We start from the raw sequence: 288,358 nt of genomic DNA, 5'->3' as shown, positions 1-288,358 counted from the left end.
ATTGGTTAAGGCAGAGCTATGCTGCTGAGCTGACTCATTGACTAGCAACTGCCGGGACGCTGGGCGCTGATTCGTGGAGCATGGGCATTCAAAGGGGCGGCTTTTCTTTAGTGTTAAAGCTTCACTGATATTCCTGTGGTCTCCCTGCCGGCCGCTCGAGAGTGGTGACTCCAGCCTGGCTTTTCCACTGTTCTCCTCTGGTAAGTCTGACTGTCCTGGCTGCCTGCTTGCTGTTTTCTATGCTACAGTATTGATGTGATTAACTATTACCAGATGCAGCACCTGAGCTTTGCTTCTACGGTTGCAGGTCTCCTTTTGTGGAATATGCCTATCTCAATCACTGAAGATACAGATGGAAAGGTGTGTGTTTTTTATTTATTTATTTTTATTAAAAGAGTGCACCCTTCTGTCTGTTTTCAGAGAGAAGAGCCCAACGCGGGATAAACATCCGCAAAGAGGTTCAAGGTCAGCGCCCCAGGCTAAGAAGAAAAAAAAGGGGGCTAGACATGTCAGGTCACAAAGTTGTTTGCTGTGGAATAACCTTCGATCACAGTGACATTCCAGATTGCCTTCACCTTTGCCTCACTGTAGTCGCTCAGATCCGATCCAAGAGAGGTTACGGAATCGGAAAGCTTCCAAGAAATGCAAGTCTGTCCACAAGCACAGGAGAAGGTTGTCTTCCTCTTCCAGAGCTTCTTTACCAGTTCGGGCAGAGGAGAAAGCCTGTTGGGTTTGTCCAGCTCAGGGCTTGCGGGGGAAATTGGTATGCACCTCTTGCTGAAGAGAAGCTGCCCAGGAAAATGCTGCGGATGCGCGGCAGGTGGAATCTTACATTAAAGCTGCGGTCAAGGAGGGGATCAATCAAGCATATCGGGAGGATCAGCTCCCCCCACACTATCATCTGTATAAGAGGATACGGACCCCCGAATGTCGGTGTGTTACAACTCAGATGATGATGTGAAATCTTACTCTTCGGATTCTGAGATCGAGCCAGAATCTCATGAGTTTGACTTCTCTTTAGTTCCCTCCTTGGTACAAGCAGTCAAGGAAGCTATGATGTGGAACAGCGCAGATATTGAAAAAAATCAATTCCTTCCCTCTTATTTTTGAGATTAAAGAAATTGTGGAAGGCGAATGGGCGAGACCGGACAAGAAGCTACATGTTCACAATAGGCTCTCAAAGTTATATCCTTTCAGCTCTAAGGATGTGGAATTATGGGACATGAATCCTAAGGTGGATGCTTCATTGCAAAGGCTGGCCTGCCATATCACAATTCCGTTAAAAAATTCGGCCTCTTTTAAAGATCCCATTGATTGCGGGGTTGACACAGACTTAAAAAGAATGTATTCTCTGGCGGGAGCAGCATGTAGGCCGACTAAAGCACTTACTTCTGTAGCGGCAGCCCTCAGAGTTTGGGTGGCCCATTTAGAGGTCGAATTTTCAGAAGAAGTGGTCGGAGCTGGGAATTCTTCTCCTTTCCAGTTTGTAAAAACAGCAGTGGATATTCTAGCGGAAGCAGCGGTAGACCAAGTCAGAATGACGACAAAGCTAATGGCTCATTCCATCATGGCCTGTAGAGTTCTGTGGTTGAAGCATTGGTGGGCAGACAATACCTCCAAGCACAGCCTTTGTTCGGTCCTCTTCGATGGGAAACTTCTATTCAGCAAAGCTTTGGAGGCAACTATTCACCGTGTCTCTGGCAGGAAGTAAGGGGTAATCCCGCAGGAGAGGAGAAGACAACGTCAGCCCTTTCATTTTCCCAAAAGGACCAAGGAGGGGTTAAGAGTAGTGAGTGCGTATAGACCGGGTAGATCATTTTTCCGGAAGTGGAAGGGAGTTGGCTCATCCTTCCTGAAGGCTACCAAGCCCAAGTCCAACCAGTCAGCAAAAGCTTCAGACAAAGCCTTCTTAAGTTTATCTGTCCAGTCCCCTCAAGTAGGAGCAAGACTAGCTAGTTTTGGGGGCGTCTGGGCAGACGAAGTTTGGGACGCTTGTTTTCTCACCATCATTTGAAGCGGGTATCGTTTATAATTCGGGAGAAGACCCCCTTCAGCTGTTTTTGTAGAGACGGGAGTTCCGACTTGTCCAAACAAGAGGCAATGTTTGTTACGTACATAACATACATAAAATAATTGTTAGTGGCAAATGCCATTCTCCCGGTTCCAAAACAAGAATGGGGGCAAGGAGTTTTTTGTTCCCCTTCATTTTTGGTAGCGAAAGCATCGGGAGGTTTTAGACCAGTCTTAGATCTAAAATTTTTAATTTCCTTTATGAAAGTTCACCATTCAATATGGAGTCATTGGAAATTATAATTTCTTGGGTGAAAGAAGAGGATTGGATGCCTTCCATCGATTTGGCAGATGCCTATCTGCATGTTCTTATAGATGGGGCCCACCATTGCCTCCTCAGGTTCGCCATAGAGGGATTGCAATTCCAATTTCAGTGTCTTCTGTTTGGCCGCTGCACTTCTCCCAGAACATTTTCAAAAGTGTTGTTGGCTATCATCACGTTGTTGAGGATAGAAGGAATACAGATATTCCATTACCCCGACGACATACTGCTTCTGGGGTCCTCGAGGAGTCTAATTCTGGAACACTGGCACTGACCTGCGAAACGCTCACTTGTTTTGGGTAGCTGTCAATTATCAAAAGAGTCAAATGTGCCCAAGTTTCAAGTGTTGGAGTATCTCAGGGTACAATTAAATACGATTCGAGGTAAAGTTTTTCTTCCTCACAGAAAGGTTCTGGAAATTCAGAATCAGATAAAAGCGATGATGTCCCAGTCTTTCCTGGCATTGAGGGTGTGCATGCAGTATTTTGGACTCCTGTCCTCCACAATCCAGGTAGTCCCAAGGGCCAGATGGCGAAGAAGGAAGTTTCAGTACAATTTCCTTTTCCAATGGGATCGCCGGTCTTTAATTCAGAAGATCTACATTCCAGGTCCAATAACTCATTCATTGTCTGGTGGAGGGTCTCTCACAATCTGTCCCGAGGAGTGCTGCTCGAGTTCCCAGAGCCAGTAGTGGTGATGACAGATGCCAGTCTTATAGGCTAGGGGGTACATGGTTTGGGACAGCATGTTCAGGGTCAATGAAAGGCGCTGCATGCAGTTCGAATTACTTGGTGTTAGAAGTGATTCCACGCGCTCTGCTAGCATTCCAGCCTGTTTTACAAGGACAAGCAGTCAAGGTGCTTTCGGACAACAGGACTACGGTGGCTTACATGACTCAGCAAGGGGGCACCTGAGTCTGTCTCCTCCGCAGGTGGCCTGCCAAATCTTCCTGTGGGCGGAAGAAAATCTCAGCTCTCTCACAGAAGCTCAGGGTCTGAGAATGCTCTAGTGGATCGTTTAAGTTGAAGTTTCATAAATCACAATGAGTGGGGCCTCAATCCCAAATACTTGAGCAAAATCTTCAAAGTCTGGGGAACACCAGAGATTGATCTGATGGCCTCGGAGAAGAATTTCTCCCGAGTTTGGCATCCATGGGCCTTGGGCCAGGATGCTCTGTAGAAGCCATGGAGTTTCCCTCTAGTATATGTGTTCCCTCCGTTTCCGTTAGTTCTCAAGGTCTTGGTGAATATTTGTCAAGAGAAAGTGGCGGCAATTGCACTTCTACCCTTCTGACCCAGAAGGCTGTGGTTTCTTTTGCTTTGGAGAATAAAGTTGTGTTAACCAATTCTACTCCCTCCTTCTCAAGATCTCCTACTACAAAAGGGGTTTGCCACCCAAACCCAGAGAGACTGAAATTGATGGCGTGGAGATTGAAAGGTGGTGTTTGAAACATTTAAATGTCTCACATCGGTAATGGATACGCTGTTACAAGCCCGCAAGAAGACAACAAACAGAACATATCACAGAGTTTGGAAAGCTTTCTTAAACTTCTCCTCAGATAAAAATTGGGATTCCATGTCATCTTCAGTTTCGAATATACTTTTGCAGTGTGGCCTAGACAAGGGCTTAGCTTACAATTGTTTGGGGTATCCGCCCCTTCAGCTATGTCAAAAAGAAGGTAGGCTTTGGATCCGTTAGTGGTGTGTAATTTGAAGGCAGCCATTAAAATTAGGCCCACAGTGAAATCCTCCTTTCCCAAATGGGATTTGTCTTAAAAACTCTCTTGGCTTCTCTGTTTGAGCCTCCTACCTCTTGTTCCTTATTTCATTTAACGTTGAGGACAGTTTTTTGTAACAGACATTGCTTCTGCTAGGAGAGTTTCTGAGTTGTGCGCTTTTTCAGCTTAAGAATTAGTAAATATTGTTTACTTCTTCAAGACAGAATTGTACTCAGGCCAGTTCAGAGTTTTCTTCAGAAAGTGGCAACTTCATTTCACATGAATTGGGAATCAGTTCTTCCAGCTTTTCCAGAAGATGGCTCAGAGAATGAGTAGAGAAAACTGGATTTAGTTTGCTGTTTATCGACCTACTTGGAAGGAACTAAATAATTTAGAAAACAAGACCAACATTTGTCCTCCCCAAGGGACCAAAAAAGGGCATGGTGGTCCCGCCTAGAATAATGTCTTCTTGGATTGTCAAGACTATACAAATTGCGTACAAGTCATTGGGTTTTCCTCCACCTTCAGAAGTCACAGCGCATTCTTCTAGAGGTATGGCTGCATCTTAAGCAGGGAATGCTAAAGTTTCACCTGAAGTGGTGTACAGAGCAGCAAGCTGGAGTGCGCCCAACATGTTTATCCAGCATTATAGGGTGAATGTATCTCTTCCACCCATGGAGGCTTTTGGGTCTACTGTTAGAACAGCAACTGTCGGCCATTAAGATTTTAATTTTGCAGCATTGAATTCTGGGCTGTGTGGTTTTGTGCTTATAGGTTTTTGTTACCTCCTTTCATAGTTTTGCTTGGTACGTCCCATGGTAGGCTGACATGGGGAGGTCCAGGAATAAGGAAAATTGTTCTTTTTTACTTACCGTAATTTTCCTTTCCTGGATCCTCCCCATGTCAGCCGGGGAATCCCTCCCTATTTCCGTCATGAGGGGGATATTTTGAACACTGGCTCAGGCAGACAGCTGCTCATTATAGGCTAAAAAAGGGTTGTCCTGGAGGGGTCACAGAGGGCGGAGCTGACTCATGGTAGGCTGACATGGGGTGGATCCAGGAAAGGAAAATTACGGTAAGTAAAGAAGAACAATTTTCCCTAATATAGGCACAAAAACATAGAAAAGTGACGACAGAAAAAGACTGAGTAGTCCATTGAGTCTGCCCATTTTTTTCAGGGGGAGTTGTCTTTGTTTTTTTTGTTCTTTTTATTTTTTTTTTGTTAACTTTGTATTCTGAGTATAGATCTATGTTTATCCCAAACATGTTTGAAGCCATTTACTGTTAACTGTCTCACTACCTCTGCTGGTTGTTTATTCCAAGCATCAACTAACCTTTCAGTAAAAATAATACTTAGAATAGTTTTTACTTCCGTCCAGTTAGTTTGAGGTCATATCCCTGTGTTCTTGATTTTGACATGGGAAAAATTGCATTCCTGAACCTTATTCTCTCCCTTGATGTATTTAAAGATTTCAATCACGTCTCCCCTTTCCCTTCTTTCCTCCAGACTGTACATATTGAGTTCCTAGAGTCTCTTGATATGTTTTATCCCCCAAACCTTTCACAATTTTTGTTACCCATCTGTGGACTCGTTCTATTTTATTAATATCTTTGTGTAAGTGAGGTCTCCAGAACTGGACACAGTATTCCAAATGAGGTCTCACTAAAGATCTATAAAGGGGGAACTAGAACCTCCTTCCTCCTGCTGGTGACCCCTTTAGTGAGGCACCTAGAAATCCATTTGCTTTCCCCACTGCCTAATCACACTGCTTGCTCATTTTGCAATAATCTGAAATAAGTACCCCCAAATATTTATTTCCTAGGAGCATCATTTTACATTTAGAAATAGTGAACTGCAGTCTCCACTGCTTTGACCAATCTTCCAGCAATGCCAAATTATGTTCCATGTTATAGACACCTCCAGGGATATCAACCCTATTACACACCTTTGTGTCATCAGCAAAAAGACATACCTTACCCAACAAACCTTTAGTTATATCACTCATATAAAGAATAAATATAACAGGACCTAATACAGAGCATTGTGGTACACCACTGGTGACTGGTCTCTGTTCTGAGTGAGCCCCATTTACATCCATACACTGATCTTTATCCTTTAGCCAACTGCAACAAATCAGCTGTGAGAGTCTAAGGCTTTTATCATGACCTTGATGGAGTTGGTGAAACCTTATTTGGAAATCTTCCCACTGAGGTACCTGATGGAGGTAAGAGGACAGCGGGTGAATGAACCCACTAATGCTTACCATGCTTTATCAGTACAGCTTTGTTTTATTAAGCATTTGAATGCAGTGCATTATTTTCTATGGATGAATACACACAGTGCATAAACATCAGTAACATTGCGCTGGATTCAGATCTTTAAGTCAAAATATAAAAGTTCTATGGTCAGTAATATATGTGTGCACATATCTATACTCATGCAAACCCACGTACATGTGTGTGTGTATGTAAATGCATTCATGCATAAATGTAATCCTTGGTTGAAAAAAAGAATGGAAGAAAAATTTTATGGATTTTTCTGTGTAGCGCACCCCCTAAGGAGCCTCATGTAGAATGGGATCCCCCACCCTGCACAGCCAGGCGCACCAAATTTCCACAGGCATTAAGAGTCAGAGAACAGTCCGTGACCTTGTTTTTTTTTGTTTTATTGAAGGTAATAAACTTGGATAGGGATGAGAGATTTTGAGATGCCCATTTGACTTCAGAATAAAACTTCAGGGACAACTCTTCCTATTTACAGTCTATATACACAGCTCCTCTTCTTCCTCCAGCACACACTTGCTTGCGGAACCCAGCTATGTCATCCAGTAGTATTTTTGTAGCAAGGGCCTGTTAGAGGCAGGGACTCACAGCCCCTATACTTGAAGAACAGATGGGGCGACACGGCTCACACTTTCCCTGTATATTTCTCTGTGGTCACTGCTCCCAGCACCACCGCTTCAGGCCCTTTCCACCCACCTGGTTGCAGCTGCCCAATTTCACTAGCCCTCAAGGCTAACTTATCCCCACAGTCCTCCAAACTGACACTCACCAGTCCACCAGGCTGACTCTCAGGAGATCTCCCAGATGTGCTGACCTGCTCCTGCTGTCCTCTCCTTGCTCCCGTGCCTTTAGGAAGGGTTTCCTCCATGTGTTTTAGGGGGAAACTTCCAGCACCAAGCCCCAGGCCCGAAATCACCCCCCAGACTAGGGGGCACCCTAAAGGGCCATCGTCAGCCTCCTCAGCACTCCATATCCATCTTCCACCCAACTGCCCTGGCTGGCATGGTCCATGTCTATTTATGAGGTGGCCTGCCTCCTTCCAGCCCCTTTCCACTGGAGATTGGTTGAGGACCTCATAAATATGTATGGCAGTCCCTCCCCACTCCCACTCTCCAGCTCTGGAAGTTTCTAACAAGTTCCAGGCCAGGAGGAAGTGCCAGAGAGAGTTGCCAGATGAGTCATCCAGCCCTTGAGTCACTAAACCCTGGCCCAGATTCACAACCCAGGCCTGGCTCTCAGTCAAGCCAATTTACCTACACTAACAGCTAAACCTATTTATAACTAGCACACTAGCTAGGGCATGGGTGCCCAACCTTTGGCTCTCCAGCTGTTGAGGAACTACAAGTCCCATGAGGCATTGCAAGCCACTAATATTTATAAGCATGACTCGCAGAGGTATGTAGGGAATTGTAGTTCCACAACAGCTGGAGGGCCACAGGATGAGCAGCCACATGCTAGAGGATGCTACACATATGTATACGTAACTATACGTGTGTATAAGCATTTTACTGAACTGAACTAGCAAGATCCTGCGTAAATACATCAGTAATGTATAATGCCTGTGTGCAAGGACCATAAATTGTCTGAGCAGCAGTAATGAGATTATGACGAAGCAATCTGTATGAGATTACAGTAAAGCTTTTTGTGAATGTAGATCACATAGGACCTCCTGGGTCTCTTCCTCTGCAGAGGTATCTGGCATATATTTATTAGGGGCACCTGTGCAATCCTTGCATGCCAGTAGGTTAGTATGCCATACACAAAGCATCTGTGAAAGCTTATATCTTCCTTGACTGAACAGACAAATTAAGACTGATCTCTTACATTATAATAAACCATTTTCAAAGAAAAGTCTGTACTTCTTTGACAAGTAACAAATTGTAAAGCATAATATACCCATAAAACAACATTCAGCTATAGGTCCTACAATATATTCCTCCAACGTTAAATGGTTCTACATGGAATACCAAGGCACGACATCTAAAAGAGAGACAAATGAGGCATTCTGACAGCATTTGACAGAAGTTCTTTGTTCAGGATGCTTAGGGTCGCATGACAAAGGCATAGTGAGAAATAAACAAAGTTTAGGTGCACACTTTAAAGGAAATGGTCCCTCCTTTTATGTAAAAGTATCCTCTAGAACTGTTGGACCGAGGTTTCTGTACACACAGCACATTCTGAAGACTTGTGTATCCCCTTGCTGATCTGGAGTAAGTGAAGCCAGTCACTGCTAAAAGATATTACTCTCATCCAAACCCATTTGTCAAAACATGTATACAAACCACACAAAGCAGCACAAACCACAAACCTCGTCAACGTCAATATTTTCCACAAACACACAAAACAGTGAATTGCTCCCATTTAAAATGTTATTCCACCCAAAACAGGTGCTAATTTTGATTAGTTAAAGCACTTGACAATATATTATACCATTCATGGGCTCTCCATGATTAAAGTTGAACTAAACTTTTTTTGGAATGTGTGAATTCTCAACATAATGTATCAGTATGTACAGCAGTATGCACAGCATACTTGGATGTTATGGCAAACCCACCTCCTACTGTCCTGTCCTCCAGCATAGATAATTGCAGAATTCTGTGCTGTTGACCTCCCCACTGCTGCATTTTTCAGGTCCTACTGTTATTCTCTTCGGCCATTGTACAGCTACTGGGGATGTTTGGCTGCTGATCCCCATGAATTTACTTAAATGTACTTTACATTATGACTAATGCAATAGGAAGCACTGAAACACACAAAGGTTTACGAGAACACCCGAAAGACAAAAAGATTTACTGGAGTATCCAGGATTTCCAAGAACCAAGGGGCTGACATGGCCTACCAGGCATCAGCTATAACTAAAGTGATTTTGGGAGCTTGACTCTTTAAAGCAGAGTTCCACCCGTTTTTGTGTTTATTAAAAGTCAGCAGCTACAAAAAGTGTAGCTGCTGACTTTTAATAAACACACACATACCTGTCCTACGGTTCAGCGATGTGGGCGGCGGGAGCCTCAGTTCTCTCCCTCTTCTCCCTGTGGCGCAGGGATCTCTAGTGTGGCCACCCGGCTGTGACAGCTTGTGGCTTCACAGCCGGGTGCGCACTGCGCATGCACGGGTCGCGCTGCGCGTCCCTCCGCGTCCTGTCCCTGTGACGTGTCCCAGAAGATTGCAGGGAGGGGGAGAGAAGAACTTACGCTCAAGCCGCCTAGACAGCCCGAGCAGAAGTGGGAGCGGGTAACTGTCAAAACTAGGTACCAGCTCCCCCCCCCCCCCACAAAAGCGAAATGTGGCATGTCAGGGGGTCGGAAGGCCTTAAAGCGGAAGTTCCATATTTGGGTGGAACTCCACTTTACCTAAATACAATAAAAGTACAGGTGAGTTGGTGGGGCCAGCTGGTTGGTACCCAATGTGGAGTATTTGTACACAGAGACCAAGGAATGGGGCATGGTATATTAGAACAAAATTAAACAACAAAAGACACTTGGGAATAACAGCATTAGCTCTCCTAGTAGTTCCAACAAGGTGGCCACAGGACTCACATATCAAGACCAACTCAGCGTAATCATTCTTTACAGTAGGATTGTCCTAAGATAGTCTCTATGTGGTATAAGACACAAGAGAAATCTTACAATACCGGACAGCATCTGACAAAGGAGGTGGCTGATAAATGCTTTGGAATCAGAAGGTAGTTTCAATCCCTGATCCCAAGGGGTATAGTGGTTGGCAGAATCAGGCGTGGAGTCCCTGTTCTGTTCCTTCTCCACTGGACCCTTCCCCTGCTCTTGATTTACTAAAATTGGAGAGTGCAAAATTTGGTGCAGCTCTGCATAGAAACCAAACAGCTTCCAGGTTTTTTTTGTCAAAGCTTTACTGAACAAGCTGAAGTTAGAAGCTGATTGGCTAACATGCACAGATGCACCAGATTTTGCACTCTCCAGTTTTAGTAAATCAACGCTACTGTCCTTTACCAGCAGGTTCCTGTCCCTAATCTAGCCAGTTCGCAAATGCGTACCAACTGCTGTGGGACAGTGCTAGTTATCAAACAGCTACTCCCCTGATGACACCAACGGAGGCCTCAAAGGAACAAGAGCTCCCTTAGCCTCCCTTCCTTCTGCATAGCAGCTGCCAAACCTCTGTGGGCTAAACTGCACATGCATACAAGTATAGCTTATACTAATTTATCACTTATTCACACCCTGCCCTCCAAAGCTAAACTGTGCTAACACCTACCCCAACTGTTTACTTACTTCCATTCCAGAGCAATGGCGTGTTTAAATCCTCAGTGGCAAAATTATATTCTCTTCCCCAATGTCTGTGCCTGTCCCTATTGATACAAATGAAACTTTATGTCAAGAATAAAAATACATTCAGATTAAGGTTTAAATTAGTTGTTTCACCTAGTATGCCTTTTTTCATACCATGTCAGTTGAGCTGCCTAATCTGAACACCACTGCACATCTATGGTATGAACAGGGCACATAGGAAACAATTAGTACAGGAGTACCTATTACTAAACAATTGCTATTTCTCTCCAGATCTTCTAAGCTAAACTGCACTTACCCCCAACTTCAGCTACGTACTGACCATGGTTCCTGAGCTGCAGGCCACTTCTCAACCTTGGCAGCCATCAAATTTCTTGTCACTGCTGGTTGCACACTGAGTTTCTAGTGACCGAAGTTAATTTGTATACCAAGGATTTCCAGTGAAAATATTCAGACCCATTTAAATGGCTGGCACTAAAGAAAATTTTGACCAGCCAATTTAGACCCATTTGAAAATTCAATTTTTGACGCAAACTTTAGTCTCAAACTACGGCCCTCCAGCTGTTGCAGAACTACACATTCCATGAGGCATTGTAAAACTCTGACATTCACAGCCATGACTAGGCATGATAAGAATTGTAGTTCCTGAACAACTGGAGGGCCATAGTTTGAGACTAAAGTGTGCGTCAAAAATTGAATTTTCCAATGGGTCTTTGGAGAATTTTACATATGCTGGCATTCATCCTCTTCAACCCCCACAGCTACAAGCTCCAAACTAAACATATAAGCAGGATATAACCATCGTAGAAACTCTGTTCTGGTCTTGAGCACTCTAAGAACAGAAAATGTAGTAATTTATCATGTAAGTGACCGCATTAGAAAGCACATAATTAAATACCCATATACTTGAAACTAATGTACAGCATAGTAAAATAAACATAAATACAAACACAAGGCCAGATTGCATGAATCATAAGGAACAAGCAAGGTGCATTTACAGCAATTTCTCCTGCAAAGGGTCACTTAGGAGACAACACATTGCAGATGTACCTGTACCGTAATTTTTTTTCCTGTGAAACCTTAAACAGTATAAATTCTAGTGCATAACAGCATAACATACTATAGATGGGAAGGTATTTTCTGGCAATGTGCTTCAATATTCAAAATTCAACTGAATATTTGTACTTATATTGTCTTTTAAATGCATGCTTATTTGTCAATTCTGTTTTATATAGATACATAAAAATATATGTTTTATACTACAGTGGCCTGTCTCTAAAGTCCATGAAGGGTATTGTTGCAATTTTTTGCTAATTTTTTGTGCCTTCAACTGAATTGTCTGAACCAGAAAACACAATTGACTTTCTCAGTTCACAAGGTCAAAAGCTTTGTATGATATAATATGAAACAATGCATTGGCATTGTAGGCATATTTTGTAAATTTGGGATATTTGGTGGATGTTTCTGCATCACGGGTTTATATGTATCTAATAAACTAAATTAAAAAATCAGAGCAGGTTAGAATATATATATATATATATATATATATATATATATATATATATATATATACAATCATATATTGGGCAATGCACACGCATAAATACCCACTTGACCTCCGGAAGATTTACCGCCCCCCCTTCATAACCAGGCCCTTTTTTGCAATACAGCACTGCATTACTTTAACTGATAAGTGTGTGGTCGTGCCACACTGTACCCAAATAAAATGTATGTCCCTTTTTCCTGACAAATAGAGCTTTTTTTTGGTGGTATTTGATCACCACTGCGTTTTCTATTTTTTGCTCAATAAACAAAAAAAGACAATTTTGAAAAAAAAAAAAAAAAAAAAACAATATTTTTTACTTTCTGCTATAAACCATATGCAATGAAAAATTTCAAAAATCAAATTTCATGTATTCTGCTACCTATTTTTGATAAAAAAAAATTCCAATAAGCGTATATTGCTTGGTTTGCGCAAACTTTATAGCTTCTACAAACTATGGGATATATACTGAAATTTGTATTTATTTTATTTGTTTTTACTAGTAATGGCGGCGATCAGTGACTTTTAGCAGGACTGTGATATTGTGGCGGACTTTTGGGACACTAACTGTCCCTTTTAAGAACCAGTGACACTAATACAGTGATCAGTTCTGTATGGTCATTGTACTAATGACACTGGCTGGGAATGGGTTAACATCAGGGCAATCAAAGGGTTAAATGGTTGCCTAACCAATGTTTTGGTGTACCGTGGGAGGTGTTTCTACTAGGGGAAGTAATCAATTGTATTCCCTGCTTTGTAGGGAAAGAAAATATACTACTTCCCTGCTGACAGGACAGGGCTCTGCCTCGTTTACATAGGCAGAGCCCTATCCTGTGTAAATTAATGATTATCGCCGGTGGTTATCGATTGTCTGGCCCCCCAGTGATCGACATCTGCTGTGTCTAATCACAGCACAGTTGGGTTGCCAGTGGCGCACATGTGGGCCCCTTACCAAGAGTTGTCAGGTCAAATACTAGGTATATGATCTGGTGCAGCCCAGCCACCGTATATCTAGGTTATTTGGTCAGCAAGCGGGTAAACCTGAACACCAGACAGGTATAAAAGGCACAAGTGATTGTAACTCTGTAATTATTAATACAATTATTTTCTTCTAAATACAAGCAATTAATACCTGAATTTGACTTTCCATCCGCCTCCCTACAGTCCCTGTACAGCAAAGTTCAGAGAGGGTAGGAGAAGAAGCAGAAGTAGCCAGATGTGCTGAAGTGGAAGGAACATGCTGATAGGAGGAGAGAGCAGGGCAACAGAGAAATGAATGCATTAGTGTGCTGCTGCTCCTATCACTGTCCACTTACAGGCCGGGGTGGGAAGGAAACCTGTGAGTAAAAATGAAATTGCAACAGAGAAGAAAACAGGTCCCCTTCCCTGCCAGACAGGACTGTGCTGTGTGGCAGAGCTGTAAATATCAAGACTGGATGGAAAGAAATACAATTACTGTGACAGATAAAACAGCTTTAATATATATTTCACCTGTGTATTGAGCAGTTTGCTTGAAGTTCAGCTGTGATTGTCTGATACACAAATATAAAAATTATATGAGGAGCATATAACAGTAAATGTTTTATGCACGTATGTATAAGCAAAGGTATCCATAGAATGGTCATTGACTAACTATTTTGAAGTGACCAGTTAGCGATATTGATACCCTAAAGCTTAACAATGCTTTGTAAAGGAGTGTCATTCTCAAAGATTTCAAAGCATTTAAAGCACCAGAACTCAAAAACAAAAACAGGTATCAGATCCTTTGTCTGACACACGGCATAGACATTTGATGTCCTTCACCCATACCTTTGATATTAGCAGATTCAGGCCAAGCACAGACAGTGAAGATGTGTAGATGCAGGATACGATCTATAGTCCGGCATCAGTCTAACAATATGATAGGTGATCAATCACTTTAGAAGATCATTGTCTGTGCAGCAAAACATCTCATTTCTGTTCATACCTAAAAACAACAGAGAATTATAAAAAGACTGGTGCTGAAAGAGAATTGAATGACTCCTGGCCTATGGAGCTTGAAGCTCAAGAGTGTCTGAAGTTTTCCCAGTGGAGGAAACAATCTGGCCTGAGTTGTGTCCAGCGCTAGACCCAACCAACTCTTCCCAGCACACACGTTCCTGTGAAAGTGGCTGTATGTCTAAGTTAGTGCTGAAGAGACCACAGGCTGGAACCGTGAGCAATCAGAATAAGAATGGCACCAGCACATCATGGGTCTCCAAAAAATGGGTTCAAAGTTTTATTCAGCGATCACATTGTTACAGCAAACAGCAACATTTTGGAGCCACTCAGGACCCCTTTATCAAGCATGTGACAAGACCCTAGACCCAGGTACTCCAAATAATGCTAGACCCAGGTACTGCAAAAAAACAAGTTTTTTCCAACAACAATTTCTGAAGGTTTATAATAACCCCTTTGAGCCAATGTCTGCCTTCTCTTTAAGGGCTTTAGAGTGGCAAGAGGCAGGGCTTATGGTCATGTGACCGCCGTGATTGGCTCTCATGACGGTCACGTGAATTTGGCCAGTTTTGGTAACACAAACATTCAATGAGAATCATTTATGTATTAGCTTTCAGGTGAGAATGAAGGCCCTACGACATGTCTATTTAATAGGACTTAGGTGGAATAGGCTCGGTTTTAAAGATTTGTCCAGTAACAACTAGGGATGATCGAACTTTTGAAAAGTTCGGTTCGACCAGAACACCCGAATTTCCCAAAAGTTTGGTTCGGATTCCAGAACCCCATTGAAATCAATTGGACCAACCTTCTGGAATCAAAAAACACCATTTTGAAGCCCTAAAACCCAATAAATGCCCCTAAAAAGTGCCAAGGGCTCTGGGTCATGCCTCAGGGACTATGAATCAGGCAAAAAAAAGTTCTTAAAAATTGTCGTTTTTGAGAGCCAATTATTGAAAAAATTATTGGAAAAAAAAATGAGAATTCTTTGGATTTAGTGTCTGGGGGGTCTAAAAAGTGTACCTGTGAAGTTTCAGCTCTGTAGCATGTCCAGAACCAGAAAAAAACAGATTGTTTTTCTTAGAATTTCAGTTGTTTGTTTTGTTTCAGGCATTTTTCAGGTGTTTTCTGGGCGTTTTTTTAACTTCTGTATAGGGTATGTATATATATATATATATATATATATATATATATACATACATACATGTGTGTGTGTATATATATATATATATATATATATATATATATATGTATGTATACCCCTAAACCAGAGTCTGCATAGTGGGGTCACCCTGACATGGCAGAGTTCGGTCACCCTGACATGGCAAAGTCAGATCACATTAAACTACACTACGGTCACCCTGACATAGCAGAGTCAGATCACATTAAACTACACTGCGGTCAGCCTGACATGGCAGAGTCAGATCACATTAAACTACACTGCGGTCAGCCTGACATGGCAGAGTCAGGTCACCCTAAACTACACTACGGTCAGCCTGACATGGCAGAGTCAGGTTACCCTAAACTACACTACAGTCACCCTGACACCTTTACTATCCCTACAAAAACTAGATTTTTGAATCTAACTATAGTGGTATATAGTACCCTAACTACACCGCATATCCCTTTCCTCACACTTATAATTGCAAAATGACACTGGAGCTTTACAAGCAGCAGGAGTAACAGAAATGCTTCCACTCTATTCCGCAGCCTCTGTATTACAGTGCTAGAGGTTTGGTGGGCTATGTTATATACTGGGGGGCGTATGGGGGGGCGTATTCACTCCTGATTGGCCTCTGGACCCCCTAGTCACTCCAATCGGCTTTTACTGATGTTTCTGGGCCAACCACGGGCTTTTAAAGCCCAGTTGCTGTCCCATTGCAGTTTGGGCGGATCTGGTGGTCGAATTCCAAACTTTTACCGCAAAAAGTTTGAAATTCGGCCGAATTTGGAACACCCAATGTTCGGATCGAACCGATGGTCGACCCGAACAGTTCGATCATCCCTAGTAACAACGCATAGGGCTTGGCCAGAATGTATAAGGCGCTACCTGATTGAGCAGACTTTATAATGTATCCCCCATAAAAACATAAGCACTAGTGATAAATAAAAAATCTTTCAGTGACAAATAAAGTGCTTGTAATAAAAAGAACTAGTGACGGGGGTGGATTGGCATGCACCCCCCAAAACAAAGTGCTCAGTGTAAGATCGGATAATAACTGCTCATTCAATAAATCCACAGATAAATAAATAAAATAAACAAAAGTGCACAATGTGTCATAAATATTTTATTTGACTAGACGCAGTGATAAGGCTCCGTTCACATGTAGGCGTTTTGGGGCGTTTTTGGGGAGTTTTTCTGCTCTAGGATCAGCTCTCAAAACGCCCAACAAGACAAATCCTATTCATTTCAATGGCCCCTGTTCACATCTGAGCATTTTGACGCTGTGAGCAAAACGCCCAACGCTCAAAAAAGTACATGAGCTTCTTTTTGGGCAGATTACAGGCGTTTTCCATTGGTTTCTATTCAATCTAAAAACGCCTGTAAAAATCGTGGTAAAATCGCGGTAAAAAAACGCGCGAAAACGCTACGCTCAGGTGTGAATGTAGCCTAAGGGCCAGTGAGAACCGTTTGAAATAAACTGATATTTTGATAGAAATACAGTGTTAGAATATACTCTAACCCAAAGTGGGTGAATAAATCAAAATGAAAATAAAAACCACCTTAAAGTTATTAAATCTCAGTGTCTGTGACCAGGTGATTTAAAAGTGAATGGTGGTGAGCAAGGTGCCTATACCAGTGGTGCCCACTAGGTATCGCACTCACTTTTTTTTTTCTTCTGGGCATCTTCTGTGATCCGCCACAGAGTAAGAGATGATTGGTCCGGGGGTTCCCTAGGACTGTTATGAGCCAAGTGGGGAGATGCTTCCCCTCCGATGTCACAATCTGTGGTGCTCAAACAGACAAAAGAAGACCCCAATTGCGTAGTATACGATCAATGAAAAAAAGCAAGCAAGTACACACTCACACTTCAGACCGATCACTGTCAGATTCAGGATGCCGGGATGCTTCCGCTTCCGCGTTCCACGGCTCCGACCTGCTAAACCGGAAGCGACGTATGGCGTGCGTAACTCCGCCCTACGCGTTTCGTCACCAGACGTCTACTGGAGAAAATTGATCAATCCTGATGCACTGACTGCCTATCTCATTTGGTGAGGTTCTTAAAATGTCAGGACAGTACAAATACCCCCCAAATTACCCCTTTTTGGAAAGCAGAGAGTCCAAGGTATTTAGTAAGAGGCATGGCAAGTTTTTTGAAGTTGTCATTTTTTGTCACAATTATTTATAATCACAATAAGGCACAGGTGCAGATATATGAGATCGGCTTTGAGGAAGAGGGGATCTCCCCTCGAAACGCATCAGTCATCTGAAGGGCCCCTCGGCGTGTTGGACCCAGTCCCGGTCACCTGGTTACTTTGTGTCCATTGTAGACTTTGAAATGCTTTTATGGCTGATTTGTTTACGAGTATATTTCTTATATTTTTTATTTTTATAAACACCACTTGGTTAATGTGCAATGTTGGTGCACCCTCTTTTCGTTTTCTCTGCAGCAGGCCAGTGCAAAGACCTTTGGAGAGGCAGGTGCCCAAAGTATAAAAAGGGCACATGGAACATGGCTTTAAATAGGGCTGTGCTCAAAATATCAATACAGCAATGTATTGTGACGCATTCCTTCCTGATACATCGATACGGATGAATCTGTATTGATAGGGCAGAAAAATGCTGTGATGCAGCTTTGAAAAAGAAGCAGAACCTGAAAAAGAAACAGAACCTGCCTGAATAGATCCCAACCTGCAAAAACTCATTTCAGGGAGGTGGCAAACTCATTTCAGGAAGGGGGCACTCAGTGCCCCTCCTCTCCCCCACCAATTTAACACAACTAGAGGATGATGAAATTAAATGGAATCAGTATACAGAGGTTTACTTCTTCTGAGAGATATGAAAGGAACACTCTAACCACCATGACCATTTCAGTGATTTGAAGTGGTCATGGTGGTAGGAGTCAGAAACATTGCACATGCTGGGATATTTACAATGATGTGCTGGGGGCTAGTTGCACCCCTAGCACATGTGACTTACTGCTGGTGGGAACTGCTGGTGGGTACTGCTGGCTGGTACTGCTGGTGGGTACTGCTGGCTGGTACTGCTGGTAGATACTGCTGGCTGGTACTGCTGGTGGTACTGCTGGCTGGTACTGCTGGAAGGAAATGTAAGGAGCGGCGCTGGAGGCAAGGAAGCATGCAGAGCCAATGCTTCCTGTATCTCTCCTCCTCTCACAGGCGGAGTGCATTTGATATCACCCCACTTGTGACAGGAGGAGGGGGCCGAGCCGGAACTATACAGGAAGCATCGGCTCAGTTCTGACAGTTGAGCTGACAGCCCGGAATTGGAATATCCACAGACCAGCCCGCATGCGGGAGACTCCCGGGCCAGTATGAAGAGCAGGGCTTTTAAATTAATTACAAAAAAATGAGAGCATATTTTGTAAATGGGCACTTTGGGCATCAAGGGGCAAAGGGATAGGTGCTCAAGCACCCTTCACCCCCCTCTGCACGTGCCTACCATTGTTTACATTGGGTGATCCCATACCCTTGGAGGGCAGAAGGGTCTGTGCATCTACCCGAAGCCAAAGAGATCCTAGACAACATCCACCGCTGTCACATCACTTTTGAGCACAGGAGATGTCTTTTTTGTTTACAGACGCATATAAGTTATACGCTGTTCCCCATTGCAGTTTCATAGCCTAACATTAATTGAATGGACAGTGGGTGCATATGCTAGGTGATGGGGTGTTATGTCATGCTCTGATCTTTTGTAAAGGATGTAAATAGTGAGCTTAGAGTGATTCCAAAGCCTAAACATTTTTTTTATCTTAATGCATTCCAGGTATTAAGGTAAAAAATGCTTACTTATATTCAGGTCCTCACTTGATCTTGTGTCCATCTGTAGCAGCTCTCCTCTCACGTCCTGGTATCACAGGCTTTGCTGAGGTCAGTCAAATCTAATGATGAGGGAGGGGAGGCGTGGCCAAGCAGTACTGTCTGTGTCTATGGACATAGGCAGTGCAGCTTGGGATCGAGCCCAGAGGTGTGCCCCCAAAGCAAGTGACTTTCTATGGAGGGCACAATAAAAAGAGGAGCCAGGAGTGCAGGCGGGACATCCGAGAAGAGGAAGTTTGAGGCCACTCTGAGCAATTCAAGGTATACCATGTTTGTTTTTTTAAATGACTTTACAATCACATGCTCTGACTGGTTATCATGATTCAGTTTAGATTATACCAGCATTTTTAATCATTATACATTGTATTGCAGACTATGTCTTGTTTAGTATCCTGTATATTTGCCCCATTGCTTTGAACAACAAAGCATTTATGGGAAAAAAATGGTTGTTCATGGTTCTCAGCCAGCACTGTAAAAAACAGTGGTATGGGTATCCAGCTTTTTAATACAATATCATAGGGGTTCAGGTTAGACACTGTTGATCAAAATCTTCTCACTTACATTTTTTTGTAATGCAGTTTTACAGGATATTGCGAAGGGTTCAGCCAGCTTTGACACCTTATTTATTGTATATAACACATTTTTCATAATTAGCATTGCAATATTATTCTGATGACTGATAGCATGGTGATGTCCTAACAGCTTCTGTTATGAATACAGTATACTATCAGTAAAGAAAGTTTTTTTTTTTTTTTTTTTAACTGACAAGCAAGATGTATACCTGACTGTTGTCCAGTCGGAGGTAGTAATTGACTTGCACACGTCAGATGGCTTGAGTGAACAAGGTTTACCTGCTGAGAAGTGATGACACAAAGCAGAGTGGAGGGGGCATATCATCAGGATGGCAATTAGCACACCTGCATTCTTGGAACACTTTCAAAGCCTCCGAACGTATATGTTAAGTGCTCATTGACTTATGTATTGTCTCCAAACTTGGCTTTCTGCACCTCATTTCCATGCCCTGCTTAAAGTTGAAGTTCAGAAAGCTTTACATAAAGGTTTTAGGATTTTGATAACACTTTGAAAGGCAATACTGTGGGAAACTTAAATTGTTTGTTTTCTGAATTAATTTAACATATTTTCACCAATTTTGGCTATGCCCTTGTTGACTGGTCAATGATTTATGACAGAGGATTGTCATGAATAGATAGGATAAATAAAGTTGGTTTCCGTCATATTTCACAAATTTAGGTTTCAAATTTTCCTCTGGGTTGTAATATTCTATCGTGGAAAAGCTACAAGCTAAAGTACATACATTTTAATGCATGTTTTTTTTTCATTTGTAGCAGTTAGTGTGAGATCAGATGATCTATTCCAAGTGGCAGCTGATGAGAGAAGTTGACCTATGCAAGTCTTTGGTCATGGAAGTAGGCATACACATTGATACCAGAGGATAGCAGTTCCACTTCGATAACAAGTGCCACTTATATATAAGTTTCTTAGCCAACATACCCAAATTACAAGATTAAAGTGTATGTCTAGCCAAAATGTAATACCCCAGTCAGGTTTTTACTGTTACCCTGTACCCTGTACATTAGAGATTTACCCTCATTTTGTGTCCTGCTGACAACAATTTACCAAAGCAAATGTTACTAAGTTTAGTAAACAAAATTAAATTATCTTCATTTCAATCAATCAATCGTGTTCTAGTAAAAATCCTGATTGTTTTTTTTCATTAAAATGATGGGGTGTCCAAAGGTTTCCCATATTTATGCTATTACTAACACTTGACAAGGTGGAGACATTTCTAGCAAAGTGAACATTTATTTTACTAAGACCCATTCACATCAGGATACACTGCACTGCTTTATGGCGTATTGCAGCATGCTGCGTTAGGCATGGGCAGCAACACAATGTAATGCACAAAAAATAGGTCTTCCAGCATTTTTTACATTTTTTATAAATTCTTTATTTTCAATTTTCCAAAGCGAAATAACAGTCAAGTAGCCACTTGAGAAAGTCAAAATTGACCAGAGATACATTCAGCAGATCATACATGAGAATATGAATACTCGTAGAGCTACTTGCTTATAAGAAGGTACATTAGGAGTACAATGAGGCATGTTAGAGACAATTCCTTCATCTCTCGGCTATTTGACTGCGATCAGCATAACAGTTGCATAAGTTGTGAATACACTTTAATACAGTACCTTCTTGGACAATGACTTAGTATATGAAGAACTACCTGTCATTCGGGCTTGGAACCTGACGTTCAACTCAAAATGTCTCCAGTAGCTGACACAGAGGACGAACAGGAAGAAAGTAGAATATATTTCTGCATATAAGTGGAGCAACCAGATGGGTAGGTACATTAACAAAAATGTATCTCTCGGAGCAAAAAAAAGTTTCGGTGGATAAAAGAGGAAAGAAAAAAGAGAGGAAATAGAAGACGAGAAGGGGGGTTCTTAAAAGTGGAAAAATGGTAGGGAATGCTGTTGAGAGGAGGTAGCGCCTCAGATCTGAAAGCTTAAGTCCAGTTATAACTGAATCATTGCTCCACAAGCATCCCCCACAAAAGACTGATAAGCTGACAAGTAAAGGAAGTCTGTCCAATAGAACCAGGTTTTACATCGTTCACCAGTGCCATTAGCAGAAGATACAGTCTCTTCCAGCATTTTTGGCAGCACATCACACCATAAATTGCTGGGTTGCTTTGCATCCCTGTTGTATGTTAATGGCTCTACTCAGTTAGCAAATCAACCACATTAGCGAAAGGTGAAATTTACACACACCAGTGAAAAAGTTAGTGTTATTCATTATTGGACTGATCCATTCAAACTTTAAATTTGAGAGATTCTGCCTATAAGGGAGCTACTTTTGCCATGATTCCTCCTAAGTAGAGTTGAGCGGACACCTGGATGTCCGTGTTCGGCGGGTTCGGCCGAACTTGAAAAAAAAGTCCGGGTCCGTGTCCCGGACTTTTTCCAAACTTTACCCGGACACCGAACCCCATTGAAGTCAATGGGGACCCGAACTTTCAGGCACTAAAATGGCTCTAAAACACCAATGGAAAGAGCTAGAGTGCTGCAAATGGCAGCAAAACGTAGTTAAGAGCATGGCAAGTGCTCTGCAAACAAATGTGGATAGGGAAATAACTTAAAACAACAAAAAAAAAAAGAAAAATAAAACAATGTTCTTCATCTGTGAAGGACGAGGCCCATATGGAGTAGGAGGGAGGTTGAGGTAGTGGTGGATGTGGCGGTGTCATAGGCGTGCGCACAGGGTGTGCCGGGTGTGCCTGGGCACACCCTAATCACCTAGGGTACATTAGCATTATCGCTCTGTTTGCCAGTGAGGAGATGGGAAAGATCTCCCTCGGACCTGCTCTGCCATAAGAGAAGTGCCACACACTTCTATTTCACTTTGCCAGCAGGGAGAGTAATGTACCGGGGCCATATACATGTAGGCAAACACATGTATGTTGTAGCAGGGTGCTGGTAAAACAGCTCCAAATGGCTGGGGAAGTGGTTGATGGGATCTATGTTCCTCCACGGTTTCTTAGATTTTTCAATCTAAGGTAAAATCAGAAAAGACAGTATGGTAAAGAGTGCTAGTCTTTACCCTTTATTAGTAAGGTCTGTTCCGGGGCTGGTTTTACTGGGAATCTGATAGTTCTCTGGGTGGGACAGATTCCCAATTCCGTGGACCACAGTTTGTTGGTCTCTGGCTAGGCCTTGATTAAGGCAGCTGGACCTGGATCTCAGGAAGAGAGTGTGGATGTCTCCATTACAGGAAGCAAATGGGAGCATGGCTGCTTGTCTCTGAAACCTGGGATATTATCGTTTGTGCCAGAAAGGACACTTACCTGAGCAAGGACTTTAAAAGGACTACAAACACAATAAGGCTCAGTTGAGCGGAAGTTTATTTAGTTTGTTTGGCCAGGAGCCAGTTTCTTTTGTTATGAACTTTTGAGAGTGCATTAAACCTGTCATTTTCTAAAGAAACTGTGAGCGTGTCCCTGCCTTGAGTCTGATCCCCTACAATGTGTATTTAAACTTTGGGGTGCACACCCTAATGCAATAGGCTGCGCACACCTATGGGCGGTGTAGGTGGAAGCGGCGGTGGAGGAGGACGAGGTAGCCAACACTGCTTTTTTTCAGTCATTTTAAATGAGGGTACACCCCAAAAGAGTGAGAAAGATCAAAAATAGAACAATGGCTGGGTAAGGTCGGTATCCATCTCTATTCTGCACAAGGTACGGAAAAGTCCCGTGGGATCCATGCCTGGTTCATTTTAATGAATGTGAGCTTGTCCACATTGTCTCTGGACAGGTGGCTGCGCTTGTCTGTGATAACGCCCCCAGCTGTGCTAAATACACGTTCAGATAATACACTGGCTGCAGGGCATGCCAGCACCTCCAAGGCGTAAAGGGAAAGCTCAGGCCATGTGCCCAATTTGGAGACCCAGAAGTTGAAGGGGGCAGACCCGTCATTCACTACATGTAGGCGTGTGCACACATACTGCTCCACCATGTTGGTGAAATGCTGCCTCCTGCTAAGACGTTCCATATGAGCTGCTGGTGCTGCTGTTTGTTGTGGCGTGCTGACAAAGCTTTTCCACATTTTGGCCATGCTAACCCTGCCTTCTGAGGTGCTGGCGGTGCCCTGGTTGCGTTGGCGACCTCTTCCTCCTCCTCCTCCTCTGCCTTGGCCTTGTGCTTACACAGTGGCCCCGCTGTCAGGTGGGAATGCCAGCAGCATCGCATCTACCAGCGTGCGCTTGTACTCGCGCATCTTGCGATCGCGCTCCAGTGAGTGAATTAAGGACGGTACATTGTCCTTGTAACAGGGATCCAGCCGCGTGGCCACCCAGTAATCAGCACAAGTTAGAATGTGGGCAACTCGGCGGTCGTTGTGGAGACACTGCAGCATGTAATCGCTCATGTGTGTCAGGCTGCCCAGAGGCAACGAAAGGCTGTCCTCTGTGGGAGGTGTATCGTCTGTGTCCTCTGTATCCCCCCAGCCAGGCACCAGTGATGGCCATGAGCTGGCCTGGGTGCCACCCTGCTGTGAACATGGTTCCATCTCCTCCTCCATCTCCTCCTCCTCATCCTCCTCATCCTCCAGAACTGTGCCCCTGCTGGACAATTGTGTCCCTGGCGTTTGTGGGTGCAGGAACCCACCCTCTGAGCCACTTGCGAATGACTGCCCTGAAAGCCTTGGAAATGTTACCTCTTCATCCTCCTCCTCCTCATCATCCTGTGCCACATCCTCTTCCATCATTGCCCGAATCGTTTTTTGAAGGAGGCATAGAAGTGGGATAGTTAAGCTGACAACGGCGTCATCGGCACTGGCCATGTTGGTGGAGTACTCAAAACAGCGCAACAAGGTACACAGGTCTTGCATGGAGACCCAGTTATTGGTGGTTAAGTGGTGCTGTTCCGCAGAGCGAATCACATATGAGGCGGTGAGCGGGAAGGCCGAAGTTACGCTGCAGCGCTGACAGGCAAGCAGCAGCAGGGTGAGAATGCCGAAAGTGCGCACAGACGGCCCGCACTTTCTGCAGCAGCTCTGACATATCGGGGTAATTTTTAAGGAACCTCTGCACCACCAAATTCAGTACATGCGCCAGGCAAGGGATGTGCGTCAAACCGGCTAGGCCCAGAGCTGCTATGAGATTTCGCCCATTATCGCACACCACCAGGCCGGGCTTGAGGCTCGCTGGCAGCAACTACTCATTTGTCTGCTGTTCCATGCTCCTCCACAACTCCTGCGCGGTGTGTGGTTTTTCCCCCAAACAGGCAAGTTTTAAAACTGCCTGCTGTCGTTTACCCCTGGCTGTGCTGAAGTTGGTGGTAAAGGTGTTACGCTGACCGGATAAGGAGGCGGTAGAGGATGAGGAAGCGGAGTAGGAGGAGTTAGGAACAGGAGGCAAACTGAAACGCCCTGCAATCCTCGGTGGTGGAAGGACATGCGCCAAATTGCTATCCGCCTCAGGCCCATCCGCCACTGCATTTACCCAGTGTGCCGTTAGGGAGATATAACGCCCCTGACCGTGCTTACTGGTCCACGTATCGGTAGTTAGGTGGACCTTGGCACAGATGGCGTTGCGCAGTGCACACCTGATTTTTTCCCCCACTTGGTTGTGCAGGGAAGGGATGGCTTGCCTGGAAAAGTAGTGGCGGCTGGGCATGACGTACTGTGGGACAGCCACCGACATAAGGCTTTTAAAACTGTGCGTCTCCACCAGACGGAATGACAGCATTTCAAAGGCCAAGAATTTTGAAATGCTGGCATTCAGGGCCAGGGATCGCGGGTGGGTAGGGGGGTACTTCCTCTTCCTCTGAAGTGTTTGGGAGATGGAAAGCTGAACGCTTCCACGGGACATTGTGGAGATGGTTGGTGACCCAGGTGGTGGTGTTGCTGACAGATCGTCTGTTTGCGGTGTGGCAGGTGCCGGTATCACTACAGAGGTGGATGGAGAGGCCGAGACTGCCGCAGAAGAGGAAGCAGGAGGAGCCAGAGACCTTCCTTGGTTTTGAAGGTGTCTACTCCACTGCAGCTCGTGCTTTGCACTTAGATGCCTGATCATGCAGGTTGTGCTCAGGTTGAGAAGGTTTATGCCTCGCTTCAGGCTCTGATTGCACAGGGTGCAAACCACTCGTGTCCTGTCATCAGCACATTTTCTGAAGAACTTCCACGCTAGAGAACTCCTTTGAGCTGGCTTTGGTGCGCTCGGTCCCTTGCTGCGTTGGGCAGTAGCAGGCGTAGTGTCTAGGGCACGGCCGCTCCACTTCTGCACCCTGCTCCCTCTTCTGCTGTGCTGGTGGCTCTGTGCGACCACCGCCTCTTCGTCCAAACTACTCAGGTCACCTGCATGACCTTCATTCCATGTGGGGTCGAGGACCTCATCGTCCTCCACATCATCTTCCACCCCTGCCCTCCTTGTCGATCTCCACAATTCTGAGTGCCGCAGCAGTTGGCACCTGCATTTCGTCATCATCGGAGACGTGCTGCGATGGTCCTTCCATGTACTCATATTGAGAAATGAGTGGTTGGGCATTGCTGCACTCAATCTCTTCCACTTCTGGGGCAAGGCTAGGTGGATGGCCCTGGGAAACCCTGCTGACAGAGTCATCAAAAAGAAGAAGAGACTGCTGCATGACTTGGGGCTCAGACTGCTTGCCTGATTTGCAAGGTGATGAGGTGAAAGACAGTTGGATATTGGCTGTAGGTGCCAACTCTGACCTTTCTGCAGTAGACTGGGTGGGAGACAATGTGAAGGAGGCACTGTCAGCAACCCAATCTACTATCGCTTGTACTTCTTCTGGCCTCATCACTTCTAGAGGCGCATGATGCCCTACCAAATACTGCTGCAGGTTCTGTCGCCTACTCACACTTGAGGAAGGTGTTTCACTTGTGCGTGTAGCTGGCACAGATCGACCACGTCCTCTCCTTGCAACAGGAGCTCTACCAGCAGCACCACGACCCAGGCCACTGCCCCTATTTGACGGTCTCCTCATATTTCTGTAATTTATGATCTTGCCCTAGAAAGGTGTTTATTGAATAGCGGAACAAAACAACAACAATATCGCACGGGTGTATCTCACAGTCAAATATGCAAACTATGCCACGATTTAATTTTTTACACTCCAAAAGGGTGTATATTGAATAGCGGAATAGTAAAAGGGTATAAAACGGTGTATCTCACACGTACAAACACAGACTAGGCCCCGATTACAATTTTTTGTACCCTAAAGGGAGGATGAGGAAGAGGAGTAGGAGGAGTTCGGAACAGGAGGCAAACTGAAGCGCCCTGCAATCCTTGGTGGTGGAAGGAGATGCGCCAAACAAATTTAAAAGGTGTATCTCACACGTACCGATACAGACTATGCCGTAATTTAATTTTTTACACTCAAAAAGGGTGTATATTGAATAGCGGAATAGAAAAAATTTTATAAAACGGTGTATCTCACACGTACAAACACAGACTATGCCCCGATTACAATTTTTTGTACCCTAAAGGCAGGATGAGGATGAGGAGTAGGAGGAGTTCGGAACAGGAGGCAAACTGAAGCACCCTGCAATCCTCGGCGGTGGAAGATGCGCCCCAAAAGATTGGAAGGTGTATCTCACACGTACCGATACAGACTATGCCGCAATTTAATTCTTTTTACCCCAAAGGGTGTAGATTGAATAGCGGAATAGAAAAAATTTTATAAAACGGTGTATCTCACACGTACAAACACAGACTAGGCCCCGATTACAATTTTTTGTACCCTAAAGGCAGGATGAGGATGAGGAGTAGGAGGAGTTCGGAACAGGAGGCAAACTGAAGCACCCTGCAATCCTCGGCGGTGGAAGATGTGCCCCAAAAATTGGAAAGGTGTATCTCACACGTACCGATACAGACTATCCCGCAATTTAATTCTTTTTACCCCAAGGGTGTAGATTGAATAGCGGAATAGAAAATATGATATCAAAAGGTGTATATATCTCACACGTACAGACCCAGACTAGGCCCCGATTACTATTTTTTTGTACCCTAAAGGCAGGATGAGGAGTAGGAGGAGTTCGGAACAGGCAGGAGGCAAACTGAAGCACCCTGCAATCCTCGGCGGTATAAGATGCGCCCCAAAAATTGGAAAGGTGTATCTCACACATACCGATACAGACTATCCCGCAATTTAATTCTTTTTACCCCAAGGGTGTAGATTGAATAGCGGAATAGAAAATATGATATCAAAAGGTGTATCTTTCTCACACGTACAGACCCAGACTAGGCCCCGATTACTATTTTTTGTACCCTAAAGGCAGGATGAGGAGTAGGAGGAGTTCGGAACAGGCAGGGGGCAAACTGAAGCACCCTGCAATCCTCGGCGGTATAAGATGCGCCCCAAAAATGAGAAAGGTGTATCTCACACGTACCGATACAGACTATCCCGCAATTTAATTCTTTTTACCCCAAGGGTGTAGATTGAATAGCGGAATAGAAAATATGATATCAAAAGGTGTATCTATCTCACACGTACAGACCCAGACTAGGCCCTGATTACTATTTTTTGTACCCTAAAGGCAGGATAAGGAGTAGGAGGAGTTCGGAACAGGCAGGAGGCAAACTGAAGCACCCTGCAATCCTCGGCGGTATAAGATGCGCCCCAAAAATTGGAAAGGTGTATCTCACACGTACCGATACAGACTATCCTGCAATTTAATTCTTTTTACACCTAGGGTGTAGATTGAATAGCGGAATAGAAAATATGATATCAAAAGGTGTATCTTTCTCACACGTACAGACCCAGACTAGGCCCTGATTACTATTTTTTGTACCCTAAAGGCAGGATGAGGAGTAGGAGGAGTTCGGAACAGGCAGGAGGCAAACTGAAGCACCCTGCAATCCTCGGCGGTATAAGATGCGCCCCAAAAATTGGAAAGGTGTATCTCACACGTACTGATACAGACTATCCCGCAATTTAATTCTTTTTACCCCAAAGGGTGTAGATTTAATAGCGGAATAGAAAATATGATATAAAATTGGTGATTTTTCAATAGCACATGTGAACACGGCAGTGTCTTATGTCAGTCAGCTCTGCTGCAGGCTATGAAGGGAAAAAAAAAAGAAAATTCCCCTTTAAGTATTGTAATTTTTAAATAGCTTAGTACAGACTATGCCACAATTTAATTTTTTTTAACCTAAAAGGGTGTATATTGAATAGTGGAATAGAAAAAAGTGTATAAAATTGAAAATCACTAGCACATGTGAACACAGCAGTGTCTTATGTCAGTCAGCTCTGCTGCAGGCTATGAAGGGAAAAAAAAAGAAAATTCCCCTTTAAGTTTGTAATTTTTAAATAGATTAGTACAGACTATGCCACAATTTAATTTTTTTAACCCAAAAGGGTGTATATTGAATAGTGGAATAGAAAAAAGTGTATAATATTGAAAATCACTAGCACATGTGAACACAGCAGTGTCTTATGTCAGTCAGCTGTGCTGCAGGCTATGAAGGGAAAAAAAAAAAGAAAATTCCCCTTTAAGTTTGTAATTTTTAAATAGATTAGTACAGACTATGCCACAATTTAATTGTTTTAACCCAAAAGGGTGTATATTGAATAGTGGAATAGAAAAAAGTGTATAAAATTTAAAATCAGTCAATAATAGCACATGTGAACACAGCAGTGTCTTATCACAGTCAGCACTGAAGCAAAAACGCTTCACACAACTGACTGATAAAAATAGATTTTTTTTCTCCCTCCTCCTCAGCGGGCAAAAAGATTGTGTTCACTGCACCACCCCACACACAGCAAAATCGATGTAGAACACTGACCCTGCCTATTCTCCAGCCTCGCCCTAATATTGTCGATAAGATCGTTCACTGGCACTGCACAACCAACCCCCCACACAGCAAAATCGATGTAGAACACTGACCCTGCCTATTCTCCAACCTCGCCCTAAAATGCCCTAATAACTCGCCCTACCTGCACTCCGACCTGACCCTGCATTCTTTTCGGACACAATACAATTTTTCACTGTCTGTCCCTAATCAGCAGCCAGCACGTATGATGTGTGCTCTCTCCCTAATCTACAGCAGAATGACGCGGCGCGCTGGGGCTCTCAAACTTATAAAAACATGGTCACATGCTTCAGATGGCCAATCACAGCTACTAATACATTAGTAGGCATGGCTGGGATGGCTTAAGGCACACTAGTTAAACGCATGTTGATTGGCTGTTGAAAGCCCGCCATTAAAAGCGCGCCATTACATACAAACCCAGAAATAAAATGACCGAACACGGATTTTAAACCCGAACATACAGTAAAGTTTTCGGGTCCGTGTTTGGGTAACAAAAATCCAATTATTCGGTACGAACACGAATAATACAGTCCGTGTTCGCTCAACACTACTCCTAAGTAAACCCACATTTTTCTAAAAAAAAAAAAAATATATATATATATATATATATATATATATATATTCTGTTTTAATATATTTATTGAATTTTCAGAATAAACATAACAAGCTCACGGTTTGCCCACACAGGGGCGGAGCTAAACAGTCACATTGAAGAACAAGTACAAATAGGAAATGTATAATATTCAATCAGTAAAGGACTAGCCAAAACCAAAGAGGACCAGTAGAAAAGTGAAAGCAAACATTGCTACTATTGCCAAGCTGTCTTCTAAGGAGTGACAATTCCCAATGGCAAGTCTCATCTGGTAAAAGAAAGGAAGAACAAAGAGTAAGAAAGGAAGATAGAGAAAAGCAAGAAAGGAGAGAGGAGCAAGAGGAGAAAAAGGTATCAGGGACTCAGGACCGGCATGGACAACACCTATAAATGACCATATCTGGTCGGAGGTAAGGATGGGAAGCAGTAGCCTATCCAGGGTTACCAGACTTTGAGAAACTTTGGGCATGAATCCTTAAGAATACGGAACATCTGTTCATTGACCATCATAGCGGTCAACCAGTTTTTTTTACACCCATAGGAGTCTTCCAGGCCTGAGCTATGGTACCTTTGGCAGAGATAAAAAGATAGGAAGCCAATTTCTGCTGGTGAGAAAAGGCCAGTTATAGGACAATGTAAGAGAACCAACCTGGTGTCCTTGAAAACTGTCACATAAAACAATGTCTGCAGCAGGCCAAAAACCCTTGACCAAAAGCCATGGGCACAACCACCAGATATGCAGAATGCCCCCATGCTGACCGCATATCCTAAAGCATCTATCGCTTCTACTAGGATAGGCATAAGCAATCTAAGCCAGGACACAGTACCACCGCAGGAGAACTTTATAGGAGGCTTCAAGAGTTGTGGTATTGAAGGAACATTTTTCCACCATATTCCAGGCCTTGCTCCAATCCTCCCCCTCAATGGAGGAACTAGGTCTCACTCTCACTGGGTCACATAGGAAAGGGATGTTAAGGATGTCCTACTGTTAAAAGAGACTCATAGAGTGTCAAATTATTTCTTTTTTTTTTTTAAACCTTAAAATATCTAAAAAAAACATTTTTACTTTTACAGGAGGAAACAACAGGCTATTAGCCAAAATGTTCCAAACTGGCTAAAACTCTTTTTTATTTACTTTTTTATATTAGTGAGTTCTATTGATATCTGGCAGGGTATGTAAAATCTTATAACTTGCCAGGTTGAACCTTTTAGAATGATAGGTATTGGAAAATGGACATATCCTTTTACCTTTGCTCCAAATAGTGTAGACATTTAAAATTGATGATAATAGTATATTTGTACATTCCTAGCTGCCAGCTTTTCTTATAACGTAGCTATTTTTGAGCTAGACAGTTTTTAACAATGGAAGTAAAAACAGCAATTAAAGAGGTGATTCTGCAAGCCAACAGCTTTTGTTTTCAGGTAGTTGTCTTCCTATTCAGTGTGAATTTTACCTAGGGCAAGGCAAAAACTCAAAAAAGGAATCAATGCACAACTAATGCTTGGATAATAACAGCCAGGATGACATTGACATATTGTGCTTGTCCGTGTCAATCGAAACTGGTGCAGTTCACTATTAATACATTTGTTTTAAAACACCAGTAATTTAAGCTGACAAACTACACAAGAACTCAAGTAAATAATTACATATTTATTCATTATAATAGACACTGTCTTTTTTAAATCCCATATATGTATTATAAATAAGTAATGCATGCTATATTTTTTTTTTTTTCTTTTTTTTTTAATTTGAATAACAAATAGAAATGGTATGTTTACTTGATGTTGTTTTAAGCAAAAGGCTTTGATCATGTACTCCCAAAATCGATAAGTGCCACATCAAAGGGCAGCCAAAGAAAGTGCCTGAAATAATATTCAGTCATGTTGTCTATTCTTACCAATCAGATTTATTTTCATATACTAGAAATATAAACTAGGAACTGTGATTGTTTTTTTTTTTGGGCAACAGAGGCAGTTTTTTCATATATTTAAACAAGATACTTATTGCAGGAGCTTATTTGCTTCTAAGTACTATTAAAGTGAATCCAATAACTAAAATCTCATGTAATCTTTAGCATATTAAAATAATTTCAAAAGTAATTTCTACAGCTTTAGTGGTCCCTGTTCAGGCACTTCTGTTAATGGGGTGACAATGTTTTGTCCCTGTCTCTGAGTTGCTCTCCAGTGTTGTCACACAGACTACATACATTACACAGGCACCTTCCACTGTTATCAATCATCACAATCAGGAAATCTGCCCTAAGAAACCTGCCCTCAGACACTGAAACAAATGCATGTAGGCAGGACTTGGCTGCAGGAGATCAGTAGCCCCGAGATACAACACAGTGTTTTATTGAAAAGAAAATTAGTTTTCATGATACACAGGACTTTTGCAAGGTAAATTGCATTAGGAAGGGTTCACATCTACTTGAATTTGGTTTTAGGTGACATGAAAAGCATAATCTATAATAAGAGCTTGAGTACACATTTTATTTCTCTGTTCTATATCTGCTCATTTCACTTTACCTTACCTTAAAAGATCTGTGTTTGGTGACCTAATGTGTTCTGGTCTCCCAAAAAAAGCCCAAAAAATAAAAAAACCTGTAAGGCAAAGGCATAATGAGCTAGTATGCATCGCATACTAGCTCATTATAAAATACTTACCTTAGAACGAAGCCCTCCAGTGGCACCCGCACACTGCTGAGACAGCTGACATCTTCCCCGGTGTTTCTTCTGGGTTCGCGGGCTCCGGCGCTGTGAGTGGCCGAAGCCACGATGACGTCACTCCCGTTCATGGCACGTGCTCTGAAGGTCCAGCACAGTAAGCCGGACCTTCAGAGCACATGCGCCGATGATGCCATTGGCTGCATACATTCTGAATATCTCCTAAACTGTGCAAGTTTAGGAGATATTCACAGTACCTACAGGTAAGCCTTATTATAGGCAACAGAGGAGCGTAAAGCAGAGCTCCACCCAAAAGGGGAAGCTTCACTTATTTGCCTCCTCCCCTTCCCCTTCTCCTTCCCCTTCTGCCACATTTGGCCCCTTTCGGGGAGCAGGTACATGATTTTGAAAGTTACGCGCTTCTATTTCCGGCTGACTACGCCACAGTGAAATCACCCAGAAGTTTGGCCCCCCTCCTCCTTCCCTCACCACTGGGTCAATCACAAAGCGCAGTGCACTTCATGCATGCGCAGTAGGGGACCGGTTTCCCATACCTAAGATGGCGGAGGCAGCATCCGAGAGCCAATTGAAAAATCGGCTCAGGTAAAGACACTGCTGGATTCGTGGACAGGTAAGTGTCCTAATATTAAAAGTCATCAGCTACAGTATTTGTAGCTGCTGACCTTTACTTTTTTTTTCTGAAGAAGCCTGGAGCTCCTCTTTAATGAAATGGACATGGTTTTGTTAAAATAATATTATTTGGATGTGGATCAGAATAGACCCTGGTTTTGCGGAAACAAAAGGGCATTTATACTGACTGAGAGGACACAACCTTCCTGTTGTGTCCAACTTTTGTACTGTGGCTCCAATTTTCATACTGGCATTCATACTGCCCTGCTAGCTAAGACTTTTTTGTTGATGGCATCTTCAATATCTAGATGGCCCTGAGATAAATTGTAGATTGGGGTTCCATAGTGTGAAGATTGTTGTCTCTCTTAGTCCACAGCAGGCACACAAATGGCTGGCATATACTGAAGCTTGAGATGAAGTTTACACTCAGCATATTGGTGAAAAACCTGCCAAATTAGATTTGTAGATTAAAGAAAACCTGTACTTTGCTCATTGTCACTAAAGTAAAAGGTTCACTTTACAAAAGAAACTTTAAGAATCCTACATTTACCTTGTTTATGCTCGATTTCAACCTTGATTCACAACTTGGGATGATCGAACTTTTCAAAAGTTCGGTTCGACCAGAACACCCGAACTTCCCGAAAGTTCGGCCCGGATTTCAGAACCCCATTGAAATCAATGGGACCCGAACTTCGGTAATCAAAAAACACCATTTTGAAGCCCTAAAACCCAATAAATGCCCCCAAAAAGTGCCTAGGGTTCTGGGTCATGCCCCAGGGACTATTAATCACACAAAAAAAGTTCTTGAAAATTGTCATTATTGATAGAGAGCCAATTATTGAAAACATTATTGAAAAACGCCCAGGTGTGTTGTTGCAGGCGTTTTTTTGGGCATTTTTTGGGGGGTCTTTGGAGGCAGGCATAACATCTGAACTTCTGTATAGGGGTATATATACACACACACTTATATGTATTTATACACATACACACATATAGGTGTGATAGGAGAGAAGCCATATGCATGTTAATTATTTCATTCCCCCAACCCCCATATGGCTATACTTGGGTCTGGCAATTGGCTGCTTAGACTTAGAAGTGTCATTATGGTCAGCCATAGACGGTGTGAATTTATTTTCTGCAACCATGGGTTAAAGGAAAGAAATTTGCATGATTCCCCCATCCACACAGACAGTGCTTACAGGAGAATCTTTCTGCTCTTGGCAGGCGGGGAAGCCACCCTTGCCAGGAGAATACAGTGATTATTGCTAGCAGCTATAGCAAGCGCTAGCAATAATCGCAAGTGAATCGGGCAGGCTGGTTGTACCCAAGTTGATCGATCGATCAAGTTGGTGCATTTTGCCTGCCCACACACGGTTCCTGCTCCTTTTAGCAAGAAATACCAGCTACCAGTTTGGGTGGTTTAGTGGTAGATCAGGGAACCAGTGAAGTGATGGGCAAGTAAGTAAAGTCTGTCCTGTTACATAAATCTGCTGCTTTGCTGAATATGTGCAGATTACAGGCTTACATAATGTAAATTGATTGGTCGTTCTAGCTTTAGCACAGGGTTAAAATATGTGTTCATAATTTATGAAATTACTTGTTGTCTGTCATTGACCTTTTAACATTTCATAAGAATTGTTAGCGTGTATCTCTAGCATCCTGTTCCTCTTCCCCTGCCACGGCTCTCCCCATTGCTATTACTAAAAAATACCAGCCATTAAATGACAGCCAGGAATTGCTTTAAATTACACAGCAGGAATTGCTTATCACAGCTTTTCTTGCATAAAATTACACCTGCAGAGAGTCTGCACGTGTCATTGAGCAAATACAATGTAACAATGTATTGTTTCATTGTATCATCGTATTTACTATTTCATTCATAAGTATGTAGCACTAACCCCTGAGAGGGCCGCTGAGTTTGTCCCTGGTTCGTTCCCACTAGTGTGACAGCAGCCATGCATACAGCAACATTCACTCTTCTGGCTCAATGAAACAGTCTAGGGGGTGGCATTTTCTGTATTTATTGTTGAACAACTTGGATAGGGTAATAGAAACTCTAGGATACTCCATAATACTGAACGAGACCCTTCTCACTCTGCAGCTACTCTTTAAAACAACAATAGCTCAGGAAATGGACAGCACTGGGACACCATAAGCAATGTTCCAGGCCAGGCGAGCCTTAATGTCAGTGCACCAGGGGATTACCAGCAGCAACAATGTAGATATTTATCAGCACACCACAGATCTTCAAGTTGAGTTCAAACTGTTTTTTGTTCAAGCATGAACACATCACAAACAAAAAAGTGCAACATTTCGGAGTCACACAGGACCCTTTCGTCAGGCATGTGATGATCACCTGCCTGACAAAGGGGTCATGCGTGACTCAGAATTATTGCACTTTCTTGTTTGTGATGTGATCATGCTTCAATACAAAAAACATTTTGACTCAACTTGAAGATCCGTGGTGTGCTGGCAAATATATTCATTGTGGCTTTTATGATCCAGTCTCCAGCTGGTGCTTACTACAGCACCCAATACTCTAGAGCAGTGGTCTCCAAACTGCAGCCCGGTGGCCAGATGTGGCCCCTTACTTCCCTTTATGCGGCCCTTGGGGCTTTTTTCCTCCCCTTGATACTATACACTATTCCTCCCACTGACACCAACAATGGGGCACTATTCCTCCCACTGACACCAACGATGGGTCACTTTTCCTCCCACTGATACTAACGATGATGCACTATTTGTCCCACTGATACCAATAATAGAGTAGGATTCCTCTCACTCATACCAATGATGGGGTATGACTCTTGCCACTCATACCAATGATGGGGTACGATTCCTTCCCACTGACACCAATGATGGTGTACAATTCCTCCCACCAATACCAATGATTGGGCACTATTCCTCTAACTGACACCAACAACAGGGCACTACTCCTCCCACTGGTACCAACGATAGGGCACTGTTTCTCACCCGAATACCAAAGATGCATTGTTCACATCTACTGATGCCAGAATAATTTTTACTCCCAATGGACACAGTGCGACCCCCCTAAATTATGAAGGCCAATACACTGGCCCTTTGTTCAGAAAGTTTGGAGACCCCTGCCCTAGAGCTTTAGTATAGCTGAGACCTTGATGAGCTCCTGGTAGATGTCAGCTGGGCTGCCTGAGAAGGCAACAGCCCTCCAGGCTGGGGACTTCTCCCCCTGGACAAGAATGGGCAGTTCCATGCCAGTAAAACCCAGAGCAGACTTGAACAATCACATGCTACTTCACTGATTACAGAGTCAAAAAAAATATACTCTGGTTTCTCTTCAGATTGAATAAATCTTTCGCCTTTTTTACAGAGTCAAAAAAAGAAAATAAAGATTACCTGACAGCCTAGCACCTAACTAGGCTACATGTAGTTATAAGGTGGGACCTTTAACCTGCATATGACAATACTTAAAGAAATCTTATAATAAAATGTATTTCAATGTAAACCTTATTAACCACTTGCCACCCAGGCAAATTCTGACACTTCTCTCCTACATGTAAAAATCATAATTGTTTTGCAAAAAAATTACTCAGGACCCCCAAACATTATATATTATTTTTTAGCAGAGACCGTAGAGAATAAAATGGTGGTAACTTTTTATGTCGCACGGTATTTGCGCAGCAATTTTTCAAACTGTTTCATGAATAAAAAAAATAAAAAAACACTAAAGTTTGTCTGATTTTCTTTGCATATTGTGAAAGATAATGTTATACTGAGTAAATTGATACCTAACATGTCACACTGTAAAATTGCTTGCACTTGTGAAATGGCGCCAAACTTCGGTACTTAAAAATCTCCACAGGGGGCACTCTAAAAATGTTTGCATGTTACCTGTTTATAGTTATAGAGGAGGTCTTAGGCTAGAATTATTGCTCTCACTTTAACGTTCGTAGCAATACCTCACATGTGTGGTCAACCCATTCGCTGCCAGGCCCTGTTCTTCACTTTTAAACTTAGCTGGCCAGGCCATTTTTGCAATTTTCCATTGCTTTTTTATTTTTCCCTTACAGCTTTCAGAGTTTGTTAAAGACCCACCAAATTATATATTTTCTAAATGCACATGACCAGTAGACTACAAACAAGGTGCTACTGATTTTTAGGGTACAATGATGTTTGCGAAAATGTTTATCAAAACAATATTTTCTCTAAAATTACACTAAAACTATTATTAGCAGATAAAAACACAGCCCATTTTACAACATCCCTACTAAATATAAAAGCTAACCTGTATTGAGTTAATAAATACCCACTATTTGTATATTTTAGATTTTGCGAAATGGTGAAAATCGAACATACGCAAGAATGGAAATATCCAAATTTCTCAAAAAATCTATGGGTTTTCATTGTTCCCCTACAGCTTTCAGAGTTTGTTTAGGACCACCCAAACCATATATTTTCTGAGAGCACATGACCTGTAGAATAAAAAAAAGGTGCTACTGATTTTAACGCCCTGCGACATTGGTGCAAATGTTTATCAAACCAATATATTCACTAAAAGTTCTCTAAAATCATTTTTAGCAGATATAAACAAAGCAAGTTTTCCAAAATACTGCTACATTCCTACTAAATATAAAAGCTTAACCTGTATTGAGTTAATAAATACCAAATATTTGTAATTTTTATATTACGCCTTTTTGCAAAATGGTGAAGATTTAACGTACGCAAAAATGTAAATAACCACATTTCTCTAAAAATCTGAAGGTTTTCATTGTTTCCTTTTAGCTTTCAGAGTTTGTTAAAGACCCCCCAAACTATACATTTTCTGAAAGTATAGGACCAGTAGAATAAAAGGAAAGGGCTACTGATTTTTAAGGCCCCACGATATTTGCGCTGAAGTTTACCAAAGCAATATTTACGCCAAAATTACACTAAAATCAATGTTAGCAGACATAAACGCAGCAAATTTTACAAAATTCCTGATAAATTCCTACTAAATTTAAAAACTTAACCTTTATTGTGTTAATAAATAACAAATATTTGCATCATATCGCAGTATGAGGGGGGTGATTGGACTGGTGGGGGGGACAAACTTAGACCCCTCCAAGCACCTGCAGCGGGAGTGGCAGAGGAGGGATGTTGGCTTCTAAGGGCAGCAGGGGATCGGGTTTGCGGGGGTCAGATGGGGTGCTAGGGGGCAGGAAGGGGGATGAAGGGGATAGGAAAGGAGAGTGGGTGGAGCAGTTTTAGGTGACAGGGAGAGGGCGGGAGCTGGGGACAGGGAAGCGGCAGCATGGGGGGGGGGAACAATCACATTTTAGGTTAACAACTCTGATCAGCAGATTGTATTCCGCTAATAAGAGTTATAGAATTGTTCAGCAATTTTTTTTATTGTTTATTTTATTGTTATATTTTGACACTTTCCCTTTACATTTTTTATTTTGATCGCTTTTATTCCTATTACAAGGAACATAAAAACAACCCCTGAAATAGGAATACGGTATGACAGGTCCTCTTTACAGTGAGATCTGGGGTCTATAAGTCCCCAGATCTTGCCCCTAGGCTGAAAAGCCTAGAAAAAAAAAATAATAATACAATCTTGGCTTCCCAGTTGAGGCAACGGCAGTGTTTACAACTGCAGAGGCCAGATGTGACGTCATAACATCACGCCCAGCCTCCGAAGGTCAAAAAGTTGACCGGGGACCATTTGGTCCTCAGTCTGCTCTATGGTAACCAGCCCCCTGCCGGCCAATTCATTTCCTGGCTCACTGATCGCACGGGCGAGCCAGTAGAAGCACCATGGGTAAAAATAATCAAGTGGCTGAACAGCCACTATGATGGTTTTTACGATACAGGTAATCACAGACAGAGGATATCAGAATGATGTCTGTAGCTGTAGGCATCATTCAGATATCCCCACTCAAAGCCCACTATGTCATATGACATGGTTGGGCGGGGTAACCCTAAAGCGTTTTTAAACCCCAAGACAAAAATGTAATATATAGCAACTTACCAATCATTAGATTCCGCAGCTGATTCAGTTTTCTTTTTTTGGTCTTTTCCCTCTGTTTTTCACCTGGTAATTAGGCGAGTAACACACCTCCAGTATTAGTGAGACGCAGCTCTGCAGGAATGAGCAGAGGGGGCAAAGCAGACTTTTTTCTTTTAGGCCAATTTGTATTCTGCTACATATTTTTGGTAAAAAAAAATTGCAATAAGCGTATTTTGATTGGTTTGCGCAAAAGTTATCGCGTCTACAAACTTGGGGAAAGATTTATGTCATTTTTATTTATTTAATTTTTTTTTACTAGTAATGGCAGCAATCTGCAATTTATAGCAAGATTGCGACATTGTGGCGGACACATCGGACCCCTAACTGACATTTTTGACACTTTTGGGGGGGGACCAGTGACATTACTACAGTAATCAGTGCTACAAAAATGCACTGTTACTGTAATAATGACAATGGCAGGTAAGGGGTTAACACAGTGGTGATCAAAGGGTTAAGTGTGAGCCTAGGGGAGTGTTTTCCAACTGTATGGGGGATGGACTTGTAAAAAGACTATAGAGACCTGTGATTCTATATAGAAGGATAACAGGCGCTGTGTGATCATTTCAGAGGGAAGAGTGGTCAGCTGTGTTTACAACACCTGACCGTCCTTCTCCCTCAGTGGGGAGCGATCGCGGGTGCCCGGCGGCAATCGCGACCGTCGGTCCCATAGATAAGCAACCCCCGCTGCCTAATTGGGCGCGTGCTTGCCCCCAGCATAACGCAAGCGACCCACGTAGGGCTACGCCGTTTTGCGCAGCTGAGCCAGCCTGCCACAGTAAATATGCGGTGGGCGGTCGGCAAATGGTTAAGTAATGACCTTATTGTCATAATGGTCTTTAGTGGAAATGTAAAAATTGCTGAGGTCCATAGGGGTATAAAGGTACGAGAGCTGAACTGGTTACATTTTAATATCTTACCAAAATTCATCAATCAATTTGTTTGTCTCCAAGAGTCTTCTAAAACTACAAAATGCTCTCAACATACAGTATATAGTATTGGCTATGCTATGTTTATGTTGTTTTTGGTTTGCGGTTGCCAAGGTTCTAAGCTACAATCAGAAGATCAGTTTCATTTCTGGCATGTTTCCAAGAAAAGCAACCAGGAACATTGAAAGTTAAAAAATGTAAAATTCGTCCTTGTTTTTTTTTTACATTTTCCTTAATTACATTTACTGTAGTCATAGCAACAAACTTCCTTTTTAAAGCACATCGCCCTTTGCAAACACGTTTTGCCAAATTATTCAGCAAAAATGTCATAATGACTAAAGCCCTATACACACCTGTGTGTTTTTTTGTGCATTTTAGGTGAGGTGCACTAAAAATGTCTTGCAGTTTCATCAAAACACGTTTTCTTTTGACTTCAATGGCAGTGTCCTTAAAAAGCATGTACAACATGCCTAAAACGCAATTTGCCAAAAACACCTTGCAGAGATGTGAACCAGTCCTAAGTATAAGTAATAGGCCATGACAGACAAGTAGATTACCATTAGTGATTTTGAACTAGAGAGTAAGACAAAGAATCTAGGGACACATATAAGGAAATAGGGATGCTGCTCACCCTAAAATAATGTCACAACAAAAAATTAACAAATCCCCAGGGTTTTTAGCAGCATAGAAATTATGTAAAAAAAAAAATGTAGATAGAAAAAGATATATTTTATTGTACAAATGATGAAAATCAGACAACAATTCCTTAAAATTTGAGCTCTGGTTACAAAATCACCTTTAATTCAGCCCATCAGTCATGACAGTAATACAGGCAGGTATACTTATATACAAGGTAATTATTGCAATTCTGAGCCTACCCTAGAAGTTGCTCCAATGCTGAGTCATGGTCTTCTTCAGGGGAACTGTGTTGTCTCCAACAGATGGAAGGCGGGGTTTGAAACCAGAGAGTCTAATATCTGAGATCCTTCTTAAAACATTCTGACCGTCCATGTGGCAACACCCAACAAGTCTGGCTTACAAAGAACCATGTGTGGGGCATTTGAGATGGGCAGAATTAGGCACACCTTAAGCTGGTAAGCCAAAAACTATAACCCCAAAAAATAAGGCAGTCAAATCTCATACATGGTGGACCACTCATTTAAAAATACTTCATTGGTTAGTGTAGCTAGAACAGGGTTCTATCCGCTTATTTGACCACCAATATGCAGCTAATCGGTTGTGTGCTTCCTCAGAACTTTAAAAAACCTTACTAAATACCTTGGACTGTCTACTTTTACCTTGGACTGTCTACTTTTCAAAAAGGGTCCATTTGGGGGGTATTTGTACTGTCTGGTGTTTTTGGGCCTCAAGAAATTAGATAGGCCATCAGTATATCAGGACTGATCAATTTTCAGATACGATATACTGTAAACCACAGTTTGTGGACAAATTTCCTACAGACTAAATAATATACACTGATTTGGGTTATTTTGACCGAAGAAATATAGCGGAATACATTTTGGGCTAGATTCATGGAGAACGATTATTTATTTGCAAAATGTTAATAACAGAAATAAAAAAAATATATATTTTTTTTAAATGTGTTTTTTTTTTAAATTTACTTAGCAAAAAATTTAAAACCCAGTGGTGATTAAATACCACCAAAACAAAGTGATAATTGTGTGAACATAATGATAAAAATTTATTTTGGGTACACTGTTCCATGACTGTGCAAATGTCATTTAAAGTGCAGCAGCGTTAAAAGCTGAAAATTGTCCTGGGTAGAAAGGGTAAAATTCCCCAGTATTGAAGTGATTAAAGTGGATGGAGCTCAAGGCACTCAGATTTTTATAAGCTCAGATGTGTAGAGAACAGTTACCTTTCTGCAAGTGTAATAAATGGTTAGATTGCTTCACAGTATTTTCAAATCAATACTTTTGTTTCTGCCGGATAGTAGAACTCCTGCTGTACTCCTGGCCTGCTCTAAATATGAAAGCTATGGGTCTTATAGGCTGCAGGTTTATTTTATTTTTCCACTTCTTTCTCCCCTTGGTCATTCACAGAACACCATGTATTGTGTGAACCATTCTTATTAGTGTATTAAACTACTGTGCTGAAAAAAAAAAAAACTGTTAGTTACAGAGCTCAATAAATTAAGTTCAAATTTCATGAGTCAGAGCATTGACTCACTTCCCCTGTCTGTAAGGACTAGATGTAAAAAAAAAAAAAAAAAAAACTTCAAACTTCCAAATCCAAAAAATTCTGTGACACCAGACTTGTCATATTGTTTTTTCACATTGGGCAGCCAAGTCCTGGGGTTAACACCAGCCCTATTCTGAGATTTCAAACTTAACATCTTGAATGGAAAGAAATTGGCGTTAAGCACCAACAATCCCGCGCAGTGGATAAAGAAGAAAGTATATATGTGATAAATTGTATCAGATCAGAAATAAATATGTGAATAATACAAATAAAGGGAGCCCCAGCATAAACGTAAAAACGTGAAATGTGACAAAATTATAAAATGAAATATAATAGCTGCGCTCAACCCTATAAAAATTTATAACAAATAAATTCACATGTGCTGTGAATCTGTGTGCACAAACAATAAGCTATATAGCAATACCCAAATTATTGGTATTTTTAAGTGAGTATGTGTTTAAACAAATCAATGTACCATACATATAAATATGAATATAATACCAAAAATCGTGATAAATAAAATTGTGATAAAATAATCCCAACAAAGGAATATATGTAAATCACTGCAGACAGTCCAACATAGATGGAAAAGCTGAAGAGTCCTATATTGTGCTTCTTCCAGCAGAAAGACACCTTCACCAAATCACAGGATCACCCAGTGAGTCAGGCTGCTTACAAGATATGGTGGACCCCTAAATTATAAGGGGTCAGTAAGGACCTTTCTCATAGGTATAGACAGGGTTAATAATTGGTTCCTACTGTATTTATCAGACCAGATCTTACAACGGCCACCATGAAGTATATACCAGATATAATGCTCCAATGATATCATGCATAAATGAAAAAGGAGAGCTTCATGGTGAAGTAAGTTGGTATATCATAAATTTATTAATAGAATAAAACTTACAATGGGTTTTCCTTAATCAGAGCAGATCAATCACAATCCAAATGCCGAATGCCGGGTGAACGTACTTCCGCGTTCCAGTTTGCGTTCCACCCCGGAGTCGGAAATTGCGTGGCTAGGCGTAATGCGATCAGACGTCCCTACGCGTTTCGTCAGTGTGCAGCCGACGTTCTCAAGGGTCATGTGACCGCATTCGCAATGGGGATATATAATTTTGTCTCAAACGTAACATATTGCCAATCTGTCCCTTGTGACAATTACATAATGGCGAGGGCAACCCAAAGGTACCTAAAAGCCATTCTGAACATGAAACATGTTGAATGGAATTCTAGTAGTGTATGGCAAGCTTGAAGTGGAACTACAGTGTAACGGAACCATGACCTACACTGTGCTTGTGGGCTTCCGTCAGTATACGGCTTCCTTCAGCCTTGAACAGAGATATCAAATATTCCAGCCGCCCCCCATACAAAGCTAGCTGACAACTTAGCTTGTATAAGTTCTAGAACCTTCTCTTTTATTGAACAACTCACACAGTTTATATACAGCATGGAAATCCGCTTCCTGATCAGATTACCCCATCAGGTCAGGGATTGCCTGATTACATTATCATATGCAGAGGAACTCGTGTACAGAAATTAACCTGAACTAATTATCTAGCCATCTGGACAGAAACAGTGAGTTCATTAACAATTAACAGGCTTAACAGAATACACATCACACCTCAATACACAGACAATAGGAAGAGACCACCAGTGACAGACTGTCCATCTCTGACATTGAAGTACAATACCCATTATCATAAGTGTAAACACAGAACCCCCAGTAGATAACAGGTGAGTATATCAGCATATTTAAAGAGGTGTGGAAGACAGGTGGTTGAGCTGATGATATTAACATCTGCTATGAGTCTTACTGTATTTTATCCCCAGTGACGGCAAGTACCTTCACATACAGTAAGGGCAAAACGTTTTATTTTTATTTTGGATAGAGTAAGTGAGGGTTATTACCCCTGTAAGGTTTATTTTTGCCAAACGTTGTCCCATTCGGGATATTTCCCTTCACTTCCTGTCCCATAGCCAAAACAGGAAGTGAGAAGAAAACCCTGCTAATTAAGGGAATCTCTTGGATTTCCCCTCTAATACTTTTCTGAGGACAACCTAACATTCAGGATTTTCTTTTACTTTCACTTTTAATGATAACGATAAAAAGGACAAATAGAGAAGGAGGAATCTCCTTAATGAGGACACTGACAGATGTTCCAATCCATCTTCCCTCTATCCAAAACCAAAATAAAAGTTTTGCTTGTAGTTATATTTTAAAAGAAAATTCTAGGGAAATTTTTCATTGGGGATACTTGGTCTGGGGACAACGATCTAACAGGGGATTTGCCGAATTTTGGATACATTTCTTCGCATTTCCTTTTGTGTCTACAAAACAGAAGTAAAGAAGAAAACCCTTAAATTGAACACGATTGGCAAAAAACAGGGGTTATATCACTTCTCTACTTTATCCAAAATAAAAAAAAGAAGGCTTTATATATGTTTTAAGGTGAGACTCCAGATTGTATGTTTAATTAAAAATTGCACTTCCAATACCTGTTAAATTTAAAGCAGCTTTGGATGAAATACTAAGCTTCTTACCAGTGCTCACCCCACAGACTCTCAGCTGCCACTTCTTTACCAGTGACGCTCAGTGTCATCTAAACCATTTTCAATGATCCTAGGGATGTTAATGACAGACTCCATTGGGGGAGTGCCTAGGCTCATAGTAAAGGAGCAATACATAAAGTTTATGGTTCAAAGCACAAGTTGCCTGCGCTCAGAGTGGGGTAGTCTCTAATCCACCTTATTAGGGTCTTTCCACTGTTTCTGGAGCTGTGGACACGACAACCCAGGAGGAATGCTATGGCCTTGCTGCTCCTTACACGACCAGGGAAGTCTTGAAACACTGTAAACAACAAACAAACACAGGGGTGCACAGGCCTAGTGCATTATCCTTTGGATGGTTTATTTAAAAGTAAAAAGATTAAAAATACTCACAAACGAGTTCTTGTTAAAAGCATATCACATAAGGAACGCAGTCCTCAGTAAAGGGATCCGAGGGTGAGTTGTCCCTTGGATTCGTGAAGGCTAACGCGTTTCAAGGCTTAGCCTCTTCCTCGGATCCCTTTACTGAGGACTGCGTTCCTAATGTGATATGCTTTTAACAAGAACTCGTTTGTGAGTATTTTTACATAGTTACATAGTTACATAGTAGGTGAGGTTGAATAAAGACAATAGTCCATCCAGTTCAACCTGTGTAGGTGTGTGTGGCTGTACTCATCTCACATACCCCTGAATGTTCTGATCCTTGAGATGTAAGTCTAAGAGTCTTTTGAAAGCCACCATACTACCCGCAGAAACCACCTCTTGTGGTAGAGAATTCCACAATCTTGTAGCCCTAACAGTAAAGAACCCCCCACGTTGCCTGTGGTTAAAACGCTTCTCCTCTAATCGCATTGTATGCCCTCGAGTCCTCATGCAATCCCTTCGAATGAACAGCTTTTTTTCTAAGCTGGGATCCCCATTAAGATATTTATAAATTGCTATCATGTCCCCCCTCAGACGTCTCTTCTCCAGGGAGAATAAATCAAGCGATTGTAGACGCTCTTCATAGTCAAGGTCCTCCAATCCCCTAATTAGTTTAGTTGCCCTTCTCTGGACTCTCTCCAGCTCCAACACATCCCTCCTGAGGACTGGCGACCAGAGCTGGACAGAATACTCCAGATGCGGTCGGACCAGAGTTTTATAAAGTGGAAGGATTATAGTCTTATCTCTGGAATACATCCCTTTCTTTATGCATGCTAATATTCTGCTGGCTTTGGCAGCTGCCGCTTGACATTGCATGCTGTTGCCTAATCTATCATCAACCAAGACTCCCAGATCCTTCTCCATTTTTGATTCCCCCAAGGGTTCCCCTCCTAACGTGTATTGTGTTTTTATGTTTTTAGTCCCCAAGTGCAAAACCTTACACTTCTCCACGTTAAACCTCATTTGCCATGTCGTTGCCCACTCTGTAATTTTGTCCAGGTCATTCTGTAGGATATCTGCTTCATGCTGTGCAGTTATTGCCCTGGCCAATTTTGTGTCATCTGCAAAAACTGATAACGCACTACTGATCCCGTCCTCAATGCTGTTTATGAATAAATTGAACAAGGTTGGTCCCAGGACTGAGCCCTGGGGCACCCCGCTTACAACCTCAGACCAGTCTGAGTATGCGCTGTTTATTACCACCCTTTGGACACGCCCTTTAAGCCAATTCCGTATCCAAGAGCAAACCCTGCTTTCGATACCTGCAGACCTTATTTTATAAATTAAGCGCTTGTGGGGAACTGTATCAAACGCCTTAGCGAAATCCAAGTACACCACATCCACTGGTCTCCCCCTATCTAGCTCACAGCTCACCTCCTCGTAGAATGCTAAGAGATTGGTTTGACAAGAACGCCCATTTGTAAACCCGTGCTGATTACTGCTGATGATGTTGTTGTCTTTAGCAAACTCTACGATATAGTCCCTTATCATCCCCTCCAGAAGTTTACATACTATTGATGTCAAACTGACAGGCCTATAATTTCCCGGGATATGCCTCTGGCCCTTTTTGAATATCGGAATCACGTTAGCTTTCTTCCAATCCCCTGGTACATCTCCTGTCCTAATACTGTCAGCAAAGATCAGGAACAGTGGTCTAGATATAACCTTACTGAGTTCCTTGAGTACTCTCGGATGTACGCCATCCGGGCCTGGTGATTTGTTTGTGTTAAGTTTATCCAGCCTTTCCCTGATTTCACCCTCTGTTAGCCATAGTGGCAAATCCTGTGTATTACTACTAACCATACAGTCATGGTCAGTGTACCCCTCCGTTTCCTGTGTAAAGACTGACGAGAAAAAAGCATTCAGCACGGTTGCTTTTTCAGTGTCCTCTGTAACCATCCCCCCATCATCGCTAATTATGTGTGCAATATGCTCTGCCCTAGTTTTTTTGCTGTTGATATATTTAAAGAATTTCTTTGGGTTTTTTTTACTATCCTCCGCTATTTGTCTCTCAAAGTTGATTTTAGCCATTTTGATTTCGTGTTTACTTTTCTTATTTGCCTCCTTGTATAGCTCGAAAGCCAATACAGTGCCCTCTGATTTATATTTCTTGAAGGCCATTTTTTTTTCCCTAATACGTTTTTTAACGTTACGGTTTAGCCAGCCAGGTTTGGCTTTGTCTCTTCTAAATTTATTTCCCATAGGAATGCACTGCAAGATGCCTTTGCCTAATATGTTCCTAAAGCATTCCCATTTTTCCTCTGTGGTCAGGGATCCCAGGGTTTGGTCCCAGTTTACCCTTTCCATCAATGAGTACAATTTTGGAAAGTTTGCCCTTCTGAAGTTTAGGGTTCTTATGTTCCCCACTTGCCTTGTTATATTGTTATTTATACTAAATGTGATCATCCTGTGATCGCTAGAGCCCAGGTTGTCCTGAACTACTACCTCCGAGATTATGTCTGGGTCATTAGTGATCAATAGATCCAGGAGTGCATTTTCTCTAGTCGGAGAATCCACCAACTGTGACATGTAATTATCCAGTAAGGTTTCTGTGAATAGGCGGGCCTTCTGTGAGTGTGCAGTCCCCTCTTCCCAGTCAATGTCAGGATAATTGAAGTCCCCCAATATGATGACTGATCCCAATTTTGCCACTTTACTCATTAGTGCTAAAAATTCCAGCTCTACCTCCTCCCCTTGGTTAGGTGGCCTATAGCAAACCCCCACAATTACTTTCCCCTTTTCTCCTTCCCTATGGAGTTCAACCCACACAGATTCTAACTCCATGCTCATCCCATCCGTAATGTCACTCCTTTCTATCACCTTTATATTGTTCTTGACATAGAGACATACCCCTCCCCCTCTTTTTCCTACCCTGTCCTTCCGGTACACCGAATACCCTTGGATATTGGCCAGCCAGTCATGTGAGGGGTCAAACCAAGTCTCTGTTATTCCCACAAGGTCTATGTCATCCTCATGTACTAACATTTCCAACTCATCCATTTTATTAGCTAGGCTCCTGGCATTAGCATATACCCCTCTTAGTTTTACGGAAGTTGAGCGCAATTGGTGGTTATGTTTATTCCTGTTTGGTCTGAGGTTTTCCCGCACAGACCTACCGATTGGCGTTGTGGACCTACTGTCGCTGCTGACCCTACAACTGGCTTCAGTCCTTTGCTCCCTCCTGACTGATTCTACTTCTGAGCCCTCCCCCCCGTCTCCTAGTTTAAAAGCCCCTCCAACTTGGTGGCCATCTTTCTCCCCAAAAGAGCTGTACCGTCCCCATTAAGGTGCAGCCCATCCTTACTAAAGAGCTGGTAGCCGACTGAGAAGTCAGCCCAGTTCTCCAGGAACCCAAACCCCTCCTTCCTACACCAATTCCTCAGCCACTTGTTAAGTTCCCTAATCTCCTTCTGCCTCTCTTGTGTGGCTCGAGGTACAGGCAGTATTTCAGAGAAAACCACCTTGGAGGTCCTTTTCCTCAATCTATTACCTAAGTCCCTGAAATCGTTCTTAAGGATCCTCCACCTACCTTTAACTTTGTCATTAGTGCCCACGTGCACCATGACCGCTGGGTCATCCCCAGCCCCCCACATCAATCTGTCTGCCAGATCTGCGATGTGCCGAACTCGGGCGCCCGGTAAACAACATACTGTTCGGTTCACGAGATCTTTTTTACAGATTGCCCTCTCTGTCCTCTTGATAATTGAGTCCCCAACTACCACAACCTTTCTAACCTTTCCTGAGTTACAGCCCCCCTTCTTCCTGGAGCCGTCCCTCCCCTGGCAGCTGGGGGAGGGCGCATGCTCCAGCTCTGCCACCCCTGATTTGATATCCCCCTCAACCTGCAACTCGGCAGATTTGTTAGGGTCTATCAACTCAGGATTGGCCTCCCTGGCACTCCTCCCTCTACCCTTCCTAACAGTCACCCAGCTGCGTACCTCTGCTGCTTGCGTCTCCTCTGTTCCTCCCTCCTCTATGCTGGCCCCTACCAGCGCCTGATAGGCAATGTCCAAGCTCCTTTCCAGGTTGTTGATGCCACGCAGTGTTGCCACTGTGTTCTGTAGGTCCAGGATCTGGTCTACCAGAGCAACAAGTCGCTCACATCTTGCACAGCAGTATTCGCCCTCGATTGGTTCATCGAGGAACGCATACATGCAGCAAGAAGTGCACTGAGTGGCATCCGCAATCCTGTCGGACATTATTACCCTCTACTCTATGGGGATAATATTAACGACCTGCTCTTCCTTACCTACACTACCTCTGTCTCCCCTGGTACTAAACCTGGGGTCCTCACCAGTCGCTAAGATACTCACCAGTCGCAAAGATCCAACAGACGGTAAGATACTCACCAGTCATTTTTAATCTTTTTACTTTTAAATAAACCATCCAAAGGATAATGCACTAGGCCTGTGCGCCCCTGTGTTTGTTTGTTGTTCATAGTACTGGTGGACTGAGCAATCACATTTCAATACATGAACGCAACTCAATTTAGGAAGAAGGACTGTCCACCAACCACTGCGAAGGAAGAGGAGGAAGATCCTGTGACATCATCAGACCTGTACATTTGGGGAGTGGCTTCGAGGGATTGTGAAGGTGAAATTCTGCTTGCCCGAGAAATAAAAAATAAGGTTAGGTTGAAATATACGAGGCAGTGATATACATATTTGTGCACAAAAGTTATATATTTAAAAAAAAAAAAATCAAGAAAGTGTATATTGATGGTGTAATAATTCCTAACTAATTTGTATGCTTGAAGTGGAACTACCAGGGCTGGCCCAAGACATTGTGCTGCCTAGGTCCAAGAATGAAATGCTGCCCCCCCCAAACAAAAAAACAAAAAAAAACAATGGCGCCCAACAAAATGCCCCCACATCAATTATTTTATATAAATATAACCATTAGAAAATATTATATATACTGTTATCTTCCTCCATAACTCACTTCTGGACCAGTCCACCAAACACCCACTGTCTGTCCTCAGTCCTCCTGTCACTCCTGTGTCTGCCGGGGCCACCGCTCTAGAAGATCCAGCCTGTCCTGCGTGAGATGGAGTGTGCTGACGCTGAGGTCATTGCGCACACCACGATCACGTGAGGGAAGTTCCCGGGAGGAGACACTCCGCCTCCTCATACTCAGCAGTTTGCACTACGGATGGCAGTATGAGATGGGGAAATGCCACCTGTAACACGCCGCAAACTGATGACACACAAAACTGCTAAAAAAAGAATCTTGGGAGTCAATTTGCTGCCCCTCTTCAAGTTCTACCTGGGTCCAATGGACCCAGTGGTACCCATGGTAGAGAACTACAGTATAGGCAAAACTTTTTTTTTCATTTTGGATAGAGTAAGTAAGGCTGATAACCCCTGTAAGGTTTATTCCTAATTTCTAATTAACAATTACTAAGTAATATGTACCTATTTTGTGAACCTGTTATTACCTGAGGCTGCAAACGCTTTCCAACTGTCAGCTAGTGAAAAGAAAAGAAAAGATAAGACTGTACATATTTCAAAGAAATGCAGTATTGGTCACTTTGAACAGCTTGTCTTGTGAATTCCAGAGAAGAAACAACTTGGCCTAATATTTTCATGGTTGACTTAATATGGAATCAATTTATCTGTCAACACAATTTAAATATACTTTCAGGTGAACAGGTTACAGGATGCGCACAGAAAATGTTTAGAAACTGGCTTCTGTCCTGGCGTCTCTGATATGTCTGCACAGGTGTATTCCTGTTGTGCCCGACTGTTCACCTTTCAGCTTGGCTTGCTGTGTTCTCTATCTACAAATGGCTCTGCCTCTTATCTGCATATTTCACTGCTGAGACTATTTCTACTAATGATAAAAGCATCTACGTAACTATTACATGAATGTAGCACCTTAGTCAAAATAATTCACTTACCTGGTATTCATATCTGCATCTCTAGAATGTTTTTCTGTAAAGGTAAAATAAGCAACAGTAAAGGAAGGATGAAACTATATTCAGTGCCAATCACACATATGCGATGTCAGACATAGCATGTGATTCGCACCGCACCACTGTGCAAATCACATGCGATGTCTGTGCGTTGCAAATTCAGCCATACAGATTGTATGGCTGAGGTCGCTTTGCATTCGGACCAAAGTCGCACAGGGCCCTTTTTTTGGTCCACCTATGCGATCTAATTCCTGTCCAAACTGACAGTTCGCACTGGGGTATGCAAACTAATCTGGGGGTGTCGTTATCTTTGTAATGACACTCCCAGCAGTTTGCATATGGCAGTGTTAACTGCCTGGGAGTCGGGTGCAATGCGGGAACTCGCAGTGGATTAGCAGTGTTCCCGCATCGCACCAATGTGAACCGGCACTTAATCAGAAATTCTATCTTCAATAAACTTGAATAGAAAATATTACCAGAGGGTCTTTTCAAGTATTTCTAAATGTTAGTTGCTTAAATATTATAATTGTAAAGGATGACTTACCCCTTTATTTACCTTTTCTTACTTGCAATCTTGTCGCTGGCGACGGCTCACCAGCAACAAGATCAGGGAACTTACCCATCTGCCCTCTCCCTCTCAGACTGGATGAGCGAGGAGTCGCTCTTTGGCAGGAGAATAATACTGAGCATCGCTTTTTTGTCAGTGAGAGAGCAACCTTTCCAAACAAGAGAGTAGTTTTACTTCACTTTTTAGTGAGCTACCTTTTTTCTGTACCTGGAGAATTGCTGCCAGTGACAGTATTGCAAGTATGGCACTAGTCTAAATCTGAACCTATGGGAATAATGAGTCAGGTTGTTAAAACACTGCCTAAAGATACATGGTTTGTTGCACTATGCTCTTTAACATGCACATTTTGGCCATACGGCTAATTTGCTACAACAAAACAACTTCATATTTTTTGGCCTTATTTTAGAACAGGGGGCCTAAAGTTCTAAGCAAAGGGCCAGTTTACTGTCCTTCAGACTTTAGGGGGGCCAAACTGTGACCATTGGGAGTAGAAAAGGTCCAGATATCAGTGGGAAAAAATAATGCCCCATGGTTTGTTTCAGTTGAAGTAATTGTGCCCCATCATTGGAGTCAATGGGAGGATTTGTGCCCCATCATTGATGTTATTGGGCCCCATTGTTGGTGTCATTGGGAGAAATTGTGTCCCATCGTTGATGTCATTGGGAGGAATTGTGCTCCATCATTGGTGTTAGTAGGAGGAATTGTGCACCTTCATTGGTGTCAGTTGAGGAAATTATGCTCCACTGTTTGTATTAGTGGATGAAATAGTGAGCCGAGGGCCAAATAAAAGCAAGCAAAGAGCCCCGGGCCACAGTTTGGAGACCACTGTTTTAGAAGATAGACTGACTCTAAAGGTGTTAGGGTAAATTAATCAAAATTTTTAGATATTTAAAAATAAATTATGTCACTAAAATAAATACAATCTAAACAAATGTCCATTGCAAAGAAGACATGGATTCCTCTCTAGTTTACCTTGTAGATGATCTGGGTCTGGGTAGGATGGACTGTGTTTGTTGGGTACAGAGTTACAGTGGGAAGAGGATTTAAGATTCATTTGGACAATAGAATTCCAGCATCAGGAAATGTATTATTTCTAAGAGGGCACAATTGATCAAAATTAGACAATAAATCCTAAAAGGAAACAAAGGTATATTTTTGGATGGCATATACTGTATTATGAGTTATTATTGCAGGGTTTACCTTAAAGTAGACTAATAGGCTAAACTTTCTTTTCATTTTGAACAGAGTAGGGGAGAGTCATAACCCCTGTCAGTTTATTGTTTGCCATCTTTGTCCCATTGGGAAAATTCCCCTTCACTTCATGCCAAAAGGAGAAGTGAGAGAAAATCCCTGAAAATGAAGGGAATTCCTTGGGGACCCTCAGATCACCAGAACTAGTGTGCTCATTGGAAGATTGCCCCCTCTATTACATTTCTGGGGACAACCTAAAATTTGGGATTTTCTTTTACTTTCATTTTTAATGATAATGGTAAACAGGACAAATATAGAGGATGAATCTCCTTAAAGCGAAGTTTCACCCTAAAAATGACTTTTACATCATCAGTTACAGTAAAAAAAATCCTGAAAAAGAATTGAATAATTAATATTTTTTTGTTTCACTTACCTTGATTTTAATGAAAATTAACCTACCTTCCTTCCTCTTCCTCCTTATGCGGCCGCGGGCCCCGACGTCACTTTGCATTGCGTCCTGGGAGATGAGCATCATCAATCCCAGGATGCAATCGGAATGGCTGGCCGCTACTCTGATTGCCGATCGCAATCTACAGCGCATGCGTGAGATTGCGATCCGCATTCTGGGTAGCCAGGAACCAGGAAGAGGGACACAGCGGGGGACACAGCGGGGGACACAGCAGGGGACACAGCGGCTTCAGATGCCCACACCGGAGATGGCCACGATCTGCAATAAATTTTAAAGGTAAGAATTTATCTTTATTCAATTACTGTACTGTAATGTGGGGTTAGTGTTAGTGTAATTGGCTATAGCTTAGGATTAGGGAGGTATTTTTATGTAAAAAATGTTTTTGTGGCCGGAACTCCACTTTAATGGGGGCACAGACAGCAATAGAAAAAAAAAAACCCTAATAGTTGTTCTAATCCCTCTCCATTCTATCCAAAACTAAAAAAAAAATGTTGCCTTTAGTTGTACTTTAAAGTCATTTTATATGCCACTTTCACAATTTTACATGTTTCTACTATTCTTTAAATGGTATTAATGTAAATATTTGTAGACTAAAGTGTTTGTTACCCTAAAAAAAAAAAAAAAACATAGAGATCCTGTTTCATTATAGCAGGTTAAACAGCACAGTGCTGTAAAAAAACCTGGCTGATCCTGCCTCTTCCTGTGTCCCCCTCTCTGTGCTGACCGCGATAATCATGGCTAATGAGCTTTGACCACTGTAGTCAGGCTGCATGCCTCCTTCAGCTCTCCCCTCTGCTCTCCCCCCTCCCCTTCCTGCCTGTCAGCTCCATGTATCTGTGTCTCCACCCCCTCCTTCCCTGCTGCTGATAATAAACCAGTCAACTGCCACTGCCATCCTCTCTCTCTGTTAAGCTCCTCTCCTGCATTGTATAACTGCTTGTAAGAAACTATGCCTCTAAATACCTTTTTAAGAAGTGTTTTTAGGTCTGTCTTGTGACTCCTGGCTGCTCTGATAACACAATCCAGGGCTACAGCAGGAGGAGCCGAGTGCCTAGTTCGGCGGTCACATGACTCCTGGCTGACATCAGAGAGAGAGCTCGGCTCCTCCTGCTGTAGCCCTGGATTGTGTTATCAGAGCGGCCAGGAGTCACGTGACAGACCTAAAGACACTTCTCAAAAAGGTATTTAGAGGCATTGCTTTTTACAAACAGTTATACAATGCAGGATAGGAGATTAAAAGAGAGGGGCTGGCAGCAAGGCAATGGTTTAGGGTTACAAACCCTTTAACACTATGAACAGAGCAGATTAGCTACTAAAACAACTCTACCTAAAACACACAAAATCCCATAAGACTTACATTAGGTCTGTGCAATAGCAATCTTTCCACCTCCTAGTGCCAGCTTCATAGATATCCATCCTTACCAGTCAATAAACTCCAAAAAAATACATGTATCTTACTCCGATATCTTCAGCTCAGTTATTTATTTCAAAGAAGCGGAATCAATTGATCGAGTCACATATATATAATATGTCTTTTTCATGTTTCCTCTATGTTTGCACACAGTAGATACGCTTTGACAGAACACACACACACATAATGTTTGCCTACTTTGTAAGTAACTTATTCTGGTTAATCCCATAAAGGACAACATTTTTTTAGCCCTGTACATAGAGACATTACTATAATGTTGTGACATTACTATAATGTTGTGACATTACTATAATGTTGTGACAAATTGTAATCTATGTGCAAATATTTTATTTTCTTAGCCAAATTACTTGTACATTCCCTTCAGTGCAAAAATGCTACATGTCAAAATCCCCGCCATGCATGAATACAGTTATCATATGAGGATGCTTTTCGAGTGTAATGGGAATGGCATATTGTCACCTTAAAGAAATATTCATGATTCAATAGAACAATGCTAGACTTTGAAAGACAATGTTGAGAAATTCTAATTGTATTTTTCTACAAATGATTTATGATTTGTACTTCCCCATAAAGTTGGCTGCATGTCAGCAGCATTAATGTATCTCGGAAATACACTTGACCTGTTGAATTTTTAATTGCTTGGTTTAATTAAATTAAGTTGTACAAGGAACTTCAACGTCTTTACAAATCCACATCCCCCTGATGCCCCATTCCATGACCGTTAAATGTCATAGGCCAGGGCCTCTACTGCCCTTTTAAATTCTGCCATTTGAAACTTGTTTGGAAGTGAACAACTGGAGCATGGTTTAATGTCAGAAAGTGTTGTACTTAAAGTGATTGTAAAGTCTTGTTTTTTTCTATAATGTTATGGTACATGTGTATGTTGTTTATGTTATCTTTATGTTATGTTTAATGTTATATGTTATACTTACCTGCCCTGTGAAGTGGATGTGCACAGAGCAGCCCAGAAGCTCCTCTTCTTGGGTCCCTCTTCGATGCTGCTGGCCCCTCCCTCCTGTTGAGTGCCCCCACAGCAAGCAGCTTGCTATGGGGTACCCGGGCCGAGTTGCAGCTCTGTGTATCCATTCAGACACCGAGCCGTGGTGGGGCCCCACCCCCTCTCTCTCCTCATTAGCTAATTAATTTTAATTGACAGCAGTGGAAGCCAATGGCGCCGCTGCTGTGTCTTAGCCAATCAGGAGGAAGATTCCCGGATGGCCGAGGCAGTTGGGGACATTGCTGGATCAAGAGGGGGCTCAGGTAAGTATTAGGAGGGCTAAGGGGGGCTGCTGCACACAGAAGGTATTTTATCTAAATGTATAGAATGCATTAAGATAAAAAAGTGCCTTTACAACCACTTTAATAGCTACTTGTAAAAAAAGAGTCAAGGCCCCATATATAGCTTGAGCATAGGATTCAAAGGACTTCACAGGATTAAGTTGAAAACAAACAAAACAAAGGTACTTGCACCCACCATAAGATTCTGAATTTCAACAATATTATATATTTCTATGTAAATCTAGGGTTGAAACACATTGTAAAAGAAAATATATATGGCAAGCGCCTAATAGCAGACTGCTTTTTTTTTTTAATCAGATAATTTTTATTGAGAAAAAAACTTTTTCACATACAATACAAAACCAAAACCAAACTTACAAGACAAAAACAGACGAGGAAGTCTCCAATTCCCAAAAGGCCCACTTAGAGTGGCATAGACTATGTTTATACGGCGGCGGGGAATCCGCCGCCTTGGACATCACAGTACGGTAATACATTATCTAGCAAGAAATTGCAGTGAAGTATCAACAATCTTATACTTTAAGCGTCCCACATATAGTACAGACTTCTAGGAGAAGACGCCCCCCCGCCACCGACAAAACACAAAACAATACACTGAAATTCCGGTGAGTTACTCCATGTACGTGTGCTACGGGGAGCCCCCAAGTACCAGCCGCAAGGAAAATGTGGTAGACAGTTCGAGGAGTCCCCCGGCGCAGACCCAGAGAAAAAACCCCCAGGGTCGCAGCCACCTTATGTCGGAGGTCGTCGAACCCCACCCATAATCCTATTGGACACCAGGTGAAGTGGGGCTAGACCCGGGACGTCCAACCACGGGCCCCATATGCGCTCAAATTTCATGACATTCCCTCTGTGTTTATAAGTGAGATGCTCCCTGTTCAAGAGCACCTTAACCTCCTCAACCCAGGCTTCACGCGTAGGAGCCTGAGCAGAGATCCATTTGCGGGCTATCAGCTTTCTAGCAATAAAAAGTACTCTAAGGATTGCAATGTGCATCTCGGGGGGGGGGGGGGGGGTAGAGTTCCGCATCCAACCATCCCAGGATACACAATTTGGGTTCCACAGACAATGACAATTTCCAAACATCGTTAATAGAGCGTATTATCCCATGCCAGTAGCGATGCAACTTCGGACAGCGCCACAGCATGCGTAACAGATCGCCCGTGTGAACTTTGCATCGAGGGCAGAGGAGAGTATCCCTCCTCCGCCAACTGTGCAATCGCTGCGGGGTCCGGTAGGTGCGATGTAGTATAAACAATTGAGTGAGTCTCTGCGAGGAAGACAGCGAGACCCTGGGTACATTGTCCAGGATGCCGGTCCATTCCTCAGCGGATATGGGACCCACATCCTCGGCCCAGGATTCCCTGCACTTAAATGTCATAGCCCTTGATATCTGTCCCATGAAGGCCGTATAGAGTGAGGAAATCTGCCCTTTCTTACTTGCGGTGTTAACCAGACTCAGGAGGATAGCAGGCCAGCACAAACCCCAGGGGGAGACCTTAGACTGAGCGTCCATGGCATGACGCAGCTGCAGATACTGAAAGAAGAGGGAGTTAGGCAGTCCAAATTCGGTGCGGAGAGACTGGTGCTGATGTTGCACAGAGCGATAGAATCGTTGAGCCTCCAACCAACGGCCCTCCGAGGCCGCCGTGGGGGAAGCCAAGTAGTCACGCTCGGCCCGAAGCACCGCCTCACCTGCCTTCTTCGCCCAGCGCCTACTATTAGATTTAATAGACGATACCTCTTTGATGAACAGCCCACGTAAATATGCTTTCATAGCGTCCCACACAATCCCCGGAGCTGCAGAGTGCCTGTTCTCAGTAAAAAAGTGCGTCAGTTGGGTGGTAAATGCTGCATGGTCTGGGAACAATGAAAGCCAGAATGGATTCAGCTTCCAGTGCATGGGCAATCTACTCCCCGGAAACCTGAGCCGGAGCTGAAGTGGGGAGTGATCCGACAATCCCCTGGCTAAATAGGTAACTACCGGAGAAAGGGCATGGGTTAGATCCGAGCCAAAGGCAAGGTCAATACGGGATAGGGATGAGTGAGACAGTGAATGACAGGAGAAACCAGCATCGAGCGGGCGCAAACTGCGCCAGAGATCCACCAGGCCCAACTCCCCCATAAATCGAGCAAACGGAGTGGGCCTCCTGGAACCCCCGGGGCAGTACTTCTTATAGACATCCAGTGTCGGATCCAGCACGTTATTAAAATCACCCAACACTAGCACTGGCACTTGGGGGTGTTTCCCGACAAACCGAGACAAGCACTCTAGCACCTCAAAGGAGAAGGGAGGCGGGATATATACATTAGCTACAATACACTCAAATGCATTCCATACTCCAACCAAGAAAATAAATCTGCCCTGAGAGTCCACCAATGAGTCCCGCAATTCAAATTTGGTAGATGCGGATAGTAAAATTGAGACACCCCTAGAGTATTGGCTGTGATAGGAATGAAACTGGGTCGGAAACCGCCTAGAGCGGAGTCCGCTAGAAGATTCTGGCGTAAGGTGGGTTTCCTGCAGACACACCAGCGCAGGACCCTGGTGCGACAACAGGGTCATCACAGCAGTGCGTTTACTTGCGTCCCCGTACATTCCAGGATAGCAGAGAGTCATCAATGGTCGCCATGGTAGCTAGGCAATGCAGGAAAGTGGTAGGACAAGCCTACAGGCAAACAGTGGGGAGGAGTCCATAGGAGAAATCTGATACTCAGGAATCGCAGAGGAGGCCCAGGGGCACAAATGTTGGTATAGGTAGCATGTAAAACAGAGCGCGTAGGTAGAGTTCCATGGAGCACGTCACCGGTAAAAAAAAAACAGACAAAAAAACAAAAACCAAAAAACACAGAACGAAGAACAGGTACAAAAAAAAAACGCGGTGAGTAGTAGCTGGGGAGGCCACATTCACCCAAGCCCCGCAGGGAACAGTTATCCAGCCCAACATGGGCGAGGGGGTAGTAGAAGAGGGCCCGAACTTGCACAAACATAGAGACCCGGTTCTTCCCTTCCACGGGCTCCGGAAAGTGAGACATCAGTGGAACCATAAACTCTAATCAGTGCACGGCTCCGTGGCTCTCAGCAGGAGAATAAAAGGACCCATACACCATAGAAAGACCCTTGCTCCTCGTGAGGACGATCATTCCGCCGCAGCTCTGAGCTGCCGCTCCTGGCGGTCCAGCCAATTCATGGCAGAAATGGGGCTCTCGAAGAAGTGTACAGTTCCGTTCGCCACCACACGTAGTTTGGCCGGATACATCATGGAATACACCAAAGGGATGGCGCGCAGACGTTTTTTGACTTCGGTAAAGCGCGCCCTCTGCTTCTGCAGAGCGGCAGAGAAATCAGGATAAATGGAGATTTTAGCACCCTGAATCTCCATGCGAGGCTGTTGCCGGGCAAGTCTCAGAATAATATCTCTATCTTTATAGTGAAACAGCTTTAGTAAAAATGGTCTATCAGGGCCACCTGGTGGAGGGGCCCTGAAAGGCACCCTATGTGCCCGCTCCACAGAGAAAAATGGGGAGAGATTGTCTTTCCCAAAGGTAGTCAGTAACCAGTGCTCGATAAATTCCACCGGAGTTTTACCCTCTGCTTTCTCTGGGATGCCCACCAGGTGCAGATTACTGCGACGCAGCCGGTTCTCCATGTCCTCCAGCCTATTCATCGCCTCAGAGACCCCAGAGGAGTTCATGCGCACATCTTGGATCAGGGGGGGTAAATCATCCTCAACAGCGCTCACTCAACCCTCCAAGGCTGTGGTCCACTCTCTCATCTTTTGCATATCTTGCCTGATATGTAGCAAGCCCTCTTTCATACTCTTAACTTCCACAGACAGCTCAGATAGGGAGGCCCCATAGGTATGTACAGCCGTTAGGACATCCTGTATAGTGGGGATGGCCTGGGGGATATCATCCAGCGGAGCTGTACCCTCTGCACCCTCCAGCCGAGTACTCACTGTGTGTCCAGGAGGAGAGCCGGCCTGAACAGCCTCGTGTGGGGGCATCGCAGCCCCAGGCGGAGATGGAGGATTCCTGGAGGACGGAGAAGGAGCCGGAGGAGAAGATGCTGGCTTGTGCTTAGCAGGGTCCCTGGCAAACTTTCCCAGCTTAGCGATGGCAGTCGGCGGAGGCTTCTCACGAGTAGCACGCTGTGGGAGCGGGCCGGCGCCATCTTGGATTTGCCTGACTGCGGCTGTGCTGTCGTCTTTCCTCCTTGTCATGGCGGAGTGTGGCAGTGAGGATCCCCAAAACAGCCACCGGGATGCGAGGAGCAGCGGCGCGGGTCGACCAGGTGCTTTCAGCGGGCGCTAGGGTCCGAATACCAGGATTAATTCAAGCAGGATAGCGGAGCCGACTCGGGACACGTCTGCTCACATCGGCAGTTCAGCCACGCCCCAGCAGACTGCTTTTACAGAAGATCCAGGAACAGTATCAGTGCTAGCACTAGGCACCCAGGGTATGTGCACCACATCTCCTTTGGGTCGTCCCAGTTCCCCAATGTAGCGATCCCATGGGTGCAGTATAAATGCTTATTGAGAGTTTGTGGAACCACTGCAGAAGCTTTTTCCAGGCTCCTCCTCGCCTCTGGTGTTTTACATGACACACACGAGGAGGAACCTGGGGGGGAAGAACATCTCCCTTGCTGTGCTGTTTCCGAGATCTGTAAGTTTTGGAGGGGGGTGGTATTGGGGCTGGGGACAGACTGACTTTGGGGGTGACCAAGATTAGTGCTGGGCAATAAGGGATATAATTGCTTTGAGGGTAAATAGGGGGGGGGGTAATGTGTTAATGTGTTCTGGGAGGTTGTAATTATAGGGTGGAAGAGGATTTATGTTGGAGGGGTGTGCTAGGAAGGAGGTTTGGAGGCTTAGTGCTAGGAGAGGGATTAAGTGGAGAGGATTTGTTCTAGGCACGTGAAATTAGGTGCTAGGCAGGTGAAGACGTGGGATTTCCAGATGGTTTGTGCTGAGAGCAGTGGATTAGGGGGGCGGTTTGTGATGGGGGGTAAGTGGATTTGTGTTAGGGAGGTTTTGGGGGGAGGGGTGAGAGAGGATTAGTGCTAGGAGGGGGATGGGGGGTAGAGTGTTGGGAAGGGGAATTTGGGTGGTGGGGATTTGTGCTAGGAGAGGGGATTTGTGCTAGGAGAGGGGATTATTGATGGGGGGGGGGGTGATGATGATTTGTGCTGAGAGGGGGGATTTGGGAGTTAGGAGTCAAGCAGTGGGATGGCAAACTGGAACAACTCTCCATTCAAGAACCAAAGATGTCCTGTTGAGTGCAGATGTCTGGAGTACCTCTTCGATACCAGCTTGCAAGTCACTACCCTGCCAGAAACATTGTTCCAGAGATACTTTATTAGGAAAAAGATGAGTCTGAACACACTGTGGACATAATTGACAGCTGCCAGTGAGCTCCCCATAGACGTAGTCAGGATTACCTTAATGGAAGTGGAGCTGTGGGGGCAGGACTTTGCCCAAAAGAGTGTAGTGATCACATGTACCTCCTGAAGGGGATGGCATAAATGTCATACAGGAACTAAAGGCTGAGATGCTGAAGGGGAGATTACTTGAGTCTAAATTAGGAAACTGCTTCTCTCTCTGGAAGTGCTGGAAGGCCCTAAATTATGCTCTGTAAACATGTGGAAAAAAATTGGCATTGTTAGATTGCCCTCTGGGACAAAGACGGTGGTACCACCTAATTGAGAGTTCATCCTGCCCATGAATCTCAGCTTTACTGTCCATGTGAAACCATTGCCCTCAGACATGGTTCTATTTGTTGCCAGTACTTTCACACTGATTTGGCATAGTATGGCACTAGTTGGAATTAGTAACACCAAGACTCTTCCACTCTGCCTCCTCGCTAAGACAGCAGTGATGGAACTGGCTCTAATCACTGATGTGATTGCCACCAAGATGGGGTACATAGAGCCCTGAGAGTTGTATGGTTCTTGCTATGTGGCAGAAGTATTACTGGTTGTCAGGACAAACCAAAAGTGGGCAGGAGCACAAATGTTACCATTTCAAAAACTAACTAAAGAGGAACTGATCCTCACTCAGTTAAAAGCTGTAAGATAGTTAGAAGTAAACACACTCTACTCACAAAGAGAGTCTTCCCTACCAGAAGAGATATCAAAGCATAGTTCTACACCTGCGCCAAGAAGTCTTGCAGATGCTAGAACATATGATGCAACAAGAGGTTGCTTTTGAGTAGTGTTTGAATTCTGTTACTAAGAGGGATGCCTATCCTCTTCAAGAGATTAAAGAAATCCCCTGCTACACGAGGACATGTCAAATTTTCCACCAGCAGGTAATGTCAGATCCCTGTTGTCAAAGCTTGTATTTTTTCCCTGGAGTTGTGCCAGCTCAAAAGGATGCCATTAAGGCTGACCATGTGGCTGCTACATTCTAGTGCAAAAGAGAACACTGCCTTCTGGACATAAACCTGGCTGCACCAGTATGGACTGAAGCACAAACCAAGAAGTGCCATCTATTTAGGTGTGAGATTGAGGTTTCTACGAAACATTCAGCTTTCCTAGAAAGCTGGGGGCAGTTTGGCAAATCTTTTTATGACCCGTTGGGAGGAGGAGGTAGTCTATGCCCTTAATAGACCTCAAGTCCTGTTGTGGGCTAGGTACATAGATAATGTCCTCCTCCTATGGGATGGTAACAGTTCGGATTTGACCACATTTATGGATTCTTTAAATGTTAATGACCGAGGAATACATTTCAATTTTGAGGCTAGTCAAGAGTCAGTCAATTTCTTGGATTTATCTAATTCAATCAAGGAGGGTAATTTTGTGACTACCATCTATTTTAAGCCAACAGACAGGATCTCTTACATCCCAGTTGAGAGTTGCCGTCATAGTTCCTGGTTACAATCAGTACCCAAAAGCCAATATATGAGGTTACAAAGTAATGGTACAGAATTGCGTGACTTTGTGATTCAGGCTGAGATCCTCACTCAAAGATTTGTTGAGAAGGGATATAATTTCCTGTTTATCTGGAGGACTTTGAATCATGTTACTAAACTAAATAGGACAGACCTTTTAAAGGTAAAGCCACCACAAGATAAGGTCAATTTGTGACCAGTAGTTCCTTTCATTACTAATTTTTCTACCCAGCATAGAGGCATTAAGCTCCTTATCCAACAACACTGGCATATTCTTGGTAATGATCGTGTGCTTGGTAAAGTGTTACCATATAAACCCCAAGTTGTGTTCAGAGGGGTTTCCACCCTTAAAGATAGAATTGTACCCGACACACTGAATCCCCCCACACAAAGATTGAGTTTTTCACAATTCTACGGGTATTATCAATGTAGGAAATGCCAGGGATGCTCACTAAATGGGTGCAAACTAAGGAGAACTAGTGAGTTCACCCTACCAGTACGAAAGGCATGTTTGATATTAAACTTGTCATTATGTGCTCTAGTGCTGGAGTGGTGTACTTACTGCAATGCCCTTTCGGGCTTCAGTATGTGGACCGAACTAAACGTTCCTTGCAGGTCCAGCTGAACGAACATATAAGTAACATCAGAAAGGGTTTTAAGCAACATTCGGTTTCCAAGCACTACTTATTAGTATATAATAAGGACCCCCAGGAACACCATTTTTCTGGGGATAGACAAATTGAATCCACACTGGCGAAGGGGTTCCCTTGTGAGGGGCATTTCCAAACTCGAAATGACCTGGATACATAGGGTGAAGACCTATGTACCCTATGGGTTAAATGTAGATGTTGATGTCAATGCTTTTATTGATAATTCTTGAATTGTTATGTATATCGGTATTTTTATGTATATCGGTGTATTCATGCCAACTGTTTTTAACATTTTTAACTTTAATATTATTGTGAACTAGGTTTGAGTCCCAGGTTGGTTATATTTTTATTAATGATAGGGTTCAGTTCTTTGGGAGATTTATTTAACGTATTCCTAATAATTAACCTTTTAGTGTGATCTTCAAAGACATGGTCTAAGTTTTCATGATAAATTAAATATATATTTTATTAATTGTTTTAATACTTTAGTTAGGGCGGCCCCACGAGATGTTTAATTTATATCTTGAAAGTTACTATATTGATATATATACTATTTTATTTGGTGGGATTTATATTTTTTCTTCTACCCCATTTTTTTGATCTGGAGAAGTCCGTTTCCCCTTTCCAAAATGGCAGATTGGTCACATAACCACTTGGGACTCAGGCTTGAGGCTTGGTATTGTGGCCATTTCTGTATTTAATGCGGTGAGTCAGCATGCTGCCCGTGCCCCAGGCCGAAGCCATCTGTGACTAAACGCGTTGGTTAGCCACATGCTGATGTCACCACGCTCTCATGATCACGGAAGGATGGGTGTCCAACTTTTTATACACCCTTGACGCTCTATGTAAGTGCATTATTGTGGGATAAATTCCCAATAAATGATGGTTTTACACTATGGTGCCTTTCCCATTGCTTTATATTGGTTACTTATGTCCTGTTGCCATGCAAGCTCTGATGGACCTTCTTGGGTGAGTGCCCTGTGATCCCCTACCTAGATTTGGTTGCACGGTGGAGTGTTACATGCGCTATTGACCCTTGAGGTCAGGTGGCTCTGGTAAGCAGTTTTACCTACTGGAGGAGGATTTTTTTCATTTGGTAGTGGATTTATATCAGTTCACAGTACCATACCGTGTTTTACCTTGAAGAATCAACAATCATTTGGACTATCACGGGTGTTTTTTTCACCGATTTTTATTATTTCACTGTATTATGTGTTATTTATGATTGTCAATAGTACGCACATTTTTATTCTTTAGCGCAACTATTTTTGTTATTTTTGTTTGGTTGGGTGGTATCTCACTGTATAGTTGCAGCTCTGATTTCATTATTCATTGTTTCCTTTAGTATTGTTTAGCACAGTTATTTTTTCCTTTTTATACTATGGCCAAACTACCCACAGAAGAACTTGAACACAGTTTGACTTTCTGAATCAGTAGTGGAAACGATGCTTGTCTGAAGTCCAACAGTTCATTGAAGAGCAGTCATGGTGAAGCAAGGAGAGTTTGAAATTACAGACTTTGACCTTCAAACAGCAGACAGAGTGCTAGTCTGATATAAAGGTGCACACCAGCAAGGAGAATTTCAAACATCATAGGAAGAAGTAGGAGTGAATTTCATTAAACGGGATGCTTTTTATGAGGTTATTCGCAAGTAGCTGTTTGTGCTCTGACCTGTTTATTAAAATAGTGATTCTCAGCTAGTCTCTCTGTTGTTATAGAGCCCTAAAGAGACCACTGTGCAGCCACATATTACACTGATTAAACCACAAGGACATTGCTGTAAATGAATCATGTTTGTGCAGCTTTTAAAATCTGTTATGTATTATTAAAAAAAGAAAAAGAAGAAGAAGAGACTCACTGGCTTGTTTTTTACCAGTGCAGTTTACCACTATAAACTTAAGGCAGAGAATGGGAAACTCCTATAGCAAAATGGAATCTGAATGCTATAACAAGCTATGTTTTGTTTGGCAAAGGAAAAAAAAAGTATCCAAATTTAGGTACTAATTTATAAAGTACTCAGATGTTAATTTCTTTTAATTGTCATGGCAATAATTGAGGGTTACCTGACATATGGATTTCCCATTCATCAATGGAAAACCAAGGTCTCAGTAACAATAGCAGTGTTTAAAATATGACAATTATAACATTTGTTGCCATTGAATGCATTTTAAAATTGGTAGTCATTTTTTTTTTTTATCAACGATTTACCATTATTAACCAAGCTACCTGGATATTCAACCAACTGTAAATAGGGATGTTAGCCTAAAACCCTAATTTTACATAAAATAGCATTTGGCCTAGCTGCTGTAGATTCACAATCAGACTAACCTAGAGTGTGATTACTGCTGGTGCCTTTGTCTGGATTTGGCATGGGTATTCCATAAACAGGAAGGACTGTTTTTTTAAATCCAGATTGGTATCGAATTATGTTATGTGGCCAGTTAGGTGCACATTACCCTTAGTGGATTTTTGTTTTCACGAGATTACGAATTGCTTGCATGTACATACACACACAACAGACACAGGAGCTGGGAAGACAAAATATCTCATTGCTTTACTCTACCAAAGTTTAAAACATGTAAACAAATCATTTCAGCCTTCAAACTCAATGATAAGATCAGGGTTGGGAATTTGACAGGAGAATGCATTATTTCAGAGGTCCTCAACATCTAAAACTCCTAACATCTCTGAAATATGCTTATGAAAATGCCAGACTAAAATATGTCCAAACAATGATAATTAACACGCTGCTGCTCCAAAACTGATCGAGAAGCAGACAAAGTATGTTAAAACAAGTTAAGCTAGAATTTTTTTCTTTTGACAACATTTACCTTAATTTGTCATGTCAAGACACAAAATGACAGAGGACCTTGAAAAATGTGCAAAGAAAAAAAAAACTTAAAGTTATTTACATTTTATAATAGTAATTTGCAACTTCTTATGAGCATGGTGCATATTTGCATTTAAAGGCTAAAGTGGTATGTTAATGAAAATAATATTTCTGCTGTGGAGTAAAGAGTCCTATATAAATAAAGTAATATAATAATACTACTACTAATAAAGTAGTGTAGAGCTCCAAAAGAACCTGAAAGTCCATATAAACATAAGCCGCTGGTGTGAATATTGGATGTTGTAGTGATAAGATGGAATGCCCATTCTATTCCATAGCCAGGATACTTGGTGCTGGTGAGAGGTTTTGCTGATCCTAAGGAATCTTACTCTTTTGAATTCATAGTACAATAATTTATTGAACCTAATTATGCAAATTATGAATGTGCACTGGTACAGAGCACACTCAGCTTTGATCAACTCTATGCTTTATATTTGCATACCCTGTGATCACCACTTGACAGCATATGGAGTCTATTTATAAGACATTTGTTTTGCGAATGCTGTTGTTGAGGACAGGTGACTTTTCCCTTACAACCATGGCCTGGTGGTTAACATGGATATACATTGCTGGTTCTTCCCAGCTCTTCCCAGCTGCTCTTCAGAACCGCCCTTCTATGGTAGGGAAATAGGTAGAAGAAGCAGGGGTGTAACTACAGGGGTTTCAGGGGTTGCAATTGCAACTGAGCCCCATGCTCCAGGGGGCCTGTGTGGCTCCCCTGTACACTTGGATAGGAGGGGTGGCGGGGGCAGCATGTAGAGAAATCACTGTCTTCCTTTTTCCTCCTGTAGTTGCAGGAGGAAAATGGAGGAGATTGGTTCCTGTGTATGCTGTCCCCGCCACTCCTCCTATCCAGTTCACTTGTGTTCTGCTGTCTCTGGGCCCCTGTGTGCTCCCCTGGTCCAAGCCCCCACCCCCCCCACTGCGCTCCATCCCCTCTCCTGTCGGCTGCTGCAGGGGATGTGTCACAATAGAGAACCAGGAAGGGGTCAGTAAATATGTAATTTACCAGCTCCTTCCTTTTCTGAATGGACAGAGTCATAGTCAGTGACATTGTAAAAAAAATTAATAAAATGATAAAAAATAACACAATTAAAATACCAAAAAATAAAAACTACTGACACCAGTGGGTGAACTTCCAGGAACGCAAATGTCACACTTGCGACCGGGCCCTGGCATTCCACCACCGTGGGGAGGCCCCAAGATGGCAGGAAGGGGGCCCACTACAGAACTTGTGAAAGGGTCCCACTGCGGGACCGTAATAAAGGGCCCCGCAACGAGAGTAAAGGGCCCCAGGATCAGTGGGAAGAGCCCCAGGCTTGAAGGGAAGGGCCCCCGCCAGGGGTCCCGGGGGGCCCTTCATGGTTTCTTGCACCAGGGCCCTGAAGGTTCTAGTTACGCCTCTGAGAAGAAGCTGTGTTCTGAAGTTCAGAATGGATTCAGGACTAACAACACTGCTTGGCATTTCAGTGTAGCAGAGGTACAGTAGGTGTCAGTTTAAACAGGTATTTTAAAAGCTCTAAAGGATTTTTGGTTAACAGGTCATTTTCTGTACTTGCAGCATTTAGAAAAGGCTCTAGAACCTGAGAAAATGTGCATGTGTTGCAAAGATGTATGACTTAAGTTTTTTTTATTTATTTTGTTCAGACATTTTAAGTGAAAAAGTAGCAGCTTCTTTTATTTGCTCAGTGGAAGAGTTGTAAGTTACACTTTTTAAGAATGGAAAAATAATTGCTATGATGGACAATACATGTGCACACACACTAGCGATTCTCACATTTTCCCTGGTATGTGGCTCATACAGTATGCCAATAAATCTTTAAAAATAATATAATTACATTATAAACCTTGCATATCATTTCATATAACTAAAAATCAAGTTCACAGACTATATCCTACCCCACGTGTGTGCTTGTAAACTGAATATAGATTAAAATATATTATCTACAGTACATCAACATACAGTATAAGGGCTATTCCTGTATCCTCCTTTGAGTTAGGCATGCTTAATAAAAGTGAACTTAAAAAAAAAAAAAAAAACACTATGCTAAAATTTCCATTATGGACTTTTATGGAAAGGCAGAGAGAAAAAAATGTTTCCTTTTGAATTCCCACAAAGCTTTTTTTTTGTCCTATACACACTTCTAAAATGATATCTTGATAAAATATATTGCTGCTGGTGTTACTATAAAGCTATACAGTATATATAGTTTATATTAGGGCCATTAGGCACCTATAATAAGCCAAAGTTACAAATATCTTCTTTTCTTTGGAGAAGCCATTCTGGGGCAGCACTAGCACTGCTGTTATAAAGTAGATGGAAATGTTTTAGAAATTTGAGCATAGAGGATGCCAGCAACAGCTGGTAGACATAAGGAATGATCTCAAACTATAGGTAATATTCAATCTACTTATTCTTAACAAAGATGACTAAAAGTTGTCACTTATGCAGAACCTGGTGGAATTAAAGTGGAATTAAACGCAGGGGAAAAAAACACAGAGAGAACCAATAGGTCTCTTCTGTCACAAATGCTTCTCCCTGCTTGCCAGCTGTAATGTACACAAAGCCCACAGGGCCATGCATGCATAGCTCAGCATACTTATATGGCAACCAGGGCAGCCATCAGGGGGGGACAGCCCATACACATGTAGGGGGCCCAGGCGTTCCGAGGGGCCCCGCCCCCAGGCCCTAGCCAATGAGACTAAGTTGTTGCTGCTGTAGTAACTAGCAATTGCTAAATCATGGTGGCTGCAGAGTAAACCGATGCAGCTGAAGGGATGTCTCTTTGCTGGATTGCGCTGTCTCTTTGCTGAAAATATTAGGCTGTCTCTTTGCTGGATTGGGATATCTCTTTGCTGAGTATATGAAACTGTCACTTTACTGGATTGGAATGTATCTTTGCTGAATATATGAGGCCGTCTCTTTACTGGATTGGCATGTTTCTGTGCTTTATATATGAGGCCATCTCTTTGTTGGATTAGGATGTCTCTTTGCTGAATATATGAGTCTGTCTCTTTACTGGATTGGGATGTCTCTTTGCCAGATATATGGGGATGTCTCTTTGATGGATTGGATTCATTTTAATTTATTAAGTTGTAAGAGTGTTAAAATAGAAGTGGGTGCACTGAAGGACTCGGTGGAATGGCCAGTGGGGGGATTCGGTGGGACAGCCAGAGGGTGGGCCCTGTGAAATGTTGGTGGTCAGGCCCGGAGGGGCCCAGGCCTTAAGCTGTGTAAGGGGCCCCGAAATTTCTGATGGCTGCCTTGATGGCAACACTCTGTGCCATGATGATGTGACTCCCGTGCACATGTGTAGAAGTGAGGTCATCACCTGTCAACGGAACCCAGAAGGAGGACCAGGATAAGATGGCAGTGCTCCTAGCCAGAGGAAGCGCTGACAGCGCATCACCAGAGGGCAACATTTGACAGGTATGCTGTCAGAATATGATATAATACGGTACACTGTAGCATAAACCTCCTTCTGGGCACATTTATTTTTAAAAATTGCATTTCATTCCGCTTTAACAAACACTACTTATGGCAAAAACCTCCTCCTATCAAGTCTCTTGGAACCATTCAAGCAAGTACCAAGATCCAATCTATGTGGTCAAGCACCTCAAGTCCGCTCACTATCTCATTTTGATGCTGCTTAGTGCTTACATCTTCTGTTAGGTGCCACAGCAAGGTGCAGCAGTTATCTAAGCTTTTACATCTACCTGTGCTGGCAGATGGGGGAAATGGTGGAACAATAATTTAATGGAAGAGACTTCTCATAATTATTTGCTCATGTTGCTACTAGCTAAGCATAGCTTCAAAAAATGTATTTACAGTAGCCTTGCCAAACTCTTCCATTGTGCTTTTTATGCTGAGGCTTCACACTCATAGTGATTTAGCGGTCACTGCTGTTAAATATGAGGGGCCAAACTGCATACAAACACAGCATGTTATTCTGTTTCATAGATGAGTGTGAGGCCACTTTTGTATCAGTCTATCCAATCAGTCTTGGAATCCTTCATCTCTATCATTATCATAGTCACTGTTGCCACCTCTGTAGAAAGTGGGGAAATCTCATTCTAAAGTGCACTTTCAGTGATGCTGCCTCCACAAAATGAAATGACAACCCACTTTGTTCTCCACCATATCTCTCCTCTAAGTAAGACATTTAAATCTGAAGATGAGTCGGGTGGCAAGCTCAAGTTGTTCTTACTAGTGAAATTGTTAATTCTCTGTAGAGACCCCATAGGTGGCACTTCTTTGATCAGCCAGCAATGGATGAAATCAAATAGGCACGTACATTCTGCCCTGTTGCAGTAATTTTGAGCATTTGCCTAGTGGTATTCCATTATGTGGGAATGCCACCGAGCAACTAATAAATGGAAGGCAAGACTAGAGTCTTCCGTATCCCTAAGCACAGTCTAACAACAATGTTCTTGCCGAAATGCCTATTTGAAGAAAGTGACTGATAAGCCCACAGGTAATTTGTTTGGATATCTGTTAGGCATTCCCCTGTTTCATGCCCCCCAGGATTATGAAGTGTAATAAGGAATGAATGACCTTCACCTTACACACAAGATGGAGGAGAGGACAAGCAGTGATTATATGTCTGTCGATAGGAGTATGTCTGTGTAGAAAAAGTGTAAGAGAAGAAATAGCCATATAAACAAGAAAGGGAGGTTATAGGCGCAGAGGCTTGGTCATAATACTGAATATGCAAGAAGTGTAGTTATAAGGTATACAGTGCCTTGTGAAAGTATTCGGCCCCCTTGAACTTTGCGACCTTTTGCCACATTTCAGGCTTCAAACATAAAGATATAAAACTGTAATTTTTTGTGAAGAATCAACAACAAGTGGGACACAATCATGAAGTGGAATGAAATTTATTGGATATTTCAAACTTTGTTAACAAATAAAAAACTGAAAAATCATGTCATCTGTGACATGAGGGGGCGGGGCCTCCCGGTGACATCATCAGGGGGCCACGCCCCTAATGGCTATATAATAAGCTGCAGAGACCGGAGACCGGCATAATCACCGGAGACGTCGTCGGAGGAGGACCGGAGGAAGAAGAAGAGCCGACAGCAAAAGAGCAGAAGACCGGAGAGGAGAAGAAAAGAAGAGAGGACAGCAGAAGGGCGGACAGCAAAAGAGCAGAAGACCCCAGAGAGGAGCGGACAGCAAAAGAGCAGAAGACCCCCGGAGAGGAGAAGACAAGAAGAGCCGGATGAAGATTTTTAATAAACTTTCCAAAACGTCTCCTGTCGTTATTTCCATACACTGCCTTTTATGTGGTGAATGAGTAGGGGTACAGTGTACCCCATACCCATTCACATAGGGAGGGGGTCCGGGATCTGGGGGGCCCCCTTGTTAAAGGGGGCTTCCAGATTCTGATGAGCCCCCTGCCCACAGACCCCCACAACCACCGGCCAGGGTTGTGGGGATGAGGCCCTTGTCCTCATCAACATGGGGGTAAGGTGCTTTGAGGTGGGGGGTGCAGAGCTCCCCCTGCCCCAAAGCACCAACACCCCCCATGTTGAGGGCATGTGGCCTGGTGTGGTCCAGGGGGGGTGGGGCCGCTCGCTCGTCCCCTCCCCTTTCCTGGCCTGCTGGGCTGCATGCTCGGATAAGGGTCTGGTATGGATTTTGGGGGGGACCCCACGCCGTTTTTGCGGCATGGGGCTACCCTCAAATTCCATACCGGACTCGAAGGGCCTGGTTTGGAACCCGGGGGGGACCCCCACGCAGTTTTTTCCCATTTTTGGCGTGGAGTTCCCCCTCAAGATTCTCACAGTGCAGGTCGCGCCGCAAGTCGGATCCGACTTGCGGTGCGACTTCCATTCAAATCAATAGACTCCCATAGGGAACCATTGATTTTGAATGGAAGAAAAAAAACATATAAAGTGGCTGAACGTAGGTTCATCACGTTCAGTTACGTTTAGTCACGTTCGGCCGCGTTTCTGCGTTTGAAACGCCGGGAAACACACGTTCGAACGCAAATAATTGCGTTCTAAAAAAAGTCCCTGAACGCAACTGCCTGCAAATGACTGTAAACGACCATGTGTACATGGACAGATAAGATAACATGGAGCTGCGTTCAGGGGCTTCTAAAAAAAACGCCCAACTGCTCCTAAATGGCCATTTCCAGCGTCCCGTGTACATGGAGCCTTAGGTACTGACTTTTGTGAGATACTGTATAAATATATATATTGTACATAATGTATTTTTTAAGGGTCTTCCGACTGGTCTGATGGCATTGTGGGACATTCCTTTTTGTCTCATGTGGTGGCAGTGGGTGGACCTGTACTGATGGGTGATTTACACAATCAACTGTTTAGTGCAGTAATTACTGTCTACTGGCCTTAGTGGCTCAGGACAATTAGTGGCAGAAGGGAATTACTGAAGGGGGCAGAGTCAGAATAAAGGTAAAACATTGAAGCCAAAGTTGTTGTTTTTTTTTAATTATAGTTACTGGGCTAATATTTTTTTTTTTGGAGTTAAGCTTTAATTATGATAGCTGAACTAATGATTAAAAATCCCCTTTGACATAAGGGATCTTGGCACCATGAGCAGCAGCGTAAGCAGCATACAATAATAGGTGGCGCAAGCTGTAGCATGAAGTACTTCTTGCCTACCTACTCTTTCCCCAGTACAACTTTTGCCACAAGACAACTACCAACTCTAACACCAATGAAAACTATTCTATTGCTTTTCTTGTCCCTGTTGCATCTGTAAGTTTAACACCTTGCCACATTTAATATGTTAGGAGTCAAGTTTGGAGTTTTCAAGGAGCTCCACTCTCTTTCTAGCTACAACATCCATCGATTTATAGGTAGGCTTCAAGTTGGCCTGACAGAGTGAGCTGGCGGAGGATAGAGTGGTAACCTGGTCTTAAGTCAAAGTGGCAGATTCATCCTTCAACTGTGAGTGCATCATCAGCCATGGGTAATAAGATAGCTTTATTTTTTATGTTAGCAAAAATGCACATAATACCATTGGTGCTTGTCAGCCAGCAACAGTCCATAAAAAAAAGTGTGTGTGTTACTGTTCAAGAAAATCTTTGAATGATGGGTTTTCATTGCTCACAGGTGTTGTATCACACACACAGGACAAGCTGTAAACTAACACTAAGGGCCTCATTCATAAAAGCTGGATAAAATAAAACGAGGACAAAAGTGTTCAGTCAGGTGTGTGAAACCTTTTAACTGCCGACATGTATTACAGATTATTAATTAGCTCTCAAAGCAACCTGAAACTGGTTCTTTTTTATACATTTATTTTTTCATTGAAGTCTTTAATAACAAACCAATAAAAAATACACTAGATTAGATTGTTACCTTAAAGGCTATGTTAGGAGAAAATAAAAACGAAACATATGCAATACATCTCTGCAAAACATGCACATCTCCCCATATTGTATCCCTTTAACGACCCTGCAAGTGCAAACGATACTGATTGATCTGCTAGAAATGCACTCAGCTCCTAATTTCCTACACAACACAATTTTCATGGCTTAGTAGCATCACCCCTGCCCAATTTCCTTTTGCTGAACAATTCATTCCATCCCCTTGTCTTCATCATTTACCTTGTAACCCAACACATTTCATTTTCCTGATATGTGCCTGCTGTGCCATGTACTTGTTTGAGAAAGTATCTCTTTGTATTACTTCCTTTGTGTGAAATATCTGGAGTTCCTCTGCTCTCCTATTTAAAAAACAAACAAATAACTGACCACACTAGGCATGAAAGCACAACGTGGTCAGTTTTCTGGCTGTGCTGGGAACTCAGTCTGCTCTCCTACAATAATCAGACTTGTGTTGACACGCTCCCCTACACAGCCATTCAATGTGCTGATGTTGATCCTCCCCTAGCTCTTATTAAAAAGGGGGGAAAGGTATTCATAATGTTTTTTTATATGTATTCACAAATGTTTTGCCTTTCATTTCTCTTTTAAACTGAATGAATTGTTTTACAAGGTGAGGATTCACATATACTTTAAGCATGAGCATGATGTGAATTGTAGTCCCAAGATAATGTGGGACTCTTTTGTGTGCTTCTTTCTTGGGTGCCCATTTGCTGCGACATACTAACTGGATCTTATTTTATTTCAATCTGTGGGCTATTTTTGGGTGTAGCAAAATTTTCCCCTGAAGAAACCTAATTAATGGTGAAACATGTCAGGGTTGCTGCACTGCGACTTCACATCGCACTAAAGCACCTTGATACACACTTGAGATTGGTCCTTTTTTGCATTTTATTATGTGGTCTTTAGATGTTTTTTAAACTATAATTAAAACATTTAGAATTTTATGTAATGTGTTGACTGCAGTTATTGGCACCTTAAAAATCCTGAGCTCTCACCAAACTGAGAGAGCATTTTCCTTTGTTCTTGCTTCCTAGTCCCAAGATAAGAACTAGTAGGGGTGATGTAGACTTCCTAATATAACACAGGCAGTGTGCAGAGGACACAGATTAGCTCTGATAATTGTTTGACCTTAGGCTCTGTTCACACTATATCTGGATTGTTAAACTATATATAAATCTTAAAAATAAACTTCTTGTATTTGCTCAATTTTGGTTGTTAAATACACTATTGAAAAATTGTTGTTATATCTGTTTTATAAGGCTCCGTTCACACTATGGTGTTCCGGATCGTAGGTGGAATTGCCGCGATTCTGCCCACGATTCTGAATCCTTACTAATCGCGGGATGCACTTGCGATCCCTGGTACTTCCAATGGCACCCCAATCGTGGTGCCATTTTGTCCCGATTCATGTCACCTGACGAATCGCAGTGAAATCACTCAAACAAAATCCAGAACTTCTTTTGGGCGACAGGCTACCCGCAATTTTGTTTGCACGACTTTACAGCGATTCGTCGGGCGACAATCGCAGCAAAATCAATCCACGATTGGGGTGCCATTGGAAGTAACAGGATCAAAAGCTTGTCCCGCGATTTGCGGCAATTCGGAATCGTGGGCAGAATTGCGTCGATTCCACCTATGATCCGGAACACCATAGTGTGAACGGAGCCTTATAAAACAGAAATAACAAAATGTTTTCAATAGTGTATTTAACAACCAAAATTGAGCAAATACGAGAAGTTTGTTTTTAGGATTTACTTACACTTTAACAACAGGGTGATAAACTACTAAGAGTAGTAAGGTAGAGGTATATAGATATTAAGAAAACAAATAAGAGGAAAAGAATCCTAATTGCCTAAAGAGGTGTATATAACTTTAGTGCAGTTTTCATTTATAAAACCAATCAAAAGCCTACGTTATAGTCCTCAAATGTTATATAGAGTGACTGTTATTAATAGATTTGTGGTGGCATACTGTATGCACCAGATCCTAAACCGATCACATCTTTTATGTTTGGGACTCAAATGAGATCCCTTTAACATTAACTACTTGCTGCCCATAGGGCGTCCATGGATGTCCTTGGCTTGCGGCGAGTATACTGACCCCAGAAATTGGAAACGGCGACTATGTTCTCACTTCCGGTTCTGCCTTTTTGTTTACCTGGCTGCAAATCAGACCAATCTGTGTCAGACCAGCTGCCTTGGAGGACAGAGGAGAGATTTGGGGTCTAATAGACCCCAGATCTCTCCATAAAGTGGACCTTTTACGGCCCATGCTGTCACAAGGGATGATGTTCATCCCTTGTGATAGCAAAAAATGTAGTCCCCAAAAAAGTGTAAAAAAAAAAAAGTTTTATATAAAATAAATAATAATAATAACAACAAATTAAAGCATCCCCATCCCCCCGTGCTTATGCACAAATACGAATGCATATGTTACTCCCGCAAGCATATGTAAACAATGATTGCACCACAAATGCGAGGTATTGTTGCGAACGTCAGAGTGAGAGCAATAATTCTAGCACCAGACTTCCTGTGTAACTCTAAACTGGTAACCTGTAAAGGTGTTTAAAGCAACGCCTATTGAGAATTTTAAGCACCGTAGTTTGCCACCATTCCTCAGGCTGACACAATTTTAAAACGTGACATGTTAGGTACCTATTTACTCGGCATAGGATCATCTTTCACATTATACAAAAGAAATTGGGGGGAAATATCATGTTTTGGTTTATTAATTTAAGTGTTTTATTTAACCAAAAAATTGCATTTGAAAAAAAGGCTGCCCAAATACCGTGTGACATAAAACATTGCAACACCCATCATTTAATTAAATAGGGCCTCTGCTAAAAAAAAAAAAAAAAAAAAAACAATATATATATATATATATATATATATATATATATATATATATATATATAGAGAGAGAGAGAGAGAGAGATGTCCCGAACTATTCACCGGCGAACAGTTCCCGGCGAACATCGCTTGTTCGTGTACGCCTCGGCGGGCGAACATATGCGATGTTCGGTCCGCCCCCTATACATCATCATTGAGCAAACTTTGACCCTGTACCTCACAGTCAGCAGACACATTCCAGCCAATCAGCATACCCTCCCTCCCAGACCCTCCCACCTTCTATAAAAAAGCAAGGACAGCATCCATCTTAGATTCATTCTGAAGCTGCAGAGTTAGTTAGAGCAGGGGGAGTGCTGCTGCTGAATTAATAGGGAAATCATTAGCTAGGGCAGTGTTCTGTGTCCACTCCTGCTGTTAGGACATCATCCTGACAGCACCCCAAAAAGCCCATTTTAGGGCTGGTATATCAGTCTGCTTTTATTTATTTTTTTCTATATATATACAGACTGTATTGTGTGCACACCACTTATATCGGGTGGCACAGTACCTTGCAGATAAAAAAGCCATTTAATTTTTACCCTTTAATATAATTGCAGTTGCCTGCCAGTGTGTGTCAGGCCCACTGACTGAACTGTGCCCACTGCCAGTGCCCACCACTCATATAGGGTGGCACAGCACCTTGCAGATAAAAAATTGATTTAATTTTTCCTTTGTAATATAATTGCAGTTGCCTGCCAATGAGAGTCAAGTCCACAGACTGTATTGTGCCCACTGCCCACCCCTCATATAGGGTGGCACAGAACCTTGCAGATAAAACATTAATTCAAATTTTCCTCTGTAATATAATTGCAGTTGACTGCCAGTGAGTGTCAGGTCCACAGACTGCACTGTGCCCACTGCCCACCACTCATATAGGGTGGCACAGTACCTTGCAGATAAAAAATTTATTTAATTTTTCCTATAATAAAAAATAAAATTCCTCCAGAAAAAACAGGAACTGGCTTTTTCATTCGAATTTCAGTAGCGCAGGGATGGTGATAACCTCTTACCAAATAAATAGGATGATAACATATACCAAAATATATCAATCAGATGTGATAAATATAAGCATAAAATCATAAATACATAAAAGCATGAAATCACATTAATAGGAGTCCATAAAGTCCATAGGTATAAAGTGCAGAGAGCAATGAAAGTGCAAGTATGAAGGATCACAGGTGCGACTTATGGGGACCACCCTTGCTTGCCACCACCACACAGTGCCGGGAGAAGTATCTGAAATTCAGACTCACTATAAATTTACCAGGAAATCTTCCAGAGGAGTCTTTGCAGCACAAATCAGAGATCTGGAGGAAACCTGATTTTACTATATGCTGTTGTTGGCTAGTCCATGAGAGTGGTTAGGCATAGGCGTCTGGTGAGTCTGAATTTCAGATACTTCTCCCAGCACTGTGTGGTGGTGGCAAGTAAGGGTGGTCCCCATGAGTTGCACCTGTGATCCTTCATGTTTGCAGTTTCATTGCTCTATGCACTTTATACCTATGGACTTTGTGGACTCCTATTGATGTGATTTCATGCTTTTATGTATTTATGATTTTATGCTTATATTTATCACATCTGATTGATATATTTTGGTATATGTTATCATCCTATTTATTTGGTAAGAGGTTATCACCATCCCTGCTCTACTGAAATTCGAATGAAAAAGCCAGTTCCTGTTTTTTCTGGATGAATTTTATTTTTTATTATATTTACTCATTTAAGTAGTAGCAATTTGTGTTATTTGTGTTATTCTGTCAGGTTTGTGTTACCTGTATTTCTTAAAGTGCAGTGGATTACAACATCGTCTATTAATTTAGTACAAGTAGTGATATTTATATATTTAATTTTTCCTCTGTAATATAATTGCAGTTGCCTGCCAGTGAGTGTCAGGTCCACAGACTGTACTGTGCCCACTGCCCACCACTCATATAGGGTGGCACAGCACCTTGCAGATAAAAAATGAATTACATTTTACCTCTGTAATATAATTGCAGTTGCCTGCCAGTGAGTGTCAGGCCCACAAAACGTACTGTGCCCACTGCCCACCACTCATATAGGGTGGCACAGCACCTTGCAGATAAAAAAGTAATAATTTTTTTCCTCTGTAATATAATTGCAGTTGCCTGCCAGTGAGTGTCAGGCCCACAGACTGTACTGTGCCCACTGCAAATGGACTGTTTGCGGTTGTTTGCGGTGCGTTAAACGGGGAGTTTGGTCTGTCACTGTGAAGCGGGCGTAACCCTTACACTACCTGATCAATACAACATCATACCTGATCGTATTCACACACTGGATGTTTTAAAGCACGTTATTCCAAACAATTTAGGAATGTTAGGTGATTTATGCCCTTTATGGATTAAAACCCAACTCTGCGTCAACTACGTAATTTTCCATGGGAGTTTTGCCATGGCTACCCCTCCGGCATGCCACAGTCCAGGTGTTAGTCCCCTTGAAACAACTTTTCCATCACTATTGTGGCCAGAAAGAGTCCCTGTGGGTTTTAAAATTCGCCTGCCTATTGAAGTCTATGGCGGTTCGCCCGGTCCGCCCGTTCGCGAACATTTGCGGAAGTTCGCGTTTGCCGTTCGCGAACATAAAATTTTATGTTCGCGACATCTCTCTCTCTCTCTCTCTATATATATATATATATATATATATATATATATATATATATATATATATATATATATAAAGTTTGATAATGTTTGGGGGTTCTAAGTAATTTTCTAGCAAAAAAAAAAGTAGATTTCTACATGTAGGATTGAGTTTGTCATTTTAGCTATGTCTACTTTAAGATTACCTGCAATAGTCAAAGAATTTTCAACATTTGACTTGATCTTTATTGATACATGAGAAATTGTACACCTGACCAAAAAAGGTTTTTCTTTTTACTCCACTGTTCTTAGTGTTGAGTATTTTTTTTGTATGAGCTCCTCGGCTTTTGACATTACCTCTAAATCCCAAAATATAGTCAGCTCATAGCTCAATATATATTTGGCTTACAATGGCTCCATCTAGTGTTAGAAAATGTCATACTCATCTTAATTATTGAACCAGCACGCCTAATCCATGAATACCAACTTTACTATATTAATTCTTGGAAAGTGCATAAACTTTTCTTAGGGGCCAGTGTATTTAAGGGAAAAAAGACCTTAAAAAGGCAGGCATTCTAAGAAGAAGTCCTCCTACATTAATAGTATTTAGAAACCATGCTAAAGATCTAGACATTGATAGTTATTTTTTTTTCTCTAAAAAAAACCCTAGAAAAGTTGTAAACCCTACACATATAAGGAACATAGGCTTCAAAAAAGGCATTAAGTTTGAAGACCAGATGTCAATTGATTTGATCACCCTGCCTGTGAAAATATGAATTTTGCAAGAAAAATGCGGGGCAAATTGGGCAACAGGGGAAAGTCATGCTTTCAAATGGGCTACATTCTTACAATGTTAAATAACTTTCTAGGCACCAATTGGTGAGATTTCCTTCCATTCCTGTTTTGTTCCCAGGATATAAGGAGATGGGAAATCTAGCATTTTATGGTTGTCACCAGAACAGGAATACCTCAAAACTTCCAATGGGGATATCTGTTGCAGTAACAACTGTCTAAGAGGGAATTTTCTCTTGACTAAAAGATATTTTCTTTTACCTTCTGTTTTGTTTTCAGGAAAGCAAGCCATGAGAAATTCATCAATGTTACACAGACTTCTAAAGCCTAAATTCTAAAAGTTTTTTACCTTAATACATTCCCTGCATTAGGATAAAAAATATTTAGCTACCTGTTCCCCTTTGCTCCTAAACACTTACCTGGCTCCTAAGATTTATCCAGAGCTGTGCCCGGCTGCTGGTCCTCTCCCTGGTCCTACAGGACACAGCTTGCTATGGGTTCACCTCGTAGGGAAAAGATGCAGACAGCGGCAGTGGGGGGACCACTAAAGAAGTGATAAGGGGCTGCTCTGTGCACAGAGCAGGTAAGTATAAACCTCTTTTCTTTTTCTACATCAGGGGACACAGAGCCATAAATCATAACATATGAGTTATGTAGCCACCTACAGGTGAAGGACACTGGCAACCAATGAGAAAGGATGTCCCTCTATATAACCCATCTCACACAGGAGGTACCTCAGTTTTTTTCGCCAGTGTCTAAAGGTGATGGTCACGGTGGGGAGTCTCTCCTCGTATTCTTTAAAGAAAAAGAAAGAAGATTATGCTACATACTCCGATCACTGAATCTAAGGGGTTAGCTATCAAATCCATCTAAAAAAGTCAGAAGACTAAAAAGATGTTACCTAAGCCTCGGGAAGCAGTTACAAGGTTTTGCCTGTAATGTTGTCCTTTTTTGGAGCTTGACCCTGGTATCCAGACCCTTGGTAATACCAAACTCCAAAGGCGCACCGTGCAGGGTGCTCTACAGGTCCAAGGCTGTGGCCCCTTTAAAAACAAGGGGACCCAGTCATTGAAGGTCGGCAAGACAAAGCTCACCGTGATGGGTGAAGATTGGATTCCTGATTTCAAACAGAATACTGTGGCAGGACTGGTAAGTTCAATTTAAAATATATACACATACAGCAAATGTAAATATTTTATACACTGTTCCCTTTAAGAGATAACAGAGACCGAGTACCAGGTGGGTCTCTGCATGAGACAATGGATGTTAAGCTATGAAAAAATAGAATTTTTGTAAGAACTTATCATAAAATTATTTCCTCTGACAGTGGCAGCCCGTTCAGTATTCCTTCACCATTGGGTAATGCGTCCTCTCTGCAGGAGCAGGCTAGGTAGTGAAAAGGTTAACAACACACCTCTAGGGGGCTTTTCCTCAGCCACTAGGTGCTGCTCTTCAGTTTCGTAGCAAGCAGTACAGGAAGATAAGCAACCCCAAAAAATAGAGGGGCGGGGGCTGCGACTGTCAGAAGACTCAAGAGAAAATAATTTTACGGTAAGTTCTTACAAAAATTATTTTTTCTCTTACATCTTCTGAAATTCACAGCCTGTTCAGTATCCCTTCACCATTGGGATGTCCCAAAGCAGTGCAGGTGTGAGGGGTGGTGGGAAGACACAACCAAGAAGACACAATCCGGAAATGTATCAACCAGGCCAGAGAAAAAAACTGAGCCAACAGGGCAACAGAAGCTCAACAGGAGCCAACCCTAGAACAACATGCACCCCACGAAGAGACAGAACAAAATGTCTCTGCAATAACCGCCGCGTACAAAACTTAGCGGCCAAAGGAAGCATCCGAGGATGCCATTACATCAAAATTGTAGAAGTTAGTGAAAAGCCTGCACAGGCGACCATGCTGCCGCTGCGCACACTGGAGCCACAGAAAAAACGGACGGCGAAAAGTCCAAAAAGGCAAGGACAGCTCTAGTAGAGCATGCTCTCGCAGGGAAAGGAGGCACCTGACCTCTTAATGAATAGGCCAGCACAATAGCCTGTCCGGCCTAACAGGAAAGGGTCGTAGAGGACGCAGCCGAAACCCTACCAAAGTCCCTCGGAAGGACAGACAGGGAGCAGACTCCCTAAAGGACTCCATGGCAGACAGGTCAACCCTCATCGCCCGGACCACAGCCAACAAATGCAAAGCAAAGTCCCAGGGATGCATGGGCTTCGCACAAGCGAAGGTAAAATAACAGCTTTGAATAGGTGGAAAGCAGAAACCACCCTAAAGAGAAAAGACTGAGTTGGTCGCAAGACCACTTCATCCCTAGGAACAACCAGATAAGGCGAACGGCAACACACAGCCGCCACTCCAGACACCCTGTGAGCAGAGGTGATAGCCACCAGAAAAGCAACTTTCTGGGATAACACAGGTAGAGCTAATGCTCCAAAGGTCTCCAAAGGGAGGCCGTTGTAAAACAGACAAACCCAAATTAATTCAGGCCTCACGGAGGCAAAGGAGCCTGCCACGGGGGAACCGGAAGACGCACCCCTTGACCAAAGGTGCGAAGCAAGGAAGCAGTCGGCAAGGGATGCTGGAAGAAAATGGCTAAAGGCCGACAAATGACCTTAGATCATGCACAGCGCCAAGCGCTGATCCATACCTTCCTGCAGAAAGACCAAAAAACCCCCGCCACCGCAAAAAGAGCGTGGACTAACACTGGCGACCCACACCAGGCAACATACGCTTTCCAGGCACAATGTTAAATCCACCTGGAGGTAGATTTCTGAGCCTACAGTAAGGCAGGAATGACAACATGCGAGAGACCCTTGTCTCTCAAAACACAGCTTTTAACAGCCATGCCGTGAAATGATTACCTGCACCAGTTCCTAAGCCAACCGTCGGAGGAACCTGTACAGCAGTTGAAACGGAGGGAAGGCATAAACCAGCCGATACTGGTGTCAGGGCACCACCAACGCGTCCTTGGCGTCTGTCAGAGGGCCGCGGGTTCCGGCCACAAACTTTTCCACCTCTATGTTGAGACGGGATGCGAACAAAGCCATGTCCGGAGTCCCCCACCGGGCACACAGGAGGCAAAACACCTTCGGATGCAGGGACCATTCCCCCTAGCCAAGGACTGGCGACTCAGATAGTCCGCCTGCCAGATGCCCACTCCCGGTATTGTGAACAGCCGAAATCGCTGGAATGCGCATCTCGACCCAAGACAGGATCTGGGCCACTTCCTTGGCTGCCCGGGCACTCTTGGTGCCCCCCTGGTGAATGACGTAAGCCACCGCCGTGGTGTTGTCCGACTGAACATGAACAGGTCGACTCTGAAGCTGAGTCTTCCAAAGGAACAAGCAGAGCTTTAGGGCTCGGAGCTCCAGGACGGTTATCGGTAAGGAAGATCCCTCCGCCGACCACGTCCCCCAGGCACAAAGTGGGCCCAGAAATCTACCCCAGCCCAACAAGCTGACATCCGTGGTGATCACTATCCACAGTGGAGGAGGAAAAGATTCACCTTGTGGCAGGAGCCACCATGAAAGGTCCTTCCCTGTGAGGTGGCTCAAAGATATCCTCTAGTCCAACAACTGAGGAATACTGTCCCACCAGGCAAGAACCTCTGCTTACAGAGAGCTCGCTGGAAACTGAGCAAACGGGATGGCGTTGAAGGCCGAAGCCAACAGACTCAGGGACCGCATGCAGGCCCATAGAGAGGAGAGATCGTTGTCCCTGAGGGACCTGACTCACCCTGCAGGATTCGAAGGTTCCCCTCCGGGAGAAAAAACCTTGCTTGAGCGGAGTCCCGGACCATCCCCAGGTTACTGAGACTAACTGACGGTGTCAGTACCGACTCCTGAAAAATGATGTTCCACTGAACTCCTGGAACATCTGAACCGTGACCGTCAGATCGCTCGACAGAGCGGCACAGGAGCTTGCCCTCAACAGGAGGTCGCCCAGATAACCGAGGGCCACATCCCCGTCATGCGCAGCAAAGCCCGCATCAGAGCCAAAACCTTGGCGAACACCCTGGGAGCCAAAGCTAGACCAAGGGCAATGCCACACAGTGAAAATGCTCCTCTGCCACTGCGAAGCGGAGATACCGTAGAAAGGGGTGTGCCGATGCCACCACCGACCGGATGGATTTCATCCGGAACTTCCGCACCCGCACGAGGCAGTGCAGAGACTTGAGGTGCGTCAAACCGGCTAGGCCCAGAGCTGCTATGAGATTTCGCCCGTTATCGCACACCACCAGGCCGGGCTTGAGGCTCACTGGCAGCAACCACTCATTTGTCTGCTGTTCCATGCTCCTCCACAACTCCTGCGCGGTGTGTGGTTTTTTCCCCCAAACAGGCAAGTTTTAAAACTGCCTGCTGTCGTTTACCCCTGGCCGTGCTGAAGTTGGTGGTGAAGGTGTTACGCTGTCCGGATGAGGAAGCGGTAGAGGATGAGGAAGCGGAGTAGGAGGAGTTAGGAACAGGAGGCAAACTGAAGCGCCCTGCAATCCTCGGTGGTGGAAGGACATGCGCCAAATTGCTATCCGCCTCAGGCCCATCCGCCACTGCATTTACCCAGTGTGCAGTTAGGGAGATATAACGCCCCTGACCGTGCTTACTGGTCCACGTATCGGTAGTAAGGTGGACCTTGCCAGAGATGGCGTTGCGCAGTGCACACCTGATTTTTTCCCCCACTTGGTTGTAAAGGGAAGGCATGGCTTGCCTGGAAAAGTAGTGGCGGCTGGGCACGACGTACTGTGGGACAGCCACCGACATAAGGTTTTTAAAACTGTGCGTCTCCACCAGACGGAATGACAGCATTTCAAAGGCCAAGAATTTTGAAATGCTGGCATTCAGGGCCAGGGATCGTGGGTGGGTAGGGGGGTACTTCCTCTTCCTCTCAAGTGTTTGGGAGATGGAAAGCTGAACGCTACCACGGGACATTGTGGAGATGGTTGGTGACCCAGGTGGTGGTGTTGCTGACAGATCGTCTGTTTGCGGGGTGGCAGGTGCCAGTATCACTACAGATGTGGCTGGAGCGGCCGAGAATGCAGCAGAAGAGGAAGCAGGATGAGCCAGAGACGTTTCTTGGTTTTGAAGGTGTCTACTCCACTGCAGCTCGTGCTTTGCACTTAGATGCCTGATCATGCAGGTTGTGCTCAGGTTGAGAAGGTTTATGCCTCGCTTCAGGCTCTGATTGCACAGGGTGCAAACCACTCGTGTCCTGTCATCAGCACATTTTCTAAAGAACTTCCACGCTAGAGAACTCCTTTGAGCTGGCTTTGGTGCGCTCGTTCCCTTGCTGCGTTGGGCAGTAGCAGGCGTAGTGTCTAGGGCACGGCCTCTCCGCTTCTGCACCCTGCTCCCTCTTCTGCTGTGCTGGTGGCTCTATGCGACCACCGCCTCTTCCTCCAAACTACTCAGGTCACCTGCATGACCTTCATTCCATGTGGGGTCGATGACCTCATCGTCCTCCACATCATCTTCCACCCAGTCTTCACCCCTGCCCTCCTTGTCGGTCTCCACAATTCTGAACGCCGCAGCAGTTGGCACCTGCGTTTCGTCATCATCGGAGACGTGCTGCGATGGTCCTTGCATGTACTCATCTTGAGAAATAAGTGGTTGGGCATCGCTGCACTCAATCTCTTCCACTTCTGGGGCAGGGCTAGGTGGATGGCCCTGGGAAACCCTGCTGACAGAGTCATCAAAAAGAAGAAGAGACTGCTGTATGGCTTGGGGCTCAGACTGCTTGCCTGATTTGCAAGGGGGTGAGGTGAAAGACGGTTGGACATCGGCTGCAGGTGCCAACTCTGACCTTTCTGCAGTAGACTGGGTGGGAGACAATGTGAAGGAACTGGAGGCACTGTCAGCAGCAAACCAATCTACTATCGCCTCTACGTGTTCTGGCATCATCACTTCTAGAGGCGTATGATGCCCTACCAAATACTGATGCAGGTTCTGTCGCCTACTAACACTTGAGGAAGGTGTTTCACTTCAGATCGACCCCGTCCTCTCCTTGCAACAGGAGCTCTACCAGCAGCACCACGACCCAGGCCACGGCCCCTATTTGACGGTCTCCTCATATTTCTGTAATTTATGATCTTGCCCTAGAAAGGTGTTTATTGAATAGCGGAACAAAACAACAACAGTATCGCATGGGTGTATCTCACAGTCAAATATGCAAACTATGCCGCAATTTAATGTTTTTTACCCCAAAAGGGTGTATATTGAATAGCGGAATAGGAAAAAGGATAAAAAATGGTGTATCTCACACGTACAAACACAGACTAGGCCCCGATTAAAATTTTTTGTACCCTAAAGGGAGGATGAGGAAGAGGAGTAGGAGGAGTTGGGAACAGGAGGCAAACTTAAGCGCCCTGCAATCCTTGGCGGTGGAAGGAGATACGCCAAACAAATTTAAAAGGTGTATCTCACACGTACCGATACAGACTATGCCGTAATTTAATTTTTTTACACTCCAAAAGGGTGTATATTGAATAGCGGAATAGGACAAATTTTACAAAACGGTGTATCTCACACGTACAAACACAAACTAGGCCCCGATTACAATTTTTTGTACCCTAAAGGCAGGATGAGGAAGAGGAGTAGGAGGAGTTGGGAACAGGAGGCAAACTGAAGCGCCCTGCAATCCTCGGCGGTAGAAGGAGATGCGCCAAACAAATTTAAAAAGGTGTATCTCACATGTACCGATACAGACTATCCTGCAATTTAATTTTTTACACTCAAACAGGGTGTATATTGAATAGCGGAATAGGACAAATTTTACAAAACGGTGTATCTCACACGTACAAACACAATCTAGGCCCCGATTACAATTTTTTGTACCCTAAAGGCAGGATGAGGAGTAGGAGGAGTTCGGAACAGGCAGGAGGCAGACTGAAGCACCCTCAAATCCTCGGCAGTATGAGATGCGCCCCAAAAATTGGAAAGGTGTATCTCACACGTACCGACACAGACTATCCCGCAATTTAATTGTTTATACCCAAAGGTTTTTATTAAATAGCGGAATAGAAAATTTGATATCAAAAGGTGTATATATCTCACACGTACCGACACAGACTATCCCGCAATTTAATTGTTTTTACCCAAAGGTGTAGATTAAATAGCGGAATAGAATATATTATCAAAAAAAGGTGTATGTATCTCACACGTACAGAACCTGACTAGGCCCCAATTACTATTTTTTGTACCCCCAAAGGCAGGATGAGGAGTAGGAGGAGTTCGGAACAGGCAGCACCCTCAAATCTTCAGAAGTATGAGATGCGCCCCAAAAATTGGAAAGGTGTATCTCACACGTACCGACACAGACTATCCCGCAATTTAATTGTTTTTACCCAAAGGTGTAGATTAAATAGCGGAATAGAAAATATTATCAAAAAAAGGTGTATGTATCTCACATGTACAGAACCTGACTAGGCCCCAATTACTATTTTTTGTACCCCCAAAGGCAGGATGAGGAGTAGGAGGAGTTCGGAACAGGCAGCACCCTCAAATCCTCAGAAGTATGAGATGCACCCCAAAAATTGGAAAGGTGTATCTCACAGGTACCAACACAGACTATCCCGCAATTTAATTGTTTATACCCAAAGGTTTTTATTGAATAGCGGAATAGAAAATATTATCAAAAAAAGTGTATGTATCTCACATGTACAGAACCAGACTAGGCCCCAATTACTATTTTTTGTACCCCCAAAGGCAGGATGAGGAGTAGGAGGAGTTCGGAACAGGCAGCACCCTCAAATCCTCAGAAGTATGAGATGCACCCCAAAAATTGGAAAGGTGTATCTCACAGGTACCAACACAGACTATCCCGCAATTTAATTGTTTATACCCAAAGGTTTTTATTGAATAGCGGAATAGAAAATATTATCAAAAAAAGTGTATGTATCTCACACGTACAGAACCAGACTGGGCCCCAATTAATATTTTTTGTACCCCCAAAGGCAGGATGAGGAGTAGGAGGAGTTCGGAACAGGCAGCACCCTCAAAATTGGAAAGATGTATCTCACAGGTACCAACACAGACTATCCCGCAATTTAATTGTTTATACCCAAAGGTTTTGATTGAATAGCGGAATAGAAAATATTATCAAAAAAAGTGTATGTATCTCACACGTACAGAACCAGACTAGGCCCCAATTACTATTTTTTGTACGCCCAAAGGCAGGATGAGGAGTAGGAGGAGTTCGGAACAGGCAGCACCCTCAAATCTTCAGAAGTATGCACATCAAAAATTGGAAAGGTGTATCTCACACGTACCAACACAGACTATCCCGCAATTTAATTGTTTATACCCAAAGGTTTTGATTGAATAGCGGAATAGAAAATATGATATAAAATTGGTGTGATTTATCAATAGCACATGTGAACAGCAGTGTCTTATATCATTCAGCTCTGCTGCAGGCTATGGAGGGAAAAAAAAAATTCCCCTTTTAAGTGTAATTTTTAACTAGATTAGTACAGACTATGCCACAATTTAATTTTTTTAACCCAAGGCTGTGTATTGAATAGTGGAATAGAAAAAAGTGTATGATTTTTGAAACCACTCAATAATAGCACATGTGAACACACACAGCAGTGTATTATCACAGTCAGCACAGCAGCACTGAAGGAAAAACGCTGCACACAGTGACTGATAGAAAAAGACTTTTCTCCCTCCTCCTCAGTGGGCAAAAAAGATTGTGTTCACTGCACCCCACACACAGCAAAATCGATGTGGACCACTGACACCTGCCTATCTCCAGCCTCTCCCTAAAAGGATTGATAAGATCGGTCACTGCAAACCCCCCCCCACACAGCAATATCGGTTGTAGAACACTGACCCTAAAAATCAGCAGCCTCACCCTAAAATACCCTACAACTCGCCCTGCCTAACACACTCCGACCTGTCCCTCAATTCTATCCGGACACAAATGGTTTTTGCCTGTCTGTCCCTAATCAGCAGCCAGCACGTATGATGTGTGCTCTGTCCCTGAACTAACACAGCAGAATGACGCAGCGGCGCTCCGTCTCGAACTTATAAAGACTTGGTCACATGCTTCAGATGGCCAATCACAGCTACTAATACATTTGTAGGCATGGCTGGGATGGCTTAAGGCACACCAGTTAAACGCTTGTTGATTGGCTGTTGAAAGCCCGCCATGAAAAGCGCGCCAATGCATACAAAACCCGGAAATAAAATGACCGAACACGGATTTTTACCCGAATATACAGTAAAGTTTTCGGGTAACAAAAATCCAATTATTCGGTACGAACACGAACAATACAGTCCGTGTTCGCTCAACCCTAGTAATTAGCCAGAAACAACTCTTTTTTGAAAATCAGGATTATTATCTTGTGTTCGGGACTGCGTTATTTTAACTGACAATTGCGTGGTCGTGCGACACTCTACCCAAATAAAATTGATGTCCTTTTTTCTCACAAATAGAGCTTTCTTTTGGTGGTATTTGATCACCTGTGCGATTTTTACTTTTTGCGCTATAAACAAAAAAAAGAGGGGGGGAGGGGGGACTTTAAATGAGGCACGCGGTGGGAGTGCCGTGCGCCTCCATCCCTATCTGTTGAATAAAAGAAAAAGGTTTGGGACTTTACATGAGAGACGTGACACAGTCCGCATGGAAATATTTGGCACATTTATTAGTACACATAATCAAAGCATCACATAATTAATTACATGGTCATGATATCAAGGAGCTAATGCATGATCCCCAAATCCAAATGCACAAAAATCAGCAAGGCGAAGCGAATTTCAAATATTAATAGAGTCATAAAATATATTCATAGTATCACGTATAAAATCCAAGTAGTAGTGAAGTATATAATGTGTTCAAAGCATCATGACCTCAAAGCGTTTCGTGGCCCATCACCACTTCGTCAGGAGTGGATGCATGAGAAAATCTGAAAGAAACATATAAGAAAAATAGCACCATGGTGATATTAAGAGATGGAAAAGGGGGGCAGGAGAGAGGGGGAAATAAAGCCCCTAATACCCCAACTTACATATAAGCTCAGATAGCATATGACTTGGGAAATTAATGTAGCCCAAATGTCCTCCCCGGGAGCCGAGGGCACACAAAGTAGGCGGAACGGCAAAACACGCTGCATCCATGGTGAGTGTGGGCTGGAATAAACGGAAGAAAGATGTAGCAAGTAGCAGCGTGAGAGGATATCTAAAAAGAAATTAGTAAAAAATATGTATAGTAAAGCATATATTTAATAAGAATATCATATCAAAGTGCTACTTGAAGTGGTGCTATTTTTCTTATATGTTTCTTTTAGAGTTTCTCATGCATCCACTCCTGACGAAGTGGCGGTGGGCCACGAAACGCGTTGAGGTCATGATGCTTAGAACACATTACATACTTCACTTCTACTTGGATTTTATACGTGATACTATGAATATATTTTATGACTCTATTAATATTTGAAATTCGCCTTGCTGATTTTTGTGCATTTGGATTTGGGGATCATGCATTAGCTCCTTGATATCATGACCATGTAATTAATTATGTGATGCTTTGATTATGTGTACTAATAAATGTGTCAAATTTTTCCATGCGGACTGTGTCACGTCTCTCATGTAAAGTCCCAAACCTTTTTCTTTTATATAAAAAAAGAGCGACAATTTTGAAAAAAAATATATATATATTTTTCACATTCTGCTATATAACATTCCCAAAAAAAATTTAAAGATCAAAAGGAGGCAAATAAGATTTAAATTCAAAAGGAGGCAAATAAGAAAAGTAAACAAGAAATCAAGATGGCTAAAATCAACTTTGAGAGACAAATAGCAGAGGATAGTAAAAAAAACCCAAAGAAATTCTTTAAATATATCAACAGCAAAAAAACTAAGGCAGAGCATATTGCACACATAATTAACAATGATGGGAGGATGGTTACAGAGGACACTGAAAAAGCAACCGTGCTGAATGCTTTTTTCTCATCAGTCTTTACACAGGAAAAGGAGGGGTACACTGACCATGACTGTATGGTTAGTAGTAATACACAGGACTTGCCACCATGGCTAACAGAGGGGGAAATCAGGGAAAGGCTGGATAAACTTAACACAAACAAATCACCAGGACCGGATGGCATACATCCGAGAGTACTCAAGGAACTCAGTAAAGTTATATCGAGACCACTGTTCCTGATCTTTGCTGACAGTATTAGGACAGGAGATGTACCAGGGGATTGGAAGAAAGCTAACGTGATTCCAATATTCAAAAAGGGCCAGAGGCATATCCCGGGAAATTATAGGCCTGTCAGTTTGACATCAGTAGTATGTAAACTTCTGGAGGGGATGATAAGGGACTATATCGTAGAGTTTGCTAAAGACAACAACATCATCAGCAGTAATCAGCACGGGTTTACAAATGGGCGTTCTTGTCAAACCAATCTCCTAACATTCTACGAGGAGGTGAGCTGTGAGCTAGATAGGGGGAGACCAGTGGATGTGGTGTACTTGGATTTCGCTAAGGCGTTTGATACAGTTCCCCACAAGCGCTTAATTTATAAAATAAGGTCTGCAGGTATCGATAGCAGGGTTTGCTCTTGGATACGGAACTGGCTAAAAAGGCGTGTCCAAAGGGTAGTAATAAACAGCGCATACTCAGACTGGTCTGAGGTGGTAAGCGGGGTCCCCCAAGGCTCAGTCTTGGGACCAACCTTGTTCAATTTATTCATAAACAACATTGAGGTCGGGATCAGTAGTTCGATATCAGTTTTTGCAGATGACACAAAATTGGGCAGGGCAATAACTTCACAACATGAAGCAGATATCCTACAGAATGACCTGGACAAAATAACGGAGTGGGCAACGACATGGCAAATAAGGGTTTAACATGGAGAAGTGTAAGGTTTTGCACTTGGGGACTAAAAACATAAAAACACAATACACGTTAGGAGGGGAGCCCTTGGGGGAATCAAAAATGGAGAAGGATCTGGGAGTCTTGGTTGATGATAGATTAGGAAACAGCATGCAATGTCAAGCGGCAGCTGCCAAAGCCAGCAGAACATTAGCATGCATAAAGAAAGGGATGCATTCCAGAGATAAGACTATAATCCTTCCACTTTATAAAACTCTGGTCCGACCGCATCTGGAGTATTCCGTCCAGTTCTGGTCGCCAGTCCTCAGGAGGGATGTGTTGGAGCTGGAGATAGTCCAGAGAAGGGCAACTAAACTGATTAGGGGATTGGAGGACCTTGACTATGAAGAGCGTCTACAATCGCTCGATTTATTCTCCCTGGAGAAGAGACGTCTGAGGGGGGACATGATAGCAATTTATAAATATCTTAATGGGGATCCCAGCTTAGAAAAAAAGCTGTTCATTCGAAGGGATTGCATGAGGACTCGAGGGCATACAATGCGATTAGAGGAGAAACGTTTTAACCTCAGGCAACGCGGGGGGTTCTTTACTGTTAGGGCAACAAGATTGTGGAATTCTCTACCACAAGAGGTGGTTTCTGCGGGTAGTATGGTGGCTTTCAAAAGACTCTTACAGACTTACATCTCAAGGATCAGAACATTCAGGGGTATGTGAGATGATTACAGCCACACACACCTACACAGGTTGAACTAGATGGACTATTGTCTTTATTCAACCTCACCTACTATGTAACTATGTAACTATGTAAAATGTTTTCACATTTTAGGCCAATTTGTTTTCTGCTACATATTTTTTGTAAAAAAAAAAAAAAATCGCAATAAGCGTATTTTGATTGGTTTCCGCAAAAGTTATTACGTCTACTAACTACGGGAAAGATTTATGTCATTTTTATAGTTTTTTATTTTTTTTACTAGTAGTGCGATTTTTTGCGGGACTGCGACATTGCGGTGGACAGATCAGACCCCTAACTGACATTTTTGACACTTTTGGGGGTACCAGTGACATTACTACAGTAATCAGTGCTAAAAATATGCACTGTTACTGTAATAATGCCATTGGCAGGGAAGGGGTAAATACTATTGGTGATCAAGGGGTTAAATGTAAGCCTAGGGGAGTGATTCTAACTGTGGGGGGGTTGGGCTTGTGGGATGATCACAGAGACATACGATCCTATATAGCAGGATCACATAGCCTCTGTGATAATCCGAGGGAGAAAGACGGACGGCTGTGTTTACATCAGCTGTCCGTCCTTTTCTGTCAGCGGGGTGAGATCGCTGGTGTCAGGTGGCAATCGGAGCCGCGTGACACACGCACAGGCTTCCCAGCTGACGAGCGGGGGCAGGAGCGAGCTGGAGGCGGTGCGCGCTCGCCCCCTGGCCTCCTGAGAGCGAGCGACGTAGTACTACATCGGTTTGCCCAGGAGCTGCTGCCTGCCGCAGTAAATCTGCGGCGGGCAGTTGTCAAGTGGTTAATATGATTTTAAAGAATAACAACAATACAAAAATAAAAATAACGAACATTTCATATATCATAAGATCGATAATAACGGCATATATAGAACTAAAGGACCTGAGGTCCAGAAAAAAAGGGTTCAATTACCCCGATAGGGGCATTGATATTGTAAACACCACTGATCAGGACCTATAGTCCATTATTTACAATCGAAAAATCCCCGCAATATCCGCTAAATTACTACGAAAACCCCAAAAAAAAGGGGAGGGGGAGAGGGTGGGAAAGGGGGAGGGCAAGGCTTCTTCCCTTCTAAAATATCTCACCTGCAGCAAGGACCAATCACCTATATTCAGTCATCACACATATAGTAGGGTTCCTAATTACCTTAATCCAGCAAGACTGTGCATCTAGAGTGATTCAGCCAAGCGCTCCATCTCATTTTAAATACTTTCTTTATCGAGCTTATAGTAGCCAAAAATTTTTCCATCTCACGCTGTTGATTAAGCAACATAACAGTGTCAGATGGAGATGGAACATTCTGAGATTTCCACCGTTTAGTGATTGAGAGCTTTGCTGCTAACAAGAAATGTATTATCACTCCTTGAAACTTGAAGCGGAGTTCCGGCTTCCAAAATTTTTTTTCGATAAAAATACCCCCCGGACAGTCAGGGCTAGTGCATTTCAGCAATGATAGCCTCTGAACTGTCCCCGGGTTCACTTACCTTTTAGAAGAAATACTTACCTTGAAAATGTCTTGTCCAGCGCTGCCATCTCAGGTGTGGGCAGCTGAAGCCAGAGCGTCCTCTTTGGTGTCCTCTTCGGTGACGTCGGAGTGCCCAGAAGCTGTTTAGCAGGGAATGACGCGCCTACACCGAAAGTGACGAGCAGGGCCGGTGTAGGCGCATTGACTCCTGGGAGTCAATGCAAGCAGGAAGAGATGGCATGGGCCACGGCCTAAGAGGGAGGAAGAGGAAGGAAAGTAAGTATATTTTCTTTAATAACAAGGTAAATAAAGAAAAAAAAATCGTGATTATCTAATTCTTTGTCAGGTTACTTAGAGCAAGCGGATGTCAAATTTTCGTTTTGAGGCTGGAACTCCACTTTAAACAGAATCTCGTGTAAATTCAAATGTAAAATAGCCAATTCAGGATTAGGGACAATAACATATCCCACGATCTCTGAGATCATAGTAAATATTTTATTCCAAAACGACCTAATTGATTTGCATGACCACATTATATGAAACAATGTGCCCTGTTCGCCACAGTTCCTCCAGCCTAACGCTGAATGAGAGGGGTTAAATTTGGATAGTTTTATAGGAGTTAAATAACAATAATTCAAATTTGGAAACTGGTCTTTTTGATTGCGATAACTTCGGCTAGAAGGGTATCGGAACTAGCAGTTCTTACTTGTAAAAAAACATTCTTGATTTTTCATCAAGATAGGGTGATTCTACGTCCACACCCAGGTTTTTTGCCCAAGGTGGTGGCCGCCTTTCATTTGAATCAGGACATTATACTACCTTCCTTTTTTCTGAATCCTAAGACAGAGGATGAAAAGTTGTTGCATTCTCTTGATATAGTGCGTGCACTTAAAATTTACTTAGAAAGATCAGCTCAGATTCGTAAGACCGATCTCTTTTTCGTGCTGCCATAAGGGCCCAGGAAAGGGTTGGCCGCTTCTAAGTCTACGATTTCTTATTGGATTCGGCAGGTTGTTACCCAGGCATATGGTTTATAAGGGAAGGTTCCACCTTTTCCTGTAAAGGCACATTCTACCAGAGGAGTAGGTGCCTCTTGGGCACTTCACCTTTAAACCTCTATGGCTCAGATTTGAAAGGCAGCGACCTGTTTGTCAGTGCATATGTTCACTCGTTTCTATTGAGTGGATATTGGGACCCAGGAGGAGTCTACATTTGGCCACAGTGTTCTGCAGGCAGCGGTGTAGTCCTTTTTTGTGGTCTGATGGTGGTATTTTGGTGTCCCCCCCCCCCCCCCCTCAGATGCAGTGCTTTGGGATATCGCAAATAAATGATTTATGGCTCTGTGTCCCTGTGATTTACGAAAAGAAAAAATGATTTTTAATACATACGTACCTGTAAAATATATTTCTTGAGGTACATCACAGGATACAGAGGTCCCTCCCCTCTTTTATGGGGCCTTTATTGCTTGCTACAAAACTGAGGTACTTCCTGTGTTGGAGGGGTTATATAGGGGGACATCCTTTCTGATTGGTTGCCAGTGTCCTTCACCTGTAGGTGGCTATATAACCCATATGTTATGGTTTATGGCTCTGTGTTCCGTGATATACTGGAAGATTTTACCCCCTTTCTGACCAGGGGGTATTTTGTGATTCGGCACTGCGTGACTTTAACGGACAATTGCGCGGTCGTGCGACGCTGTACCTAAACAAATTTGATGTCCTTTTTTTTCCCACAAATAGAGCTTTCTTTTGATGGTATTTGATCACCTGTGCGATTTTTTGATCATGCGCTATAATCAAAAAAAGAGCGACAATTTTGCAAAAATAACAATATTTTTCACATTTTTTTATATGAAATTCCCAAAAAAAATGTAAAAATCAAAATTTTTTTAAATTTTTGGCCAATTTGTTTTCTGCTACCTATGTTTGGTAAAAAAAAAATCACAATGAGCGTATTTTGATTGGTTTGCGCAAAAGTTATTGCATTTACTAATTAAGGGAAAGATTTTTGTTGTTTTTTTTTTAACGAGTGATGGCATTTTTTTTGCGGGACTGCGACATTGCGGCGGACAGATCGGACCCTTGACTGACATTTTTGACACTTTTGGGGGTACCAGTGACATTACTACAGTAATCAGTGCTATACATATGCACTGTTACTGTAAAAATGACACTGGCAGGGAAGGGGTTAACTTTATTGGAGAGGGAGGGGTTAAGTGTGTCCCTAAGGGCGTGCTTCTAACTGTGCAGGGATGTGGCTGTGTGTGTAACAGCACAGATCAATGGTCCTACATAGTAGGACCATTAGATCAGTGCTTTTACACAGGGGAGAATGACAGGCGGCTTTGTTTACATTAGCCGCCTGCCTTTCTCCCTTCACAGCGGACGATCGCGAGTGACATCGGGTCCGCCGGTCACACGCATGGAGGTGTCCATGAACGACCCAGGGCGGGAGCGCGCCTCCGGCGGCGCGCGCTCGCCTGCTATTGGCTCCCAGGCTATTGACGTACCGGTACATCACTTTGCCTGGCTGGGGCTGACCGCTGCAGTATATGTACTTGCGGCGGTCGGCAACCGGTTAAAGAAATGGATTTTACAGGTAAGTATGCATTAAAAATAATTTTTTTTATTTTATTTAAAAAAAGAGAAGGAAGCTTTAATATCACTTTAGGCATTACAGCTAGATCACCTTCCTGTTTGACTCATGTGACAGTGGACAGCAAAGAAGCAGGAGACCCAAAAATAAGTGGTAATGATAGGCCAATTGCTTTTTTAAAGGCTAGCTCCACTTTGGCAACATGTTACAGTATACTCGTATTTAGGGTGTGATATGTAACATATTGGTAAGAGACATCCCCCTAACCCCCAAAGCATCCCCCCCATGTGTGAGTATTTGGGGGTTGTTCTCCTCTGCAGTAGCTGTCAAATTTGACTGGAAGACAACTGGGCAGGGCTCTGCCTGAACAGTCGATTAATTCACAGAGATCCGAGAATGTATGAACGACAAATCCCAAATTTACATGTTGTGCAAGTCTAAAATATTTACATAGCAACACAAAAAAACTTGAGGTTTCTTAGTTGTACAATGCATGACATAGGATCTTTAGTCTTTACCATGGAGTATATGCAGCTTTCTTCAGCTGACAGGACACTGGAAAAAAAAAGTTGCAGGGACATCCCTTATATAACCCCTCCCAGCTAGCATCCGTTTTTTGCTAGCATGTCCAGCAATGGAAACTATGTGGGGGTTTATCTCACATAAAGGTTCTTCTATCAAGATTTCAGTTGACTCCTCGGCTGAGCCTTGGGAGACTTTACCCAGACTCTGCCTGAAGAGAACGTGGGGCCAGCCTGTAATATTACTACAGGCACTGGATTCTACATAGGCATCCACCTTGGCATGTGGTGCCTTGTATTGACTCTCTTCTTCTGAGGAATCTGATTTCCTCTTCTTCTGAGGAATCTGATGAAGGTTAAGATGCCTTCAGCGGAGATTTCATCCAAGCCTAAGGATACCATTGCTACTCTAGTACTCTTACTAACGCTGTACACTCTTATTTAGCTTTAGAGCAGTCTGCACACCCTAAGGTCTCCATTATGGGTTCTCTTAATTTGCCCAAACCTGCTAAGACTTTCCCAGTCTACTTGCTTTTAAAGAATTTCGTATATGGTGACTAAATTCACTCTGAGAAACTCTTTTATTCCCCCAAAATAATTTGCTTAGCAATATGCTATTGAGGAGGGCTTTCTGCAGAAATTGACAGTCCCTTTGGTGGAGCCAGCAATTTACTGTCCTAACAAGACACTAGTAGTTCCTGTGAAGGATAATCCAGTGTTCAAGGACCCAATTGACAGATAGAGGCTCTCTTTAAGGTAGCCTTACGTCGGTCACGCGCGTGGTGCTGGGGGGCGAGCGCACGCTGCGGGCTGCGGGCGGCGGGCCCCTTGCCCCCACTAGGCAGCGAGGATGGCGATCCATGGGACTGGGAGCCGTGATTGCCGCCGGGCACCTCCGATTGCTCCCCACTGAGAGAGAAGAACTGTCAGCTGTTGCAAACAAAGCTGACCGTTCTTCTCTCTGAAATGATCACAGAGCGCCTGTGATCCTTCTATATAGGATCACAGGTCTCTGTGGTCATTTCACAAGTCCCTCCCCCATACAGTTAGTAAACACTCCCCTAGGCTCACACTTAACTCTTTGATCACCCACTGTGTTAACCCCTTCCCTGCCAATGTCATTATTACAGTAACAGTGCATATTTTAAGCATTGATTACTGTAGTAATGTCACTGGTACCCCCAAAAGTGTCAAAAATGTCAGTTAGGGGTCCGATCTGTCCGCCGCAATCCCACTAAAAATTGCAGATCGCCGCGCCATTACTAGTAAAAAAAATGTAAATAAAAATGACATAAATCTTTCCCCAAGTTTGTAGACGTGATAACTTTTGCGCAAACCAATCAAAATACGCTTATTTCGATTTTTTTTTACCAAAAATATGTAGCAGAATACAAATTGGCTTAAAAGGATAAAAAATTTAGATTTTTAATTTTTTTGGGGGGGAATGTTATATAGCAGAATGTGAAATATATATATATTTTTATTTTTTTTTTTTCAGAATTGTCGCTCTTTTTTTGCTTATAGCGCAAAAAAATAAAAAACGCACAGATGATCAAATACCACCAAAAGTAAGCTCTATTTGTGGGGAAAAAAAGAAATCAGTGTCGCAGGACCGCGCAATTTCCCGTTAAAGTAACGCAGTGCCGAATCACAAAAAATGGCCTGGTCATTAAGGGGGAAAATCCTTTTGGTCCAGAACTGGTTAAAGACTCCTCTGTACTTGTCTAAACATATACATTAACATTTAGAACATGTCATATGTGTGGTCATTTTAGTTGATAAAATATTTGATTGCTAACCTGACCTCGGAGGCAGGCAGGTTCCATGTTAGCTGTGGGCATCTGAAGTACTCTTCTCTTCATTATCTGGATTTCGATGCAGATGGCTACCCAGCATGCACCTCCCGATCTCGCGCCTGCGCAGACTGGTCCTGAGCAGATATGCTCTACTTCCCTCTGGTAGATGCAGTTCTTAGAAAATGCCGCCTAAGTTCGCGCCATATCCGGTCTGGAAATAACGACAAAATAAATTTTGTTAGTAGGCAAATCGCAAGGACTCCTGGGATACATGACGCCGCTATCCCAGGAGCCCTTGCAAATCACCTAGTGATGTAATTGCCTAGGTGGCTGCAGCAGGAAGTGCTGCTGAAAAAAGAAGAAATAAGGTATTTACTTACAAAAAAAAAACTTGCCTTTGGTAAAAGCATTCTCAATGCTTTTAACATATTTTGCGACAATAAAAAATGGGTGGAACTCTGCTTTAATGTACTTTGTACTTCAATATTTTCTCTTGCACTGCGCTAATGTACAAGTATGGTATTTTTTATGTGGAAATTGATATACGTACAGATGAACCAGAAGCAGGGAACATAGTAAGTTACCAGTAAGTAAAATTAAATAATAATAATGTAAATTGCAATGATGAGTGGAAACTTCAAAGACTGAAATTACTATCTATGTGATTGGATTCATGATGATTCTGCATCTCTGCTTTACATCACTACAACACAAACCATCACTTATTGTGGGGATGTTAATGGAGATAGATGACCAGGCTTTGGAATCTCAGTTATTTTCCTAAATGGTTACTCCAGGTGTGCGGCAGGACCACATATCTGGAAGGATTCCTTCAACTTACATGGCTTTCACATCATTTTATCTTGTTTCTTACTATATTTATCACTGCATTGTCTTTGTATTTTTCTTTTTATTCTATCACACTAGTGACATTTGATTTAAGACTGGATAAGCTGGTTATTTTCACTGTAAAGCGGAATGTAAAAATGTTAAAATAACTACAAATATAATAAAAATCTACAGTATTTAAAAAAAAAAAAATCCTACATTTGAGAGTATGTTTAGTATTCTGACTACATGGTTATGGTGATTTTGATGATTACTTAAAGGTTGAATAAATTCCATCTAGCAATTTAGTTCTAACAGAGCCAGATCACCCACAAAGGGTGCTTAGGGCTCGTGGGTGTGCATGGCATGTATGCTATAATCCCACCATGGAGGATCTATTTCTTCCACATACTATATAATTATAGCACATCATATGATATACCTATAAAATATGTGGGTATAGGACTGAACATTGATTCTTTTGCTTATTGATAAAGAGCTGTACTTTTTCTCAGATTCTGATAGGTCAACTGTTCAATACAGGTGGGCACAATTAGGACTCATTCACACAAGCATATATGTATTTTCTGCATGTTCTTTCTGACAGAGCTAGCAGACGATCCTGTGTAAAATACGTTCCTAAAGTACATCATTTAGGCCAGCAGTTCTTAACCTTTTTTGAGTCTTGAACCCCTTTAAGAATCTGAGGAAAGTTATGAAACCCCCCCAGAATTATTCACATAAACACAACTTTGCATGCAACTAATATACATAGTTTACAGGGCCATCTTACTGAATGGGCACGCTTGGGGGGCGCCACTTGCCCTGGGGGCCCCACCTGCCCAGCAACCCAGCCCCAGCTCCAGCCAAGCATTAGTGCCTGTCGGCCCTGCGCTGCTGTCAGGCCACTTGGGCCATGGGGGGGGGGGGGGGAGCCCACAACTGCAGGAATGCCTGTCCACCTCCACGGGAGCAAGCACACACAGGACAGTCGAGTCTGACTCTTGTCCGTGTGTGTGTGTTCACCGGACCCAGCCGCCCAACTTGGAAGCTGTTATTAGCCTGGCACTGCTGTACCAATAAGTATCACCTTATCGATAATTTGCATGTTTTTTCTTGTGGGTGATTGTGTAGACGGGGCCCCAGTGCACTGCATTGCCGGGGCCCTTTAATGCTCTTACAATGGCACTGATAGTTTATTTTATTGAAGTTTGATTGCCTTATACATACACTATGTGGTCAATAGTATTGGGACGCCTGCCTTTCAACGCACATGAACTTTAATGGCATCCCAGTCTTAGTCCGTAGGGTTCAATATTGAGTTGGCCCACCGTTTTCAGCTATAACGACTTCAACTCTTCTGGGAAGGCTGTCCACAAGGTTTAGGAGTGTGTCTATGGGAAGGTTTGACCATTCTTCAAGAAGCACATTTGTGAGGTCAGGCACTGTTGTGGACGAGAGGGCATGGTTCGCAGTCTCTGCTCTAATTCATCCCAAAGGTGTTCTATCAGGTTGAGGTCAGGACTCTGTGCAGACCAGTCAAGTTCCTCCACCCCAAACTCGCTCATCCATGTCTTTATGGACCTTGCTTTGTGCACTGGTGCGCAGTCATGTTGGAACAGGAAGGGGCCATCCTCAAACTGTTCCTACAAAGTTGGGAGCATGAAATGATCCAAAATGTCTTGGTATGCTGACGCCTTAAGAGTTCCCTTCACTGGAATTAAGAGGCCAAGCCCAACCCCTAAAAAACAACCCCACACCATAATACCCCCTCCACCAAATGATTTGGACCAGTGCACAAAGCAAGATCCATTTAGACATGAATGAGCGAGTTTGGGGTGGTGGAACTTGACTGGCATGAACAGAGTCCTGACCTCAACCTGATAGAACACCTTTGGGATGAATTAGTGCAGAGACTGCGAGCCAGGCCTTCTAGTCCAACATCAGTGCCTGACCTCACAAATGTGTTTCTGGAAGAATGGTCAAACATTCCCATAGACACACTCCTAAACCTTGTGGACAGCTTTTCCAGAAGAATTGAAGCTGTTATAGCTGTAAAGGGTGAGCCAACTCAATATTGAACCCTGCGGACTTAGACTGGGATGCCATTAAAGTTAATGTGTGAGTAAAGCCAGGTGTCCCAATACTTTTGACAATATAGTGTATATGACGTACACAAAGTTTGAATAAAGTAAACAATCTTAAGAAATAACTCACCTCTTTTTATGGGAAAAGTAATATGGCCATGCCTTCCAAAAATTAAATAAAATCATTTTGTGCAAATTAAACAAAGTCATTTTAATTCTGCTCAAATCTACAACTACTCCTATTGGAAAATTAGCACTTGCTATTATGGAGTATCATAAGATGGCGGTTGTGCAGAGAATGATACGCAACACAGATTTAAATTGTAAACATGGACCAACAACTAGTCAAGAGATGCTTAGTGGTCGGCACTATAAGTGGCTGGGTGAGTTTTCCTAAATTTCTTTCAATGGGAAACCATGGATTGGGACAAGGTAAAGTACACCGCTATAGGCAAAAATACTGATCACCTCCCCAGAGTAATACAGTGTTGATATGGTAACACTGTATTGCTTTGGTCACTGTATGTAAAAAAAAAATTGTAAAACAAAGAAAAAAAATGTATAAAAAATTTTAAATATTAATTATTATTTTTTTTTTTTTTACATACCGTCACCAGTCAGTGTTCCTGATCACCGCCACACCAGTCATATGATGAAACTATACTGCACTGGGGACAGTATGTAAAAAAGTAAAAAAAAAAATTTTTTTAAAGTTTCTTCATTTTTCAAATAATTTTTAAATAATAATATTACAAATTCAAAAAATTGCCCTTGTCTCTTACTAAATACCCCTAAAAAATGGGTCGTTTAGGGGATATTTGTACTGTCCTGGCATTTTTGGGCCTCAACAAATGAGACAGACCGTCAGTACATCAGGATTGATCAATTTCCAGATATACACCATAGTTTGTGGGCTCTATAACATTCCTACAGACTAAATAATATACACTGTTTTAAGTTATTTTTGCAAAAGAAATGTAGCAGAATACATTTTGGCCTAAATTTATGAAGAAAGATTACTTATTTGCAAAACTTTATAACAGAAATGAAGGAAAAGGCCGAGATATATCCCAGGTAACTGTAGGCTGGTCAGCCTAACATCTGTAGTCTGCAAGATTTTGGAGGGGATGTTAAGGGACCACATACAAGACTTTAGTAATGAAAACTGTATTATAAGTAGTAATCAGCACGGATTCATGAAAAATCGTTCTTGCCAAACCAATCTATTAACCTTCTATGATGAAGTGAGCTGCCACCTAGATAAAGGTAAGCCTGTGGATGTGGTGTATCTGGACTTTGCAAAGGCCTTTGACACCAATTCCCACAAACGCTTACTGTACAAACTAAGGAAGGTAGGTATGGACCATAAGGTGAGTACCTGGATAGAGAACTGGCTCCAGGGGAGAGTCCAGAGGGTGATGATTAATGGGGAGTACTCGGATTGGGCGGGTGTGGAAAGTGGGGTCCCCCAGGGTTCTGTCCTGGGACCAATCCTGTTTAATTTATTCATAAATGATCTAGAGGAGGGGATATCTAGTACAATCTCAGTATTTGCAGATTATACTAAACTAAGCATGCCAATATCTTCTATGCAGGATGTGAAAAACCTTACAAGCGGACCTGAACAAAATAACGGGGTGGGCAACTACATGGCAGATGAGGTTTAATGTTGAAAAATGTAAAGTAATGCACTTGGGCATGAGAAACATGAAAGCAAGCTACTCACTGGGGGGGGGGGGGGGACCTCTGGGTGAGTCTAAGATGGAAAAGGACCTGGGGGTACTGGTGGACAACGGGCTTGGCAGTGACATGCAATGCCAAGCCGCTGCAAGCAAAGCCAACAGAATACTGGGATGTATAAAAAAGGGGATTCACTCCAGAAATAAAGAGATTATTCTCCCACTCTACAAGACTCTGGTCCGGCCACATCTGGAGTATGCTGTCCAGTTCTGGGCACCGGTCCTCAGGAAGGATGTGCTGGAACTGGAAAGAGTCCAGAGAAGGGCAACAAAAATGATTAGGGGAATGGAAGGCATCGGCTATGAGGAAAGACTACAAGCACTGAACCTTTTCTCTCTGGAGAAGAGACAATTGAGGGGGGATATGATATCAATGTACAAATATTGTACTGGCCATCCTAGCATAAGGAACAAACTATTCAGAGAAAGGAGATTCAATACGACACGTGGCTAATCACTAAAACTAGAGGAGAAACGGTTTAACCTTAAAATACGTAAGGGGTTCTTCACTGTAAGAGCAGTAAGAATGTGAAATTCTCTTCCACAAGCAGTGTTATCAGCAGGGAGCATCGATAGTTTCAAAAAACTATTAGATGGGCACCTTAAAGACCACAACATACAGGGGTATACAATGTACGGTTAACAGCAAACACACACACACATCATGGGTTGAACTGGATGGACTGATGTCTTTTTTCAACCTCACTAACTATGTAACTATCATCCCCTGACTATGAAAAATTTTTTTTTTTTTTTTCAAAAGTTTCGTTCGTTTAAAAAAAAAAAAAAAAAAAACAGTGGTGATTAAATACCACCAAAAGCTCTATTTGTGTAAAAAAAATGATTTCATATGGGTATTTGTATGACTGCGCAATTGTCATTCAAAGTGTGACAGTGCTGAAAGTTGAAAGTTGGTCTTGGCAGGAAGGTGGTAAAAGTGCCCTGTATTGAAGTGGTCAAACATGAAATAAAAAACTAACTCTTGAAGCTGTATTCATCTCCAATTCAGAGATTTCCCCCATAGTATTTTTTAAACCCTCTCCACCAAATGATTTGGAACAAAATTGCACAAAGCAAGATCCATAAAGACATGGATGAGCGAGGGTGGGGTCGAAGAACTTGACTGGCCTGAACAGAGTCCCAACCTCAACCTGATAGAACACCTATGGGGTGAATTTGAGCAGAGACTGCAAGCCAGGATTTCTCATCCAACATCAGTGCCTGACCTCACAAATGCGCTTCTAGAAGAATGGTCAAACATTTCCATAGACGCACTCCTAAACCTTGTGGACAGCCTTCCCAGAAGAGTTAAAGCTGTTATAGCTGCAAAAGGGTGGGCCAACTCAATATTGAACCCTACAGACTAATGTTGGCCATACACGCACAGAATTTCGGCTGTTTGCAGACTGAATGATTATTCGACGGTTGAAAGCGAATTGGCCACTAACTGACAGAAGAAACTATTTTACATAATCGTTTTCATGATCATAATGATCATAACTGATATTTCAAAGATATGCGCAATATGAGTAAGAATATTATTTTCGTTTCAATTTTACCATACACGTATAAACTTTCGTTGATAAAAGTTTTTGCTATGGATCCATCAACATTAGCCGGGCACACGATCGAAATCGTCGGTAAACTTGTGTTCACTAATGCCCTGATTTTCGAACGATCTTTCCTAAAACGACCATTTTCAGCCGAAATTCTGTGCGTGTATGGCCAGCATAAGACTGGGATGCCAATAAAGTTCATGTGCGTTTAAAGGCAGGTGTCCCAATACTTTTGGTAATATGGAGTATATGTGACATCCCTCCCTTGTATGACATGCTCATATTAGTTTGCATTATTACTAGTTTCGTGTGTGTATAATACCACTAGTGCAAGCCACACCTCCCCAATTGTAGAGAGGTGTATTTTGCCCCAAAAATTGCATTTGAAAAACCACTGTGCAAATATTGTGTGACATAAAAAACTGCAAAACCCACCAATTTATTCTCTAGGGCCTCTGCTTTAAATATATATATATATATATATATATATAATGTTTGGGGCTTCTAAGTAATTTTTAAACAAAAAAGAATATATATATATATGTTTTCACATGTAAACAAAAAGTGCCAGAAAAATGCCTGGTCTTTAACCACTTGCCGACCGCCGCAAGTACATATACTGCGGCGGTCAGCCCCTCACAGGCAAAGTGACGTATACAGTGCCTTGCTAAAGTATTCGGCCCCCTTGAACTTTGCGACCTTTTGCCACATTTCAGGCTTCAAACATAAAGATATAAAACTGTAATTTTTTGTATAGAATCAACAACAAGTGGGACACAATCATGAAGTGGAACGAAATTTATTGGATATTTCAAACTTTGTTAACAAATAAAAAACTGAAAAATTGGGCGTGCAAAATTATTCAGCCCCTTTACTTTCAGTGCAGAAAACTCTCTCCAGAAGTTCAGTGACGATCTCTGAATGATCCAATGTTGACATAAATGACTAATGGTGATAAATAGAATCCACCTGTGTGTAATCAAGTCTCCGTATAAATGCACCTGCACTGTTATAGTCTCAGAGGTCCGTTTAAAGCGCAGAGAGCATCATGAAGAACAAGGAACACACCAGGCAGGTCCGAGATACTGTTGTGGAGAAGTTTAAAGCCAGATTTGGATACAAAAAGATTTCCCAAGCTTTAAACATCCCAAGGAGCACTGTGCAAGCGATAATATTGAAATGGAAGGAGTATCAGACCACTGCAAATCTACGAAGACCTGGCCGTCCCTCTAAACTTTCAGCTCATACAAGGAGAAGACTGATCAGAGATGCAGCCAAGAGGCCCATGATCACTCTGGATGAACTGCAGAGATCTACAGCTGAGGTGGGAGACTCTGTCCATAGGACAACAATCAGTCGTATACTGCACAAATCTGGCCTTTATGGAAGAGTGGCAAGAAGAAAACCCTTTCTTAAAGATATCCATAAAAAGTGTCCTTTAAAGTTTGCCACAAGCCACCTGGGAGACACACCAAACATGTGGAAGAAGGTGCTCTGGTCAGATGAAACCAAAATCAAACTTTTTGGCAACAATGCAAAACGTTATGTTTGGCGTAAAAGCAACACAGCTCATCACCCTGAACACACCATCCCCACTGTCAAACATGGTGGTGGCAGCATCATGGTTTGGGTCTGCTTTTCTTCAGCAGGGACAGGGAAGATGGTTAAAATTGATGGGAAGATGGATGGAGCCAAATACAGGACCATTCTGGAAGAAAACCTGATAGAGTCTGCAAAAGACCTGAGACTGGGACGGAGATTTGTCTTCCAACGAGACAATGATCCAAAACATAAAGCAAAATCTACAATGGAATGGTTCACAAATAAACATATCCAGGTGTTAGAATGGCCAAGTCAAAGTCCAGACCTGAATCCAATCGAGAATCTGCACGCCCAATTTTTCAGTTTTTTATTAGTTAAAAAAGTTTGAAATATCCAATACATTTCGTTCCATTTCATGATTGTGTCCCACTTGTTGTTGATTCTTCACAAAAAATTACAGTTTTATATCTTTATGTTTGAAGCCTGAAATGTGGCAAAAGGTCACAAAGTTCAAGGGGGCCGAATACTTTCGCAAGGCACTGTATATACGTCACTAGCCTGTGAGGCTCTGGGGAGCGAGCGCACGCCACCAGAGGCGAGTTCCCGCGCGGTCACGGACCCCCCCGCGCGTGTGACCGGCGGACCCGATGTCCGCCGGTCACTCGGCGATCGTCGGTGGAGAGGGAGAAAGGCAGGCGGCTAGTGTAAACAAGCCGCCTGTCATTCTCCCCTGTGTAGAAACAGTGATTATACGGTTCTACTATGTAGGACCGTTGATCACTGTTCCTACACCTCAAGCCACAGCCAATCACAGTTAGAATCACGCCCCTAGGGACACACTTAACCCCTCCCTCTCAAATAAAGTTAACCCCTTCACTGTCAGTGTAATTTTACAGTAACAGTGCATATGTATAGCACTGACTACTGTAGAAATGTCACTGGTAACCCCAAAAGTGTCAAAAATGTCAGTCAAGGGTCCGATCTGTCCGCCGCAATGTCGCAGTACCGCATAAAAATCGCAGATCGCCGCCATTACGCGTTAAAAAAAACCCACCAAAAATGACAGAAATCTTTCCCTTAGTTAGGCTGGCCATACACTATACAATTTTCTTATTCAATTTCCTTTAGATTTACCTTAAACTATGTAGTGCAAGGGCCTGCCTGACTGCATACAAATTGAAAGTGTTTAGGTTTGACCCTATATTACATGGTTTTGGTAAATCTAAAGGAAAGTTGAACAAGAAAATTGTATAGTGTATGGCCAGCCTTAGTAAACGCAATAACTTTTACGCAAACCAATCAAAATACGCTTTTTGCAATTTTTTTTACCAAACATATGTAGCAGAAAACAAATTGGCCAAAAATGTTAAAAAATTTTGATATTTACATTTTTTTGGGGAATTTCATATAAAAAATGTGAATATTGTTATTTTTGCAAAATTGACGCTCTTTTTTTGTTTATAGCGCAAAAAGTAAAAATCGCACAGGTGATCAAATACCACCAAAAGAAAGCTCTGTTTGTGAGGGGAAAAAGGACGTCACATTCGTTTAGGTACAGCGTCACACGACTGCACAATTGTCCGTTAAATTCACGCAGCGCCGAATCACAAAAAAAACCCTGGTCGGAATGGGGGTAAAATCTTCCGGGGCTTAAGTGGTTAAGCAAAAAAGAATATATATATATATATATTTTTTCACATGTAAACAAAAAGTGCCAGAAAAATGCCTGGTCTTTAAAAAATGGCTATAGTGTATTGCATGCTATGCTATACATGAATCCAGCACTAGGTGGCGACATATCCACTGCTAATGTTTCCACACACTGGCTGATGCTGGAGCAGCGCTCCATTCCAGGATTATTTTATATCTCTCCTCCACACTTGAAGGTCGGGCTAACACTGCATTACCGAGGGGTTACCAAAAACGTCCCATTTCAATTTTACATCCCTCCAATCATACAAGCCTAGCCCGCTCGTCGCCATGGTCACTGCTTAAGCCTGCATTGACCTCACAGGCCAGTGCCAACACAAGCCCCCAGCGTCTCACTCCGCCCCTTTTCTCTTTCAATCCAATAGCATCACCAAGAGCCCTAAGAGCTCGGCTCCTCCCACGTGTGCTGTGTGATGTTACCAGGGAGACGAGTCACACATTGACAGGCTCTGGGGAGCCGAGGAGGGAATCACGTGACTGGGGAGCACCCCATCAAGGCCAGGAGCAACAGGTGAGAGGAAGTGAGGGGGGATCGGGGTCCTGCATCATTTCTAGGGATTGTTCTAGATGGGAGCGGGTGTGTGTGTGTGTCTGTATGGGGCACAGATCCATCTCTAGGCTGTAAGCATCATACAACTGTCAGAGTGACATCCAAATCCTCAACTGACTTTCCTGTGCATTCATTTACAAGCAGGAAAACCGAAAAATGTGCACATAGAAAGGTTTACATTCATCTCTGCTTCTTTTAACTTTTTGTTGAAATTTGACTGTTATTGTTGTTTGGTTAACAACAATAATAATAATAATAAAAAAAAAACAACTCTCTCACACGTGTATATACATACATATATATGTATATATATATATATATATATATATATATAATATACATGTATACACACACATATACTCACCGGCTTTTGCCTTCAGAGCTGCCTTGAAGCAGTAGTAAACCGCTGAAAAAAGAAAAAAAAACTGCAAGCCAATAGCATAATGTGCTAGTATGCATCTTGTGCGTGCATAGTGTGCATACTAGCACATTATGACATACCCCAGAAGGAACCCGATGTCCGCCGTGACTCACCGATCGTTTCCAACAGAGGCAGAACTATGTAAACAAGGCAGATGTTTGTTCTTTTAGTAGGGAAGACCCCAGAGATCTTGTGTTTCTGCTAAGCAGGAAAACAGATCTCTGTCTTCCCACAGTGAAAGCACCCCCTAGGAACACAATTAACCCTTTGATCGCCCCTGATGTTATCCACTTCCCTGCCAGTGTTATTAGTACAGTGACTGCATATTTTTTTATCACTGATCACTGTATTGGTGTCACTGGTCCCCAAAAAAGTATCAAAAGTGTCTGTCTGATGTGTCTGCCGCAATTTCGCAGTCCAGCTATAAGTTATCGCTGATATTTACAAAAAAAAAAAATTCCATAAAAATATTCTATAGTTTATAGACGCAATAACTTATGCACAAACCAATCAATATACGTTTATTGGGGTTTATGTTTACCAATAATATGCAGCAAAATACATATTGGCCTAAATTGTTGAAGACATTTTATTTACTTTTTTTTATTGGATGTGTTTTATAGCAGAAAGTAGAAAATATTCTTTTTTTTTTTTGTTTTTTCAAAAATTGTCGGTATTTTTTTGTTTATAGTTCAAAAAATAAAAACTGCAGAGGTGATCAAATACCACTAAAAGAAAGCTCTTTTGTGGGAAAAAAAGACATCAATTTTATTTGTGTACAGGGTTGCAGGAACAACGCAATTGTCAGTTAAAGTAATGCAGTGCTGTATCACAAAAAATGGCCTGGTCATGAAGGGGGGTAAACTTTATGGAGCTGATATGGTTCACATTTTTTCTCTTATTTATTTTATTTTTTATTATTCAACTGTCCCTTTTTTCATTTAATTTTTTTCACTTTTATTCCTTTTACAAGGAATAGAAATAAGGATGACAGGTCCTCTTTATGGAGACATCTGGGGTCAAAAAGATCCCAAATCTCTTCTTTATCTTTAAAAAAAAAAAAATTTACTTCCAGCCTGGACCAGAAGTGAGGTCATGACATCACTCCCATCCTCCAAGGCCATAGAGGCGATCAAAGAGTATCCCCTCTTTGATCGCCTATGGGAGCATCCGGTCACACTGTTGGATCGTTTCTCTGGCGCACCGGGGGAAACGGTAAGCCCAAGAAACTCTGGCGAGAGGGGAAGGGGGGCGTCCCCTCCCATCGCTTCGGAAAGCATTCCAGCAGTTTATGAGCCGCTTGGACCCCTTTCATGAGAAAGCCTGCCGCAGGCTTCAAAAAACAGTACCGGGATTATGGCTGATGTCTTCAGACATAATCCCGGTAAACCACTTACAATCTGCAACGTATATAAATGTATTGTGGTCGGCAAGTGGTTCAACACCAAAAAATTGCATACCTCTGGTAAAGATAAATGCTCAGTTAAAGCATTTGAATGGCACCCCACCAAACCTTGCCAACATAAGGTGCGTGCATTATTTTCTGACTGCTTACTGCAATGCGTGGTAATGAATTGCCATGCATTAGGCTGCGCTACAACACACATCCATCAGCAGGTATATCGGGGTGCTACTCAGAATGAGATGGCAACGCATTGCACTGATGCATCCAGAATGCATTGCCACATGTTACTACAGCAAGATAATCTGAACTGGCAATTAGACAGACCACTCAAATGATAGCTGTAGCTGTAGCTGTGCTTCTTCTTTAAAGACTAGAACAATGTTCAGACAGGAGGTCCACTATGAAAATGGGGAGAAGGAGAATGATATTGTCCCAGATGAATTACAACTATTACTTTTCTAGTTCAAATTTAGTAGCCTGATACATAATTGGATACTATGAACAACAACCCTATCTTCCTACTGTTTTAGTTTACAAAAATGATCCTTACTGATTCCACTTGATAGTAGTCTTGCATATTGCTCTCTGCTCATCCTCCATCTCACATTAAAGCCTCCATTTCCCTATATCACTTGATAGGGAACCTGGCAAGCCTAGAGATGGGAAGCCAGAGCTATACTGTACCGGTCTAGGAATACCGGAGGATTCAGTGAGGATGGCAGGAGCTCCTCTCCAACACGTCCGCCGCAACTCCCATTCAGCCACGCACCCCCCACTTGATAGGGAACCTGAATGGGTTATTATACCAATAAGGGCTTGTCCAAGATCATGGTTAGCACGTTTTTATATTGTATACCAGCCTTTTTCAACCAGGGTACCCAGGCAGCCTGGGTTGCCTTGAGGTTTCTTCAGGGGTGCCTTGGCAAAATACCTAAAAATTGCCCAATAATTGTATACAAGCCAGTGGATGGATCAAGCCTAGTTACAGAAAGCCACAGGTTTTTATTATGCACCATTACGACCTTCTAGCCACCGGCATCCTAACAACCAATGACGTCATCGGTTGGTTAGGAGGATGTCAGTCACCTGCACAGCATCATTGTGTGACCCTCCCCTGCCACTCTCCGTCAGCACTGGGGTCACAATAGCAGACTAATAGAGAGAAACTGAGAGGTAAGAGAAGCATAGGAATACTAGTTAGTCCCAGTGTGCAAAAGTGTATTTGCTTTGAAGAAAAAAATCACCTCCAACGTTGAGTGTCTGTGTGGATGTTGCTGCATTGTGCAAAACTTTCAGAATCGTTTTTTACATTTTAGAATGAGGTACCTCAAGACTGTCCATTATTTTAATGGGTGCCTTGAGATTGCTCTTAACTTTTAACCACTTTGCCACTGAGTACCGTAGTACTACTGCGGCAAAGTGGCTCGTTATCGTCTGACGACGTAGACCTACGTCGTCAGACACTCCCCCTTGTGGGCGGCGCTCGCGCGCCGCCGGAGGCTCGCTCCCGATGTATTCAGTCACAGCGGGAGTCGGGCCAGGGGAGGAGCAGTGGCGATCGCCGCTGCTCTACCCCGATCGTCGGGGATCTAGTGTGGAGATCCGCCCGCCTGTGTAAACACAAGCGGGCGGATCTCCCAAGTGACAGGGAGTGACAGATCGGAGTGTTCAGCATAGCTGAACACTCCGATCTGTCCCTGGCTCACACAGTCACCTCCCCCCCCCCCCGCACGTCAGTAAGCACCAGGCATACATTAACCCCTCCCTCTCCAATAAAATTAACCCCTTCCCTGCCAGTGTCATTACTTAACCACTTGCCGACTGCCCACCGCAGTTTTACTGCTGCAGGCTGGCTCGGCTGCGCGAACTAAAGTAGTACTATACGCTGGTGGCGCGTGTGGTGCTAGGGGGTGAGCGCGCGCCACCCCCGTCACGCTCTCTCCCCCACTAGGCAGCGGGGATGCCCATGCACGGGGCCAGCGACCTCAATTGCCGCTAGCCACCCGCGATCGCTCCCCGCTGAGAGAGAAGGACAGGCAACTGTTGTAAACACAGCCGACCGTTCTTCTCTCTGAAATGATCACAGAGCGCCTGTGATCCTTCTATATATAATCACAGGTCTCTATGGTCATTTCAAAAGCCCATCGCCCCATAGCTAGTAAACACTCCCCTAGGCTTACATTTAACCCCTTGATCACCCACTAGGTTAACCCCTTCCCCGCCAATGTCATTATTACAGTAACAGTGCATATTTTTAGTAGGGATGCACCGAAATGAAAATTTTGGGCCGAAACCGAAAATGCAGGATGCCCTTGGCCGAAAACCGAAACCGAAAATTACTTTTTCCCAAAAATTTTTTTAAAATGGATAGAACAGGGGCATACACCAAAAACAGGTAGTGACGTACACCTGTCGCTGCCACCCTGTCACAGTATATGTACTGTGACGGGTTGGCAAGAGGTTAATTTAATTACCAATGGTATTAGTATTATGAAGCATGAGGGGTTAATGTATTGTCACTGCTGGTCACTCATCTATTAGTGACCGACCAGTGGCAGGTAATTAAGCCCTTTGTGCTGCATTAGTGCAACCAGTATCAGTGCAACCTGTGTTAATTAACACTGATACTGGTTGCACTAATGCAGCACAAAGGGGTTAATTACCTGCCACTGGTCGGTCACTAATAGATGAGTGACCTGCAGTGACAATACATTAACCCCTCATGCTTCATAATACAAATACCATTGGTAAGCTGCCTCAGCTCCCCCCCCCATCTCCCCCCCCCCCACTGCCTCAGCGTCCCCCTCCTCGGGTGTCCTTCATTCAAAAGTCCCGCCTCTGGCCGGCGGCACCGCCTCTCAACGACGTCCCTACTTCGATCTGTGCATTAATGAATGGACATACCAGGCGGGAGGGCGGGGCGAGCGGCCGCTATAGAGAGAACTAATGTGATCCATCCCTGTCAGCTCAGCACGACTATGTGTGAATGAGAACAGAACTGACCTGACACCGGGCGGGGGGGCGGCCGCTATTAGCTGTAACTATGTGAGAGCTTCCCTGTCAGGCATGTATCTCCGCTGACTGGGAAGTGAAGCTCTCACATAGTTACAGCTATAGTTACAGCTAATAGCGGCCACTCCCCCCGCCCCCCCGCCCGGTATCAGGTCAGTTCTGTTCTCATTCACACATAGTCGTGCTGAGCTGACAGGGATGGATCACATTCGTTCTCTCTATAGCGGCCGCTCGCCCCGCCCCCCCCCCCCCCGCCTAGTATGTCCATTCATAATGCACAGATCGTAGTAGGGACGTCATTGAGAGGCGGACGGCCGGCCAGAGGCGGGACTTTTAAAACCTGCCCTGCGCTGCGCCCTCCTCCTTCCCCAAGGCGGCCATATTTATTTTCGGCAATGTTAACCCATTATTGGCTCATTTTCGGCCGATGATTTCGGTGGCCGAAATTTCGGTGCATCCCTAATTTTTAGCACTGATTACTGTAGTAACGTCACTGGTCCCCCCAAAAGTGTCAAAAAGGTCAGTTAGGGGTCCGATCTGTCTGCCGCAATTTCACATTCCCGCTAAAAATCACAAATCGCCACCATTACTAGTAAAAAAATTAAAAATAAAAATGATATAAATCTTTCCCCTAGTTTGTAGATGCGATAACTTTTGTGCAAACCAATCAAAATACGCTTATTGCTATTTTTTTTTTTTTTCAAAAAAATATAGCAGAATACAAATTGGCCTAAAATGATGAAAAAGTTTGATTTTTAATACTTTTTTTTGTTTTTGGGAATGTTAAATAGCAGAATGTAAAAAATATATATATTTTTTTCAGAATTGTTGCTCTTATTTTGTTTATAGCGCAAAAAAAAAAAAATCGCAGAGGTGATCAAATACCTCCAAAAGAAAGCTCTATTTGTGGGGAAAAAAAGGGTATTCATTTTATTAGGGTACAGTGTCGCAGGATCGTGCAATTTTCCATTAAAGTAACGCAGTGCCGAATCACAAAAAATGGCCTGGTCATTAAGGGGGCAAATCCTTCCGGTCCAGAACTGGTTAATAAATAAAATCTAGTCAAATTGAACTGTGCTTATGACAAATCTTGATAGTCCTCAAAAAGATGGGTGGTGAGAAAAAGATTCCCGGAGTGGAGCGTTCCATTCTGGAGTGGAGTTTTAAAGTGCATGTACACTAAGCAAATAATAACAGTTGAAGGTGTTGGTAATATTTCACCAATATAATATTTATTTATATATATCTTCATATCCCTCCAAAAGACCACCACCGTCTTTTTATTATTATTTATGATTTTTAATAAGACTTTATTCCAGAGTTCCACCCATTTTTAATATGTTGGAATACATAGCTGTATGTAATCCCCTTTAAAACGGCTTTTACCAATGGAAACTTTTTTTTTTTTTTTTTGCTAGTAAATACCTTAATTTCGGCTTTATTCCTCCTCTCCTCACTTCCTGGTCCGATCGGCGATGACGTCATTCGGCGATCCGCAGTGTCTGCTGGGATGTATTCTATTCCAGAAATCTCAGTAGCTGTATCTGTACTGAGCCGTGCCTGCCCCGCCTCCGCCCCGCCTCCTCTCATTCAGTTGCATTGTATGAATGTATTAAGGCCGTTCTCTGCCCCGCCTCCACCCCGCCTCCTCTCATTGAGTTGTATTGAGAGGAGGCGGGGCGGAGGCTGGGCAGAGAACAGCCTTAATACATTCATACAATGCAATTCATTGAGAGGAGGCGAGGCGGGGGCGGGGCGGAGGCTGGGCAGAGAACAGCCTTAATACATTCATACAATGCAATTCATTGAGAGGAGGCGGGGCGGAGGCGGGGCAGGCACGGCTCAGTACAGATACAGCTACTGAGATTTCTGGAATAGAATACATCCCAGCAGACACTGCGGATCGCCGAATGACGTCATCGCCGATCGGACCAGGAAGTGAGGAGAGGAGGAATAAATCCGAAATTAAGGTATTTACTAGCAAAAAAAAAAAAAAAAAGTTTCCATTGGTAAAAGCCATTTTAAAGGGGATTACAAAGATCTAAAGTTCCAAAAATGGGTGGAACTCCACTTTAACATATAGACTGCACTATACAAACTTAAACATAAAAGGATATTATCAATTACAAAACAGTAATTATCCACCTCTTTAAAGGGCAAAATCCTAACTAGTGTACCCTGGCTATTTGACCTAAGAAGATGAACCTAGGGGGTGGTAAAAGCAGTAGGTTGAGACGTGGTTTTTGCAGCCCTAATGTCTGCCCACATAAATTCAGCCACACAGGGGCTGTACGCATGCCGTGGCCATTCTGCTTTGCTTCGCAGCCAAAGCAAAAAATGAAACAGCATGCTACATTCAGCAGGTGATACTTTTGCCAAATGCAACCCATACAGGGGAGGACTGGGCCAGGGGGCAGGGGGGCAATTGCCCCCCGGGCCACTCTGATGCACTATAAAAAGGCTGCACAGCTTCTGCTACAGATATGCCCAAATGATTCCTGGTGAAGAGAAGTAAAAAGGCCCTGCTGCTGACCTACTGAGTGCAGGATAAAGACAAGGACAGAGCGCAGGCCCCCCAGCATGGATGGTGTAAACTGTGTCTGAGCAGAGGCTGGTTTCATGCCCCACTGGAGACTGTCCACTTGCCAGCCCCATCTAAAGTGCCCCAGCCGCCCCCTGCTGACCAGCTTGGGAACCCAGATTTGGCTGGTGGGTAGAGAGTACCTGGAGTGGAGCTTAAGCCTGGAATGGAGGTTAGAAGGAGGCCGGAAAGAGGGAGAGTGGGAGGGGGGCCGAGTTGCTGCACCACGGACCTCTGGATTTTACTTGCCCCCTGGGCTGAAAGTTGTCAGTCAGCCCATGAACCCATATAAGTGAATGGGGCCATGCCTGCAAACGCATGAATCTACAGGATTGTGGCATGGTGGGATGGCATTTTGAGGGTTAAACAGCCAGTAAGGATGCAACATATTGTCTCCTTATGATCCATCAAATGCCCCCTGAAAAGTGATTTCATATTTTTTTTGAGAAAGTGCTGTGTCTAGGGGCAAATAAATTGGCGTGCTTAGCTGCATGTGCTGGCAGCCTCCCATTAATTTTAATAGGGCTTCCTCTTGCCGCTTTTTCCGGGAACCCCCTCTGGGGTTCTCGCATGTAATTGGACTGAAGGTGCATCCCTTTTCTCAGGGCTGCCTCCTACAGTGCCTTGCGAAAGTATTCGGCCCCCTTGAACTTTGCGCCCTTTTGCCACATTTCAGGCTTCGAACATAAAGATATAAAACTGTAATATTTTGTGAAGAATCAACAACAAGTGGGACACAATCATGAAGTGGAACGAAATTTATTGGATATTTCAAAATGTTTTAACAAATAAAAAACTGAAAAATTGGGCGTGCAAAATTATTCAGCCCCCTTAAGTTAATACTTTGTAGCGCCACCTTTTGCTGTGATTACAGCTGTAAGTCGCTTGGGGTATGTCTGTTTTCAGTTCTTTCCACAGATTCTTGATTGGATTCAGGTCTGGACATTGACTTGGCCATTCTAACACCTGGATATGTATATTTGTGAACCATTCCATTGTAGATTTTGCTTTATGTTTTGGATCATTGTCTTGTTGGAAGACAAATCTCTGCCCCAGTCTCAGGTCTTTTGCAGACTCCATTAGGTTTTCTTCCATAATGGTCCTGCATTTGGCTCCATCCATCTTCCCATCAATATTAACCATCTTCCCTGTCCCTGCTGAAGAAAAGCAGGCCCAAACCATGATGCTGCCACCACCATGTTTGACAGTGGGGATGGTGTGTTCAGGGTGATGAGCTGTGTTGCTTTTACGCCAAACATAACGTTTTGAATCTGATCAGAGCACCTTCTTCCACATGTTTGGTGTGTCTCACAGGTGGCTTGTGGCAAACTTTAACCACTTTACCACCGCCCACAGTAATATTACTGCGGCAGAGTGGCTCGTTATCGTCTGACGACGTAGTACTACGTCGTCAGACACTCCCCCTTCTGGGCGGCGCTTGCGCGCCGCCGGAGGCTCGCTCCCGCTGTTTTCATTCACAGCGGGAGTCGGGCCAGGGGAGGAGCAGCGGCGATCGCCGCTGCTCTGCCCCGATCGCCGGGGATCTAGTGTGGAGATCCGCCCGCCTGTGTAAACACAAGCGGGCGGATCACCATAGTGACAGGGAGTGACAGATCGGAGTGTTCAGCATAGCTGGACATCCGATCTGTCCATGACTCACTCAGTCACCTCCCCCCCTACACGTCAGTAAGCACCAGGCATACATTAACCCCTCCCTCTCCAATAAAATTAACCCCTTCCCTGCCAGTGTCATTTTTACAGTAACAGTGCATATATATAGCACTGATTACTGCAGTAATGTCACTGGTACCCCCAAAAGTGTCAAAAATGTCAGTCAAGGGTCCGATCTGTCCGCCGCAATGTCGCAGTCCCGCAAAAAAAATCGCAGATCGCCGCCATTACGCGTTAAAAAAAAAAACACCAAAAATGACAGAAATCTTTCCCTTTGTTAGTAAACGCAATAACTTTTGCGCAAACCAATCAAAATACGCTTATTGCGATTTTTTTTTACCAAACATAGGTAGCAGAAAACAAATTGGCCAAAAATTTTAAAAAAAAATTGGTTTTTACATCTTTTTTGGGGGGAATTTCATATAAAAAAATGTTAAAAATATTGTTATTTTTTCAAAATAAACGCACTTTTTTTGTTTATAGCGCAAAAAGTAAAAATCGCACAGGTGATCAAATACCAACAAAAGAAAGCTCTGTTTGTGGGAAAAAAAGGACGTAAATTTCGTTTGGGTACGGCGTCGCACGACCGCGCAATTGTCAGTTGAAGTCGCACAGCGCCGAATCGCAAAAAGTGGCCTGGACGGAAGACAGCAAAATCCTCCGGTGGTAAAGTGGTTAAACGACACTTTTAATGGATATCTTTAAGAAATGGCTTTCTTCTTGCCACTCTTCCATAAAGGCCAGATTTGTGCAGTATATTATTGTTCTCCTATGGACAGAGTCTCCCACCTCAGCTGTAGATCTCTGCAGTTCATCCAGAGTGATCATGGGCCTCTTGGCTGCATCTCTGATCAGTCTTCTCCTTGTATGAGCTGAAAGTTTAGAGGGACGGCCAGGTCTTCGTAGATTTGCAGTGGTCTGATACTCCTTCCATTTCAATATTATCGCTTGCACAGTGCTCCTTGGGATGTTTAAAGCTTGGGAAATCTTTTCGTATCCAAATCCGGCTTTAAACTTCTCCACAACAGTATCTCGGACCTGCCTGGTGTGTTCCTTGTTCTTCATGATGCACTCTGCGCTTTAAACGGACCTCTGAGACTATCACAGTGCAGGTGCATTTATACAGAGACTTGATTACACACAGGTGGATTCTATTTATCATCATTAGTCATTTAGGTCAACATTGGATCATTCAGAGATCCTCACTGAACTTCTGGAGAGAGTTTGCTGCACTGAAAGTAAAGGGGCTGAATAATTTTGCACACCCAATTTTTCAGTTTTTTATTTGTTAACAAAGTTTGAAATATCCAATAAATTTAGTTCCCCTTCATTATTGTGTCCCACTTGTTGTTGATTCTTCACAAAAATGACAGTTTTATATCTTTATGTTTGAAGCCTGAAATGTGGCAAAAGGTCGCAAAGTTCAAGGGGCCGAATACTTTCGCAAGCCACTGTAGATAGCCTGCAGCCTCATCTTCCCAACAAAAGGATTTATGCTCAGCTGCACAATCGGTTAAGATTAGCTATCATTTAAGATGTGAACTTAGGAAAGGAGGCTTTATTCTACCCAAAGCTCTACAAAGTCTCCAGGCTCCGGGACCCAGATCAGGACTTGCCACGTTCTGGAAAAACAAAACGCTTGTTTTGTGCATAGGAGACACCTTGGAGCCAGTCACCCTGTGTAGGTGAGAAACCTAGGTGACACATAAATACTGTCCACAACACTGGCAGACGGTCTCAAACCTGGCCAAAGACTCTTTTCATGCTAAATTGTGCTTACACTCATCAACATTGTCAGAACACTGACCTGTCACAATAGCAATGTCAAAGTTACTTGCTTAGTAAGAGCTTGTTTAACCCCTTCTTGATAGAAAGTAAAATAAAAAATCTTAATGCCTGAAACCAGTTTTGCAACTTTGGCATGTGTTAGTAAAACTGAACTGTCAATGCAGATTAGTGTATCCAGCTGAATTATACCTTGTGTTTTCAGGATTGGGCCTTTATTTGATGGTAAATGGTAATGGATATGTCTTGTTTTTTATCGACAGAAAACTGTCCCAAAATAATAAAAAATTAAACATTTTTAAATTTACAAAACAAGCGTTCCTGCTTCTGACCATCACAGCAAAACCACATACACTATATCGTCAAAAGTATTGGGGCGCCTGCCTTTACACGCACATGAACTTTAATGGCATCTCAGCCTTAAGTGGGGTACACACTATAAGAAAATCAGGCAAATGATCGTCCAATTTTCCTCGTTGTTTCACAGCAAATCGAAACCAATGAACAAAAATTTGAACGAAAATTCCCGTAAGGCAAAGGCTTTTTTTCATTTTTGTTGTTGTTTATTATTTCTGATCATGCGCAGACTTTCTTTTCTGATTTTTCTTGTACAAAATTCGTACAAAAACGGTACACATTAAATGAAAATCGTAAATTTTTTTCCGTACGAGAAACATTTTCGAGTTTGTCCCTTTCGAGAATTTTCATATACGAAAATTCAGAATCGGCAGTCGAAAGTTGTGTACACACTATACAAAAATGGTACGAAAATTGTTTGGATGAAAATGTTCACCCGATTTTCTTATAGTGTGTACTAGCCTTTAATCAGTAGGGTTCAGTATTGAGTTGGTCCACCCATTACTGCTATAACAGCTTCAACTCTTCTGCGAAGACTGTCCACAAGGTTTAGGAGTGTGTCTATGGAAATGTTTGACTGTTCTTCCAGAAGGGCATTTGTGAGGTCAGGGACACTGATGTTGGACCAGAAGGCCTGGCTCGCAGTCTGCGCTCTAATTCATCCCAAAGGTGTTCTATCGGGGTTGAGGTCAGGACTCTATGCAGGCCAGTGAAGTTTCTCCACCCCAAACTCGCTCATTCATGTCTTAATGGACCTTGCTTTGTGCATTGGTCCAAATCATTTGGTGGAGGGGGGATTATGGTGTGGGGTTGATTTTCAGGGGTTGGGCTTGGTCCCTTAGTTCCAGTGACAGGAACTCTTAAGGCGTCAGCATACCAAGACATTTTGGATCATTTCATGTTCCCAAAACTCGCTCACCCATGTCTTTCTGGACCTCACAAAATGGTCAAACGTTCCCATAGACACACTCCTTGTGGACAGCCTTCCCAGAAGAGTTGAAGCTGTTATAGCTGCAAAGGGTGGGCCAACTCAATATTGAACTCTACAGACTAAGACTGGGATGCCGTTAAAGTTCATGTGTTTGTAAAGGCAGGCATGCCAATACTTTTGACAATATAGTGTATGTTTATATTATCTATCCAACTGTGACACTGACCTAGATCAAACCCTGATCTACCTATTTTATATTTATTTTTTTTGTCAGTGACAACTTCTGTGCTGGACGCTCGCTGTGCAGCATACTCTCTGTACAAAAACAGGTACGCACGTATGCAGTCTACAGAAAAAAAGAGCCACTTCACTGAGGCTGCATATGTGTGTACGCTCATGGTAATGGGGTTAAACAGGAGACTGAGGGACAAGCGTGTTTTAGGGCTGGTTCTCACTACAAATATACACTCCAGATCCCTTCTGCATGTGTTTCTGCACGTGCGTTTTTTTAACACATTTTTGATGCGTTCTGGTGTGTTTTTGATGCTTTTTTAGATGCATTCCAGATGCTTTTTCTTGGGTTTTTTTCACTGTACTGGGGTCCGGTGCATTCCAGTGCATTTTGATGTGTTTTACCTCGTTCTAGTACAGCTCAGTGCAGGAAAAATGCAGCATAATCTACTTTTTTTTTTTTTTCTGGAACTGGAACTAGCCGCACTGGTGTAAACTATGCCAATGGAAACCATGTAACCTACTTTCCATGTGTTTTTGATGCAGAAAAAAATGCACTGGACTGCAGGTCGTGTGAACTGGCCCTATAAGCCCTATAATCAGTTAACCTATGCAGTGCAGACGCAGCCCACTGAATGACAAAATAAACATTTTGCTTGGAGTTCTACTTTAGACAAATCTCTATAGACAAATGATGGCTTAGCGGGCGGCTCTTGTTCTGGCACGATGTTCTATGACATCGGCCCCATTTAGCAGCGATCGCGCCCCGCAGCGCATCGATCGTGAACGCGCCATGACCCCAATCTCAGCAAAGAGCCCGCAGCTCTTTACCCATGTAATCAGCTGTGTCCAATTACAGCCGATCACGTGTAAACAAGAAGATACCGTTTATTGGCTCTCCTTGCGTCACACTGACAAAGTGTGAGGTGCGGAGAGCCGATCAGCGGCGTCTCCTCACAGAGGAGATGAATAATGGTAATCAGGACACTGATTATCAGTGCCCTGATTACAATGCAGCCCCAACAGTGTCCATCAGTGATGCCACTCTATGCCCATCAGTGACACCAGTCTGTACCCATCAGTGATGCCAATCAGTGCCACCCATGAGTGCAACCCATCATAGCACATCAGTGCCACATATTAGTGCCACCTATCAGTGCCCATCAGTGCTGCATATTAGTGCTTCCTCGTCAGTGCCACCTTATTAGTGCCCTTCAGGGCCACCTCATTAAAGCCCATCAGTGCAGCCTCCTCAGCACACCTCAGTGAAGGAGAAAAATTCCTTATTTACGAAATTTTCTGACAGAAACTAAGAAGAACTTTTTTTTTTCTTCAGTATTTTTGGTCTTTTTTTCATTTTTTAGCAAAAAATAAAAAACCCAGTGGTGATTAAATACCACCAAAAGAAAACGTGAAGAAAATTATAAAAAATGAATTCACTGAAAGCTGAAAATTGGCCTGGGCAGGACTGAGGTGAAAGGGCCCAGTATTGAGGTGGTTAAGGAGTCCTATAAATGTGCACAATAGTAAAGTGCACTGCTATTTTTCAGGAGGAATTTCAGACAACGGGTACATGTTCAGGGAACTGCTTAGACACAAATAACATTTTTTAATGTACCCTATTTTCACACTGTTCCCAAATCTTCGCTTTCTGAGTTTGGTTCCACTTTGGTTTACTATGGTAAAAGTGAAAAAGTTAATCACTGTGTAGTATTTTGGAGAATTGTGCTTATGATTTCAGACTGGCTGGCAGGGAAATTGGTTTAAAGAGATTCAGACATGGTAATTGTCTGTGGTTTGTAGGTCTGGAAAGTTGATGTTTGACAATATCATATCAGCATGCATTTTGTCCATCATTGTAATGTAATCCAGACCACGTTTGGTTTTATGGCTTAGTGGCTAAAACAAAAAATTATACACTTCTCATTTTGCAACAGGAGAAGTAAAATGGCAAGGCTAGTGTGAACAGAGGCAAGGAACTATACTGGGGAGAGATCACTGTTCTCAAGAGCTAAAAGAAGATTCCCGAAGGGGTTGAGCCTCTTTCTCCTTTTCTTTTCTTAATATTTTATGACGTTTCCATAAAAAGTATTTTATTATTTCCTTAAGCAGTAAATAATACTATTCCTTCAACAGCAAGTTCACGCCTCTTAGAATTTTAATGATGTCCCTGTTGAGGAGATACATACATATTCGCCAGCACACCATGGATCTTTCAAAGCAGTCCGAAACTTTTTATTGTAGAAAGGATCACATCAGGAACAGTGCAACGTTTCGGAGTCACACAGGACCCCTTTGTCAGGCATGTGATATAGTGTTAACAGTGGGCAGAGAATATATGTGAAAATACCACCAATCAAAACAATGGAAAATTGTGACACCCCCTCCTCTGACGTCATGTTCCCGCCTTTGATTGGTGGTATTTTCACATATATTCTCTGCTCACTGTTAACACTATATCACATGCCTGATGAAGGGGTCCTGCGTGACTCCGAAACGTTGCACTGTTCCTGATGTGATCCTTTCTGCAATAAAAAGTTTCTTTGGACTGCTTTGCAAGATCCATGGTGTGCTGGCGAATATGTATGTATCTGTGATAGATCCAGCTGGCGATCGCTGCAGCACCCACAACAGATGTGCCTATATCCAGGAAGGTGTGCGATGGGAATATAAACTTTCCTGTTGAGGTGATTTCACATCACTTTAAAGCAGTAGTACACTGCATTAAAAAAAAAAAAAAAAAAAAGATCGGGCCCCAGGGCAGTTTAAGTCACAATGTGCTAGTATGCATCACATTCTAGCACATTATGACAGACTTACTTGAAAACGAAGACTTATCTGAAGCCTCCAGTGGCACGCTGTCACTACTCAAGGCGCTTCCATCTTCACCCAGGTTTACGGGCTCCGGCAATATAAATGGCCGAGCTGTTTACGGCATGGACCTGAAGGAACAGCACAGGTATGCCGTTCCTTCAAAGCACATCCACCAGTGGCGTCACCTCTAAAGTAAATATCTACTAAATGCTGCACATTTAGGAGATATTTACTGTACCTTTAGGTAGGCCTTATTACCTATAGGTAGAAATCATACATTTGCGTTTACTCCCACTTTAAAGACAGGAAGTGTTAGAAAATCTCTCCAATAGGGACTCAGACATATTTTTTTTAGCGGGAGTGGGAGAAAGTTAGACTTTTGACAATAATATACTGTATAGAAAAACCTAACAGAGATTTTACTCTTCCTCACATTATCCAAGACTAATAAAATATGACTCAAATGAAGCAATCAAACCACCTATAGCTGAATAGTTTTTGGGGGTTATAATATAATAATATTAAAATAAATGTAGAGAACATTGATACCTGTTGAGCCATTGGCTGTAAAGCCATTGATACCTGTTGTGGTTGTATTATTGTTTATGTTTGAATTACATGTACTGTGGTATGTCTTGTCATACTGTTATGTTCTATTCCATACCTTAAGAAAAAAAAGCATAAAGGAAGAAATAGCTTTAATAAAAAAAAAAAACTCCCCCTTGTCAAGATTTTATGACTGGTAGGGGTAGAGCTTATGGGGATCTAGATGATGTTTCCTCCATTATTGATATGATTTTGAATTATATTTTATTTTACCATTTGTCAGTGTGTGCTGCAAGAGATAGCTTTTTTTTTTTCTTTTTTCTTTTTGCTTTTCGGGTATAAAGATAAGAATAGTGGTCCACTGTTCTCACAAACTAGGGAACAAAAAATGAAAGGGAAGAAAATATTAGTTTGTGGGTAAGCATTTCTATTTTTAGTTTTTAAAGCAAGGTTCCCCAAAGTGATCAATATTACTCCCCAAGGGTCGACAGGACTATCTATGGGGTCTATAAATTTCGAAGGGCTAAAGGGGTTGATAAATGTCTGGGGGTCAAGGAGCAATTAGTGATCAATAAATGATTGAAGGTCAATTGAGGTATAATAATCTAATGCACATGTGTTAAACACAAGACCCACGGGCCAAATTTGGCCTGCCAGGCCATTTCATGTGTCCCTCGTTCCTCTCCTGCAGCTTTGGCCTTCCCATCGTCTCCGTCCCCACCTTTTTTCCACAGTCAGCAGCAGAGAGGAGGACTGAATTCCTCCTACAGATCCTGTGCCTCTCTGTGCAGCTGCAGCAGCCCTCGTCTCTGCCTCCCCTGGTCTAAGCATTTAGCAGACTCCAGCTTTCCTCTGGTCTTCCTCCAGACCAGGGGTCAGGAACCTATGGCTCGCGAGCCAGACGTGGCTCTTTTGATAGCTGCATCTGGCTCGCAGACAAATCTTTAACAAAGGGGGGTGTGTCCGGACGTGAGCCACGCTGGACTTGTACTCCCAGAGCTCCGCCGCATCTACTACTCAATCCAGTGCCATCCGCGTAGCTGTGCCCGGTGCCAAGGAAATTTCTGCACCCATCGAGGGTACACTTTGTGGGCTACCCACCGCTACCCTTAGTTCGTCTCTGGGTGACTGGATTGCCACGCTACGGACCCCGCGGCCTACTCACAGTACTGCCGCCGGTTTGTGTACTGTGCGTCTGAGGGCCTTGGCAATCACCGCTGGTAAGGAGACCTGCCATCCGCTCCCTGTGCCCCGACAGACACGATCTCCTTCCCCTCTGACACCCAGGGACCCGCGGGAGCTGCCTCTCACATCCACTTCTGAGGCCTTCAGCGGCCGGCCGCCATTTTCTCAGGGCCTATACTCACCTCCATCACTTGCAGGCCTGCAGGTGCTTCACTACTCCAGCCTTATTGCATACCTGCCTGCTCTGCTCTCTTCCCGACTGGACTCCAGGCACTTTCACGCTGCTCCATCTACTCACTGTATAGCAGCGTCCCATGAATATGAATATTAAATAAAGGTTCCCGACCCCTGAAATATAGTGTATGGCTCCCACAGAATTACATTTGAAAATATGTGCAGTTCATGGCTCTCTCAGCCAAAAAGGTTCCTGACCCCTGCTCCAGACCCTGCACCTTCTGCTTCCCACCTCTTCCTCCAGCTTCTTCACTGTAGCAGGACAAGGTAAGGGGGGTGCACTGTGATGTATAGGAGGGTGGGGGGCTCTTGACATCTGATGTAAGGGGGCATTTGTTTATAATACAAGTCTATGCCATTTAAAAAGCAGGATTGCACACCTCTGGTATAATCCACCAGAAACTTTATTGGAGACTGTTCAGACAGGACACCATGGCAGAGCCATGTTCAATCTGAAGGGTCTCCAATAAAGTTTCTTGTGGATGATACCAGTGGTGTGTGACACTCACACACAGACTTGCATCATCTGCTACAAGAGTGTGAGTGGTCTCCATGTCAGTCTGCGCGGAGTCCTAAGGTAATACTAAAAGCAGCAATATTTAAATGCAGAGGAATTATTTAGTATGATAAAGAAAAGATAAATTTACAGTACATAGCCTTACAGATACAAGCAGCCCTTTGAGAGCAACCATAATGCAGATGCGGCCTGTGATGAAATTGAGTTTGTCACCTCTAAACTTTTGAGGTCTTTGTATAGCTCCATGTTTAATCTCTAGTCCTGAAGGTGAGGTGATACCAGCCACCATGGTTGGATGGTTAGGTGCCAGTGAGAACTTTAATTTGTCTCTCTTAGCTATGTGTTACTGGCCTAGTTCACCAACATGCCTTTGCGTTGTGTTTGTCACCTTCCACCTTTCCAGGAGGAATATAAATTCATGCTCACTTTCCAAACTAAGCACACACTTCCCTCACATCAAGCTCTTTTGGAGAGCCAGTGAGTTCACATACAGCAGTAGGGATGGTGCCAAAAAACTGGTTGGTATGCATTTACTATTCAGCTTTGCAACAACCATAATGCGGCTGATAACACCAAGAATCAGAGTCCATATTATTTACAAGAATATTATTTTAAAATTTTGACAAAATATCTGACCCCCTAGTCCTAGAACCTAGTCATGGTCATATTCCTGTATGGGACTTTGTAGGATTTGGTACACCAAGTAAAAGAGGTAAGCATATATAGAAAAATATACAAGGTTTTATTAAAAAAAAACATATTAAAAACAATTATGTCCGGTAAATGTACAGAGTAAGTTGATTGACAAACATGTAGATGAATAGATGTTTTGAGGTCTGCCCATTCAACGTGTTTCAGGGACTGATCTATACAGCCACTGCTTCATCAGGAATAAAGGCAGTTGGTTCACCTTACAAAACTTAAAATAAAAAGGAAAAAATAAGCAAACATATCTAGTAATGCCTATCATTATATCATTAACATATTAGTAACAACATTTTTTATATATCAATTTTCCTATCAAAAATTTAAATGGAATGCATGCTTACCATACTTCATGATTGTCAACAAAACATCATAATCCAGTAGGGTATGTCACTGGGATAGCCAACCCATGACCCTGGCCGTCCACCGTGGGGGGCCACAGGTGCCCTCCCAGAGAGTCGGCCATATAAGTGCAGACTGGACCAAACTTGAAAATGCGGACTTAATCCACTGTGGCAGGCCAAGGAGTTGAGATAGAAAATATATCTAAATGGACATTCAATACATATGTACTCATCAGATTAATAATGACTTGATTGTGTTTCATCATAGTAAACTAAGTCCCCAATATTTCAAAAGGCCCAAAAAAAAAAAAAAAAAAAGGGGGGGGGGAAAGCAAAGGGGAAGAGAAGAGGAAAGAAGGGAAGGAATGGGGGGGGGGAGAAAAGGGGAAGGGGAAAAGAGGGGGGGGGAGCAAAAAAGGGGGAAAGGAAAGGAGGGAAAAGAAAAAGGACCCATAATAATAATCGGTATAGCTGAATAGACCTCTTAATTCAATATATATCATCTCATCTCATATATAAGTAAAGGATGCCAATCTCCCCCTTGCTTGCCATTATCTTAATAGGGGGAGAGGAAGCAGGGATTACATTTTCTACAATGAGGGGGAAAGCAAAAAGAATCCTATGATGTAAAGCACAATATCGTCCATGAAGCAAGAAGTCCTAATCCAAAAGCCTATGCCTGTTTACCTAGTCGTGGAGAGCTGGGAGAAGCCGCCATTGGCGTCCTCCGCATGCTCTCCACTGATAAGCCGGTCCCACCGGAAGTGATGCGCCGCCCGCTAACATCACGTCCGGCGCGGGCGCATCATCGCTGCAATCGGCCGCAACGGAAGGCCGGAAACAACCCGCCCTCCGCAACTCTTCACAGCCCCGATCAAGAGGATCAGGAGAGACACAGAACCCCCGGAGGGGAGCCTGCCTCTGTTTTGCACCCGAGGCTACACAGAGGGGGCCAATAGTAGTACACCCCAGAGACATTACCCAACCTGGAAGAATTAATAATAAAGAACAAAAGATACATTTAATCATAAATAAGGTTTAGTACCAAAATAATAAAGCATATACATTTTACAATTTATTACACCACAACATAGTTTAATATATACCACTTATGGTGTTCATTATACTGCCCACATATTGCCCTTGATACATATAAACAGATGCCCAAAAACATACATATAACAAACCCCAAAAAAATAAAACATAACACAAAAAAGAAAAAAAAAGGGGGGCAATGTATATTGGTAGGGATAGAGGTGCCAATCAACAATGGCCGCAATATCCACAGGTCACTATCTCCGCAGACGACCCCAAGGTTACAAAAAGGGTTTGTAAAAGACTGCCGTGTTCAAATCTGGCCATGTAGTGGCCTGTAAATTGAAGATCCATTTGGCTTCTTTTTGCAAAATGCGGTTATTGAAGTCACCCCCACGAGGATTCCTGGGGATGACCTCGAGAACCGGAAAGCATATAAAATTCGGATCAAAACCATGGTACATACCCACATGTTTACATATGGGCGTATAGATCAGCCCCACTTCCATATAATAGAGATGATCCTGAATTATTTTGGTAAATTTCCTCTTCGTCTTGCCTACATAAAAGGCCCCACATTGACAGTTTGCAATGTATACCACCCCTTCTGTTTGACAAGTAGCAAAGTTATGGCACTTAAGTGTCCCGCCTCTGGGGAGAGTAAGGGTCTCCCCTTCCTTCACCCATGGATATTGGTCGCACTCGCCACATCTGTAGGTTCCCACAACTCCTACCAACCCTTCTGTGGACTCTGTTGGTGGACAATAGTGGCTGTGAACCAGGGAATTCCTGATCGATCTAGATCTACGAAACTTGATCTGAGGTTGTGCCTTCACGTATTCTGAGATCAACACGATCATCTTTCAAAAAGTGCCAATTGTTGGACAGGACCGTTCTAATTGCCTGATGATGGGCATTGTATTTAGTGATGATTTTTGTTGTGCCATCTTGTTGGCGCTTTTTGGGCCCAAAAATTAGGTGGTCTCTTTCCAACAATCTGGATCTTGAGTAGGCCCTCTTTAAGACCTTATTGCTGTATCCTCGAGCATGCAGGCGATCTCGGAGCGCATCCCCCTCCCTCTTGAAATCTGCCTCTCTAGTGCAGTTCCGACGTAGCCTGATGTACTGGCTATACGGTATGCTCTGCACTAGAGGGCATGGGTGTCCACTATCAAAGTGTAAAATAGTGTTGCCAGCAGTGCTTTTTCGATACAGAGATGTGTGAACAGAGCCATCCCTATTTAGAATGATTTGGGGATCAAGGAACGGTATCACTGTGTGACTCCACTGCATCGTGAATTACAGGTTGAATTGATTAATGGCTAGGTGTGCCATAAATAGATGGAGTTCCGCCACTGATCCAGTCCATATTAGTAGTACGTCGTCAATATATCGCCGCCATAGCAGCACATGGCGGAATAATGACGACGCTGTATCATTCGCAAACAGGGACCGTTCCCATCCCCCCAGGTACAGGTTGGCATACGATGGGGCACAAGATGTCCCCATCGCAACCCCTTGTACCTGGAGGAATGTCTCACCTTTGAAGGTGAATAAGTTGGATTGTAGAATATGACGCAACAGGCTAAGTACAAACTCTGCCTTAGGCCAAAATGAACGTCCCTGTTCGCGGAGATAGGTGCCCACCACACCAAGCCCCAGTGAATGTGGAATACTGGAATACAATGTCTATTGCAACCAGTAAAGAATGTTCCGGTACTGTGAGGCCTTCTAGTATTTTTAGTAATTCAAGGGTGTCCTTGAGATAAGATGGTAATCTCGCAACGTGGTGCCTTAGTTGGCTGTCCACGTATTTGCTCGCCATCTCAGTAACACAGCCAACACCCGACACAATGTGTCGTCCCGGTGGCTGTGTTAGGTCCTTGTGGACCTTGGGAAGCGAGTAAAACGTGGGTACCACTGGCCATTTGACAAATAGGAACCCATAAAGATCTTGATCAATAACTCCCCTAGGAAGTGCCTCCCGCAGGAGGTCTCCAAACGCCCAAATAGCTGGGTATGTCTGGAGCTTCAGAAAAGGTTTAGATTTGGCCTTGAAAATGGAGGGACTGGATGTTATTTCAGACTCCTCGTCACTCGAGGATGAGGATGTCATATTATCATCCCCCTCATATTGTTCATTTTCATCTAACAATTGCATTAAAATTTTTAGCATTTTATAGTCCTGTACCTTGAAGTCCTTACATGCCTCCTGCAAAATGATGTAAATCCTTGACAAGCTTGAATTTATCGAGCTTGTCTAAGGGGCAAAAACTGAGTCCCAGAGTTAGCACTTCCACTTCTATTGGTGATAATGTATAAGATGATAAGTTGACTACATCGAGGGCAGCGGTCTCTAATTGGGTTTGGTTAGATATGGGTCCAGGGTTCCCGTTTTCTTTTCTCCCAGCACTGGTTGCGTAGGTAACGCTGCCAATGCTGGGCTGTGCGCCAAAGGGGAGGCACTCTCAGATTCTAATGTCGGGGCATCCCTATTTGCTTTGGCAATAGCACCTGTATTGGGATGTGGTGATGGATGTGAACCTAAATTAGCTCCAAACATGGACACCCGGGGATGTTTCCTGTACTGCCCATGCCCAACGCTTGCGGATATGAGAATATTATAAAGAGCCCATTAAAAGAGACCTTAAAAGAGCAGTGCGTGACAGACAGCCCAGAAATCTCAAAGAACTGGAAGACTTTTATAAGGAAGAATGGACAAAGATACCTCAAACAAGAATTGAAAGACTCTTGGCTGGCTACAAAATGCGTTTACAAGCTGTGATACTTGCCAAAGGAGGCAGTACAAGATATTAACTCTGCAGGGTGCCCAAACTTTTGCAGACGCCATTTTTTTGTTTTCTGTAATTTTGAATTGTCAATGATGGAAATAAAATCTAACTTTTGTTGACATATTATAAGAATGTCTAATCTGTAATTTGATGCCTTTTGGAGATTTTTCCATCTTTCCTTGGCTTCTTTATGCATATTAATACAAATTTTTACCTGGGGTGCCCAAACTTTCGATCCCCACTGTACATACATACATACATACTTTAACTTATTTGTAGTTATTTATTATATTATAATTTATGATTTTGTGTTTCAAACTTTATCATACCCGAGATGTTATAAAGTAGAACGCACAGTAAAAAAAATCATATGTAAATAGTTGGTTTGGGCTGCTCATTCTTAAAAATGACATGCAAAATAATTGTACCACTTTCAGCACCTAAAATCGGAAGGAATCATAGCGCCAGGGAGGTTAATAAAATGTTGTCATTTTAGATACTTTTCTTCTTTGTATTCACATTTCCGTGGTATCGTTAAGTCCCAAATCCTCGCTTGGTCCTGCTCTACAAGAGGGAAAATGATACCTTGTTGACAGAGCAAAGAAAACACATAGCACGATTCACATTTTATAAGTAGTACTATTATTTATATTAGGATTTATTATGTTATTTTCGTCTAACAAATGTTTGGGGGTTGATGAAAAATCTGAAACTATATGAAGGGGTCGATAAGCTGAAAGTTTGGGGATCCCTGGATAAACAGAGACCTAAATGAGTCAGGGAAATGGCAATCCTCTCTTCACTTTTTTGAGACCCCGACCTCTTAATTGGAAATGCACCGAATATTTGGTGGCGAAAACATATTGGCTGAAAATAGTGGTTTTTTTTTGGCATTTTACCGATAGAGAAATAGATACTGACTCAAAAACTGCATCAAAAACGTAACATGGGTGCATTATTGATGCCTTCTTGCTGTGTTTTCAATGCATTGCATTTTTGGTGCATTTTTTTTAAGTGACCAAAAATGCAGCAAGCAAGATTTTTAACACCACAACAGAAGCGCAACAGACTAGTGTAAAGACATACATAAAATTTAAAGGGATGCATTTTTCTTGATCGTTACTTGCGCTAAAGGTGCCGATAATGGCTGACAATACATTTTTATATTCATTAAAATTCATGATATTAATTAAAACGTTTAATAAAATACAATTATATATAAAAAAAATATATATTTTCTTAAAACTGTCATTTTCGGTTTCGCCTAAGTGCATCCTGAATTTTTCGGTTTCAGCACCAAAATTTCCATTCTGGGCACCTTAATTTGTGGATAAACATTATTTATTTATATATATATATAGATATATATTGATATATATCTATATATATATAGATATATAGATATTTTTTTTTTTTTTTTTAAACTGTAGTTTTTGGTTTTGCCTAAGTGCATCATGAATTTTTTTCGGTTTCAGCACCAAAATTTCCATTCGGTGCACCTTAATTTGTAGATAAACATTATTTATATATATAAAAATATATATATTTTTTTTAAATTGTCATTTTCGGTTTCGCCTAAGTGCATCCCGAATTTTTTGGTTTCAGCTCCAAAATTTCCATTCGGTGCACTTTAATTTGTAGATAAACATTATTTTCCAAAAAATCTAAAGCGGGTGCTCAACTTTCCTATTAGAAACAAATGTAATAAGAAAGAAAAAGAGGGATAGTGTATCTAAAAGTGACCTATTGAGGACACATGGGGGTTTATTTACTAAAGGCAAATCCACTGTGCACTACGAAGTGCACTACAAGTGTACTTGGAAGTGCAGTCGCTGTAGATCTGAGGGGGACATTCAAGGAAAATAAAAAAACAGCATTTTTGCTTGCACACGATTGGATGATAGAAATCATCAGAGCTTCCCCTCATTTCAGATCTTCCCTTCAGATCTACAGCGACTGCACTTCCAAGTGGACTTGTAGTGCACAGTGGATTTGCCTTTAGTAAATAAACCCCATGGACACATAAGGATACAATCATTTATCTGTCTTTGAAAGGTATAATTGTGTATTACAGACCCCCCTTGTGTAATACCCCCCTGCTTCTTCATCTATTTGACCATGCATATATTTTTTTCGTATACATATGAACATGTGGTAAATTGCCCTCTATTTGTCCTTTAGGTAATTCTTCTCTAATCTTATGTAATGCGATTAGTTTTTAGTGTGTCACTAAGACTGACGACAGACTGATCTCGATTGGATTTTCGTCTCATCACGCACGGCTCCTTAAAGTAGCCCAATTTTTCAAAGTAAATAAAGAAAAATAAAAAAAAAAAGCTCTACAGTTAGTACATTGAGATTTTAGAAATGTGTCGGGCAAATTATATTTATACAATATTCTGAGATTTAATGATTATTTGTATAAAAATAGGGTGATAGGTCATACATCTGCAAAAAAGTTGTGTCATCCTCATGTACATACTGTATATATGTGTGTTCTTGTACTGAAAACAATTAAATATTGATTAGATAGTATTGTATATACAGTATTTAGTATAGTATTTATTTAGCAGAAATATGAATCGATTCCTCCTATCAAGATTTTAATAAGGTAACACGTTTATCAAAGTTTGAATCAGTAGTTGGGAAATTGCAAAAGTATTTCACACCTGGAATTGCTGCGATTCTACCCGCAATCTGAAAACACACTACAATCGCAAAATGCAGGTTAAGGTGCCATTATTTTTAATGGCACCTAAAACGTGGTGTGGTTTTGCTGCGAATGTCCCGGAATTTATTGCGGCAGCGGCAAATTGCATCGTATGAAGCTTGTCGTCCCAAAAAGAAGCAGGAGCTTCTTTTGGGTAAAAGGCTTTATGCAATGCGATTTGCTGTACGATAACCGTGGCAAAACCGCACCCCGTTTTAGGTGCCATTGAAAATAATGGCACCTGCACTTGCGTTTTGCAATTGTAGTGCATTTTGAGATCACAGGCAAAGTCGCAGGGATTCCGCCATAATCCCAAAATGCCTAAATGGGAACACTTTTCTGCATCCACTCACAAAGCGCAACTCGGCTTGCACATGTACAGTCGGGAGAGTAAATAAAGTAAGGCATAGTAAAGATGTTGGCCCCAGGGACCCAAGCACCAGGGCAGGAAAGTGTCCTTTATTTAAGGTCAACACCTACAATATTTATAGTTGCTGACTTTAAAGTAGTAAGAGCCGGTTCACACAGGCGTGACCCGACTTTGCCGGGCGACCTGTGAAGTCGCGGTGCACAGCTCGCACCGCGACCTCGGAGCGGCATGCACGGACTTCATATCATTGAAGTCAATGCAGGTCGCTCCAGGTCGCCCCAAAGTAGCTCAGGACCCTTTTTCTAAGTCGGAGCGACTTGTGTCGCTCCTATTAGAACGGGCCCTGTGCTAATCTATGGCAGGCGACCCGCGGCGACTTGTCAGGTGACCAGGTCGTCTGACAAGTCGCCCCAGTGTGAACCGGCTCTAACTCCACTTTTGTTGAGAAAAAACATTCCCTTCTGGGTGATCTATGTACATTACAACGATTTTAACAAACTTTGTTGCAGATTCCTACCTTATGTTATTCTGAAGAAATCCCTGTGTGTTTCTCTGTACCCCTGTGAGAAAGGGAGTCTAAAAGGATGTGGTTTCATAATTTATCAATCAGCTGTGTACCTGCAGAGCTCTAATGAGGAAAGCTTCTTGGCCTGCATCCCTTTAGCTGTGATTTTCTATTAAAAGTATCTCACCAAAAATATATATTTTTTTCAAGGTATGGCTGAAATCTGACTTGTTTCTTAATGCAGACTTCTGAGAAAATCAGTGAGCCAATCACACAAGCAGGAAATTATGTTTCTGGGGTGTGGTCAGTGTACATTCTGTGTACAGACCACCTCCAGGTAGCCATGTTGCATTGCACTTTCAAAAAATACAGCAGCTGCAGAATTAATAATATTTATTTTATTTTTAAATAACATCCAATTACAATATGACTTGTGTCGTAATTGTATACGCTATATTATTTTTTCTATATTTGCTATTTTTTTTAACCCACGAAAGTGGAGTTACCCTTTAATTTTTTTTTTGGGGGGGGGGGCGCACTTAAGATCTGTTTGCAAGTAAATTAACATTTTTCACTAGACCTGGAAACAGATTATGACAGATTTCATATAATACACAGTCTAAAATTTTTAAAATCTGATTTATTGATTTTTGATTTAAAGGGTTCTTTTCACGCTAGAATGCATTCAGCAAATCACATAGAACAAATATTATGATCTTTTATTTCATTATGTTTGTTTGTTAAACCGATAAATGGTATAAAACTGTAATACCTTTGGGATAATACTGTGGTCTTCCAGCCTTACTGATTGTTAAAAATTTGTAAAGAGACCACACCATTTGTTTTAACATAAATCTTCCCAAAGATTATATGTGCTTTTAACATATTCTATTTTCTCTTTTCGTTCACTGACGGACACAGCTCCATGTCTTCTAGACCCTTGGGCTTATGCTGCTCTCTCTTCTGGAGTAGGACTTGGCGGAAACAATTTTGGCTACACCCCTGAGGCAGTCCCAGAGGGTATACCATCACTTCCTGTTATAGGACTTAATTTGAATGAAGACATTGTGTTACCGTCCTTATGTCCTAAGCCGAAACATCCTAAAGAAATTGCTCTACATTCCTTGGATGTAGTCAGGGCTATTCGGGAGTACCTGGTGGCGACTGAGTCGATTCGGAAGTCCGATTCTTTGTTCTTAAGGATGAATCTCGTAAGGGGCAGCCAGTGTCTGCTGTGACCACTTCCAGATGGATCAGGCAGATGGTGGTTCAGGCCTATTCTATTAAGGGTCAGGTTCCTCCTTTCCCTGTCAAGACGCATTCTACAAGGGCGCTAAGTGTCTCCTGGGCCTTCCGTCATCAGGCGTCAGTGGTTCAGGTGTGCAAGGCGGCTACGTGGTCGTCTGTACACACATTCAAAAAGTTTTATAAGGTGGATGTGCTTACATCTTCGGATGCTGCTTTTAGCCGCAAAGTTTTGCAGTCTGCGGTTGCAGAGGCTCACGCCTCCTGAGGGTGTATTTTTTTCCTGGTGGTGAGCTCCAGTTGTTCATGGTTGAGCTCCTGTTTTAGCCCCGTTGGGAAATATATGTAATGCTGTGTTTTCCTACCCTCATGTTAATACTACTTTGGGACATCCCAAGGGTCTAGAAGACATGTAGTTGTGTCCGTCAGTGAACGGAAGAGAAAACTGTATTTCTCTTACGTTCTCCGACAGTCGCCGCCACCTCTAAGTCATCACTATTGGGTATTGACTTCCGCTCCGCAGGAGTAGCTAGGCATAAGACTTAGTCAAAAGAACAAAAGCATTTGCATAGACACACCCATGGGGGCTGTCCCACTGGTCAATACCCCCCTGCAGTGAACACTCCCAACTCAGTTTGTTTCTGCCGAAAGAGAAAACTGTATTTTTGTCTTACCGTAAAATCCTTTTCTCTGAGGTTCACTGACGGACACAGCCCCTGCCCCTCTGTTGGTTTGAGTTATATATTCTTCTGATACAGTAAACCCCCGCTCCATCGCGGTTCAGTTTTTGCGGTCCCGGTATATTGCGTTTTTTTTTGTAATGTTATTTTACTATATAAGTCATTAAAAATGAAATATTTTTGTGTTTTCCATAGCTCTTGCTATGTCTCTCAGTATCTTTTATGTGTTTAAATGAGTTTCTATTGTTTTAAAAGTGTGTTTAAAGACCTTAAAATGCTTTTACACATACAGTGACAGTAAAAAAATCATGCCTACAATGCATTTTAATAGGGTTTTTCTATTTCGCGGATTTTCACTTTTTGCGGCTGGGTCCGGAACGTAACCCCCGCAATGGAGGGGGGTTTACTGTACTGCTTTTTACAAACTGAAGTCCTATAGCAGGAAGTGATGGTATACCCCCCTGAGACTGCCTCAGGGGTGTAGCCAAAATTGTTTCCGCCTAGTCCTACTCCTAAAGAGAGAGCAGCATAAGCCCAATTGTCTAGAAGACATGGAGCTGTGTCCATCAGTGAACCTCAGAGAAAAGGATTTTACAGTAAGACAAAAATCCAGTTTTTGTTTTATTACCTGTATAACCTCTTGTGTAGACATCCAAAAGACCTGCTGCTGGCTGTTGTCATCTTGATTGTGATGTCAGCAGCCCCAGGAAACTGAAGTTACGCTCTATTCCACCAGCAGCTACATAAATTGTTGTATAGGAAAGTGAGGGGAAGGGTGGAGGAGCTGGGGTAGCATAGAGAGTAATTAGACACTACCGCTAGAGGAGGGGGCGATAATGTGCAAAGGGGGCTTTTCTAGGATAATGATTCTTCTGAAATAGTCAAATTTGCTGTCAAGTTCATAAGGCATATTGCAAATGAATAAAAATGTTTATGGGAAGGAAAAGGCATTTAAAAGACTTGATTTCTCAAAACTTTGACCTGCAGTATTTAAAAATTGGCGACAAGGTCTCTTTAAATGTACATAGCCTACATGTTCACTTTAAGGCCCCTTTCACACAGTCCGCATTCCGTTGCGGATCGTGCTCTGCTCAGCGGGGATCGATCCGCCGATCCCCGCTGAGCTGGCGGATGACAGCTCCGTCTCCGCACTGTGTGCGGAGAGGGAGGTGTCAGAGCCCCGCTGCTCTCTATGGGGAATCGGATTAAAGCGGACCTATGACGGATGGAAAATAGGGTTTCCATCCGTCCGGATTTCACGGACAGGATCGGATGCGGATGGCAGCGGGTGTCAGCGGGCATGTCACCGCTGACATCCGCTGCTCCATAGGGCTGAATGGGGCATCCGATCAGATCTGCCTAAAAAACTGACAGGCGGATCTGATCGGAAATCCCGTGTGAAAGAGCCCTAAGTCTTTTACACTTTAAGACTGAACTACAGGACAACTAAAAGGCCTCCTTGTGGTGGGGCTGAGCCTAAAACTGCTAACTGCTTGTTTATGTCTAGGGCAGGGGTGTAAAACTAATTTTATTCACGGGCCGCATCAGCATTATGATTGCCCTCAAAAAGGCCAGTTGTATCTATAAGACTAGATGTCCAGAGCATCCCCTAACCTTACATAAGATGTCAAGAGCCTCTCCACCATCAGAAGTTGAGTCCCTCACCCTCCTTTACATTGCCCTTATCTTGTGCTGCTGCTGGGAAGAAGCTGTAGGCGTTTCTGGAAAGAAAAATGTACGTACCTCCTGTAGGGCCACATGAAATGGCCCGGGGGGCCAGATTCGGCCCGCGGGCCTTGTGTTTGACACATGTACTCTAGGGGAATCAGATTAAGCAGTTTTACCTACCTGATCCTACCCACTGCTGGACTGGTCCCTGCAGCCTCTTTCTCCCTACATGCCAGTGGTCTAAGTGCTTCTGATGTCATCAAGACTGATGCAGGTCGCATATTCTTGCAATGCATGTGAGGACGCCGAGCGGCAACCCACTGCCAGATCATAGGGATGCGATCTACCTGGGAAGGGGGAGGATCAGATAAGAAAAGTGCTTTTTCCTGTAGTCTGGACAGAAAAGAACTGGTAACCCTTGCAATGTGGGTGCAGTCCACTGCCAGGGAGAACTTTTAGCTTTCCCAGAGTTGAGCTTTAAAGTGTTTGTTACTCCAACACTCCTCCTGATATGTGGCTGCTGTACTCGTATGAGAAAGTATCCTGTTCTCTTTGTATTGTTTCTTTTGTGTGAAATCCCTGGTGTTCCTTCCAGTCTCTCTGCTTTCCTAATAAAAAAACTGACCACATTAAGCAGGAGAACATACTGTGGTCAGTTCTCTAGCTATGCTGGGAAATCAGTGTACCAATGATCAGACTTGTTTCGGGACGCCCCTACTGCACAGCCATTTACTGGCAAGCTCAGTGTGCTGCTGCTTCTCCTCCCCCTAGCTCCTATGCAGCTGAGAACAAAGGGAATATGATCACTTAAAAAAAAAAAAAAAAGTATTTATATATTTTTTTTTTGATCTAAAAAAATATGTTTTACCTTTTCAATGTTTTTTTTCAACAAAGTAATTGTTTGCAATCACTTTAATTATTGCTGGACCTTCTAAACTGATCAGTAGTCGGGACCTGTATTTAATTTGAGTCTTCTAGTATCACAGTATTCTTGCTTCTTTTTTTTTCTGTAATTACAGAATTTGCTCATATGTTTATCATGAGAACCAGTAAGTCAGAGGCCAAGGAACAATGTGTTCTACTTGGATTGTTCAGCTGCAGGAACCAAGTGTAATGTATAATGAGAGGGATAATTAAAGATTAGGTGGATGCCAAGTTACTTAGGATATCGGCAATGAAAAGATATCATCATATAATGTAACTGTCCATCTGGTGTAAGTGCATTAGCTGACACATGAGTGAGCAAAACTAGGTCACAGCCAGTACTTAAGTTCAAAACCCTCGTATGGTTCACATTCGGCAATGCAGAAAGCAAGTTATTGGGAGAAGGGTGGCAGAAGTATAATAATATGCCAATAAAATATTTCAATGATGCTTACTCCAGGTATATTCTGTAGTTTTGTTAACATTTTTTTTGTGCATGAACAGTGGTTGTAAACCCTTACAAACACCCAGTGAAGTGACTGGCCTCAAGTTATACATAGAGAAGAAAATAATCCTCCTACGTAAATTGTACCTGTTTATCTGCAGCCTTCTCTTTTCTACATCAGTTCAAAATGCTTTATTTTTAAGCTTGTCTCCGATTTAAAAAAAAAAAAAGGAGGGACGTAGAGCTAAAATTACACACTGCAGGGGATCTCTGAGAGCTAATTGGAGGGAAGAGACACCTCCCCTTCACACAGCTCACAGAAACAGTGCCGAGGCTGTCAATCTGATGGAGATTCCTCCCCTGTCACCATTTTCTCTTGGTGTCAGGAAAATTAGTCAGAAGTGATTCATGTTGATAGCAGAGGAAGAAAGCAGCAGACAGAAATTACACTTAGGGATTGATTTACTAAAACTGGAGAGTGCAAAATTAGGTGCAGCTCTGCATGGTAGCCAATCAGCGTCTAACTTCAGCTTGTTCATCAAAGTGGATGTAAACCCCTCACATATACCCACTGAACTGAACAGATGATACACAGAGATGAGACAAATCCCCTTACATGGGTTTTTTTCATGTATATCTGTTGTCTTTAGCTTGCCATATTCCATGGAAAGTGAACATGGAGTTAGAATTTTTTTTCCTGTTTCAGCATTGGGAGAGGAGTTCTGGCATACACTGTGTGACAGCTGATTGGAGGAAAAGCACCCCCCCCCCATTCCACATGGCCAGAAGAACGAAGATACTTGCAGAGCTGTGCTGTGAATAGACAAGCTCTCTGCTAATCCATCTCTATTCACCCACCCCAACACAAAGTTTCAGCTGCTTTTAGCTCCTGTGTCAGAAAACGTGTTAGAAGTTATCATGCTGATAACAGAGGAATGGAACAGCAGAGAAACACGGGACTTAGTGCATTGGAGAGAGATAAGTAAACACTACAGATATATCTGCCCAGGTCAAATTTCATGAATCGGTTTACATCCACTTTAAGGCCTGGTTCACACCTATGCAGGTTGTAGTTTGCAAATTCCAGGTGCAGTTTGCGTTTTTCAATACACGTTTTTGATCCATTGAAGTCTATGGAACCAAAAATTAGAAAAAAGTCCCTGGCCCTTTCCTTAAAAATGCACAGATGTGAATGTAGCCCATAGGAAACCATGTTAAATGGACTGTAGTGTGTTTTCTGCAAAACTGAAAACGCACTAAAAAATGCATAGGTGTGAACCAGGCCTTAAAGGGGTTGTAAAGGCAGAAGGTTTTCTATCTGAATGCATTCTATGCAATAGGATAAAAAGCCTTCTGTGTGCAGCAGCCCCCCTCAGTTCCTCTGATACTTACCTGAGCCCCCTCTTCAGCGATATCCACGAGTGTCTCAGCTGTCCGGGACTCTCTCCTGATTGGTTGAGACACGGCAGTGGGGCCATTGGCTCATGCTGCTGTCAATCAAACTCAGTTAGCCAATCAGGAGAAGGGGGTGGAGCCGAATGGCAGTTCCGTGTCTGAATGGATACACGGAGTTGCAGCTCGGCTCGAGTGCCCCCATAGCAAGCTGCTTGCTGTGGGGGCACTCGACAGGAGGGCGGGGCGAGGAGGAGGTAAGTATAACAATCACTTTAAGCTTTGACAATAAAACCTGGAAGCTGATTGGTTTCTTTGCAGAGCTGCACCCGATTTTGCACTCTCCAGTTTTAGTATTCAAACCTTTAGTGCCCTTAATTGAGACAAGTACACAATATTGAGGGATTTGCTTTGTTCATATTTCATGTCTAAAGTTTACAACCACTTTAAAGTGTTTGTTACCCCAACATTTCATATTCCTGCTGTACCATGTACTTGTATGAAGAGGTCTTCTGTTTTCTTTGCATTGCTTCCTTTGTGTGAAATTCCTGGTGTTCTTGCCAGTCTCTCTGCTTTCCTGTTAAAAACTGACCACACTAAGCAGGAAAACATAGCGTGGTCAGTTCTCTAGCTATACTGGGAACTCGGCCTGCGCTCCTCCAAAGACCAGACAGCCATTCACTGGGAAGCTCAGTGTACTGTTGCTGCTTCTCCCCCCAGCTCTTATGCAGCTGAGAATAGAGGGAATGTGATCACTTATAAAAAAACTGAAAAAAGGTATGCATAATGTTTTTTTTTTTTATTCATACACAAATGTTTGCCATTCATTTCTATTTTAAACTGACTAGATTGTTTTACACGGTGATTGTTTACAATCACTTTAAGTGTGGAAAGATTAGCAGCTGAACTTTGTGGATCCATATGGAGAACAAGAGGGCAAAGACAAAAAGAAGTATACAGCTCACACTTTCTTATGTTTCTTCTCCTTGTGCCTATGCCTCCCTCCATAAGTGCAATATAGCATCCAACACATATTAGCTCTTTCAGAATCTTCTTTTATTTAGTAGCTGGTTGTAATGTATACAGATATAGTTTACCTTTTCGCTGCCAGAGTCGTTTTTCCGTTTTTTTTTGCACACATTTAAAAAATCATTTTAGCCTTGAAGATTACACAAAATCTCCAATCATTATGTATTTTTAAAAGCAGACACCCTAGAGAATAAAATAGTGGTAGTTCCAATTTTTGCATGACATGCGATATTAACACAAAGGTCTAGGAAACGCAAAATTTTAGGGCAAACAAATGCAATAAACTAGCCACTCTTTTGGTTAAATATAAAAGATGAGGTTGCACCGAGTAAATAGATACCCAACATGTCAAACCTTAAATTTGTGTGCACCCATGAAATGACAACAAACTTCAGTACCCTATATTTTCTATAGGCGATGCTTCAGAAGCCCTCTATATGTCATCAGTTTAGTGTTACAGAGGAGATCTCGTGCTAAAATTACTGCTCTCACTTCAGCATGCGCGGGGATATGTGGCATATGTATAACTATCAATGTTTTCACGCATAGGCTCCCTTGACGCATGCATTTATGTTCATACGTACGTATATGTGAAGGTGGGTCTTCAGAAACCTTTTTGGGGTGGAATTTTATGTTCTTGGGTTTAACTTTCTTTTTTTGCAAAAAAATAAATAAAAAAATGTTCTTTTACTTAAATTTTCTTTTCATTACATAGGGGACAAAAAGTCCCCTATGTGATGATTTTAGGTGACAAGTTCTCTTTAATTAAACATGCAGGGTCTAAAAGACCCTGCATGTCTCCTCTGGGCTCCGCTGAATGTTTTGCAATGCAGATTGCATTGAAAAAATATTGTTTCCCGGTTATATTAGCCAGGGACACTGGGAGGCTGACCTGGAAGTGACGTCATAGATGTCACTTCCCGAGTCACAGCAAAAAGGGAAGGAGAGAAGACGTGTGTCCGCTCTTCACCTTCCCCCTCCACCCACCATGTCGGTCCCAGGCCCTCAGATAGGCAAGTGGAGCCCAGAAAACATGGTGGGGTGCATGCACGCAGGTACCATGGGTGTGTGAATGTTGGGCAGCAGCTCAGCCACCTGAATGCTTTCAACTGACAGGCAATAAATTTAGATTTACATTTATTTAAAGCAGAGTTCCAGCCTAACCGCACACTCACCTGTCCCACGGTCCAGCGATGCGCCATCTTCTCCCTCTCTGCTCCGCGGCGCTGGCATCACTGATGTGGGCACCCGGCTGTGACAGTTTGCGGCTTCACAGCCGGGTACGCACTGCGCATGCGCGAGTTGCGCTATGCGTCGTGATTGGCCGGCAATCTTCTGGGACCTCTGACATGTCCCAGAAGATTGCAGGGAGGGAGGGAGAGAGGAGAACTTCCGCTCAGGGCGCCGCGGCGCTCCGAGCGGAAGTGGGAGCGGGTACATGTCAAAACTAGGTACCCGCTCCCCCCCCCCCCCCAAAAAATGTGGCATGTCAGGGGGTTAGGACTATTTAAAGCGGAAGTTCCACTTTTGGGTGGAACTCCGCTTTAAGATTAAAAAGGACTGTAAGCCTTCCACCAGAAACCGCCACACAAGCAACAAGTCTTCTGTATAGTGACTGTAACACAAAATAAATTCAGCAAAGGGGTTACTGCCTGCAAAAAGGTGACATTCTTCCCACAAGCCCATATAGAAGTTGGCTAGAAAGGGTGGGAATTTAGCTTACATTGATCCCCGCATCTCTGCAGGTAAAAGGTTTGACCACATACATTTTCTTTTTTGACAAGCACAATTCAGTGGCAGTTATCGAAAAGGCTGGTAGATTCAAACTGTAACCACTTTATTGTGTAGCACCCTACAGGTAGGTGCTAGGTAAATGCATAGTGGGCCTTGTTTGCCTAACAGCAAGGCCGTGATTTCTTTTTGGTCAGGGTGTCATGGCTCTCAGGTGTGTCTGCTGAGAGGGGAGTCTCCCCCACTGGCTCTGTGAGAGGCTTTTCATAGGGCAGTGGAGGAAACCCAATCAGGGACACATTCAGGCTTGTAACTACTCCAGAAGGCAGATTCTGCCGCAGAGCATTCTGGGAGTGGGTATAAGTTTTAGGGGAGTGCATGACTTAGCGTCTTTGGCGGAAGCAGAGTCCCAGGAGGGAGAGTACGGCTGTCTCTCCTCCTTTTAGAGGAAGCGGATGTCTCCGGGTGCTGCCTGAGAATCCAAAGGGTGCTGAGTTGAGCTGAGGAGATACGGTGTGCCGAGAGCCTGCGGAGAGAGGGGTCCCAGGAAAGCCTACAAAGGTCGTGAATACTGTGGATTGCCCCTGGGGGTCTACCTAGTGTCAGAGGGGACCACTCCGGAGAAGGTTATGGGATCCAGGAGTCAGCTAGCTGTAAAGGGGGTGCCTGGTCGGAGGATCCTGAAGTATAGAGAGGGTACCTGCAGTTTGGGCCCTGAAGAGTCATTGTACAGTGTGGAGTGTACCAGTTGAGAGTTGCAGCAGCACAGGAATTTACAAAGAGCAACCTCAAGCCAGTGCAGGGCTGGAGGGAGCTATTCAGTGACTTTTGAGCAAAGCAGTGTCAGAAGTCAAGTGTTCTACAGTCCTGGATCTTCTGGATTAAGGTCGAGGTTCCAGCACAGTTTTCAGTGTTACAGTATATCCAAGCGTCAGGAAGCGTTGGCTAGCGTCGGCTGGCGTCAAGACAGCACTGACAGGCATTTTTTTCTGGAAGAGTCCCGAAATTGTACCTAGTTGAGCCATAGGAGTATGCCACTCATTCCCTTCTCCTATCCCCAAAACATAATAAAACACACAAACCAAAGATGCCGGAATTGTCATTGTCTCAGTTCTCACACCTGGAGTTACAGCTTTAGAGCCCATTCACATTAGCGCGACTTGTCAGGCGACTTGTCAGCCTGACAAGTCGCGCTCGGTCGCAGTCCATTGATTAGCACAGGACCCGTTCTAATAGGAGTGACACAAGTCGCTCCGACTTAGAAAAAGGGTCCTGTACTACTTTGGGAGCGACTTGCATAGACTTCCATTATGTGAAGTCCCTGCAAGTCGCCCTGAAGTCGTGGTGCATGGGACTGACAAGTCGCCTCCCCAAGTCGTGCAGAGTCGTGTCACGCTAGTCTGAATGGGCTCTAAATGTGCTGGGAGTGTTACCGGTAACAATAGCAGACCCACCTCAGGCCCCATGCCTGGAAAACCTGCTACAATTGCTTCGTATTTTACTGTAAACCTTGAAGAACAAAGTTATGCAGTATAGAAATTAATATCTAGAGTCACCCATGGGATGTTTTTATTTAAAAAAATGGACTTTGATAAAGTCTAGTAATCTTTGAATTAACGTTTAAAGGTGAGTGTGACGGTACTAGCCGTCACTATGGGTGACGGATCACCCTGTCCCTGGATTGTAAACCCCTTTGTGTCATTTTCTTATGAGTTTGGGACATTGCATTTTATTTTCCCTTTATTCATCCTCTGAACAACTGACTCATGGCATTGAGTTAATGTAATGTTTACAACCCATCCCCCCCCCCCCTCCTGTTTCTGTGTCTAAGTGTGTGGATTCATGGCAGACAATGGTCTGAGTTGGAGACATCTCTCCGCAGGGGGTGTGTATTAAGACTGCATGTTTCAAATGTACAAATGTTCAGTTCTCATTGGTTGGTCCCTGTTCCCTTCCCCCCTTTCTGTGGAAAGGCTAAGGGGAGTTTCCCTAACTGTATGTAAAACTGTTGTCTTGGAATGTAATAAACAGTTTAAGCTCTGCATGGCTAACCCTCAACACCTGTGTGGATTGTCTCGTGATTGAGGGGTTACGGGCTGGATATGGCTTCTCTGCAGGCTGTGGGTGCGTTTGGAGGACAGGAGACACAGTTTCGGCGGATGTGCCCACCTGGGGTACAAAGATCCGTTACATTGGTTGGCAGCGGTGGGATGTCTCCTGCAGTCCAGGACATCCAAACCACCACCAGGATTCAAGATCTGGGCAGCTGCCGAGGAGTGATACGGGGACCAGCCAGCATGAGAGCGGAGTTCGGGAGGAGGCTGCAAGGCATGCGGAAGCACCATCGGGGACCAGCGACAGAGCACACCAGGCTCGGCTGGGAGGATGTGATCCGCCGGCAACTCTGGCATGAGGTGCTAAGCCACGAGCGGCACCATCAGGGGAAGATCCTTCCCTCCTCCACAGAGATGTACCGGAAGCAGTACCGTGCGCGAGAGGTGTTTCTGAGGGAACGACCGCAAGATGAAGGGAAGACAGAGCTCGGAAGATTGGTCCAGGAGGAAATGAGGCTGGACGCCAGCTACAGAGCCCTCCGGTGGTTCGCGGCTCAACTGTGGCCAGGTACAGCAGATGGCAGCCCAACAGAAGGCGTTGGCTATGGCGGCGTGAGGCTGCTCCATCAAAAAATGTACGGAGACCCAGACTTTGGGAGCGATGAGGAGTGGCGGCTGGAACACATTCTGGATTTCCGAGATGAGGTGCTGGACCTCCCCGACGAGGCGTGTGACCTGGAGGAATTGGAGTTCCTGGTTGAGCAGGAATGGGAGCTCGAGATTGCCTACAAGCGGCTGTTTGACGGTGATCAGCAGCCTGGCATGGCTCCCGTTGCCTGGGACTGTCCGAGAGAAATAGCAGACAGTCACGAAGATGAGAAGCAAATGGGGCCAGGGGTGACCCTGCGTTTTCCCGTACTAACTGCAATGGAAGAAGCAGCGATGATACAGAGGGCACTGCGAGCGCTAGAATGCCGGAACGCACCGGAGGTCCACCAGGCAGCGAGACAAGCTGATAGCATGAAGGTCTCAGAAAGGGGAGTTGAGACAGGTGCTGGAAGGCTGGGAAATGATGATCAGCAGCAAGTCCAGAGTATCTCATCTGGTGCCCCAGCAGAAGCATTGGCTACAGGGCAGAGTGCCCCTGGCATCTGCCCAGCATCAAAAAAAGAGTTGGATCCGGAGAGTCTGAGAGAGGATCTGCGTGAGCTGTTTTCCCAACAGCAGATACCCCCACCGGGAGTAGAGGAAGCAATTCTCCCTCCCCAACAATTGGACACTACCCCAGTGTTTATCCCCCCAGCAGAAGCGCTGGCTACAGGGCAGAGTGCCGCTGGCCTCTGCCCACCCTCAGAGGTAGATCCAGGGAGTCCGAGGGGTGACCTCAGTGAGCCGTTTCCCCAGCACTTGGACACTACCCCAGTGTTTATCGCCCCAGCAGAAGCGCTGGCTACGGGGCAGAGTGCCGCTGGCCTCTGCCCACCCTCAGAGGTAGATCCAGGGAGTCCGAGGGGTGACCTCAGTGAGCCGTTTCCCCAGCACTTGGACACTACCCCAGTGTTTATCGCCCCAGCAGAAGCGCTGGCTACAGGGCAGAGTGCCCCTGGCATCTGCCCAGCATCAGAAAAAGAGTTGGATCCGGAGAGTCTGAGAGAGGATCTGCGTGAGCTGTTTTCCCAACAGCAGATATCCCCACCGGGAGTAGAGGAAGCAATTCTCCCTCCCCAACAATTGGACACTACCTCAGTGTTTATCCCTCCGGCAGAAGCGCTGGCTACAGGACAGAGTGCTGATGATCTCTGCCCAGCATCAGAACCAGAGATGAAGAATCTGGGAGACAGTCCCTGCAAGATACCTTCTCATCGGCTCGTAACTACACCAGGAGAAAGGCAAGTACCTTTTTCTCCCCAAATGCATAGCCCTACCAGCCTACATTCCCTACCAGCGGAAGCGCTGGCATCAGGGCAGAGAATTATTCAGCTCCCCCCCAATATCTGCAACCCTGCCCTGGATCAGAGGAGTGCAGACAGCTGTTCCCACTCTGCAGCGGCTGTTTTTATTCATGGGAGACCCTATGTGCGGTGTTGCTCCCCAGCGCCAGAGTCGTTCTTTTAGTTTTCCTGGTTGCCTGGGGTGGAAGTTTGTGACTAACACAGGTCCAGACCATTTGAGGGTCAGGAACCTCGTTAGTCTGTTTTTAAAAGGGGAGAAATGTGACAGGACCCACTGTCACTGTGTTTTGGAGGGGACTGTGCGCAAGCCTCCTACCGACAGACTATGGGCCAGAAGATACTGGAGTTTGGCGCTGCAGCCTTTTGACTTTACCATCCACTACTGCCCTGGGAAGCAAAACGGCAACGCCGACGAATTATCCAGGCAAACAGACATTGACTCCTTGGGATTTGTTACCCGACTAATTCAGGCACAGACCAGTTGGAGGTCTAGTACCTGGATTAGTCTACCTTTGGGGGGAAGAGATGTGACGGTACTAGCCGTCACTATGGGTGACGGATCACCCTGTCCCTGGATTGTAAACCCCTTTGTGTCATTTTCTTATGAGTTTGGGACATTGCATTTTATTTTCCCTTTATTCATCCTCTGAACAACTGACTCATGGCATTGAGTTAATGTAATGTTTACAACCCATCCCCCCCCCCTCCTGTTTCTGTGTCTAAGTGTGTGGATTCATGGCAGACAATGGTCTGAGTTGGAGACATCTCTCCGCAGGGGGTGTGTATTAAGACTGCATGTTTCAAATGTACAAATGTTCTGTTCTCATTGGTTGGTCCCTGTTCCCTTCCCCCCTTTCTGTGGAAAGGCTAAGGGGAGTTTCCCTAACTGTATGTAAAACTGTTGTCTTGGAATGTAATAAACAGTTTAAGCTCTGCATGGCTAACCCTCAACACCTGTGTGGATTGTCTCGTGTCGTGATTGAGGGGTTACGGGCTGGATATGGCTTCTCTGCAGGCTGTGGGTGCGTTTGGAGGACAGGAGACACAGTTTCGGCGGATGTGCCCACCTGGGGTACAAAGATCCGTTACAGTGAGCAAAACCCACTGGCCTAATCTTCCAACAGGGAGCTAATGCATGAAACAATAGGGCAATCTGGATAGGTGCCTTGTATGAGGATTTCTGGGAAATGATATAATACTGGTACTGGTTGGGTAGGACACTATTAAGAACTCCAATGTTTTCTGACTTTGAACTCCCAAATGGCAGCCAAACTCAAGTAGTGCTCTGAGTTTTTCTTGAATACAGGTGTAGGATCTGAGTCCAGAATGCGATTAGTTAAGTGTGACTTAGTTGCCTAACAGCTTCTGCTTTGTAAAAGTATCTATTACTGCTGACCGGCCATCCCTTATCAGCACTCCTTATTGTAATTCCACTTCTATTCTTCAAAGAGGTAATGGCTGCTTGTTTTGCCATAGATAAATTATGGCCCCCTGGTGTGGGGTTATTTTTCAATTGTAGCAATTCCTGCTCTACGGTCTCTTGAAAGCAATCAACAGCTTCGCTCCATGACTGAATCAGATAGAAATATTTGTCTCCTCCTGTATAGATGGTGAACTGGAGTCTGCAGCAGATGCAGAACGAAGCTGTTCCAAGGTTGAAAGTCTACAGAGTTCCCTAAAATTGTAAATATTACCCCATGCCATAGACCAGTGGTCTCCAAACTCTGTACGCAAAGGGACAGTTTATTGTCATTCAGACTTTAGGGGGGTCGGACTGTGTCCAGCGCAAGTGAAAATTTTCCTAGCATCAGTGGGCGTAAACAGCACTACATTTGGTATTCGGGGAAGGAATAGTGCCCCATTGTTGGTATCATTGGGAGGAATAGTGCCCCATTATTGGTGTCAGTGGGAGAAATGGTTCCCCATTGTTGATGTCGGGTGGCAGAATAGTGTCTCATATCCGTGGGAAGAATAGTGCCCTGAGGGCCAGATAAAGGTGAGCTAAGGGCTGCATCTGGTACCCAGGCCAAAGTTTGGAGACCATTGCCATAGACCATCATCACATTGCTGAGAAAAATCAATATCTAGCATGCCATTCTCTTGTTCATCCTGAGAGGAAGGCTTTCTCAGGATAATATTTTTATGAAATCTATATACAACCCCAACCGTATCAAAAACATGCAGTTGAAACATTAAGGAGACAGACCTTTAGCCTCGGCTCACACTACTGCGACCTAAAAGTCCTGCGACTTATAGTGCGACTTTACCGGATGACTTCCTAGCGATTTGCTGGTTACTAAATTACTACTTTATTGCGACTTTGAAGCGTCTTTGTCTTGTGCAGGTATGCAGAGATAACAGCATATGGCAAAATGCCATGCACTGCCTGGGTAATCTTCCTGTAATGTCGGATCAAAATCACATCAATACAGATGATGATCCGACTTGGAGAGAACTTCCATTAAAGTCTATGGGCACAAGTCAGATAGAAGTCTCCTTTGAAATAGTACAGGAACCTTTTCTAAAGTTTGAGCGACTTCAGTAGTGCTAATTAAGGCAGCTCTCATTGACTAACATGGGATTTCACATGTAGGGATGCACCGATCCGATATTTGGATCGGAAATCGGCCCCGATCCGGACAAAATAGCTGGATCGGAAATCGGTAAAGTTCAGCCGTCCCACGGGCCGATCCGTTTTTTGCTGAGTAACGGCTCAGCCATTCCTTACTAGGTGCAGTAGTAGTATGGGATGGGAGCCGCTACTTCCTGTATAGGTCCGGCTCACAGGCGGAGTGATATCAAATGCACTCCGCCTGTGAATGGAGGAGCCCCCAGAAGCAGCGGCTTTGCTCTGTACTGCAGCCGCTTGCTTTGTGTGTAGCTCCGGATCGGTTCCGTATCGGTATCGGCAATTTCACCTCGCCAGATATCGGCTCCAAAAAAGCCGGATCGGTGCATCCCTATTCACATGTCATGTGATTTGGGGTCTCACAAGTTTAAACCCAATTCGCGGAAGTGTGAAACAAGCCTCAGAGAGAACAGCCATCAATATCACTATCATATAAATGTATGTAAGAAATATTTATAACAGCTTGTATTTCTTGTTGTTTTGCTCTGTGGATAACATTTGCTTTTTTTTCTGCCTGCTTTCCATCTACACCCTTTTTCAGTTTACACTTGTTTTTCCCTTCCTCTTCAAAAATTTGTAGTTTGAGGATCTGTTCATGTTTTTTGGAGCAGAATCTTTCAAATCAGTCCTTTTGAAAGAACTGAATAAGCCAAGCTCCTTACAGAATTTACAAGTTCAGATGAATCTGAGATATCTGATTGAGATGTAGAAGCATGAGAGCCAAATATGACACATTTTCTTTCCCGTCTTTAGAATCAGGTGGGGGGGGGGGGGGGGGACTTGTGATGTTGCAAACCTCAGCATCCCCATTTATAGACTATGTTGTCCTTGTGGTCATGAAAATTCCTAAAGCTGGCCATAGATGAATAGAATTTCAAACAAAGTTCTTAAAAGAGAAGTACTGCCAAAACTCATTCTCTTGTGGATCACAGGAGTGCAGTTCGTTCTGCACTCCCATGACCCGCTTTCAGCAGACAGCAGGCTGAAGTCCGCTGTCGGTTGATATCACAGAGCCAGTCTAGGCTCGGGCAAGATCGTGGTAATGAAGTCTGAATCCGCCTACCTGCCTGGACCAGCATCTGGCTCAGCCTCTCAACAAGCCGCTAAGAACCTGAGCTGACTGCTCCTGCCCCCTCCACAGCCCAGTGCTCCAGTGAATGAGGGGGGAGGGGGGGGGCAGAGCAGAGAGCTGCTGACTGACAGTCACCATCTCTGTGCTCAGGCAGCTGTGAGAACCCAGCAATCGGTGGTGTTTCATCACTTGGTTCTCAGAGTGGCGGAGGACTGATGCTGCATCCACCTAGGTTAGTATTATTCTTTAAAGAAAAAAAAAACATACTTCTCTTTAAAGAGGAAGTAAACCCTCCTCTGCAAGTTGTACCTATAGGTAAGCCTATGATAAGGCTTACCTATAGGTACTGTAAATATCTCCTAAACTTGTACTGTTTAGGAGATATTTACCTTACTGCAGCCAGTGACGTCACTGGCGCATGCGCTCTGAAGGCCGCTGGTGCCGTTCCTTCAGAGCCCCATGCCGTGACCGTCGGCTCCCGCGCGCGTGCGCAGGAGTGACGTCACCGTGGCTCCGGCCAATCAGATGGCCTGTCATAGAGGTAAGCGGGCGGCACTGCGGGCGCTCGTTCTAATAGAAGTATTTCATAATGAGCTAGTATGTGATGCATACTAGCTCATTATGTGTTTCTCTTTCAGGGTGAAAAAAAAAATTGGGGTTTACAACCTCTTTAAGGCTGGGTTCACACTTATATGAATTGTATGCGGGTTTCCCCGCATCCAATTCGCATGACAGGAGAGTGTGACCGGCTCTCAATGGAGTAAATTTACACACCTCCGGGGCGGCCATGGGCTGCACTGGAAAAGAGTCCTGTGCATCTTTGGCTCAGTTTCAGGTCCAAATTCAGGCAATAATTCGGACCTGATTCGCACCTGAAACGGAGCACAAGGGACACACCGAACCCCCTGCTGCGAGCCGCGGTCGCAGCTAGTGTAAACCAGGTCTTAGGGAAATGTGTACGAAATTTCTCAGAATGTTCTCAGGACATTTGTTTGTCATTTGAAAAATGTTGTTTGCAATTAACATTTAATTTTGGAATAAATGGAGTTTACTGAAAGAAAATGACATTCACTGTTAGAAATTCCTTCATTCAAGAAAAATTTACCATCCTGCTACTTTGAATCTTCTTGTCACTTTGGTCGAAAATGAGCATCGATTTGCCTCACTAACGTTTGAGAAGAGCGAATTAACTTTCTTAGAACCTTCTTTTCCCATGTGAAAGTGCATGGGGGAATCCTCCCCTCTGTGTCTTGGTATTCTGACAGTGGGGAGTGCTCCCCACCATTAGAATACACTGATCAGCATGGCTGGCTATAGCCTGCAATGATGATCAAGCAGATCTTTACCAACAGGCTGGTTGAAGAGAAGATGATCAGTAGATTGACTTCTGTTTAACCACATTGCTGGGGCCTAGGCTGAACTGTCCGAATTTCAATCCACGTATGGCCGGCTTTAGGAAAATGTCCAGCTCTAGTAAACCATATACAGTATTAAACAAATCTTCTCTTTCTGTACCTTGATTGATAAATCTCTTCCATTGGTTGTGTAAATAAACATAAACACTTCATCACTCCGTTGGTGACATACTTCTTTTTAAACAATGGCTGGAATGTGGTTTTTGGATCGATGTGATTTGTTTTCAGTGTAGCTTGGCAATTGTCATCTGAGTGCCTGTATTGTTTATTTGTATTGCTAGACTGTACTTGCTAATGGCAGCGCTATATAGATCAGTGGTTCCTAAAAGTGGTCTGTAGCTCTCCGAAATACACAGATCAAATAATTTATAAGGGAGCTGCGTTACCTGCCTGTATTACTTTCCATCCATTTCTGGGATCTACACAGCTCTGTCATACAGCACAGCCCTATCTAGCAATGCAGGAGACCTGATTTTAAAGTCAAAGCAGAACTCCGCAGAAATAATAAAATTATCTTTGCATTGGGGTTCCCCTTTTACACACTGCAAGAGATAAATGCTTTTTTATGCTTGGAGTACCTGTAAAAAGCATTTCCATTTACCTGACCCTATGCATTTTTTAGTTTATTTTGCAGTTTGCAGAAACGCACTACAGTCCATTTAACATGGTTTCCTATGGTTCACGTTCACATTTATGTGTTTTTTTAGCCGGTGTGTTTTTGGAAAGGGTCGGGGACTTTTTCCCTGCAGGAGATTTTGTGTGTAATAGACTTCAATGGACCTGCACTTCTGCCTTTCTCTCACAGACTCCCTCTTTCATGCTTCCATCCTCCCATCTGAAGCCCCTAACATAATTGTAAGTGGGAATGTCAAGGACTTACCCCAAACCCAGAGCATGGGAGGGGGGGGGGGGGGAAGAGCGCAGTCCAATAGGAGGGCAAGACAAATCTTTCAGCCAACCGTATTTTTAAATTGTCAAACTTGGATGTGCGGGTGAACCCATACAGCCACTGTGTCTCTATTGATTAACACAGGCTGTCTGCACGCATTTCCATCCTGCTTGGGAAACATAAAGCTAATGGCTCTTGCATGCTGTATGGGCCTTTGTGCCCAAGTGAATTAGCCCTAAAGGAAAAGTAGCACTGAAAAAAACACTTATGTCAGCTGAATCTCATCTGATTCAGCAGGAACTGGCCGAGATTCAAACTGTTAATGGGCAGGCGGAATGTACCTAGTTGATCAATCAATCAACTGGGTACAATCAGTCTGCTGGATTCTCTTACGATTATTGCTAGTGGCTGCTATAGCCACTAGCAATAATCCCTGTCTTCTCCCGGCGAAGACAGGGAGTTGATGGGGGAATCGTGCAACGTTACATAGTTAGTGAGGTTAAAAAAAGACATCCGTCCATCCAGTTCAACCTATGATGTGTGTGTGTTTGCTGTTAACTGTACATTGTATACCCCTCTATGTTGTGGTCTTTAAGGTTCCCATCTAACAGTTTTTTGAAACTATCGATGCTCTCTGCTGATACCACTGCTTGTGGAAGAGAATTCCACATCCTTACTGCTCTGACAGTGAAGAACCCCTTACGTATTTTAAGGTTAAACCGCCTTTCCTCTAGTTTTAGTGAGTGGCCACGTGTCTTATTGAATTCCCTTTCTCTGAATAGTTTGTTCCTTATGCTAGGGTCGCCAGTACAGTATTTGTACATTGATATCATATTCCCCCTCAATCGTCTCTTATCGAGAGAGAATAAATCCAGTGCTTGTAGTCTTTCCTCATAGCCGATGCCCTCCATTCCCCTAATTATTTTTGTTGCCCTTCTCTGGACTCTCTCCAGTTCCAGCACATCCTTCCTGAGGACCGGTGCCCAGAACTGGACAGCATACTCCAGATGTGGCCGGACCAGAGTCTTGTAGAGAGGGAGAATAATCTCTTTATTTCTGGAGTGAATCCCCTTTTTTATACATCCCAGTATTCTGTTGGCTTTGCTTGCAGCGGCTTGGCATTGCATGCCACTGCCAAGCCTGTTGTCTACCAGTACCCCCAGGTCCTTTTCCATCCTAGACTCACCCAGAGGTTCCCCCCTAGTGAGTAGCTTGCTTTCTGGTTTCTGGCCCCCAAGTGCATTACTTTACATTTATCAACATTAAACCTCATCTGCCATGTAGTTGCCCACCCCATTATTTTGTTCAGGTCTGCTTGTAAGGTTTCCATATCCTGCATAGAAGATATTGGCCTAGTTTAGTATCATCCGCAAATACTGAAATTGTACTAGATATCCCCTCCTCTAGATCATTTATGAATGTGTTGATGAGGAATTCGTGCAAATTTCTTTCCTGCAACCCGTTTTCGGCGGGTCGGAGCAAGTGTAAACTTGCACTATAACCAGTCATTCTTTCCATATTAATTCTTCATCGTTGGCATACCTGGGGGCGTGAGTGTGTCTTTTGCCTAAATACTTTGTGCTTAAAGCGGTTGTAAACCTCAGACATGAAATATGAGCAAAGCATATCCTTCTATAGTGTGTACTTGTCTCAATTAAGGTCACTAAGTGTAATTTCTGTCTGCTGCTTTGTTCCCTCGCTATCTGCAGGAGTCACTTCTGACAAGTTTTCCTGACACCAAGAGAAAAAAGGTGACAGGAGAGGGAGCTCCAGCTGTTTGACAGCCTCAGCTCTGTACATCTGACCATGGCCATCGGAAGTAGAAAATGTCCCGGTAACAGTGGGAGTAAACAATGCCCTACCTTTGGTGTCAGGGAGAGGAACCATGCCCTATCGCTATGTCATTGAGGGAAATTGTGCCCCATGTGTTGGTGTCATTGGGAGGCACTGTAACCAATTGTTGGTGTCAATGTTAGGAATTGTGCCCTATCTTTGGTGTCATTGGGAGGAATTGTGCCCCGTCATTGGTGTCAGTGGATGAAATAGTGACCTAAGGGCCAGATAAAAGCAAGCAAAGGGCCACATCCACCCCTGGGAGCACAGTTTTGAGACCAATGGTCTAGAACATATCCAGTCCAGCCATCTATTCTTCCTTGTAGTAGAGGATTTCTGCCATGGTCAAGAAGGCCTACAGACATACAAAACAAAATCGGCCAAATTAGGTAAAAAATCTTTGATATTTGTAAGAAACTGTACAAAAACATGCTGACTTTTTCTTTCTTCTTTCAGATACCTTCTGGAATGGCGGAATTACTGGACGTTTACCTTCTTTCTATCTCCCTCTTGTCATTTTAACTCTTCAATGGTAACAGTGACACAAAATGCTCCTATGAACAGACTCCGAATAAACTATCAGACTGTTATTAGTGGCTGTTTTACAACCACAAACCTTTAGCATCCAAGGATTTAAAAGAGATTCAAAATGAATCGGTACACAACAATGAAACAGCTTGGCGATGGCACGTATGGAAATGTGCTGATGGGGAAAAGCAATGAGTCTGGAGAACTAGTAGCCATCAAAAAGTAAGTAGGCATTGCAGAAGAAACAGTGACATTGTCAGTATTATGTTGGTTGTTTTCCATTATGCATAAGCAATCCTAACCTTTATTTATCAGTGTGACTTTCATATGAACTGTCTTTATTGCCTTACAGCAACCAATTTGATTCAAACCAATCCTGAAAAATGACAGTAGGATTGAAGCCACAAGTAGTTTTTATTCATTCAACCCAGTAGCCTAAACGAAAAAAACGAGGAACTCGTGAGAAGCTTGCTGTACGAACTATGCAATCTGAGTACAGTGATCTCCCCACTGAGCTATTGTGTTCTGCCAGGGGGAACCTCCCCCGCCATTAGTTGCAAGCGCTGATCGGAAGCCGATCAGCTGCTGGTTTTCCAGCATGCCCATTTGACAGAAGCCATACAGACTGCTATACCCACTGGCTGAATATCAGCCGGTGTCTGTTGAACTGGCCAATATTCTTCCCTGTGTGTACCACACTTAAGGAGCCTGTAATCCAATTGTCATTGGAAGCATTTTGATAAATGAGACAGAACGTGATTTAGGGAACTGATAACACAGTGGATAAAGTTGTCATTTTTTGGCTTCTTAAGCCCTGTACACATGATCAGATTATCGAACGATCTGTCGTCCGTTTTTTGTGGCATGCTAGTCTGATGTGGAAAGTGAAGAGGTTATTTTCATAGGAATTTTCTCGTACGACAGAATTCTACTTCAGAAGTGATGTCATGTGTTGGATTGCTTTGTATGTGTTCTTTCGTCTCTGAGCATGCCTAGTCTTGCTCTTAAGATTTTTTTTCCGTCAAACTCTGTACTAATGAGACAAAAATCGGACGTTGTATTACGGACAACAAAAATTTTATAGCCTGCACATTGGGATTTTGTCAGCCGAAAAGTCAGATTTGGCTGTCGAAAGCACCATACTAACAATCCGAAAATCGGCAGATCGGTCGTCGGAATTTTCCCTACAGATTTTCTTAATGTGTCTACGGGCCTTTAGACCCCTTTCTGAGGAAGGGTAAAACAAATCTGCCTGAACACAATTTTGCAACTTTCACATGTGTTAGTAAAACTTTATACTGTATATCATTGCAACTACTTTAGTGCAGGGCTCGACAAACCCTGGGCGCCAGGTCGCATTTGCGACCAGAATTAGCGACCTGACGCCTGGGGTGCCCTGCAGGAGGTGTCCTGTCCCTTTTGCGCCCCCACTTCCTCCCTGATTTCACGGACTTCCGCGCCGTCCAAAAATTGAGTCCCCCGGCTTTTCGGCCTTCTTCTGTGACTGAGAGGCTTCCAATGGGGAACTGGCGCCCTCTTGTGGTGGCCGGGAGTAATGGCTTTCCACTGCCTGTTCTCAATGCAATGAGAGGCAGGGAGTGTGGTTATTATTATTAATTTATTTTTTAAATTAAAAAAAAAATAAATAATATTTTTTTTCTTTTTTTTTAAATTATTAAAAAACATTTAAAAATTGTATTTTTCTTTTTTTTTTCAATTATTGTTATTAAAAAAAATTATATATATATATATATATATATATATATGTATATATATATATATATATATATATATGATCTTTTTTTTTTCCCCCCTCATCGCCATGCCACAGACGAAGGCCCCTTTCACACGGGCTGTCTGATCAGGTCCGCCTGTCAGTTTCTCAGGCAGACCTGATCGGACCCTTCATTCTCCTCTATGGAGCAGTAATCTGCCGCCATCTGATCCTGTCCGCCAAAAACAGACGGATGGTTGTTCTATTTTCTATCCATCCCGACCGTGGATCGGATCAGATGGCAGCGGATGGAAAGAGACAGTCTGTTTCCATTCAATTGCGCTATAGAGGAGAGTGGGGTTCTAGTCGTATTTATGTGTAAATTTAGTATCCGTTTTATTAACTAAAGCTTGGTTGTTTAAAAAAAAAAAAAAAACTGGCTCCTAACTTTTTTAGCTGGCTCCTAGATTTCAGGCAAATTTGTCAAGCCCTGCTTTAGTGTATCCAGGTGAAAATTTCCTTTTTTTTTTTAGGACAACTTGGACTTTCATTTGGTGGTAAATGCTAATGAACATCTCCTGATTTTTCTTTTTTTAATATTAAAGAAAACTGTCCCAAAGTAGAAAAGAAAATAATTTTGTTTACATTTTGCTTTATTTTTCCTGCTCTCACCATAACCTACCGCCAAAGAACAACCAAAAATAAATTCTTCTTCTGACAATGGTGTGCATTATGCCTTTTTAATCCTGCCTAAAACAAACTGACTGTGACACTTAGTCAGGCCATACCAGGGGTTGAAAGAAAGAAAATTGCTTGATTTCCCCATCAACACAGTGCGTGTTGATGATGGGAATCCCTCTCGCAGCGCTATTGTGTTCTGCTGGCTGGGAGATTTCCCCACCGGCAGTATACAGTGATCACTGCTTGTGGCTATAGCCGCCGGCCGTGATCGGGTAAAAAAACCCGATAGGCTGGATGTACTGAAGACGATCGATGGATTGACTTCAGTATAATCATCCTGCCCATAGACAGATCAAAGTTTAGCCAGTTACTGATGACCCAGACAAATTGCGACCCATCTATGGCTGGCTTAACTGACACCGATTTTAAAACCCTGCCTAAGGGCTCTTTCACACACTCCGTCCGTTGGACGGAGTCCGTTTTTCTCAGCGGGGGATCGAGCCGCCGATCCCCCACTGAGCAGCAGGAGGACAGCTGTGTCTCCGCGCTGTGTGCGGAGACACAGCTGACAGTTCCCCATGCATCTCTATGGGGGAAATCGGATGTCAACGGACCGTCAGTCCGTTCTCACCCGATCCCATCCGATCCGATCCGCTGGACGGATGGAAAATAGGGTTTCCATCCGTCCAGATTTGACGGATCGGATCGGGTCGGATGTCAGCGGACATGTCTCCGCTGACATCCGATGCCCCATAGGAATGCATGGGGGGACCGTTCAGATCCGCCAAAAAAACGGACAGGCGGATCTGAACGGTCCGCCTGTGTGAAAGGGGCCTTAAGTACACCAAATCTGACCTTGACCCTAAACCTGACACTGACCAAGATCAAACCCTGATCTACTTATTTTTTATGTTATTTTTTTTTTAGACACGCATTTGTTTTGTTTACATTTTTCACCTCTAGAAGAAAAAGAAACAATGTATCTCTCCATTCAGAGGAGAAAAAAACACAGGGGCAGGCTCAACAGTGACTGATCACTGTGATAGCCAATCAAAGGCTATCACAGCGATCAGATGATTGGGAACCGGGACTCCCCATTCTGGATCCTTAATAGGAAACCCAGGGCACTTGATGAGAGACTGATCTCTGTGCTGGAAACGCTCTGTGCAGCATGCTCCCAGTACAAATACATGCACACATATATGTGTTTTATTAAATATACATTTGTTGTTTAAGATCTTCAATATTGCAGATTGCTAGGATGCTAGACATCCTGTTTCCCAAGGGTCAACATCTGCTTCGAATGCACATGCATGTCGCAATCTTCATTTATGTTTATGAAAAGGTCATCAACCATTGGGACAGATGAATTAGGCGCCCTTCCATAGGAATAAATAGAGAAGCAGGGTCCAGGAATTTTTGGAGAAGAAGCTTTATGGGACCAGGTAGCCTCAAATCTAGTGTATGAAAGGAGGGGGGGGGGGGGGGGTGATGACATATAAAGTGTACTAAACTTACAGCTATCCAATAGCCCTTTTCTGACCAGAGGTTCTCAAGGCCTAGATGCCCATATCGATACAACTGTTATATTTACGTCTTTTATTTAGTACACTGCTGTAATTTAAAGAGGAAGTAAACTCTTCCTTTTTTTTTCTGCACTGTAAATGCATAATGTGCTAGTATGCATTGCATACTAGCACATTATGTGACACTTACCAGCAATGAAGCCCGCGTTGTCCCCGCTGCCGGCCGCATCCATCTATGCCTGTCTTCCTTCCGGGTCTGCGGACTCCAGCTGTATTACTGGCCAAGGCACAGGGCTCTGAAGAAATGGCACGGACAGCCATTTCTTCAGAGTGCATGCGTCCATGACTTCATCGGCTGCATGCAATGTAAATATCTCCTAAACGGTGCAAGTTTAGGAGATATTTACAGTACCTATAGGTAAGCCTTATTAAAGGCTTGCCTATAGGTAAAAGTCATAAAAGTGGGTTTACAACCACTTTAAAAAAAATAAAAAATAAACCTGCTCTGTTATACAATTTTAGAATATGTATTTTTTTAGATTGCAATTATTATATTGTATGTTGTTATTGTAACTGTACCTGACATTAAAACGAATAAATTAACACTAATTAACAATAATAAACAGATGGGAGTGTAGATCAATGAAGGAGGCAGTGTGCATCTATAGGCATGGCAAAATAGAAACATGCTGTACAATACATTTCTGCAATGTATGCACTTTTTTAAATGTTTTACCCCTTTAAAGACCCTGCAAATACAGAAAAATATCAGTTGATTTGCCAGAGTTGCACTCCGCTTTCAAGTCCAGTTGTTGTCCAGTCCAGTTGTGCATTTTTGAAGAATAAAGCCTAATACACACGTGCCAAATATCGGGCGGCATTGGCCGGTTCTATAGAAACTGACCGACATTTGGCCTGTGTGTACTACAGCCGGTCCGACAGAAGCCAGCCAATTGGCTGACTTCTGTCGAATGGGTATGGCCAAAAAAGGTATCCAATACGGCTCCCCGATCAGCGCTCTGGAGAGATTGCGGGTGGCTGGCGGCAATCATGTCCGCCGGACCCGCTGATTGGCTCCCCCCGGCCAATCAGCGGGTGTGCGCTTCTCCCGTGGCACGCGCGCCCCCCACTATCTGTTACACGAAGCGGCGTACAGGTAAAACTACGGTGACTGGTCGGCAATTGATTAGTATCCTGACACTGGGTATTATGCAGCGAATGGGGTTAAAGTATTAGGCAAATGTTTCTTTTCTGGTTTTGGATAGAGTGGGGATGGATTAGAACCCATGTCAGTTTTTTGCTGGCTGTGCCCCCATTAAAGAGTTTCACCATTACTATTTGTCATGTTTACCGTTATTGATGAAAGTAAAAGAAAATCCCAAATTTTGTGTTGTTCCGAGAAACTTAAAAGAGAGGAAATCTTCCAATGGGGACATTGGTTCTGTTGGCCTGGAGGGCCCCAAGGGATTCTCTTGATTTTTGGTGATTTCCTCTCACTTCCTGTTTGGCTATGGGACAGGAAGTGAAGGGAAATCTCCACAATGGGACACAGATGGCAAAAAAAAAAAATCTGACAGGGTTGCAACCCTCCCTTGCTCTATATAAAATGAAAAAAAAGTTTAGAATATAGTTCTACTTTAACATTACTGTATCTTTGGCTTTCAGAAATGCACTTCTATTTAGAAAAAATCGTATTACTTTGATTTTTTTTTTCTACAGGATGAAAAGGAAGTTCTATTCTTGGGATGAATGTATGAATTTAAGAGAAGTGAAGGTAATTTTTGATAAGGAACTGTATTTTAGTTGGGGATACTTATAATTTGTGTTTAACTAGTATATTTAATATTGATTATATAGTAATCTCCAGTCAAGAACTGTGCTTTTACTGCATTTACGTATTTGTTTATTTCCTTACACACAGATGTAGGGCTATGTTAGGAAACTCTTTATGGCTGTCTGTGAGAATCTAATATATTGCGAACATTAGGTAGTGTCCATAGAAAAATATAGAGAGTTCCTCCCCTCCAACCACCACCATGTTACTGTAACACCAGCACAAATTGACTTGAACAGTTAAATGAAGAGACTCCCCTTCCTCCCACATGATAGTGCTTGGCATTTAGTTGCTCACTGGGCAATGTCAGATGGGGTTGATAGAGAGTCTTCAGCCTTTTGTAAACTTTGATTGGATTGGTAAAGACCTAAAGGCTCGCACACACTTGGCTAAAATAGGACGAAATATCCTCCAATTTTTCTCTCTTGCTCAGCGTTCATTACCATTTTTAGTTGACACTTCATAATGTTCACGAAATTTCTCATCCAATTTTTTTTTTCTTTTGGGATGTTTGTTCCTAGACTTCCGGGGCGTCAGCAACTTCAGATCATGCGCGGTCTTTAGTATCCGATTTTTTTGCGGACGTACTGCATACACATTAAACAAAAATTGGTCATCTGGGGACGGACGATAAAAATTTTGGTTTTTCGTTGAAAATGTCGGCATCGGCTGCTGAAAGTTGTGTACACACTAGCCGAAAATCGTACGATTTTACCTCGGACGGGAATTTTCGGCAGATTTTCTACTAGTGTGTACCCCACTTTACACAAGGCTTCTTCTCCTCACTCTTAGCAGCAAACACAATGGCAAGGAATTCCTAAAGCTGGATACACACTATACAACTTTTGTTGTTTGATTTCCTTTAGATTTACCTTCAACTATGTAGTGCCTGATTACATACAAATTGAAAGTGTTTAGATTTGACCTCATATTATATGGTTTTGGTAAATGTAAAGGAAAAATCTAAACACAATTGTATAGTGTGTATGGTCCATTAATTGCTGTGGGGGGTGGCTTTAAAGTTAATTTATTGCTTTGCCCTGCTTAGGCAGATTTCACTTTAAAGCAAAAATTGATGTGAATTTTAAATTTTAAATTTTTTGAATGAAAGCCATACATGACAGCTAAAACTATTGCTTTTTAACCATGATCATCACTGTTATAAGCACTAATAGTGTGGGGGAAAAGAATCCATGATTCCCCCCACTATGGTGACACTGAACTACTCTGATGACAGGATGTAAAAAAAAAAAAGTAGGTAAAACACAAAAAAGTTCATGTATTGCACTGGTGACAGTATGTAAAAAAATGGTTTAATTTCTTAATTTTTCAAAAAATTGTGACAAAAAGTTACAAGTCCAAAAACTCGCTATGCCTTTTACTAAATACCTTGGACTGTCTACTTTCCAAAAGGGGGTCATTTGGGGGGTATTTGTACTGTCCTGGTGTTTTAGGGCCTCAAGAAAATAGGCTGTCAGTGCATCAGGATTGATCAATTTTTCAAATATATACAGTATATTATACTGTAGAGTGTAGACTCTATAACTTTCACACAGACTAAATATTATATGCTGATTTTGGTTATTTTTACCATCCAAATGTGGCTGACTACATTTTGGCATAAATTTATAAAGAAAGATTATTTATTTTCAAAAATGTATAACAGAAACTAAGAAAAATTTGTTGTTTTTTTTTCACTTTTTCTTTTTTTTCTTATTTATATAGCAGAAATTTTAAAAACCCAGTGGTGATTAAATACCACAAAAAAAAAAGCTCTATTTGCGTACAGTGTTGCATGACAGTTAAAGTAGCGCAGTGCTGAATAGCAAACAATGCCCTGGTTATGAATGGGGGTAAAACCTTCCAGAGATCGTGGTGAAATCAGTTAAATCTGACTGACTCGTATTAGGTGCAGTGTCAGTTCTTTGCTTATTTTCAGTTCCCATTTTTAATGTAATGTTAAGTCCCTGGAAAATAATTTTTTTTCCTAATAACTTGTCACATAAATGCACACACCAATCAGAATGAATACAAACTTGCAAAAAGCATTTTCAAACTGTTTATTAATAAAAGAGAGCAATCGTTGGGAGAGCCCTGAGCCTAGCAGACAGCAGAGAAATGTTTTCAGGATGAGGGCAGTGTGCAGCCCCAGCAAAAAAGAGCCCAGGAGGACAATGTGAAAGCAAGTGCATACTTCAAGCTGGCCACCCCCCAGAGCCACACAACATCCCTGAAATAGATTGCATGCTTCCCTGCAGTGGCGGCTGGTGCTCAAAATTTTTTTTGGGGGGGGGGGGCGCAAACAGAAAAATGTAATATGCATTGCTTTGTGGCAAAAAACGCTGTAAAAAATTGCGTGACTTTGAGGTCGCAAAAGTGTGAAAGGGGCCTTCAGTAATTAAGGTATAGTGTGCCCCCATTCAATGCAGAGAGACCAGCGTGCCCCCTTTCAATGCACAGTGACCAGCGTGCCCCCTTTCAATGCACAGTGACTAGCGTGCCCCCTTTCAATGCACAGTGACCAGCGTGCCCCCTTTCAATGCACAGTGACCAGCGTGCCCCCTTTCAGTGCACAGTTACCAGCGTGCCCCCTTTCAATGCACAGTGACCAGTGTACATGCCCCCTTCAATGCAGTGACCAGCGTACATGCCCCCTTCAATGCAGAGATCAGCGTATATGCCCCCAATGCAAAGACCAGCATACATGCCCCTTCAATGCAGTGACCAGCATACCATTCCCCCAATGCAGAGATCAGCGTACATGCCCCCAATGCAGTGACCAGCATACATGCCCCGAATGCAGTGACCAGCGTACATGCCCCCAATGCAGTGACCAGCATACATGCCCCCAATGCAGTGACCAGCATACATGCCCCCAATGCAGTGACCAGAATACATGCCCCCAATTCAGAGATGAGCGTGCGTGCCCCCTTCAATGCAGTGACCAGCATACATGCCCCCAATGCAGAGATCAGCGTGCGTGCCCCCTTCAATGCAGTGAACAGCATACATTCCCCCAATGTAGTGACCAGCATACATGCCCCCAATGCAGAGATCAGCGTGCGTGCCCCCAATGTAGCGACCACCATTTTCATTCGCTATTGTCACACAATGGGTGGGCTTGGGACGCACTGCTCTGCGCCCCGGGTCCACCCTTTGCATCGCCCTATTGGAGCCTCTGGCTCTAATCAGGTAATGCCAAAAAAAAAAAAAAAAAACACATTGAACTCCATGCATCCGGCGCCCCTGCATGCAGATTAGGGGGCCGGACGCATGGATTGGGGGGTAGCACCCCTGCCCCCTCAGTACACCGGCCGCCACTGCTTCCCTGTCAAACTACCATGTGTGCTGCAGTTCAACCAAACCTGGTGGCTGCAGGAGGCTTCTGTGTAGTTTCCGTGCAGCTCTGTGCGGATCCAAAAGCTTGTCTTTCTTGTCTCTCGCAGACTCCAGGTGGGGCTCCTGCCTGCAAATGGGGTCCACTGCAGTGCCGCAGGCCCGGGCTTGCACTATATGCTGATGTAGCAGGATTCCCAGCCAGTTTGCTGGATGTTGGTCCACCAGGGCTACCGCTAGCAACAACAGCACATTTAAGCATGTTCTCCAAGTGTGAGCACTGAGACATGAAACAGTCCGGCATCTCTGGTTTTTATATTTATTTTAGGAACTTGCATGGGAGAAGGGAATGAGTAGGATACTCCTCTGGCTCAACTATACACATAGAATGGGACACTAAGAAAAATGCCTCTTGACGCTGACTTGACGCTGGCTGAATGCCCGTTGGCGCTTGTTAACACTGACTTGCTGTCTGTAAACTTGAACTGACTTCTGACACTTCCTTGTGACTCAAAAGTCCTTTGTACTGCTCCCTTTAGCCTTCCTGGCTGAGGTAGCTATTTGTAAGCACTGCTGCAACTCTTAACTCTTCAGGGCCCAAACACTGGCACCCTCTTTCTCTTCAGGGTCTAAACACTGGCAACCCCTTTCTATAACTTCTGCACAGGCTAGCTGGCTCCTGGATCCCTCTGACCTTCCAGGGTGGTCCCCTATCCTAGGCAGACCCTGGGGCAGTTTACAGTACTCACGACACTGCTTTCCTGGAAACTCCAACCCCCACAGCCCTGCTGGATCCCTCTCTGCAGCCCAGCTCAACCCTCTCTCCTCTAGGCCAACCATCTAGGACATCTGTTTAATGCTGACAGGAGAAGAGACAGCCATCACCTCCCTCCTGGGACTCTGCTTCCTTGCAAAGACGCTCTGTCATGTGCTCCCCTCAAACGTATATCCCCTCCCAGGATGCATTGCGGCAGAATCTGCCCTCTGGGATGGATACAAGCCCTGGTGTGCTATTGGTCAGGTTTCCTCCACTGTCCAATGAGAGCCCTCATTGGATACAGTGGGGAGACTCGCCAACTCAACAGTCACACCTGAGAACACATGACAGCCTAGCTGAACAATTGGACCCTGCTGATAAGCAGACAAGGTCTCCCCTATAGGTTACCTAGTACCTACCTAGGAGGGTGCTACACTGAGATCATATGACACTAAGATTCACCCTGTCCTGCACTCCTGCTTTCCCCCGAACAAGGGCAGAGCTATAGTGCTCCCTCCAACCAGTTTTGGTTGCTGCTTTGTATTAGTTTGGAAGCTGGAACCTGGTATGTATTACTTTACTAGAAACAGGACATCCAGCCAGAAGGTCCCCTGCATCTTTACCCCCTCTTAAGTAGCTGGTGAGAGGGAAGAACACTGCACTTCTGCCAAGACTTGGCCATCATCTGTTTCAAAAGCTAAAGTCTAGCTGTCAAAGCAGATAGGGAACCGGAGTACAGCAGGAGAAAGGCTTCAACTTGTCACTGGGCCATGGCCTGGTGATTAAAGCAGACCTTCACCCTCTTCCTTGTGTTCCTTCCATTCCAACTCTCCTCCCATCCTGCAGAAGAAAGGGCTTTTTTTTTTTGGAAGAAAAGTCCAGCCCTGCCTCCGCATGCGCGTTATTTGTTTTAGGCGATTGACACGCATCCTGTCAGCTGTTCCTCCCGGGATTTGCAAGACACATATCCCAGAAGGCTTAGCCTTTTATTCCAGGAAAGGAGGAGGGGCGAGCCTATCAAGGTGTTATCGAGAGGCCTGCCTGCTGAACCCGGAAGAGCCAGTGGGTCTCTCTATGACGTCAGAGAGAACATTGCGGCGTGGGACGGGTGTGGTCTTGAGAGGATCTCAGTGGGACAACGCTGGATCCACTGGATGGGTGAGTATCTGAAATGTGCAAATACCACCTTTAGGTAAGCAAGGTAATTTGGGGGGGGGGGGGGGGTCGGCCGGAGGTCCTTTTTAAAGAGTAACTCCACTTTTGTTGAGAAAAAACATTCTCCACCGGGTGATTTATGTACATTACAAGGATTTTAACTATCTTTGTTGCAGATTCCTACCTTTTGTTATTCTGAAGAAATCCCTGCGTGTTTGTCCATATGAAAAAGTGCATCTAATTGGAGTGGTTTCATAATTATCAATCAGCTGCTTTACCTGCAGGGCACTAATGAGGAAAGCTGCTGGGCCTGCATATCTTTAGATGTGATTTCCCATTGGGAGTATCTCCCGAAAAATGACATTTTTGTTGCAGGGGATGCCAGAAATCTGACTTGTATCTTAGGCAGACTTCTGGGAAAATCAGTGAGCCAATCACACAAGCAGGAAATTATGTTTCTAGGGTGTGGTCAGTACATATTTCTCCAGGTAGCCATATTGCATTGCATGTTACAGAATATTACAAAGCTGCAGATTGAAAAGGAGAGGTAATTTGTAATAACATTCAATTACAATATGACTTGTGTAGCAATGGTATACGCTATATTATTTTTTCTTTATTTGCTATTTTTTTTCCCTACAAAAGTGAAGTTACCCTTTAAGAACCACTGGTCTATTTATTTTCATGAAATGTGATGTTCAGATAACACTACCAAATTTCACTAGCAGGTGACACTCCAGGTATAACTGGCAAATACATCTAAGAAATTATACAATTCAGGAGCTGTGGGTAAGGCATTGTTCTCACCTGAGCCTTTTTCAGCTCGTAAAAAATGCTCATCTCTGAAGTTCCAAAACGCCCAACAAGCAAAATCCCATTCATGTCAATGGCCCCTGTTCACATATGAGTGTTTTGTCGCCTGAAGCAAAACGCCTGAAACTCAAAAAAGTACAAGAGCTTCTTTTTTGGCAGATTACAAGCATTTTTGGTCAGATGTCAATGCCTGCCTCCAAACACCTGAAAAAAACGCCTGAAATTTTTTTTTGAAAAACGCCAAAAAAAAAAAAGCCTAAAAAGGATACGCTCAGGTGTGAATGGAGCCATAAGAAATAATCTGTGTAACTACAGGGAGTGGTCCCAAACAAATAGGTGACTTGCAGTCTTCCAGGTAGTCCCTTTTTAAGGATAGATTCACCCAAAAATCACATGTTTAGTTGGAATACGCCTCTCAGCTTTTTACAACAACCCCAGCTACCCTGACCCCAGACAGTACCAAGCAATAGCATCATTGATCTTACTGTCTTCTGAACAGATCTTTGGAGCATCTATTATGGGCCGGTGACACAGAAAAAAACACTCTTACATACTAAACAGCTAAACTGACAATGACCCTGTGGATTTAAATGTACTTATAGAGTCCATATGACTCCATGTACACGTGGAAACGCAAAACACGCCTTTTATGAAAACCTAGATCATAGGGGCTGAGTGTTAAAATGAGATCTGAGAAAAATACACTAGGACGGTGATATTACCATAGTCTGTTAACTGAGCTGTAATCCTTTTTGGCTACATCAGCAAGAAAAATAGAATTTCATCAACTACTGTCTACTCTGTTATTTCAGATTTCATTGTTATATAGAGAAATTGATCAATCATGTTTTACTGTCTTTTTTTTTTTTTACAGTCCCTGAAAAAACTTAATCATGTCAACGTGGTCAAGTTAAAGGAGGTAATCAGAGAGAATGACCAACTCTACTTCGTATTTGAATATATGAAGGAAAATCTTTATCAGCTTATGAAGGACAGGTATTATTATTATTATTATTAATATACAGGATTTATATAGCGCCAACAGTTTGCGCAGCGCTTTACAAAATGAAGGAAGACAATACAGTTACAATACAATTCAATACAGGAGGAATTAGAGGGTCGATCCTTTTATCACTGTACTATTCAAACAAGATATTGGTAACAAAGTTAACTTTTACCTAGATCATTCAAGGCGAAGGAACTGGTTCATTGTAAAGCATGCACCCTATGCTGTTGACACTTACCTTTCTCCTACTCCCCTGCCACCCAGTTTGCACGACTCCAATACTCCCAATAATGGAGGAACTTGTGACTCTCTTCCTTTCCTCCTACTGTGCAGCTTTCAGTGCCCATGGCCTATTCTCAGGCCTGAGCACTGTGATGTAGAGGTGGCAAGAAGATGCTTAGTCTTATATAAGCTTCAACCTACCACGTGCCTTTACAAAGATTTCAGAGGGGGCTCCAGTGGGTGAACTGGTCAGGAACACTAGTGAAGTGTAAAGCCCCATACACACGCACATATTGTTGGCCGTCAATTGTCGGCCAACGTCCGATCGGCCGATTTTCGGCTTGTTAGTATGATGCTTCCAACAACCAACTGCGACTTTTCGGCCGAAAAAAATCTGGTGTGCATGCTATAAAATTTTTGTTGGCCAACAACAGAACGGCCGATTGTTCGTCAGTCAGTACAGATTTCGGCAGACAAAAATCAGATGAGCAAGACTGGGCATGCTCAGAGAAGACAAAACACACGGAAAGTCAACCATCACATGACATCACTTCTGAAGTTGGTTTTTGTTGGCCAACAAAAGTCCAGTGCAAGTCTAGAGCACATTTCAACCAACACAACAACACTGGACAAAAGACGGCCGATCGGTCGGCCAACAATCTGTGCGTGTGTACGAGGCTTAAGACCAGTAGTGATGGGCCTGCTAAAAAAACAAACATGATAATTTGCCCTAAATAGAAAATGGTCCCAACTGGGAATCTTCTAAGCCTCACATTTCCTCGATTCACACTTATGGTCCTCGATCCCCACATTGACGAACCCACATGGGAAATACAGATTAAACTTCTGGCAGGCCCTACAGTTGAAACACTATCTTCAATCCCTCGCGCCTTTTGGCACCAACAAACAGTATTTGAAGAATACAGTTCAGTTGGAGACCCCCCTGCCACGCACCCTATCCAAGATGTATGCTCTACTCATATCACCTCCCACGGACTTTCTGATCCCAGGCATAGCCAAATGGGAGAAGACATTAAATAGAACCTTTACATCGGCACAACGTCAAAATATTAAATATCTTTCCCCCAAGTCATCAATCTGCACGTCCACTCAGGAGACTACAAGCTACTAACATACTGGTACTACACCCCAACAGCTCTCCGCAGATACTTCCCTGATGCTTCAGACCGCTGCTGGAGATGCCGAGAGCAACCTTACCTTAGAATAGATTGCTTTAGTTGTTTTTCCTTTCTTTTTTGCTGATAAATCACTACAGGATTTGGGTCTCTGTTATTGAATGTTTAAAAAAAGGAATATATCTTCTATACAGAGCATAATTTTTTAAGTATTAATAGGTCTACATGCACAGCTCTTGCATTTAACCTTGATGATTTAAGCTTGCCATACACTAATCAAAAATTTGGCGGTTCAGCAAGGTTCGGCCGAAATTCGATTAGTGTGTGGCTGTTCCTGCTCCGCAGTGTCAAAGGGACACGCTGGTAAACATTTCTCGAACAGTGGCTGCAGATGTTGATTGTATTCTAACAGCAGTAAGTGCGACTGTCATTATACAATGTCTTGAAAAAGTATTTATACCCCTTGAATTTGTTCACAATTTGTCATGTTACAGCCAAAAACGTAAATGTATTTTATTGGGATTTATGTGATAGACCACCACAAAGTGGCACAAAAATGTGTTGTGGAAAGAAAATGATAAATGGTTTTCAACGTTTTTTTACAAATAATTATGTGAAAAGTGTGGCATGCATTTGTATTCAGCCCTTTTTACTCTGATACCCCTAAATCAAATCTAGTGGAACCAATTGCCTTTAGTAAATTAGTAAATAGAGTCTACCTGTGTGTAATTTATTCTCATTATAAATACAGCTGTTCTGTGAAGCCCTCAGAGATTTGTTAGAGAACCTTAGTGAACAAACAGCATCATAAAGGCCAAGGAACACACCAGACAGGTCAGGGATAAAGTTGTAGTGAATTATAAAGCTGTATTCGTTTTTAAAAAAATATCCCAAGCTTTGAATATCTCACAGAGCACTGTTTTATCCATCATCCGAAAATTTAAAGAGTATGGTACAACTGCAAACCTACCAAGACATGGCCGTCCACCTAAACTGATAGGCCAGGCGAGGAGAGCAATAATAAGAGAAGCATCCAAGAGGCCCATGCTAACTCTGGAGGAGCTGCAGAGATCCACAGCTCAGGTGGGAGAATCCGTCCACAGGACAACTATTAGTCATTTAGTCCACAAATCTGGCCTTTAGAGTGGCAAGAAGAAAGCCATTGTTGAAAGAAAGCCATAAGACATCCCGTTTGCAGTTTGTGAGAAACCATGTAAGGGACACAGCAAACATGTGGAAGAAGGTGCTCTGGTCAGATGAGACCAAGATTGAACTTTTTGGCCTAAAAGCAAAACGCTATGTGTGGCGGAAAACTAACAATGCACATCACCCTGAACACAGCATCCCCACTGTGAAAAATAGTGGTGGAAGCATCATGTTGTGGGGATGCTTTTCTTCAGCAGGGACAGGGAAGCTGGTCAGAGTTATTGGGAAGGTGAATGGAGCCAAATACAGGGCAATCTTAGAAGAAAACCTGTTAGAGTCTACAAAAGATTTGAGACTGGGGCAGAGGTTCACCTTCCATCAGGACAACGACCCTAAACATACAGCTAGAGCTACAATGGAATGGTTTAGATCAAAGCATGTTCATGTGTTAGAATGGCCCATTCATGTGTTAGAATGGCCCAATCCAAGTCCAGGCCTAAATCCAATTTAGAATCTGTGGCAAGACGAGAAAATTGCTGTTCACAGACGCTCTTCATCCAATCTGACAGAGCTTGAGCTATTTTGCAAAGAAAAAATTGGCAAAAATGTCACTCTCCAAATCTGCAAAGCTGGTAGAGTCATACCCAAAAAGACCTTCAGTTGTAATTGAAGCGAAAGGTGGTTCTTTAAAGGTGGGGCTGAATACAAATGCATGCTACACTTTTCAGATATTTATTTGTAAAAACATTTTGAAAACCATTTATCATTTTCTTTCCAATTCACATTTTTGTGCCACTTTGTGTTGGTCTATTACTTTGGTTGTAACATGACAAAATGTGGAAAATTTTAAGGGGTATTAATGCTTTTTTAAGGCACTGTACAATGGCCTTGCGGGGGGAGGAGTCCCTCATCCACAGTATTTGTGTGGATGGAAAAATCTGGTAGTTTTTTTGTTTGTTCGGCCATATGGCTGAACCAAAAAACTAACAGGGTATGACCAACTTTGGTCTGAGCTGCTTCACCCTCCAACTTCTATCCTTCTGGGACAGCGTCAATGGCAGTTTTGTGCTGCCCAAATTCCTAGCTCTGGTCCTTCTCCCCATACCCCGCATTTTTGGTAGTATAAAGTTAATGAAAGTCAAACAGTGAGACTACGACTTAAACATTTAGAGGGGAATAAAAAGCTGGTAGGTGGTGAAGAAGCTGGAATATCACTTTAGGGTGAATAACCCTGTAAGAAAAAAAAAATAGATTTTTTGTGCTTTCAGTCAGTAAATATGCCTGTGTCGGCATAAATTAATTCAATATTCTCTACCTGATAACAACAAATGCAATGTTAAAGTTTACGTTTAGTGCTTTTCTTTTTAAATCAGCATCAGGGATGGTACTTACAATGAATGAAAATTGTCCTGTGTGCAGGTGTCTGCTGTGTTCATTGAAATCTTCAGTCCTTTACTCCCCTTTCAGTGCTTCGGGGGTTAATACACTTGGCTGCTACTGAGCCAGACACTTGTCACAACTGACAACTATGCCTACCCTTTCCATCTCCTGCTCCACTCGTAAAACCTTACTTACTATTGGTTACCACGATGAAAAGTGATTTATGAATGGAGGACAGGCAGATGAATGAAAGGTCCACCTCCTCCATTCATACAGCACTTTCATTATGGGGGCCAAAAGTACAGCTTCTATGAGTTAAGCAGGGGGGCAGCCACTCATAATAATCCTGCAGCATCAGAAGATAACACCTACGGGGGTATCTGGGGGGGCAGAGGACTGAAGATTTCAAGCAACACAGCAGCTACCCGTACAAGGGGCACTTTTCATTCATTGTAAATACTATCCCTGGTGCTGATTTTCAAGCAAACTCACCAAACTTAAAGCGTTTGTTACCCCAACACCTCATATTCCTGATCTATGTTTGCTGTACCATGTACTTGTATGAGAAAGTATCCTGTTCTCTTTGTATTGCTTCCTTTATGTGAAATTCCTGGTGTTTCTGCTAGTCCACTTGCTTTCCTAGTAAAAACTGACCACACTAAGCAGGAGAGCACACTGTTGTCAGTTCTCTAGCTATGCTGGTAACTCAGTGTACTCTCCTTTAATGATCAGACTTGTCCTGACACGCCTCCGCGGCACAGCCATTCACTGGGCAGCTCAGTGTACTGCTGCTTCTCCCCCCCCCCCCCCCCAGCTCCTATGCAGCTAACAACAGAAAACCAAACAGATTGCTTTACAAGGTGATCGTTTACGCTTTAACAAGCATATCCCAGGCCTAATTTCTGTCTTGTTATTATCTAGTCCCCTTAAAGACCTTATCCTCCTCTAAATAGGCAAATAATGAAAAGACAAGCAGCCCAAGGGGATTTCTTCATTAGTGGTAGACAGTAGAACAAATGCTTGTTCATAAAGCCCCACAGAATTTTCCCATTCACAGGACAACAAAGAATACTAGGAACTGTAGTACGTTATCGGGCTGCATGGGGCTCTATTACTTTTTTTTTAAAAGGAGTCCCACCCACAAGGCACTAGCCATGTCTAGAGCCATCAAGTCTTGCAAGTAGCACTTATATAAAGCTGGCCATAGAATGTTCAAATCTCAGCTGGTTCAGTAGGGACTGGCGGAGATTCAAACCATGTATGGGCAGACTGATTGTACCCAAGACCATCCATCGATAGACTTGGGCACAACCAGCATGTTGGATTTTTAGGATGCAATTATTGCCAGTGGCAGGGATTGCTCCCCACATCTCCCCCCTCGCCTTAAGAACACAATAGCTCTGCGGGAGGGATTCCCTATAAACACTTACTGTGTTGATAGCATAGTGCGAGCAACCACGTGTTGCAGGAAAGAAAATCGCACCATCTATGGTTCTCATGATGGTGCTTTTACACTGCCCTGCTGTGTAACTGCAGTTTTCCTAGTAGACCTAGACATATTAGAAGTCTATGGGAAGGCATGGGTAACCCACACAAAAACTACTGTGGCCAAACCACAGCAGGACCGTGTGAAAACGCCCCAATAATTATCACTTGCACTGAATATGTCAATACAGCTTGCATAATCTGGTGGCTTTTATCCCAAGACCTTTTACTGGTCTTAAAACGTTTTTTCTCTTACGTCCTCCGACAGTCCGCCACTTCATAATCTTCACTAATGGGGTAATTGACCTTTGCTCCGCAGGAGTAGCTAGGCAACAAGATTTGTTAATATCAAAGCTTTTAGCATATCACACCCCTAGGGGGTGGTCCCCTCAGTCAATACCTCCCTGCTTCCTGCATTCTCAACTCAATTTCTAATGCCTAGCTTAGGAGTAGCTGACTGATCCTGTGCTGGGGCTTTCAGTCTCAGCCTTCTATCCTCTTTTTGATTTTATTTTGAATATTTTTCTCTTTCTTTTACTTAGCTGTTCTTTTTCTCAGCATTAGTTTAGTTTCTTCGGATGAAGATGATCATGCGGAGCTGGGTCTCGGTCTGGCCACCCTGGATCCCAGGGTTCAGGGCCAGGGGCTCCCCAGCCTGCCATCGAGCGTTCAGCTCAGGTTTCCCTGGCATATTGAACGACCCATCCCTGTTCGCTGCAGGGATGCTCCCTGTGAGGTGGCTACCTCACCGGACGCCATTTGCGGTTTCGCACCTCAGTTCCACTGCGTCCTGGCTGCGACACTCCCTGTCCTCAGTGCAGCGGTTTGGTCGCTGGAGAAGGCTCCCCACGCCATCCGGACTGATAAGTGCGATTCTATGTGGGGACCTGTCTGTTTTGGGTGTCAGTCTGTGACTGTGTGACCCTGCATGTCTGTGTATGTGCTAAGCTCCCTGTTAGATTCCTGTGTGGAATAGCTGCCTTTTCTGTGGGCTGCCGGGGGGGGGGCTCTCCCGCTCTGCTATGTGAGAGTATGGGGCAGACTGGGCTTAGACATGCTATGCGGCGGCCGCTATTTTTTTGCGGCAAATTATGGTGACCGGCCCTGTGTGGTACGGCGCGGTGTTTTGGCGCCAAACGCCGCCATTTTGGCGGTGATCGATCATACAGCCACATGTCGGCGCCATTTTCTCATTGCCTGAAATGCCTCAGCCGAGCGGCCATGTTTGTGTAGCCTGCATAGGCTTTATAGGGCGGTCAGTCATTGCATCACTTCCTTTTGCTCTGGAACAGCGATCGGTGGCAGCAGCCTTTGTGGTCTCTCCAGGTTTTTACCTTTCCTTTTCCTGTATTTCCTTGCTCAGTGTCCTTCTCCCTGTGGGGGTCGGTACATACAGTAGTGTGCGGTGGGCTACGCTCGCCGCGGTCTTAAAGGGGCAGTCCTCCTTTTTCAATTATTGCTGGGGCATGGATTCTCAGGATTGCAAGTTTCCTCCCACCTTGGTGGGGGGCCAAGGGGCTGCTGCATCCCCCGAGGGGGCTGATCTGGCTGCTATTGTGGCGAACCTGGTTTCTCAGGTGCAGATGCTAATGGCTGATCGATCCGCAAAACAGCCCAGATTTCCTCTGATTCAGAGGGCGATGGGGCTGCTATGGCTGAAGTGCCCTTCTCAGGGTCTCGCTCATCTCTGGACCTTGGGGGGTCTGAGGGGGAGGCTGAGGTGGAAGGGGTTGATAATTCTCCCCCTGGCTCGCCTGAAGAGCTTGCACTCATGGATGAGTTGGTTGCTTCTATCAAGGAAACACTGCGTTTGCAGGATGAACCATGTCCTCCTGCTTTGATGTCCTCTTATGGGACGCAAAGGAAACGCAAAACAGCGCAGGTTTTTCCCTGCCCTGCGGAATTTCAGCGCGCTGTTGATGAGCAATGGCGCAATTTAAAGAAGCCCTTTACTGTGCCAAGTAAGTTCAAGCTGCGTTATCCCTTTACACCCACCACTGATGAGCGTTGGTGTGTGCCGCCTCAGGTGGATCACGCGGTGGCGGTTTTGAATAAATCTACTGCGATTCCTGCTGAGGATACCCCGGTGTTCCGGGACCCTACGGACAGGAGATTGGAGTCTCTTGCCCGTCATGCTTATACGGTTGCTGGTTCTATGCTGAAGCCTATTTTTGCTTCCATTTTGGCAGCCCAGGATATTGCGAATTGGACGCATCTGCTCAGGCGCACCCTGGTGGCTGACTCTGCTCCGCCGACAACATTGGCTATGGTGGATCAAATTCATCAGGGTGTCATGTATTTGTGTGATGCGGACTTGGATTTAGTCCCTTTGGCTGCACGCCTCTCAAGTGTGGCGGTATTGAACTGTCGCCTGATATGGCTGAAATGTTGGTCGGTTGACCAATCATCTCGCAAGACTTTAGCTAATTTGCCCTACCCGGGATCTCGCCTTTTTGGCGAGTCTTTGGATACTCCGATAAAGGGAATTTCCGGGGGTAAGAGCACTCTCTTACCCCAAACTCACAAGAATAAGTTTGTTCGCGGTAAGAAGAATACCTCGTTTAGGCCCTCTCAGGGGTCCTTTCGTGCCTTTCGGTCGCAATATAAGGGCAAGCCCTTCAAGGGCCAAGGCTCCCAGAAGAAGCCGTGGGCAGGTAAGCAGAAGTCCGGCCAGTCCGGGTCCGCTGCCCATACCAATTCGGCCTGAAGGGGCGCCCTCAACCGGTTCTGGGGTGGGGGGACGTTTGCTCGGTTTTCTTCAACCCTGGCTGGCCCGCATTCGGGACAGGTGGGTTCAGGAAATCGTTCGATCTGGATACAAGATCGAGTTTCTCTCTCGGCCGGCGAGCAGATTTTTTCCCTCAAATCTTCAGCTGTCTCCGGAGCGCTTGCAGGATCTGCACCTGGCGGTGCGGGATCTGCGGGCCCAGGGAGTGGTGGTTCCGGTGCCTTATCGGGACAGATTTCAGGGGTTCTATTCCAATCTGTTCACTGTGCCCAGAAAGGAGGTCAAGGTTCGTCCGATTTTGGACTTAAAAGCTCTGAACCGCTTTGTGCGGGTTCGCAAGTTCCGCATGGAATCCCTGCGCTCGGTGGTGGCTGCCCTGGTTCCGGGGGAATTCATGGCCTCCCTCGACTTGAAGGATGCGTACCTTCACATCCCCATTTTCGAGGGTCACCAGAGGTACCTTCGATTCGCCATTGCGGAGGATCATTACCAATTCGTGGCGTTACCCTTTGGTCTCGCTTCGGCTCCGCAGGTTTTCACCAAGGTGCTTGCGCCGGTCCTGGCTTTATTGAGAGCCCAGGGCATCTCTGTCTTGGGGTATCTGGACGATATCCTGATTCGGTCTGCGACCAGTCAGGGCCTGGTGAACGACCTGTCCATCACGATGCAGAATCTGCAGGAGTTCGGTTGGACGATAAATTTTCCAAAGTCGACGCTGTCTCCGTCGGTTCGTCTTCCCTACCTGGGGATGATCCTGGACTCTGTTCAAGCGAAGGTCTTCCTGCCGGAGGACAAGCTCCGGACACTTCAGGATGAAGTCAGGTCCCTCAGGGACAATCAGTGCTCGTCCCTCCGGACATGTATGAGGTGTCTGGGATTGATGGTCTCGGCTTTCGAGTCGATTCCCTTCGCCCAGTTTCACACACGGGATCTTCAGGCGGAGATCCTGGCCAAGTGGGACGGGCGTCCGCAATCTCTGGATCGGCAGCTTTCGTTGAGCCGCCACACCCGAAGGGGTCTTTTGTGGTGGCTCCAGTCCCCGGCGGTGTCGGGGGGCAAGTCCTTTCGTTCTTTGTCATGGACGGTGATCACCACGGATGCCAGCCTGTCGGGCTGGGGTGGTGTTCTGGGCGTTCTGTCCGCCCAGGGAACTTGGTCGGAGGAGGAATCCTCCCTTTCCGATCAACATTCTGGAATTGCGAGCGATAAATCTCTGCCTTCTGCGTTGGACGGACAGGCTTCAGGGCCGTCCGGTTCGGGTGCAGACGGACAATGCCACAGCGGTGGCCTACATCAACCACCAAGGGGGCACCAGGAGTGCCCGAGCGGCTCGGGAAGTAGCCGACATTCTGTCTTGGGCCGAGGCGCACATCCCGGCGATATCTGCAGTTCACATTCCGGGGGTGGAGAACTGGCAGGCGGATTATCTGAGTCGCCAGACCCTGGACCAGGGGGAATGGTCTCTTCACCCGGATGTCTTTCAGATGTTGTGCGCGAAGTGGGGTTCCCCAGATGTGGACCTGTTCGCGTCTCGTCTAAACAACAAGGTGGAAAGGTTCGTGGCAAGGAAGCGCGATCCTCGGGCAGACGCCTCAGACGCGTTAGTGGCGCCCTGGCATCAGTATCGTCTGATGTATGCCTTTCCACCGATTCAGCTGCTGTCCAGGCTCCTTCGCAGGTTGGCCTCGGAACCGCACACTGTGATTCTGGTGGCGCCAGACTGGTCTCGCCGGTCTTGGTACGCAGACCTCGTGAATCTGGCGGTCGACGCTCCGTGGCGTCTGCCTCTTCGAGAAGATCTCCTGTCTCAAGGACCGATATTCCATCCTGCTTTACAGTCGCTGGCTTTAACGGCCTGGCTGTTGAAAGCCAGGTCCTGAAGGATAGGGGTCTCTCCCCTGAGGTCATTCCCACTTTGATCAAGGCTAGAAAAGCCTCTTCTGGGAAGATTTACTACCGTACTTGGAAGGCGTATTTTGCCTGGTGTGAGTCCAGGGGGTATTCCCCTCGCTCATACTCAGTATCGAGAGTGTTGGCTTTCCTTCAAACGGGCGTGGACCAGCGTTTGGCGTTGGACACGATTAAGGGTCAGATTTCTGCGCTGGCCGTTCTCTTTCAACGCCCTGTGGCGTCTAATTCTTTGGTTAGCACCTTTGTTCAAGGGGTGCGACATTTGGCCCCTCCTCGGAGGGACCCTTTACCTCCATGGGACTTGAACCTTGTTCTGTCCGTGTTGCAGCATGCTCCCTTTGAGAAGATCAGGGAGATCTCGTTGTCTCTGTTGTCCAAGAAGGTTGCCTTTTGGTGGCGATCACTTCGGCTCGCAGGGTATCGGAGCTGGCGGCCTTGTCCTGCAGCTCTCCCTACTTGGCGATTCACTTGGATAAGGTGGTCTTACGACCTAACCCTTCTTTTCTTCCGAAGAGGATCTCGGAATTTCACCTCAATGAGGACATTGTCTTGCCTTCGCTTTGCGAGAAGCCTAAGCATCCAAAGGAGGTGGCTTTGCATTCCTTGGATGTTGTTCGGGCGATCAGAGTTTACCTGTCATCGACGAAATTCTTTCGCAAGTCGGATTCTCTATTTGTCCTTCCAGAGGGTCCTCGGAAGGGCATGGCGGCGTCGGCTGCGTCCATCGCCAAATGGATCAGACAGACCATTGTGCAAGCCTATACTTTGAAGGGGAAGGTTCCTCCTTTCCCTGTGAAGGCGCACTCTACCAGGTCTCTGAGTACGTCTTGGGCCTATCGTCATCAGGCTTCTGTGGCCCAGGTGTGTAAGGCGGCGACTTGGTCGTCCGTTCACACCTTCTCAAAATTTTACAAGGTGGAAGTTCAGGCATCGGCAGATGCTTCCTTTGGCCGTAAAGTTCTTAGTGCGGCAGTGCCTTAGGGTCCCTTGTTTGGGTCCTTGGCTGTTGGGGTGTTTTTATCCCTAGGTTACTTGTTCTTCCTGGGTTGTTGCTCCTGTTGAGCACGTTTTCCTGTTGCCCAGTTGGTTCTCTTACTTTGGTAAGGTTCTTTTTTCTGATGTGGGTACTGCGTTGCTTTAGGCGCGGCTGCATTTTTTCCCACCCCTCATGTCTACACTGCTCTGGGACGTCCCCATTAGTGAAGATTATGAAGTGGCGGCGACTGTCGGAGGACGTAAGAGAAAACTGAATTTTTGTAAAATCTTACCGTAAAATTCCTTTCTCTGAGTCCTCCGACAGTCGCCGCCCCCGCCCCTCTTTTGGGATTTGTTTATGTACTCTACTGCTATGCTACTGAAACTGAGTTGAGAATGCAGGAAGCAGGGAGGCATTGACTGAGGGGACCACCCCCTAGGGGTTTGATATGCTAAAAGCTTTGATATTAACAAATCTTGTTGCCTAGCTACTCCTGCGGAGAAAAGGTCAATTACCCCATTAGTGAAGATTATGAAGTGGCGGCGACTGTCGGAGGACTCAGAGAAAGGAATTTTACGGTAAGATTTTACAAAATTCAGTTTTTGTCAAACACTATGTGCCAGAAGTTGACATCATATGCTTGGTATGATATTAAATGATCGCTGCAGTAAGAAAAAGAAGTTAATCTATTTCATTTTTTTTTTTCATTTGAAATCTTTGATCTTTATAAGTCATTAGGCTCCACTGGCAGTAATAAGGACACAGCAGAGACATGCGTGTAGGAATCAACATATATGTGTAAAAAATGGCTGACTTGAAAAAAATGAGAAATCCAGAGACAGCGGGAGAGCTAAACAGGATGGTCATACTAAGTGGTGCTGTAGATCTGTTCCTAATAAAGGAGGAGGGACAACAGCACCAAGCTTGCATAATTTGTAGGTTCAGAATGCATGTTGTCACAGGGGGGCTTCTTGGGGAAAAGGGCCCCTAGGGTCTAATGAAAGCAACAATATGGAAAGGTTAAGTAAAAAAATTATCTAAATGGTTAATTTTTATGTATGGCTAAATTGGATGTTAATTGCCCTTTTTACAATATTGGTTGCTGCTCTCGTCATTTAAATCTTCAGTCCCCTTCCCCCCAACATACCTTCACAGTTGTAATCTTCCAGTGCTGCAGGGGTTAATATGAGCCAACTACACTATATTGTGAAAAGTATTGGGAAGCCTGCCTTCACACACACATGAACTTTAATGGCATCCCATTCAATATTGAGTTGGCCCACCCTTTGCAGCTATAACAGCTTCAACTCTTCTGGGAAGGCTGTCCACAAGGTTTAGGAGTGTGTCTATGGGAATGTTTCACCATTCTTCCAGAAGCGCATCTGTGAGGTCAGGCATTGATGTAGACAAGATGCCTGGCTCTAAGTCTCCACTCAAATTCATCCCAAAGGTGTTCTATCGGGTTGAGGTCAGGAATCTGTGCAGGCCAGTCAACTTCCTCCAACCCAAACTCACTCATCTATGTCTTTATGGACCTTGCTATGTGCACTTGTGCGAAGTCATGTTGGAACAGGAAGGGGCCATCCCCAAACTGTTCCCACAAAGCTGGGAGCATGAAATGTCCAAAATGTCTTAATGTGCTGACTCCTCAAGAGTTCCCTTCACTTGAACTAAGGGGCCAAGCCCAATCTCTGAAAAACAACCCCACACCATAATCCCCCTCCACCAAATAATTTGGACCAGTGCCCAAAGCAAGGTCCATAAAAACATGGATGAGCGAGTTCGGGGTGGAGGAACTTGACTGGCCTGGCCTAAGTCCTGACCTCAACCTGATAGAATACCTTTGTGATGAATTAGAGCGGAGACTGCAAGCCAGGCCTTCTCATCCATCATCAGTGCCTGACCTCACAAATGCGCTTCTGGAAGAATGGTCAAACATTCCATAGACACACTCCTAAACCTTGTGGACAGTCTTTCCAGAGGAGTTGAAGCTGTTACAGCTGCAAAGGGTGGGCCAGCTCAAGAATGGACCCTACGGACTAAGACTGGGATGCCATTAAAGTTCATGTGTGTGTAAAGGCAGGCATCCCAATACTTTTGGTGATATAGTGTATCTCTGCTCTTTTTGCCCCCGTCTCCATTCTTAAACGCTGTACTATAGCTTCACACAGTGAAAATCGCACTATGGGTGGAGGAGAAGGAGGACCTTTTATTCATCAGCTGTTCTCCATTCGTAGAGCACTTTTTGTTGCGGGAATCTATAGTACAGCCTTTATGACTGGAGGAGGGAGGGACGAGTGCCTATGACAAGCTCCAGAAGTTCATATTAACCCCCGCAGCGAAGATTACCACTGTGGTAGTGGGTGGGTGGGTGAACTGAAGCTTTGAATTAGTGAGAGAACAGCCACCAACAAGAGATACTTCTCATTCAATGTAATTGTCCCTTGTGTTGTTTAAAAATAAAAAAATAAAAAAACTTAGGCTTTAAGGGTGTGTGCACATGTATGCCAAATTGTGGTTGCCATGTGGCAATTGTAATCAATGCACAGCATTACATGAAATGCATCTAATGAATGTGTTTGGTGTCAGATCGCTTAGGCAAAATTCCCAAAATCATTTAGGAAGCAATGTTGGTACTTTGGATGGCATTGATTATAAAGCATGTAGCCTTTAGGCTTAGCAGATGTGCTTGTCAGTGCAGTCACCAATAACAAATGCAGCCATGTAAAAATATGTAACTTGAGACTTTACACAAGCTTCCTTGTTTCATTACTTGAAGTGTTTAAAGTGCAACTTTACCCATAACAACTTGCTAAAAAATAATGTTTTTAGCAAGGAACATACATTCCACATGAATAATTATACCATTAAAATGAACGTGTGTTGTAAATTGCCTCCAGCATTGCTCCCGTTTCTTCTTGCTAGAGGCTGCCATTTTGCTGAAGCCCAGAGCCCCTGAACAGCAGTAAATCATAAAGCTGAACTAAACCCATCCATTTAACAGTTTCAAAAAAACATTCCTGGAATGCCGGGTTTGCTAACAGTCACATTTGCTTGTTTCCTCAACCAAATGTCAAACCATCAATCAAATGGATGTTGTCATAACTCAGTGTTTCTCAACGCCGGTCCTCAGGGCACACTAACAGGCCAGGTTTGCAAGAAAACTGAAATACATCACAGGTGATATTATTTGCTGCTCAGTGATTGCAGTACTCTAGTCTGCATCTCCCCAAGGCAATACTTAAAATCTGGCCTGTTAGTGTGCCCTGAGGACCGTAGTTGAGAAACACTGTCATAACTGATCACAGGTGCAGCACCATGGCAGTTGCAGATCAAACAGAAGCAGCTTCCTTGGCTGTAAAGTATAAGAGGGTTTAATATCGACCTCTACAAACTTGGCAGTGCCTAAACATACCTACAAATGGAGAGCAACTGAGCATGTAGAGCAGATTTTAAACAGTATTGACACTTATTTTTAATGTTGTACATAGCTATACCTGCAAAAGGGGCCAGTCTGAAGTGATCTAGCCGGATTTAAAGGAGAAGTACAACCAAAGCTCATTTGGCTGTACTTCTCCTGTGGATCACAGGAGGGTAGTTCATTCTGCACTCCTGTGACCCGTTTTCAGCAGACAGCAGGCTGAAGCCCGCTGTCAGCCAACGTTACAGAGCCGGTCGAGTCACTGAGAGCCAGAGCTGGCCGCTCATGCCTCCTCCACAGCCCAGTGCTCCAGTGTGCGAGGAGAGGGCAGAGCAGAGAGCCAGACACTGACAGTCACCAGGTCTCTGCTTGGGGAGCTGTGAGAACCGAGCAACCGGTGATGTTCAAATAGTTGGTTCTCAGTGTTAGAGATGCCGGGAGACAAATGCAGCATTGGACCGATGCTGCATCCACCTAGGTAAGTATTATTCTTAAAAAAAAAACCCATACATCTCTTAATTTTCTGACTAAAGTTCCACTTTAATTTGTCTCTTCACAGAAATAAATTGTTTCCTGAGTCAGTCATCAGAAACATAATGTATCAGATTTTACAAGGCCTAGCCTTTATCCATAAGCACGGTAGGTTTACAAAGTGAGAACCGTGTGTAACCTTTGCAGTGCTTTCTCCTGGTAATGTATATTCATCATTTGATGTGATATCTTATTTAAACAGGGATGGACTGCCTACCTTATCTTTACTAAAAGAGTGGGGTTGATATGCTAAAGGGATAAAAGGTATTCACTTTGAACGTCTCACTGCTTTAGTAAATCATCCCTACTGTGTAAATGACAGATACGTTTATATAGATAGTTATGATTTAGGCGTAATTCTTCCAACCATTGCTGAGTTTCTGAGTATAGTATCAGTTTAAATTGTAAAGTTCTGGCATTAGAGCCCGTTTTAGGCCTCCTTTATATGGCCGTTTAGCTGCATCCACTGCAGCAAAAGAATCAGCAGATTCTTGCGGCTGGAATTACAGGTGCAAGCGAATAGCAGCGGCCGTTCAGCCTATATAAACCAATGCCAGGCTGTTCACATGTAGCCGCGCACAAAGAACCCTAGCCACAGGTAACCCCATGATGTTGCTTTAAGTGACCCACAGGAGTGTTAGCTCCGTGTGTGTGAACAGCACTTGAAAATTGTGCAAATGATATACTGTCTTAGTTATATACATTTCTCAAACCAAAATCATAATTGCAGATAATGAAAAGTAATAGCGATAATAAATTACACAGTGCAAATATGCGATGCTCTAACAAAAACTTCAATATAAGGTAGTGAAAAATAATAAAAGTGCTCAGTCCCCAAACTATTTAGGGCTCAATATGACAAGTTCTTTCAGCTGTTCTAAAGTGCCCTGTGCTTTCTTCAGCTATGGTATCCACTATAGTCCTACCGCTTCACCACCTGTGTGATATAGATCCCCACTCACCAAATGGAGTTGACCCTCCTATATCAAAATAAGTAAAAAAGCGCTTAGTGGTCATCCAGAGACCAGGGGTATCCTCCAAATCGCTCTCTAGTGTCCTGTGCTGGTATTGCCAATGGCTTCAATTGCAGAGTTATTGGATGAGAAAGAAAGCGAAGGATGGGCTTCTCGTAATGTAAAAATGCTTCAGGTTTATTTAAAGTATATCCATTGCCAATAAGCATACACGAAAATGTAAAAATATGGGCTTCCCCTTAGTACAAAATTAACCCACGAGCCGCTAGACTCCAGCATGCATTCCACCTGCTTGGAAGCCTACACACAGTGTGTTCCAACTGGACGTGTTTCGTCACTAACGTCTTCGAAAGTCGCGGTGCGTGACCCAAGCATCTATGTGATTTCTAATGGACTAGAATGCCGAACACACCCCCGAGCCCATCTCTAGTGTTTACAATGACGGAAAGACTAAATTGCCTTATATGCCTCACTCAGCATACAAAGGCCATCTAGTGGTTGAAAGATATATTACATGCAAAGATAGTTGGCACCATTTCTGCTCGTCAACGATTGCCCAATAATAACCCCTTGTCTACATGGTGATGTTGAAAAGTCAATTTTATGGAGACCTGCATTTCTTATGCAACTAGATGTATACAAATTAGAAAATGAATTACTTAGATTATACAAATATATTTTTAAAAATGATTAAATCCAAAATTGGTTGAAATACAGTATGTATGTATATTTTTAAGACCTTTAGTGAAATATTATAACATGAATGGGTGGCTCTTATGGCGTATCCATTCCTATGTCATAATGTTATTCTTACTATATTTATATAGGGGCCTGGGAAGCTAAAAATTATCCAAAAGGGAAGGCTACTTGTTAACTCCTTGCCATGTGATTTACACTATGCGTTCAGTGATTGGTTATAAAACAATTTATATCTATATTGAACCCCATGGTGTGCAGCTTTTGTACACAAGAACAGCGGCGGCTGTTGTCAACCTGTCATTGGTTTATATAGGCTGAGCGGCTTCTGCTATTCGCTTGCACTTGTGATTCGAATCCGCTGATTCTCTCTGCTGGAGTCTGGTGGATACAGCTAAACGGCTGTGTAAAGGAGGCCTCAATCTACAGATATATATTTCTCTTTTACCAACAGAAGCCTGTGATCTTGAAATATAAATTCTTTACCTACGCTGTTCTTTTTCTTGCTTCAGCTTTCAGAGAGGACCACTGATACCATTTGGATGAATAGAGGGTAGATGATAATGTGCATTCAGCGGATTGGTCACATCAGATTGCTGTATTGGCTTATTTTACAATGTATGGAAACACTTACCCTGGCAGAGAATAACATTGGCATTGAAACAAGAGACACAAATATACCGCAGACTGTTTTATGTCTTTTGATGAGACTTCTAAATGGTATCAAGAGGCCTTGTGATTTTCATTTTCTTTTCATTACTATCTGTTTCTTTTCTTTTCTGCTTCTGCTTTCCTACATCACCGTCTTGGCAGAGAGAATAAGATGTTCACTGAGAATGAAATAAGGAACATTATGTTTCAGGTGCTTTCAGGCTTAGCCTTTATGCACAAGCATGGTAAGCTTTTAGAATGCTATTTTTCATATGCATCCTGCTAAGTGTTGGTTATTGTTTCATTATATGCTCTATTATAGTTTCATTATTATAACAATATTAAATACCGTAGGTATAGTATATAATAGAGCATATTATAAGTTTCATTATATGCTATACCTATTTAATATTGTTGTATTATATTTTTATTGTATATTGTTTGCTGAAATATAAATTAATTGGTCATTTTATTTTAAGTAAATTTACATACAGTGAATGTAAAGCACTATGTAAGTTGACAGTGCTATATATGTAACTCTACATAGTTAGTCAGGTTAAAAAAAGACAAAAGTCCATCTGGCTCAAAAAAAAAAAAAAAAAAAAAACAGTAAAGAAAACCCAACCATACAATCCCATATACACAATCCTATACCCGCAGTTGATCCAGAGGAAGGCGAAAAAACACCAACAAGAGCATGATCCAATTTACTACAGCAGGGGAACAAAATTCCTTCCTGATCCCCGAGAGGCAATCTGATATTCCCTGGATCAACTTTACCTATAAATATTAGTATCCATTTATATTACGTACACCTAGGAAAGAATCCAGACCTTTTTTAAAGCAATCTAGTGAGCTAGCCAGAACCTCTGGAGGGAGTCTATTTCATATTTTCACAGCTCTTACGGTGAAGAAAACTTTCCGTATTTGGAGACTAAATCTATTTTCCTCTAGACGTAAAGAGTGCCCACTTGTCCTCTGTGTTGACCTTAAAGTGAATAACTCAACACCAAGTTCACTATATGGACCTAATTAATAAAATGATAAAATACAGTGCCTTGTGAAAGTATTCGGCCCCCTTGAACTTTTCGACCTTTTGCCACATTTCAGGCTTCAAACATAAAGATATAAAACTGTAATTTTTTGTTATGAATCAACAACAAGTTGAACACAATTGTGAAGTGGAACTAAATTTATTGGATATTTCAAACTTTAACAAATAAAAAAACTGAAAAATTGGGCCTGCAAAATTACTCAGCCCCCTTAAGTTAATACTTTGTAGCGCCACCTTTTGCTGCGATTACAGCTGTAAGTCGCTTGGGGTATGTCTCTATCAGTTTTGCACATCGAGAGACTGAAATTTTTGCCCATTCCTCCTTGCAAAACAGCTCGAGCTCAGTGAGGTTGGATGGAGAGCGTTTGTGAACAGCAGTTTTCAGTTCTCTCCACAGATTCTCGATTGGATTCAGGTCTGGACTTTGACTTGGCCATTCTAACACCTGGATATGTTTATTTGTGAACCATTCCATTGTAGATTTTGCTTTTTATTTTGGATCATTGTCTTGTTGGAAGACAAATCTCCATCCCAGTCTCAGGTCTTTTGCAGACTCCATCAGGTTTTCTTCCAGAATGGTCCTGTATTTGGCTCCATCCATCTTCCCATCAATTTTAACCATCTTCCCTGTCCCTGCTGAAGAAAAGAAGGCCCAAACCATGATGCTGCCACCACCATGTTTGACAGTGGGGATGGTGTGTTGAGGGTGATGAGCTGTGTTGCTTTTACGCCAAACATAACGTTTTGCATTGTTGCCAAAAAGTTCGACTTTGGTTTCATCTGACCAGAGCACCTTCTTTTTATGGATAGATTTAAGAAATGGCTTTCTTCTTGCCACTCTTCCATAAAGAATTACAAAAAGAAGCTGAGCTCAAGCTAAGGCTCCATTCACACATGTGCGATTTGTCATGCAACGTTTGATATCAAATCAGCCGTTCCGCATGTTTTCTAATGATAACCATTGATATATGTGCGACTTAAATTTGCAGCAACTTCAAAGTAGTTGAACTGTAGTTCAATTGTACTATTTTGGTCCAACTTTCATGCAACTTGAGAGCCATAGACTTCAATGTTAAAGCGGTAGTATACTCATTTTTGTGACTTTTACCTACAGGTAAGCCTATAATAAGGCTTACCTGTAGGTACAATTAATATCTCCTAAACCTGCACGGTTTAGGAGATATTTGCCCTGCATGCAGCCGCTGACGCTAGTGGCGCAACGCGCTCTGAAGGTCCGGTGAACCTTCACAATTCCTTGCCGGGAACTTGCCGGAAAGTGACTCCCACGCGCATGCGCTTGAGTGTCGTCATCGCAGCTCCGGCCACTCACAGCACCGGAGCCGCCGAACCCGGAAGAGACGCCGAGGGAGCATGTCAGCTGCCACAGCGGTGTCCGGGGGTCCGTGTCGGGGCTTCGTTTTAAGTTATTTCCATAATGAGCTAGTATGCGATGCATACTAGCTCATTATGCCTTTGTCTCTTTGTCTTGCAGGGTTTGTTTTTTTTTTAGGGGGGGGGCGGTTTCAGTATACAACCGCTTTAACCCTCAAAAGTTGCATGAAAGTTGTACCTGAATGTTATACAATGCAACTGTTGTCTATTATCACTGGTCAAAGTCGAAACAAAAAATTCTCCTGCACTCGGGTGGTATGTAATGAAGGATAATGGATCTTATATGATCTTGATATGCACCACTCAAGGTCTTCCTGCCCCCTCAAGACCAAGGGTATCCAAAATGTACTGGAAGACAACAACAAAAAAAGAAGGGCGCACCGACCTCGTGCATTACCACTAAAAAAGGTTTATTAATCCAAAGACGACATACATTATACTCACAAACAAGTGATGATATATCACATAAAAGACAATGGAACCAGTAGTCTCCAAGGTGGCCAGGGAACCCCTGTACTGGATGACATGCTGGTGTCAGCAACTATATGGCTGGGCTGATGCGTTTTGAGGGAGGACCCTCTTCCTCAGAACCAAAAAGTGCGACTGACAAAGCCAAAGTCGTATCTAAGTTGCACCCATCCAAAGTTGCATCAAAGTTGCACTCCAAAGTTGGCGCAACTTTGGAGTTGTTCAAGTGTGAATGGAGCCTAACACTATTTAGGCAGTTACTGCATCCCTTTGGGATAAAGGTTTTACACAAATAAATAAATCTGATCATTGTAAGCACCCCTGTCAGTGTTAAATGGTTTCTGTCAACCCTCTAACTACTACATCTGCAGGGCAGTTTGTTCTTATGAAAAACAACAGATTTCCTTGCAGGATTACCAGATGAAAATAGGAGAAAAAACGCCTAAAAAAGAAAATGAATGCAACCATCACACCTTAGAATTGATAAGCTGTAATATAATAAATGTTTGCTTTTGGGTTTATTATTGCTTTATATCATCATTTCAAGTTTCTGTCTTAAGATACCATCATGACTTTTTGGGGGCACAAAATCTTTATTCTTTGTTCTTTCATTTCATATTTTCTGTTATTCTTTAATTATGGGCATGCTCTGTTCTCACTTCCTTTTTCTTTTCACTGGGTCAGGATATTTTCATCGGGATATGAAACCTGAAAATCTTTTGTGTATGGGTCCTGAGCTTGTGAAAATAGCTGACTTTGGGTTAGTACGAGAACTGCGATCTCAGCCGCCTTATACAGATTATGTGTCCACCCGATGGTAAGTTACCTATAGTGCTTAATAATGTATATACAGTTTAATATTGTAATGTCAGCTTGATAACACAGGTGTATCTAATGGGTTTATAATAAACATATACAGTATATTGAGAATACAATAAAGAATATTTCTTAGAAATCATTACAGGTAGTCATTTTCACTATTGGTCTGTTTGCCTTTACTCCTTCTTAGCACTTGGGTAATCATTAGCTGACTCATGTGAGCTGGTACTTAACAGAATTATGATGTACTTACCTTCCCCACTTCTCTCCACTGTCAATCAGAGAAATATTTTTGAGTATGGAGGAACATGGCACATTCCCCCTGCTTCCTCACTGTTTATTGCCGGGTGCTAAACATAGCTTTGTGTAAGTTTCCACTCGCTTATAAAGTTAAAGCCTGAACAGGAATCTTGGCAGTCTGGTGGTTGAGTACCGGACATTTAACTAGAACATGCTTCCAGTCCCTCCTGTAAAATGAACCTATAACTTTGCCTAGTATGAGCAAAGTACAGGATAACTTTAGGGGTATGCAATCCCAAAACTAGATACTCATTTTTGCAAGAGCAGATTCAGTTACCTGTCATCTGGATACCTTTGAGGAAATCCCTGCCCTAAGATATCAATCACCTGCTGTATTTGGATGATAGTACCATCACTTTTTGCTCCTACTGCATATATTCCTTATAGAGCTGGGGTCTCCAAACTCCAAACAAAGGGCCTTTTAATAGTTTTTCAGACTTTTTTGATGGCAGTGGGGGGGTCTCTCTATGCGAGTGGAAAATGCCCTGGCATTAGTGCAAGTAAACAATGCCACATCATTGGTTTTAGTGGGAGGAATAGTGCCCCATTGTTGGTGTTAGTGGGAGGAATAGTGCCCAATCATTGGCATTAGTGAGAGGAATAGTGCCCCATCGTTGGTATTAGTGTGAGGAATAGTGCCCTATCATTGGCATTAGTGTGAGGAATAGTGCCCCATCGTTGGTATCAAGGGAAGGAACAGTGTCCCATCATTTGTGTCAGTGGGAGGAATAGTACCCCTTCCTTGGTATTAGTGGGAGGAATAGTTCCCCATCGTTGGTACCGGGAAGGAATAGTGCCCTATCGTTGGTATCAGGGGAAGGAATAGTGTCCCATTATTGGTGTCAGTGGAAGGAATAGTGCCCCATCATTGGTATTAGTGGGAGGAATTGTGCCCCACCACTGGTATAAGGGAAAGAAATGGTGCCCCATCATTGGTATCAGTAGGAGGAATAGTGCCCCATCATTGGTACCAGAAGGAGGAATAGTTCCCCATCATTGGTATCAGTAGGAGGAATAGTGCCCCGTCATTGTTGTCAGTGGGACGAATGGTGCCCCATCATCGGTGCCAGTGGGAGGAATGGTGCCCCATCATTGGTGCCAGTGGGAGGAATGGTGCCCCATCATCGGTGTCAGTGGAAGGAATGGTGCCCCATCATCGGTGTCAGTAGTAGGAATGGTGCCCCATCATTGGTGTCATTGGGAGGAATGGTGTACTATTATTGGTGTCAGTGGGAGGAATGGTACCCCATCCTTGGTATTAGTGGGAGGAATAGTGCCATATCATTGGTGTCAGTGGGAGAAATAGTGTCCCATAATTGGTGTCTGTGGGAGGATTAGTGCCCCATCTTTGGTGTCAGTGGGAGGAATTATGCCCCCTTCTTGGTGTCACTGAGAGTAAAGCCCCAAGGGCCAGATATAGGCTGGAAAAGGGCTGAACCTGGCCCCCATCGTTGGTATCAGGGTAAGGAATAGTGTCCCTTCATTGGTGTCAGTCGAAGAAATAGTGCCCCATCATTGGTAACAGTAGGAGGAATAGTGCCCCATCATTGTTACCAGTAGGAGGAATAGTTCCCGATCGGTGGTATCAGTAGGAAGAATAGTGCCCCGTCATTGTTGTCAGTGGGAGGAGTGGTGCCCCATCATTGGTGTCAGTGGGAGGAATGATGCCCCATCATTGTTGTCAGTGGGAGGAATGGTGCCCCCTTCTTGGTGTCACTGGGAGTAAAGCCCCAAGGGCCAGATAAAGGCAGGCAAAGGGCTGCACCTGGCCCCTGGGCCGCAGTTCCGAGACCACTGCTACAGAAAACAGAGTAATACCACTGATGCACATAAAGCCAAAGCGTGCCTCTCCTACAATAGCTTTAATTTGGGAACCTGAGTAATTCATTTTGGGTGGACTGAAACCCTGTTATCATCCATGTCTAAAAAAATGTACCTGCCAATGTGCAGTATTAGCTGTAGATTTCTACAGGTATATGTCAAGTATGTAGACAATTTTCCAACTATAGATATGTTGTTCCTATGCAGGTACAGGGCTCCCGAAGTGTTGCTGAGATCTTTAACGTATAGCTCTCCCATAGATATATGGGCAGTTGGGAGCATTATGGCTGAATTGTATACCCTCAGACCTCTCTTCCCTGGAACAAGTGAGGTTGACGAGATCTTTAAAATCTGCCAGGTTCTGGGTACACCAAAAAAAGTAAGTTGTTTTTCTTCCACTTGATAAATGAATCAAATAATGAACGTGATAGATTAGCTGTCAAACATGTCAAGAATTCCATGTGAGTATCTCCTATTTTAAGAAAACATAACTTTTACATTTGATTTGCAGAGTGACTGGTCTGAAGGATATCAGCTTGCATCAGCTATGAATTTCCGCTTTCCACAGTGTGTCCCTATAAACCTGAAAACTCTGATACCCAATGCCAGTGAAGAGGCATTAACACTAATGAGAGACATGCTGCAGTGGGACCCCAAAAAGCGCCCCACAGCCAGTCAGGTATTTGATATATTCACCCTTCATTTTATAATAGGAATTTGTCATAAAATAGTTGTAAAGCGAACCTGTCATAAAGTAAATGAGGCAGAGAGAGAACCATTGGAGAGGAAGCTGACATAGTGGGAGGGAGAAGCTGCTTTAAGAGATAGGAAATGCAAGGGATTTGACGTCTGAAAGTGTTAAAATTCCCTAGTGATTTTAAAAATTCTGGATCCTTTCTGCAAGCAAAACACCATGCCAGTAAGTGTGTGTTTTATTACATTTAATAGTGCATTTCACCAAAAAGAGTCGCACTTATAAAAAAAGTACCAAGTAATAGTCAACATAAGCCCCCATCACCAATAAGAGAAAGATTCAATCGTGAAGCCACCACCTTTTATGGGGAGAGTACACGGTTACCGGCTAAATGTGACCCCCTAATTAAGAAGTCAACAGACCTTTTAATCGGGCACCCAGCCCTGGATCACCATAGAGCAACTCCTCCAACCCCCCACTGGCTGATGATTATGACTGGTTCTCAAACGGGCATCTCCCCATAAAGCATATCTCGTGATTATATAAAAAGAAATGCTCCTATAGTGTAAAACCTTGGGAAATTTAGGGAAGCATCATCAGGCTGGGTTCACAGTACTCCAGGACTGAGTGGCGTTCATTTGTAATTTCAGTCCAGGAGGAAGGAACATCCACTACCACTGCTCTTTGCTAAAGACTGCTCATGGAGGAGGTAAAGGACACTCCAGGTTCTATGACAGGACAAGCGGCAAAGTTCACAGTGCGAGGTGACGCTTCCTTGGACCTCTTATGAACTCTCCTGATCAATTAACACATTGCTTTCAATGAGGGTACTAGTAAACCACAGAAGTGATTGGGACAGGTTTTCTTACATGTTTTCATTTGTTTAGTTGCTGTACAAGGGGAATCAAAATCACATACTTCACACAACCATTAGAAAAAGAATGTATTTTAGTACCAAAATACCAATTTCCACTTGAAAATACTAATATTTCACAAAGTTACTGAGCATTTCAAGTGGTAGTAAACCATGACATTTAAAAAAAATGTGCTAGTATGCATTCTACTGGATCTGTGTGTGCTTCTTGGGTTTTTTTGGCCTCAAGCTAAAAGGTTTTCCATATTTTCAAGGCTGCCACCTGGTCTTCTGTTCACATGTTCACTAGGTTCTGACAGGTGGATGTGGAATCCACATCTGATAATAGCTTCAGGTGGCTTTATAAGCTGCAGGCAGTCCCTAATTTTATTTTGTTTTCTTGGGACCTGTTAGCGTTGCTTTGCTATGTTGGCCATGCCTCAGTAGAACTGCTTTTAGATTTCCTGAAGGTGAAAGACTCCCGTGTCCCTCACTGAACTCTAAAAAAAACGACTTTACTGTGAGTAAAAAAATCCTATTTTATTTTTTTTAGAAATTCTTTTTGTTAAGTTTTTTGAGAGAAAATACAAAAACAGAGCCTTGGGGCATACCCCGGCTCGGTAAAACAACATAACAAGAAGAAGAACAACAGAGAAAACAATAAAAAATTTTAACAAAACCCCAATCTTAGGCTGCTGCTTTAAGGAGATGGAGTGCATGCCACTCTATAAAATAGGAAAAACCAGGAAGAAGGAACCATTGATATCAACTGGCCCTTAAGTGCAAGGAGAAATAATCATGGCCCTGCAGCCCCCCACTGGGGAGAATTCAATGTGCAGTTGTGACAGTATCTTCTTGAGCAGCATTGGTTTCCTCCGTTTCCAGCCATATATTCCAAACCTTGGTAAATTTTTGGGGGCAGCCCCTGTTGTTACTGTATTCACTGCCTTATACAAATTACTGAGTTCACTAAAGCTTTCCACCCAGACAGAGTAGGGGGCCACAGTCTCTCGCCATCGCAGCACTATCAGTTTCCTTACATAAAAGAGCAAAAGACCCAACAGAGTTCGAACTGCTGTTGAATGGGCCAACGCATTCACAAGTCCCAGGATGCAGGTTTCAAGTGGTGCAGTGATGGTAGTCAATCTAGTAATAAAGTTCAGAACCTCAGACCAGTACAACTGTAAGGATGGGCAGTGCTATATCATGTGCGTGTAGGGGCATCCGATTTGCATCGCCAGCAAGTCTTCTGTATTCTGGTAGGTATTAGGTGAAACCTATGAAGTATTTTAAATTGCACCAACCGATCCCTGGACGAGACCAGGTGCCTAAAGGGGTAGTCCCAAACATCCTCCCAGTCCTCTGAGTCCAGCCCCGGCACCTCCGCCACCCAGAACGCCTGCAGCCCCTCCAACCCGGTATGTACGCTAGTTCGCAGTGTACTGTATATTGAGTAGAGCGGCTTTTTCAGAGTCTCATCACGGAGAAGCTTCTCAATGTCCGCCTGGGTGAAATCAGGAGGGGAGCCAGGAAATTGTGCCCGGAAGGCATGGCGGAGCTGCAGGAACCGGAAAAAGGAGTTGGGTAGGGAAAATTCAGACTTCAACTGGTCAAAGGTCACCAACTCATCCCCCTGACATATGTGTGACAAACAACGAATGCCCCTGGTAGCACATAGAGAAGGATCCGGGATGGATAGAAATTCAGGAAGCTCCGGGTTCAACCATAGAGGAGAATTGGGAGAGTGACGGTTAGGACCAGGCCGGGTGTATGGGGTCATCAGGGCCCAAGCCTTTACCACTGTTTTGATGGATGTAGTGAGGGAGTAAGGGGCCCTCGGTCCACGATACAACGTGTTGCGCAGTGCCTCATAGGACCCAACCAGAGCTGCTTCAAGAGCTGCTTCAAGGGTCTGATCTATATTAACCAAGCCTGGGAACACCATCAACCTTGTGGTCAGAATTTTGGTAAGAATTTTAAGATCATAATTAAGGAGAGATATTGGGCGGTATGCCGAACAAAGGGCAGGGTCCTTACCAGGCTTCAGAATTAGGACTATGTGGGCTTGATACATAGATTCCGGTAACGCCTCAGCCTCCAAGCAGGATGCATATAAACTCCGAAGCCTAGGTGCCAGTTCGGAGATGTACATTTTATACCAGTCTCCAGGGAGTCCGTCCGGGCACGGGATCTTCTCGGGGGGAAGGGAGCGGATAGCCAGCTCAACCTCCTCTACGGAAATGTCTGCTTCAAAGGCTGCCGCCTCCTCCTCTGACAGAGTAGGCAGGGACAGCTCCCCAAGAGACCCCAGGTCCACCACAGATCGCAGGAAGGGCGGTGATCTGTACAAGTTCTCATAATAGTGTCGAAAATTCAATCAGAATTTCAGCGGGGTTCGAGGTTTCACCCCCATCAGCAGTCGGTATGAGAGGGACGACAGTTTGTAGTCTAGATTCCGCCACAAGGTTTGACAGGAGTCTCCTATTCTTGTCCCCCGAGTGTCCCCATCTCTGCCACAGTTGCTGAGGACAAGTGCAAGCTCAATTCTCTCCTTGCATGGGCCAGGGAGGAGTACGCCCCAGGAACGGGGTCCGAGGCAAACACAGATTTGGCCTCCTCCACTTCCTCAGCGCCCTCCACTCTGGCCAGTTTGATAGCAGAAATGTACTATCTACGGAAAGTGGCCTTAAAAGCATCCCAACACACCAAGGGGGGAGAAGTAAGATCGTTAAACTGCCAATACTGGGCAATCTTGCCCTTCACCCCCTCCATTACACCAGGGTCCTGCAGCCAGCGAGTATTCAACCTCCAGCCAAAACCCCTCTATAATGAAGGGGAGAGCCGAGGAGGGGGCAGAAGGCCATATCAATTTGAGATCCCGAGAGGTAAGTAGTGGAGACATGTGAGTACAGTCGAGTCTGGGGGTTCTTCAAGCGTCATATCTCAGTGAGCTGCAGGGTCGAGGCCCAGTTTAACACTTCCGGACACGACTGTCTGCTCGGATTATGCGTGTCCAACTCCCGATCCAGGATGTTGTTGAAATCGCTAGCCATGAAGACCCTGGGAGTATTGAACTCTGCCAGTCGATCGTATATGTGGTAAAACACTGTTCTAGAAAAAGGTGGAGGGACATAGACATTCACAAAGACATATAGCTGTGCATCAATTATCAGAGCAAGAATAACATACTGACCCTTGGGGTCCGTAATAACTCGCTCCACCCAGCAGGGCAGAGCCTTATTAACCAAGAGGGTGACCCCCCTGGCATAGGAGTAGTAGGTGGTGTGGAAGGAATGACCCACCCAGTGCCTGCGTAGGGCCAGGATTTTACTACCCAACAAGTGTCTCCTGGAGGAAAAGAATGTGAGGTTTATGGGATTGCAAATACTTGAACAGGAGGGCACGTTTGAATTTATTATTTAGTCCTCGTACATTCCAGGACAATAGGCTAATCCGATCCGCCATCACATAGGTGAGAAACATGTGACATACCGGAAGGTCACCTACTGGGTGTAGCAAGGATACAGCACAGTTGTACAACAAGGGTCCATATGGTTCCGCAGAACTAATATACAGCAGCACAATTAAATAGGACAAGAGAGGACTGAGAAAAAAGCATGAAGCCAAAAAAGAAAATAAAAAAAAGAAAAAGAAGTCCAAAAAACATCCAAAATACCCTGCTGACCAGCAGACAACCATGTCTGTGTACAGCTTCATCTCTGTAACTAGGTGAGGAAACTGTCTGCACTAAACTTCAAACAGTAAACATAAGGTGCTGGAGCCAAAAACGGGGACCAAGCAGCACAGTCAGTCAGTTTGGGGAGGCAGCGGGGCTAGGGTACACCGTCCACCGAAGCAACAGCCAGGAGGGCTGTGTAGAAAATGGGGAATCAGAAAATAAAAATCCGAGAAAGAAAACCGGGACAAAAAAAGAAAGTGACATCCATCCAGGGGAGCTCCCCTGCAGCGAGCAAACTTGACAGGGATAGTCCGAAAACATAATCCACTAAGGAGAAAAATGCCCAGAAGTAAGTAAAGGACCCATAGGAGGTTGGCAGCATCGGTAGAGATTAAGGATGTAGAAGGGGAGGACAGTCTGAAGCCCACAGATTTTCCACCACTCACAGGTTCAGCGAAGAGTCAGTAGCCAAGCATCCGCATCCTCAGGGGTGTTGAAGAACCGCACCGTACCATCATGAGTGACCCGCAGCCTGCTAGGGTAAAGCATTCCATACTGTACCCCCTTCTCCCGCAGTCTCCGTTGCACCTCCGTGAAGGACTTTTTTCTGCAGTTCCGCTGAGAAATCAGCATATAGATGGACCAACGTGTTCTCAAACTGCAACTCAGGATGTTTGCGGGCCTCGCTGAGGATCCTGTTCTGGTCCCTGTAGTTAAGGAAGCGGCCAAGGGAGGGTCTAGGGGGGCGCCCACATTCCTCCTGCTGGTGGGGACCCTGTGGGCCCGCTCCACTACGTAGGTGGGGGACACCTCCAGCATTCCCAAGAGCTCCTTGAAGAACCCCTCAGCAAAGTCTACCGGAGTATCTCCCTCTGCTCCCTCGGGCAGGCCCAGAACCCTGACATTGTTGCGTCGCATGCGGTTTTCGGCATCATCAGCTTTTGCCATCAGTGAGTCAACTTTACTTTGCAGCGATTCCAGGTGGCCAGTGTGCTGAGTGGTCACATCTTCAGCAGCAGAGATGCGGTCCTCTGCCTCCGTGAGCCGGCCCCCGGATCTTATCTAGATCGTTGCGGATTAGATTACATTCTTCCGCCAGGTGGTCAATGCAGACCAGCAGAGATGTTTTGCTGTGTTCAATCGCCTGTAATATGACTGCAGTGTCAGGACCTACCGATTGTTCCGAAGCACCAGGAGAAGGTTCAGAGACCCGCGCCACTTCCATCTCTGCTAGGAGCACGTGGAGCCTCTCTGTCAAGATGGCGTCCGGGCCTGTTGCAGATGGCACCAAGTGTCTGGAGGAGGGCTGCGGAGCCACAGAACGGCGTTTGGAGGGCATAGGTAAGTAGCGACAGTGTTCCCTGGTGCAAGCAGTCTCTTGGGGCAAAAAGAGTGGTCCAAAACAGCAAGATGGGTATGACAATCGCTCAGGATGTGAGGAGCTCCCGGAGCAGACATCTGCACCGCTCTACATCCAAGCCATGCCCACAAAAATCCTATTTAACTGTTTGTGGACTGCCACACGTACATCTACTGTGGCAGGGCTGCCACTGTGCACGGGATCCCTTATCTGGTACATGATCAGCCTTTCTGGGTAAGGCGTGTGTGCACACGCTCGCTGCCCCAGCTCTGCTATGTTACAGCACAAGCAGATCAGCAGTCCTGGCCAATGATTGTTCGCTGGGACCCAGGGATTGGCTCCATCATTCACAGAAGAGAGCTCTGTGTGGTAAACTACACAGAGCTCTGTACACTAACCGCCGACCTTGCTGTTTTTTATTCCCAGCAAAGCAGGGGAACAAAACAACAAGACTTCTTAGTAAGACCTGGTTCACACCTATGCAGGTTGCAATTGATGCATATTGCAGGTGCATTTTGCATTTTTTAATACACGTTTTTGATCCAGTGAAGTCTATGGAACCAAAAACACAACCTGCTGTTCCCTGGCCCTTTCCATAAAATGCACAGATGTGAACATGACCCATAGGAAACCATGTTAATTGGACTGTAGTGTGTTTCTGCAAAACTAAAATCGCACTAAAAAATGCATAGGTGTGAACCAGGCCTAAAAGCAGCATATATTACACACATTGTTAGGTACACAGTTAACCCCCTTAATCGCCCTCAGATGTTAACACCTTCCCAGCCAGTACCATTAGTACAGTGACAATGTATAGTATTAGCACGGATCACTGTATTAGTGTCACTGTTGATGTCATTGTCAGTTAGTGTACCCCCCAGCCAGCGTCAGCTAGTGTCAGATTTTCCACCACACTAATACAGTCCCACTATATGTCGATCACCGCCATTAGTAGTATAAGAAAAAAAAAAATAATATTACCAGTTTGTAGACGTTATAACTTTCACGCAAAGCAAATAATATACACCTACTGGGATTTTTCTTTACCAAAGACATGTAGCAAAATACATTTTGGCCTAAATTCAAGAAGGTATTTGATTTTTAAAATTTTTATATGTTTTATAGCAGAAAGTAAAACATGTTTTTTTTTTTCAAAATTATCGGCCTTTTTTTGTTTATTGCGCAAAAGATAGAAGCCGCAGAGGTGATCAAATACCACAAAAAAAAGCTCTATTTGTCGGAAAAAAAGGATAACATTTTATTTGGGTACAGCGTCGCACAACCACGCAATTGTCAGTTAAAGTGACAACATTTTCAGTCTGTTTTGATTTATATCATAGGAAATAAAAAAAAAAAACACTGGTGATCAAATACCACCAAAAGAAAGCTCTATTTGTTGGAAAAAAAGGACAACGTTTTATTTGGGTACAGTGTCGCATGGCCGCTCAATTGTCAGTTAAAGTAACAACATTTTCAGTCTGTTTTGGTTTATATCATAGGAAATAAAAAAAAAACACTGGTGATCAAATGCCACCAAAAGAAAGCTCTATTTGTTGGAAAAAAAGGACAACATTTTATTTGGGTACAGTGTCGCATGGCCGCTCAATTGTCAGGTTAAAGTGACAACATTTTCAGTCTATTTTGGTTTATATAATATAAAATAAAAAACCCACTGGTGATCAAATACCAACAAAAGAAAGCTCTATTTGTTGGAAAAAAAGGACAACATTTTATTTGGGTACAGTGTCGCAGGGCTGCACAATTGTCAGTTAAAGTAACAACCTTTTCAGTCTTTTTTGGTTTATATAAATGAAAATAAAAAACCCATTGGTGATCAAATACCAACAAAAGTAAGCTCTACTTGTGTGGAAAAAAAAATGATATAAATGTAATTTGTGCACAGTGTTGCATGACCGCGCAAATATTAGTAAAGGTAGCACAGTGCTGAATAGCCCTGGTCATGAAGGGGTTAAAACCTTCCCAATTGAAAGTGGTTAATGTGCATGCACTTCCCCCCCATGTTTTACATTTTGAACTTTATACTTGTGTGTGGACATGATACCACAGTAAAATAAATTATATTTTGGTTTCATAACACTCAATAAATGTTTTTTTAGTCTGTTCAGCAAGAGTGCATTAACTCTGGTTAAGCCATTTTAGTAGCATAGGGGTACTTTCATCAAACCCACTCTTGGTAGCACTACATTTATAGTTTGCTGAAATGTCACCGAACATGCACAATGTTGATTTTTGTATGACTTTGGAACAATTAGAAGGGAAGAAAGTGATTTTTTTTTTTTTTTTTTACTATATGAAGGCTTTAAGGTACCCGTATTTTCAAGTTGGACATGCACTGGGCCCTCCAACACAAATTGTGGAGCAGAAAAAGGCTGTAAATAAGCCCGCACCATTCATTGAGCCACAGCCGTTCTCTGAGATAAAAAAGCAAACCTCTTCTGATGCACCAGAGAAAACATCAAATGACTCACCTGCTCCAAGCAGGCCCCTCCAGCAAATACAGCTGCCACAAAGCACAGCTGACAACCAGCTGCCATCCAAGCATCCTCAGGTGACTCTACCCAACATCAGGAAAATCAAATCACCAGTAAGTAACTAAAAGTTATGTGGTATACTTTCAGATGTACATATGCAGTTTTACTAAAAATTATTGCGTATGTGTCATTTTTATTATAAGTATTTTTCACAATTCCCATATGCATACTTTTAAAGTGTACATCTCTGTAATGCCTTCTTATTTCTCCATGTTTTGCACCTTTACAATCACCGCAAGTACAGAAAGATACATGTTGATCTGCCAAAAATCCAGCAAGCTCCTTATTTTCTTATTCTTATTTTTTTTCTCCTTATTTTTTTATATTTTCTGTTTCAGCTGACAAGTCAATGTCACTTCTGCACTGAAATCCCAAGCAGTGGTATTATCAGCCCTGCCTAGTTGTTCCCTAAACTACAGAAAATAAAGATTTTGGGAGGGGGAGGTGTTCTGCAGTTCAGCTTGGGATTTCAATGCAGCAGAGACAGGCCCCTTTCACATGAGCTTTTCAATATAGTCCGCCTTTCAGTTTTTCAGGTGGACCTGATCGGATGCTCCATGCATCCTATGGAGCAGGAGATGTCAGCAGTGACATCTCCGCTGACACCTGCTGCTATCCAATCCGATCCTGTCCATAAAATCCATACGGATGGAAACCCTATTTTCCACCTGTTTGGAGGATCAGATCGGATCGGATGAAAACAGACAGGCGATCCGTTTTCATCCAATCTCCCATAGAGGAGAGCGGGGCTCTGACACCTCCGTCTCAGCACAGTGAGCGGAGACAGACCTGTCATCCGCCTGCTTAGTGGGGATCGGCGTTTCGATTCCCACTGAGCAAAACAGAGTCCACCGGGTGGAAAGCCTGTGTGCAGGGACCCACACTGAGGTTGGTTTACTAAAACTGGAGAGTGCATAATCTGGTGCAGCTATGCATGGTAGCCATCAGCTTCTAACTTCAGCTTCTTCAATTAAACCTTGGCAAAAAAACACTGGAAGCTGATTGGTTTCTATGCAGAGCTGCACCAGATTTTGCATCCTCCAGTTTTAGTAAATCAACCCCACTGTGTCTACAGCTCAAACAAAAAGTTAGAAGGTCACTGGATTTTGGGCAGAATCACTAGGTTTTTTTTCCTGCAACTAATTTATTTTATTTTTTTTACTAGAAACGTAACATGGGGAAATGTGCGCTACATGCCTTTTTCATTTCTCCCTGACTATAAAATGATACTAAACACACACTGTTTAATTTACATTGTCTCTTCTATTTCTGTATGTGGATGATGGCACTGTAATTATTTTAATTGAAAAAAAAAAAACCTTTTTCCTAATCGATATACAGTTGTCACATGACACAGATCATTCCCAGCCTGTTTGCAGGGAAACCTAAGCAGGAAGAGCTTCTAGTCCTCGGCTGCTGGTCAAATGTTCAAAATGAAAAAAACAAACAAAAAACAGTCTTTGGGATACAGAATAAAAATAAATAATTCACATCAAACTCTTTTAAATTGGCATACAAATATATATTTGAAATCAAATTACCGTATTATTTTTTTTTAATAATAACATGGTGTAGGTGGATTTCTGTCAGGCACGGGCTGTGTTACACCCCTTCAAGCCTGTGTCTTAGAACAACAGGGAGGTGAAGCCTCCATCAATTTACATGTAATATCCAACCTCCCTTATGTTTAGCTGGTTAGTGGGCATGGAGGAGGAGGAAGGGAGTGGGCTGTCATTTACCACTGTGTATACACCCACATGTGTGAACTGTATAGTCACATGGGCTGCTCAGATGTGATAGGAGAAAATGCTCAGCAATAGAAACTGAAAATGAGCACGTGCAGAGCTGCCAACACTGCTCTGCAAAATCCCCAGTTGAAATGGGGACTTGGACAGAAGGGGGGAGACAGAGAACAGTAGGATCAACCACGTTTTTTGCAGAATACAGAAAACTAATTTCAGTGAGTGAGTGAGTACAAACAGCATGTAATACAGCATTTATTGATAGTTTTTTTTTTTATGATGTGGGTTTTGGGGCATTTTATGGATAATTGTGATTGACCAGTTATAGTTTAAAATCTGGCTATTACATTTAAGTGGTAACAAACTACTTATTATTCTCTGTGAGCCAGTTTGCCATAGAACCCCATGAAGATTTGACACAGGTGGCTGCTTCTGTTGAGAGGTGTAGTACACCAGTGATAGTCTTGGACAGGCTGAACACTGGCAAAAAAGGGTTGTATTTCTTTTTTATTATTTTTTTTTTCTGGCTTCAGAACCTAGGAAAATAAAATCTAACAAATCTAAACTTTTTCCCCATCCCAGAAACCTGCAGTCAGTGGACCACAGAACAGTGCTGTTAATGTAAAGCATGGAAGGCGGCGCTGGGGGCAGTCAGTTCTGAAGGACAGCTGGGATGAGTTTGACACAGACTTTGGTATTTCTTTTTCGAAGAAGCCTAGCATGACAATGGTTAAAGAGAACAAAAATGATGATTTGGAGTAAGTCTCATTGTGTTTGTGACAAGTTACCTTAATTGCTGATAAGCAAAGAAAACATTCTCAATCCTTGGAATCCTTTCCTAGTTTTTAGTTTATTGTTTTGTGATATATTGCATAGTTACCTTCATGCATGTGATCTGCAGCTTCAAACCCAAAGGTGGAGATTTACTCAGACTGGAGCACTCGGAATCTGGTGCAGCTGTGCATGGTAGCCAATCAGCTTCTAACTTCAGCTTGTTCAATTAAACTTCAACAGTAAGGCCCCTTTCACACACGCTGTCAGTTTGTCCGTTTTTCATCCATCCGTTGACGGATGAAAAACGGACATCATTGCATCTCTATGTAAAAACGGATGACAACGGATGAAAGACGGATAACAACTGACGAAAAACGGATAACAACTGACGAAAAATGGATGACAACTGACGTAGTGTGAAAGGGGCCTTAGGGCTCTTTCACACACCCTGTCCGTCAAACGGACTCCGCTTTTCTCAGCAGGGGATCGATCCGCCGATCCCCCGCTGAGCAAAAGGATGACAGCTGTGTCTCCGTTCTGTGTGCGGAGACACAGCTGTCAGTTCCCCATGCATCTCTATGGGGGAAATCGGATGGGAACAGACCGTTGGTCCGTTCTCATCTGATCCCATCCGATCCGCTGGATGGATGGAAAATGGGGTTTCCATCTGTCCAGATTTGACAGATCGGATCGGGTCGGATGTCAGCGGACATGTCTCCGCTGACATCCGATGCCCCTTAGGAATGCATGGGGGGGACCGTTCAGATCCACCAAAAAAACAAACAGGCGGATCTGAACGGTCCGCCTGTGTGAAAGGGGCCTTGGGCCCCTTTCACGCACTCCGTCCATCGGACAGAGTCCGTTTTTCTCAGCGGGGGATCGATCCGCCGATCCCCCGCTGAGCAGGAGAATGACAGCTGTTCTCCGCACTGTGTGCGGAGACACAGCTGTCAGCTCCCCATTCATCTCTATGGGGCAAATCGGATGAGAGCGGACCGTCTGTCCGTTCTCATCCGATCCACTGGACGGCTGGAAGATAGGGTTTCCATCCCTCCAGATTTGACGGATCGGATCGGATGTCAGCGGACTTCCGATGCCCCATAGGGATGCATGGGGGGACCATTCAGATCCACCAAAAAAATTGCACAGGCGGATCTGAACGGTCCGCCTGTGTGAAAGAACCCTAAGGCCCCTTTCACGCATACGGCCCGTTTGTCCGTTTTTCATCCGTTGACGGATGAAAAAACGGAAATCAATGCATCTCTATGTAAAAATGGATGACAATGGATGATCATCCATTAACATCCGTTTTCATCCGCTAACGTCAATGTTCGTTTGTTTGGAGAGGATGAATGCCCTATTTTTTATCCGTCAAAAAAACGATCGGACGAAAAACCTATGTAAACGGACAAACGGTCCGTTTTTCATCCGTTCCTGTATTGGTAATGGATGTACAATAAACAGACAAAAAAAACGGATGAAAAACAGATGCATTTTGACATGACTGAACTGATGAACTGAACGGACCGTATGTGTGAAAGGGGCCTAAAACCCGGAAGCTGATTGGTTTCTAAGCAGAGCTGCAAAAGATTTTTCACTCTTTCAGTTTTTCAGGCGGACCTGATCGGATGCTCCTTGCATCCCTATGGGGCAGCGGATGTCAGCGGTGACAGCGCGGAGACACAGCTGTCATTTGCCTGCTCAGCGGGGAATCGGCGGCTCGATCCCCCTCTGAGAAAATCGGAGTCCGTTTGACGGACTTACTGTGTGAAAGGAGCCTAAAAGATGTGTATTTAGCTGTGTTCCTGCAGTTCAGCTTTAATGTGAATAGTCAAATGCATTGTACATTTAATACTACCTTATTTTTAGCTTCACAGATTCTACTGATTTAAACAAAAGTGTAAATATGGGTACAGCAAGAACAGACTCTGGCAAGGCATTATCTGCCAAACAACATTACCTCAGACAGGCAAGATATCTACCAGGTAATCATTATTTACCATATTACCATTATTGGCTGTTTTATATAAGCCAGTGTGCTCTGCTTTGCAACAATTGCAGCATGGAGGATGGTCTGTACACACTTCATACTTTGTCAGAAATGGAGGGAGGCTGAATAAACCGTTTTCTATTTTTTGGACATGTAAAGTGTCTGTGTACAGGGGGTGTATGCCATATCCATATCTGCATGTATATGTACCTTGGTAGGCATAACATTTGTTGCATGGAGTAGACTGTTGTCCCAAACTGCCGTATGAACAGTAGAAATAATGGCTCATTGTTTGGGCCCGTTCATTGCTGCTGCAGCGTAGTGCAATGCATGTATGTATAGTCCTAATGCTATAAATCATGTGGCCCAAGACGGCTATGAGTGCGGCCAAACACAAAATCGTAAACGTATTAAAAAATTTAGATTTTTTTTTTATATGTCTTAAGTTTTTGGCAGCACCTACTGTATGTACTGTAGGAGGATTTGTTTCATCTCTGTGTAGGCCTGTCACTTCAATGGGTATATGTATACAACCACTTCAAAATAAAATCAAATGTATGGAAAATTCCTCCGTGGTATTTATTACTTGAAGGAACTAGTCATATTCCAGAAACATTTTCTCATGCTGAAGACTATCACAGTACATTACCCTACCCCTTGACTCATCCCATTGCTCCCATGTGTAATAGGTGGCATCACTCATTCTGGAGTGGATAGGTTAAGGCCAAGCCCAAGTGTCAACTTCCTTGTAGAACTTAGTCTTTGCATCTGGAACTCTCTACCTCAATCTGTTTGGCTATCTCCTACTTTGTCCACCTCTAGACAAAACCTGAAAAGGTATCTCTATAGGGAAGCCTATCCTACGCCTCTCTAACAACTGAACTTAATTTTCTCCATCATTTCGCTCCCCTATTAAAGTGGTTCTAAAGCTAAAATGTTTTTACATTAATCCAGTCATTAAGGTAAAAAACATTTCTCTTTCGTTCATTGACGGACACAGCTCCTGATCTTCTTAACCATTGGGTTATACTTCCCCCTACAGGAGTAGGACACTAGGCCAGAAAAAAGTCTGGCTACGCCTATGGGCAGTCCCAGGGGGTATACTCCCTCTCTCTGCTATAGGTACTCGGTTTTTTTTCTGCCTAGTCAGGAGTAAGGACCTAGATCCTTGCTGGGATCTCTGGTCCTGGCAATTTTTTTCTTTTTAGATAGAATTTTTTCCTCCTGGATTTTTTCCTGTGAGATCTACAATCAACTGTCGGACTGGGCGATGGGTTGGATAATCTAGATCCAGTGGTCACCCCAGTCAAGCCAGCGAGTGCGTGCAGACCTCAGCTCCGTGCTAGGGCAGCAGCGACATAGCCCCACTAGACGGGGGCTGGCCTGTGAGTAAAATGTCTCGTGAGGTCGCATACGACCGGGTCTCGGTCCAATTCGCAGCATTCCTCCTTGCTGACAGCCCCCATTTCGATGGAGAGGAGGTTCTGTCTGGAGCAGTGCCCGCCTGGTTCCTGGTATGGTAAGTAACTGTTCCCCCTCTCCCCCTGCAGGGTTTTTGGGTGGACATGGGCCCCTCCATGGGACATTTGGACCCCTGGGTTCCCCTCCTTCCCGTTAGGCACCCCCCTCATTGTTCTGGTGGTCCCTGTGGGCCATCCCACCCCCCTCTCCTTCAGTGATGCTGGGGCTGGCCTGGTTCACTGCCTAGGGTGGGGGCAGGGTGCTGTGCTGGCAATGAGGGCAGGGGGGTGCGCCGCTGGCGACCTGACGATCGGCTGTTGGGAGGGGGGGTTGTACCTGGTGGGGGCTCCTGCCAGGACCCCCTTCCTGCCTGTGCTGTTTTCCGAGGCCTAGGAATCCCTCCTGGGTCCCGCGGTGCCTCGTGGTGCCACACGCAGCCGCCATTTTCTTGTAGCCTGTGTGGTTAATGTTGGATGTGGCTCGGCTCTCTGTTTTGGCAGTGGTCCCTCGAGGGGCCATTTGGCTCAAATGCTGGTTTGCAGACCAGGCTTCTAAAAAGGCCTCGACTGATCTTCCCTTTCAAGGAGATCGCCTGTTTGGTGCTATCCTGGATGACATCATTAAAGTTCTCACAGGGGGGAAGAGTACCTTTCTTCCGCAGGCTACCAAGGGCGGACCCTCGTCCTAGATGTGGGCCCTCTTTCTCGGCTTATAATACGTTTTTTCGTCCCTCAGGGTCGACTGACAAGGGATCGGAGCCCTTCGGGGCCTCCTCTGGAGGATCCAAGCGAACTTGGTCTGGCAAGTCAAGAGCAGGCTTCTCCAGACCCACAGACACGGCCCCTTCAGCATGAAGGTGCGCCCTCACCTGTATCTGGGGTGGGGGGACGTCTTCACTTGTTCCCAGACCCCTGTACTCCTCTGGTACAGGTCAGGTGGGTCCACAAGGTCATTCATTCCAGCTACAAGATCGAGTTTCATTCTTACCCTCCGGTAAGGTTCTTCCTTCCAACGTGCGACTGTCCCCGGTCCGCTTACAGGTTCTTTTTGGGGAGTTGCAAGACCTTTTACTTTAAAGGATGATGGTCCCAGTTCTGACTTTGAAATGTTTTCAGGGGTTTTTTCTCAAACCTTTTTACAGTTACCAGGAAGGAAGTCAAGGTGCGTCCAATTCTGGACTTCAAGACGCTGAACAGCTTTGTGCGGGTGCAGAAGTTCAGAGTGGAGTCCATTCGCACGGTGGTGGCTTCCCTGCATTAGGGGAATTTTTCTTGCCTCCATCGACATCCAAGGACGCTTACCTTCACATTCCAATATGTGTCAGTCTCCAGCGTTTCCTCCACTTTGCCATAGGAGAGAAGCATTATCAGTTTGTGGCGCTACCCTTTGGTCTCGCTTCTGCTCCTCGTGTCCTCACAAAAATGTTGGCCCCAGTGCTAGCATTGTTACGCCAATGGGGGATCGCGGTAGTGGGCTACTTGGACAATCTCCTTCTGCGAGCGGAGTCTCCTACTGCTCTGATAGAAAACCTGAAAATCACCATATGGGCTGGATTCAGAATTTTCAGAAGTCTGCTCTGGTTTAGTGCACAAAGCTGGACTATCTGGGTCTAACTCTGGACTCGGCCTTAGCCAGAGTGCTCCTTCCTCTGGACAAACTCCATAAACTGTAGGCTGTAATTCGTCTCCTGCAGTCCAGCAGATGGTAATCCCTCGCATACAGGTGCTGGGCCTGATGGTGTCTACCTTTTGAGGCGGTTCCGTATGCACAGTTAAATACGAGGTCCCGGCAAGGGAGATTCTGGCCAAATGGGACAAGAATCTGCAGTCTTTGGACAATCAGATCTCGCTGAGCCAGGGAATGAAAGAGTCCCTGATATGGTGGCTTTGTTCTTCTGTGCTTCGGCTGAGAAAATCTTTCCTCCCCCTGTATTGGACAGTGGTTACCATGGATAACAGCCTGTCCGGTTGGGGAGGCGTCCTCAGCAAAATTTCTGCTCAGGGGGTCTGGACACTGGAAGAGTCCAGACTACCAATCAATGTCTTGGTACTCCGAGCGATCAGACTATGCCTGGAACATTCTTCAGGGATGTCCAGTGCGCATTCAATCAGACAATTCCTTGGCCGTGGCTTATGTCAATCACCAGGGGAGCATAAGAAGTGTCCTGGTGGCTCTGGAGGTAGCAGGCATTCTAAGGTGGGCAGAACAGTTTGTTCCAGCCCTCTCCGCCGTACACATTCCCAGGGTTGATTACCTCAGTTGGCAGGTGTTGGACCAAGGGGAGTGGTCCCTTCATCCTGAGGTGTTTCATCAGTTGTGTTTCCGGTGGGGCATCCCCAAGGTGGATCTGTTGGCGTCCCGGCTCAACAGAAAGGTGAAGAGGTTTGTGGCTCGGTCACGGGATCCTGTGGCGGACGCCACGGCTGCGCTGGTGGCCCCGTGGGGTCAGTATTGTCTAATTAATGCCTTCCCTCCTCTCAAACTTCTGCCAAGACTTCTACACAGGGTCGAGGCAGAAGGGATTCCGGTCATCTTAGTGGCCCCCAACAGGCCTTTCCGGGCTTGTTACTCTGATCTGGTGCGGCTGGTCACAACCGTTCCTTGGAAGCTTCCTCTCAGGGAGGATCTGCTGTCCCAAGGACCCATCTTCCATGCTGCTTTACAGTCGCTGGCTTTGATGGCTTGGCTGTTGAACACCAGGTGCTGATGGATAGAGGTGAGTCGGTGATTCCAACACTGTTAAAAGCTAGGAAATCTACTTCATGGAAGATGTACATTGCGTGGTGTTAGTCTCTTGGGGTTCATCCTTGCTCTTTTTTTAGTGGTTCAGATCTTGTCCTTCCTTCAACGGGGGGAGGGGGGGGGGGGTTGAGCAGAAACTGGCCTTAAGTACTATCAAGGGTCAGGTGTTGGCCTTAGCCATCTTCTTTCAACGGCCCTTGGCCACATATTACTTAATGCGTGCTTTTCTTCAGGGAGTTAGGCACTTGACCCCTCCAGTTCGGTCTCTGTTGCCGCCGTGGGACCTCGATTTGGTTCTCTCAGTCCTCCAGAATCCTCCTTTCGAGAATCTTCGGGAGATTCCCCTGCTTACGCTCTCCCAGAAGACAGCCTTTTTGGTGGCCTCACCTCTGCGTGCAGGGTGTGGAACTTTGTGGCGTTACCATGTCGTTCACCTCACTTGGTGGTTCTTCGCCCCTGTCCGTCGTTCCTTCCTCAGGTTGTCTCTGATTTTCATTTGAATGAAGACATTGTGTTGCCTTCCCTGTGTCCCAGGCCCAAACATATGAAGGAAATTGCTTTGCATGCCTTGGATGTTTTCCGGGCGATAAGGGTGTACCTGGAAGCTTTTAGGAAATCAGACTCACTATTTGTGCTTATAGATGGGCTCGGAAAGGGTTGTCTGCTTCCTCTGCGACCAATTCCAGATGGATCAGACAGATGGTGATTCAGGCCTATTCCATCAAGGGTCAGGTTCCTCCTTACCCTGTCAAGGCACACTCTACTCTGGCCCTCAGTGCCTCCTGGGCCTTCCGTCATCAGGCGTCAGTGACGCAGGTTTGCAAGGCGGCCACCTGGTGGTCGGTGCAAACTTTCACAAAGTTCTCTAAAGTGGATGTGTTGACAACTGTGGATGCTTCCTTTGGCCGCAGGCTGCTGTTTAGAGGACCTGGTCCTCTTTGAGGATGTATTGTTTTTTTCAGGTGAGCTCCAGTTGTTTTGGTTGAGCTCCTGTTTACCTGGTTGGCTATAGTTAGCCATGGGAATTTATTTTTCGCTGTTCCCACCCCTCATGTTTAACACTGCTTTGGGACATCCCAATGGTTAAGAAGATCAGAAGCTGTGTCCATCAATAAACGAAAGAGAAAATGGGATTTTTGACTTACCACAAAATCCATTTCTCTGATGTTCATTGATGGACACAGCACCCACCCCTCTGTGGAGTTGTGATTCTTCTGACGCTGCTTGTAACAAAACTGAGTACCTATAGCAGAGAGAGAGAGTATACCCCCTGGGACTGCCCATAGGCGTGGCCAGACTTTTTTTCTGCCTAGTGTCCTTCTCCTGTAACCCAATGGTTACAAAGATCAGGGGCTGTGTCTGTCAATTAACATCGGAGAAATCCAATTTTTACGATTTGCTGTGCCCCCCCTTCCTTAAACTCCCTCCCTTTGCTGTGCCTCGCTGCATCTCTTCTCTCGCATCCCCCTGCATTTACATGCTCCTGCTGCTGTCAATCAAATCCTGTGAGGAAGGGGCAGGGCTGAGCCGTGCTGTGTGTTTATGGGCGCACACAGCCCCTCTTGGGAGAGCACCTGCACTGCTGTAGGAGCACACACAGAAAAGGAGGAGCAAAGGGACCCCAGAAGAGGAGGAATGGGGCTCCTCTGTGCAGTATTAATGCATAGAAAAAGTAAGTATAACATGTTTATTATTTTACCTAAAAAAATAAATTAGCTTTTAGAAACGCTTTAACTTTTGTATCACTTTGATCCTTCCTTTAAGTTGTAGGCTCTCACAAATAGGGCCCTCCTAACCATTTTTACTTGCATTATATTGTAACTGTTCGGCTTCTCCATATATTGTAAAGTGCTGTGCAAACAGTTGGCGCTATATAAATTGTGTATAATAAAATAATCTGGGCCTATTTGTGGCTTTTATGAAGTTGAACTGTGTGTAACTCTTCTGCTGTGTGTTTGTGGGGGTCCTTTGCACATTTGTAACAAACCATCATTTTTTTTATTTAGGTATGAATCCCAAGAATGTGACGCTGATATCCGCTAATAAGGAAGCTAACCATTCTACTTGGGGTGGTTCTCTGTCCACTAAACCTCTTGCTCCTATTAATGGCGGAGTGGCTTTAAACAGAACCAATGCAGGTAATAATTATGCTTACAGCATATATAAACCCAAGAGCACAATATATTATATTGCAGTTTCCCACTCTATAGATGTGGCTGCTTTAGTTTCCTGTATTCTTTTTTTCACCTGGCGATCCTGTCAATAACGAAAGTAACAGAAAATCCTAAATTTTGGGTTGTCCCCAGAAAAGTAATAGAGAGGAAAACTTTGAATGAGAACACTAGTTCTGGTAACCAGGGGGTCCCCAAGGAATTTCTTTAATTTGTAGGGATTTCCCTTCATTTCCTGTTTGGCTATGGGACAGAAAGTGAAGGAAAATTTCCGCAATGGGACACAGATGAGGAAATAAATCTGACAGGGGTTATAACCCTCCCTTGCCCCTATCCAAAATGAAAAATAAAAAGTTGTGCCTATAGTTCAACTTCAAATAATAAGGTACATATTTCCATGTCATAAGGGCCATAACCTAATTTGTATAAGTATAGCTAAAGCCAAAGCTTTTTTTTTTTTTTTCATTTTGGATAGAGTAGGGGAAGGTTACAATCACTGTTTTTTTTTTTTTTTTTTTTTGCTAATTCTGTCTCAATGGGGAGAAATCTCTTCACTTCTTGTCCTGTAAACTCAACAGGAAGTGAGGGGGGTGTATGTGAGGAAAACCCCCTCTTGAGCTGGCCATACACATAACAGATTCCTCAATCCATGCTACACAGCGCAGATAGATTAATCTCCTGCTGCTGTATTTTGACAGCCGACCCCACCAGCTGTCAAAATACGCTAATAGTGGCTGCATCTGAAAGGCTGACAATTTTTCACCTTGGTCCTTTTGGTATTTCAATCGAGGGATGTCAGGCTGGAGACGGCTGACCTTTCCACCCACTTCACCAGGAACCAAAATTTGAATAGCGTATGACCACCTTTAGACAGTTTTCACAGGAGCATTGAAAGACCAGGACAATTAGTGGCAGTGAATCTCCCTAATGTGGGGACACACAGAGCAATAAAGACTAAAGCCTCGTACACACGCAACGATTATCGGCCGACCGATCATCTGACTTTTGTCCAGAGTGGTGTTTTGTTGGTTGGAATGTGCCTAGACTGCACACTAATTTTCTCGGCCAACAAAAATCTACTTCAGAAGTGATGTCATGTGCTTGTTTACTTTCCGTGTGTTTTTTCTTCTCTGAGCATGCCCAGTCTTGCTCATCAGATTTTTGTCTGCCGAAATCTGTACTGACTGACGGAAAATCGGCCGTTGTGTTGACGGCCAACAAAAATTTTATAGCCTGCACACCAGATTTTTTTCGGGCGAAAAGTCGGTTGTAGGAAGCATCATACTAACAAGCCGAAAATCGGCCGACCGGACGTTGGCCGAAAATTCCCGGCCAATAATCGATGCGTGTGTACGGGGCTTTAGCAGTTATTCTAACCCCTCAGCCCTCCATCCAAAGTTTTGCCTTATAATTTAAGACTTTTGAAGTATACAGTGTGCCCTACTGGAAATGTTTAATGTTGGTTAACTAGAAACTGTTTACAAAGAGCATTGCATTGTTTCTGCATTAAGTGTGAACATTTTCAATTCAGAATAATGGAAACTGATAGAAATATATTGGAATAAACAGGTAATAAAAAGTTTACCCATTTACACAATACTGCCCCTCTCTTCCTCATCTTTAGCTGGCTTTTAAAAATATACACTCAGTAATACACACTTTAATCTGCAGCATCCCAGTCCTCTGCTCTTCGGGGCTAAAATGTGGTCAGATACTTCCACCTGGGCCCACATCCCATCTGATGATTTAGATGTTGGTGCTGCACTGTAATTGCACAATACAGGTGTGATGACATCAACAAAAAAAAGTAGATGACAACAAGACCAGTGGGAGGCCAGCATCTATCCAGGTGTAAACGGAATTGTCTAAAGCCTAGTATACACAATGAGAAAATTGGACTAAAAATACCGCTTTTGAAGCGATCATCTGATAGTTCTTACACGGCTTTCGGGAGCTGTTTATGACAGTTCATGGGAAATTAACTGAAGAGACAAACGCAAACCTTTTTTCTTGTACAATACCAAAGCGTACGATTTTCGCTTTATCGGTACAGTATTCATACGAAAAAAATGTGAAGACCAAGACCACGAAATTAAAGAATCCATTGCAATACAATACATTACATCACTTCCGAAGTTGTATTCTGACATATGAGAATTTTTTAAACTTCAGTTATCTCTTCATTTTTTTTTTTTCCAAACAATTTTATTGAAAATCGTAAGTACAGTACAAACAAAAATATCAGTAAAACAGAGTAAGAACAAAATACAAGGTCAAAATACGATCTAACAAAGGACAACTAACCTATGTTAGCAATGTGTGCATATAACAAGGACCCGACATAGGTGGGAATCTTCCATGTAGTATCAAAACACCTGTGAGGGGGGGACATCAGAAGTATATCCTTATTCAGAGGGGAAGACCAATCCCATACCCCCCACAGTATGGGAAGTGGTATTTCGACCAGAGATCTATAACATAACAGTATATTGGTCAGGAGTAGAGGTATAAAGGGCTATGGAAAGCGGGGGACCTCAGAGAGTGAACTTCAGGTCGGAAGGAGCGGGTCCTAGGGCATTCCCATATCCTGGGTGTTTGGCATCCAGGAATGGGTAGGAATAGTTGTCTACAAGATGCGGAGTAAAAAGCCGGGGATGTTGAATTTTCTGAGGGTGCGTGCCGACAGGGCAAGCTGGACGGCAAGTAAGCATCCTGTGATAATAAGGGAGGGGAGGGGAGTAGAGGTGCTGAAGGGAGGGGGGTGGGAGGGGGTAAGGTAAGAGGGGGCAGAAAGGAGAGAAAAAAAGAAAAGAAAAAAAAGGGAAGAGGGAGAAAAGAGGAAGGGGGTAATTAAGCAACCATAAATATCCATAGCTTGAGAGGAAGCGGGCGTTTGTTCCTTATCAAGCGTCGACGTTCGGTGCGTGGGTATCAGTTGGAGGTATTACTGTATAACAGTGGCCAAACCAAAAGCGGAAGGGATCTTTGATAAAGGAGACCTCTGCACACAGCTATGGTTGTCTTCGAGAGGAGTCAGATGACAAGATCTACTATTGGCAGATACAAGTGAATTCCGCTGTGGACGTGTATTGAATCCAACACACCCACTTTTTGTAGAATTTCGTCGGGGATTCTTTTGCTACCTCTTCATTTTTGACATGAGACTAGCATGCAAAAAATAAAAAAGGAAACGGGCGATCATTTGTCTGATATTCTCATTGTGTGTACAAGGCTTAAAATGGTTGTAAAGACTGAAGTTTTTTACATTCATGCATTCTTTGCATGTAGGAAAAAAAAAACCTTTAGTGTGCAGCTCCCCCCTAATACCTACCTAAGCCCGATCTTGATCCAGCAATGTTCACAAGACCCGAGGCTCTCCAGGTCTCTCCCTCCTGAGATGCAGGAGCCGTTGGCTCCCACTGCTGTCAATTTTAAGCCAGTGAGGCAGGAGCGGGGCTGAGCTGCGCTCTGTGTCCTATGGACGCAGAGATCTGGCTCATGAGCGAGCACCTACAAATGCCTCCACAGGAAGTGGCAAACTATGGGGGCATTTGGCAAGGAGGAGGGCCCAGAGTGTCTGTGGGGGGCCCAAGAAGAAGAGGATTGCACAGAGCAGGTAACTATGACATGGTTGTTATTTTTTTTAATAAAAATGTTTCCTTTATAATGACTTTAGGTGGGAGATTGCTGAACTGGAGATTACAGAGGGCAATACTGGGTGCTAGAACATTTATTAAAAAAAAAAAAAAACAGTTTGAGATTGAAGAGGACCCAGGGTTCTTTTGCTTTCCTCTTTAGAATATCAACTTAGCCAAGAAAAAGTGAACAAATAGATAGCTATCCATTAAATGGTAACTTCTAAATGTAATATCTTGGAAGATACTTTCACGTGACAGTTTAATTCCTCTTTCCAGGTACACTGGCAGGATTTGCTGGCCCTACATACAACACCACAGGAGGATACATTCCTTCTTTTCACAAGAAGGAGGTTGGTTCGGCAGGCCAGAGGATACAGCTTGCAGCGATTCCACCAGCTACAAGTAAGATTTTGTGTGAAAAATATTTACATAAGGGCAATAGACAGAGAGGTATGGTGTATGGGTCAGGGTTAGCACATTTGAGTTCCAGATAATAGCGCCAATCCAGCTGTCTTGAAAAGCAATCTTGCCAAACTCAGAGGCTGTCTGGAATCCTACTGATAGTAAACTAGTGCTTTAGACTGATTTCACACTTCTCTGTTGCAAAAACACAGTACAATTGCATAAGCGTTTTTACCATGTTTCCAGTGCATTTTGCACCTGTGAAAAAAGGTGATGTGACTCCAAAAATGCACCAAAAACGCAACCATGGGTGCATTTTTTATGTGTTTCTACAGCACTTTTAATGCGCTTTACATTCATTTCAATGGGGAGGTTTTTTTTTTTTTTTTAACCACACAAAACATGCACCAAAAATGCAGCATGCAGGACTTTTAAAAACGCAACTGACTGGTGTGGAGAGCTCCTCAGGATTTATTGGTCATGCATTTTTTTTCTGCTTTCGATAAGGCAAAAACGGAGAAAAAACTGATCAGTGTGAAAGGAGCCTTAGGGCCCTTCTACACGGGCTTTCCGATCAGGTCCCCCTGTCAGTTTTTCAGGCGGACCTGATTGGATGCTCCATGCACCTCCTATGACATGCCTGCTATCCGATCCGATCCTGTTTATCAAATCCAGATGGATGGAAATCCGTCTGTAGGATCGGATCGCATGAAAATGGACAGGCGGTCCGTTTTCTTCCGATCTCCCATAGAGGAGAGCGGGAATCTGACAGGTCTGTCTCTGAAAGTAAGCGGAAACAGACCTGTAACCCGCCTGCTCAGCGGGGATCGGCGGATCGATCCCCGCTGAGCAAAACAGAGTCCGCCGAGCAGAAAGCCCATGTGAAAGGACTCTTAGGCTGCATCTACTTATCCTGGGTCCTTGTATATTCAGCAAAGAAATAGTCACAAAAAAGTATAGTACATAAACTGTTAAATTTAATAAACAAATCAACCATAAGCCCTCGTTCACACCGTTGCGGTTTGTATTGTGATTTGACATTTCCAAATCACATTACAAGTCGCACCTCATTATCAGCAATGGAACCGTTCAAATTGCCACAACTCCTGTCGCATCGACTTTGAAAAGGGTTCCTTCCTGCACTACTTTTTTCTCATTTCGTTGTGACTTGCATAGACTTCTGATAAACAAAGTCGCAAGCCGCAATGAAATCAGAGGTGCAAATCGCACTTATCTTCTGCTTAAAATTGCATTGAAGTGCAAGTTCAAAGCTGCACCATTGTGAACCAGGGCTAAATCCTCTAACAGAAAAGATCAATCTTGCTTATGCATCTTATACTGGCTATCTAGTTATCAATCTGATAACATTGATGAAAAAGTCATTTTGAGGCTCTGATAAAATACATCAGTTTTTGATAATTTTTCACTACCAACTCGATTGTTTTCAACCATCAAATCATGTGAAAGAGATTTGATAGGTTGGCAAATTCTAAAAAAATATCAGGTGTACTGTGCGATGCGTGGAATAAACAAGCAAATCTGAAATGAATACTTTTGTTTATTTCTTCCAATAGAGCTTTCAGATTGAAAATAATCTTATTGAATTTACCTTTGTGTTCAATTGAACAAATAGTGCACAGCTGAAGTGCAACACCTGGCAATTTTCTTTTTAAGTCTTTAGATTTTTATTGTTCCCTTTGGGGGAAATTTACAAAACTGGAGCACACCAATCAGCTTCTATCGTCAGCTTGTTCAATAAGGCCCCTTTCACACATACGGTCCGTTCAGTTCATCAGTTCAGTCACTTTAAAATGTATCAGTTTTTCATCCGTTTTTCATCTATTTTTCATCCTTTTTTATCCATTTTTCATCAGTTGTTATCCTTTTTTCATCAGTTTTTCATCCGTTTTTCGTCAGTTGTTATCCGTTTTTCATCCGTTTTTCGTCAGTTATCTGTTTTTCATCCGTTGTCATCCGTTTTTCATCCATTGTCATCCGTTTTTCATCCGTTGTCATACGTTTTTCGTCCGATCCGTTTTTTTTTGACGGATGAAAAATAGGGCATTCATCCGTTCAAAAAAAACGGACATTGACGGAAGCGGATGAAAACGGATGTTAACTGATGATCATCCGTTGTCATCTGTTTTTACATAGAGATACATTGATGTCCGTTTTTCATCCGTCAACGGATGGATGAAAAACGGACAAACGGACAGCGTGTGTGAAAGGGGCCTTAAGCTTTGAAAATAAAACCTTGAAGCTGATTAGTTACTATGCACAGCTGTACAACATTCTGTCATGTGCACTAGTTTTAGTAAATCTCCTCCTTTGTGTCCCCATGAGGAAGAATTCCCAACATTTACTGTTAACAGAAACACAACAGGAAGTAAGTGCAAATGTTTCCCAAGTTTGGGGAAATTCAAACTTCGGCATTTGTGAATGGAACAAAGGCACCCATTGGTAAATACCCCCTCTATTTCTGAACTGATGGTGACTGTAACATTTTGGATTTGCGGTCACCTTGTTTCCCAGTGGCAGTGGGTTCCATTACAAGTAGTGAGAGTAGACATATGCCGGTTTTCGGTAATTCGATATATCGCGGTATTGCATACCCACAGTATTGTTATTGTGGCATTTTTAAAATACCGAGTTTCTCTGCTCCTCAGTCTGACTTGTGAATTGTTACATTTGGATGACTCATTCCTCACTCAGCAGTTCACTCACTCAATAGAAAACAGCTCTGGTAATATGATCCTAGAGTGAGAGACTTAGCTCCTCCCTGTAACCAATCAGACAGCTCCCACTCAGCACACACCCACATGCTTCCTTCCCGGGCTCAGAGAGACACAGTGAGAGACACAGTGCCTTCTACAAGCGTCTGCAAGTACTTTTACCATACACTGTCACTAGATAGACAGATAGATGGAGAGATAGATAGACAGATAGATGGAGAGATAGATAGACAGATAGATGGAGAGATGGAGATGGAGAGATAGATAGATAGAAATACATACACGGGCATAGCAGCATATATATATATAGATGCACAGGCATAGCAGCCCACATTACATTATTATATAGCCATCAAGCAGTGTCTGGCCTACCTGGTGATGACTGGTCCTGGCGCTCCAATCCGATGGCCTGGTCATTAAGGGGGCAAATCCTTGCGGCCCAGAAGTGGTTAAACCTGCAGGAGGAGCGGTGTTTTTATTTGTAAATTACTTTACTATTGCTTTAGGCCTGGTTCACATGTATGCAGGTTAGCGGTTCACATGTATGTGGGTTGGCGGTTCACATGTATGTGGGTTGGCGGCCCATATTTGCACAGGAATAGGGATAGCAGCCCATTGATTTGAATGGGGTTGGGCTGCTATGCCTGCGTTTTCAGCTGAAAAAAGCTGCATGCAGAATTTTAAAAAATGCAGTGGCGGTGAACCCCATCCTGCTTTTGCACCATGCGACTTACTTGCAGTTCCTGCACACGCAAACTGTTTTTAAATGCTGGGCCCATGTATTTAAAAACGCAGAAAGCTTGCCAGAGCAGGAACTGCAGGTAAGTCGCATGGTGCAGAAGTAGGATGGATTTAAAGGCCACTGCATTTTTTTAAAATGCTGCATGCACCTTTTTTCTGCGTAAAATGAGGGCATAGCAGCCCATTCAAATCAATGGGCTGCTATGCCTGTGCAAATGTGGGCCGCCAACCCGCATACATGTGAACCGCCAACCCGCATAAATGTGAACTAGGCCTAAAGCATGTGAAAAGTAATTTACAAATAAAAACAGCGCTCCTCCTGCAGGTTTAACCACTTCTGGGCCACAAGGATTTAGCCCCTAATGACCAGGCCATCGGATCAGAGCGCCAGGACCAGTCATCACCAGGTAGGCCAGACACTGCTTGATGACCTATTTTAGACCTGGTTCACAGAGTCTGTACTGACTGACTATATAATTATGTGCAAAAGTGAGCCAAAGTCCCTAAATTCAGTAATGAAATTGAAGTGAGGTAGAAATTTAATAATTTAAGTTTAATAATTGAATACCGTGATAATACCGTATACCGTGACAAAACCCTAATCAATTAATCGCAGCATGAAAATCTGATATCGTCACATGCCTAGAGAGTAAATCTTCTCAATGGGGATACAGACAAAATAAAAACCCAACAGGCCATCCCCATGATATCCATATGTAGAAAAACATTTGCCTTATGGTATACTGTACTTTAAAATGGGTTAAAATATTTGGCTTGAATGATTGATTTTATTTCCATTTGTTGGTTTTATGGCCAGCATAATAGGGCAGTTTGTCAAAGCCTCTGCATGTGGCTTGTAATATCTACTGGTAACTTCATGAATTAGACACAGCAATCAGTAGAGGAATAGCAAAGTGTAACCTTTAAAGCTGTCACTAATGAGGACCCTTTCCCAAAGCATGTTAGGTATCAAACAAGATTCCAGAACAAGGTCTATTTTCTTTGTGTAGAATTCATGGAATCCACCGACTAGAGCAGGCATGTCCAACCTGCGGCCCGGAACCGCAGGCAATGCGGCCCACTGCCCCCTGACAATTTTTTTTTGCTGGGGAGGAAGAAAGTCAGGTCAGGGGCACGGCCACAGCAGCTTGCAACTAACAGTAGGCAGAGGCTGCCTCGGAGGGGAGGGGAGGCGAGCATGTGCAGTGTTTCTGACTCCTACCACCATGACCACTTCAAATCACTGAAGTTGTCATGGTGGTTAGAGTGTTCCTTTATTGTCTCTCAGAAGAAGTAAATCTCTGTATACTGATTCCATTTGATCATCCTCCTAGTTGTGTTAAATTAGTGCGGGGGGCATGGCGGCTTTTTATTACATACCTTAACTATAGTATACAGTATATTTTATATGCGGCCCGAGAAAATTTCTCTACACTCAATGTGGCCCAGAGAGGCCAAAAGGTTGGACACCCATGGACTAGAATAATACTCGGGGCCTGTGTCACCTTTGTTTGTGTCATAAATGTTTAATTCCCCATAGAAGTCTATGGGAATACAAAAGCAGCTTGAAACAGGTCAAATCAGGTTGAATGCACCTGTCAATGAATTTTGAATTATCTCAAAAGGATCTTAAAGCAGAAGTAAACTCATCGATTTAAGGCCCCTTTCACAAAAGGGAGTCCGCCGGCGCACTCCGTTTATCTCAGCGGGGGATCGATCCGCTGAGCAGGCGGATGGCAGCTCTGTCTCTGCGCTGTGTGCGGAGACAGAGCTGTCAGGGTTTCCATCCCTCCAGATTTGACGGACCAGATTGGATATCAGCGGACATGTCTCTGCTGACATCCGATGCCCCATAGAGATGCATGGGGCATCCGTTCAGATCCACCTGAAAAACTGACAGGCGGATCTGAATGGTCTGCTAGTGTGAAAGGGGCCTAACAGTTTCAAAAAACAGTTACATTTAATGTTTCCTCAACCAAACTGTCAAACCATCAAATGGCTGGTGTCATAACTGATCACATGTGCAGCATTATGGCAGTTAAAGATCAAACAGAGGCAAAGATGGCAGCTTGCTTGGCTGAAAACAGTAGGAGGGTTTACTTCCTTTAAACTGCTGTCTAAAGCCGAGTCATTGACACAGCCCAAAGCCCATCAACAGAAGCCCTTGTTGTAACCCAATCTCCTAGTTGTGCTTGCTGAGTCCTGAGTGCAGCACACATTAAAGTAGTCGAATGGTGTAAGCAGCCTAAGGCTGGCCATTCACTATGCAATTTTCTTGTACAATTTTTCTTTAGATTTACCAAAACCATAAAATAGGAGGCCAAGCCTAAACACTTTTAATTTGTATGGAATTGGGCAGGCCCTTGCACTACAAAGTTTAAGGTAAATGTAAAGGAAATTGGACAAGAAAATTGTATAATGTATGGCCAGCCTAAGTATATATGGTACTACAACATATTGGGATTTACAATGCTGTATTGTCTTGCACTTCCGTGCATAATTTTTTTGCACAGTTTAAAATTGGAATGTGCTGAATGGCGGCTGCTCACACCAAATACATTGTATATTGCTGCAATATAGAATGTGGTGCCCCAGCATTTTAGGGTTGCTTGCTTGTAGGGGACCCTTTTAAATGGGTACAGCCAATGGTGGGAAAAGCATAGAAAAACATTTATTAACTACAGTTTCTAAGTTATGTTTTTATACTGTTGATTGACAGCATTTTCAGACATGTTTTCAAATAGTTCTGTTTGCGGCACAGCACTTTTCTTTGTCTTCTTACTACTTCTACTATTCGTTCTTTCTTCAACTTTTATTTGTGTTTTTTTTCTGTCCTTTTTAATTCATCCTTTAGCTTTACCCAGTGATGCTGTGAACGGTAAACCAAAAATTATTAAACCTAAACCCAGCTGCCCAAAATTAGTCACTGAGAATAGCTCAGGTAATCTGCACTCTGTCTATTTTACCCCCTCTTTCCCTAGTCCTGGTCTTGTCATTATGTATTTTTAGAAAGATTTGATACAACTATACCTTTTTTTTTAGTTTAGATAATATCCTGAGATTTCAGAGATGTCACAATATAAATATACATACATAGAAATGTTTGGCATAGGTCGGTGCTCAAATAAAAAATATTGCAAACCTGGATAATATTAAAAAAAGAAGGTGAAAAGTACATAAGCAAAGGTTACCTTCAGTAAAAACAGCATGGAAAAATAATCAGCAGATTTAATAATCCATAGGCAGAGAAAATTGTATCCAAATCTTGACTTTTCCTGTAAAGTCAAGCTCGGTCTTTCCCTCTCCTGTCTCCAGTGGCAACCTTTTGCGCAGTGAGTCCACCCATAAAACAGGAGGACTAATCGGGAATCAGGAGGGGCAAGGGCAAGGTCTTTCTTTACAGGAAAAGTTGAGTTTTGCAAGTAAAATCAACTGTTCTTTTTTACTTATTATTTTGAAATGTAACTAAAGTGAACAGTTCCGTTGCATTTTTCCTTGTCAAATTAGTTTTTTTGTTTTGAATAAAATAAAGGAGAACAATCTGAATTTTACAAGGATTGTGGTACATATTCAAAGGGTAATAAAACGAATTACTTCAATTGGAAAGAGATAAATCAAAAATAAAAATGCAATATTGCACTATATAAGCGTCAAATGTCAAAAATGTCATATAATTGAAAAGAAAGAGAAAGATAGATTGTTGACTGTCGGTCTAGTTCAAAAACAAGTTGATTAATAAAATACATTTCAATGGTTCTGGAGAACAACCCTGTGAGTACTACATAATAACTGATAAAAGGGAAAGGGTTCTCCTATGCTTTTTTCATCATATACTTATTTTACATTGCCTGATAACCTGCTCATAGTGCCTTACTTGTGTGCCACATCAAATATTTTAAAGTCAAGAAAGAGAATGCTCTTTGTATTGGCATTATTGCTAGTTGATGTAAGCTGTAAGATGGAAAAGGACCTGGGGGTACTGGTGGACAACAGGCTTGGCAGTGGCATGCAATGCCAAGCCGCTGCAAGCAAAGCCAACAAAGTACTGGCATGTATAAAAAGGGGATTCACTCCAGAAATAAAGAGATTATTCTCCCACTCTACAAGACTCTGGTCCGGCCACATCTGGAGTATGCTGTCCAGTTCTGGGCACCGGTCCTCAGGAAGGATGTGCTGGAATTAGAGAGAGTCCAGAGAAAAGCAACAAAAATAATTAGGGGAATGGAGGACATCAGCTATGAGGAAAGACTACAAGCACTGAACCTATTCTCTCTGGAGAAGAGACGATTGAGGGGGGATATGATATCAATGTACAAATACTGTACTGGTGAGGACCCTAGCATAAGGAACAAACTATTCAGAGAAAGGGAATACAATAAGACACGTGGCCACTCACTAAAACTAGAGGAAAAATGGTTTAACCTTAAAATACGTAGGGGGTTCTTTACTGTCGGAGCAGTAAGGACGTGGAATTCTCTTCCACAAGCAGTGGTATCAGCAGGGAGCATTAATAGTTTTAAAAAACTATTAGATGGGCACCTTAAAGACCACAACATAAAGAGGTATACAATGTACGGTTAACAGCAAACACACACACACATCATAGGTTGAACTGGATGGACTGATGTCTTTTTTCAACCTCACTAACTATGTAACTATGTATGTAACTATGTAGTGCTCTTTCATGCTCATAAAACCATTTCTGAAATTAGGCAGCGAAACCCAAAAGGACTTAAACAAGCCCACAACGAATCTAAAGAATTGAATAAGCCTTCTAGCTAATGACAGAATTGTTAGATTGCTAGTCTGGACATGGATTAGGCGCTCCTATTGTATAATTGACATCATCCACAGATAACAGTGTAACAGAATAGAGCAGATTTTGTATTTTCTTAATAATCCATTATTAAGAGCATTGTTGAAAAGAATGCCTGATCAAAGAATCTATTAGTTGGAGAAATAAAAGACCACTGCACACCATTGTGGTCTTTGGAATTCACATTCATTGTATGGAACAACCACAAGCATAGTAATGACAGCCCCGTCCCGGGACCACCACCCTTTAACACGTTTCGCCTAATAGGTGAATATTTGTAGAGATGCATCTCTATTAGTAAGCCCTATTGGGTAAAACATTTTGGATGGGGCAGTCCCAGGTCAGGGACTGCCATTAGTTGTTCTATACCACATGTGTCAAACACAAGGCCCGCGGGCCAAATCTGGCCCTCTAGGCCCTTTCATGTGGCCCTCACACCTCTCCTAGAGCTGCTTTAGAGCTCAAGCCCATTCTTTGGGCCTCCTCCAGATCCTACACTTTCTGCTTCCCAGCTCTACCCCCAGCAGCAACACAAGGTAAGGGGATGCACTTTGATGTAAGGGAGGGTGGGGGACTCTTGACATCTGATGGGTAGGATACTCTCAATATGTAGTATTACAAATACAACCGGCCCTTTGATGTCAATCATAATGCTGATACGGCTCTCGATGAAGTTGGGTTTGACACCCCTGTTTTATACAATAAACATGGACTCCAGTGACCCCATCAGTGTGCGGTGGTCTTTTAATCCTGCATTGAGTTTATGAGTGTGGATGGCTCAGTTTCATGTCCAGCAACTGACAGTTGAGTGGCAGCAAGGAGGAGCAGCTTGGAGAAGAACGGTATAGGTCTATAAATCCAAGCTTGAATAGATTTGTTGGCATTTAAAGACCTTAATTTCAGCAAGGAAACCCTGTCTATTCCAGGGTAGATACGCAGCTGCTCCAGAACTCTTAGCATTTACAGTACTTTTACTCTATGGCAGAGGACAGGTAGTCTATTTGATGAAAGCCAACAAAAGCTAAAGCAGGTATTATTTTAAGTAATTGTTCAGAGACAGAACTGTTTTTCTTCAGTTTAACTGAAAGTAGAACATTCTTGAAAAGAAGAAATCCAGTTTACTGGAAAAGAAGGATTTTATATTATAATGAGGACTGGTTGAAAGAACTAAACCTAACCAGATAATACTGTAACCTTGGTTTTTAGCAGTAGGAGAGCAGCTCATATAAGCCTAGCACCCGACACAACTGGGTGCCTGTGCCCACCTCCTCCACTATATTATGGGGATTACAGCACAGCTTACATACATTGTAAAAGGCAACGCTTCCATTGCATTATGTTCAGCTATGACATACACAAGTGGGTCCTCATTTTAGAATTGTATTACAATGCCTGACTGCTGGAAGCAGTCACCCTAAAAGTTAAAGTGTATGTCCAACCATACTTTTCTTTTCGTTTTGGATGGAGTAGGGAAGGATTAGAACCCCTGTCAAGTGTTTATTGTTATATGGAGCACCATTAGAGGGATTTTTCCTCACTTAGTGTTCTGGTGATAATTTCCCAATGCAGAAAGCAAGAGAAAATCTCTAACTGCAACACAGACTGCAGAGAAGGGCTAGAATTACTATCAGAGTATTATCACTGCTCCTGTTGCAGATTTTCCCTCACTTCTTTTCTCGTCAAACCATTGCAAGCAGGACAGTAAATGAGCTAAAATCTACATAACAGAACTCCAGATAGTTGTAAAACACAACAGGCAGGCATACAGTTTTGGCCGGACATATAATTTAAAGGTGAAGCATAGTCTGATAAACCAGAGAGCTGATTTTTTATTGTAAATCCCTCAGTCTTGAAGTATGTTGGGTCCTGCTCTGTCTTTGCCATCTAGTGGTAGTTAAAGAGTATGCAGCCACAGAGGAATATGAAGCATAAGCACAGAGCATTTAGCTTTCAATCTCATATATACGAAAGAGTCTGAAGGAGACAGTATGTCTGTATTGTTTCTAGCAACTTTTCAGATCCTTTATCTAATTATTCTAATGAAACATAAAATGAATAGAAGAGTTTGATTGGTTGTTATAGGCAACACTTTTATACAGGATTTTTTATAGCGCAGACAGCTTGCGCAGCTCTTTACAAAATAAAGGGATACAATACAACAGGGTCAGGAGGGGCCTGCTCCTGCGAGCTTACAAAGTATCCTGGTAGGAAGAGGCATTGCATGCTCTACATTGTGTCAGACTGGCATCTAAAAGGTGGCCCAAGTCTATGGTAGGAAAGGGGAGTTTAGGGAAGCTCCCACAGGGGGGCCTAATGCTGCAGCAGCCAGGAAGGGCACACACATATCACCTCTTAGTACTCTGTGACTTAAAGGCTAAGTTCACGTTATATTTTTTTTTTCCTTATTCCAGCTCCTCTATGTACCAATGTACCATTAAAATACCTCTGTTGCAGAAAACTAAAAGCTTTCTATGTTTTTTTAATACAAGGCCTTACCTGGTGTATTTCTTAGAAAAGTTCATGACTTCCTAATATATAGATTTAGGACATAAAACCAGTAAGACACCGGAAAGGGTTCACCTGCTGACCTCATTATCACACACCCTGCACCCATTAACTATGTTTCAATTTTACAATCTCTGTAAAATTTCCTTTAGATTTGCCAAAACTATGGACTAGGTCAGGGGTGTCAAACTCAATTTTATCACGGGCCGCGTCAGCATTATGGTTGCCCTCAAAGGGCCGGTTATATCTGTAGGATTAGATGTCCAGTGCACCCCACGTCCCCTTACATGAGATGTCAAGAACCCCCCACCATCAGGTGTCAAGAGTCACCCACCCTTCCTTACAGCATAATGCACCCACTTACCTTGTGCTGCTGCCAGGAAGAAGATGCGGGTGCATCTGGGAACAAGTGCAGGGTCTGGAGGTGAACCAGAGAAGGGCTGGAGTCAGCTTCCAGAGTCTGCTGAATGCTGAGACCAGGGGGGGCAGAGGCAAGGTGGTTTTGCAGCTGCACAGAGAGGTGCAGGATCTGCAGGAGTTCTGCCCTTCTCTCTGCTGCAGGCTGCTGAGAAGGGGGGGCAAAGATGAGCCTTTTTGCAGCTGCACAGAGCAGTGCAGGATCTGGCAAAGGAGTTCTGTCCTCTCTGCTGCAGACTACAGAGACAAGGGGGCGCAGAGACAAGGGGGTGCTGCAGGAGAGATGAGAGGGCCACATTCGGCCCGCGGGCCTTGTGTTTGACACCTGTGGACTAGGAGGACACACCTATCTCTCCATTCACTCTGTATCCAATCAGGCAGGCCCTTGCAGTACATCAGTAGTGTCCAACCTGCAGCCCCAAAGAATTTATCATGTCGCCTGGGCCCTTCTGGAGAAACGCGCGGGGAAGCCTTGCAAACATAGCAGCCACGGTAGCCCATGCCATGCAAACATAGTTGATGGGTGCTGGGTGTGTGTGCTAATGAGGCCAGCTGGTAAACTGCTTCCTGTTTCTTACTGGTTTTTATGTCCTAAATCTACATACCAGGAAGTCATGAACTTTTCTATGGAACACACCAGGGGCTGAGGTAAGGTCTTGTAGTAAAACACATAGGAAGCTTTTATTTTTCTGCAACCGAGGTACATTAATGGTATATTGGTACATAGGGAAGCAGGAATTTCGAGAAAACAAAAAAGTGATATCACTGTAGCTGAAAAGACTGATCACTAATGTGTAGGACAAGACATATTCAGGATATTTCACTTCATTACCTTGTATTGTCCCAGAACTATGCAGTCCTGTTTTCCAATCTCTCCTCATTACAGAAGCCATGGTAGTTGAGAAGTGCAATACATAGCTTACTGTCTAATGACTGATGTCTCCTGTCTGTTTTAGATTTTGACACGTGGAAAACAAAACCTGTGCGGCCTCAGCTACCTGGCCCACCCTTCAAGCCAGCAAATAAAAACCTTGCTGTGCTAAACCGAGCTCAACCACTTCAGCCAGTGCATGGAAGGACGGACTGGATTGCCAAGTATGGTGGCCATCGTTGATGTGTGCAAAGATCATTTAGTTTACATCCCCTGCTAAAACTGTTGTTGCTCAAGATTTTCTCCAGAAACATCATCTGCCAAATTTTTCCATCAAAGCTATTGTGCACACTTTATTTTGCAAGTTTCCTTCAAAGCTGACCAATTTGCTTAAGAAAACCAAATTTGAAAATACATTTATTGGAATGATATATAGAGAAATGTGTCATCTATGCTTAATTTGTGCAGTTATACCATGTTCCAGTGGACATAGACACTTAACAGCTGACAGCTTGAGGCTGTTGAGTTTGTAAAGAATCATGGCTAATATTTGTATTATACAATATTTTATACTTACTGTATAAACACTTACCTAGTGAAAACAGAAGCTGTGACTGGATTCTGGTTGTGGTAGTAAATGGCTGCCAGGAGGGTGCTGGAGAGAAGCAAATTGAAAAAAAATCTCATAAAGAAATACATTTTTTTATAAAAAGGGATTTGTTAAGTATTTAGTATACTTCCTCTTTGGCTTATGTTTTCTCTAAACTGATTTCCAACCTCACTTCCACCTCTGCTTATGTCAGCGCCATCTATTACCTGTTTGGACATCCAAGGACGGCACAAGCCAGATCCTTCGCATGTAAAAACATGCTACCATTTCAATGCATTTATTTAATGGCTGCCATGGTAGCTCTAAATTTACCATAGACTGCTGCTTCACTACCATGAAAATGAAAACCTTTAGCCAAAAGGCCCAGTAAGAGCAGTCATAGTGACATGGGCCATCGCTGTCCTCCTCTCAAGGTGTCTTGTAGATTGCTTTTCTTTTTTTAGGCCCCAACAGTGTACCCCTACCTTTTTGTCTTCTACTCATCATCAATTTTCACCAGTTCTCAGTATCCTCATCTGGTCATCCTTAAGCCTCGTACACACGCAACGATTATCGGCCAACCGATCGGCCGTCTTTTGTCCAGTGTTGTTGTGTTGGTTGAAATGTGCTGTAGACTGCACACGAATTTTATTGGCCAACAAAAAACAACTTCAGAAGTGATGTCGTGCTGGTTTACTTTCCGTGTGTTTTTTCTTCTCTGAGCATGCCCAGTCTTGCTCATCTGATTTTTGTCTGCCGAAATCTGTAATGACTGACGGAAAATCGGCCGTTGTGTTGACGGCCAACAAAAATTTTATAGCATGCACACCATATTTTGTTCGGAGTCGGTTGTCGGAAGCATCATACTAACAAGCCGAAAATCGGCCGATCGGATGTTGGCTGAAAATTCACGGCCAACTATCGTTGCGTGTGTACGAGGCATTACACATCACTGTCTTGTAGCTTTACTCCGTCTTCCTCCAGACCACTGCCTTGTTGCATCTGAATTCCATCTGTCTTCTTTTTACAATTTTCTAAGCTGAACACCCTTGGCGGTCTCTGAATGCCCTGCTTTTATAAACCATGTACATGGGCTTTTTTTCTGATTCAGGACTGTTTCCCTCAATAGAAAAGCAGTCTGAAGCAACTGGTGAACTGCAGGTCAGATGCACTTGTGAAGGTACTCAGATCAGCATCTCAAACTGATCTCAAATGTAGGTTTAAAGCACCTGAAAAGTTGTATTCTGCTCCCAAAATGCTCCTAAAATCCAGTTATCAAAAAGGTATTTACGTCACTCTGCCAGTTTTCAGTGACTTTTTTTGCATCACATAGATGCCAGCAATGGATTTGAATGCTTGTCAGTTTTTATTGCTGTCTGTACCCCTAATGAAGGAGATTCCCCCTCCTTTATTTGCCCGGTTTATCATTATCATTGAAGGCGAAAGTAAAAGGAAATCCCAAATTTTGGATTGACCCAAAAAATGTAATAGATGGGAAATCTTCCAATAGAGACCCTAGTTCTGGTCTCCTGGGGGGTCCCCAAGGAATTCCCATCATTTGCAGGTATCTTCACTCACTTCCTGTTTGACCATGGGTCCGGAAGTGAAGGGAAATCTCTGCAATGAGGCACAGATGGTGAAAAAAAAAATCTGACAGGGGCTATAGCCCTCCCTTACTCTATACAAAATGAAAAAAGAAAGTTTTGCCTATAGTTCTACTTTAAATCTAACTGTGCAGAAGCAGCACTCTCTCTTCAGTGGTCTACGCTCTCACCATTACAGCACTAAGGAGAGATGTGGTGATGGATTACTGATTGCAGCACTGTAGTGGTTAAAATCTCTGTCCGTTTATAATACTCTGGTGAGATTTGGTAGGCAGTTCTAACCCTTAAACCTTCTCTATATCAGTGGTCCTCAACTCCGGTCCTCAGGGCCCACTAACAGGCCAGATTTTAAGTATTCCCTTGGGGAGATGCAGACTAGAGTACTGCAATCACCAAGCAGCAAATTACATCACTTGGGATGTATTTCAGTTATCTTGCAAACCTGGCCTGTTAGTGGGCCCTGAGGACCATGGCTCTATATGACATGCTGGATAAATACATTGAATCAACGAGATGGATAATTATAAAAGTAACAAATAGAAAAAAAGAGGTGTGGTAAGGAGTTTTAAATCTAATTATGTAATTTGATTTTAAAAAGGTACACTCCAGTAAGAATTGAAAATGAACCCATGAACTGTATACAGGGAATACAGCCTACCTGCATAGGAATACTCATTTTCATGTAGGCTTAGCTGTAGGGAACAGGCCACACCACTGCTTCAAATCCCATTGCCTGGTTATTGCACTGATCCAAAGGCAACAGGGGTTTCCATGTCACTGACTTAAAACAAACAAGCTTTCAGTGTGTTAATAGGTGATGTGGAACTTTGATTACTGGTCGATTACTACTTATTTTATAAAGATGCAATTTTACTAATTTTCCATCCAAGCGCTTTTCTGACCTGCCGTAGTCTACAACTGCACATCATGATTTGGAACCAAGCCATATCATCCCAAGTGTTATAGTACTTTTTTGTGTATAACTTTCTCAGCATGTCCTTGCAGGATTCTGTAAATAGGCTTTGAAATTTAGCATCTATGTTAAATTTCTTTAATGGGTCACATTTTAAATTTTTAGAGTCGGCACTTCCCTGACACAAGCGAGACTTCCTTTTAGTGCTAATGGCTATCGTTGTCTATTTCTGGCTAGTTCTGGGGCTGAGAAAACCTTTACAGCATTACACACAGTGATGTCCCAGCCCTACAATCAGCACTACTGATAGTTATGCCTCGTACACAAGCATCGATAGTTGGCCGACCGATCGGCCGTCTTTTGTCCAGTGTTGTTGTGTTGGTTGAAATGTGCTCTAGACTGCACACAAATTTTCTCGGCCAACAACAACCAACTTCAGAAGTGATGTCATGTTCTGGTTTACTTTCCGTGTGTTTTTTCTTCTCTGAGCATGCCCAGTCTTGCTCATCAGATTTTTGTTTGCCGAAATCTGTACTGACTGACGGAAAATCGGCCATTCTGTTGACGGCCAACAAAAATTTTATAGCCTGCACACCAGATTTTGTTCGGCCGAAAAGTCTGAGTCGGTTGTCGAAAGCATCATACTAACAAGCCGAAAGTCGGCCAATCGGACGTTGGCCGAAAATTCACGGCCAACTATCGATGCGTGTGTACGAGGCATTAGTGGCAACCTCAAGCATTAGATGGGAGCCTTGGCTCTACCTGGTAGGTCACCAAGACAGACAAACTCTAAAGTGATTGTAAACCCCCAGGTAGTGTTTATACCTATAGATAATCCTATGATAAGGCTTACCTATAGGTACTGTAAATATCTCCTAAACTTGCACCATTTAGGAGATATTTACATTGCATGCAACCGATGACGTCATCGGCACATGCGCTCTGAAGGAACGGCCACCTGTGCCATTCCTTCAGAGCCCTGTGTCGTGAACGGCTGCTCACCCACGCATGCGCGGAAGTGAGGTCATTGCAGCCCTGACCAATCAGATGGCCGGATGATGCAAACCCGGAAGTAAGACATCTGAACATGTCGGCTGTGTTACAGTGAGTGGGCGGCACTGCGGGGGCTTCGTTCTAAGGTAAGTATTTCATAACGAGCTAGTATGCAATGCATACTAGCTCATTAGGCCTTTGTGTTTCAGTTTTTTTTTTCCTGAGGTTTACAACCCCTTTAAGGCTGGGTTCACACTTGGAATGGATGCGGCTCACAGCAGGGGTCTGGTGCGTCCCTGTTCCCAGTTTCAAGGATGAATCAGGCCTGAATTCGGACCTGAATCAGAGCCAAAGACGCACAGGACCCATGTGCAATCTGCTCCACAGCAGCCATGGAGATGTGTGAACTGACTCCATTGAGAGCCAGACACAATCTCTTGTCATGCGAATTGTTAGCAGTGAAACTCGCATCCAATTTGGATAAGTGTGAACCCAGCCTAAACATATATATATGTTTTTAGGAGAGCCAGCTTGTGGAAGTTATTAATATGTAGACATAAGAATACTGTGAAAATAAAGCCTGCCGTTTATTTCTGTTTACTTTTCTATATATCTGTAGTATAGAAGACCTTCAGAAACAATTTGCAGGTACTTACAGCCACAATAGTACAAACATGAGAATGTATATTCTTTTGACGGTGAAGGTCATAGCTTTTTTTTTTTTAATAGAAACCAACATAGAGCTGCCTGAGGTTAGAAAATCTATGGTTTACTGTTATGCAATACCGCACTCTAGTGGAGATTTTGTAAATTGCAAGAATTGAAAGCTCTGAATAGGTCTAAAGCCCCGTACACACGTACCGATGGTCGGCATACAAATGTTCGTCTTTTCTCCCCGGGATGTCGGTGTCTGTTGAAAAGTGCAAAGACAGCACAAGGACAGCACAAGAATTTTGTCTGCAGACTTCAGCCGACTGCAGAAGTGATGTCATGTAATGGTTAACTTTCCCTGTGTTTTTAATTTTCTGAGCATGCCCAGTCTTGCAAATCTGCGGTCTGTCGGCCGAATTCTGTACTGACAGGCGAACAATCGTCCGTTCTGGTGTCCGCAGACAAAAATTTTCATGTTTGCAAGAAAGACTTTTGTCCGCGGATTGTGCGCAGACATCTGTCGGAGGCACCATACTAACACGCGTACAATCGGCAGATCTTTCGTCCGCCGACGTTTGTATGCCGACGATCGGTACGTGTGTACGGGCCTTAAGGAGAATAACAGGCAAATAACAAAATTACCAATGATGCTGCAGCTTTAATGTTCTGTACAAAGGCAGCTACTAGAGAACACATTCAAGACAAGGAAATTCCAAGTGGAAAAAATGATATGATGAATTTACCTTAATGGATAAAAGGCTATTTAATGGTTAGGACATCTCTTTTTGTATTAAAAGCCAGAAAAGGGCTGTGTGACCTAAAATGACATACTAAGCATCTGGATACTGATGTGATATTTTAAAAATAATGGTCTAACATATGCTATTGTGTCACAACTAGAGGTAAGCAGAAACAGATGTTGAAAGTGTCATAATGCTGCAGTGATCAGTGTCCAGTTTAGCAGAGCATTGTCTACATGAATAGACCTGCTTGATGAAAAGGTAAATAAATATCACCTCAAATCCACATTCCAACTTTAACAGGCAATAATGTGTTTAATGTAGTGTAAAAATAAATGAACATAGGAATATTTTAAATGTTCTGTAAACTTTATTTATTGTACTTACCAGCCTAGAATTCAAATGGCTTTAAATTGTTTAATGAACGCATAAAGTATATTTTATTTTGTACATAACAGCATTGTACACAGAGGACTAATAAAATAATTTCTTAATACCCATCACTGAATGCATCTGTTTATTTTTTAATTCCAGACTTTAGTAGGAATTAACCACTTAAGCCCCGGAAGATTTTACCCCCTTCCTGACCAGGCCCCATTTTGCGATTCGGCACTGTGTGATTTTAACAGACAATTGCGCGGTCGTGCGACGCTGTACCCAAACGAATTTGACGTCCTTTTTTCCCACAAACAGAGCTTTCTTTTGGTGGTATTTGATCACCTGTGCGATTTTTTGATCATGCGCTATAAACAAAAATAGCGACAATTTTGCAAAAATAACAATATTTTTCACATTTTTGTATATGAAATTCCCCCCCAAAAAAAATTGAAAATTAAAATTTTTTTACATTTTTGGCCAATTTGTTTTCTGCTACATATGTTTGGTAAAAAAAATCACAATAAGCGTATTTTGATTGGTTTGCGCAAAAGTTATTGCGTTTACCAACTAAGGGAAAGATTTTTGTCATTTTTGTTGTTTTTTTTTTTTAACGCGTAATGGCGGCGATCTGCGATTTTTTTGCGTTACTGCGACATTGCGGCGGACAGATCGAACCCTTGACTGACATTTGACACTTTTGGGGTTACCAGTGACATTTCTACAGTAATCAGTGCTATACATATGCACTGTTACTGTAAAAATGACACTGGGAGGGAAGGGGTTAACTTTATTGGAGAGGGAGGGGTTAAGTGTGTCCCTAGGGGCGTGTTTCTAACGGTCATTGGATGTGGCTAGTGGTGTAATAGCACAGATCAACGGTCCTACATAGCACGACCGAGTGATCTGTGTTTTTACACAGGGGAGAATGACAGGCGGCTTTGTTTACACTAGCCGCCTGCCTTTCTCCCTCTCTGCCCGGCGATCGCGATTGACCGGCGGATATCGGGTCCGCCAGTCACATGCGCGGGCTTCCTCTGGTATGAGCGGGGGCACGCCTCCGGCGGCGCACGCTCGCCCCCAGGCTAGTGACGTACCGGTACGTCACTTTGCCTGGGAGGGGCTGACCGACGCCGTATATAGTCGGGCGGCGGTCGGCAAGTGGTTAAAGTCACCTGTAAAACCTTTTTTCTCTTACGTCCTCCGACAGTCGCCGCCTCTTCATATTCGTCACATATGGGTATTAGACTTTGCTCCGAAGGAGTAGCTAGGCAACAGAATATGTTAACATTAAAGCTTTTAACATATCCCACCCTCAAGGTGTGGTCCCCTCAGTCAATACCCTCCTACTTCCTGCAACCATATCTCAGTTTCAATGTCTGGCTTGTCAGGAGTGGCTGGCTCTCTCTGTGCTGGGGCTTTGTGCCCCAGACTCTTTCTTCTTTTTTGATTTTTTGTTTGAGTTTTCTCTCTACCTTTACTTAGCTGTTCTTTTTGTCAGCGTTATTTAGTTCTTCGGATGAAGAGGATCATGCGGGCTGGGTCTCGGGCTGATCCCCCTGGTCGCAGGTCGTGGGTCAGTGGCTTCCCAGCCTGCCATCGAGCGTTCAGCCAGGTAACGCTCCTGGCACAGTGAACGACCCATCCCTGTTCGGTGCAGGGATGATTGGTGAGGTGGCTACCTCACTGGACGCTGTGCGGTTTCTTAACCCCCATTCTGTGCGTCTTGTATGCGACTCTCCCTGCCTCATGTGCAGCGGCTTGTTCGCATGTGCGGGTCCCCCACGCCATTGTGAGGTAAGTGTATCTATGTGGGGACCTGTCTGTCTGGGGGGGTGTGAGTCTGGGACTGTGTAACCTGCCTCTGTTCACACTGTTTGTCTCCCTATCACTCGGCTGCATGCTGTGGGCTGCAAGGGGGGGGGGGAGCTGTGTGACACTGTGTGTGTCAGCCTTGTCAGTGTGAGAAGCTGGGTGCTGTGGGGCATGTTTTGGGCATGTTTGGGCACTATACAGCGATCGCTGCGGCGATCTGACATGTTTTTTATACATGGATGACATGTGTGCATTACTGTACTGTGGAGCGGCGGTTTCGGCGCCAAACGGCGCCATTTTGCCTACACTCGCTCCGGCCCCATGTTCTACATGCATGGCGGCCATTTTCTTGTAGCCTCCCATAGGCTTTCATAGAGCGCCCTGGCAGCATCACTTCCTCTTCTCCAGGAACACCAATCGAGGCAGCAGCAGCGGCGAGGGTCTCCTCAGGTTATATCCTTCTTGTCCATTGCCTGTGTCAGTTTTATTGGCCCTGTGGGGGTCTCATTGTGCTTGTGTGTGGTGCGGTGGGCTGCGCTCGCCGCGCTTGTTAAAGGGGCAGTTAACCCTTTATTATCCGGCATTTGTAATAGGGGCAATGGATTCTCAGGAGGGCAAATTTCCTACCGCCTTGGTGGAAAGCCAGGGGACCGCTGTTTCCCCCCCAGGGGGGGATTTAGCCACTATTGTGGCTGGCCTTGCTGCTCAGGTGCAGATGCTGGTGGCTGCTCAATCTACTAAAAGACCCAGAGTTTCTCTTTCCTCTGATTCTGAGAGTGAAGGTGATGGGGCTGTTATGGCGGGGGCCTCCTTATCGGGGTCCCGCTCCTCCCTGGATCTAGTGGGGTCCGAGGTGGAGGCTGAAGTTGAAGGGGTTGATAATTCTCCCCCTGGCTCGCCTGAAGAGCTTGCAATCATGGATGAATTGATTGCTTCCATAAAACAAACGCTGCATTTGCAGGATGAAGTGTGTCCTCCCGCTGCCTTGGCGGCTTATGGGACGCAGAGGAAACGCAGGACGCCGCAGGTTTTTCCCTGCAATGATGATTTTCAGCGCGCTGTTAAGGAACAATGGCGCAATCTGCGCAAACCTTTTGCTGTACCAAGTAGGTTCAAGCTGCGTTATCCTTTCTCGCCTTCCACTGATGAAAGGTGGTGTGTGCCACCCCCAGTGGATCACGCAATTGCGGTTTTAAACAAATCCACTGCGATTCCTGCAGAGGATTCCCCTGTGTCCTGTGATGCCACGGATAGGAGATTGGAGTCTCTTGCCCGTCATACTTATTCTGTTACGGGTTCTATGCTTAAGGCTCTGTTTGCCTCTCTCATGGCGGCCCAGGCGGTCGCAAGTTGGACGCAGATGCTTAGGCGCGTCCTAGTGGCCGATTCGGCCTCGCCGGCGACCCTGGATATGGTGGATCAAATCCACCAGGGTGTCATGTATCTGTGTGATGCGGACTTGGACCTAGTCCCGTTGGCTGCACGTGTGCACAGCGTGGCGGTGTTGTCTCGCCGCCTGGTTTGGTTGAAATGTTGGTCGGTGGACCAGTCTTCACGTAAGACCTTAGCCAATCTGCCTTATGATGGGTCTCGCCTTTTTGGGGAGTCCTTGGATGTGTTGATTAAGGGGATCACCGGAGGTAGGGGCACTCTCTTGCCCCATTTCCCCAAGGCTAAGGGGGCTTCTGGGAAGAAGCATGCTAATTTTCGGCCCCCTCAGGGGTCCTTTCGTGCCTTTCGGTCGCACTACAAGGGCAAACCGTTCAAAGGTCAAGGCTCTCAGAAGAAGCCCTGGTCTGGTAAACAGAAGTCCGGTCAATCCGGATCCGCAGCCCATAACAGTGCGGCCTGAAGGGGCGCCCTCACCCAGTTTTGGGGTGGGGGGACGCTTGCTCGGTTTTCTTCAGCCCTGGTTGGCCCGCGTGCGGGACAGATGGGTTCAGGAGATCGTTCGATCTGGTTACAAGATCGAGTTTCTCTCTGCCGGAGAGCAGATTTTTTCCCTCAAATCTTCAACTGTCTCCAGAGCGCTTACGGGACCTGCACCTGGCGGTGCGGGACCTGAGGGCTCAGGGAGTGGTAGTTCCGGTGCCTCATCGGGACAGATTTCGGGGGTTTTATTCCAATCTGTTCACCGTGCCCAGAAAGGAGGGCAAGGTTCGTCCAATTCTGGACTTGAAGGCTCTGAACCGCTCTGTGCGGGTTCGCAAGTTCCGCATGGAATCCCTGCGGTCGGTGGTGGCTGCCCTGGTTCCGGGGGAATTCATGGCCTCCATCGATTTGAAGGATGCGTATCTTCACATCCCCATTTTCGAGGGTCACCAGAGGTACCTTCGATTTGCCATTGCGGAGGATCACTACCAGTTCGTGGCGTTGCCTTTTGGTCTCGCCTCGGCTCTGCGGGTCTTCACCAAGGTGCTTGCACCGGTTCTGGCATTATTGAGGGCCCAGGGCATTTCGACGACATTCTGGTTCGGTCTGCGACCAGCCAGGGTCTGGAGAAAGACCTGTCTGTCACGATGCAAACTCTGCAAGAGTTTGGTTGGACGATAAATTTTCCAAAGTCGACACTGAGTCCGTTGGTTCGTCTTCCCTACCTGGGAATGATTCTGGACTTGGTGCAGGCGAAGGTCTTCCTGCCGGAAGACAAACTCAGAACTCTTCAGGAGGAAGTCAGGTCCCTCCGGGACGTTCCGCACTCGTCTCTGCGGACGTGCATGAGATGTCTGGGATTGATGGTCTCGGCCTTCGAGGCGATTCCCTTCGCCCAGTTTCACACGCGGGGTCTCCAAGCGGAGATCCTGTCCATGTGGGACGGGCGACCTCAATCTCTGGATCTTCGAATCTCGTTGAGTCATCGCACCAGAAGAGACCTTCTGTGGTGGCTCCAGTCCCCGATGGTGTCCGGGGGCAAGTCGTTTCGTCCTATCTCGTGGACGGTAATCACCACGGATGCCAGCCTGTCGGGCTGGGGTGGTGTTCTGGGCGTTCTGTCCGCCCAGGGGACTTGGTCGGAGGGGGAGTCCTCCCTTCCGATCAACATTCTGGAATTGCGTGCGATAAATCTCTGTCTTCATCGCTGGACGGACCGGCTGCAGGGCTGCCCGGTTCGGGTGCAGACGGGCAATGCCACGGCGGTGGCCTACATCAACCACCAAGGGGGCACCAGGAGTGCCCGAGCGGCTCGAGAAGTGGCCGACATTCTGTCTTGGGCCGAGACTCATGTCCCGGCGATAACGGCGGTTCACATTCCGGGGGTGGAGAACTGGCAGGCGGACTATCTGAGTCGCCAGACCCTGGATCAGGGGGAATGGTCTCTCCACCCGGCTGTCTTCCAGATGTTGTGCGCGAAGTGGGGTCTTCCAGATGTGGACCTATTCGCGTCTCGTCTCAACAACAAGGTGAGAAGGTTCGTGGCAAGGACGCGCGACCCTCGGGCAGACGCGTTAGTGGCCCCGTGGCATCAGTACAGGCTGATGTACGCGTTTCCACCGATTCAGTTGCTGTCCAGGTTCCTTCGCAGGTTACACTTGGAACGCAGCACGGTGATTCTTGTGGCACCGGACTGGCCTCGCCGGTCCTGGTACGCAGACCTCGTGAATCTGGCGGTCGACGCCCCGTGGCGTCTGCCTCTTCGAGACGATCTCCTGTCTCAAGGACCGATATACCATCCTGCTTTACAGTCGCTGGCTTTGACGGCCTGGCTGTTGAGACCGAGGTCCTGAAGGAGAAGGGTCTCTCCCCAGAGGTCGTTCATACCTTGATCAACGCGAGGAAGTCTTCCTCGGGGAAGGTTTATTACCGTACTTGGAAGGCCTATTTTGCCTGGTGTGAGTCCAGGGGGTTTTCACCCCGCACGTACTCGGTTTCCCGAGTGCTGTCCTTCCTTCAAACGGGTGTCGATCAGCGTTTGGCGCTGGCTACGATAAAGGGTCAGGTGTCTGCGCTGGCCGTTCTGTTTCAACGTCCCGTGGCTTCCAACTCCTTGGTTGGCACTTTTGTTCAGGGAGTGCGGCATCTGGTTCCTCCTAGGAGGGATCCTCTGCCCCCTTGGGACTTGAATCTCGTTCTATCTGTATTACAACGTGCTCCTTTTGAACAGATCAGGGAGATCTCGTTGTCTATGTTGTCCAAAAAGGTTGCCTTTTTGGTTGCGATCAGAGTGTCGGAGCTGGCGGCTTTGTCCTGCAAGTCTCCGTATCTGGTTGTTCATTTGGATAAGGTGGTCTTGCGACCTAATCCTTCTTTTCTTCCGAAGCGAGTTTCGGAATTCCACCTTAATGAGGATATTGTCTTGCCTTCGCTGTGCGCGAAGCCTAAACATCCAAAGGAGGTGAGATTACATTCTTTGGATGTTGTTCGGGCGATAAGGGTTTACCTTAAATCGACTGAGTCTTTTCGAAAGACGGACTCCTTGTTTGTTCTTCCAGAGGGTCCTCGGAAGGGCATGGCGGCGTCGGCCTCTACCATCGCCAAATGGATCAGGCAGACCATTGAACAGGCCTATGCTTTGCAGGGGAAGGTTCCCCCTGTGCCTGTGAAGGCGCACTCTACTAGATCTCTGAGTACGTCTTGGGCCTGTCGTCATGGGGCTTCTGTAGCCCAGGTGTGTAAGGCGGCGACCTGGTCGACCGTGCACACTTTCACAAAATTCTACAAAGTAGATGTTCAGGCATCGGCGGATGCTTCCTTTGGCTGCAAGGTTCTTAGTGCGGCAGTTCCCTAGGGTCCCTTGTTGGGGACCTCTGGCTGTTGGGATAAGTTTTTTATCCCCTGGTTATTTGTCTTTTCCTGGGTTGTTGCTCCTTTTGAGCACTTGTTTTTCCTGTAGCCCAGCTGGTTTCCTTCCTTTGGTAAGGTTCCTTTCTTTGATGCGGAGACTGCGTTGCCTTTCGGCGCGGATGCGTTTCCCACCCCTCATGTTTGCACTGCTTTGGGACGTCCCCATATGTGACGAATATGAAGAGGCGGCGACTGTCGGAGGACGTAAGAGAAAACGGAATTTTTGTAAAATCTTACCTGTAAAATTCCTTTCTCTGAGTCCTCCGACAGTCGCCGCCCCCGCCCCTCTTTTGGGGTTTGGTTGTATACTCTACTGCTATTCCACTGAAACTGAGATATGGTTGCAGGAAGTAGGAGGGTATTGACTGAGGGGACCACCCCTTGAGGGTGGGATATGTTAAAAGCTTTAATGTTAACATATTCTGTTGCCTAGCTACTCCTTCGGAGCAAAGTCTAATACCCATATGTGACGAATATGAAGAGGCGGCGACTGTCGGGGGACTTTTTTTTTTGGAGTGCATTACAGGACCTAAAATCATGGGTTATGCACCTATCTTCAGGTGATTGGGCACTGGTAAAAAAAAAAGCTATAAGGACAGTCCCAGCTCAACCTCTACCATTTCCAGCAAGCCCAAATTCAGTAGAAAACAATAAGGAGTGACTCATACAGAACTAAGGGGCAGGGGACTATTGTCCTCCAATGTAATTACAGGACACAAGATCTTAGTCTTAGACCATGGGGTGTCCATAAGCAATGCAACTAAGCGATGAGAACTCTAGAATGTTGATGGGAAGCTGCGTTTCTGCCAACAACCAAATCCCATGTATAGAGAGTATCCAGGACTCTACCCCAGCCTGACACGCTGGTTTCTATTGTAAGCACCTTCCACGACTTCAGGAGAAAACGGAATTTTTGTAAAATCTTACCTGTAAAATTCCTTTCTCTGAGTCCTCCGACAGTCGCCGCCTCTTCATATTCGTCACATATGGGGGTATTAGACTTTGCTCCGAAGGAGTAGCTAGGCAACAGAATATGTTAACAATAAAGCTTTTAACATATCCCACCCTCAAGGGGTGGTCCCCTCAGTCAATACCCTCCTACTTCCTGCAACCATATCTCAGTTTTAGTGGAATAGCAGTAGAGTATACAACCAAACCCCAAAAGAGGGGCGGGGGCGGCCACTGTCGGAGGACTCAGAGAAAGGAATTTTACAGGTAAGATTTTACAAAAATTCCGTTTTCTCTTACGTCCTCCGACAGTCGCCGCCTCTTCATATTCGTCACATATGGGGACGTCCCAAAGCAGTGCAAACATGAGGGGTGGGAAACGCATCCGCGCCGAAAGGCAACGCAGTCTCCGCATCAAAGAAAGGAACCTTACCAAAGGAAGGAAACCAGCTGGGCAACAGCAAAAAACAAGTGCTCAACAGGAGCAACAACCCAGAAAAAGACAAAAAACCAGGGGATACAAAACTTATCCCAACAGCCAGGAGTCCCCAACAAGGGACCCTAGGGAACAGCCGCACTAAGAACCTTGCGGCCAAAGGAAGCATCCGCCGATGCCTGAACATCTACTTTGTAGAATTTTGTGAAAGTGTGCACGGTCGACCAAGTCGCCGCCTTACACACCTGGGCTACAGAAGCCCCATGACGACAGGCCCAAGACGTACTCAGAGATCTAGTAGAGTGCGCCTTCACAGGCACAGGGGGAACCTTCCCCTGCAAAGCATAGGCCTGTTCAATGGTCTGCCTGATCCATTTGGCGATGGTAGAGGCCGAAGCCGCCATGCCCTTCCGAGGACCCTCTGGAAGAACAAACAAGGAGTCCGTCTTTCGAAAAGACTCAGTCGATTTAAGGTAAACCCGTATCGCCCGAACAACATCCAGAGAATGCAATCTCACCTCCTTTGGATGTTTAGGCTTCGCGCACAACGAAGGCAAGACAATATCCTCATTAAGATGGAATTCCGAAACTCGTTTCGGAAGAAACGAAGGATTAGGTCGCAAGACCACCTTATCCAAATGAATAACCAGGTACGGAGACTTGCAGGACAAAGCCGCCAGCTCCGACACTCTGCGAGCCGAAGTGATCGCCACCAAAAAAGCGACCTTTTTGGACAACATAGACAACGAGATCTCCCTGATCTGTTCAAAAGGAGCACGTTGTAACACAGATAGAACGAGATTCAAGTCCCAAGGGGGCAGAGGATCCCGCCTAGGGGGGACCAGATGCCGCACACCCTGAACAAAGGTGCCAACCAAGGAGTTGGAAGCCACGGGACGTTGAAACAGAACGGCCAGTGCAGACACCTGACCCTTTATCGTAGCCAGCGCCAAACGCTGATCAACACCCGTTTGAAGGAAAGACAGCACACGGGAAACCGAGTACGTGCGGGGTGAAAACCCCCTGGACTCACACCAGGCAAAATAGGCCTTCCAAGTATGGTAATAAACCTTCCCTGAGGAAGACTTCCTCGCGTTGATTAAAGTATGAACGACCTCTGGAGAGAGACCCCTCTCCTTCAGGACCTCGGTCTCAACAGCCAGGCCGTCAAAGCCAGCGACTGTAAAGCAGGATGGTATATCGGTCCTTGAGACAGTAGATCGTCTCGAAGAGGCAGACGCCACGGGGCGTCGACCGCCAGATTCACGAGGTCTGCGTACCAGGACCGGCGAGGCCAGTCCGGTGCCACAAGAATCACCGTGCTGCGTTCCGAGTGTAACCTGCGAAGGAACCTGGACAGCAACTGAATCGGTGGAAACGCGTACATCAGCCTGTACTGATGCCACGGGGCCACTAACGCGTCCGACGCGTCTGCCCGAGGGTCGCGCGTCCTTGCCACGAACCTCTTCACCTTGTTGTTGAGACGAGACGCGAACAGGTCCACATCTGGAAGACCCCACTTCGCGCACAACATCTGGAAGACAGCCCGGTGGAGAGACCATTCCCCCTGATCCAGGGTCTGGCGACTCAGATAGTCCGCCTGCCAGTTCTCCACCCCCGGAATGTGAACCGCCGTTATCGCCGGGACATGAGTCTCGGCCCAAGACAGAATGTCGGCCACTTCTCGAGCCGCTCGGGCACTCCTGGTGCCCCCTTGGTGGTTGATGTAGGCCACCGCCGTGGCATTGTCCGTCTGCACCCGAACCGGGCAGCCCTGCAGCCGGTCCGTCCAGCGATGAAGACAGAGACTTATCGCACGCAATTCCAGAATGTTGATCGGAAGGGAAGACTCCCCCTCCGACCAAGTCCCCTGGGCGGACAGAACGCCCAGAACTCCACCCCAGCCCGACAGGCTGGCATCCATGGTGATTACCGTCCACGAGATCGGACGAAACGACTTGCCCCCGGACACCAACGGGGACTGGAGCCACCACAGAAGGTTTCCTCTGGTGCGATGACTCAACGAGATTTGAAGATCCAGAGATTGAGGTCGCCCGTCCCACCTGGACAGGATCTCCGCTTGGAGACCCCGCGTGTGAAACTGGGCGAATGGAATCGCCTCGAAGGCCGAGACCATCAATCCCAGACATCTCATACACGTCCGCAGAGACGAGTGCGGAACGTCCCTGAGGGACCTAAATTCCTCCTGGAGAGTCCTGAGTTTGTCTTCCGGCAGGAAGACCTTCGCCTGCACCGAGTCCAGAATCATTCCCAGATAGGGAAGACGAACCGACGGACTCAGTGTCGACTTTGGAAAATTTATCGTCCAACCAAACTCCTGCAGAGTTTGCATCGTGACAGACAGGTCCTTCTCCAGACCCTGGCTGGTCGCAGACCGAACCAGAATGTCGTCCAGATACCCCAGGACAGAAACGCCCCGGGCCCTCAATAATGCCAGAACCGGTGCAAGCACCTTGGTGAAGACCCGTGGAGCCGAGGCGAGACCAAAGGGCAACGCCACGAACTGGTAGTGATCCTCCGCAATGGCAAATCGAAGGTATCTCTGGTGACCCTCGAAAATGGGGATGTGAAGATACGCATCCTTCAAATCGATGGAGGCCATGAATTCCCCCGGAACCAGGGCAGCCACCACCGACCGCAGGGATTCCATGCGGAACTTGCGAACCCGCACAGAGCGGTTCAGAGCCTTCAAGTCCAGAATTGGACGAACCTTGCCCTCCTTTCTGGGCACGGTGAACAGATTGGAATAAAACCCCCGAAACCTGTCCCAATGAGGCACCGGAACCACCACTCCCTGAGCCCTCAGGTCCCGCACCGCCAGGTGCAGGTCCCGCAAGCGCTCTGGAGACAGTTGAAGATTTGAGGGAAAAAATCTGCTCTCCGGCCGAGAGAGAAACTCGATCTTGTAACCAGATCGAACGATTTCCTGAACCCATCTGTCCCGCACACGGGCCAACCAGGGCTGAAGAAAACCGAGCAAGCGTCCCCCCACCCCAAAACTGGGTGAGGGCGCCCCTTCAGGCCGAACTGTTGTTATGGGCTGCAGATCCGGATTGGCCGGACTTCTGTTTACCAGACCAGGGCTTCTTCTGAGAGCCTTGACCTTTGAACGGTTTGCCCTTGTAGTGCGGCCGAAAGGCACGAAAGGACCCCTGAGGGGGCCGAAAATTAGCATGCTTCTTCCCAGAAGCCCCCTTAGCCTTGGGGAAATGGGGCAAGAGAGTGCTCTTACCCCCGGTGATCCCCTTAATCAACACATCCAGGGACTCCCCAAAAAGGCGAGACCCATCATAAGATAGATTGGCTAAGGTCTTACGTGAAGATTGGTCCACCGACCAACATTTTTACCAAACCAGGCGGCGAGACAACACCGCCACGCTGTGCACACGTGCAGCCAACGGAACCAGGTCCAGGTCCGCATCACACAGATACATGACACCCTGGTGGATTTGATCCACCATATCCAGGGTCGCCGGCGAGGCCGAGTCGGCCACTAGGAAGCGCCTAAGCATCTGCGTCCAACTTGCGATTGCCTGGGCCGCCATGAGAGAAGCAAACAGAGCCTTAAGCATAGAACCCGTAACAGAATAAGTATGACGGGCAAGAGACTCCAGTCTCCTATCCGTGGCATCACGGAACACAGGGGAATCCTCTGCAGGAATCGCAGTGGCTTTGTTCAAAACCGCAATTGCGTGATCCACTGGGGGAGGCACACACCACCTTTCATCAGTGGAAGGCGAAAAAGGATAACGCAGCTTGAATCTACTTGGTACCGCAAAAGGTTTGCGCAGATTGCGCCATTGATCCTTAACAGCGCGCTGAAAATCATCATTGCAGGGAAAAACCTGCGGCGTCCTGCGTTTTCTCTGCGTCCCATAAGCCGCCAAGGCAGCGGGGGGACACACTTCGTCCTGCAAACGCAGCGTTTGCTTTATGGAAGCAATCAACTCATCCATGATTGCAAGCTCTTCAGGCGAGCCAGGGGGAGAATTATCAACCACCTCAACTTCAGCCTCCACCTCAGACCCCACTAGATCAAGAGAGGAGCGGGACCCCGATAAGGAGGCCCCCGCCATAACAGCCCCATCACCTTCACCCTCAGAATCAGAGGAAAGAGCAACTCTGGGCCTTTTAGTAGATTTAGCAGCCACCAGCATCTGCACCTGAGCAGCAAGGCCAGCCACAATAGTGGCTAAATCCCCCCCTGGGGGGGAAACAGCGGTCCCCTGGCTTTCCACCAATGCTGTAGGAAATTTTCCCTCCTGAGAATCCATTGCCCCTGTAATGCCAGACAACAAAGGGTTAACTGCCCCTTTTAAGCAAGCGCGGCAAGCGCAGCCCACCGCACCACACTCAAGCACAATAAGACCCCCACAGGGAATATGCAAACTGAACACAGGCAATGGATAGCAAGAACAGAAGGATAAAACCTGAGGAGACCCTCGCCGCTGATGCTGCCTCGATCGGTGTTCCTGGGAGAAGAGGAAGTGATGCTGCCAGGGCGCTCTATGTAAGCCTATGGAGGCTACAAGAAAATGGCCGCCATGCATGTAAAACATGCGGCCGGAGCGAGTGTAGGCAAAATGGCGTCGTTTGGCGCCGAAACCGCCGCTCCACAGTGCATTAAAACACACATTACATTCCAAAATCAGAATACATGTCAGATCGCCGCAGCGATCGCTGTATATGCCCAAACATGCCAAAAAAACATGCCCCACAGCACACAGCTTCTCACACTGACCAGTCTGACACACACAGTGTCATACAGCTCCCCCCCCCCCCCTTGCAGCCCACAGCATGCAGCCGAGAGATAGGGAGACAAGCAGTGTGAATAGAGGCAGGTTACACAGTCCCAGACTGACACCCCCCCAGACAGACAGGTCCCCACATAAATACACTTACCTCACATGGCGTGGGGGACCCGCACAGGCGAACAAGCCGCTGCACATGAGGCAGGGAGAGTCGCATTCAAGACGCACACAATGGGGGTTAAGAAACCGCACAGCGTCCAGTGAGGTAGCCACCTCACCAATCATCCCTGCACCGAACAGGGATGGGTCGTTCACTGTGCCAGGAGCGTTACCTGGCTGAACGCTCGATGGCAGACTGGGAAGCCACTGACCCACGACCTGCGACCAGGGGGATCAGCCCGAGACCCAGTCCGCATGGTCCTCTTCATCAGAAGAACTAACGCTGACAAAATAACAGCTAAGTAAAGGTAGAGAGAAAACTCAAACAAAATTTTAAAAAGAAGAAAGAGTCTGGGACAGAAAGTCCCAGCACAGAGAGAGCCAGCCACTCCTGACAAGCTAGACATTAAAACTGGGATATGGTTGCAGGAAGTAGGAGGGTATTGACTGAGGGGACCACCCCTTGAGGGTGGGATATGTTAAAAGCTTTATTGTTAACATATTCTGTTGCCTAGCTACTCCTTCGGAGCAAAGTCTAATACCCCCATATGTGACGAATATGAAGAGGCGGCGACTGTCGGAGGACGTAAGAGAAAGATCTTTGCCACTTACAGCGCTAAACTGGAAATCCACCATATTAGGGGAAGTCTGGTTTTGTGGAGCAGACAATTAGAACAATGCAGAGATTGAGTCTGCTTGTCCCACACAGCCAGAATGTTGAGTTGCAATGGTCTGGAACAGGGTTTCTCAATCAGATTTCCATAAAAATCCCTAGGCTTCCTACAGAAATTGCTAGGGGTTCCTTGAGCAATTTCTGCCTCTTAGTTTCCACTGACACTATTGATAATTTTAGCTATGCGTAAGGGGGTAATTCTTCCCACTGACCCTTACACTAATGTTTTATGAGTTGTGTATGTCATCATTTTTAGCAGGGATTCCCCCGAGAATGGAACGTTATTTTAAGGGTTCCTCAATGTTGAAAGAGTTGAGAAAGGCTGGTCTGGAGTGAAAACCAAGTTATTACCTGTTAAATTGATTTCCAGGTTGGCTTATGAGAGAGAGAGAGAGAGACTCTTCCCACCTAACCCAGGAAACAAGATCTGTATTCTAAAAAGGCACCAGCCCCAGGTTTGACAGTAATAAACAAAAAAAACAATAACCAAAAGCCCAAAATACAAATTCATCCCTCCCCCGATACTACCAACATTCATAAAAAGAGAGGGAAACAGTGCGGTCCTGGAAATAAAAAAATCAAGTCAACAAGCACTAACTATTTTTTCCGCAGTCATCTTCCAGTACGAATTATGAGAGGATATCATAGGAATACTTGCTTGGGAGGGACCACAGCCTGGAATGCTTTTTTTCCCAAAAGCCTGGTCGTGGTTAGACAGGAGATGAAGATTCCAACCAGTAGTGTCAAAGATTTGGAGACTCAACCAGGTGTCAGCCTTGCAGATCTAGTCAGGGGTGACTCCAGCTTTTTCCACCCACGAGGTAGCTAAAGCTCTATTTGAATGACCCCCAGGGTTAGAAGGTGCCTTCAACCCAGCAGTCAAGTAAGCCTGCACAATGGCGGACTTCATCCATCTTGCAATGGTAGCACTGGAGATGCCTGTTCTTTTTTGGGGGGCTCAAAACAAAATAAACAGATTGAGTACAGATTTCCAATCTTTGGTACGCTCAATGTAGCACAAGAAGCATCTTCTTACATCTTGTTAAAATCTTCTTTAGCATTTTTGGCTCCTCACAGAAGGATGGAATATCAATTTCCTGTGTCCTGTGGAAATCCGTAGCCACCTTGGGAAGGAATCCTGGATCAAGTGAAAGGATGACTTTGTCAGGAAGGATAGCACAGTAAGGTTCAGCTACCGCCCTGGCCTGCAATTCACTAAACTTCCTAACTGAAACAAATGCCATTAAAAGTACAGTTTTATATGTGGGCATTTTAAAAGAACTCTCCTCCATCAGCTTGAAGGTTTTTTTTATTAAAATTCTGTAGCGCTGTGGAAAGATTTCACGGAGAAAATCTCTTTTGGCTGTGGGGAGTTTCCTTGTCAGTGCCCTAATTAATCTTTTTATTAATGAATGCTCTGCTAGGTGGAATTCCAGAAAACTGGACAAGGCTGCTACTTGAACTTTTAAGTTGTTAGGACAGAACCGATTTGGGCCAAATTTGGGGAAAATCTAGGATCTCAGGGATTATAGGCCCATAAACTTTATTATTGCCTTTGCGCCAGGTGCAGAACTTTTTCCAACACTTGGCGTAGATGGCGATATCACTTTGTTTGACAAGGCTTTGCTTTTCAAAAGTTGCCTTTCAGGAGCACAGCTGTAAGAGAAAAACAATCCATGGAGGAGAAGTTCTGCCTGGACTAAGAGGTCTTTCCTGGCTGGAAGACTCCATGGATCCGCCACTAAAACATTCAAAAGAGCAGAGGAACCATGCCCTTCTGGGCCAGGCTGGAGCAATTAGAATTACCCTCGCTGCTGAGGTTTTGACTTTCCAAATTACTTTTGGAATGAGTCTGAAGGGGGAAAACTGCATACAGAAGATTCCCCCAGTCAGGGGTGCACAAACACATCCAGTCCTAAGCTGGTCGAATCCTTCTGCATTGTGTAGGACTGTTCCACTTTCTTGTTCTTTAATATTGCAAAAGAGGTCTGTCTCTGGAAGACCCCACTTCCAGGCAATCATCAAAAATACCTCCTGGTTCAGGCTACACTCAGTGGGAGACTTTCTGTGCTTAGGAAATTTGCTAGCGTATGCAGCTCTCCTTCGTGGTGTACTGCTGACAAACATAGGATGTTTTCTTCTGCTCAACAGAAAATGTGCTTTGATATCTTCATTAGGTGAAGCAACCTCGTTCCTCATTGCTTGTTTATACAAGAGACAGAATATTAGCATGTGTCTCTCCCTTATGGAGGGCCCAAACGTGTGTAGGGTACCCCAGATAATTCTCAACTCCCTTGCATTGGACAACCGAGTGGCCCAATCCTGATCCCATCTTCCTTGGGCCAGATGCTGTTCCATGTGGGCTCCTCAACCTCACAAGCTTGCATCAGTCATGATCCTTACTGGGTACATCTGCATCCATGTGCCCCCCCTTTCTTCAAGTTTTCTTCCTGTAGCCACTAGGGATGGGCTGGATGCTTGAGTCAAACATCGGGTGTTCCTCAAACACACGAACACCTGGGGCGCTCAGCAGCAAGTTTGACCAAAAAACACATTTCAGAATACATATTGACCTAAACTTTTGAAGAAATTAGATTTTTTTTTTTATTGGATAAGTTTTATAGCATAAATAGGTTTTTTTTTTTTTTCAAAGTGGTCAGTCTTTTTTTTTTTTGTTTATAGTGCAAAAAATAAAAAAAACACAGGTGATCAAATACCACCAAAAAAAGCTCTATTTGTAGGGTAAAAAAAAAAAAAAAAACAACAAACTATTTCAGCACAGCGTTGCATGACTACGTAATTGTCAGTTAAATTAACGCAGTGCTGGATCGCAAAAAATGGCAAGGCCGGGGGGGGGGGGGGTAAATCATCCAGGGGTCAAGTGGTTAGTGTGGATCTTGTGTTTCCTGTGCTAGGTGGGAGGAGCCTCTCTCTCTCATAAGCTGTCCTGGAAGAGGAGTGGGGAAAGTGGACCTATAGTACTGCATGGACTTTAGGGTCCAAACATTTGAGCAGAGGACCAGGAGCTTGTCCAGAGAAAGAAAAACCCTGGACTGGGCTATGTCCAGAACCTGGTCCAGATGACTTCTGGAGTTTTAGGATCCATCCAAACTTCTGCAGGGTCTGCACTGTCCAATGAACATTGGCTGAAAAGGCCTGGACTGACTGTTCCTTCAGGAGGAGGTTGCCCAAGTATTCCATGATGGGGATACTGAAAGTGCAGTAGAGCTAGAACAGGAGCCTAACACCTGCTGTTGAAAGGAGGACAACAAACTAATGCCATGTTGCATGCCCGCAGATAAGATGGAAAGTAAAAATATAGGGATGTGTAGGTATGCATCCTTGATGTCCACAGAGGCCAGAATAACCATCAGCTGAAGAAAAGCAATGACTGACTTGGCAGATTCTATGTGGAATTTCTCTGAAGAAACTGGTTTAGAATCTTTAGATCCAGAATGAGGCGAATGCCTACTTTTGCCTTGGAAACCGTGAATAGAACTCCTAAAACCTCCCCTTTTCTGGGACCAGAGCAATGACCCCCTGCAAGAGAAACCACTGGAGAGTAGCACAGAGATTTGCTCATTTCTGTGAAGACCGCAGCAAGTTTGAAAACATGAGGCAAAGCCTTAAGCTCGGTTTTGTAGCCACTGGGAACAATGTTCAGGACCCAGACTTCTGAAATGTGCCCTGCCCAAAAGACTAAAAAGTCTGACAAATAGGGGTGCCCCCTCATTGTAAAGGAAAAACAGGCACCACTCTAAGTGCAGTAAAAAGGCTTGAATATAAAATGGCAAACACCAATGTACTCACAAACGAGTATGTACAGGGAGCATCATATATTAAGGTCAATGGTCCGTCCGTGGGAGTAGTGGTTCAGGATGGCTCCAGCGGTTTCAGGCATACTCGTTTGTGAGTACATTGGTGTTTGATTGCCATTTTATATTAAAGCCTTCCTACTGCACTTAGAGTGGCGTCTGTTTTTCCTTTACAGTTTCCCTCAAGTTTTCTTCTTACTTGCATCAGAGCAGCCTTCAGTGCTAAAGGAAGATTACATGCATACATATGGACTTGTGCATGGACTATTTTTCATATGTATCTGATACCTATATCTTTTATTTAACCCCTCAGGGTGGAAACTGTTGGCCTCTTCATGTTTTCTTGCGCCAGTATACATACATGTTATTTGTTTTATTTTTTCCCCTCATTGTGAGGAAGGCTTGTTCCTGGACTTGGTAGGTTTGGAAATCTAGGTCTTATGGCAAAAATGTGAGCCAGGCTTAGACTTAGAGCCAGAGTAAATTAAAGAAAACAAAAGGTTTGCCTGCAGGAGCTTTGGCTTCTTCCCTAATACTAGTAGAATAAAAAAAAAAAAAAAATTGGTGACTTTAATAAAAAAATATGACAACACTTTAGGTAAAACTCAATTGTTTTACTAAGAATGAGACATATTAAACAAGAACATGAAGAGTGAATGGTTTGTCCGATATATGTTTATATTTTAAGTGCTTAGGCTGTTTCCATCAAGGTTCATGAGGTTTCTCCAACATTTTAAGCCCCAGTCTTCCCAGCATTAGCAAGCTGCAAGAAAAAACAAAACAAAAAAACAAGTTAAATATTAAACATATGCAATAAATGAAACCTATACAGACTTACTGATGTGCTAGAAATATGCACATACATATAAGCAGTGAGTACATACTATATCGCAAAGTTATTGCTTCAAATAACGCATATCTATATCCATCTATCTATATATAGCTTGAAATGTATATATAAAAATGGAAGCAGTTATAATTGCTTATACTATACAGTGGGTATTTAAAATAATCCCCCCTTTAAAAAGAATCACATTATGTTGCTTTGCAGCCTGAAATAAAGAAAGGCACAGTTTTTGTTTTATCCAGCTGTATACTGGATAAATACAGCTCACTATAACATCCAAGTGAAAGATAGAACACCAACATATCAGAAAAGAAAAAAAAAATTAAATTCAAAAACAAAATCACAGAGTTGGAAAAAGGATCACCCCCCTTGTGTCAGTCATTTGTTGGACCACCTTTTGCTTCAATTACAGCCTTAAGTCTGTTGGGGTATGACTTTGCAATATTTGCCCACTCGTCTTTGCAGAACTGCTCAAGTTCAGTTAAATTTGATGATGACCATTAGTGGACTGCAGTCTTCAAGTCATTCCACAGATTTTCAATGGGGTTTAAGTCTGGGCTCTGACTAGGCCATGCAAGGACATTCACCTTCTTCTCCTTCAACCACTGTGTGGTCATGTTTGCTGTGTGCTTTGGGTCATTGTCATGTTAGAAGGTAAACCTTCCCATTGACAACTTTCTGGCAAAGGACAGCAGATTTTCCTCAAAATTTGACAGCATTTTTTGCCATCCATTTTTCCTTCTATCCTGACAAGTGTTCCAGTCCCTGCTTTAGAGTAACACCCCCATAACAGGATATTACCACCCCCCATGCTTTACTGTAGGGCTGTAATGGATTTCCACCAGACATATCGTTTTGTGCTGAGGCCAAATAATTAACATTTACTCTCATTTGACCAGAACACCTTTTTCCATGTGGCCTCAGAATCTTCAAGGAGCGTTTTAGTGGTGACTGCATGTGGCCTTACTTGAGGAAAGTCTTTTTTCTTGCAATCCTCCCATACAAGCAACATTTGTGGAGAATATGTGATTGTTATTAAATGCACACAATGACCACTCTGTCATAAATTCCTACAACTGCTTCAGAGTTGCTGTAGGCCTCTTGGTAGCCTCTCTGACCTCTTTCTTCCAGTTTGGAGTGACGTTCTGATCTAGGGAGAGTCTGTGTTGTACCAAATACCTTACACTTAATAATAGACTTCACTGTGCTTCTAGGCATTGATAAAGCCTTTGAACTAGTTTTGTAACTTGTGCCTGTCCACAACTTTATCCCGGAGATCTTTTGACAGTTCCTTGCCACCCACCCATAGTTTGTTTGCTTCAGTTGCACTACCAAGGACTGAAATGCTCCAGGAAAGCTTTTCATGCTGAGCTAATCAAAATAACCACAGGTGATCACAGTTGAAAGTCAAATTTTGGCTGTGTGCCACCGAGAAGGTGATTAGCTTACACCCGATTGAGTTTAGGAGTCATGTTAAAAAAAGGGTGGTGATCCTTTCTCCAACTACATAGCCTGGCCTGGTTGTGCTGCCCATCCACAGTAAAACTACAGTGGGTGGGAGGCAAATGGTTAAAACAAACCCAAGAGGATAAATGTATGGAGGCTGCCACTGCTGATTGATTTTTAACCCTTTCATTGCCAATGATGTCCTAAAGGGTTAAACCTGGTACATGGATTTCTATTTTGTGCAGCAGGCTCCTAGGTATTCAGTAAAAGTGATTTGGGAGGTCGTAGAGCCGCCTTATCACTTTACAGCAGTGGTCCTCAACTCCGGTCCTCATTGCCCACTAACAGGCCAGATTTTAAGTATTACCTTGGGGAGATGCAGACTAGAATACTGCAATCACTGAGCAGCAAATGAGATCACCTGTGATGAATCTAGTTATCTTGCAAACCTGGCCTGTTAGTGGGCTCCGAGGACTGTAGTTGAGGACCACTGCTTTACGGGACTCGCAAAGAGCCCAGTGCCCAGTGCTTCCTAAAATGCCCAGTGCTTCCTGTGCCAAACAGCTCCCCTGCTGCATAGAAACCACAGGCGGGGGTCATTCATCCTGTGTGGACGCCATTCACAGAATGCCTTGAATTTTTCTCAGTTAATGCAAAGTGCTTCCTAACTGGACAATATACAGGGGCGGGGTTGGGTATGTCAATCTCCAACTCATCTAATCAGAAAATGCTTCGGGGAACCAGAAGACAGCAGCAATTTTTTGCTTCCACAAGTATGGCATATGCATACCTACTGTACATTGGTCCATGTTGGACAACTGTAACCATGCAATAAAATCCATACCTGGAGTTCAGATTTAAGGAAACCCATGCTAAACCAAACTCCACTTTTACTGTGAGTTTAAATATTTTATTTAGGCCAAGCTGGCACAAATGAACTATTTCCTTCACTAACAATTCCCATCCCGCTTCGGAAACAAAACTTGAGTCGGGCTGAGTGCTGCTCAGCCAGGCACAGAAGGCTCTGTATTCTATGAAAGAATGCAAAACTTCCTCTGATTGGCTTTGAAGGGGGAGGTGGGCAGATGATGTCTCAATCTCCGCCAGCAACCATAGGAAGTTTTGTATTTATCCATAGGATACAAAACTTCCTGTTAACAAATGAGAAGTGCTTAGCCCGCCCAACTCGATTTGAGACCAGGAGCAGGAAGGTAAGTTCCTGTCCCACTGCTAGAACACAGTCCTGTTTACTGTATGTAGCCAATTGGGTAAACATGTAAACATTGGGTTAGCCTGTAAGGCATTCTATTCAGGCAAGAAGGGAAGATGCACATCAATTTTAGGAGTAAATGTCAAGTATCGAAATGAACACTGTTTCAAAAGGACACACTGTTAAGGGGTTTTACAGTGAAAATAAGGTAACAGAATCCATCTTGTGGTAACCTTTAAAGCTGAATTCCAGGCAGATGTAAAAGATCAACATTACTTTTAGTGAACTTGCACTGTATGTAGTTTGCCACCTCCTTAGTCTAACCTGTTGTATTAAATACTCACCATGCTCCCTCCCTCACAGGCCCCAGGGGTGAACCATATTATCCCAATAGTTGGCTGGACAAAAAGCTCATCCATAGTAATAAATAGGACCATGGCGGGAAAGGCTGTGCAGTGTTGGACAGGGCTGCACAGTGAAGATAGCCAAAATAATTTCTTTGGTCCCCAGGAGTTAAAGCAAGCTGCTCAATACCAGCAGTTGATCCTCTGAGTGTAAACCCCCCGCCCCCCAAAAAAAAAAAATTAAAATGTCAGCTTTACTAATTGCATCAAGTCGTCTGAGAAGTATGAAGAGTCAGATAAACATGTACGCACCTGGCACCAGCAATAATTCCCGCTGGCATGAGTTTTCCAGAGCTGTAAAACCTGTAACCCATAACTCCAGCTAATGATCCCGATGCAACTGGAATATAGAAAATGCGTTACAAAACTATTTGTAGCCAAACAACTTCAAAAATTAAACTTTCTTCTATTTAGGCTGCTCCCCACAAAAGATTTTTCATAAAAAAAAAGTGTTTATATGCATACACACACTGAACAAAATTATAAAAACGCAACACTTTTGTTTTTGCCCCCATTTTTAATGAGCTGAACTCAAAGATCTAAGACCCATTTCTCTCAAATATTGTTCACAAATCTGTCTAAATCTGTTAGTGAGCATTTCTCCTTTGCCGAGATAATCCATCCACCTCACAAGTGTGGCATATCAAGATGCTGATTAGACAGCATGATTATTGCATAGGTGTGCCTTAGGCTGTCCAGAAGAAAATGCCACTTTAAAATGTGCAGTTTTACTGTGTTGGGGAGGGGGTCCGAAAACCAGTCAGTATCTGGTGTGACCACCATTTTCCTCATGCAGTGCAACACATCTCCTTTGCATAGAGTTGATCAGGTTGTTGATTGTGGCCCATTGAAGGTTGGGTCAACGCCTCTTCAATGGCTGTGCGAAGTTGCTGGATATTGGCAGGACCTGGAAGACGCTGCCGGATACGCCGATCCAGAGCATCCCAAACATGCTCAATGGGTGACACGTCCGGTGAGTATGCTGGCCATGCAAGAACTGGGATGTTTTCATCTTCCAGGTACTGTGTACAGATCCTTGCAACATTGGGCCGTGCATTCTGCTGCAACGTGAGGTGATGGTCGTGGATGAATGGCACAACAATGGGCCTCAGGATCTCGTTACGCTAGCTCTGTGCATTCAAAATGCCATCAATAAAATGCACCTGCGTTCATTGTCCATAACGTACGCCAGCCCATACCATAACTCCACAGCCACCATGGGCCACTTGATCCACAACGTTGACATCAGCAAACCGCTCACCCATGACACCATACACGCTGTCTGCCATCTGCCCTGTACAGTGAAAACTGGGATTCATCCGTGAAGAGAACACCTCTCCAAAGTGCCAGACACCATCGAATGTGAGCATTTGCCCACTCAAGTCGGTTACGATGACAAACCGCAGTCAGGTCGAGACCCCCATGAGGACGACGAGTATCAGATGAAAAATCAACATTACATTAAATCATATAGTAAGACCAACATAAATGTGTCTGAATCCAATAAAGTGCATAAACATGCTATTTGTGAAACAAATAAAATTTAAAGTGGAGAGAAATATTCTCCAAAAAAATCTCTAGTGAAAGTCCAAGTGAAAAAAGTGTAACACTTTCTCAAAATCCACACTACATAGGTGACAACAATCGATATTAAAACACTAGTGATAGTCCATAAATAAGTGAAAAAAAAAAATGTGTCACACTTGCTCAAAATTCACAATACATAGGTGACAACAATCGATATTAAAACACGTGTCTTCTGTGCACAATCCCAAGTACCAACATGCATCAAGGTGAACTGCCATTGCACTCATAGCTGGATTGGTGCACGTTGGTACCTGGGATTGTGCACAGAAGACACGTGTTTTAATATTGATTGTTGTCACCTATGTATTGTGGATTTTGAGAAAGTGTGACACTTTTTTTTCTACTTGCACTATCACAAGAGATTGGTTTGGAGAATATTTCTCCTCTGAATTATTGCACTTTGTTTTGTGAATTTCCACTTTTAATTTTATTTGTTTTACAAATAGCATGTTTATGCACTTTATTGGATTTAAACACATTTTTGTTGGTCTTGCTATATGATTTATGTAATGTTTTTTCATGCTATTTTTATCACATTACATGCTGGTTTTATTTTAGCCCCAATTTTCTTATGCTCTAATTATCTGTTGTATGTTGTGACACTACTCAAATTGGCTGCTATTGCCCCCTGATGTTTTCTTACACAGTTACACTTTACATCTTTTGTACTTATTGGTTAGCGCATTGGTTCACTACCTTCATTGAGCATGCAGATGTGCTTCCCTGAGGTTTCTGACAGTTTGTGCAGAAATTCTTTGATTATGCAAACCGATTGTTACAACAGCTGTCCGGGTGGCTGGTCTCAGACGATCGGAGGTGAAGATGCTGGATGTGGAGGTCCTGGGCTGGTGTGGTTACACATAGTCTAAGGTTGTGAGGCCGGTTGGATATACTGCCAAATTCTCTGAAACACCTTTGGAGACGGCTTATGGTAGAGAAATTAACATTCAATTCACGGGCAACAGCTCTGGTGGACATTCCTGCAGTCAGCATGCCAATTGCACGCTCCCTCAAAACTTGCAACATCTGTGGCATTGTGCGCTGTGATAAAACTGCACATTTTAGAGTGGCCTTTTAGGGCTCTTTCACACAGGCTGACCGTTCAGATCCGCCTGTCCATTTTTTTGGCGGATCTGAACGGTCCCCCCATGCATCCCTATGGGGCATCGGATGTCAGCGGAGACATGTCCGCTGACATCCGATCTGATAAATCTGGACGGATGGAAACCCTATTTCTCTTACATCCTCCGACAGTCGCCGCCCACTCATACAGTCTTCACCAATGGGGTATTGTGTGTCAAGTAGTGCAGCGCTATGAACAACAAAATTAATTGTGCTTAAAAAGTTGATAAATTGATATACAATTGATAACGATGCAATATAATAAAATGAATCAATTGCGCTAAGTCATAAGTCCATTCGGCATGTATAGATGGTGGAGAGTCCACTAGAGGGTGAAGATCCCAAGATGTATTGACTTCATCTCCACAGGAGTAACTAGGCACAAGACTTGTTAAAAAACAAAGCATTTACATAGACACACCTATGGGGGCTGTCCCACTGGTCCAATACCCCCCTGCAATCAGCCATCCCAACTCAGTTTGTCTTCTGCCTAGTTAAGGAGTAAGATAGGCTTCCCTGTGCTGGGGCTACAGTCTCAGCCTTCTTCTTCTATTTTATGATTTTATTTGCTGCAAATGTATTTTTTCTTTGCACTACTAGCTGTTTATTTTGTCAGCGTTAGTCGGATCTTCGGATGAAGACTGTGTTTGCGGAGCTGGGAGTCGGACTGGTCGTCCTGGTTTTCCAGGACAGAGGGCCTGATGGAATCCCAGCCCGCCATCGAGCAATTAGCTGGCTATGTGTTCGCCCTGGCCTCGCAAACGACCCGTCCCGGTCCTCAGGGATGCAGCCTGTGAGGTGGCTACCTCACCTGGACGTCTCCCCACGGTTCTCCGTGCACTGTTAGCGTCCTGCGTTTTTGGCTGACGGCACCCCTGCCATCTGAGGGTGGGCGGTTTCCCGTCGATGAGAGGCACCCCACGCCATCGAGTACAGGTAAGTACATTCTGTGTGGGGCCTCTATCTGGGGCTGGCAGTCCTGTGTGTCTGTGTTATCCCCTCATGTCTGTGCATTTTTGGGCTCCCTGACCCCGGCCCCTGCGGGGGTTTTCTCTCACAGCCAGTGCGCTGTGTGGGTTTGTGGGGGTCCCTCTCCTGTGTCACTTTAGAGTGCTTTTTGGAGGTACAGACACGTGTGGCGACCGCTGCGGGGTTAAACACCGCCGGTCCGCCATTTTAGGTGTGGGCAGCATGTCTGGCTTCACTGTGGGCGCTTCTACAGCATTCTACAACTGGTGTGTTTTGGCGCCTTGCGGCGCCATCTTGTGTGTGGCAAAACGTTTGTTCCGAGCACATGTCGGCGGCCATTTTCCTGAAGCCTCCCATTACTTTCAATGGGCAACAATTTTTCCTTGGCCTGCAGTCTCAGTTCAGTCTACTTGCGGTAACATCACTTACTCCCTCTGTTCAGAAGAGATCGGCTGCGGTGGTAACACTTGTGGGGGTCTGTCTGCTGTCCTTTTTTGTGTGCACATACTTCTGGCTGTCAGTTTATCCTGCTCAGGGGTCTGTCACAGTCTTGTGGCGGTGTGCTGCGGGGGTCCGCGGGGCACCTAAAGGGCAAGTACCTAAAAAAAGAAAAAAAAAAAAAAAAAAAAAAACTTTTTTACCATGGAATCTTAGGACAGCAAATTTCCCACAGCACTGGTGGGGGATTCAGGTTCCTCTGAATCTTCTGCTCTGTCTACTTTGCTGCAGTGGCAACTTTGGTGTCCAAAGTGGATATTCTGATGACTGAACGTGCTGCCAGAAAAAGGCCTCGTTTTTCCCTTGTCTTCTGATTCTGAAATGGTTGCCGTAGGTGGCATGCCCCTTGAAGGGTCTCGCTCTTCTCAGTCTGAGGGGGAGGTGGAGGTTGCAGGGGTGGATGATTTCCCCCCCCTGGGACGGCCGAGGACCGCGCAGCTATGGATGCGCTAATTCTTGCCATTAAAGAAACAATACATTTAGAGGATGAGCCCAATCCTCCGGGCATTGTGTCCTCTTTTGGTACACACAGGACCCGCAAGGCGGCGCAGGTGTTCCCTTGCCCCGCTGAGTTTCACGCTACTGTGAATGATGAATGGCGTCATTTAAAACGCACCTTTGTGGTGCCAAAAAGGTTTCAACTCCTTTATCCCTTTGCGTCTCCTACGGATTCGCGCTGGTGTGTGGCCCCTCAGGTGGATCACACTGTGGCCAGATTGAACAAGGCCACTCTGGTACCCACCGAAGATTCTCCGGTGTTTAGGGATCCTATGGATAGGAGGATGGAATCCCTTGCCCGCCATGCCTACATGGTGGCGGGTTCACTGCTAAAGCCTATTTTCGCCTCTGTCATGGCAGCTCAGGCTGTGGCGGATTGGACCAAGGTGCTAAGACACACCCTCGTGGCTGATTCCGCTCCCCCTACTACCGTGGCGATGGTGGACCAGATCTATCAAGGAGTCATGTATTTGTGCAATGCGGCCTTGAATGAGGCCCCATTAGCTGCACGCCTGTCCAGTGTCGCGGTGATTAACCGTCGCCTGATATGGTTGAAAAGCTGGTTGGCTGACCAGACTTCGAGGAAAACGGTGGCTGACAGCCCCTATGCGGGGTCCCGCCTGTTTGGGGAATCCCTGGATGAATTGGTTAAAGGGGTCACTGGGGGCAAGAGCATTCTGCTGCCCCAGAATCCTAAGGGCAAGTTTTTCCACGGTAAGCGGGACCCCTCCTTTAAACCAAATCAGGGGTCCTTTCGTGCCTTCAAGGCACAGAACAAGGGGAAAACCTTCAAGGGCCAGGGTGGCCACAGAAAGCCCTGGGTGGGCAAACCTAAATCCAGCCAAGCTGGTGCGGCGGCCCAGTCCGCCTCTGCCTGATGGGGCGCCCTCACCCGTTTCAGGGGTGGGGGGACGTTTGCGCGGTTTCCTCCAACCTCCGAATTCCGGACAGGTGGGTTCAGGAAATCATTCGATCGGGTTACAAGATCGAATTCCTTTCGCGGCCGGCGAACAGATTCTTTCCCTCAAATCTCCATTTGACCCCAGGGCGGTTACAGGACCTGCATTAGGTGGTGCAAGATCTCCTCGCCCAGGGGGTGATCGTCCCGGTGCCTCATCAGGACAGATTTCGGGGGTTTTACTCGAATCTGTTCACCGTGCCCAGAAAGGAGGGCAAGGTGCGTTCTATTCTGGACTTAAAAGCTCTGAACCGCTTTGTCAGCGTTCGGAAGTTCCGCATGGAATCGCTCCGCTCGGTGGTAGCCTCCCTGAGTCCAGGCGAGTTCCTGGCTTCTATCGACCTGAAGGATGCGTATCTACACATCCCCATTTTCGAGGGTCATCAGAGGTTCCTCCGATTCGCTATCGCGGAGGAACACTATCAGTTTGTGGCGTTACCTTTCGGTCTCGCTTCGGCTCCAAGGGTGTTTACCAAAGTGCTGGGCCTGTTGCGGGCACAGGGCATTGTGGTCTTGGGATATCTGGACGATCTCCTGTTAACCTCCCTGGCGGTATGATTCTTTCGGATTTTAGGTGCTGAAAGCGGTACCATTATTTTGCATGTATTTCTTGTGAATGAGCAGCCCAAACCAACTGTATATAATTATACATATAACTAAGTAATATATATATATATATACATACATACATACATACATACACATATACATACACACACACAAAGTACAGTAAAACTGCAGGAAAGGGCATTGGGGAGCAAACTAATGTGATTTTTTTTTTTATTTTGAACTGTATCAGTGTGTTTGGTGTGTTTTTACATTTGAATTTCCTGCCGGTTCCACCCCCCTTCGAACGTCATGTCGCAGGAGACGGAAGCCGGGGCACGGAGACGATCGGGAGGAAGATCCGCCGTGAGACACCGCCGGGACACATCGCTGGATCCCGGTGACAAGGTAAGTAACCTCTTTTACAGGATCCAGCGATGCTTCTGGCGGTACCCCGAGTGTGGCTCGGGGTTACCGCTTTCGGCTCTGAAATTTAACCCCGAGCCACGCTCGGGAATACCGCTAGGAAGGTTAAGATCGAGGGCCAGCCAGAGTCTTCTGCGCGATCTGTCCATTACGGTTCAGACGCTTCAGGCGTTCGGATGGACCATCAACGTACAGAAGTCGACCTTGTCTCCTTCGGTTCGTCTCCCATATTGGGAATGGTTCTGGACTCTGCTCAAGCGAGGGCGTTTCTGCCGGAGCACAAGCTCCGGACCCTACAGAACGAGGTCAGAGCCCTCCGGGACAACGAATCCTCGTCACTCAGGACCTGTATGCGGGCCCTGGGGTTGATGGGGTCAGCCTTCGAGGCGATACCGTTTGCACAGTTTCACACAAGGTCTCTCCAAGCGGAGATCCTGGCCAGATGGGACAGACTCCCGCAGTCCTTGGATCTGAGAGTGTCTCTGTGTCACCAAACCAGAATGGATCTTCTGTGGTGGCTTCAGTCCCCGGCTGTGGCGGACGGAAAATCCTTCCGGCCGTTACTGTGGACAGTACTTACCACGGATGCCAGCCTATCGGGCTGGGGTGGAGTCCTGGGCAACCTGTCTGCCCAGGGCACTTGGTCGGTGGAGCAATCCTCACTCCCCATAAACATATTGGAATTGAGAGCGATCAGGCTGTGCCTACTCCATTGGTCAGACCGTCTTCAGGGCCGCCCTGTACGGGTGCAGACGGACAATGCCACTGCAGTGGCTTACATCAATCACCAAGGGGGCACCAAGAGTGCCCAGGCGGCCCAGGAAGTGACCAGCATTCTGCTTGGGCCAAGACTCATGTCCCGACAATATCGGCAGTTCACATTCCAGGTGTAGAGAATTGGCAGGCCGATTACCTGAGCCGCCAGACCCTGGACCAGGGGGAATGGTCCATACACCCGGAGGGGTTTCAAATGCTGTGTGCGAAATGGGGATCCCTGGATGTGGATCTGTTTGCGTCTCGGCTGAACCGGAAGGTGGAAAGGTTTGTGGCAAGAACGCGCGATCCTCTGGCAGCCGCCTCGGATGCGCTGGTGGTGCCTTGGCATCAGTATCATCTGATGTATGCCTTTCCTCCGATTCAGTTGTTGTCCAGGTTCCTTCGCAGGTTGGCCTCGGAACCAACATTGGTGATTCTGGTGGCGCCGGACTGGCCACGCCGGTCCTGGTACGCGGACATCGTTCCCCTGGCCGTCGAGCCTCCATGGCGGCTGCCAATGCGAGAAGATCTACTGTCTCAGGGACCGATCTTCCACCCTGCTTTACAGTCCCTGGCTTTAACAGCATGGCTGTTGAAAGCCAGGTCCTGAGGGACAGGGGTCTCTCCTCAGAGGCCATTCCTACCTTAATCAAGGCTAGAAAAGCATCATCTGGTAAGATTTATTACCGTACATGGAAAGCTTATTTTGCCTGGTGTGAGTCCAGGGGCTTCTCTCATCGTTCATACTCGGGTGGCGAGAGTGCTGGCTTTCCTTCAGACTGGTGTGGACCAGCGCCTTGCGTTGGCCACGATTAAGGGCCAGGTATCTGCACTGGCGGTCCTTTTCCAGCGCCCCGTGGCGTCTGATTCTTTGATTCGCACCTTCATTCAAGGTGTGCGTCACTTGGCCCCTCCTCGAAGGGAGCCCTTACCTCCATGGGACTTGAACTTGGTTCTGTCCGTATTACAACGTTCCCCGTTTGAAAACATCAGGGAAATCTCATTACCTCTGCTGTCTAAAAAGGTTGTCTTTCTTGTGGCGATCACTTCTGCTCGCAGAGTGTCGGAGTTGGCGGCCTTGTCTTGCGGCTCCCCTTACCTGGTGGTTCATAGGGATAAGGTGGTCTTGCGACCTAACCCGTCCTTTCTTCCACAAAGGTGGTTTCGGATTTTCACCTTAATGAGGACATTGTTTTGCCTTCGCTCTGTGCGAAGCCTAAGCATCCTAAGGAGGTTGCTTTACATTCCTTGGATGTTGTCAGGGCGATCAGGGTTTACCTGTCGTCGACTGAATCCTTTCGGAAATCAGATTCCCTCTTTGTCCTTCCTGAGGGTCCTCGGAAGGGTATGGCTGCGTCTGCGGCGACCATTTCAAAATGGATCAGACAGACAATTGTACAGGCCTATTTGTTGAAGGAACAGGTACCTCCATTCCCCGTCAAGGCGCACTCTACCAGGGCGGTGAGTGCGTCCTGGGCTTTCCGGCATCAGGCTTCGGCGGCCCAGGTGTGTAAGGCTGCGACTTGGTCGTCAGTGCACACCTTTTCAAAATTTTACAAAATTGATGTTCTGGCGTCGGCGGATGCCTCCTTTGGCCGCAAAGTTCTCTGTGCGGCTGTACCGTAAGGGAACCCTGGTTTTATTTCGGGTCCCTGGCTGTTGGGGTTGTTCATCCCCTTGGTTATTTGCTTTCCTGGGTTGTTGCTCCTGTTGAGCCTTTTTTTGTTACCCAGAGGGTTACCTTTCTGGTCATGTTACATAGTTAGTGAGGTTGAAAAAAGACACCAGTCCATCCAGTTCAACCTATGATGTGTGTGTGTTTGCTTTTAACCGTACATTGTATACCCCTGTATGTTGTGGTCTCTAAGGTGCCCATCTAACAGTTTTTTGAAACTATCAATGCTCCCTGCTGATACGACTGCTTGTGGAAGAGAATTCCACATCCTTACTGCTCTTACAGTGAAGAACCCCTTACGCATTTTAAGGTTAAACCGCCTTTCCTCTAGTTTTAGTGAGTGGCCACGTGTCTTATTGCATCTCCTTTCTCTGAATAGTTTGTTCCTTATGCTAGGGTCGCCAGTACAGTATTTGAACATTGATATGATATCCCCCCTCAATCGTCTCTTCTCCAGAGAGAATAGGTTCAGTGCTTGTAGCCTTTCCTCATAGCTGATGTCCTCCATTCCCCTAATTATTTTTGTTGCCCTTCTCTGGACTCTTTCCAGTTCCAGCACATCCTTCCTGAGGACCGGTGCCCAGAACTGGACAGCATACTCCAGATGTGGCTGGACCAGAGTCTTGTAGAGTGGGAGAATAATCTCTTTATTTCTGGAGTGAATCCCCTTTTTTATACATCCCAGTATTCTGTTGGCTTTACTTGCAGCGGCTTGGCATTGCATGCCACTGCCAAGCCTGTTGTCTACCAGTACCCCCAAGTCTTTTTCCATCCTAGACTCACCCAGAGGCTCTGCCCCCCCCCCCCCCCTAGTGAGTAGCTTGCTTTCTGGTTTTTGGCCCCCAAGTGCATTACTTTACATTTTTCAACATTAAACCTCATCTGCCATGTAGTTGCCCACCCCGTTATTTTGTTCAGGTCCGCTTGTAAGGTTTCCACATCCTGCTTAGAAGATAATGGCATGCTTAGTTTAGTATCATCTGCAAATACTGAGATTGTACTAGATATCCCCTCCTCTAGATCATTTATGAATATATTAAACAGGATTGGTCCCAGGACCGAACCCTGGGGGACCCCACTTTCCACACCCGCCCAATCCGAGTACTCCCCATTAATCACCACCCTCTGAACTCTCCCCTGGAGTCAGTTCTCTATCCAGGTACTCACCTTATGGTCCATACCTACCTTCCTTAGTTTGTACAGTAAGCATTTGTGGGGAACGGTGTCAAAGGCCTTTGCAAAGTCCAGATACACCACATCCACAGGCTTTCCTTTATCTAGGTGGCAGCTCACTTCATCGTAGAAGGTTAATAGATTGGTTTGGCAAGAACGATTTTTCATAAATCCATGCTGATTGCTACTAATAATACAGTTTTCATTACTAAAGTCTTGTATGTGGTCCCTTAACATCCCCTCCAAAATCTTGCAGACTACTGGTGTTAGGCTGACCGGCCTATAGTTCCCCGGGATATACCTCGGCCCCTTTTTAAATATTGGTACCACGTTGGCTTTTTTCCAATCAGCTGGCACCATACCCGTCTGTAAACTATCCTTAAAGATCAAGAATAATGGTCTGGCAATCACCTGGCTGAGCTCTTTAAGAACCCTCAGGTGCAAGCTATCCGGTCCTGGTGATTTAGTTCTAAGTCTATCTTCTGTTAGCCATGGCGGCATTTCCTGAGGTGTATTATTTAGTTTGGCCTTACAAGCTAGGTTCCTTTCTCTGTTGTGGGTACTGCGTTGCCTTTCTGACGGTTGCGTTTCCCACCCCTCATGTCTACACTGCTTTGGGACATCCCCATTGGTGAAGACTGTATGAGTGGGCGGCGACTGTCAGAGGACGTAAGAGAAAACTGAATTTTTGTAAAATCTTACCGTAAAATTCCTTTCTCTGAGTCCTCCGACAGTCGCCGCCCCCGCCCCTCTATTGGGGTTCTTATGGACTTAACTACTTGCTACCAAACTGAGTTGGGGTGGCTGATTGCAGGGGGGTATTGGACCAGTGGGACAGCCCCCATAGGTGTGTCTATGTAAATGCTGTTTTTTTAAAAGTATTGTGCCTAGTTACTCCTGTGGAGATGAAGTCAATACCCCATTGGTGAAGACTGTATGCGTGGGCGGCGACTGTCGGAGGACTTAGAGAAAGGAATTTTACGGTAAGATTTTACAAAAATTCAGTTTTTCCATCTGTCCAGCGGATCGGATCGGATGAGAACGGACCGATGGTCCGTTCTCATCCGATTCCCCCATAGAGATGTATGGGGCTCTGACAGCTGTCTCTTCGCACACAGTGCGGAGAACAGCTGTCATTCTCCTGCTCAGCGGGGGATCGGCGGATCGATCCCCCGCTGAGAAAAACGGACTCCGTCCGACGGACGGAGTGTGTGAAAGGGGCCCTATTGTGACCAGCCTAAGGCACACCTGTGCAATAATCATGCTGTCTAATCAGCATCTTGATATGCCACACTTGTGAGGTGGATGGATTATATCAGCAAAGGAGAAGTGCTCACTAACACAGATTTGTGAATAATATTTGAGAGAAATAGGCCTTTTGTGTACATAGAAAAAGACTTAGATTTTTGAGTTCAGCTCATGAAAAATGGGGGCTATCAAACGTCTAATTTGCATGCCTGAACTACATGTTCCATCATGCCTTATGGTTTTCCTAGCTGTTATGCATTAGTTGGACCCTCTAGGAGCCACCATCAATGAATGCAGCTGGGAGTAGTACAGAGGAAGTATGCATCTCTACAGGGCATTCCTCACTGTGAACTGCCAAGCTATATGTGCAGGTGCCCTGTGAGTTGGCATGTAAGCTTATAGTCCAAAGAGCACACTTTCTCACCCTAGGGAAGATCTCAAGGTTTAGCGAAAGAATAGCAGCCATGAAACTTATAAAGGGCACGCTAAGAATTTTCTTTTTTGTGGGGTTTAGTTTTACATCCCTAATGTAGTGCATTTAAACCTCAATATACTGAATTAATCAGTTCCTTGTAATTGGCACTCATATGCAATTAAATGCCCGACAGATGTTCTAACCATTCTCCACTCAATACCAAAAAAAATAAAAATAAATAATAATAATAACTTACTCAGTGAAAGTAAAATATTTTTGGAATCCTGAGACATCTGATAGGCTCCCAGACCAGCTAGACCTCCAAAGAGCAGACCAGCAGCGAGAGATGGAACACTACCTAGAAGAAATGTGACATCACAGAACATAAGTCAGATCTTTACACAACCTTTTACACTGCAGTCATTGACCGATTTAGGCAGGAAAATTTTACGGTTTTCTGAGATATGTAATAATTCTTAGTGTGTGCAAAACACAGCAGAATTAAAATATTAGGCATTTGAGATATTTTTGAACACTAGAATTTATGGTCCCTAAATGCCATCAGAAGGTCAGAATAATAATTTTCCAACTGCCCTGGCATGAGAACTAGAGGGACCCGCAGCCTCAGAGACGGGATCAGGTGGGGGAAATGTGCCCTAAAGACTCCATGTGTCACCGGGGGACCCCACAAAAAGGTGAAAAACACTTCTAAGCGACAACCCCCACCGCGCTGGCAGCACCACCCAGTCACCAGGCACAAGGCACCAAGCGATCCTCAGCAGAGGGGGAGAGGACCACACCAGACTCACCACCCGCAGGAACAAGCACACCAGAATAATGTACTACACATGCGGCGATCAGGAAGTAAAGTTATCCAGGAGCACCAGGGGATGAGGAGGGGTTCCCACTGCCAAAATCACCGCCCACAGGGCTCCACTGTCATGGCCGCTGCCATTTTCAATGGCAAACTACAGCAAAATGGACGCCAGACTACACAAGCATGGCCGCCGTGTATAGGAATACACAGGCTATAACAAAAGGGTGGCAACACGAGACATACAGGGACCCAGGAGGGAGACGAGGCCTCAGGGACAGATTCAGGCAGGATGGGAGGGGGGGGGCCCTGGCAGGAGCCCCCATTAGGGACAACTCCCCCCCCCCCCACACAGTGGATCGCCAGCTCGCGCACCCCCCCAGCCCCCATCGCTAGTAAGCGCCCTGCCCCCACCCCAGGAACAGCGGCCAGACCACCCAAACAGCCCCAACAAATTTGGAGGGGGGGTGCCTGCGGGAAGGAGGGGAACAAGAGGAGGGGCCCTTATCCACCCCAAAACCCTCCAGGGGGACAGTGGGGGGGGGGGGGGGGGGGGATAACGACGACAACTACTCGCGATACCAGGCGGGCCCTGCTTCAGACAGAACACCTCTCCATCAAAATGGGGGGGGTGTCTGTCGGCCAGGAGGAACACTGCGACTCGGGCAGAGACCCGGTCGTATGCAACCTCATGAGGCATTTAACACGCAGGCCAGCCCCCGTCCAGTGGGGCTATGTCGCAGCCGACCTAGCGCGGAGCTGAGGTCTGCGCGCGCTCGCTAGCCTGTGCTGACCACTGGATCTAGTTTATCCAGCCTGTCGCCCAGTCCGGCAGTTGATTGTAGATCTCTCAGGAAAAATCCAGGAGTAAAAACTTCTATCTAAAAAGAAAAAAATTTGCCAGGACCAAAGATCCCAGCAAGGAACTAGGTCCTTACTCCTGACCTTGCAGAAAAAAAAACTGAGTGGCTATAGCAGAGAGAGAGGCAGTATACCCCCTGGGACTGCCCACGGGACTACCTCCTGTAGGGGGCAGTATAACCAATGGTTATGAATACCAGGAGCTGTGTCCGTCAATGAATGAAAGAGAAAAAAAAATGTACATTTATTAATTTTTGTATAAGGAATCTGGAAAGCATTGGACCCGCAATCAGCAGATCGTGGATGCCGTGCAGGACTCCTGCAGACTAGTAAGTACGGATGCGGCTGGGCAGGCGGAGCCCTCAATCACCCCACCCATATCTATTCATCAGGGAATATAGGTACTCAGCTTCAGCCTTTGCAAGTCACTCCAGTAAAGATCTTTGGTATCATTTATTAAATCAAATAGTTTTTAAAAAAAAAAAAACAGCTCGATATATACTCTACATGCTTCAGCCACTCCTGGCCTTACATATTGCTATGAGTAAGGGCTGCATTGGCTGAAATGTGTTAGCGAACTTGTGGAGCGGGTTTTTACAGTGATATTAAGGTCTTGTTTGTTTTGCGTTTAAAAATAACAAACATGTTATACCTACCTGTTCTGTGTAGTGGTTTTGCATAGAGCAGCCCAGACCCTTCTTTTCTCTGGTTCCCGCGCTGGCACTCCTTACCCCTCGCACCTGCCAACTGCCCCCACAGCAAGCTATGGGGGCAACCAAGCCGAACCGCTGCTCTGTGAGTCCATTCAGACATGGAGCCGCGGCTTGGCCCAGCCCTCTCATTGGCTCACTGATTTTGAATGACAGCAGCGGGAGCCAATGATCTCAGTCAATCAGGAGGAAGAGTCCTAGACAGCTGAAGCTCTCGTGCAACAGTGCTGGATCAAAATGGGGCTCATGCAAGTATTGGGGGGGACTGAGGGGAGCTGCTACACACTGAAGGTTTTTTTATCTCAATGCATAGAATGCATTAGGATAAAAAGCCTTCTGCTTTTAGAATCACTTTAAGACATTTGATGTAATAAAAGGATACAAGGATCTTTATTACAATAATTGTTCTTTTTCTACTATTTGAGCTGAATGGAAAATACAAAGTTTGAACAACTAACACATACAGCCCAAAGCCAAACAAAAAAATAACAGTGCAGTGAGGGAGTTTAAAGACCTTGGTGTGTAAAAAAACGACGCAATAGCTTAGCTTTATCTTCCATATACATTACTCATACTATTAACACAGCTCTAGGTTTCAGAAACATACCTGCTTTTACATAGCCGATAACTCCTCCAGTGGCGACTAGAGCCGCATATCCAAAACCAAACCATTCCACACCCATGCTAAAAAAAAAAAAAGAAGAAAAAAAAAAAAAAAAAAAAAGCATCATTGCAGTAAATTATGCAAATAAATTAGCCATTGCCAAATATTTTCTAACATTATCAGTAAGAATTGAAAGTTCAAGAAAAATGATGCAACCCATGTAATAAACTGGCACACATCTGTACTAGATATGAGTGGATTCATATTATACTGGTATTGGTAAATTCATACAGGGCGCACTAAAGCAGCTTTCCCATCCCAGCTGAAGGGTACCAAAACTGGTACCAGCTGGACAGGATAGTAATGCACTTTACCAGTTATCAAAGCTGGGAAAGAGGCAAAACAAAACCTGGAACCATTGTGAGTGTCTGTACCCTTCCCCAGATCTGTGCCTCGATACAATCCTGTCTCGGAGGTCTACAGACAATGGATTGCACTTCATGGCTTGGTTTGTGCTCCGACATGCACTGTTAACGGGACCTTATATAGACAGGCGTGTGCCTTTCCAAATCATGTCCAATCAACTGAATTTACCAAAGGTGGACTTTAATCAAGTTGTAGAAACATTGTGGATAATGAGTGGAAATAGGATGCACCCAAGCTCAATTCTGAGTGTCATGGCAAAGGCTGTGAATACTTATGTACATTGGATTTTTTTGTTTTTTTATTTTTAATAAATTTGCAAGGATTTCAAACATGGGGTATTGTTTGTAGAATTTTGAGGCAAATAATGTATTTAAACCATTTTGGATTAGGGCTGTAACAGAACAAAATGTGGAAAAAGTAAAGTTCTGTGAAAACTTTCCAGATTCACTGCATGTTATAATTATATAATGTGCTCCACTCTGGTCTCATATCAGCTGCAGGGCTGATCCATTTGACATCTTCTTTCTGATAAACTTTAGATTTATGTTTTACAGCATGGTAAAATCTTACAGTAGTGTTGGCATTATAAGTGTTGATACTTTTTATGGCAGTATACCTTTTCTGTCTCAAGCACATCAGTTGAATTACTTGGTTTTAATTCTCCTACAAGTACACATTTTGAAGGACTTAAGGCCTTAAAGCATTTATAAAGATTTACTTTTTTTTTTTTTAAATACACACACACACACACACAACAAAACACATCATACTTACCTTCTCTGTGTAATGGTTTTGAACAGCGCAGCTCTGAGCCTCCTGTTTTTGGGTCCCACACCAGCGCTCTTGGCACTCCCCCCAGCTGAGTGCCCCCATAGCAATCCACTTGCTCTGGAGGCATTCATGCGTGCTCACTCCAAAGTCGCCTCTGTGTGTCTATGAGAAAGACAGTGCGTGGCTCAGCCCCGCTCCCTCACTGGCTGTGCCAATGGCTCCCACTGCTGTGTCTCAGCCAATGAGGAGAGACAGACCTGGGACAGCTTCTGCCCTCGTGCACATCACTTGATCGGCTCAGGTGAAAAGGGGGGGGGGGGAGCTGAAGAAGCTGCATACAGAAGGTTTTTTACTTTCCTACGTGGATTGCATGAAAGTGAAAACCTACGGCCTTAAGAATCACTTTAAAAATGCAGGCAACTTACAAAATTTCAGTTGGATCAACCTAATAAGACAACCAACAGTAGCAAAGAACTATGTAAATGCAGTAATCCCTTTTGAAGAAGCTTGTGCTCGTTTGTGCTCTTGTGCCCTTTTTTATTATTGAGCTCCTTTGAGCATAAGCCTTTTTTTTTTAACACAAACCCTCTATGTCTATGGACACAAGTCGGATAGAAGTCGCCTTTGAAGTAGAACAGACAACTTTTCTAAAGTCAGCGCAACTTCAGTGGTGCTAATTAAGACAGATCTCATTGACTAAAATGGGATTTCTCTTTTATACACGTATTGCAAGACTTCTCTTGTTTATCAAGTCAGAATTCATAAAAAAAAAAAAAAAAAGAAAAAATAATTGCTCATCTTGTAAAACGCTCGCAGACCAAGTTACTTGCAATCCAAGGTTTTACTGTAACAAAAATCCCTCTTTAGCTGCTATATCATAACTTATTTCTATAAATTATTAACTACACTCCATATTTCTATTAAATTACAATATATGATGTTGTATATTACACCATCATAGAATTACAACACATCTTTTATTTTTTTTGGAACCTTGGGCATTAAGTTTGTCCAAAACGTATCTAACTTCTTAGGTCCCTTTCACCTGGCCGTTCCAATCAGGCCTGTCTAGTAAAAGGTAGGTAGAAAGGAGCATCCGATATCCAATGAAATGCAAGTTGGAAAGGGAGATTGTAGTTGTTTATTGAAAGGAGCAACAAAAATAACAAGCCAACGCATTCACAAGCCTATGCTGCCTCTGCTAACACGGCAGAGCTTACGCTGCCTCTGCTAACACAGTGGACACATAATTCCTGTCTTGGTGTTTTAGACACACCCCTATTCACCATCAGCATACAGCTCCTTTCAATAAACAACTACAAATTCACCTTGCATTGTATTAGCTATCGGGCACTCCTTTCTACCAACTTTTACTATTCAACACGGATACTACCTTGAGGCCATACTCAGAGGTAGCAGCCTAAGCCCCCAAAAAAGGGCTCACCGCCACCTTCCTAGTAAATTTAGCAGAAAATCGGAAAGGAAACTCTTCCAACCTGCCCGCCGCCATTGACCTTCCACTGAGTAAGTCAGTACAGTGCGATCTCCAAGCTTAAAGAGTAAAGAGGTCTGTTTGGCTTTCAGGCAGACCTTATCAAGCCTTATGGACAGGGGGGTGTACACGACTGGATCGGATATAAAAGGAATAGAAAAAAAACACAACACATGGAAAAGGACTGCGTCCTTTAGCAGACCGGATCGAAGGAAGCATGATGTAAAAAGATTGAAGTCTGTTTACACCTGACTGCCCATAGAGCTCAGTGGGGTCTGCACTGCAGAAACTGAGTGGGCACAGATGTGAAATCCGTTCCACTCGGTTCAATCAGCAGATCTGCTCTCAGATTCCCTGCTGATCAGAGTGGGCTCCTCTCCATGTGAAAGGGACCTTAAGGTGACATTTTTTACATCCTTCTCTTCTACAGTTATTCTCTGCGAGACCGGACTTGTCATTTTAACAGCTGGGTCCCAGTCTGTGTCTCAGGAGTTTCTGTAGCACCTCCTGTGTTTATATTGCCTGCAAACACTGACTGCAGGGGTCATTTAAAAGTTCAATGTACGGTAACAATATTTTTGGCAGAATATATTTAGAGTTTGATAAATTGTGAGTCTTTGATTTGTAGATCACATAGGGCTATATGCATTAGGCAATGAATCTGCCATTCACCAAGCAAACTGTTATATGCCCCATAGTGTCTGTTTATCTGCAAATAAATGTCAGTTTAAGAAATTTCTCAAGTAAAATACAAGTTTATTACAAAATGAAATACCCAATTCACCCCATAATTAACCCCCAATTCACTTGTTCCTCCTCAACAGTATTATTTATTTTATGTATAGTAACATTAGTGCAGTGGTTTTAAAAATATCCAAGCTCAAACTAGTACACAAAGCGATTTTTGTTACCTTTTCTATTTGTAGATCGCAGGGCAAGAGTACCAATAGAAAGCTGTGTTTGTTCTGCAAAATAAAACCAAACAAAAAACAATATATAGGTGTTACATTATTCTGCATAATAACAAAGTTAAAGTAATAGGACGATGGCTAGAATGTAAAAACTGATCTAGTTCAGTGGTTCTCAACCTCAGTGAGACCTTGGGCCCTGTCACTCCAAAACCTTCCATAACCCAACAGTAAGGTCTTGTTCACACAGCCAATTACTTGTGTACCCTGTGCAGGGCCATGTTTGCTGGCCCTGTGACCTCCAAGTGGGTGATTTAGAGCGAGTTGGGGGGACCCACACCTGCACCCACATGGATGATATACTGGGATGCAGCACCTGTGTCCCTGCAGCCATGTGTCCCAATAGACATCCATGGGACTGCCAGCACGGGGAAGCACACAAACACCTGTATTTATCATATTATTCACCACGATTTATTAGCTCAAGAATATTGTTAACCTATTTACATTTACCAGGACTAGCGCTAATGATTACAGTGCCTTGTGAAAGTATTCGGCCCCCTTAAACTTTGCGACCTTTTGCCACATTTCAGGCTTCAAACAAAGATGTAAAACTGTAATTTTTTGTGAAGAATCAACAACAAATGGGACACAATCATAAAGTGGAACGAAATGTATTGGATATTTCAAACTTTGTTAAATAAAAAAATGAAAAATTGGGCATGCAAAATTATTCAGCCCCTTTACTTTCAGAGCAGCAAACTCTCTCCAGAAGTTCAGTGAGGATCTCTGAGTCCCCGTTCACACTGGGGCGACCTGGTCACCTGACAGGTCGCCTGACAGGCGCTCGCCATAGAGAAGCTATGGACCCGTTCTAATAGGAGCGACACAAGTCGCTCCGACTTAGAAAAAGGGTCCGGAGCTTCTTTGGGGCAACCCAGAGGCGACCGCCATAGACTTCAATGTTATGAAGTCCGTGCCGGCCGCTCCGAGGTTGCGGTGCGAGCACCGCGCCCTATGAGGTCGCCCCGGCAAGTCGGATCGCCCCAGTGTGAACGGGGCCTTAATGATCCAATGTTGACCTAAATGACTAATGATGATAAATAGAATCCACCTGTGTGTAATCAAGTCTCCGTATAAATGCACCTGCACTGTGATAGTCACAGAGGTCCATTTAAAGCGCAGAGAGCATCATGAAGAACAAGGAACACACCAGGCAGGTCCGAGATACTGTTGTGGAGAAGTTTAAAGCCGGATTTGGATACAAAAAGATTTGCTAAGCTTTAAACATCCCAAGGAGCACTGTGCAAGCGATAATATTGAAATGGAAGGAGTATCAGACCACTGCAAATCTACGAAGACCTGGCCGTCCCTCTAAACTTTCAGCTCATACAAGGAGAAGACTGATCAGAGATGCAGCCAAGAGGCCCATGATCACTCTGGATGAACTGCAGAGATCTACAGCTGAGGTGGGAGACTCTGTCCATAGGACAACAATCAGTCGTATACTGCACAAATCTGGCCTTTATGGAAGTGGCAAGAAGAAAGCCATTTCTTAAAGATATCCATAAAAAGTGTTGTTTAAAAGTTTGCCACAAGCCACCTGGGAGACACACCAAACATGTGGAAGAAGGTGTTCTGGTCAGATGAAAACAAAAGCAAACCTTTTGGCAACAATGCAAAACGTTATGTTTGGCGTAAAAGCAACACAGCTCATCACCCTGAACACACCATCCCCACTGTCAAACATGGTGGTGGCAGCAGCATGGTTTGGGCCTGCTTTACTTCAGCAGGGACAGGGAAGATGGTTAAAATTGATGGGAAGATGGATGGAGCCAAATACAGGACCATTCTGGAAGAAAACCTGATAGAGTCTGCAAAAGACCTGAGACTGGGACGGAGATTTGTCTTCCAACAAGACAATGATCCAAAACATAAAGCAAAATCTACAATGGAATGGTTCACAAATAAACATATCCAGGTGTTAGAATGGCCAAGTCAAAGTCCAGACCTGAATCCAATTGAGAATCTGTGGAAAGAACTGAAAACTGCTGTTCACAAACGCTCTCCATCCAACCTCACTGAGCTCGAGCTGTTTTGCAAGGAGAAAAGATTTCAGTCTCTCGATGTGCAAAACTGATAGAGACATACCCCAAGCGACTTATAGCTGTAATCGCAGCAAAAGGTGGCGCTACAAAGTATTAACTTAAGGGGGCTGAATAATTTTGCACGCCCAATTTTTCAGTTTTTCATTTGTTAAAAAAGTTTGAAATATCCAATAAATTTCGTTCCACTTCATGATTGTGTCCCACTTGTTGATTCTTCACAAAAAATTACAGTTTTATATCTTTATGTTTGAAGCCTGAAATGTGGCAAAAGGTCGCAAAGTTCAAGGGGGCCGAATACTTTCGCAAGGCACTGTATAAATTGTTGTTTTTGTGTAACTGACAAGGGCCCAATTGGAATGGCTAGAGGACTGGGTCAGAGAAACTCCAAAACTGCAGCTCTTGTGGGGTGTTCCCAGTCTGCAGTGGTCAAAACCTACCAATAGCCCAAGGAAGGAAAATTGACAACAGGATCATGGGCAGCCAAGGCTCATTGATGAATGTGGGGAGGGGGGGGAGGCTAGCCCATTTATTCTGATCCAATAGAAGAGCTACTGTAACTCAAATTGCTGAAAAGGTTATTACCAATTCTGATAGAAAGGTGTAGGAACACACAGTGCACTGCAGTTTGTGGTGTATGTGGCTGCGTAGTTGCAGACCAGTCAGGGTGCCCATACTAACCCGTGTCCAAAACCAAAAGTGCCTACAATTTGTACACAAGCATCAGAACTGTGCCACGGAGTAATGGAAGAAGGTGGCCCAGTCTGATGAATTCAAGAATGGTTTGAGGAACATAACGAGTTTGAGGTGTTGCCTTGGCCTTCAAATTCTCCAGATCTCAATCCAATTGAGCATCTGTGGAATATGCTGGAAAAACAAGTCTGATCCATGGAGGCCCCATCTCACAACTGACATTACTTAAAACAATCTGCTTCTGGCCACTTGGTGCCAGATACCACAGCATAACTTCAGAGGTCCAGTGGAAACCGTGCCTCCACGGGTTATAGAGTGTAGTCATAATGTTATGTCTGATCGGTATACACACTGTATACAGTATACACACACACACTGTATAATATAGTAGTGATACACCATAAATTATTGGCCGAAAGCAGGGCTTTCAGCATTGTGCTGAAAGCAAAAAGGGTGCCGATAATGACTGCCAAAAACACCCGCCATTTTGCCGTGCTTATGGTGTGTTTTTCATAGGTCATGTGACTCAAGAATGAATCAACACCACAAAACTGGTGCATTTTTAATGCTTTCTTGGTGCTGACCAAATATGCAGTAAGCAGAATTTTTAACATTGCTTCAAAAATAGGGATGCACCGAAATTTCGGCCACCGAAATTATCGGCCGATAATGGGTTAACATTGCCGAAAATAATGGCCGCCGTGGAGAAGGAGGAGGGCACAGCGCAGCGCAGGGCAGGCTTTAAAAGTCCCGCCTCTGGCCGGCCGTCCGCCTCTCAATGACGTCCCTACTACTCTGTGCATTAGTGAATGGACATACCAGGCGGGAGGGCGGGGCGAGCGGCCGCTATAGATATTACTATGTGATCCTTCCCTGTGCATCCCTGTCAGCCTGTCAGTGTCAACTATGTGTGAATGAGAACAGAACTGACCTAACACCGGGCGGGGCGAGCGGCCGCTATAGATATTACTATGTGATCCATCCCTGTGCATCCCTGTAAGCCTGTCAACTATGTGTGAATGAGAACAGAACAGAACTGACCTGACACCGGGCGGGGGGAGCGGCCGCTATTAGCTGTAACTATGTGAGCGCTTCACTTCCTTGTCAGCGGAGATACATGCCTGTCAGGGAAGTGAAACGCTCACATAGTTACAGCTAATAGCGGCCGCTCCCCCCGCCCGGTGTCAGGTCAGTTCTGTTCTGTTCTCATTCACACATAGTTGACAGGCTTACAGGGATGCACAGGGATGGATCACATAGTAATATCTATAGCGGCCGCTCGCCCCGCCCCCCCGCCCGGTGTTAGGTCAGTTCTGTTCTCATTCACACATAGTTGACACTGACAGGCTGACAGGGATGCACAGGGAAGGATCACATAGTAATATCTATAGCGGCCGCTCGCCCCGCCCTCCCGCCTGGTATGTCCATTCACTAATGCACAGAGTAGTAGGGACGTCATTGAGAGGCGGTGTCCCCGGCCAGAGGCGGGACTTTTGAATGAAGGACACCCGAGGAGGGGTAGCTGAGGCAGTGGGGGGGGGGGGGGGGGAGAGCTGAGGCAGCTTACCAATGATATTTGTATTATGAAGCATGAGGGGTTAATGTATTTTCACTGCTGGTCACTCATCTATTAGTGACCGACCAGTGGCAGGTAATTAACCCCTTTGTGCTGCATTAGTGCAACCAGTATCAGTGCAACCAGTGTTAATTAACACTGATACTGGTTGCACTAATGCAGCACAAAGGGGTTAATTACCTGCCACTGGTCGGTCACTAATAGATGAGTGACCAGCAGTGACAATACATTAACCCCTCATGCTTCATAATACAAATACCATTGGTAATTAAATTAACCTCTTGCCAACCCGTCACAGTACATATACTGTGACAGGGTGGCAGCGACAGGTGTATGCCCCTGTTCTATCCATTTTAAATTTTTTTGGGGGAAAAAGTCATTTTCGGTTTCGGTTTCGGTTTTCGGCCAAGGGCATCCTGCATTTTCGGTTTCGGTCCAAAATTTTCATTTCGGTGCATCCCTATTCAAAAAGGTGTTGATAATTGCCAACAAAAAATTCATACTCATTTAAATTCATAATATTAATTTGAATTAATTATTATTCATTTTCATTCATTCATAATTTTCATTTCGGTGCACTACTAGAATACAGTATACACGCACACACACCCCAACAGAAGCCAATCAGAATGCATCTTTCATTTCTGTAGTGAAAGTAGACGATAAGCTACCATGGGTTACAACTGCATATCATATATTGACTGTACATAAAATATATATATTAACCCCTTCCCATCCATTTAAAAAGGTTTTGAACGTGGACAGGAAGGATCACTAATCATGTGATTGGCTATCACTGTGGTCACATGATCAAGATCCAGTCCTGCCGGCTACCGTAGGAACTGACAGCTGTCTTTGACAGCTCAGCCTCTGTGCTCAAAGCATGCTCTCATCACAGAAGCATGGGCTGCCCAGTGACGCATATGGGCGTTAAAGCGCAGACATGTTACGTAGGCGGCAACAGATTAAGAGAAATACGTGAGCTGCCATTTCTGACCTCATTTGTTTAAAAATTCGTATTGCATGGTTATCATATTGATCACCAGAATTAATTGTTTCTAACACACTGACCTGAAACAAGCAAGCAGAAATCTTCCAATTTGTATTTGGTTGCTGTGCTCGCTGCCTCCGACGTACAACATAAAGAGGAGGCAGCAGGAGCATGTGTACATCTGACAAGCTAACTGCTAGATGTCAGATGGAAGCAATCCAGTGACAGCCACCAGACCAGTGCCACACCCTCGTTTCCACATTCTCCTCCCCCCCCCCCTCACATTCATCCCTACCATGTATCCCAGGCTCCAAATGCCTATCGGCGCGCCAATGACAGGCATGGCAGGTGCCACCAGGCAGAGGGGAGGTAGCCAACCAAACTGTTGTCCTTCTCTTCCTCTTACTGACTCAGAAGCGTGTGTAGGAAGTCACTTCCGGGTCCCCATGTCACTTTTTCCAATCAGTATGGGTCACTGGACGACAGGTGAGGCAGAGGTCCTTTACACCCCTATTGTCTCATTAAAGAGAACCTATCACCCAAAAATTATTTCATAGCGGACTTTTTGTAAAAAAATAAATAAATAATAAGAAAAAAAAATGGGATTTTTGACTTACTGTAAAATCCATTTATGTGATGTTTAATGACGGACACAGCTCCTCAGGATCCGTGACCATTGGGTTATACTGCCCCCTACAGGAGTAGGACACTAGGCAGAAAAAAAAAAAAAAACTTGGACTACGCCTATGGGCAGTCCGAGGAGGTATACTCCCCCTCTCTACTATAAGTACTCAGTTTTTAATTGTAGATCTGGCAGGAAAAAAAAAAAACACAGGAGAAAAAAAAAGCCATTTAAAAAGGGAAAAACATTGGCAGGGAACTAGGTCCTTACTCCTCACTAGGCAGAACAAAAAACTGAGTACCTATAGCAGAGCGGAGGAGTATACCTCCTGGGACTGCTCATAGGTGTAGTCAAGTTCTTTTTTCTGCCTAGTGTCCTACTCCTGTAGGGGGTAGTATACCCAATGGTCAAGAATCCTGAGGAGCTGTGTCTGTCAATGAATGAAAGAAATAAAGTTAAAAATAAAAAAACAACATTGTAAAAATTAAACACTTGACCTCCAGAGGATGAATTCCTCCACCCTCCCATGACCAGGCCACTTTTTGCAATATGGCACTGTAACTGACAATTGCTTGGTCATGCAACGCAGTAACCCAATTTGTCATTTTTTTTCCCCACAAATAGAGCACAAATCCCTCCCCCCCCCGTCAGAACACAATTCTGACATAGGCAGAGGGATGTTCTGAGTTTCTACCCGATGATCGGCGGGTGCAGGACAACATTGAGTGCCCGGCACCTGCAAATCAGCTTCTGCTGTAAATAATCACAGCAGAAGCAGCGCACGTGCGCCCCCTGCAGGCAGACAGACAGAATTATGTGTATATACGTGATCTGGTGCACAGCTGCTGCCCTGTAGCAGTACAACTGCTGTAGGGTGGTCAGCAAGTGGTTAAAGTTCCACACAAGCACTTCAAATCATCCCCCAAAAAAATGATTTAGATCTCCCCTCCACATACATGCACATGCAAACCCAATGCACACATTGGCCTACATAAAAATGTTGATTGCGCTACACGTTACTGCACATGCCGGAGTGGGAGCAATAGTTCTAGAACCGTTATTCGTGGTCACCTCTAGCCCGATGACCTGTAGGGATTTCAAGTAAAAGTACGGTATGTAAAGTATGGAGTACTGAAATGGGGGAGGCTGCATGACTGACAGTGTTCTATTGTACTTTTTATTTTATTTTATGAAAATTCAATAAACATACATTTTCCAAAAAAGTATGTAGCACTGAAGTTTGTTGCCGTTTCATGGGAGCATGCAGTTTTAAAGGGTTTTTTTTTTTATCCTTCTGTGTGCAGCAGCCCCTCTTATACTTACCTGAGCCCGTCTTTATCCAGCAATGTTGCAGGAGTGTTTCAGCTGCATGGGACTCCGCTTTTCATTGGCTGAGACAGCAACGCAGTGCGATTGGCTACCGCTGCCGTCAATCAAAATCATTCAGCAGAGAGGGAGCGGGGCTGGGTTGCGGCTCTGGGTTTGAATGGGCACAGGGAGATGTGACTTGGCTCGGTGCCCCCATAGCAAGCTGCTTTCTGTGGGGGCACTTAACAGGAGGGAGGGGCCAGGAGCACCGAAGAGGGACCCGAGGAGGAGGAGGATCGGGGCTGTTCTGTGCAAAACCAACTGCACAAATGAGGTAAGTATAATATTTTTATTAAAACAAAAAAAAAATTTAAAAACACACACACACACACACACACACGACACATTAAGGTTTGAAATGATCGGTATCTATTTACTCGGCACAACCACATCTATTCGATTTTACCAAAATTTGGGTCATTTATGGTTTCTGTGTGTCCTAAAATTAACTTTAGTGTATTTTTTACTGGCATATTGCTTTTCCATTTCATGTGACATTAACCACTTGCCAACCGCCGCAAGTACATATACTGAGGCGGTCAGCCCCTCACAGGCTCTGGGCAGCGAGTGCGCGCCGCCACGGACCCCCCCGCGTGTGACCGGCGGACCCGATGCCCGCCGGTCACTCGCGATCGTCGGGGGAGAGGGAGAAAGGCAGGCGGCTGATGTAAACACAGCCGCCTGTCATTCTCCCCTGTGTAAGAACAGTGATCATACGGTTCTACTATGTAGGACCGTTGATCATTGTTCCTACAGCTCAAGCCACAGCCAATCACAGTTAGAATCACGCCCCTAGGGACACACACCACCCCTCCCTCTCAAAAAAAAGTTAACCCCTTCTTTACCAGTCATTTTACAGTAACAGTGCATATGTATAGCACTGATTACTGTAGAAATGTCACTGGTACCCCCAAAAGTGTCAAAAATGTCTGTCAAGGGTCCGATCTGTCCGCCCCAATGTCGCAGTCCCGCAGAAAAAAAAATAAATAAATAAATAAATCGCAGATCGCCGCCATTACGCGTTAAAAAAAAAAAAAAAAACAACAAAAATGACAAAAATCTTTCCCTTTGTTAGTAAACGCAATAACTTTTGCAAACCAATCAAAATACACTTTTTGCGATTTTTTTTACCAAACATAGGTAGCATAAAACAAATTGGCCGACAATGTTAAAAAAATTTTGATTTTAAATTTTTTTTTTGGGAATTTCATATAAAAAAAAATGTGAAAAATATTGTTATTTTTGCAAATTTGACGCTCTTTTTTTGTTTATAGCGCATGATCAAAAAAAAATAAATAAATAAATAAATAAAAATCGCACAGGTGATCAAATACCACCAAAAGAAAGCTCTATTTGTGGGAAAAAAAGTACGTCAAATTTGTTTAGGTACAGCGTCGCAGGACCGCACAATTGTCCGTTAAAGTCACGCAGTGCCGAATCGCAAAATACCCCCTGGTCAGGAAGGGGGTAAAATCTTCCGGGGCTTAAGTGGTTAACATTGGAACGACTGCTATTTTGTTCTCTAAGGCGTTCGCTTTCAGAACATAACATTTGTAGGCTTTATGTCATCTTCAGGCCTAAGGGCCCCATTTACACCTGCGCAACTTGCCATAAACCTTTGGACGCCAAAGTCGCATGACAAGTCACACCCCATGTTTTCCAATGAGTATTGTTCGTATCTGTGGGACTGAAATTCACAGCGACTTTACAGTAGTTCCTGTACTATTTTGGTCCGACTTTCACGCAACATGGGGGCCATAGACTTCAATGCAAATGTCACACGAAAGTCGCATCTGCATTATATATGCAACATGGTAAAGCATGGTTAAAGCCCCATTAAAGTTGGACTGCAAAGTCGCAGTGGAAACTGCACGATTTTTATGTGGCACGAGTGTGAATGGAGCCTAAATTATAATAATAATAATAATAATAATAATATATATTTTTTTTTTTAAACTTCAATAAACACAAAAACAACTCTAGCAGTGAAAGGGTGAAATGCCCCTGACTGTCCCCAGGAGGCCTCTGTGTGTGATGACAGACCCTCCCACATGTCCTTATCCTCCACACACCAGCAGTCCTTGTCCACAGGAGATAAGTCACAAGGGGGCTGTTCTCCAGTGCTGTCTCCGCCATGCTTTACCCTTCCACTGACACTGACCCACCATACTCTACACCGCTGACAGCTAACACATGAATAAAGTAACCCTGACTACCTCTATATACTGCCCACGTGACTCAGAGAACACCACAAGTGTGTACAGTACATGGAAGCTGCGGGCGGCCTCTCTCCGTAACGTGACGTCACTCACCTCAGCCAACACTCCGAGACCGTGTGATACGCTCTACACCACAGCTGCTGGAGGACCCCCGGAGTACACCGTCTGCAATACACGGTATAGGCTAGAACAGAGCTAGTCAGGAGAGGGGCGGGGTGTCACAAGTCATGTGACTGGTCACATGGCAAGGGGGCGTCACTACTACAGGGTACATGCAGGTTTTCGGAAGATAAAGTATACAGGTTGCGCCATGCTGTTCAGGGTGTTATTTGATACACTGTGAGATTTAGGAAAGTGTATGAACATACCTCACAACTTTTTGTGACGGGAACGAGGGACACATATGTAGGGCAAACATCTGTAGGCATGGGACACACCCCTTAAAAGAAAATGAGCCAGAAAAACAAACATTTTTTTTTTTTTACCCCTACTATTCCTTTATACTGGCTTTTGAAATTTACAAATTCAGCAATTTAGAAATTGAATGAAAGGTTTATACAACTATACAGATCAGACCAAAATGAGGAGGAAAGAGGGACTTTGTTCCTGAATCAGGGAAAGTCCCTCAAAATCAGGGACTACTGTGAGCTATGCATGAGGAAAACATGTGGCCTGTGAGGTAGAAGACAGTGCAGGGGGTGTAGACAGAGGGACATGAGAAGAGTGCACAGGAGGTACACTGCATTACAGCACAGTGCACAGGAGGTACACTGCATTACAGCACAGTGCACAGGAGGTACACTGCATTACAGCACAGTGCACAGGAGGTACACTGCATTACAGCACAGTGCACAGGAGATACACTGCATTACAGCACAGGAGATACACTGCATTACAGCACAGTGCACAGGAGATACACTGCATTACAGCACAGTGCACAGGAGATACACTGCATTACAGCACAGGAGATACACTGCATTACAGCACAGTGCATGGGGAACATAGGAGGTACACTGCATTACAGCACAGTGCATGGGGAACATAGGAGGTACACTGCATTACAGCACAGTGCACAGGAGGTACACTGCATTACAGCACAGTGCACAGGAGGTACACTGCATTACAGCACAGTGCACAGGAGGTACACTGCATTACAGCACAGTGCACAGGAGGTACACTGCATTACAGCACAGGAGATACACTGCATTACAGCACAGTGCACAGGAGATACACTGCATTACAGCACAGGAGATACACTGCATTACAGCACAGTGCATGGGGAACATAGGAGGTACACTGCATTACAGCACAGTGCACAGGAGATACACTGCATTACAGCACAGTGCATGGGGAACATAGGAGGTACACTGCATTACAGCACAGGAGATACACTGCATTACAGCACAGTGCATGGGGAACATAGGAGGTACACTGCATTACAGCACAGTGCATGGGGAACATAGGAGGTACACTGCATTACAGCACAGTGCATGGGGAACACAGGAGGTACACCTCTTTACAGCACAGTGCACAGGAGGTGCACTGCATTACAGCACGGGGAGCACAGGAGGTACACTGCTTTACAGCACAGTGAACAGGGTGCACAGAAGGTACACTGCATTACAGCACAGTGCACAGGAGGTACACTGCATTACATCACAGTGAATGGAGAGCACAGGAGGTACACTGCATTACAGCACAGTGCATGGGGAACACAGGAGGTACACTGCATTACAGCACAGTGCACAGGAGGTACACTGCATTACAGCATAGTGCACGGGGAGCACAGGAGGTACACTGCTTTACAGCAGGGTGCACAGAAGGTACACTGCATTACATCACAGTGAATGGGGAGCACAGGAGGTAAACTGCATTACAGCATGGGGAACACAGAACGTACACTGCTTTACAACACAGTGAACAGGGTGCACAGGAGGTACACTGCATTACAGCACAGTGCACGAGGAGCATAGGAGGTACACTTAAATTAGGGTGACCAGATGTCCCCCGTTTCTGGGGACAGTCCCCGGATTGAGGACACCGTCCCCAGTTGGAATCTGTCCCCAGTTTTGTCCCCGCTTTGCAGGACTGATGCACTGTGAACATAGGTTCCGCTTGGGCTATAGTTGGGCTGTCACCGGAGGGGAAGGGGGGGGCGAGCACCGCCTGATTACAAAAAGCAAAGTTCTTCTGCTTAGTGCTTACCCAGCACGGGCGCTGCCATACGAAGTCCCGCATCCTGGACCGGCTCCTATCTATGATAGACAGCACACTGTGTCATATGACACAGTTTTCATGCAGCGTGACCAGTGCCCCCATTAATGCAGAGTGACCAGTGCCCCGATCAATGCAGAGTGACCAGTGCCCCGATCAATGCAGAGTGACCAGTGCATGGGGATTAGAGAGCCGCCTGATTACAAAAAGCAAAGTTCTTCTACGTGCGGGTAAGTAGAAGAACTTTGCTTTTTGTAATCAGACGGCTCTCTAATCCCCATGCACTGGTCACTCTGCATTGATCGGGGCACTGGTCACTCTGCATTGATCGGGGCACTGGTCACTCTGCATTAATGGGGGCACTGGTCACGCTGCATGAAAATTATAGACAGTTTGGAACTTTAAATGAGACACAAGCTGGTAATGCTTTGCGTCTCCATTCCTGCATATGAAAAAACTGAAGATAGAGGGAACTAAAAGAGGTGCATGGAAAACAGCCAGCCCCCAGTTTGATGTACTCACCCTCCAGTCTGCCAATAAACCTGTCTAACAATGTAGGTTAAAAACAGGGGTTTAGTTGACACGCATTTGCAAACGCATGTGTAAGCTGCAAGGCCCCTTTACGGCACCTTGTGTAACTTGCAGTCCTAACACTAATGAATCTGAGTGTCTCCACAGTAGAAGCACATGTTTGCTAAAGGATGGATGGTAGGTAGGACTGGAGGTTGTCTAATCCTTCCCCAACCTGCTCCCATCTATGACTGGTCTAAATGTATCATAGCTGTTATTGGCTGTGCTGTAACAATGGGGTGCAAACTGAAATGGACAAGCTGAGAAGCACGCACCTCCATCCCTTGGTAGATGCAGTAAAAACACACAATGGGACCTTAAATGAGGCACCAGCCTGTAAGGCACAGCATCTCCATCCCTGATTGCAATATAAACAGTTTGGGACTTTAAATCAGGCACAGGCAGGTCATGCTTTGTGTCTCCATCCCTGTATATGATAAAACTGAAGATAAAGTGTACTGCATCTACCAAAAACCCGATGGGACTTTAAATGAGGCACCAGCCTGTAAGGCACAGCGTCTCCATCCCTGATTACATGAAAATTATAGACAATTTGGGACTTTAAATGAGGCACAAGCAGGTGATGCTTTGTGTCTCCATCCCTGCATATGAAAAAACTGAAGATAGAGGGGACTAAAAGAGGTACCCTCTTTTAGTCCCCTCTATCTTCAGTTTTTTTTCACTCTGCATTGATGGGGGCACTGGTCACTCTGCATTTTTGGGGGCACTGGTCAGTCTGCATTGATGGGGGAACTGGTCACCCTGCATTGATGGGGGCACTGGTCACCCCGCATTTATGGGGGCACTGGTCACTCTGCATGGGATGAGGCACTGGTCAGGCTGCATGGAATGGGGCACTGGTCAGGCTGCATGGGATGGGGCACTGGTCAGGCTGCATGGGATGGGGCACTGGTCAGGCTGCATGGGATGGGGCACTGGTCAGGCTGCATCGGATGGGGCACTGGTCAGGCTGCATGGGATGGGGCACTGGTCAGGCTGCATGGGATGGGGCACTGGTCAGGCTGCATGGGATGGGGCACTGGTCAGGCTGCATTGGATGGGGCACTGGTCAGGCTGCATGGGATGGGGCACTGGTCAGGCTGCATGGGATGGGGCACTGGTCAGACAGCATTGGTGAGGCTGCATTGCTGGGCACAGCCAAGCCCTGCATTCTTTATGTAGTGCACTGCTGAGACCTGCATTCTTTATGTAGCACGCTCCTGAGCGCTACTTAGCCCTGCATTCTTTATGTAACGCACTCCTGAACC

The 288,358-nt window shown here is 44.3% G+C and overlaps 2 protein-coding genes across 4 annotated transcripts; one reads left to right on the top strand and one right to left on the bottom strand.

Annotated features, from left to right (window-relative positions):
- Window positions 1–108,999: 108,999 nt before the first annotated feature.
- On the top strand, window positions 109,000–229,519 carry MAK (male germ cell associated kinase). 3 transcript variants are annotated; one of them, XM_082259127.1, is made up of 15 exons: window positions 109,000–109,354; window positions 156,959–157,252; window positions 162,671–162,725; window positions 169,721–169,842; window positions 187,272–187,354; window positions 190,708–190,840; window positions 193,171–193,342; window positions 193,475–193,642; window positions 201,867–202,154; window positions 204,426–204,601; window positions 206,487–206,602; window positions 212,817–212,948; window positions 216,896–217,021; window positions 223,349–223,435; window positions 229,189–229,519. In XM_082259127.1, exons 2-15 carry the CDS (start codon window positions 157,152–157,154, stop codon window positions 229,344–229,346), a joined length of 1,917 nt encoding a protein of 638 aa, XP_082115253.1. In that variant the 5' UTR covers window positions 109,000–109,354; window positions 156,959–157,151; the 3' UTR covers window positions 229,347–229,519. The 3 variants fall into 3 exon arrangements, with proteins under 3 accessions (XP_082115253.1, XP_082115254.1, XP_082115255.1); XM_082259128.1 differs by lacking the exon at window positions 187,272–187,354 and adding an exon at window positions 184,817–184,896; XM_082259129.1 differs by lacking the exon at window positions 223,349–223,435.
- Window positions 229,520–252,974: 23,455 nt separating this feature from the next.
- On the bottom strand, window positions 252,975–284,530 carry LOC309557012 (transmembrane protein 14C-like). Its single transcript, XM_082259614.1, has 6 exons — window positions 284,400–284,530; window positions 274,736–274,789; window positions 271,139–271,215; window positions 268,403–268,504; window positions 256,528–256,615; window positions 252,975–253,131 (listed from the first exon to the last, which is right to left on the bottom strand). Exons 3-6 carry the CDS (start codon window positions 271,212–271,214, stop codon window positions 253,074–253,076), a joined length of 324 nt encoding a protein of 107 aa, XP_082115740.1. The 5' UTR covers window position 271,215; window positions 274,736–274,789; window positions 284,400–284,530; the 3' UTR covers window positions 252,975–253,073.
- Between the last annotated feature and the right edge of the window lie 3,828 nt (window positions 284,531–288,358).

Source organism: Pelophylax lessonae (assembly GCF_965119305.1).
Source record: "Pelophylax lessonae genome assembly, chromosome: 5".
Taxonomy (NCBI): domain Eukaryota; kingdom Metazoa; phylum Chordata; class Amphibia; order Anura; family Ranidae; genus Pelophylax; species Pelophylax lessonae.
The sequence above is the reverse complement of the archived record's forward strand: the minus strand, read 5'-3'. Positions and strand labels throughout refer to the sequence as shown.

Excerpts from the sequence above, each read along its gene's own strand:
- LOC309557012 (XM_082259614.1), bottom strand. The coding sequence starts at position 271,214 with ATGGGTGTGGAATGGTTTGGTTTTGGATATGCGGCTCTAGTCGCCACT. Across the intron at positions 268,505-271,138 it reads TATCGGCTATGTAAAAGCAG|GTAGTGTTCCATCTCTCGCT; the intron begins GTATGTTTCTGA and ends CATTTCTTCTAG. Across the intron at positions 253,132-256,527 it reads GGAATTATTGCTGGTGCCAG|CTTGCTAATGCTGGGAAGAC; the intron begins GTGCGTACATGT and ends TTTTTCTTGCAG.
- MAK (XM_082259127.1), top strand. The coding sequence starts at position 157,152 with ATGAATCGGTACACAACAATGAAACAGCTTGGCGATGGCACGTATGGA. Across the intron at positions 193,643-201,866 it reads AGCGCCCCACAGCCAGTCAG|GCTTTAAGGTACCCGTATTT; the intron begins GTATTTGATATA and ends TACTATATGAAG. Across the intron at positions 212,949-216,895 it reads TTTAAACAGAACCAATGCAG|GTACACTGGCAGGATTTGCT; the intron begins GTAATAATTATG and ends TCCTCTTTCCAG.